This window comes from Bubalus bubalis, chromosome 8 (genome assembly GCF_019923935.1).
Source record: "Bubalus bubalis isolate 160015118507 breed Murrah chromosome 8, NDDB_SH_1, whole genome shotgun sequence".
In the NCBI taxonomy this organism is placed as follows: Eukaryota; Metazoa; Chordata; class Mammalia; order Artiodactyla; family Bovidae; genus Bubalus; species Bubalus bubalis.
The window spans coordinates 13,088,269-13,326,777 of NC_059164.1; the positions used below are offsets into that span (position 1 = coordinate 13,088,269).

The window sequence follows — 238,509 nt, forward strand, 5'->3', positions numbered from 1 at the left end:
GGACAATTTGTTCCCAGTTTTTATTCCCTGCTCACTGAGTTATGTGCTGTTAAACATTTCCAGAAGACTGTCAAAATGTAAGCATCCTGAGGTTTACATCGGCCACACCATTAAACAACGTAGAAGCAACAAAATTTTAAACATTGTTTTCCAGCAATGGTAAATATTTTCACTAAGTAAAAACTGAAGCTTGAAATGCAATAAGCATTTTAAATGACTCCTTTCTGTGCCAGGATTCTTATGTTCCCCTGTGCAACCCCGGCTGCTTGGGATTAAGGCAACCCCAGGGAGCACAGCGAATGGTTGTGGGTTATGAGGTGTAGCATGAGCTTGGCGACATCTTGCCACCCAGCCTCAAGAAACCAGCCACGGCTGGAACCCAAGAATCAGCGTGTTCATTCTGTGGTCAGCTCCACATTTTTTCCCCTCCTAGAAAAAAAGTTGCTACACAAAAGTCAGGCCTCTCCCCCGCTCCCCCTCAAGCAATCAGGAGTGGACAGGGGCAGAGGGAGAGACTCCAGGGCTGGCGGGGCAGGGGGAGGCTGGCCCCCTTGGGTGGGCATTGCTCAGCTTTCAGTCCCTTGGCGAGGAGCAGGAAAAGAGCCACTGCAGAAACGGCGGCCACAGCGCTGCTGAGTATTGTGCTGTCACTTCAGGAAGAAGGAAAACCCAGAACAAATTTGACGTGGTTTTCACCGCACGGTGATTGCAGTCCTATTCAAGGATGTCACAGTCCCACCACCCACTGAGCACAACTCAGAAGGAAATGGGGCCTCCTGCGTGTCTCCAGTCACCGCCTACCCCGGAACAGACTAAGCCAAGGATTTTAAAGAAACACAGTCATGTGGGCCTATCTCCTTGGCTTCCTGGTACCTCTCTGCTTTCTCCTTTACTAAAGAGCATCATTCTCAGCTCCAGGTAGGACTAAGGGAAGCCAAGACGCTCTCCCACAGATGCAACACCTCTTAAAGAAGCAAGCAGGAGGACTTCCCTGGTGGTCCAGTGGCTAAGGCTCTGAGCTCCCAATGCAGGGGGCCCAGGTTCGATCCCTGGTCAGGGAACTAGATCCCACATGCTGCAACTAAGACCCCAGAGCAGTCAAATAAATAAGCAAATATTAAAACAAAAAAGCAGCAAGCAGGGCAGTGTACCGTGTCTTGAGATCTGGGTCAGTATTTATACCTGGAAAATCTGATCTTCCATAAAATTTCAAACAGTTGAAGAAAAGAAAGGCAAGGAGGCAGGGTTTACACTCAGGGGACTTTTCTCCACATTCCAAACAACAAAGCTTGAGTGCTGTGTTACTGTACCACCACCTAAATTTCTATGACGTATGTGGAATCTTGTGACTGGTCTTGGAGATTAAAATATAAATGTTGCTTGTCACACTGAGCAAGGGACTAGGGGAGGGGGGCAAGCTCAGGGAGACGGAGGGGATTCTCTTTGGTGTTTGCCAAACCAAAACCGTGAGGGAGCCGTGTATATATCTGTCCTATTTCTGGTGAGAATAACAAAGCTTTTGTTCACTGAAAAAAAAAAAACAAAAAAAAAACCCCAAAAAACACCACCACCAAAGCAGACTCACAGATGGTTTTTACACTTTCCCATTTTGAACAGTAACTCTGAATGTCAGATTTTGGAGACATAGGAAGTTCCAACTCAACTGACAATAAGTAACTCAGGAGCCCAACTGCAGCCTTAGGAGCACCCGGAATTCTGTCCAAGACTAACATCTTTCCCCTGGTCTTCACAGTGCGGGTCAAATATGACCCCAGGGGGCACACAGTGGTCCATGGTTTTGGTATGAGGAAGAGTCAGAGAAGATTAGAAGACACCATTGCCATTTTGTGCCAGTTTTCATGCCCGACCTCCAGTGAAACTCGGTATTGATTCTCACAGTAAGAGACTGCAGAGAGCACTGAGGATGACTAGAGCAGTGTCAGCCTGCTAGGGTCCTCCCTCCTCGGGGAGCAAACGTAAAGAGCCTCTCCTACGCTGAACGCTGGCATACTGAAGACGCGGGTGCACAGCACCCTGCAAGACCAGCGAGGCAAACCGAGGCCGATGTGAACCAGCCACCCTCAAAATGAGACTCCGAGGGTCCAGTCATGACCACTCTTGCAGTCATTTGCCACATGACGTGACAAGAGCAAAAACACTCAGTAGCTTTAAAAATAGTTTATTTCCTTCCTCACAGACACATGAGCCTTCTGACCATTGTTCGAGGCACCACAAATTAAATAAAAATGCATATTACAATGTATTTTTCCATGATTCAAGATAAAGTGGATTTTAAAAGCAAATGGATGCCAACTACGGAGGGCTGGGAGGGGCGAGGGTAGGTATCAGTAATGGAGGGCACGCGTTTTTCTGCAGTGTTTACTGAAACAGGCGGTGGTCAGCACGTGTGCCTCCTACGAGCAGTCATCCCAAGCCAGGAGCGGGGCTGTGTCTCTGGGTTTCTCCGTCCGTCGAGTGCAGAGCCAAGAGTACTTTCTCTAAAGTACAAAGACCTCCCCTCTGGTAGCCTGGGTACCAGTAACAGAATATGATTATTAAACATCTTCAATGTGGTTTTCATTACAAAACAACATGTTTCACATCAAAGCTTCATAATATAATCCAGAGTCAGAATTAGTGTGTGTTTAGAATCTGAAGCCAGGCTGGCTATTTCTGATAATGTTTTCGTTTCTTCCAGTGTTTTTTTCTCTTTTTATAAAGATGCACCCAGTCTCCTGCACAGGAGCACTTGCTTGGAGCACCATGATTGCTTCTCAGCAGCTTCCTCTGGGCTGTCGTCCTAATCTGAGGAGAATGGTTCTAATTCCTATTCAGACTTGCTTCTTCCTCCAGATCAGGTTAATGTTGGCCAAATCCCAGGAGATGTCAGGTACCAGCACAGGTTTGTGAGAAGAGGCCCAAAGAATAACTATGAATAATTTCACAATGATCTAGTTAGGAAAACACACAGAAAAAGGAATGATTTCACCTTATCAAAAGCCTCGACTTGAATTTAAACAGGAGATGGAAGTGACAGGGATGAAGTGTTTCCATTGGGATGGGGTGTTCTCTCCAACAGTCGCACCAGAGACGCTGCGATGGCCTGGTGGGTGCCAGGCCTCCTACGGGCCTCCACCCATGGCTTGTGAGGTAGATGCTGATGGCTTGAAGAGAGGTAGGTAAAGTCCAAATTTGTTTTCAATCCCTGCAAATGTTGCAACTGCCAGTTTGTAGCCCCCAACGTGATCAGGATTGGGAGCAGGCAGGGTGATCCTGGATTTAGGAACTGGCTCTGATCCCATGGGTTTCCTACAAGAAGGGAAAATAGAGTGAGAACCTGAGGGGTTTTGTTTAACTTGGTAAAAGCAACATTCAAAAACTGCTAACATCTGGATCATAGAGGAGTTGTGGAATTCTGGTTACTTGTATGTTCCCTTTGGAAATGAATCTGATAACATGATTTCAGTCTTTTCCTACATCTCTTCTACTTCATCACAGGGACTAAAAGGACATACCTTTCTGGATGACCACAGAGGATTAGAAGCAGCTGAAGTTTAGCAAGCTACTTACACGCCTCCGAAATCAATGTAGAACCATCGCTGGAGCAATTCATAGGTCAGCAAAGTCACACCAAACTGGGGGGAGGACCGAAACACACGAGCTTGGGGGGAGAATAGGAAGAAACAGACACTGGTTAAGATTTTAAAAATTCGCCTGATACCAAAGGTTTCATTAAGAGCAAATTATTTCCATACCGCCAGCTCCTTTCCACAAAGCTTTCGGGCCTTCCTCGCGCAGGATCTTCCGAAAGCAGTCTATCACTCCGCTGTAAGTGGTCTGGCCAGCCCGGGCGGCCACCTGTAATCGCGTCTTGATGACATCAGCAGGGGTCACCAGTGAGGCTGCAGGCATACCTGCCAGAAAAGACAACACCTTTGCAGTCGGGTCACGCTCTCACTGCGTAAAAGCAACTGTGCCGTGCACTGCCGGCCGTGGAAAGAAAGCTAAGGCTGGGATGGAGCCAAAGGCCTGTTCGCTGTCGCCTCTGGGAAATGCAGCTGTGACTCTGGTCCGCAGGCGTGGAGGCTCCACCACACCTCATGGAGTACACGCCTCGCCTCTCCGTCCCCAGACCACCAACCTCCATCTGTCACGCTTATATTCTTACACAGTCTCAGGAATTATAGATCAACACAACTTCAAATGGTTGAAAACAAATGGAGAACGATTTTGGGGTTTTTTTTTGTTATTGTTGTTTTTTTACCTTTTTTTTTGCTTTCCTGTTGAAATCAGAGTTATTGGGTCTGATTTTTCAGAGGTGAAGCTTGTTATCCGTTTCCTCTTCCTGCTTCTCTGCGGCTGCTGGCAGTCAGCGGAGGTGCCTTCTCATACACATTCAACCGCTCGCACCCTCCAAACCCTAACCTCTCCGGTTACACCAGAAAAGACTTTACTGATAGCTAAACAAACATTGTGTGTGCGTGCGTGTGTGCGTGCGTGCGTGTGTGTGTGTGTGTGTGCATGTGTGAAGGGGGGGTGACCTGAGGGGGAGGCACCCACAGATAATACTTTAGGACTCCTCTTTCCTATGATTGACATCTCCCAAAAAAAATATCTGCCAGAAATCTTAAAATTTATACTGGCTGATAATCAATGAAAAAGAAAACAGCAACAACGACAACAAAACCCTCCCAGAATTACCAATGGGAAATTTTTCTACAGTCATTTTATCCAAACTGGGGCAGCCCATGTTTAGATTTTTTAAAAGCGAGACTGTACTCAGAAGACACTGTCTCTTATGGTTTTATTACTTTTCCATTATGAACCTATTCCAAACCAAATTGGTCAAATGCAGATGCATAAATCTCCTTTGCTTTTTTTAAGGCTTAATAATTCTGTAAGAATTTCGGTCCAAACCAACGTGGTCTGGCTCACAGCTCCATCTCATCCTTCTAAGAGACAGCTTTAAAGTTACAGGGTGTGCGTGCGCGCCCGGGGGAATCCGCATGGTACACGTTTGCATTTATATCGCTAAGCGGTATCTTCTCCTCTTCCATCTTTCCCAAGGCTCCTCAACCATTCATCTGAACGGTTTTTATGAAACACATGGTATCTTTGCATGTGAAAAAGCTCGCTTTATATCCAGCGCTTCACTGGATAAGTCATACTGAATTTCCTATTAGCTTAGAGGAATTATTTTAACTTTAAGCCAGGAATTTATCCTCCAACATAATGGAAGGAAACATGAAAAATGCTTAGAAACCCACTGTGTTCACACCAATTTTGTTTCACTTCCTGGTTTAGAAAGAGTTTAGCAAGGCTGTCTGCTTTAGACATGTAATAAAATCCTTCTTACAAGGGTGGGCAGGCATGGCAGAGCGTGACTGTGAAAGACACACAAGCAATAAAATGGGTAACAAGTTTCCTTCAGTTAGGGTAGTTTTCATAAATAGCTACTTGCTATGAAGAGAGAGAGAAGTACTGGGGAGGGCAGGGAGGAAAGACACTGATCAGTGGAATAAGAATGCTAAGGGAAATGTGTAAGATGTTTAATAAGCTGTCTGGCAAAACTGATTGGGGTGTGTGGGTGCATGTGTGTAAAGTGGGGGCGGGTTCTGGAAACGAAGCAGCCTGCACAGGACTCTCATCCTGTCCACCACCAGCTCCCACCTCTCCCTGGAGGACAGCTGCTAGGGCTGCGGAGGGGCGGAGTATATCCCTGTGGACGGGATTTCTGGTGTGGAGACTTGCTAAATTCACCAGGAGAACAACATCAGGCTGCTCCACAGCTAGGCTGGGAAGGCAGCATTTACCAGGAAGAGCTTGGCTCCCGGACATGTGTTGATTTGGGGGATCAGGGATGGAAAAGACTCGAAGCAACTTTGCCTGGTTTCTTCAGGCTTGCTTAAGGATAAGATGACGCTGATCAAGAGGTCAAGTTTCCTCTGATCCCAAAGATGGGAGAGCAAGAGGAGGCTAGGAAACAGGGACGGGACCCACCTCCCACCTGATGCTTCAGTGATGAGACACATGATGAGATCTTCGGACCGCGTACTATGTATGACAGGGATGTTCTCCAGCCAAATCAAAAAAATGATAACTTTTTAAGGGGGTGCCCAGTAGCTAGACAGTAGAAGTTTGTTTACCACAAAAAGAAAGCATGATTGGCAAAATACAGCTTTGGTACAAGGACATATTATTGTATAACACAGGGGATATAGCCAATATTTTACAATAATTACAAATGGAATATAACCTTTAAAAATTGTGAATCACTATGCTGTACATATGAAACATATAATACTATATATAACCCGTGCCTCAAAAAAAAAGACCCCAGCAAAGACCAATAAACAGATATCATAAGACCAAAAAAAAAAACAAAGAAACAAACCCAAATCTGGGGGGAGTCAGCCTTAATTTTAACAAATATTCCATTAGTATTTGTAAAAAAAAAAAAATTGCTTCTCTGTTTATGGGACACAAAAGTTAACAGCTATTTATTTGGGAATCAAGGTTAAGAGTTTGCCAAAATCCCTTTGCACCCTTATGTACATTATCTACAAGATGTATCAGTTGCTAAGAAAAGCATAAAGATTTTCATTTAGAAAGAGAAAATATCACATTATCGTCATACTTCTAACTTGAGGTTTTATAAAACAACATTATGTTGATACTACAGTGAGGCTCCTTGGTGAATTTTACGTAAGTGTGAAATACGCCTCTGTGCTTCTGAATGCTGATTTTAAACCCTGAATTCCATTCAGTTTGACATTAATATTGCTACACTTGCTTATCGTTGGTATTTGCCAGGTACATATTTTTCCATCCATTCTCTTTCCATCTTTCTATGTCACTGTTTTCTCAAACTTCAGATGACTAGATTTCCTTTCACAACTTAGCTAAAAGCGTTAGCTTTCACTGGGGGCCTGAAGGCATGCAGCGGTGGCTTGGAGGCGATTCCGGCCATCCTGGGTTGGGGTTCCGGTTTTTATTTTCTCTGCTTCTAGGTGCTTCCCTTTTGATTTCACCCTTTCCTGACTCAGTTCAACTGAATAATGTGTTTGCTGCACAGGTGTGACAGTTCCAGCGTGAGCAACTGATGAGCCCTGACGTCTTCTCTGCAAGTTGAGGACCCGGCACCTCACCCGCCCCCCATCTTTGTCTTCCTTTCTGTTGCCTGCCTCCCAGTGACCCTTCCTGGGTAAAAAACACAAACCAAAGTGAGCAGTTATTCAGACTGACTCTAGGGTTTAACTTTGATTTGCTCAGTTTGGTACATCCCACATTCTCCTCTTTCTTAAATTCACTTACATTCATTTTGCCTCCCAGAGGTCTGTGGGGGTCCTTGAGCCCTGGCTGGGAGGGACCACCTTGGGACTGGCACCCACTCCTGAAGGCGAGTGCGCCCACTGGGAAGGAGACTGCAGTTCATGCCCTCCCCTCTGGTTGTGAGGGAACCCGGCACCATGGACGAGCAGCCAGTCTTCCATTACTGGCTTGTTTTCTGTCCTCTTTTCCTTATCCTTCTCCCTGAGTAAGTCCTACTAAACAGATGTTAGACCTCCTGGGCTCATCTTACATCTCTCTTAAATCTTCTGTTATTTCTCATCTCTGTACTTGTGATCCATGTACAGTTGCTCAGTCATGTCCAACTCTTTGCGACCCCAAGGACCATAGCGCACCAGGCTCTTTCTGTCCATGGGATTTCCCAGGCAAGCATACTGCAGTGGGTAGCCATTTCCTGCTCCAGGGGATCTTCCTGACCCAGGGATGGAACCCACATCTCTGGCACTGCAGGCGGATTCTTCACCAGTGAACCACCTGGGAAGCCCCATTTGTGATCCATATTCTAGAGGGTTTTGTTTGTTTTCTCCCATGCCTTTATTTCCCATGTGTCAAATCTGGTGTTTTTCTATGGACTTTTAATTCTAGCCATCTTTTCATTAACTTTCGAGAAAGCTTCCTGACTGGTTGTTTCTTTCAAATCTGAGGACCTTAATTATAGTTCTTAAAAGTTCTGCTCTGTTCCCTGAACGGCCTGTTTTCTCTGTCATTCTTTTATATACTTAGCTTATTGCGCCTTCTTGTCTGAGGACCCCTGGCTGTCTACTGGCATTCAAGTTCAAAGGCCAGGCTGATGAGTGCTGTGGACGGCTCCCGCTGCACCCGGGTCAGCCTCACACACAGGGCTGGTGACAGAGGTTTTGTGAAATGGGTGAGGCCTGGCAACTGGACAGGAGTTAAAGATAGGCCTACAGGGCAGGGACCTTCCAAATCCTGCCACGTGGGATGCTTCACGCTGGACGTAGAAGGAATTATTTCCTACCCTTCTTTGGAAGGGCTGCCATTAGTTCATTCCCTTCCCCGCCCACCCCCGCGACTTTGGTAAAGGTCTGGAATTACCATAAACCTTGCCCTGGTCTCTGTTCTTTACAACTGCCCTCTCCAAGCAAGTGTTTCCTTTCTTTAGAACACAGCTCTGGGCTTTTAGCAGGGATTCAAATATTGCCTGAAGCTTCACATTAAAAGGAGAAGAGAGAGGAGCAAGCTGACCTTCCCGCAGTAAATGAAGTTCCTTAACTCGTGTTAACCATTTACCCTACAACCTCCCTCCCACACTCCAGGCATTTTATCCATTGTTCACTTGGAGGTTCAAATTATCTGGTTCTGATCTGACAATAAAGGACAGAAATGGCATGGACCTAACAGAAGCAGAAGATATTAAGAACAGGTGGCAAGAATACACAGAAGAACTGTACAAAAAAGAGCTTCATGACCCAGATAACCACGATGGTGTGATCACTCACCTAGAGCCAGACATCCTGGAATGCAGTCAAGTGGGCCTTAGGAAGCATCACTACTAACAAAACTAGTGGAGGAGATGGAATTCCAGTTGAGCTATTTCAAATCCTAAAAGATGATGCTGTGAAAGTGCTGCACTCAATAAGCCAGCAAATTTGGAAAACTCAGCAGTGGCCATAGGACTGGAAAAGGTCAGTTCTCATTCCAATCCCAAAGAAAGGTAATGCCAAACAATGTTCAAACTACCGCACAATTGCACTCATCTCAAACACTAGCAAAGTAATGCTCAAAATTCTCCAAGCTAGGCTTCAACAGTACATGAACTGTGAACTTCCAGATGTTCAAGCCAGATTTAGAAAAGGCAGATGAACCAGAGATCAATTGCCAACATCTGTTGCATCACTGAAAAAGTGAGCGAGTTCCAGAAAAACATCTACTTCTGCTTTATTGACTATGCCAAAGCCTTTGACTGTGTGGATCGCAACAAACTGTGGAAAATTCTTAAAGAGATGGGAACACCAGACCACCTGACCTGCCTCCTGAGAAATCTGTATGCAGGTCAGAAAGCAACAGTTAGAACTGGACAGGGAACAACAGAGTGGTTCCAAATTTGGAAAGGAGTACGTCAAGGCTGTGTATTTTTACCTTGCTTATTTAATTTATATGCAGAGTACATCATGAGAAATCCTGGGCTGGACGAAGCATAAGCTGGAATCAAGACTGCCCGGAGAAATATCAATAACCTCAGTTATGCAGATGACACTTTGCATTATGGCAGAAAGCGAAGAAGAACTAAAGAGCCTTTTGATGAAAGTGAAAGAGGAGAGTGAAAAAGTTGGCTTAAAACTCAACATTCAGAAAACTAAGATCATGGCAACTGGTCCCATCACTTCATGTCAAATAGATGGGGAAACAGTTCAGGTCACTTGCTGTTTCTGACTCTTTGTGACCCCATGGACTGCAGCACACCAGGCTTCCCTGTCCATCACCAACTCCCGGGGTTTACTCAGACTCATGTCTATTGAGCCGGTGATGACATCCAACCATCTCATCCTCTGTCATCCCTTTCTCCTCCTGCCTTCAATCTTTCCCAGCATCAGGGTCTTTTCAAATGAGTCAGTTCTTCACATCAGGTGGCCAAAGTATTGGAGTTTCAGCTTCAACATCAGTCCTTCCAATGAATATTCAGGACTGATCTCCTTTAGGATGGGCTGGTTGGATCTCCTTGCTGTCCAAGGGACTCTCAAGAGTCTTCTCCAACACCACAGTTCAAAAGCATCAGTTCTTCAGCGCTCAGCTTTCTTCACAGTCCAACTCTCACATCCATACATGACTGACTACTGGAAAAACCATAGCTTTGACTAGATGGACCTTTATCAGCAAAGTAATGTCTCTGTTTTTTAATATGCTGTCTAGGTTGGTCATAACTTTTCTTCCAAGGAGCAAGTGTCTTTTAATTTCATGGCTGCAGTCACCATCTGCAGTGATGTTGGAGCCCCCCAAAATAAAGTCTGTCACTGTTTCCAGTTTCCCCATCTATTTGCCATGAAGTGATGGGACCAGATGCCATGATCTTCGTTTTCTGAATGTTGAGTTTTAAGCCAACTTTTTCACTCTCTTCTTTCACTTTCATCAACAGGCTCTTTACTTCTTTGCTTTCTGCCATAAGGGTGGTGTCATCTGCATATTTGAAGTTATTGATATTTCTCCCGGCAATCTGGATTCCAGCTTGTGCTTCATCTAGCCCAGCATTTCTCATGATGTACTCTTCATATAAGTTAAATAAGCAGGGTGACAGTACACAGCCTTGATGTCTCCTTTCCCGATTGGAACCAGTCTGTTCCAAATCAGACTGGAAACAATTCAATGGAAACAGTGACAGACTTTATTTTCTGGGCTCCAAAATCACTGCAGATGGTGACTGCAGCCATGAAATTAAAAGACACTTGCTCCTTGCAAGAAAAGTTATAACCAACCTAGACAGCATATTAAAAAGCAGAGATATTACTTTGCTAACAAAGTTCCATCTAGTCAAAGCTATGGTTTTTCCAGTTGTCATGTATGGATGTGAGAAGTGGACTATAAAGAAAGCTGAGCACTAAAAAATTGATGCTTTTGAATTGTGGTGTTGCAGAAGACTCTTGAGAGTCCCTTGGACTGCAAGGAGATCCAACCAGCCCATCCTAAAGGAGATCAGTCCTGAATATTCATTGGAAGGACTGATGTTGAAGCTGAAACTCCAATACTTTGGCTACTTGATGTGAAGAACGGACTCATTTGAAGAGACCCTGATGCTGGGAAAGATTGAAGGCAGGAGGAGAAAGGGACAACAGAGGATGAGATGGTTGGACGGCATCACTGACTCAATGGACATGAGTTTGTCAACTCCAGGAGTTGGTGATGGACAGGGAAGCCTAGTGTGCTGCAGTCCATGGGGTCGCAAAGAGTCGGACATGACTGAGCGACTGAACTGAACTGATCTGAACATTAATAAAGCAGCTTCTCCTGCCTGTGTTTTGGGCTATGGCATTTTTTTTTTGTTGTTATTTCAAGTTTGGATTGGCTGTCTTCTGAAGGCTGGTACTAATAAGGATTTATAGAAACTATTTTCTAACATTTTAAGTTATCTGCGAGGCAAGATGGATGAACATGCTCAGTCCATTACCTTTATCCACCTTCTCTACTACTTGTTTTTTTTTTTTTTAAGGATCTAAGAATTGCTTTAAATTATCCTAAGCTCTATATCTACATAATTTAAAAATTGCTATATTTTATATAATTATGTGCCAATGGTACTTTTCTCCTAACTCAATTCTTCTAATACATTTGTGAAAGCATCATGATCAGTCACACTCATAACTCTCCCGTATCTGTACTTTCAACAGCTGTTAAAGATATTTCTGAATTGCTACTTAAACTAATTAATTCAACGATCACAGGACCATCACTGCAGTCTGACTTGTTCCTCTACCTCACCACTCTGAAATTAAGACCCTCTGGGATGAGCTGCTCTGTAATATTTGATAAGTATTAGATATCCTTCATTTGATATTATCCATAAAGCACTTTGAAATGCCCTTCTTTAATCAAAAAAGCAACACTTAATTAGAGTGAATTAGACCTTGGTTCCTTAATTTCAGGTCCCTGGCATCAACCCTCACCTTCTGACACGTGAAGCACTTTGGCTAATGAACATAAATTCAAACATCCGTTAGTCTTAACCCAATCCTGTGATTTAATAGAGATGTTCCCAGTATTTAAAGATCTTCCAAGTTTATAACCAGATATGCTAAGTCGCTTCAGTTGTGTCTGATTCTGTGTGACCCCATAGACGGCAGCCCACCAGGCTCCCCCGTCCCTGGGATTCTCCAGGCAAGAACACTGGAGTGGATTGCCATTTCCTTCTCCAATGCATGAAAGAGAAAGTGAAAGTGAAGTCGCTCAGTCGTGTCCAACTCTTAGCAACCCCACGGACTGCAGCCTACCAGGCTCCTCTGTCCATGGATTTTCCAGGCAAGAGTACTGGAGTGGGGTGCCACTGCCTTCTCCAACAACCAGATATACACAGACCCAAAAAACTGTAATAGTCTCTACATTTTAAGATACCGACAACCAGCTGTTATGTTAAAAAGTTGCATATTACTAAAGCAACCTAACTTTAAATCAAATCAAATTTTTTGGAGAAAGTCAGGTAATACTTACTGAATAACTAAAATTCCTGTCAAAACATAAAAGGGGAAAATCATATTCACTGAACCCAGATGGATCTTATGTATAATAGCATTGTCCAACAAAAAATATATGTAGCCTGTATAAGAGATCAACTGAAGTATAAAATATAAAAATTATATTTTGTATAAAAATGTTTATTCTGTCACATAAAAATAGTACTGAGACATTTCTCATAATAAATAAGTTAGTGGTCAATTACTATTCCTTACAGCTTATTTTGAGATCAGATTCCCTCCTTTCTCTTAATGATAACAAAGATCACTTTGGCCTTGGAACCTACCTACTCCCTCCCCGGGCTTTGTGACTATGCACCCCATCAACATGTCCTCTCCTGATTCATTTTTAGGTATTTTAATTTGGATTTTCAGGTAAATAATCATTTTCAAATAATGACAGACTCATTTCTTCTAATACTTATGACTGTTACTTCCCTTTCATGTTTTCCATATTGACTGGCACCTCCAAAACAAGGCTCAAAAACAGGGTAACCAAAACCTTCTTAATTTTAATGAGACTGTCCAACAAAGACAGAGAGGCAGAGGTCAGAACATCAGGAGGGGAAGACCACTGAGGCCCATTTAGGAGCGAGCTGCACTGTGACCATGGAAGGATTCCTTCCATCTTACTGTCCACCTCCCCTTCCCTGTAAGACAGGGTGATATGTAAGACAGAGGTTGTCACTGGTTTTTTTCTCGAAAGGACAGATCAGCCACAAAGCTTGATGACATTTGCCATGGCTTCTGTTATTTGTTATGAAATTAAGGAAGTAGCTCAGTTCTCCTTACACAGTTGATACAGACTTGTGGAATATTCAAGATCATCAAGCTTTGTGGCTGATCTGTTCTTTTGAGAAAAAAACCAATGACAACCTCTGTCTTACATATCACCCTGTCTTACAGGGAAGGGGAGGTGGACAGTAAGATGGAAGGAATCCTTCCATGGTCACAGTGCAGCTCGCTCCCAAATGGGCCTCAGTGGTCTTCCCCTCCTGATGTTCTGACCTCTGCCTCTCTGTCGTCTCTGTGACATTACAGAGGCTGATCAGAATGACCAATGGGACAGTGTGGAAATGAAGGGGTGCGACTGTTCATAAAGACACTGCAACTTCTGCTTTCTCTTCTTCTCTCCTACCCCTCCCTCATCTTGCTCTGGGGGAAGCCAGCGGCCGTGGCATGAGGACACCCAAGGAGCCACAGAGCGGCCATGTGGCAAGGAATCAATGGACCAGCCAACGCCATGTGATCGAGCCATCCTGAAAATGCTTCCTCCACCCCGGCCAGGCCTTCCGGAGCCCTGGCTGACATCCCCACAACAGACTTGAGCTAGAGGGCACCCACAGAAGCTGCTCCTGACCCACAGATCCTGGCATAATAAATATTTGTTGTTTTAAGCTGGTAAGTTTTGACATAATGTGTTATGTGGCAACCAATAACTAATATAGATGGTATCTGGAGAACAACTCTGAAAGATGATAGGATGGTTAGAGGGCTAAAATAATAGCAGCATGGAGATATAAACTAGTATGCCTTTAAATAATATATATATATATATATATTTTTTTTTTTTCACCAGCAAACTCATTTCAGAGAATTTATGTCTCCCAAAGAAATGATCTAAAACAGGGAGAAAAGTCTTATGCACAAAGATGTTTAACAATATTATGTATTTACATTTTTTCTGAAAAAAAGTTTATCATCTAAGATTGACGATGATGTAAGCATGCGGCAATTAAAAATTTCATTTACAAAGTTTTAAATTAAGAAAATTAATACTAGTACTGAACATTCAAAAATACGTATTAGAAAAAAAGAAAAAAATAATAAAAATACTTATTATGTCCCAGGTTCTTTCCTGGATCTTTGTACCTATTAATTCACTTGATCTTCATAATAGTCTTATGAGACTAAGACTATTCATAGCTCCATCCATAGGTGGAGAAACAAACAGAGAGACATTAAGTAACTCATTCGGGTCACATAGCTTTCAGTGGGGAAACTGGAATTTGAACCTAGATAGCCTGAGCCCACAGCACCTGCCGTCTTTCATTTTGCCATGATGGTGACCAACGCTTCAGAAATGATAGTGAGTGAATAACATACCCACAGTGTGATCACAGCCCTGTTAAAAACCACCCAAGGGGCAGAAATCAGCAAAAATGTTAAATGATGATTATCTTAGGTTCATAGAATAATGGAGTTGTTGTTGTTTAGTCTCTAAATCGTGTCCCACTCTTTGGCGACCCCATGGACTGTAGCCCTCCAGGCTCCTCTATCCATGGGATTTTCCAGGCAAGAATACTGGAGTGGGGTGCCACTTTCTTCTCCAGGGGATCTTCCCAATGCAGGGATTGAACCCATGGCTCCTACACTGGCAGGTGGATTCTAAGTGGTATGCTACTTTTCCCCAGTAGGTCCTACTGGCAAGCTGGTAAATTCTCACTTATTTTGGTAAGTGATTTGAAATAAATGGTATTATAACCTTTGGGCTCAAAACATTATCATTTATACATCTGTAAATGACATATAAAGGAAACAGTGAGTCAATGGCCAAACAGGCATTAAAACTGGGAATTCTATGCTCTAGTTATAAAATCATGATTTTCTGATGTAGGTAGAGTAATCTCACTGTGGATTCATATAATAAGGCTTCCTGAGCTGCCAGGTAAGGACAACCCTGCCTCATACAGTAACATCACCACCTTTGAAGAAAAACGATTAACCAAGAATTTAAGGCTTTGTCACCCTGCTTATTTAACATATATGCAGAGTACATCATGAGAAATGCTGGGCTGGAAGAAGCACAAGCTGGAATCAAGATTGCCGGGAGAAATATCAATAACCTCAGATATGCAGATGACACCACCCTTATGGCAGAAAGTGAAGAGGAACTAAAAATAAAAAGCCTCTTGAAGGTGAAAGAGGAGAGTGAAAAAGTTGGCTTAAAACTCAACATTCAGAAAACGATGATCATGGCATCTGGTCCCATCACTTCATGGGAAACAGTGGAAACCGTGTCAGACTTTATTTTTTGGGGCTCCAAAATCACTGCAGATGGTGACTGCAGCCATGAAATTAAAAGACGCTTACTCCTTGGAAGTTATGACCAGCCTAGATAGCATATTGAAAAGCAGAGACATTACCTTGCCGACAAAGGTCCGTCTAGTCAAGGCTATGGTTTTTCCAGTGGTCATGTATGGATGTGAGAGTTGGACTGTGAAGAAAACTGAGTGCTGAAGAATTGACTGCTTTGAACTGTGGTGCTGGAGAAGACTCTTGAGAGTCCCTTGGACTGCAAGGAGATCCAACCAGTCCATTCTGAAGGAGATCAGCCCTGGGATTTATTTGGAAGGAAGGATGCTAAAGCTGAAACTCCAGTACTTTGGCCATCTCATGTGAAGAGTTGACTCATTGGAAAAGACACTGATGCTGGGAGGGATTGGGGGCAGGAGGAGAAGGGGACGACAGAGGATGAGATGCCTGGACGGCATCACTGACTTGATGGACGTGAGTATGAGTGAACTCTGGGAGTTAGTGATGGACAGGGAGGCCTGGCGTGCTGCGATTCATGGGGTCACAAAGAGTCGGACACGACTGAGCCACTGAACTGAACTGAACTGGTGACTCAGATGGTAAAGAATCTGCCTGAAATGTAGGAGACCCGGGTTTGATCCCTGGGTCAGGAAGATCCCCTGGAGAAGGAAATGGCAACCCACTCCAGTATTCTTGCCTGGAGAATCCTGTGGACAGAAGAGCCTGGTGGGCTGTAGCCCAAGGGGTCGTGAAGAGTCAGACACAGCTGAGCAACTAACACCTTCGCTTCATGAGCTTGTGGCTCAGATGGTAAAGAATCTGCCTGCAAAGCAGGAGACCTGGGTTCAAGATGGACATGACTGAGCACAGCACCCAATAGAATAGTAGGAATTTAAAGAGTAGTTCCAGGGGTTCCTGCCTCCAGGGCTCCTCAGGCTACAGGCAGGACACAGGGGCTCACAAGACCGGAGAAAGTTTCTCAAAGCAGGGGGTAGGTCTCCAGAGAGGCAAGCCACACGTCTGAGGAGAGCAGCCCCTGTGTGGAAACTCGGAAGCCAGGCACCCCATGACTGCCTCAAGGTCTGTTAGCTCATTACCTGTTTGTCATTGCCCGGGGAGATAATCCAGATTGTTCTACCCTTGGGGTCTCTAAACAAGGAGCCGCCTCAAAGAGCTCAGTCATTCCTGTTGGGGCTATAACCGGATTTCCTCAAGGGATTTACATTGGGAATGGAAAAGCCAACTTCCGCATCTGTTTTCTTCCTTCATACTTGCACCGTAGCACTAGAGAAGACAGTCACTTCTCGCTGAGATTCAGTACATGCACGCACTCCAGTCTTATAACCTTACACAGCTAGCTGGAATCGGACCCAAGCAGCTTCCAGTTCCACTACATTTCTTTTCTCTCGATGAGAATAACTATTGCTTAAATTTCCTGGACGAGCTTTTATGTATTACTTCGGTTAGACACTTTTAGGGCTCAAGTATTAACATTTAAGGGATTCCCTGGTGGCTCAGACGGTAAAGTGTCTGCCCACAACGTGGGAGAGCCGGGTTCAACCCCTGGGTCGGGAAGATCCCCTGGAGAAGGAAACAGCAACCCACTCCAGTACTCTTGCCTGGAAAATTCCATGGATGGAGGAGCCTGGTGGGCTACAGTCCATGGGGTCACAAAGAGTTGGACACGACTGAGTGACTTCACTTTCTTTTTCTCACATTAACATTTAAAAAAAGAGTCTGACAGAATAGTTCTTGTTCTTACACTAGTAAATGAAACTACGAAAGGACATGAGCTTGAATTGGAATCTGACAATGTTACAAAATGCACCAATCTTTAACGAGCACTCCCCCCCTTTTTTTTTGGTGGTGGTAGGCGGGGAGGTAGTTAACGAATTAAGCTTGTCTAACAGCCAGATCTGCCAGAAGTAGGATTCATTTCTTTCCCTTTCTTTTCAGGAGCTCTTCAAAGCAATCTCTGGCCATCTCACATCAGTAACTAAGCAAAGACCCGGGTGCAGGGGCATGGGTGGGAGCAGAGCTCCAAGGACACTCACCAGCTATGGCGCCAGCTAAGAGCAGGCTTCCAGGGCTAATCTGCCCATCTTCATTTGCAAGGCCTGCCTTCACATGAGCGTAGCACGGGAAGTAGATGGCCGAGAAAGGAATGTCCCGCAGAAAGCAAGCCTTGGCACCCTGTGTGTTTGAAAAGGAAGAGAAACCACATGAAACACATATCCCATTGAGAAGATCAAGCTTCTTTGGAACTTCCCTCAGAACAAAATATTCCTGGAGAAGACCAAATGTGTACTTACAAGCTGAAAGGGGAATGGAAAAAAGTATATATAACCCGGATTCTGCAAGTAATAAGTCAGAATTTTGTAATTTAAAATAAAGCATTTTATTGCATGGTATGAGCAAGAAGGGAGAGTTCTTCCTTATTCTCATGGTAAGATTTTGGTGAAAACTGTTTTAGAACTCTGCCTGCAACATCCTTTTAAATCCCTAACTGATGGCAGGTCACTGGCATTTCAAGGAGGATTTGTTCTCAGAAGGTAGGCATCAACAATCAAGATGCCTCTTCGTTATACACCTGGAAGTGGGCAAATTATAGAGGTGGCAGGGCAAGGGGGTTGTTTTTTGTATTGTTTTTGAGACTCTCATGAAAATGTTGGATTTTTTCCCAGAAAAAATTACACATATGTAAAAAATTATATACCTTTTCAAGGGGTTCATGGATCCCCCAATTTATTCATGTACTTACCCTACTCTCCAGGGTCTATGAAACGTTGATAAATGCCTGTACTAAAACCTTAAAATGTTTATAATAATTTCTGTACATTTAAGAGCTCTGTGTAGAACAATTAGCAGCTAAGGCAAGGTCTTCACCAGATCATTTCTGGTGCCAAAATAATGCTATGGGGAGGCCTTGAAAATTGATGCATGCCCAGAAATATGATATAAAATTCTACCAAAAACCGCAAGACATATAATGTGTTTTAGGTAGGCTAAATAGGAAGGAAGCCCCCCTTTTCAACACCATTTCTTTCACAGATTTCTAATACCTAAAAATTTTCACCAAATTGAGAGATTCTTCAAAGACAGGAATGAATCCATTCGATTCCACAGATCTAGCCAAGCCCAGTGACATTTATTGAGGTCTAGTGATGTTGGATCTCGGCTATTAGCCTGATGCCAGGCTTCAATCTGTCAAAGCTCCTTAACACTACACATCTGTTATCGTAGCCTTTCCTTCTCTGACATCCGAATTACACTCCCGACTCATACTGAGCTTGTGGGTAATAAAACCCTTAGTCTTTTTCATAGGAACTGCTATTAACATAGGTCTACTGTAACTTAATTGATTGCCCTAAACAAGTAACATAAGCAGGGCTTTATGTTTAATCCTATTAAACTTCATCCTGGTTTGGCCCATCCTTCCAAGTGGAACAAATGCTTGGAATCTGGATTCTGTCATGTTGGCTGTTCTTCAACCAACTCACCCATGGATGTGTTAATAAGCTGCCTCTGCCCACTGTGAGTACAGATATTCTAAATAAATAAATAAAGGACATAGCTCTATCACATGTGGCCAATCAGCCCACACTTCTGTTAACCCCAACCTGTTAAATGACTAACTGAAAAGAAGAACCACAGCATTCATCAGAGCCAAATTCCTTATTTTATACATGTGCAAAATCAGCCCAGGACAGTTAACCTATCAACTGCATATTTATTAAGGGCCTTGCTGTTGACTTGCTCAAGGGACTTGCTTGGAGGCAGTGCCAGAGACGGGTCCAAAATGCAGGATGCTCGAGTTTTTGCCATCTCGCCCAGTTTTTCAAGAGGAAAAAGTACAGGGTAACACCAGTATCCATGCAGCATTCAATCCTTTCCTAACGATTTGTTTTTTTAAAGATTATAATCTGGGGAGTTCCTGTGTAGGGGTAATATTGTTACTCATTGGTTTGTCTATTTTCACTTCCTCTTCCCTATTTTGCCTCCAAACCTGCCTGTAAGTTCTCTTCCCTATTTGCTCACAAGCAGAGTCTGTCCAGGAGACATTCAAATTAGATACCAAACGACCATCTCAAATTAAGATCAGTTAAAACTTCTTCATGTTTGACTCCCTCTGTATGGTTAAAAAAAAAGCAAAACGAAACAGTGCCATTTTACGGACTTCCTAAACAAGTCACTTTGGAGTAATTGTTTAGAGCAATGTCACTCCTCCTCACACAAAGCTTGCTTTTTACTAATCTATTAGTTTTTAACTATTGACCTCATCTCCCGAATCTTTGCATCTGTAGCACTCTAGTCTATATGCTCTGGTAATACTACTGGTAATATTTTCCCTTTAACATATTTTCCTCTCCGATTATAAAGTATTAAGTGTTGATCTCAGACAATACAGGAGAATATTAACAATTGATAAACAGTGCAACTACTATATATGTTTTGGAGCACCACCTTCAAAAGTAATAGTAACAACCATTCCACATCTGGGATCATGTTTCTGTGGTTCATTTACACCTTTTCTTCTCCTTCAACTCATGCTATCTGGTTTTCTTTTCTGTGGGCAAGTGAGGGGTGATATGCTCTAACATAGCCTTAGCCAAAACGCCTAAATTTCTTTTCTATACGCTGGTTCAAAAACTCCACCGTCACCATGGTTTTGGCTGTCCCATGGATTAGGCCCAGTATTCTCACCTTTGTCAAGGCTTTGCAATGGCTTCCCTGTCCCATGTTCCTCTCCTGGGCAGCCTGATTCCTCTCAGTGAAAGCCTCATTCATCTGACCAATCAAGGCACACCTATAACTCTGCATCTTCTTTGATGACGGTTAAGCTAGGCACATCGAGCTCTTACATACCTCCTCTTCATTCATTTAAACCCAAACACCACTCTTTCAAAGTAAGTAGAAAACAGACAAGGAGTGGATTCCACACGGCTCCACACTGTCTGGCCTTCCCAGGGGCAAGGTGGTAAAGAACCCATCTGCCAATGCAGGAGACTCAAGGGACGTGGGTTCAATCCCTGGGTCAGGAAGATTCCCTGGAGGAAAAAATGGCAACCTACTCCAGTATTCTTGCCTGGAGAATCCCATGGACAGAGGGGCCTGTCCATGGGGTTGCAGAGTCAGACACGACTGAGCACGCACACATCACACTGTCTACACCTCCTTGACGCTATCCTGAGATCGCTTCATGCTCTTCTGTCTGCCTGGATCACTGCTGCCTACTTCAGAGTGCAAACCACTGGGAGCCAGAAACTACATCTGATTTAATTTAGAAAACAACAAACGCCTTGGCTGTTAGGGCCTAAGACACATTCCTGGTGACACGGATTTGGCTTTGCCAACTCCCATAGAAAACACCACAACTAAAGGGAGAAATGAGAGGCTTGGGATACACCAATATGTCATCTGAAATTAGAAACATCCCTTACTCTGACACAGAAGAGTAAGGCGAAGTGAAGAAGCAGCTGGGTTTTCCCGAGAAGGAACTCTGCCTTCCTGAAATCATGGCAATAAGCCATGTATCACTGTGAGAACAAGAGACTAACAAGAGGTATAGTGTGCTTTAAGAGATGTTTGAAAACAGTTCCAGATGACTAAGAAGAAAAATGACTTGATCAAAACACAATGAACAAACAAAACCCATCGGAGGAAAAGGCGGAGCTATACTGTGAAACACGAAAGGAAAAAATGGTCGGGAATTTGTTATCTCTTTTTCTACCAGGGATCAACCATGTGGTCAGATAAGTTACACGTGCTGGAGCCAAGGTGAGACCCTGTAAGAGGTTTTAGGTTTCTGATGATCTGAAAAAAAAAAAAAAAAAAAGGAAGAGAAGAGAAGAGTGGAAGAATAAAGATATTTTGTGGAACAGCCACCATCTCTGCTCCATAGAAGCAGGGATGTCTTGTCCACAAATGAAAACCTTTAAAAACTCTACTTTCCATTGAGTTATGAAGGGGCCCTGGGGCCTAACAGATGTACCATCTCCTGGGGCTATATGGCCAGGCGATAGAGGAGCACGGAGGAAAGTTAAAGGCGAAATCTTCCACTTCTACCAAAAAGGGCGACCAAAGGTTGCCTGCTTTGGGGCAGGCAGGGGAACAGGGGTTTGGGAATCCACAAGGAAATAATTATTAAAGTCCCAGGTAAAGTATCAAATCCAGTGCAAATGTGAGGGCCGGTGGGGACGAGGAGGTCTGTGGTCCCTGCCTCTCTCGGCACCTGCTCGGGCATCTCTTGGCAGCCCACGGCTTCTCCCTACCCATGAGGTGCCCCTTGCCTCTCTCACACGCCAGGCGTTAAAGCCCAATTCCCGAGGAAAGCTAACTCTGAAAAGGGTTGAGGAAAAAGGCACAGACTTATTAAATTTCCCTGGTCTCCTTTCCCTACCACTTCCTTCAGGTCTAGGCACAAAGGCAGGTGCCGATTTGTAAGGCTGCCTCAGGCAACACCTGACCTGTTACTCCCGCACCACGGAGAGAGGCCGGACGTGAGGGAGGCTTTTCAAGTTCCAACACTGAGAATGTTTCCCAGATTCCTTGATAAATCCTTCATGTTGTGGTGAACACCCCTTCTCCCATCCTACATCAAAACATAAACCTGTTTGACTCGAACGCTACTTGCCCCACGTACAGTTTTTACTAAGTCGTTACCCATTCTGAACAGGCAACCTTATATTTAATAATAAAGGGAAACATTCCATGCTGCCCAAAAACCTGCGTCAGCAACACAACAACACAAAATTAAGTACTTTGGTCATTAAAAAATTAATAAATGACAAAGGGTGTACCACCCAAAATAAATCTTTAAATGTTCCTCCCCGTAAGAAAAATCCACAGATTTCCCTGCTCTAGGCAGCCCTGCCCTCAGACATTCCCTGGCTGGCCCCGAATTTCCTTTGTACACACAGTAAAATCACTTGGGGGAAATTAATATATGAAAAATGCACTCATCGAATTTTCTTATTCTCCATTAAAGCACTCGTTCACCAAAAAGGGGAAATTATGTGTTTTTTTTTCTTCTTGTTAATAAAAGACCCACTAATAACACACAGGAACAGTAAAAGGCATCTTGGGGAGACCTATATGTGAATGAACTAGAATCAAAACTCAGATTTGGGTTAATTATCAACTCTGGCTCCATTCCAACCCCATATCCATCCAGAGTCTCTCGATCACCATTCTATTTGATAAGGTCTAGGAACTTCACTTACCCCCATGTTAATAGTCCATGATGGACAGGACAATTAGACAGTTTAGAGACGCTGGCCACAGCACAGCCAGGGTAAAAGAATTATTTGTTTTGCGTCTCATTTTTTTTTTTTTTCCTGATGTGGACACTATGGTGAAAGCCCAAGGGAACTTTAATCAGTTCTTAAATTGCTGGAGTCATCCACCCAAGTTTACTCTGCCAGCTCTGTCTGGCATGAAATTGTCTAAAGATGTAACACAACAGGATTTGTATTTTACACACACATACACGTTGCTATCTCCAGTGTCTTGCTCCTTCTTTGAAAGCTCTTCATCTTGGATGGTATCACACCTGCCCGATAATCCGAGGCAGGGGAAAAAATCCTGAAGGATGGTGGCTGATAAAGAAGTCAGGGCCAGGGCAGGTCTTTTCACATGCTAATTCCCGCCTATTCTAGCTGCACCTACAAACAGAGCTCCAAACAGACTACTTCTAACACAGGGGAAGGTAATTACACTCACAAAGGCACCTCTGTGTCAGGGCCCGGCACCAGGAGCCAGCAGGTCTGGGAGACGGAGGCTTAACAGAGACTCCTGCAGTGAATTCACATTGTCTAACACGAGGGAAAATGCCAGACGGGGGGGACCCTGCAGCCTTCAGGCCAACAGCGGTGCACCTTGTCTGGGAAGGTTATTTAATGCTTCTGGCACCTGTAGGCAGAGCCACCCCTCTTTTCCTGCCTTCCAGGTTTAGAATTTATTTGGCATGTATAATTGTATATTTTGATCCTGGAGCTGCAAACAATGGGCGGCATGTCATGTCTTGATCCTTGAGCATTCCTCTTGGTTTCTCCCAAGCGAGTTAACCCTTGGATACTCAACCTGGCAGCACCTTTCCCACCCAGTCAAGGGACAGTTAAGGATTTGAAAAGGGTGCATTTCAGCATCTTACTGAGAAATACCACTGGCGCCTCGCCCGTTACGCTGTGTCACTGGTGGTAAAGCCGAATCAACCAGTCGACAACCGGAGACTCCGTGTATGTGACACTGAAATTAACTTCAACCTGTATGTACAATCTCAATGCTTATTCTTTGCTTTCTTTAGTCCAGGGACTTTTAGGATATTGGTGTCTCTTTAATTTCATTGCAATCCTAACAAAAGCACCTTGACAACTTGAGGGATTTGGGTAGGAAATGCCACACCTGCGCCAGGTGTAATTCTCTAGTCTTCTACCATTGCATGTTGCTTTGCCATCAGTGATGCTCATCATTCAGATGGGATGGAGAGCTTTACCACATGGGACTTTAGTCTCAAACATGTTTTGTCTTCTTCACAAAGCTAATCTGTAAACTATGTCCCATGTTTTCAATCTTTCTGCCCCATGTTTTCAATTTTTCTTTCCTTTCTTGCCTTCTTTGCCCCCAGCTTCTCCATGCTACTCATTTACAAGTTGCATACTTTGTTTCTAGTCCCCAGGTTTAGAGCCTGAAAATTTTAATACTCTGTAATCTTCACCTTCCTTTTATACGATACTTACACATTAGACTATTTAAATTACAAGCAACTCCATCTTATGGTTATGTATTTAATTCTAGCTCAACTTACATTAAGCATTATAATTACCATTATATATAGATATTACATTTAAATTCAGGCAAAGTTATTTAGAGTAAATATTTACCACTTTCTTTGCTCTTCATCCCTTAGTCCATCTCCAAACTATCCGCTGGAATCACTTTCGTCTTACCTGAAGTGCATTCTAGAATTTCCTTTGAGAAGGTTCTACCAATGATATGTTTTTGGAGTTTTGCTAGTCTAAAAAAATATCTTTATTTTACCCTGTTCCTGGAAGACATTGTCATAGGCCACAGAATTCTAGGTTTTTTTTTTTTTCTGTACCCAGTGACAATGTCATTCAAATGACTTCCAGCTTTCCTCTGTTCCTGCTTCTAAGTTAGCCAACAGTTCAACTGTTCCCCTTTAAAGACAATCTGCTTTCCTCTCCAGCCACCCTTCAGCTTCTCTTCAGCTTCAGTGTTTAGCAGCTTCATTCCGATATGTCTAGTCTGGATTAATTTATCCAGATTGGGATTTGCTGTACTTCTTGAATCTCTAGATTGATAGCTTCCAATAGTTGCAGAGAATTTTCAGCCATCATTTCCTCCTGGTTTTCGTTTATACCCATATTAAACCAGTTCACAATTCCCTGTGTACCACTTTATGTCTCTATTCCAAGTAATTCTCTTATCTTCGAGTTCACTAATTCTCTCTTCAGCTGCATTTAATTGGCTGTTAAAGGAAGAATTTTGAAAGGTTGAATTTTAAATTTCAATCATCATAAATATTTTCACTTCTACATTAAAAAAATTCACTTTATAGTTACAATAATTTTGAAATTTTGAATCTTTGAAGATTTAAAATGCTGTCAGGTTGCGTCTGCCACCTCTTCTTAAAGTGCCGCGTTTCCTTGTGTGATTTGAGATGTTTAAGAGCTGCTCATTTTCCTTGGAACATCATCTATGAAAATTCTTTAACATCTGAGCTCAAGGTGGGTTCCTCTTGAGAAAACTTGTGTTCTTCTCTCAGGTAGCTAGAGGCACTACCAATTCAAGGTTATTTAAAAATAAATTCCTATATCTTGAGAGCTTTCATATCACTCAAGAAACATAAATTCAGTCTGTAAACTCATGTGAGACAAGCTTGGCGTTCCTGATGCTTAGGGGAAGGGTTCCCCCCTCCCGCTTCTCTCTCCCTCCACTCAGAAACAAAGCAATTTTCCATGCTGTCTAGATAGTATAAGAGAGCATTAAAAAAAAAAAGCTTTTCTACTCAACTATACTTGATTTACAAGACTGCATTAATTTTAGGTGTAGAGCAAAGTGATTCAGTTATACACACACACACACACACACACACACATATATGCACATCTACATGCAAGTCCTCTCAAAGAGGATGAGAAGAGGTAGACTGCATTCAAAGAATTAGTCAAAATATATCATCTCAAATGTGGCTCTATATCTGAATTCTGCGAACTCCACATCAATGGCCAGGATACTGCAAGAGCAAGAATACAGGCTGCAAAGTCAGAAACCTGGGCTCAGATCATTATTCTGCCACTTAACTACCGTATGTTGGGCAAAGTTCTTAAAGTCTCTGCACCTCAAGTTCCTCTCCAAAACCAGTGAGGAACATTTGTACTGACATAAGATTTAATTTACATCCAATGATTAATATGAAGTGCCTAGTACAAGCATCTTCAATGAAAAAAGTGATGATATAAAGATAATTACCATTATCAATGAAAAGCACACTGTCCTGTCAAAGAGGAAAATAGAAATAGTTGACATAGTCTTTAAAAAGCTGGCAGCTGGAGTATGACTCCTATATGGTTTCTACATGAATCACAGAGAGAGTTCTACATTTACCAGGCTAAGAACAAATCTTCTATTTGGCAAAAGACCTAATTCTATTAAGTAAATTTAAAGTTGTTTGCTACACTGATCATACCCCACATAGGACTCTGGCTGTCACAAGACACATCTCCTTTATTTTATATTCAATGCATATCTCTCAAGTTAGCCATCTTTTAAATACACACCATGGTCAAAATTAGAAACCAGAGAAATGAAAGAACAAATTATAAGAAATATACCTATCACTTTTGGAAAATATATTCAGAGCCCTCTACGAACAGTGGACTGGTAGCATCGTTTCCAGTACTTCTAAATATAAAGGACAGCAAATTATATTCCAAAAGCTAAGCTAAAATAAAAAAGTGTTTTGTTGAAACTAATCCTGCAGGTACTTAGCAAAAAAACAAAACCAAAGAAACAACAACAAAATAAAAATACTAACTTGATAAAAATGTTTGCCTCTAGAAAGATAGGTTACCCATAGCACGAGGCTAGGAGATTGAGTTCAGTTCAGTTGCTCAGTCGTGTCCGACTCTTTGCGACCTCATGAATTGCAGCACGCCCGGCCTCCCTGTGTTCTGTTATTACATACCTTTTTATAGATGAGCTTTCTTCTTTTAAAAACTATACTACCTGTTAACATTAACTTTTGAAAGAACTTTACGGCACTAGAATTATTCTCTCACCTCCCTTAACACTCATCACTCTGAAGGCAATGAGGCCACACTCATCTACATAACTCAGCACACCTCATAGAAGGTCAGCCCTCAACAAATATTTGGTGAATGAATGGAAGAACGATGAAAAAAACTAACCATTTTGTAATATTTTAAAGGATCTTTTCTAGTCCTGTTCAGCACATTCAGTTCCTTTAGGCATCATTTAATAAAGACATTTTTTTTCACAGTGTCCAATTTTATTTGCTGTTACAAATGTAGGTCCTATTATTATCCCCTTTTTACAGATAATGCATCTGAAATGTAGGAACAGAGAGATTTTTAAAATATTTTCTTCCAGTTTATTTTCTTTTAATGCAAACTTCTAAGCACAATATGGACAATATTACATCATTTTGGATATTAGACACAAGCTCACACCACATTAGATACAAAACCTGGCTTCTTGATGTCCTTGATACTCCTTCATTTCTAAAATTTTGCCTTTTAATAAGACAAAATGTCCTAAATGTTCATTTTATGGCAGATATTAATGACAAAGGTATCAGGAAGGCACACAGTTATTTTTTAATACTATCATTTGGAATGATAGCCACTTGGCTCACTGTCAGATTATGTGTCTCTCCACAAGGCAGGCAGACTGTGAACTGCTACGTTGGTCAATGCAAGAGTTAAGGAAACAGAATTGCCTCACAATGGATAATTTTAATTTCTATAATTTAAAGAGCTGATATAAGATCAAAGTGCTTATTCTAAACAACGAAACAAAGCAAAATTGAGTCATTCTATCTAACGTTTTTGGAGAAGGCAATGGCACCCCACTCCAGGACTCTTGCCTGGAAACTCCCATGGACGGAGGAGCCTGGTAGGCTGCAGTCCATGGGGTCACTAGGAGTCGGACACGACTAAGCGACTTCACTTTCACTTTTCACTTTCATGCACTGGAGAAGGAAATGGCAATCCACTCCAGTGTTCTTGCCTGGAGAATCCCAGGGATGGGGGAGCCTGGTGGGCTGCTGTCTATGGGGTCGCACAGAGTCAGACACAACTGAAGTGACTTAGCAGCATCTAACGTTTTAAAAAAGCATTTGGTATTAAAAGCAATTAGGAAAAAAATGATCCTTTAACTACCCTAGCCTAAACTATCACACAATCCATGGCATTTAGTGACCTCTCATCCCAGGGACAGGGGAGCCTGGTGGGCTGCCGTCTGTGGGGTCGCACAGAGTCGGACATGACTGAAGCGACTTAGCAGCAGCAGTTCTTTTTATTTCCATTTCTTTAGCAAGCGAGAGTCAACAGTGACACCAGACCTGTGCACTGCTCCACATCTGTGCATAGCACGGAAACCTTGTCTTTAGACTTCCTTGCATTATCTATCAGGCACAGGCTCTCTTTTACCCAGCTTGATATCTCTATGTGATACCTTGCGTTCCACAGAGATATTGCACTGAGTTTGAAACCCAGCCTCCCACTTCCTTATAAGGTATACGACCTTAGAAAAATTACCTAAACCCATCATGCGTTCCTTTCCTCAACTGTAACTTGGAACTGCTTAAAAAACAAAACAACTATCTGCATCATAGGCTGTAAGTAATTGTTAGTCGCTCAGTCATGTCCAACTCTCTGCAACCCCCTAGACTATAGCCCGCCGGGCTCCTCTGTCCATGGAATTCTCCAGGCAAGAATACTGGACTGGGTTACCATTTCCTTGTCCAGAGGATGTTCCCGACCCAGGGATCAAGCCCGGGTCTCCCGCATTGTAGGTGGATTCTTGTAGGTGGATACTGTCTGAGCCATCAGGGGAGCCCAGAATAGGCTGTAATAGGGATTAAATGATGTAAACTGCATAAAGCACTAAGCATGAGGCCTAGCTCAGAGTGAGCATTGGCCCTAAAGAGCTTGTGTGCACACATTAACACACTCACTCACACACATACACACCTAAGGCTGGACCCTGCCTCTGCCCCTCCTGAAAGTCCTAGCACCATATTTGACCCTGCTATATTTTCAGATTTTTCAAATCCTTTCATCGTCAGTGACTCTTCTGTCTACAGACAGGCATGGTTCTCCCGACATAATTAAAAAAAAACAATAAATCTCCCAACCTCTTCTCCCTGCTAACGTTGCTGCTCGGCTCCATTTTTTCTTCCAGTTGCTATATGCTTTCCCTTTCATTTCTAAATCTTTAGGCTGAGTGGTTTGTATCTGTGAATTTTTTCTCCTCCAGGTTTCTACCTCTGCCAGTCTCTTTAAATTGATTTCTGAAAGATAACTGGTGACTTCCATCTTTCAGTTCACAGGCCTTTTCATGGACTTCAGTCCCCTGGTCTCTACAGGACTTGAAAAGCACTCACCTCTTTCTCCTCCACTTCCAGCTCGTCACTCCTGGGGCTCCCACCTGTTCCTCCCAGTTCTCCACTGGACAGCTGTTTCTACTACCCTCTGCCCCACACTTACTTATTCCTGCACCCAAACGAGGGCCGTTGTTGAGTTCCATCATTGGTATCCCATCGGTTTGGGGGTTTTACCTACTCTCGAGAATAGCCTCATGCACGCACATGACCCCTAAAGAACATCTCAAGTCCCCATCCCCTGACAAGGCTCTAGCCCTACATTCAGCAGGCGGAGTAAGAACAACACCAGACAAGGAGTCAGGAGAAGTCTCGGTCCAGCTGTGCCTCCACCTGCCAATCACCTAGCCAATTCTCCTGAGATATCTGTGCTTTGATTCCTCAGTTATAAAGGTAACACCAAACAAAAGGTTTTTTACGGTCTCTTGGAGCTTGTCAAATATTATGAAATTACAAAATTTACAGTATCATCATCCACCCAGGTGCTCAAGCCAGAAATCTGGCTTTTAATCTTCCTATACTTTTATCGTTTCATTACTTTCCAAGACTCGGTAAGTGTAACTCTCACATACCCTTTAAATAGATCATCTCCCCCCTAAAACACACCCACCCCCCCCAACACACACACACCCCACCCCACACACACACACCATTGCTCCCTAGTTTAGGCCATGGTCATCCCCCCTCCCCGCCATCCCCAGCCTTCCTCTTGCTCTTGAACACGGCACTCTCCACACTGATGCTGAATAACTCCTCCTCAACACAAACCCAATCATGCCGTCTGTCTCTGCCTTCTCCCTGGCTAACTACACCTCATCTTTAATGCCATCTCCCCTTTGGAAGCCTTCCTGGCTTTCTTGCTATGTGTCAGCTCCATCTCTGTTAGAATGCTGCATGGCTGACCCTCTGACAGCCCTTCTCAACTGCACATGTTGTAGTCCAACGATCTCGTTACTTCTCTGCTGCTCCCACGAGATGGTAAACTACTTACTAAACCATACATTAGGGATGCCCTGGTGGCTGAATGGTAAAGAATCCACCTGCCAATGCTGGAGCCTTGGGTTCGATCCCTGGTCTGGGAAGATCCCACATGCAACTGAGCCCGTGCACCACAACTACTGAGCCTGTGGGTCGTAACTACTGAGGCCTGTGTGCCTAGAGCCCATGCCCTGCAACAGGAGAAGCCCACACACCGCAACTAGAAGGTGGACCCCACTTGCCGCAGCTAGAGAAAAGCCCACACAGCAACGAAGACTCAATCACAACCAAAAATAAATAAATAAATAATTAAAAAAAAATATGCATTAGAATTCACTCTCATATTTCCAGTGCCCAGGGCAAAGCTTGTGGATAAATAAATGGAGGCCTCAGAGCTCGGGAAAGCGATCTCTCACCTAATTAGCTATTTCCTTCACATTCAACTTCCCCAGTATCCTAGTTTTCTTTGGTCCCTACTTGTCAACTTATCCTCTTTCTGTGCTTTCATATCCTTGCTATATAACTTGGCAACACCTGGCTTTTGCTTACCATTCATTTGCTCAATGAATATCGATCAAATGTCTACTCGTGCGCCAGAAGCTGTCACAAGGACGCAGCAGTGAGCAAGCGAAATCTCTGCTATCACAGTTCACTTTGGAAGAGGAGAGACAAGAGGGGAGTGTCAGGGGGCGATGGGCTGCTTAGAGACCTGGATAAGGGGATGTGACAGCCAGGGACATGGTGTCCTTCCAAGCAGGTATCTGCAGGGCTAAGATGTGAGGGGAAGAGCCTTCAGGCAACTGAAAATGAAGGGATGAGCTTGAAGGATCTGCAGAGGAAAGGCGGCCAGTGTAGTGAGCAGAGCAGGCGGGGAGGTGGGGGGCGGGGCCCAGGGCGCAGACTGGAGAGGAAGGGCCTGCAGAGAAGGGGCCGGGGCTGGGGTCTACATGCAGTAGCACAGAAGCTGCTAGACAAGTTTGCACCAGAGACATGGTTTCTGTTGGGCACACTAGCCTCCTCTTGACTCTGGTTTCTTTTCAAATATCATCATCTCAGAGATGCCTTTCTGACCACTCTATTATGTCCGAGTCAAGTATCAATGTGAGAGTTAGACCATAAAGAAAGCTGAGCACCGAAGAATTGATGCTTTTGAACTGTGGTGTTGGAGAAGACTCTGAGAGTCCCTTGGACTGCATAAGATCCAACCAGTCCATCCTAAAGGTGATCAGTCCTGGGTGTTCATTGGAAGGACTGATGCTGAAGCTAAAACTCCAATAGTTTGGCCACCTCATGCAAAGAGCTGACTCATTTGAAAAGACCCTGATGCTGGGAAAGATTGAGGGCAGGAGGAGAAGGGGACAAGAGAGGATGAGATGGTTGGATGGCATCACCGAGTCAATGGACATGAGTTTGGGTGTACTCTGGGAGCTGGTGAGGGACAGGGAGGCCTCTCGTGCTGTGGTTCATGGGGTCACAAAGAGTTGGACATGACTGAGCAACTGAACTGAACTGAACTGAACTGCGATCCCAGGGACTGGGATCCACCAGGCTCCTCTGTCCATGGAATTCTCCAGGCAAGAATACTGGAGTAGGTACCCATTTCCTTCTCCAGCTGATCTTCCCGACCCAGGGACTGAACCTGGGTCTCCTGCATTGCAGGCAGATTCTTTACCATCTGAACAACTAGGGAAGCCCTATTAAAAGCATGCCCAGCCCCCACCCCCACTTTCATCTTTCATCTGGAGTTGGCCCTTCTCCATCCCTTCATCCTGCCTCCTTTTTGTTCAAGGTTCTCAGCCTCACTTGATGTCATATAGTCTTCTGAATGGCTGACTTCTTTTACCCATGTAAGTGTCAGCAGGGACTTGGCTTTTCATAGTGACATTCTAAATGACTAGACCAGTGCCAGGCAAACAGTCAGAATGAGTTATCTGACTTATATTTTAAATTTAGATCACTCTGGCTGCTGTGGGGACTATGCACTTGAGGGAGTGAAGAGTCAAAACAGAGAAACCCACAAGGCAGCTTTCACAGAGCTTCAGGTGAAAGAGAAAGATGGATGAATTATGGCTTTGGTGGTTGTAAAGCCATATAAACATCCCCTGATATTAGAAAATTAGCATGGCACAATGTCCTCCAAGCCATGACTAAACACTTGTTTTCCTTATGTGGGGCTAAGAACTCACAAAAGCAGGTATTTTTATAAACTGCTATCTTCAGAAATTACTCTGACATATTTGTATATTGCTAAGATAAAAGTGAAAAACTGATGGGATTTGACAAAATCTACTACTGCTAACAACTGCACATGCCCCTTAACCTAACGATTTAATTGCTAGGGATTCATTGTATTTATTCACAAAAGTATATCACAATATCTGCAAGGATGTTCACTCTGTCATTGCTTGTAATGTCCCCAAACTAGAAACAAGTACTCATCAGTAAGAAACTGCTTAAAAAACAAAACAAAACAAAACGCTGTATACAGTTATTAAATGAGAAAAGAACATTAAGATACACTCTGCTCAGATGGATTTTGTTTTTGTTAAAAAACACAGATATAACATTGATGGGTGTGTGTGTACAAATTGTGATAGGAGAGAGAGAGGGAGGAGAGAAATAAAAATTTAAATTATTTATAAAAAATATATGTAGTGGTAATCTTTTAAAGGGAAAATAGAATGGTAAGGAGTAAAGAGACAATTTTACATTCTCACAGACATTTATGAATATTTGATTTTGTTTTGAAACAAACTTGTATTTTCACTTTAAAAGACCAAACAATATCCCTTTGAGATAACTAGCAGAATAATCAAGTCTAGAGGTCTCTTCAAGAAAAGTGACATTTCATACAAAATGGACATTTCATACAAAAATGGGCACAATAAAGGACAGAAGTGGTATGGACCTGACAGAAGCAGAAGATATTAAGAAGAGGTGGCAAGAATACACAGAAGAACTGTACAAAAAAGAGCTTCATGACCCAGATAATCACGATGGTGTGATCACTCACCTTGAACCAGACATCCTGGAAGGTGAAGTCAAGTGGGCCTTAGAAAGCATCACTATGAACAGAGCTAGTGGAGGTGATGGCTATTTCAAATCCTAAAAGATGATGCTATGAAAGTGCTGCACTCAATATGCCAGCAAATTTAGAAAACTCAGCAGTGGCCACAGGACTGGAAAAGATTAGTTTTCATTTCAACCCCAAAGAAAGGCAATGCCAAAGAATGTTCAAACTACTGCAGAATTGCACTCATCTCACATGCTAGCAAAGTAATGCTCAAAATTCTCCAAGCTAGGCTTCAACAGTACATGAATGGTGAACTTCCAAATGTTCAAGCTGGATTTAGAAAAGGCAGAGGAACCACAGAACAAATTGCCAACATCCGTTAGATCACTGAAAGAGCAAGAGAATTCCAGAAAAACATCTACTTCTGCTTTATCGACTACACAAAAGCCTTTGACAGTGTGGATCACAACAAACTGTAGAAAATTCTTAAAGAGATGGGAATACCAGACCACCTTACCTGCCTTCTGAGAAACCTGTATGCGGGTCAAAAAGCAACAGTTAGAACTGGACATGGAACAACAGACTCCAAATGGAACAACAGGTTACAAATAGGGAAAGGAGTACGTCAAGGCTGTATATTGCCACCCTGCTTATTTAACTTATATGCAAAGTACACATCATGTGAAATGCTGGGCTGGATGAAGCACAAACTGGAATCAAGGTTGCAGGGAGAAATATTAATAACTTCAAATATGAAGATGGCACCACTCTTATGGCAGAAAGTGAAGAGGAACTAAAGAGTCCCTTGATGAAAGTGAAAGAGGAGAGTGAAAAGCTGGCTTAAAACTCAACATTCAAAAAACGAAGATCAAGGCCTGCAGTCCCATCACTTCATGGCATACAAATGGAAAACAATGGAAACAGTGACAGACTTTATTTTCTTAGGCTGTAAAATCACTGCAGATGGTGACTGCAGCCATGAAATTAAAAGACACTTGCTCCTTGGAAGAAAAGCTATGACCAACCTAGATAGCATATTAAAAAGCACAGACATTACTTTGCCAACAAAGGTCCGTACAGTCAAAGCTATGGTTTTTCCAGTGGTCATGTATGGATGTGAGAGTTGGAGCATAAAGCTGAGCAGTCAAAAAAGTCAAAAATGGATGCTTTTGAACTGTGGTGGTGGAGAAGACTCTTGAGAGTCCCTTGGACTGCAAGGAGATCCAACCAGTCAATCCTAAAGGAAATCAGTCCTGAATATTCATTGGAAGGACTGATGCTGAAGCTCTAATATTTTAGCTACCTGATGCAAAGAACTGACTTGTTAGAAAAGACCCTGATGCTGGGAAAGACTGAAGGCAGGAGGAGAAGGGGATGACAGAGGATGAGATGGTTGCATGGCATCATCGACTCGATGGACACAAGTTTGCACAAGCTCCAGGAGTTGGCAGGGAAGCCGGGCGTGCCGCAGTCCACGGGTTCACAGAGTCAGACAGGACTGAGCGACTGAACCGAACTGAATCAAGAACATATTTCGTTACTTGCATTCTGATTTTATGAACAGTAGCTCCAATAACTCCTTTACATACACACTTCGAATGAGAACACAAACACAACATCCAGGAATCTGGATGGAATATACAGCTGAATGTGACGCCTGTGCATAGAAGACCAGCTGTATTTATTATTCTACACCATTTTATATAAGGGACTTGAGCATCTGCCCCCACGGGTACTGAAGAGACGACTCACTCTGTCAAATGCAGCGGGACAGAGGCCTTTGATTAGAAAACAGCAGACAGGGCTCATATTCCTAGGTGACCTTCCATGCTAGATGGAAGTGTTTGATTTGCAATTACACAATCTGAAAACAATTTTCAACAAAGCTTGATTGCTTCACTGACCACTTTTTGTTCTCAAAAAGAGCCATGAATTATTCCATTGCGTCATAAGGAAGCATCTTTCAGTCTATCTTAGCTGTGTGACCATTTAACATGAAATAAATCCTATTTCATTAAGAAGGTGCAATCTATGCCCTAAATAAAGCTCGGTTGGCACCTAAGGAAAAGCAATAGTCAAAAGTAGATACATATCACTTATAGAATTTATTTTGCTTATACTTTAGCTACCTAATGAAAGGGAAATACCAACTCATGGTTTAAGAAAAGTAGTATATATATTTAAAAGTTGTAGTATATATATTTAATATATTTATATATTTAAAAAGTTGCAGATTTTTAAAAACTACATTATATTCAAATAGCTCTTTCAAGGACAATTAATTATCCTGCCTTTACTTCAATCACCTGTGGACTCTGAATTGTAACAGTCTCTCTAAATGTTACCAAAATGGGAGGTGTTTTGTTTACAGAGTCTGCTTCTATCCAAACTATTTCTAGCTCTAGGAATGTGAAATGTTTACCACATCCACATTTTTTTCAGTTGCAAATGTATATCGAAAGCAACTATTCTAATTACCTTTTACTGGGAAGTCACAGTGGGAATAGCCGGGTATTTTGCAAGTCAATTCAGGAGAAAAACAGAAAGCCTGGTTAAGTCCAATTAAGTGAGGTTAAACACTGCAGGTCTAAACACACAGACAGAGCCTCCCCTCAGCCCTCCTAGGTCCCACATTGTCATGTTAACAACAGCAAACAAAAGGTGCAATGGAAGGAAAATGAAGATTATCTGTCCCACCTAAAACTAGGATAGAGGTCCTCTTTTTCAAGACTTACACAGAGGGACACTGAACCAGATTTAACAGTATTAGTCACCCCAGGTCACTGACAATTTTCTACTTGGCACCAAGACTAGAAACAGAGAAAACTTGAGCACTGAAAAGGTATGCCGAAGCAACGACTTGGCACAGCACACAGCAATGCTGAAGCTGTGAACGTCTCTCAGGCAGGGCCGATTCTCCGTGGCCCCTTGGACTGTAGCCTGCCAGGCTCCTCCGTCTGCGGAATTCTCCAGGCCAGAATACTGGAGTGGGTAGCCGTTCCCTTCTCCAGGGCATCTTCCAGACCCAGGAACAGAACTGGGGTCTCCTGCATTGCAGGTGGATTTTTTTTTTAACGAGGTGAGCTGCCAGGGAAGCCCTAAAAAAAAATTTTTTTTTTAATTTTATTTATTTGGCTGCACTGGGTCTTAGTTGAGGCATGCAGGACCTTTGATCTTTGTTGTTGCATGTGGGATCTAGTTCCCTTGACCAGGGATCAAACCTGGGCCCCCAGCACTAGGAGCATGCTGCTTTAGCCACTGGGCCATCAGGGAAGTCCCTTTACTCAGTCGTGTCCAGCTCTTTGCGACCCCACAGACTGTAGCCCCAAAGACTCCTCTGTCCATGGGGATTCTCCAGGCAATGCCCCTCAAAGGCAGGATCTGGAATCAATAGAGATTTCTGACCATGGAGGATTGGGGCAAAGTAGATAAGCCCAGAGAAAAGGAAACTCACGGGAAAGAAAACCTGAGGCTGGAAAGTGGGACAAAACAAATGAGAATGAGCCAGGGTGGCGACACAGTCCCAGTCAGACTGAGTGAGTGGAGAGGTGATCTGCTGAGGACACCCGTGGCCAGCAGAATGGAAGGGCCTGCCTGCCAGGTCATTCTCTCGCAAGGCAATCAAGTTTCCAGAAGCTCAAAGCTCAAATTGTTAGTGACTTCACTTGGTAATTACCAATACACCGAAAGCAGTGTTTTGAAAGGCAGCAGCCAGGCCTGTGGAATGCCTCTGAACTAGATTAAGACACCAGGCTAGTAATTAAACTAACTTTATATGAGAGAGGTCTCTTGCTCAAACATGAGCAATCCTGCTCATGTCAAGAAAGCCATTTTAGCACAAAAGTGGAAACAAGAAACTTTTGAGCCTCAATTTCAGCTCAGATACCACCGTTGGCACCTCTGTTCTCCTAACTACAAAACTAGGAGACCAACTCCTTCCAAGGGGTGTTAAAGGGGATTAAGATTATGAAATACTATGAAGATGAAAAGGACTGAGTCTCAGTCTTGTATCATTTGCAGGTAGTTTAACAGTCTCTGCTTCTGTGTCAGCAAACAAGTTTTTACCGTTTTATCCATCTAGACATTTCGATAGCAACCATGCACCTAAGTGCTTTTTACCAGACAAGCCACTGAAAGACTGCTTGGCATCTTGTCAAAATGACATGCTGCTATATCATGTGAAAGTCTGCACGAGCCTAAAAATTCAGAACAGAAGATGACTTTTCTTCCAATTGATGATGAATGCTATGCCTCACGACAATACTGTTCATTTCTTACAGCTGGATCACATTGGTAAATCGTGTTCCACTGCACGATCACACTGAGCATTTTAAGTGCTACTTAAAAAAACATACCAGCATAGGACTTCCCTGGTGGCTCAGTGGTGAAGAACCTGCCTGCCAGCGCAGGGCTTTGAGACACGGGTTTTGATCCCTGATCCAGGAAGATCCCACATGCCGCAGAGCAACTAAGCCCAACAGCCACAGCTACTGAGCCCACGGCTGCGACCACTGAAGCCCAGGTGCCCTAGGGCGGTGCTCCACACCAAGAGAAGCCACTGCGATGAGAAGCCTGGGCACCACGGCTAGAAAGTAGCCCCTGCTCGCTACAACTTGAGAAAAGCCCGCACAGCATTGAAGACCCAGCACAGCCAAAAATACATACATACATAAAATCACTTTTAAAAAATCAACATGTTTATTCTTAAACACTACAAGATGTCTAAATAAAGGGCAAGGTTCTCCCCAAAACACTAAGAGGGCATCACATCATATTTGATCCTCACGAAGTCTCAGATCTTGGAGTACTCTTCCCACTACTTGACCTTGAGAAGTCTAGAGTTCCAGGTGAGGAAGGCAGACTTGCTTGAAACAACCTCAGTTATCACACATGCTGATTGTTTACCAAGGTCACCTAAAAAACTGAGTTATAAAGAAAAGGATAAAAAAATATTCCTAGGGGATACTTCTATAAATGCTGTGCTGAATGGCAAAACTAGGCATTGAAAGTTCACTTGAAAAAGCAGTATGTTACACATGGGCCATTTATATCCATTCAGGATAAACTGGGAATAGAAAAAAAAGGAACAACTCTAATGTTACGTGTCTGTGGGACAAGGTTTCCTGGGCCAGTATTACACAACATTCAAAAGGCCTTCCTCTTGTCCGTGTGGAATGAAAATGAAGATGGCAGGCTTTGCAAAACCATATGAACTGCTGATTCAAAATGTGGATTAAGTGGTGATCACGAAACTGATTCAAAACTCAGATGAAGAATTAAATATTTCTAGATATGTTTACAGAGAAAAAAGCTACATTAATTCTGTACAATGTGATTTTATATATCTATGTGTAAATAAATGAAAGATATTTTAAGTAGACATTTGACGTACCTTCTTATATCCCTGAAGGTTTACTTATTCAAATTGGCCATGAAACTGTTTTTTTTAAATCTTCTCATTGAAAAATGGTGAACACCTTATGTTTGATGAAGCCTTACAGCAGGGCATAATATAAAGCTAGTTCTAGTTCATTACAACTTCTTTGGCAGAAAAGTATAAATAAAAAATTTGAAGAATCTTCTAAAGTTTTTGTTTTGCAGTTGTTCTCAAAAACTATTTCCTAAATGATAAACGGCTGGCACGCAAAACAATTATGACAAGGCACACATGCGGAGAGGTTTGGAACAACAGGATCAGAACGCAAATTCCTGATCTAGTATGGGCTTCTGGAGAAGGCGATGGCAACCCACTCCAGTACTCTTGCCTGGAAAATCCCATGGACGGAGAAGCCTGGTAGGCTGCAGTCCATGGGGTCGCTGAGGGTCGGACACAACTCAGCGACTTCACTTTCACTTTTCACTTTCATGCATTGGAGAAGGAAATGGCAATCCACTCCAGTGTTCTTGCCTGGAGAATCTCAGGGACGGGGGAGCCTGGTGGGCTGCCGTCTTTGGGGTCGCACAGAGTCGTACACGACTGAAGCGACTTAGCAGCAGCAGCAGCAGCATGGGCTTCGCATGTGTGGGTAAACTGAACTCAGCCCGTCTCCCTTGCAAGATGGTGCCCTGTGAGCCTGGCAGCTGCCATTCGTGGGCAGCAGTGCTGAGAACCAGATTTTTACATCAGTAACAACTTGATGGACATGGGTTTGGGTGGACTCCAGGAGTTGGTGATGGACAGGGAGGCCTGGCGTGCTGCGGTTCATGGGGTCGCAAAGAGTCGACCCCATGAGTTGACCTCACGACCAAGCGACTGAACTGAACCGAACCTGAACAGATCCAAACAAAACTCTACCCAGTGCTGTGGCAAACTGTGTGTGGGGGTCACGGCATCACATTCATCCTTGATTTATGTCTTCTAAGGACAGCTACTTGGCAGATGCCAGGAAGGGGCACCTCTTCTTAACTGGCATGAAGATGCACTATGAGCTCCTGCAGAAGATCTTCTCCAGGTACACAAATGTGAGGAATCAATTTCACACCAATGAACACTTACTAGGGTAGGAGATGAGCACGCTCTCAAATAAACGACTAACAGGACTCACCTTGTAGATCCCGAAGAAGCCCAAGTCCCTGACAACGGACAGAGCGCTGACTCGGGGCCCTGTGGTGATTTCTCCAGCCACCTGCAAACGGATCTTGACAATTTCCAAAGGGTTGGTGAAAATCACCTGAGAGCCCCCTGCCTAAAAAAGGAGGAAAAGAAAAGATTTAGTATAAAGCAGGGTGGTTCAGGAAGAGATGAGTGATTCTCCTCAAAGGAGCACAGAATATTATATTCTCAATAGACTGGAGTTTCAATTCTTGCCCCAACAATTAAAACAGCGATTATGAATTTGAATCAAAATACAGTGCCTGCCTGGGAGGACTTGGGTCAGGCTCTGTATCCTTCACGTGGAGGCTGAAAGACAGCAAACACCAGAGACCAGGTCCAACACAGAGAGACTCCTCTGGCCTCTCCCGAGTCCTCTCACTACAATGACAAACATTCCTTGAAGCGCAATCAACTGCCACCACAAGACTCAAGCCAAGCACACAAAGGCAGCCACGAAATGAAAGTCAAGTGGTGTCCAGTTAGAGAGACACGACTGTGCCTTCCTCAGCACGGGAAGGGGGCAAGGAGAACATGGGCTTTCCCATGATTTTTTTTTTTTTTTATAAATACTTCACAATTCTATCACTATTTCAAAAATTGCCAGAGAACAGGCAAACTTAGATGAAAGCTATTTTTGACTTCTCTTAAAAAATCAGATCCCTCACCAAACACCATGTTATGGCCTTAGGTATTATTATATTTTATTTATGTATTAACCTGAGTATAGAATTGCTCTTTTCATACAAGATAAATGTCAAAGTAGTAAAAAAAAAAAAAAATGCATTAAATCAATTACAGCCAAAACTATGAACAACATGTGCTCATTCTGGCAAATGGCTGGATGCCACACCTCCGAGATCATCTGTGGAAATCTCTAAAGTGCACACTCTAAGGGAAATTTTAAGCTATTCTGAAGCTATAAGCCTATATTTATTATAAGCAATTACATTCTTACTATACTTCAACTTGTTATTCCTTGTCTTAAACATATCACATTTTTATATCTTCCAAACTAAGGCTGACCCACGCATGTAGTTCAGAATCTTCATTACGTAGCCACATCACCAAACCAGACCACAGACGCGGTGCTGACATTTACAGCGTAGCAGATGCTATTTGTGGTAACAGGCACAGTTTGGGTCAATTTCATACCAAACTACTTCTTGCTACAGTCTCTGATCCTACCAATGTGTGTGCCCTCAGAAAATGGCCTGTATTAATCAAAACCAGTTATAGGAATGGCCTCTGAAGTATGGTTTAATACCTGGAAATAAAAATCAGAAACAACATAAATATGCAGTGGGAAGGGATAGATTAAATGCACTTGAGTATATGCCTGCAATGAGATATTATGCTGCCAGTAAGAATAAGGTGGGAGATAATACACATTATGAAGCAAAAACTCTCAGATGTGTAAACACATGCATGCCTCTCTGCCTGCTATCCCTGACCATCACGTAGCAGAGATACACTACACTGGTAACAGATGGTTTATTTTCTTTTCTGCTATATTATTTGTTTCTTCCACATAGACCATGTGATGCTTCCATAAAGAAAAATAAATACTGCTGCATAACTTATCTAATACAAGAGGTAATGTTAACCAAAAAAAAAAAAAAAAAAAACAAAGAAAAGTGTTCATCCTTTAACTGTCTAAATCAAATCATTTTTCCATTTTTACCAAACTTAGTTAAGACACACATTCTTAAAAACAGTCTCGGATGTTCCTCTCTCCACACATACAAACCACGGGGAAGTCTGTCTAGACAACCACTGACTCCCTGTCTGTACTTGCTTATCTCGTGTTTCACCCATCATCTTCATCTCTCCTGGGTGACTAAGGAAGTTGTAGAGAAAACCTGGTTTGGATTCATGAAAAGCCCCACAGAAGGCCCCTCTACAGGGGAAGGAGAGCCTGCCAGGGTCTTCTGTCCACACGAAGCCAGGCTGCTTCCCCTGCTCTAGGGCTCGGAACAGCCACACCTTGCTCACACGCCTGAGACCTGCAGGTGGGCCAGGACACCAACCCCTGCCTGTCTGCAGCCCTGGAATATTTTGTGAGTTTGCACCTGCATCTTTCCAAGTGACAGGGAGGGAGTTGCCTAACGGAGGCAAAACGAAGAGATGAGAGGGATCTGGCCTGGTACCAGGGCTGAGGGCACAGCAAAGGACTGTGTTTGTGCTTCTGGACTTGAGTTTTCATGTTGCAAAAATAAATAAAAAAAACTGTTCCATGGGGCAGAACTGCTGGGAAGGATTTGCTGAGCTGGAATTAGCCCGAGGCTGATTTTATTTATTATTTTTATATTTGTTTTTATTTATTTATTTGACTGTGGTGGGTCTTAGTTGCAGCATGTGGGATCTAGTTCCCTGACCAGGAATTGAACCCCGGGCCCCCTGCACTGGGAGCATGGAGCCTTAGCCACTGGACCACCAGGGAAGTCCCTGAGGCTGACTTTTAAAAGCTCAAAAGTAGGGAAGACCATGTCCACCAAGGGTAGACTAGAGAGCAGTCAGCACACATGTACTTGGGTCTTCTAGAAGAACAGAACAGAACTCTAACGCACACTCACCACGTGCTGCCAAGAGCGGTTAAGAGGCAGCTGAACATCACGTGTGACAACGGAGCCTCGGTCACTGCTGGTCGAACCATCTCACTTGTCACGAGGATCAAAGAGATGGAGAAGTACAGCAGCCGGCACAGTGCTCAGTGATTCTAAACACACTGGTTTCCTCTCCTCTAGCTCTCAGGCTGATGACTGTCCTCCCTGGTGGCATGCTACGGCTGCCTGAAGAGCTTTTCAAAAGCAGTGGCTCCTAGATCTTACTGTTGGCAAATTAAATGAGAATTTCTGCATTGGCCCCTCCCTTTGTGATTAAAATGCGCAGTGAGAGTTGAGAATCACTTTACTTCACTACATCATCTCCAGGCTGCCTTTCAACTCCGAGAGGCTGCTTAAAGGGCTTAAGGCTTTGATTTCTAATTCCAGTTTTCTACATACTTTCAGAGAGTAACATTTACGTATTTTACATCTGAACTTCTAACAAACCTTTTATACATATCCAAGTAGTAATAACATTATTAAAGGTTATGATGTTTAGGTGTAGAATTGCTATCTTATTCATTACCTTTGTTGTTATCTAGTTGCTAAGTAGTGTCTGACTCTTTAGCAACCTCATGGACTGTAGCCCGCCAGGCTCCTCTGTCGATGGGATTTCCCCAGCCAAGAATACTGGAGTGGGCTGTCATTTCCTTCTCAACAGGATCTTCCTGACCCAGGGATCGAACCCACATCTCCTGCATGGCAGGCAGATTCTTTACCACTGAGCCACCAGGGAAGCCCATTCATTATCTTATAAATAATACCTACAAAAGTTAATATTATATACAATAAGAAATAATACTCAACTTCCTTGACTCCAAGCCAACTGATAGATATCAACCTTTTAGGACAGCACAGTGAAGTCTAATCACTAAAGATGATGCAAAAGTTCCCTTCAGAGAGCTGCAGAAAATAGAGGCAGTGGGGAGAAAAGAGTGCAGTGATACTAGGGAAAAATGATGATGGGCTCATTACCTCTGGGGCTTCAGAAAGAAAGAACCTACAGACTCCAAGTGGCACGCTGTAGTGGGGCTGAAGACGAATCGGTCCTTTGGAGTCAAACTGGAAGGAAATGAGAGACTCCGAGGCACCAAGAGAAGATGCTTATCATCAGATGCACGGGGTCTGGGCACCACCACGACCCACTCACTGAACGGTGTGCCACGGCTGCTCTTCAGCTTCCTGGCCGATTGTCCATTCACAGCGCCGTACCCACACCCCCTCCTCTGCAGAGATCAAAGACAGCCGAGCCTGCAGACCGCGGACAGGAGCACCTATTGTGCACGTGATGTCTCCGTGTCCCTCATCACTTGAAGCCTCTGGCTGGGAAGACACTGCTTTTTGTATGCGTACAGTTTCGTCACAAAGCACTTCCCTGTGACTTTCTGGAGTCTGTGGCAAGCAGGCCAGGTGACAGTTTTCCACATCAGAACCAGCTCCATGTGGCCTAAAATATTTACAGTGGGGACGCTGACTTGTTTCCAGCTTCTCAGTATAGATTTTATGATTGAAATCTTAGTTAATATCTAGTATCTGGATGCACCTAAACAGAAACTCACGCACCTATTGCAGATTCACTTCTGAGGCTTGATCATTCATTCATTCATGTATTTATTCAACAAATTAAAAAAGAAACACACATATATATATATATATTTGGCTGTGCTGGGTCTTAGTTGAGGCATGCGAACTCTTAGTTGGGGCATGTGGGATCTAGTGCTCTGACCAGGAATCGAACCTGGGCTTCCTGCACTGGGAGCTCATAGTCTTAGCCACTCTGGACCACCAAGGAAGTCCCAATTCACTAAATATTTTTAAGCAATCAGGTTCCAAGTTTGTCCTAGCAACAGTAAGGACACAAGATGAGTGAGAAAGCATTCCTGTTCTCAAGGAGTTTTAAAGAGGACTGGAGGTAATAAACATTCATTAAACATCCATCATAGGCTATTAGGGTGTGGTTTTGCATGCATCAATATTCTATACGCTTTCTGTTCACTCAAGAGGTAATTTTTTCCCCAGATTTTACATAAGAGGAAACTGAGGCATAGAAAGATGGAAGCAACTATTATGTGCTGAACAGTGTTCCACCAAAATTCATATATTAAAGTCTTAGCCCTTAGTACCTTAGAATGTGACTAAAATCAAATACAGGACTTCATAAGAACTAATTAAGGTAAACTGAAATCCTGTGGGTAGGCCCTAATCCAATGTGACTGGTGTCCTTACAATAAGAGGAAACCAAGATACAGACACATGTATACACAGAGAAAGGACCATGTGGAGCACAGTAAGAAGGCAGCCGTCTTTGAGCCAAGAAGAGGAGCCTCAGAAGAAACCAACCCTGCTAACATCTTGATCTTGGACTTCCAGCCTTCAGGAATGTGAGAAAATAAATTTACTTTGTCACCCCACCTGTGGGTATTCTGTTATGGCAGCTCTAACAAACTAATACAGCAACTTACACTTCAGAGCGACACAACCAACAAGCAGACGGAAGGGTTTTCTACTGAGCCCAAGAAATATATCCCCTATGAATACAAAAAATGGCACACAAGATAAATATGTGGTAAGAGCTAAGGTCCAGACGTACCTCCACGCAATTCAAAGGAGGGAAAGGTTTCTGCTAGCTTGGATAATCTGGGGAGGGGGTAAAACACATAAGGAGATAACAGGTGCACAGATGTTCTTAAAGTTGATACAGTTTCATTTGTCTAATCTTGCTCCTGTGCCCTTGGTGTCATACCAAGAAATCACTGCCAAATCCAACGTCATGAAGTTTTTCCCTTGTGTTTTCTTCTAGTAGTTTTATAGTTTCAGGTCTTACATTTAATGTAAGGTTAGGGTCCAAATTAATTTTTTTGCATGTGGATATCTCTTTTTCTCAAGGGCTTCCCAGGTGGGAAAGAACCTGCCTGCAAATGCAAGAGACATAAAAGACGTGGGTTCATCCCTGGGTTGGGAAGATCCCCTGGAGGAGGGCATGGGAACCCACTCTAGTATTCTTGCCTGGAGAATTCCATAGACAGAGGAGCTTGGCGGGCCACAGTCCATAGGGTCACAAAGAGTAGGGCGTGACTGAAGTGACTTAGCATGTATGCATATTCAGTTTTCTCAACACCATTTGTTGGAAAAAACCATTCTTTCTCCCACGGTGCGGTCTTGCCACTTCTGTGGAAGATCATTTGACCATATGCACAAGGGTGTGTTTCTCAGTTCTCTATTCTATTCCATTAGCTTAATATGCCTGTTTTTATGCCAGTACCATGCTGTTTGGTTACTGTGGCTTTGTATAACTTGTCCTTTTTTTTTTTAACACCCTTTCCCTTTTACTGCTTGATGCATTTTACAGCAGATGTCACACAACATAATTTTTACCTTTACATGATTCAGTATGGCTCCCTAAATGTGTGGATATTTTCTAACAAAATCACAATATTATTTTCACTCATAATAAAATTGGCACTATTTCTTTGGTATCATCTCATACCTAGTCCAAAGTTAAAAATACAAATTGGCTCCAAAATGTGTTTACTGGTTTGTTTGAATCAAGATATAAACAAGGTTTCCACTTTGGCTTGATTATATCTCTAAGTTCCTTTTTTTAAAGGAGAATATTAAAAATATTTTATGCCAAAATGTCCATCAGCCAATGAATATACAAAGAAAAGGTGGGGAATACATACACTGGACTGTTATTTAGGGAAGAAATCCTGTCACATGCTACAACATGGATGAACCTCCAGGACAAATTCATAGAAAGCTATGGTTACCAGGGATTGGCAGAAGGAAGAAAAGAGAAATTGTTCTAAGAGCAGAGTTTCAGTTTTTTAAGATGAAAAACTTCTAGAGATGTGTTGCATAGCTGTATGAATACAGTTAACACTACGAAATCGTACAATTAAGAATGGCTAAGGACTTCTCTAGTGGTACAATGGATAGGGATCTGCCTGCCAACGCTAGGGACACGGGCCCGATCCCTGGTCCGAGAGGATCCTATATATGCAACAGGCAACTGAAGCCCGTGAGCCACAACTACTGAGCCCACGCACCGAGAGCCGTGCTCTGCAACGAGAGAGGCCACGGCGAGAGACCTGTGTGGTACCACAGAGCAGCCCCCACTCGCGGCAACAAGAAAGCCCTCACACAGCAGCAAAAACCCAGTGCAATAGACAAACAAATCAAGAAAAAAGAATGGTTACGATGGTCAAGTATATGTCATGTGTTTTTGCCACAACTAAAATAAAAAAAAAAAAAAATTGGTGAAAAAAGAAAAAAGAAGATAACATGTAAACTGGTCACTGAACCGCAGTTAGGACTTAGGCAATCCAGGCAGAGAAAGACACAGTCACCCTGACAAGAGCTTGTGCCACACTCAGAAGGGAAATAAACCAGCAGCACAACTGTCCAAAGAGATTTCAATAAGGATAATCACGATGAAATCAACGTGATCATCCCAGAACATATATTGAGGACTTGCTAAAAGCCCTGTTAGACTTTCTCTTTGAGTCCTCAAACCATCATCAGATAGGTGATAATATTATTCCAATTTTATAAGTAAGCCAGTGAGGCTGAAAGGAGGTTATGTACCTTGCCAGACGTCACACAGCTAAGAAGGTGAAGTCTGGATTCAAAACTAGACCTGCTGGACGCCAGAGCCTGAGCACTGATTTCCACTGCTTATCGTGGGAGCATGGAAGAATCATCGGTTCAAATGGCTGGAAGGGGTATGAGACAGTATGGTGGAAAATAAGACTACTGGGGCCAGCGCAGGGAAGGAGTGGTGAGTGGAGCTGCCCCCTGGGGAGGTGCCTGGGTGTGAGCCTGCAGTGGGAAGGAAGCTGGTAAGTTTAGGAGCCGGCCAGTGTTTGGACTAGTATCTAGGTCTCAGAAAGGTGACTGGGCAGCAAAGTGAATGTCGCTCAGTCGTGTCCGACTCTGCAACCCCGTGAACTATACAGTCCATGGAATTCTCCAGGCCTGAATACTGGAGTGGGTAGCCTTTCCCTTCTCCAGGGGATCTTCCCGACCCAGGAATCAAACCACGGTCTCCTGCGCTGCAGGCGGATTCTTTACTAGCTGAGCTGTGAGGGGCGAGTTTACTAGGAGGGAGAGCCCCTGAGGCAGGGATAAGAAGCAAGCATTTAGCAGACTAGGTGAGAGAGAATAAAGGCCGGAATGAGAACCATTACTTGGTGATGAGGTAGGGGCGGGGGTGTGTGCTCAATTACTAAGCTGTGTCTGACTTTTTCGACCCCGTGGACTGGAGCCCACCAGGCTCCTCTGTCCATGGACTTCTCCAGGCAAGAATACTGGAGTGGGTTGCCTCCAGGGGAACCCTCCTCCAGGGGATCGTCCTGACCCAGGGATTGGACTCACATCTCGTGTGTCTTCTGCATTCACAGGCAGGTTCTTTACCACTGAGCCATCAGGGAAGCCCTGAGACAGGAGGTGGGAGATGCAGTCGAGATCAGCAGGGCTTGGAGCCGAATGCGGGGCTGAAAGCGGGTAGGATCAGAGAAAGGATCTGAGTTTTTGCATATGTGTAAAACAGAGGAACAAAGAGACCTAGAGAAATGACACATCCAGAAGGCAATAAAAGGGCAAGTTGGGAATTAAGGACTGAGAGCCGGATGAGGGCATCACCCTACGTATGTGCTACCTGAAGGCGAGGGTTTATATGGGGCGAAAGAAGATGAAACACCCAGGATAGCGGGCTTCCCTGGTGGTTCAGAGGTAAACAACCTGCCTGCTAATGCAGGAGACACAGGTTTGAACCCTGGGTCAGGAAGATCCCCCGAAGGAGGAAATGGCAACCCACTCCAGTGTCCTTGCCTGGAGAATTCCATGGTCTTAGGAGTCTGGTGGGCGACAGTTGATGGAGTCGCAAAGAGTCAGACACAATTAAGTGACTAAGAAAACAACAAAGAGCTAAGGAATGATGAGACCCTCCAGCTGTACACCACAGTGCACAGTGACACAGGCACAGATGTCAAGAAAGGGGCTTCCTGAAGGGTAGATGGCAGCCAGCCAAGGCTGCTGAGACAGGGAGGTGAGGTCCAGCGTGCAGCGACCTGTGATTGCAGAGGGAGGCTGAGAAATTAGAGAGCTCTTGTCATCTCCATTTCTCAAGGGAAGGGGAGAAAGAGAGAATGCTAGTCATTTACGGAAGCAAGCAAGGTGGAATGAAAATTTATTTAGGGTATTAAGGAGAAAAAGATCTAGGGAGAGTGAAAAGATAAACAGATAATTATGCTACACTTAAGCAGAACAGCACAAGTTCTGAGGCGAGGAGGAGGAGTGGAAGGGAGTTTTATAAAGCTTGCAGATTTGCTTTAATGACACACACAGAGTTGTAGGATAATTTCGATTCACAGCAGAAACTGACAATTATTAGTCTTAGTCTTACTATATAGCCTTCAAAGATACAGAAAATAGAATCAAATGGATCAGGATTTGGCGTAAGGAGCCACAACTCAAGTTCTAAAGCATAAACCAAAACAACAACATAAGAGCCCTAGGAAGCAACAGTAAAGTTACACTCTGGCTCTCCCATGTAAGTATTGGCGAAGTCAGTCTGACCTGCAACATAGATGAGAGGATGAAGCAGTTAGTGACATCTAAGGAAGAGCCCAAGGCCACTGCTCATGCCTTCAAGCCCTCTGTCCAAAGACTGGAAGACGCAGCAGGCAGCCAGAGTTTAAACACTACATAGGGCTGTTTTGATCACGGCATCCAGTCCCACTACTCCATGGCAAACAGATAGGGAAAGTGGAAACTGAAAGATTTTATTTTGCGGGGCTCCAAAATCACTGTGGGTGGTGACTGCAGCCATGAAATTTAAAAGATGCTTGCTCCTCGGGAGAAAAGTTATGACAAACCTAGATGGTACATTAAAAAGTAGAGACAAAAAAAATAAACAAGTAAACATCACTTTGCCAACAAAGGTCCGTCTAGTCAAGGCTATGGTTTTTCCAGTAGTCATGTACAGATGTGAGAGCTGGACCACTAAGAAGGCTGAGCACTAAGAATTGATACCTTCGAACTGTGGTGCTGGAGAAGACTCTTGAGAGTCCCTTGGACAGCAAGAAGATCAAACCACTCAATCTGAAAGGAAATCAACTCTGTATATTCACTGGAAGAACTGATGCCGAAGCTGAAGCTACAGTACTTTGGCCACCTGATGCGAACAGCCAACTCACTGGAAAAGACCCTGACGCTGAGAAAGATTGAGGGCAGGAGGAACAGGGGGCAAGGTGGATGAGATGGTTAGAGAGCAACACCGACTCACTGGACCTGAGTTTGAGCAAACTCCCAGAGATAGTGCAGGACAGGAAAACTGGTATGTTGCAGTCCACTGGGTCACAAAGAGTCAGACATGACTTGGCTATTGAACAATAACAAAGAGTTGTAACCATTTCATAGACTCATCGTGAGGACTAAATAAAGTAGTATGTACCAGCAGCCAGCACAGGGCCTGACACAGAGCAGCTGCTCAAGAAACAGGGGGCGAGTTGGGAGTTGATGCAGCCCCATGATTGACAGCTTAGGCTCTGACAAGCTTCTTACACATTCAAAACTTACTTCATCTGTAAAATGGACACAGTGACATTAATGCTCTTCATGCTTTCAATGTGCCAACTGTAGAATCGGGTGGACAGGAATAAACGAAACTGACAAAGATCCTCGCCCTCGTGGAGCCCATATTTTGGGTGTTATTTAGAGGATGATGAGAGCAGAACATGGAAACAAGTACCGGATTTGGTACCAAATTGGTTTCTGGTACCAAAACAAGTACCAAGCAGCAGCACACCACAGCACTCAATCAGTGGTACTGGGTACCATCAATAAATACATGACGGAACTCTATTTAGGTGAATTTAAACAAGCCCTTTTAAAGCCAGTGCAACTGAGTTTTCAAATTTTCCTTTCCTAGGAACTTGCAGATTAAACCTTCTTTCATAGGAAAGCACGGTCATACTCAGGATTCATAGGAAGTGGCCTTATCAGGTCAAAAAAAAGGGGGGAGTAAAAAAAGGATGGAAAGAACTCCTCTAACTGAGTGACAGGCGATGCCCTAGAGCTCAGCATAACCTGATGGCTTTTGTTTAATACTAATTCATTCAGTTGTATTTAATGAAATTCACGGTAACATTCAATACATTCTGGGTACTTATACATTTTGAAGGTTTTTTTTTTTTTTTTTTTTAACTGAGAAACAGTTAATCATCACGTCCTGGTAAAAAAGACAATGGCTAGGTAGATAACAAGCACAGATTAGAACACTATTTGTGGGCTGGTCTCTGTTCTATTAGGGGTGGGCTGCTCTCAACAGCTGGCAAGCCACTGTGGAGATGTGCACAGAAGGGGCTGAGAAAGAGACTAGCCTGAGTGCAGTACAGAAGAGCTTCCCCTGCCGAAAACGATGCACCATGCACTCCTGATCAGGCGATACTACAGCTAGAAGGGAAAGGCAACACAATCACCCTTAATGTTCAAGATCAAGTTCTAACATTTGGCTTTTAAAGCCATCCCAACAGGATGCTAGGGTTTATGGTGGCACTGGTGATAAAGAATGGATGCCTGCCAGTGCCGGAGACCTAAGAGACACAGGTTCCATTCCTGGGCCAAGAAGATCCCCTGGAGAAGGAAACGGCAACCCACTCCAGTGCTCTTGCCTGGAGATTCCCATGGACAGAGGAGCCTGGCGGGCCACAGTCCATGGGGTCAACACGAAGAGCTGGACACAACTGAAGCGACCGAGAAGAGCCCAAGTGGAGGCCAGACGCCTGATCTTGCTCCCGACACAAATAAAAGTACACATCTGCATACGACAGTTTTAGCTGCGCGCGTCCCTCTAAAATCCGTGATCTTCATAAATCCACTTCTGCTTCCGGGAGGGCTGAGAGCAACCAGAGAGGGCCGTGGGGCTACGGAAGCTACAACTATGTCAGCAGGAAGCCGAGCACCACGCTTCTCGAGTGAATGGCACTCTATCCATACAAAGCATCATTCTTTCCAAATGCCCTAATTTTTCCCATGATACTAGCCTTGAAGTAAAATATAGGTGTTTCCCTTCTAATACCCCCTCTCTGAAATGGGCAAGATAGTCTGCAAAGAACCTGAAATGGGGCTTCTCTCACAGCTTTTGCTCAGGGCCAAGTGCTTCTGTCCGCTTGATGTTTTCTTCTCTTTCTCCCACTTTCGTCCCCCAAATTCCTTCTGCCGTATTATATGATTTACTTCATTATTGACTCTTCTGATCTGCACAGTTAACTTTTCTGAGGGAAGAAATACTTCTTTCTTAAAAACAGAATTTCAAGAAATCAAATATTTAGAAAGGCAACAGTATCTAAAATCTTAATGTACTGCTCAAATTCTCTGTTCCAAGAACAATGCTCTCCACTAAAATGCAACTTGTTTTAGGGCCAATGATTATGACCAAGTAGGTTTTAAAGTTACATGGGAATAGAGAGATTCCTGATAGTCTAGTGGTTAGGCCTTGGTGCATTCACGCCAGGCGCCATCCAGGTTCAATCCCAGGTTGGGGAACTAAGATCTCTCAAACTGTGCGGTGGGAACAAACAAACAAAAAGTTACATGGGAATTAAACATGACTTGAGGCGTTCTGCTCACGATTACAATCACAGGAAATAGCAGCAGCCTAAACACATTATTTAAAAGATAACCTTTTAGATAATCTAAAAGATGTTCAGGAGCCCCATAACTCATTTTCTCTCACCTGTTAGAAACTAAACGAGCTTTTCTCTTAATGCTTCTTTACTAACCAAGATGCACTCCTTGAACATTCTTTCTTGGGACTTGGGAGGCGTCAAAAGAACTCACGAGATGATAAAGCCCTTATGATCCCTGTTCCTGCCCCCACCATTCTAGGCAACAGTCTTGTGAATACTCAGAGAAGAGTAACAGTGTTCCACGTAAAAAAAAAAAAAAAAAAAAAAAAAATTGATTCTGTCATCAATCTGCTGTCCACAGAAAACAGCAGTGTATTTTTTTTAACACAGTGTAATTTCTGCTATATTTTAAACTAAAAGCATTAAATATAACTGTAATTTAATCACCTCCTTTTAATTTGAATTCACATGGTAGATACTTAGAGCTACTTAAAAAATTAAGTGGCAAAATGTATATGAAGAATATGTATCTTGATATTTTAATTATGCTCAATTGAATGTACTTAGATTTAAAGTGCTTTTCACAAGTGACATGTGCTAAGAATATCTAATTGCATGGTGACATTCAAATATGTGTGCTTACATGTGTCAAAAATAGATTAATATGAACTTATGGAGTATGAGGTGTTTTTTTTTTTAAACTAAAACCTATGTACATTATTTTGATTATTTAGATACAAATAAAACTATAAAACTGTAACTACAATAAAGGTCTACACTAGTAAATGTCTAATGATTTGTGATTTAGTCACTAAGTTGTGTCCGACTCTTGCGACCCCATGGACTGTAGCTTGCTGGCTCCTCTATCCATGAGATTCTCCAGGCAAGAACACTGGAGCAGGGTGCTACTTCCTTCTCCAGGGTATCGTCCCAACCCAGGATCAAACCCAGGTCTCCTGTACTGCAGGCCAATTCTTTACCAACTGAGATATGAGGGAACACAGAATGATACAGAATGTGATACTTGAGTAAATTAGGAAACAAAGATTTCTTAGGAAATCTAAGCTTCGACACATTTTCCACTTACTCTCTGCTAAACTGCTAAGTAGCTTCAGTCGTGTCTGACTCTGTGCGACCCCATAGATGGCAGCCCACCAGGCTCCCCGTCCCTGGGATTCTCCAGGCAAGAACACTGGAGTGGGTTGCCATTTCCTTCTCCATTTACTCTCTACCTCAATGTTAAATGGAGACATGAAAATAACTTGCATGTAACATGTATGCAGTACAGGTATTATCACGTTGTATGAAGAACACACGTACAAAAGCAGATATTCGGCAAATAACAGTGGGTGAATTAAATTCAAACGCAGTGCCCAACAGCACTCGGCTGCTGTTCACAAATATTGAAGATGGGCAGGTGCTCGGCAATCTTAAAGAGAAGCTGGCAAATATGAGGGCATGAAGCTGAGGTGCTGCTCACTCCATCCAGCTGTGAAGGGAAAGTGCTGGACCCAGTGGCCGCAGGAGGGGTCAGCACCCTGCTGTGATCAAGAACCTGAACCTGTACTGCAGCTGAGAAAAGAACTCTTATCTTAACTCCTGGGGTTATGGGCTGAATCCTGTCCCTCCAAAATTCGTATGCTGAAGACCTGAGTCTATACTTCTTATGTGACTGCACTTGGAGACAGAGCCTTTTAAGAGGTAATGAAGGGAACATGAAGTCATATGCACGTGTGCTAAAGTCGCTTCAGTCGTGTCCAACTCTTAGCAACCCTAGGGACTGTAGCCTGCCAGGTTCCTCTGTTCATGGGATTCTCCAGACAAGAATACCGGAGTGGGTTGCCATTTCCTCTTCCAGGGCACCTTTCCAACCCAGGGATTCGAACTTGCATCTCTTATGTCTCCTGCATTGGCAGGCAGGTTCTTTACTAGTGCCATGTGGGAAGCCCATGAAGTCATATGCGTGCATGCGTGCTAAGTCGCTTCAGTCCTGACCGACAGTTTGTGAAGTCTTATGCTGCTGCTGCTGCTAAGTCGCGTCAGTCGTGTCCGACTCTGTGCGACCCCATAGATGGCAGCCCACCAGGCTTCCCCGTCCCTGGGGTTCTCCAAGCAAGAACACTGGAGTGGGTTCCCATTTCCTTCTCCAATGCATGAAAGTGAAAAGTGAAAGTGAAGTCGCTCGGTTGTGTCCGACTCCTAGCGACCTCATGGACTGCAGTGCACCAGGCTCCTCCGTCCATGGGATTTTCCAGGCAAGAGTACTGGAGTGGGGTGCCATTGCCTTCTCCCGAAGTCTTATGGGTGTGCCCTAATTCAATACGACCAGAATCCTTAAGAGATTAGGATAAAGACAATACACAGATTGAGGGGTGACCACGTGAGGATGCAGGGGGAGGATAGCCTCCTGCAAGCAAAGGAAAGAAGCCTAAGAAGAAAACCAAACTTGCAGACCTTGATCTTGGACTTCCTGCTTCTACAAGTGTGAGGAAAACGTTTTCTGTTGTTTAAGCCACGCTTCTATTGTTAAGCCTGTGGCATTTTGCTATGGCAGCCTAGAAAACTAACACACCTAGTTAAACTTACTAAATGCACACCTCCTAACACAAAGCAATATGGAATTTTCTCCTTTGATTTGATGTGTGAATTAAGCTCTTAAGCGAAAAATCTGTGACTTGACTGTTAAGAATTCTGAAAAGAGAACAGATTCTTACCACTTACCTGTTTTTGAGACAGATACCAAATTGAAATCTCCTATTCTTAATTTCTTAACTACATGGCAAGGCAGAAAAAAGGTACACTGTTAATGTGCTTTACAAATATTAAGTTTCAAGTTTTCAACTTCATAGGGTTTTAATATGCCTATAGAAGCCTGGCCAACAAACTGAAGTGGAATTGGTTTGACCGGTATTAAAAAGTAATTAAGTTATAGACCTGTCAAATACATTCATATTTGGGCTCTGCCTGTTATATTATGTCTATTTTGACTACAGAATTCCTTAATGATTTACAGACCTTCAATGTCTAAAGTATCTTAACTGTATTAAAGATGGGACCCAACCTTTCTTCATATTTTCATATTACAACAAACCCCTCCCCTATTTATTAGAAAACCAGAAGGACGACCCAGGGTTTGAACTGTGTTGAGTCAAACAAAAACTCTGAGATTTTCCCAAAGAAGGGGAAGGGAGGAGAAGGGAAGAGCGACAGCTGGCTGGCTCAGGGTCTATCATGAGATGGACTTGCTTCGGATCAGATGACGTCTCTGAGGCACCAAAGGCAGCCCTTGGCTTCCCTGGTGATTCAGATGATAAAGTATTTGTCTGCAAAGCAGGAGGCTGGGGTTCGATCCCTGAGTCAGGAAGATCCCCTGGCGAAGGGAATGGCTACCACTCCACTGTTCTTTACCTAGAGAATTCATGGACACAGAAGCCTGGGGGGGGGGCACAGTCCCTGGGGTTACAACTGAGGGACGGACACACACACACACACACAAAGGCAGCCAATTAGGCCAGCGTTCAGAACTCTGACTGCCATCAGATATCTTTTATTTTTGCTCCAAGTTCAAGTAAAAGTCTGGAGAAAGAGTTTTCCATAGCACCAGGCATAGAATTCTCACTGCAGCCCAGTGTCTTAATCCTACCCCCCAGAAGACTTACTGGGCTACCTGTGAAGGAGCAAAATTATTTTCATAATCTTTCAGAATCCAGAGTTTAATTAAGGTTCACTCAAGGAGGTGTATAGTTTATAGGTTTGGGAAAATGGTTACTGACATACTAGCAGTATTATAATATGGTTTTTCCAGTGGTCATGTATGGATGTGAGAGTTGGACTGTGAAGAAAGCTGAGCACCGAAGAATTGATGCTTTTGAACTGTGGTGTTGGAGAAGACTCTTGAGAGTCCCTTGGACTGCAAGGAGATCCAACTAGTCCATCCTAAAGGAGATCAGTCCTGGGTGTTCACTGGAAGGACTGATGCTGAAGCTGAAACTCCAGTACTTTGACCACCTCATGCAAAGAGTTGACTCATTGGAAAAGACCCTGATGCTGGGATGGACTGGGGGCAGGAGGAGAAGGGGACGACAGAGGATGAGATGGCTGGATGGCATCACGGACTTGATGGACATGAGTTTGAGTGAACTCTGGGAGTTGGTGATGGACAGGGAGGCCTGGCGTGCTGCGATTCATGGGGTCGCAAAGAGTCAGACACGACTGAGCAACTGAACTGAACTGAATATCATACAAAGTATTTTCACTGCCCTAAAAATCCTGTGTTCTGCTTATTCATGCCTTCCTCCTCCCAACACCTGGCAACCACTGATCCTTTTGCTGTCTGCGTAGTTTTGCCTTTTACAGGATGTCCTGTAATTGGAACTATACACTATGTAGCAGTTTTAAGGCTTCTGCTGAAAACATAAGTTTCCAACCCCTTTGAGTAAACACCAAAGAATGTAGTTATTGGATCTTACTGTGAGAGGAGGTTTCGCTGAGAAACCTCCAAACTGTCTTCCAAAGAGGCTGCACCACTGTGCACATCACCAGGAACAAAAGAGAGTTTTTGTTGCTCCACATCCTCACCAGCCCCGGGTACCGTCAGTGTTCTCGAGTTTACCTACTCCAGTAGGTGTGTTGTGGTATTGGAGCATTGTCAGTCTTTTTTGTTTTTAAAGCCATTCTTTTCTATGATTCCTTCATGATTCTGACATAATTTCACATGTTATCCATCCAATAAAATCTTGCCTACTAAGAACATAAGCAATAATGAGTAAGTTACACCAAGTGCCCCAAGTTGTATATCTTCATCCTGTTCTTAAGATTCTGCATATATTTGCAGGTTAGTTTATTTGCCATTTTTAGAACTGAAGTCAAATAAACCAATACGAGCTTTTTAAAGTTTGGTTCCTTTACTGAGTGACCAATGAAAATATTATTTGAGAAACATCCAGGGGTGTTCGTGTGTAGGCATGTTAGAGGTATTCCCTAAGGTCCATCAATTTCTTCACCCTGTTCCAATCCCTGGAGGTACGGTGTCTTCACTGCCCATTTATAATTGAGTTAGTGGCAACACAGTGTATCAAATGACTGTCCTACATTTACTGCCCTCATCACCAACACCTTCTAGTCAAGCGTTTCTTTATTCATCTCATAAATATTTTTAAGCCTTTCCTGTATGTCAGACACAAGGTTCTGCAGAGGCAGAACAGTGAGACAAGAGTCCTATCCTGTGCACTTATAGATTCTCAGTTCTGTCAACATCCACGCAAGGCCCCAGGATACAATTAGCTGTCAGCACAAAGTTATAAAGGAAGAGCTCAAATAGCAAAGCAGGACCACATCTGACAAGACAACAGGTCATACATATTAATAATACCTGATACAACCTCTGAGCCTTGCAGTCAGTAGAGTTGGAAGTCAGGGAAAAAGCATAAATACAGATTAAGAAAACTTACAGTATGAGAACTGAAGAATTATGGACAGTTTCTTTTGCTTTGTTTTCTACTCTAGCTTTAATATGGTTATTTTTTTAATGAAAAATCACAATATGTTGAAAGAGAGAAAACATTTATGATATGATCTTGACTAAAATATGTATGTTTGGTACAATTTTTTGTTTGTAAAAATATGAAAATTATTTTAAATAATCTAAAGTTTATGAAACAAGGATAACGTAATTCACTATAATCCTGTTGGAAGTCATCTATTAAACTATTATTTTACCATGGTGGGGGGGAAGCCTTACAACATGGTTTTGTATTTTCAGGGGTATGCAAAAAGTCTCCTAGAGATACTGCAAATAAAAACAATAACAAAATGTAACTAGCCATTAGATTTTCATTAAACTATAAATAAATTATAATGTAAGTATTAAAAATAATACCCTTATTTCCAAAGCATCATTATAACACATAATAAATCTTGGCTACTTGACATGTGACACAGCAGCAATCTCATAGAAATTCAACTTAATGACTGATTCCTGTATCAGTCTATATTTCTAAGTAGGATATGTGCACCTGCAGAGAGGAATTAGGATTCTGCCTTAAGAATACTATACCATCAGGCCACATCTCCACAGAAAACCCTGGGAAGAGAATGATCACAGAAGACTTAAATCAAATTTTGACACTCCAACGACCAGCTCTGATTGCCAGGACACATGTGTTCATTACGTGAGGGAATTTTCTCCCTGGTTTGAAATGACTGACTGAAAGTGATTCCACGCTCAGTCATAGGAATAAGGCTTTGGGTATATTTTATGACAGAAGTACCTACACTGTTATCCACAGGATACTTACAGAATTCAAACTAAAAACCAAAATGGTGCAACAAAGGGTTTGAACACATTTATAAATAGTTGAAACAAATAGATTTGTCAAGCAAAGGTATGAATATCTGGCATGTCATGGGCTTCCCTGGAGGCTCAGATGATAAAGAATCTGCCTGCAATGCAGGAGACCCAGGTTCCATCCCTGGGTCAGGAAGATTCCCCTGGAGAAGGGAATGGCAACTCACTCCAGTATTCTTGCCTGGAGAATCCCAAGGACAGAGAAGTCTGGCAGGCTACAATCCAAGGGATTGCAAAGAGTCGGATATGACTGACTCACACACACACACACACACACACATACACTAGTGTTCTATGACCAAGCACACAAGTTGAGGGTTGCAAGTCAAATTTCCTCTCAAAAAATTAAATGAAAAAACAAAATTAAGCAATTAGCTAGAGCTGAGGATAATAAGTTGAAGGTCAAACTGTAAAGTGAGAGACCAGATGGCCAGCAAAAATATGAAAGGAATTCTTGAAAAAGTGAACACCATGAGGAAGAGAAGATGGACTATAGAAGCAAAAAGATGCACGGGACACTCACAGTACCAAATGCTGACACGAATGCAGAGTGGCCCTGCTGGCAGGATGCAAAATGGTCCAGCCACTTTGGAAAACAGTTAGGAGGTTTCTTAAAAAACTACACATAGTCTCATAGTAAAGATTCAACAATCGCACTCTTTGGTATTTACCCAAAGGATGAAAATGTATGTTTTCAACAAAAACCTGGCACAAGGATATTTATAGCAGTGTTATTTACAACTGCCAAAACTTGTAAGAAACCAGGATGTCCCTCAGTAGGAGAACAGATAAACTATGACACACTCAAAGGAGTACTGTTGTTGCTCAGTTGCCAAGTCATGCCTGACTCTTTTGTGACCCCATGGACTGGTAGCCCACCAGGCTCCTCTGTCTGTGGGATTTCCCAGGCAAGAATACTGGAATGGGCTGCCATTTCCTTCTCCAGGGGATCTTTACGACCCAGGGACCGAATGCAGATCTTCTGTTTGGCAGGTGGATTCTTTACCACTGGGCCATTAGGGAAGCCCTGTGAAAAGACATGGAACCTTAAATGCACATTACTAAGTGAAAAGAGTCAATCTGGAGAGAATACAAAACTGCATGGTTCCAACCATAAGACATTCTGGAAAAGGTAAAACTATGGAGACAGCAAAAACATCAATGGCTGCTGGGGTGGGGCAGGGAGGAAAAGATGGATGGATGGATGGAACACAGATTTTTGGGGCAGTGAAAACACTGTGCATGATATGTCATTATAAAAGTGAAGTTGCTTAGTAGTGTCTGACTCCTTGCAACCCTATGGACTGTAGCCTATCAGACTTCTCCGTCCATGGGATTTTCCAGGCAAGAGTGCTGGAGTGGATTGCCACTTCCTTCTCCAGAGGATCTTCCCAACCCAGGAATCGAAACCGGGTCTCTCGCATTGCAGGCAGATGCTTTACAGCCTGAGCCACCAGGGAAGCATTTGTCCAAAGCCACAGAATCCATGACACCATGAACGAACTCTAAGGTAAACTATGGACTCCGAAGGACTAATGTGTCGATACAGTTTCATCAGTTGTAACAGACGCACCAGTCAGGTGGGGATGTTGATCATGGGGAGGCTATGCAGGTATGTGGGCAGGGGGTACATGGGAAATCTTTGTATCTTTCTCTCAATGTTGTGAATCTAAAACTGCTCTAAAAAAAGCAAAGCCTTGTAGCTGATTCACTTCACTGTACAGTAGAAACTAACATAACAGTGTAAAGGAATTATATTCCAATAAGAAAAAAGGAAAGTCTTTTAAAACTATGCAGAGATGCAAAGTCACTGTGAGAGAGACCAAGAAGCCACAGAGAAAACAGAGAGAGTAGCCCACTTAAATTCTCCAGAGCCCTTGATTTCATGTATATCCTTAATGGAAACTTTGAGTTACTCCTTTTTCAGTGAGCTTCTGCTCCCTGCAACCAAGAGTGCTATGGAACAGGAATGGGTTCTAGAATCACCAACAGGTCCTTGGAGAAGACATATGATTAACTAGGAAACCTTCATAACGTGCAGGGCAATGAGGATGCTCCTATCCTATGACACTGCTAACTGGACCCTCCAGTGGCAGTTTAAAGATTCTTTGCTGTCATTCTCATTCACTCAGAGACTGAGTCTAACTTCTCTCCTCCTGAAGCTGAACTGGCAGAGTGCTTGTCTGACCGACAGAATGAAGCAGAAATGCTATTGAAAGCCAGGCCATACGAAGTTTTGCAGTTTCTACCCAGTACCCTTAAAGTGCTTGTTTTGGGGAAGCATTCTCTTAGAATCAAGCTGCCAAGGTTTGAAAAGCTCAGGCTACAGCGAGGAACCCAGCAGGTGCTCTGGACAAGAGCCCCAGATGCTCCCAGCCCAGAGTAAGCACCAGCACCAGCCACATGCAGGAGCCATCCTGGCCATCCAGCACAGCCTTCAGACGATGCCAGCCCAGCTGCTGTCTGCCCATCACCACACGGAGATCACAGGCAAGAACTGCCCCAGTGCACCCAGTCAGCCCACAGAACCGGGAGAAAGAGTCGTCAACTGCTGTTTGAGGCCACTACTGTTTCAGGATGACTTGTTACACAACAATAGATAGCCAGAACATCCTTCCTCCACAGTGATGGAGAAACACTGACACCATTCCCGTTAGGAAGAAGAGCAGGAGTGCGGACAGTAAGGCAGGTAGGGAGCTTGTGCACCACTCCAGTGCATGGAACTATCACCAGCTATACAGAGCAAAGTCAAGTCAGAAAGAGAAAAATAAACAGTATATTAACACATACATATGGAATCTAGAAAATGGTACCGACGAACTGTTTTGAGGGAAGGAATGGAGACACAGAAGTAGAGAAGAGATGGACTTGTGGACACAGTGGGAGAGGGAGAGAGTGGGATGAATGGAGAAAAGTACAATCGACACATATAGGATGGAGAGCTGGGGAGAAGTTGCTATGCAGCACAGGGAGCGCAGTCTGGTGCCCTGTGAGGACCTAGAGGGATGCAGTGGGTGAAGGGGAGGGAAGCTCAAGAGGGAGGGGATATATGTATAATTATGACTGATTCCTGTTATATGACAGAAACCAACACAACACTGTAAAAATTTTAAAAAAAGAAATAAAGTATACTGTTCCAACTATATTTATCCAAAATTCTATAAATCCGCACATCCATAAGACAGACTTACTGTATGCCAGCCACACTACAGCATTTGAAAATAATATTTCCATTTACTATTCTTTTCTTCCAAGCAAAGCACACAGTTGCACGAGTATGAAAATAGGCAAAGGCACCAGTACAGGAACCTCTGGGTCTGTGTTCTTGTTGCAGTGGGTCAGAACCAAGCATCCAAAAGCAAACACTTATCTCACTGAGGGATACACTCAGATGTTACAGTAAGTATAGAAAGCAGGTGTGGGAGTGAAAAACACCAACTTCAGGACAGGCTTATCTCTTGGGAGACGGGGGCACTACTGGGACAGGTACATGCGGGCTTCTGGCTGCGTGTGTCAAGTTTGACATCTTAAGTGGTAGGCACATGGGTGTCTGTGTCTTTTTATTTTTCTGAACCATAGAAACTAATTGCAATTGAATGTAAAGCAAAAAAAAAAAAAGTTATAAAAACATCCCTTAAAAATGGTATTTTGATACACAGCTATACACACAGGCATAAAAAACATCCTGTACGTGGAAATTACCAGAGTAATGGGAATACAGGCAACAATACTAGGGTCATACTTACTTCTGGGGGTGAGCAATTAACTTACTGAACAGAGATGTATTAATACATCTCTTGTTACTTGGACGGTATTGACAGGAGATTATTTCAATATTCACTTACATAACAAATCAACCGGCCATAAGCATTAATTTCTGCAAAAATCCCCCAGTCAACAATGTGTTGAGATTGTTTTTCATGTCATGTTTTTCCATGAGCATATTCTCACCAATCCCTTTCAGAACCAATGATGTGAACACATCAACTATTTTTTTCTCTTAAAATGAATATAAACTCCCATAAGCATTAGATAGATTCACACATATACACACACAAATGTACATGTATATATCTTGATGGAAAAATTACCAATGGCATTTTTCAAAGAACTAGAACAAAACATCTTAAAATTTGTATGAAGACACAAAAGACCCCAAAGAGACAAAGCAATCTCAAGACTTAAGAAAAATGCAGCTGGAGGAATCAGGCTCCCTGAATTCAGACTATCCTACAAAGCGACAGTCATTAAAAATGTATGGTACTGGCACAAAAACAGATCAATGGAACATGATAGAAAGCTCAGAAATAAACCCACGTACCTACGGCCAATTAATTTATGACAAAGGAGGCAAGACTATACAGTGAAGAAAAGACAATCTCTTTAAGAAATGGTGCTGGGAAAACTGGACAGTTACATGTAAAAAATGAAATAAAACATTCTTTAACAACATACACAAAAATAAACTCAATATGGATTAAAGACCTAAATGTAAGATCAGATACTATAAAATTCTTAGAGAAAAACATAGGGGCAAAACATTTTTTGACATAAACTGCAATATCTTTTTTGCAGTTTCCATTACTATCTTTCCATTACTCCTAGAGTAGTGGGGGAAAAAAAAAAAAACCCAAATGGGATTTAATTAAACTCAGAAGTTTTTGCATAGCAAAGGAATCCATAAACAAAAGACAAGCCACAAAATAGGTGAAAATATCTGCAAATGATGTGACAAATGAGGGATTAATCTCCAAAATTTACAAACTGCTCACGTGTCTCAATATCAAAAAAGGCCAAACAATCCAATCAAAAGATGGGCAAAAGACCTAAATAGATATTCTTCTGAAGAAGACATACAGATGATCAACAGGCACATGAAAAGATGATCAACATTGCTAATTATTAGAGAAATGCAAATCAAAACTACGAGATACCACCTCATATCAGTCAGAATGGCCATTACCAAAAAAAAAAAAATCTACAAACAATAAATGCTAGAGAGGATGTGGAGAAAAGGGAACCCTCCTACACTGTTGGTAGGAATGTAAATTGGTACAGCCACTATGGAGAACAGTATGGAAGTTCCTTAAAAAACTAAAAACAGACCTAACATATGACCTAACAATCCCACTCTGTGCATATATCCAGAGAAAACCATGGTTCACGAGGATACATGCTCCACGATGTGCAATGAAGCACTATCCACAACAGCCGAGACACGGAGGCAACCTAAATGCCCATCCACAGAAGATGTGGTACACATGCACGATGGAATACTACTCAGCCATAAAGAAGAGTGAGGTGATGCCGTTGGCAGACGGACCCAGAGATTATCATTCTAAGTGAAGTTAAGTCACATAAAGACAAACGCCATATGATACCGCTTACATACAGAGTCTTTCAAAAAAACTGATACAAATAAGCTTATTTACAAAACAGAAAATGGAGTAGGAAATGGCAACCCACTCCAATGTTCTTGCCTGGAGGATTCCATGGACAGAGGAACCTGGCAGGCCACAGTCCATGGGGTTGTGGAGAGCAGACTCGACTAAGTGATTGAGCACTCATGCACACAGAAAGCAGAAACAGACTCATGGACTTAGAGAACAAACTTACAGTTAACTGGGGTTGGGGGGGGGGCACGGGGGGAGAGACAGAGAATGAATTTGAGATCAGCATGAACACATTGCTATTTTTAAAACAGATAACCAACAGGACCTACTGTATAGAACAGGCAGCTTTGCTCAATAGTCTGTAATAACCTAAACTGGAAAAGAATTTTAAAGAATACATACATGTATATATATATATATATATATATATAACTGAATTACTTTGCTGTACACCTAAAACTAACATAACACTGTTAATCAACTGTACTTCAATATAAAATAAAATTTTTTAAAAAAGAAAGAAAAATACTGTAGACCCATTATGCTCAGCAGCATTTAACTCTTTGTGACCCCATGGACTGTAGCCTGCCAGACTCCTCTGTCCATGGGATTCTCCAGGCAAGAATACTGGAGCACGTTGCCACTTCTTCCTTCAGGGGATCTTCCCAGATCAGGGATGAAACTGGTGTTGTCTGCATCTCCTGCATTGGCAGGCAGATTCCTTACCACTGAGGTACCAGGGAAGCCCATTATCAAGCATATTTGCTTGTCTTTCAAAAAATTACTGCAGAATACTATTAATTTTTATTGGTATGCAGATAATTTTTACTAAATATGAGCTTTACAGGATGGAGGTTTATCCTTTTTTGACATTTTTTCCCAGTGAATATCATTTCACTTCTTTTCATTTCAATGTGGATTTTCAGGCCAAGTAGATTAGACTGCTAATCTAACGGTGCCATGATGGAACCATTTGTCTCCTTTTCAGACAACATTAAGATCAGAAGATCAAAAACCAAAGACCCCAGTGCCTTCAGGATTTCAAGCCTCTATTCCACTAGAACAGGCACAGAAGACTTACTTGAATCGAGGACTATAACCTACAGACCACATGGCACCATATATGTTATTTTTTCTTAAAGCAGCAGCAACACTGCAATGATAACAACATACTCAGAGATGACATGTCAGGCTTACAGTCACTGGGAGCCTAACTGGAGATGGGTAGTGGCGACAGGTCCTCTGCCCCATATCCTGAAAGCCTCCACCATTGCCCACCGTGACCACCCCAGAGCGGTCTCCCTCCTGGACTGAGCTCCCGACCCAGGAAGGGAAGAAAGGACGGAAGAAACAGACAGTAATATATACCTTGTGTAGGGACACTTGAGGCTCCAGGTCTCTGTTAAAACTCCTACAACTCTTAGTCTAACTGAGAAAGCAGAAAACCAGCTTAAACACAGCAAGCGTAAACCAAAAGGCCCCTTTCAGACTCCAGAGTTTGTAAACCCCAGTCTCAGCATCTAGTGTGCTGATTATGTCACTACTGGCAAGTGTCAACCTACAAAAACACTTGGCAAACTGAAGTCAAACTTTTAACAGTGCTCTAAACTAGTGCAGAGGTGAGGGGACACAGCACTCAAGAATCCACCTGTAGTGCAGGAGACTGGAGTTTGATCCCCGGGTCAGGAAGAAACCCACTCCAGTATTCTTGCCTGGGAAATCCTATGGAAAGAGGGGCCTGCTGGGTTATAGTCCAAAGAGTCACAAAGAGTAGGACACGACCGAGTGCGGCACAACTAGCGTAGTGAGTGAGTTTAGGGCTAGATTCATCATTTTATGCACATCAGTGAAACAGAAGTTTTTTTTTTTTTAATCTGTCAGTCACAAATTTAATTATCCTAAAAATTAACGAATGAGACCAGTTTTATTCTTTCTCCTTCAACCCTTTCCTTCAAATTTACTATCATTTTTATTGTTTTCCTAATACGTATCTTATAAAAACAAGCCTTAGTTTAGCTAGGAGACAGTTAAGGTTAGGAGACAAGGACCTCCTTGCATCTCACCCCTGTTTTTGTAGAAAACAGATTACAAACCAACCACACACAAAAAAACCATCTTCAAAGAAACCAGAATTTGCGGTTATAAGTGCAAAAGCCAGCCATGTATGCTAATCCTCTGTAATAATAAAGCAAGTGAGCTCCCGTGGCTGGGCGATGCCTGGGTGAACTAAGGGGAACTGCCCATGTGACACCATCTTTTAAACTCTCTGTTGTCCAGGCTGGCCAGCAAGGCAGAAGCACCCTCACAAGGACCCTCTAAGGGGGCATGTGACGGGCTCTGAGGATAGAGACAGGGCCACCAGAGCCTGCAGAGAAAGATGTGGCTGCTTACTTCCAAAACACATGCTGAATGAAACCAGCCACCCACTACTCAGAGATCTAAAGTACCTGGATTGTTTGCCACCTACAGGATTGCTTACCTGAAAAATAAACTCTTACTTCTTAAAGCAGTGGCATGGGGGAAGGAGGGGCAGGACAAATCAAAACAGGAGGCTCGAAACACGGAGGACCACTGTCTCCCCAACCTTTGAGATGAAGGATGGCAAACCTCATTTCGCAGATATTTTAAGTAGCTGTAAAGCCCCAGTGGCTCCAATTTTAAGCCTGTGTTTAGATCAGGTTTGAAAAGGGGCTGCACCACTTTACAATAACTAGGCACCACGTCTGATGCCAATCGGTGCTTTGTATTTGAAATGGGCGACCACAAACGAAAAAACAAGACCACCTACGGCAGACGATACGTGCCACGACCAATCTCCTTGGCACCCAGGCCTGTGTGTGGGCAAAATGCTTTCATAAAAAGAAAATAAAGCTCAAGATTATTGCCAAAAATCTTGAGTAGTATCACATAGTTAGTTTTCCACTTTAAATTCTTACAGAGATATATAATCATGTCTTTTCAGCAAGTTTAAAACCTGACTTTGAAAAAAATAACAAACCTACCTGACCTACTGAATCGGCCCGTTCTCTCGGGCCCCTGGTAGCAGCCTTAAGGAGACACTAAATATAGCCCATGGTTATGCCTATTGAAAATTAGAAAACCTAGTCATTCAACTGGAAGCTAGAGTTGTTTTAAAGGAATACTTACTGGCAAAAACCATGTCTGCAACTCCTCATATTCTTTTTGATTATTATTGTGTGTCCTTTTCACTTAGGACATTAAAGGCTCCCTTTTTCCATCCTCAATGCTCCTAAAGTTACAGGACAAGGGGCTCTTACCTGGCCGTCTCTGACAGGTCAGTGATCAAACAGAAAGAGTCAGGCTGGAGCCAAATTCCGTCCGCCTCTTAAGAATCACCAGAGGCTAGGACTCTGTCACTCCTGCTACACTCAGGGAACCCTATTCAATGTTAGGACAATAAGCCCTCTCCAGACAAAGGTTTAATATTCTCGGGTGTTTTCCCAACTTCTAAACTCAATGACTTTTCAAGAAAAGATCATTTTATGATCACCAATTCCTGCACAGAACAAGCGAATTAAAAAAAAAAAAAGTGATCTCATCTTTTGTACAAGAAACACAGCTTTAGATGGAAAATATACCCATATTTATTGCCCCAGTGATCAAAGACCATTTACTTAACCAACCTTATCTTTAAATAGCACCCGTCTTTGTAGAAGAGTTTAACTTACTTAAGGTATTTACACTCACATGAACAAACCCGTACGTGAACTAAAAAAAGACACGATGTTTTGCCGAGCTCAGGAACAAGATGCAGGTCGTCTGTCCACATAAAGAAATACTCATTCCAAGCGTTTCTGACAATGCAGAGTGCACTCTGCCCATCACCCCCCACCTCCTTCTCCCGGAAGCACAGGGAGCCTTGAAGACCTGCTGGCGTGTGTGAAGTAAAGCAAAGCAGAGGGCTATGGCTGCTGGCTTCAAACTACAAATCCCAGTGCCTGACCCAGCAGAGGGTGCCATGAGGAAAGACTGCATGAAAAATAAAACTCCAGGAAAGGTCAGCAAAGATGTGCTCAAAGGCCATACACTTCTGCCACAGACGACTTCTACTGCAGAACCAGCTGCAAGCAATGGCGGATTTAACAGGCATGACTCAACAGGCAGTAAGACCAGAGACGTTTACCCCTTCCACCTCAGGAATGGTTGCCTGTCTAGGAAACGCCAGGGTGCCCTAGTAGACAGGGCCCTTGAGCAGGATCTGTGGGGAACAGAAGCCTTAGTCCACACTTGGGTAGCATGGTAGGGCTATGTACATGAAACAAGTCTTTTCAGTGTTGAGATCCGCAAAAGGTACTTACACAGCCTCCGGCAAGAATTTCTGCTGCCAGTGGGACTGAGCCATCTCTGCGCATAAATTTATCCCTCACAAAATCATTCACCTTGAAGAAAAATATTTAGAAAAGCTGATAAAAAATATAGAGATAGTCATCAAACACACATATACAACTGTACATAAATGTTATTTTTCTTCCAGTGTTTTGGAGTAATCATAAACTGAATAAAAGAACGAGCTTAAGACTTTGCTCTTGATCTCATATATGTTGTTTTTGAAAGCCAGAATATATAGATATGCATTCCTGATGTTTGGGGGAGAATATAAATTAAGAGAGGTGGTTTAACAAGCCTAATTCATATATGTCTGCAATTACCATAGCATAGAGAGAGAGACATATTAACAACAGAGACACAATTAAAACATACATTTTATAACTTAAAAACTTTTAGAAGGTTTGATTAAAAATCACTTTCAAGTCTTCTAACAGGATTTAATCTCAAACAGCTTCATCACTGAAACACATTTAGCCGAGCAGATCTTTCAGCATGGTAGAAACTCAGCATCTAAGAAATTTCTCAAGGATTCTCAAAGAACGTCAAGAGCATTAATTAATTAAGTACAATATTCTCAAAATGGTGTATACTAAAAGCAATTTTAAGGATCAATCAGAAGATTAGCTGTCCCACCAGTCACATTGGAAGATGATAAAAGGAAAATTTCAGCACCCGCACCACACAGCCCAATCCAGAGGGAAGGTCTAACTCTCGGGGGCTTTATGACCTGTGATGACAATGTGATCACTGACCCGTTCCAGAAATCCGAACTAACTACTCACCACCTGTCAGAGAGGAGTCGGGAACTGGAGAACCAATGTGATGGAGCACCAACTTCAACCAGAACTCAGATTCCTCAACCTGTTGCTCTGGCAAATGTTACACCTCGAACACAAATTACTTGTGTACTTGAGTGATATGTTCTGGAGTCAGAAAAAAACTGCTTTTGGATTCTAGCTTTCCCACAGATGACCTGTGCAAACGCAGGCAAACACTTGCCCGCCGTGGGCCTCACTCTCCATGTCTGTACGCAGTGTGCTCGGGATGAAAGCCCCCAGAGGCAAAACGGGACAGCGCCCAGCACAGTCAGCGCTGAAGGACATGCAGCTGCTGCCGCTGCCCCTGCTACGACGACGGTGATGGTGACGACCACCAAAAATCCCTTTCAAATACATTATCACGTTTTCGGATGTTCAGTGTTACCTCGGGGAATAATAAAAAGCTGTGTGTGGTGAGTGCCCTACATTCAGATCAGTTAGCGCCTCCGACGAAACACAGACCTGCTATTTCACGTTAAGAATCTCTGCTAGATTCCTGAATATGTGCAAACGACCTTCATCAGAAGCATCAAATCAAAAGACTTACTGTAAGTTTTATGGCCTTCTCTGGGGCGACTCCCAGTAACTGTGGCAACAGACCTGAAAAACAACGAAAAGTAGAAGCATATTAAATAAATTAACATTGACTAAACATATCAGCAGCTCTAAAGAAGGGATCACCATGTAAAAACCAGGGCAGTCTGGGCTGCAATTTTCTGTTCTTACCTTGGATGAGAATACTCGAAACGGACTGTTCAGGTACTAATCTCTGAGAGCCAGGTCTGAGCAAATTCCCTCTCACATTTTAGATAGTTTGCACGTTGGGTAAGTCAACAGTGTTAGTGAATCAGGAAATCTCATTATTCACAAATTTGCTCTTTTCCCTCCCACCTCTTAAATAAGTGGACTTCAGTGAATATATCCTTTTTTAAAATACTTTTCTCATCTCCCCACCCTGCTCCCTCACTGCCCACAGTTCAGCCATTTATACCCTTAGCAACTAGGACTTGGTGATGAGCACCAGACAGACAAGGTTCCTGCTCTGACCAGTCTCAGATGGAAGGAGGAGAGAGGCATTCCTGCAAAGGTGACAGTTACTGGGAAGCAGGCATTTCAGGGAGGGGAACACACGGGGCAAAGACAGCAGAGTGGGCACAAGCCCGTTGTGCTCAAACATGACGGAGCACATCAGTCTGCCCTCTTGGATGAGGCGGGCACAGGGAGACACAGCAGGGGCCTGATGCAGGAGCCACACCCAAACCAGGACCCGAGTTTGAGAAACTGTAAGTTGAGAAGGTTTTCCATCTGGAGGAGAGTGATGCGCTAACGCATACTGTCAATGACTGCTCTGGCTCCTGTGGAGACAAGGCATATATACTGATGTGCAGAGATGTGTGTGACTGTGGCTGTGTGCGTCTGTGCGTGCAGAGAAGAGACAGTGAGAAACAACAATCTGACTGCCAGTGCTTGGTGTTTTAGTACTAAAAAACTACCTGGTGGAAATGGAGATGGCTGTCGAGAGTAACAGGATGGGGGTGGAGAGGGAGGAGCTCAGGTCTGAGCACGTCAGCGGCAGTGGGAATCAATCAGTGCACAGGGCTTCCCAGGTGGTTCACTGGTAAAGAAGCATGTCTGCCAATATAGGAGATGCAGGTTCAACCCCTGGGTCAGGAAAATCCCCTGGGCAAGGGACTGGCAACTCGCTCCAGTACTCCTGCATGGGAAATCTCATGGACAGAGGAGACTTCAGTCCATGGGGTCTCAGAGTCAGACACGACTGCGTGACTGAGCAACAATAAGAATCAAAACACGAGGAGGAGGTGTGGTCTTTGACAGGAAAGGGCCACTTCTAGGAAAGGTGGTTATGACACTAGGGACCTACCTATCTGAGCTAAAATGATCTTTTCATCTGCTCTAAGAAAATGAAATCAAAGACAGACACTTTTCCTTGGAAACCCAAGGGTCAGAATATATTGTTCCTGGGTCATGCTGCTGTCCTTGGGAGGGGCTTCACGGTGTCATCCTTCACCAGTAAATTCACTTTCCTAATTTGCTATATAAAAAGCTCTGTTTCCAGCCTCTTTGGAGAGACCAGCTCTGGCCACACCATCTTCTTAAAGGAACAGTCTACAGCCAAAAGTCTCTAGCGCCAGGGCTGTGTGCATCCAGTCTGCAGATGTGTTTTGCTGAGTAGCACAGGTTTGAAACCTAATTTGAGCTTATTTTAAAGATAAATAGGTAGATGTCTGGATGGATGACTGGACTGATGGACTGACTGATTAATGATCTGACAACTCTGGGCTTCCTTCTGACCTTTTAGCAATTTATCTCCCATTGGGGGAGGCTCCACCCTTTATACAGGACCCAAACGTCAATTCAGCAAGGTCCCTACCACGCCCTAATGCCTACATGGCAATAAGGGCAAGTATTGCTCATCATTTTTCATGCTCTGTTGATATCCTCACACTAGAGGAAACATCTCTCTGTGCTTGAGGCTCTGCAAAAAGGGGAGAAACTAAAGAACTAATGAAACCAAGACAGCTTCATGTTTTAGGAAAACTGAAGAAACTTCATTTCATTGTAAAAATAAATGACAAGGATGCTGATGCCAATCAAAATGTTCTCTAAAAACACAGCTAACACACTGTTTACTCTATGTCAGGGGCCATTTTAAGCACTTTACTAACTCATTTAATCCTTACTGCTTGCAGAGAGGAAACTGAGGCATACAGAGGTTGAGTCATTTGTTCTAAGTTGTGCAGATGATAGATAGTGAGATTGGGATTCAAGTCTAAGCCCTTTCCCTCAAGAGTCTATGCCTTTAGACAACACCCAACTCTGTTGGATGGCATCACAGACTCAATGAACGTGAGTCTGAGCAAGCTCCAGGAGTTGGTGATGGACAGGGAAGCCTGGTGTGCTGTAGTCCATGGGGTCACAAAGAGTCAGACATGACTGAGCAACTGAACTAACTCGGTCCTATGCCTAACATGTGGAGAGGGAAATGGCAACCCACTCCAGTGTTCTTGCCTGGAGAATCCCAGGGACGGTGGAGCCTGATGGACTGCCGTCTATGGGGTCGTACAGAGTCGGACATGACTGAAGCGACTTAGCAACAGCAGCAGCATGCCTAATATGCAAACGTGTATCTGCCCTTCCATATCCAGCCTCATTTGTTCACTTACATAACTAACCTGCCTGGATCCTATAATTATTTGGGTTTGCAACATCTTCTCTAGCCAGCCACGTCTGAGCCTCCAGGGCGACGAGCTGATTGGACAAGGGCAAGGCACTTAAAGGCGAATAACCGATGGGTTCAGCAACCTGGACCTGGTACCACAAGTGGAGCTACGGAGTCCAGACTCCTTCTCCCAGGAGCAGGACAGAGTCATCAGAGGTGGCAGCGTTGTTGAGCTGCTAAGTTGTGTCTGACTCTATGACCCCATGGACTGCAATGTGCCAGCCTTCCCTGTCTTTCACTATTTCCTGGAATTTGCTCAAACTCCATTTGAGTCCAACTCATTGGAGTTTTGTTCAAACTCCAATGTCCATTTGAGTCGAGGATGCCATCCAACCATCTCATCCTCTGTTGCCCCCTTCTCCTCTTGCCCTCAATCTTTCCCAGCATCAGGGTCTTTTCCAATGAGTTGGTTTTTCGCATCAGGTGGCTAAAGTGTTGAGTTTTAGCATCAGTCCTTATAATGAATATTCAGGGTTGATTTTCTATAGGATTGACTGGTTTTATCTCCTTGCAGTTCAAGGGATTCTCAAAAGCATCTTCTCCAGCACAACATTCACTAGCATCAATTCTTTGGCGCTCAGCTTTCTTTGTGGTCCAACTCTCACATCCGGACATGACCATTGGAGAAAGCACTGCTCTGGCTATATGGACCTCTGTCAGCAAAGCGATGTCTCTGCTTTTTAATACTCTGTCTAGGTTTGTCATAGCTTTTCTTCCAAGGAGCATGCATCTTTTAATTTCATGGCTGCAGTCACCATCCACAGTGACTCTGGAGCCCAAGAAAATAAAATCTGTCACTGTTTCCACTTTGTCCCCTCCTATTTGGCATGAAGTGATGGGGCCAGATGCCATGATCCTCATTTCTTGAATGCTGAGTTTTAAGTCAGTCTTTTCACTCTCCTCTTTCACTCTCATCAAGAGGCTTTTTAGTTCCTCAGAGGTGAGGAGCCAGTTAACACAGAGGCACAAGCTGAGAAGGTGCCGTGTGGCATGGGAAAAGTGGCCAGTCGAAGCCATGTATGTGTGAACGCCAGAAGGAAGCAGAGACTGTGATGGGAAAGGAAGTGGCCTAGCAGAGAGGAGAAATGTGCCACAAATAGAATATGGACACCAGAGAGAACACACAGGCTGTGAAGGTGCCCAGATGGGAGAGTCGGCCTTAACCAGCCTCTGGACCCACTGGGGCCAGATTCCAGTGAAACTCCTGCCCTGGGATCCCTACGAGTGCTTGGTTTTCCTTCTCCCTCATGTGAACTCTTATGGAAAGTTCCCCTATGCTCTTGCTAGCTTGAGTATGGCCATGCTCTTTTTAATCTAAATGAACCGAAACAGCACAGAACATGTGAATATGGAACCATCTGGGCAAAGCAAGCACTCTTATTCAAAGTAAGAATTTCCTCCTCCTGAACTATACTCACTTATTAATCCTTTACTTACACCATGAGATAATATCTATGAGGAAAAAAAGCACTACGATTACTTCATGAAAACACAACATTCATTTCTACCAGTAAAATTCAGGCATAAGCTATTTAAACTACATCGTAACATTCACAATTTCCATTCTACTCTCCACACTGAGGTCAAGTACGGAAATGTTTAGTTAAATATTTACTGGCTGGATGTATTTTTCTCATCATTAAATTGTAGACCAAAACCATGGATGGGTTGATAGCACTGTGATTTGCATGATGATCTCTTGTCTCTATCACTAGCCTGTGACAGTCTTTTTAAATGACTAATAAAAAACAGCCCACACAGCCAAATGACTACAGCGTTAGATACAATCACTTCAGCCAGCCTTTTAAGCGACCGAGATTTGTCTTTCTCACTATAAATTTAGTAATGCCCTGTGAACAGCAGAGACCAAAACAAAACAATAGAGAAAACCCTGCATTTAAGACTAAATATAGGGTGGCAAATATTTATTTGTTCAGCAAACATTTACCAAATGCTGTCTGTGCCTGGGACTGGAAGAAACTAGGTTGAAATAGTAAGATCGTGGCGTGCCCTGGAGCCAGTGTCAGCTTAGAGAAAGAGGGAGACCCAGGTGTCTGTGTGCAAAGACGGGACACAGCACCTAAACACAGAGTGCTGGGTGCCACAGCCCTGGGGCGCCAAAGCGCTCTGGGAACACAGTGGAGAGAACCAGCTACTCTGCCTGCAGGGCGGAGCAGGGCATCAGAGAGGAGGAGATCCTGGGCGTGATTCTTTAAGGACAAGCAGAGGTTCACTGGAGGAGAGAGACACGAGGAGGATGCAGAGCCAGGCGGCCTAGGCAGAGAGAACAGACTGTGAAAAGGCACCCAAATCTCAAGTTCACGGCACGGGCAGGGCTGGGGCGAGGTCACAGACCTCGTAAACACACAACGGTAGCAGAGGTAATTCAACGAATCAACAACAGTGGAGATAATGACAGTATGGGGGCACTTACTACATGCCGCACACCACTGTGTGTGCTGTATGGGAAGCAACATACGAAACCCACGCCAGAGGAAGTGAGAGCGTCAGTCGCTCAGTCGTGTCCCACTCTTTGCGACCCCATGGACTGTAGCTCGTCGCCAGGCTCCTCTGTCCATGGAATTCTCCAGGCAGGAATACTGGAGTGGGCTGCCATTCCCTTCTCCAGGGGATCTTTCTGACCCAGGGATTCAACTCAGGTCTACGGCATCGCCGGCAGAGTCCTTACTATCTGAACCACCAGGAAAGCCCCAATATGAAACCCACACCACGGAAAGTGTTAGTCGCTCAGTTGTGTCCAACTCTTTGCGATCCCATGGACTGTAACCCACTAGACTCCTCTGTTCATGGGATTCTCCAGGCAGGAATACTGGAGTGGGTTGCATGCCCTTTTCCAGGGGATCTTCCCCACTCAGGCACTGAACCCAGGTCTCCTTACCGTCCTTATCTCCAGGCAGATTCCTTACCATCTGAGCCACAAGGAAAGCCCCAATATGAAACCCACACCACAAGTCAGTAGCAAAACTCAGCGCATGTCCTTTTTATCCCATCAACAGATGAGGAAACTGAGGCAGACTTCCAGGAGCCGGCCCAGGGGCACTCAGTTGGTATGTGGGACAGTGGGGTTCAACCCAGGCAGGCTGGCTCTAGGGGGTGCTCCTGAACAAGGACTCTGTGCTGTTTCTCCGCAGGCCACACGAAGGGGCTTGGGAAAAAGTCTGGGTGGCTTTTAAAGAGGAAACTTCGAAAAGAAAAAGAGTTCTGGAGGCAGGTGAAGGACAGATGGTAAGGGCAGAGACCCAAGGCAGGAAGAATAATTGGGAGGTTAAGGTAATTTAATATCAGGCCCTGAGTTTCACTGTATAAAATGAGTAACTTAATCCAGTAAGAATAAAACCAAAGTACAAATCCATTTCTAAGACCTAGGCCAGATGCTGGCACTCAGGGAGGCACTGGATCAGGATCATTCTTGTGGTGGTGACCTTGGGAATCAAGGGTGGCTGTGGATGGCAATCTGAGAGCCAGCAGACATGTGGGCCTTGACGCCATCGGTCGTGGCCAAACGCCCTCTGGGAGGGGTCCTGATCTGCAGGACAAGGGAAGCCAGAGAGCTGCGGATTTCAACAACCTCCTGATTCCCTGACCTCAGAAAGAGGAAGGGTGATGTGGCTCGGTAATGCCTAAAACAGCCAGTCTGGTGAAGGCAGCTCAACGCGATCACACTGAAGTTTAAAGCACATGTATGTCTGACATCTGGATAACTCAGCAGAAAAATCAGGCTTCTAATACAAGATGTTTCTGTTGGATTCTGGAAATTCATTTTAACCATTAGAAACAGAGAATGCATGTGTGTGTTGTTTCTGACTTGTCAAAACAGCAGTCTGTTTTCCAACTGCCTCAAATGAAATTTATTAGTGTGGTTAGTTTTCTAATCTTCTCATTTTAGTTCAGCTCCATCAGCACATGTGGCAATGCTTCCTTGGCAAACTTTACCAGAAGGCTGCTAATGCGAGAAAAGATTTACAGGGTACAATATTAATATAGTATTTTGTCTTCAGATTTAATGGGGTTGAGATATAAATCACATGATCCCCTCGGATCCCCGTCCTTTATGCAACTCGATGAGAAAGGACTGAGCAAAAGATGTGGAAGCTAAGCCCACACCAGGAACTTCAACTGCAGGCTTTACAGAGAACCCCCAAAAGGAAGTTTCTGAGAACAGTATGCTGACCAAAGGGCTACTGAGCTGTAGTTTTTACTTAAAAACTTTTTAGAGATATATAATTCCAGAATCTCCGGGTGAGAAGCTACTATGAGAGAAACTCATTAATAACAGTGGCATGATTAAAGCTATTTGTTCCCAATGGCTTGGCAACAGAATGAATGGCTTGGAGCACTGGGGCCTTGGAGGCTGACAAACCAGGACCGAGGAATCCTCGGTCTGCCCTGCTTTCATGCTGAGTGATCTTGGGGACGTTATCCTTTGAACTCTTAAGTTCCTCGTTAGTAAACCAAGGATGCTAATTACGACTCACTGGTTTATTATGATAATGATATGAGTAACTGTATATAAAGAGCCAGACACTGTTCACAGCCTAGACTGTGTGTTCCAAAAAGGTCATGTTTCTACCTATCTGTTCATGGCATATTCTTGATTCTCCTCTTGCCTCTAAGAGGCAATTCATCCTGAAGAGTGCTCCCTGTCAAGAATGAGGAAAGTATGGGAGCACAGGAATCAGGGGAGTGTGACGGGAGTATAATGCTCTTCCCCATGGCTATGCCCCAAGCTTAGAAGCACTGACAGCGTCCAGCAGCACCACATTCTTTAGCAAAGGTGAGGAAGCAGTACAGACAGAACACCACATCTTCAGCTACATTTTTAGCTAAAATATAATGCCTTAGCTAAGAACTTAAACAGTTCTCAACCTCCGATGATGAGCCACTTTTTGCCATGTAATTTCTCTTGAGGGGCAGAAGAGCCAGGTGATTAACAGCATAGAGTCTGAAGCCAGGCTGTTGGGTTTGAATTCTGACTTTTGTTATTTAGTAGCTGTGCAGTCGTGATTCAGTTACACCCACCTCCCTGAACCTCAGTTTCCACATTTGTAGAATGCGGATAAGCACAGTATGTGCACGGGGCAGTCCTGAAGACGAAACAACACACACAAAACCCTCGGAAGTGTATCAGCACACAGTAAGCACTCTAGATGTGTGTTTTGGTTGTTGTTCTTTATGCTCATCATCATCAGCATCCTCCCCCTCCTTCAGGGAAAGTGAAAGTGAAGTCGCTCAGTTATGTCCGACTCTTTGTGACCCCATGGACACCAGGCTCCTCCGTCCATGGGATTTTCTAGGCAAGAGTACTGGAGTGGGTTGCCATTTCCTTCTCCAGGGAACTTCCCAACCTAGGGATCGAACCCAGGTCTCCCACATTGTGGACAGACGCTTTACCATCTGAGCCACCAGGGAAGTCTGGTGTCCTTCAGGGAAACTGGTTCTACAAGGCTGAGCAGCATCTCCCCAGTCCCTCACAACGTGGTGTCTGTGCAGTGGCTGAGCTGAATGTGGCCCCACTCCGCCTCTCAAAACAAGGCTCTCTGCCCCTCAACGCTCACTTTTCCCCTGTTCACCCTAGTGGACTTGCTGTTCCAACTTCCTTCTCTGGTCTACAAAGGCATTTCTTCCAGCCCATTCTGCATGTTTCTCTGAGTGCCAGCTCACACTGGGCTGGCAGGCTGCATGGCTTGGCCCTTTCCCACCGCTCAAGAACGGTGGCTGTGCCAGGGTGGGAACCCATGTCTGCCTCTCAAACGGGAGAAGGCACTGGCCGGCAGAGGCGAACTGCAGGTTACGACCTGGTGAACAAGTGGGAGTCAGGGCCCGGCTGGGGAACGAGGCTCAGAGAAAGCAGTGGGTCAGGGACTGGACTGACAGTCCAACCACTATAACCATCACACGGCGGGTGTCCCAACAGATCACTCTGGACAAGACACGGGGGAGCACAGATGATGCAGGGCCACGATAAGGGAGAAATCTCATCACATCACTTCTGTATCAGCTCAGACAAAAAACAAGTTCCAAAGTGACCGGCCCAACCTGGAGAAAGGTAGCTTAGAGCATGTAAGGTGGGGTGGAAGGCAGGCAGGGCAGAGACATGCTACAGGGCTGGTAGACGATGTTAATGCAGAAAATACTCCTATTGCTGTGGCCGGAGCCACATCCAGTGCCCTTCTGTTATCTAATTTCAACCCCGAGGCGACCCCTCCGAGGTTAAATTCTTAGCCTCCTGACCTCTGCACGGAGGTCCCTCTACTTGCTCCCATCTTCCCAGAGAGCCTGCCTTGCTTTCAACATCAGATTAACCTTTATTCTGGAGCTATCAGCGCCCTGCGCACCCTGCCTCACGGCTTTTATTCCTGCTCCTATTTCCATGGCCTTCTCTCTTCACTTGTTCAAGCTTTCTTCCCTCCTCCCTTCCCCTGTGTCTGTCTGTTTTTGATTCATATAGCCCCCAGGCATAAGGCACCCCCCCAACCCCCACCAACTACACTATCCCCTTTCATGGCCCTTCTTGCAATCCAGTTTTCCACCGGCTCTCAGGGTGTCACCCCAAGGTAAGTATATGGTAGAGCAAGGCGCATGGCAGATATTAAGATTTAAATGCTTGCTTATCTGGGTTAGATACTTTTGTTCAAAATGTCAAGAATCATCTGCTATTTTAGCTATGGCTCGGGATGGCTTTGGGAGACTGAGTGTTAAAGCACAGAGGGATGATATTGTCATGGTCTAGAAAAATCATGGTTCCTGTGAGTCCTCCTTGGGAACTTCTTAGAAGATCACTGGGAAGAAGAATTGTACCTTTCTTCCTCGAGTTTTTCACTCTGGTATATAGCAACTTTCGGGGTCCTGGTTATCTTTTCTTCTATCTAAACTTCCTGGGTGCTGAGATTTTGTCTATTGCCCTTGTTTCAGCCTCAGCAATGGCAATGAAAAGTGAAAGTTTTAGTTGCTCAGTCGTGTCCGACTCTTAACGACCCCATGGACTGTAGCCTGCCAGGCTCCTCTGACAACGGAATTCTTCAGGCAAGAATACTGGAGTGAGTGGCCATTCCCTTCTCCAGGAGATCTTTCCAACTCAAGGATCGAACCTGGGTTTCCTGCATCGCAGGCAGATTCTTTACCATCTGAGCCACCAGGGAAGCCCTAGTAAAGGTCGTAGCTAGTTATAAATGATCATCCTTGAGGCCTGGAACTAATTTGTTCGCTAATTAATCTTTTCTTCTCGAGGCTCTGCCTAGTTTCCTCTTGCCCAATTTTCTAAGCTCCTCACTGTTCTCCATCAGGCCCTCTCCAGCCTCTGACGATCCAATCCTATCCACCCCAGTTGCGAGTTGCCATCACCTCAGTTTCCCCTTTGAAAGCTCTGTGCTCCCGGTAGACTTCTGGAGATTTGATTACCCAGCTCAGCAACTGTCCAAGCTTTCTGTTCATTTTTGTTTGATTTCCTACAACCAAATATCTGCTTTTTGATCTAGTCACAACTTATCGCCCTAAACGAAAATGTGCAGAAACTGGCCAAGAAAATGAGGAGCAGAACAAACCATTCTGCATTCGTGAGAAGTGCTGGTGGACACAGATGGACACTATGACTCAGCGCAGTGCACAGATTCACTGTGGTTTATGCCAGGACGCCTGCCTTCTTATAGGACCTCCAATTGCTTTATTTTGGTGATAGGATTTTTGGACTTATTTTTATCCACAAGGATTAAAGAAGGGATCCCACTGTGGATCCATATAATTTGGAGCCTCCCCTCTATAGAACCACAAGCCACACCCAGGAGACCTAGCTTAAACTAGCTGTCCAACACCACCTCCTTCTAGAATGCAAAGATATCAAAAACTTCCTGAGATATCACCACAACATCCTCTAGATGTCACCTTGAGAACATTCCAGGATGGAAGATGACTGCTTTTGCAGCACGCAGACAACCTGAAATAGATACATTTAAAACTCTGCAAGCCTGGTCCATGGGCTGATTAAAAAACATCCTTTTTTTTTTTTTTTTTCCCCTTGCTAATTGCCTTAAAGACTAAGTAGTACTCCAAATTAAGTTTAAATCATAAAATTATCTAATTTCCTTTTCTGGCAGATTTTCCTCTTTTCCTCTTCTGCAAAAGCAGAAGTAAAAACTAAAACCTTCCTTTAAGAAGTATTTTTCCTGAATGCATCCTTTTCCCCATGGTCTTCCCTCCCCAAAACATTTTCCAATTTCTAAGGGTACTCATCTCATTACTTGAAGCATCTGAGGGAGGAGAGTGTGGCAAAAATTTTAAGGCAGAAATTAGTTATTCCTGGAACGTTAAGAGCATTTAATTATGGATGATCACCCAATCAATCGTTTCTCTTTAATAAGCCAAGTCTACAGCCGGCCAATAACTGATTCATCTGGTCATGCGGTTCATTCAAATCAAATGAGCTGTCAGGTAATTCATTAAGGATTTTAAACACCTCGGTGCATTAAATCAATCTGGAGACTGGGGAGGAAACAGAGGAAGACTTTTACAAGTGACTTGAGGGAGATTTGGATTATCTTGGGTGTTATTTCCTGTGATACAGATACACTTAGCCTAGGGGGCATGAATTTCAAAAAATACAGGCCTAGAAAAATCAATTAATTTTCCTGTAAAGAAAAGTAAAGTAGTCTGTATTACAGAGAATGGTTGCAGGGTCAGTCTCATAGGATTTCTAAGGGGATCTTTTGTAACCACCAAACTTACCCCCAAAGTTAAGAGACTCTGATGGACAAAGAAGCCGGGAAGTGCACAGAAATATGGGGAGAGGACCTCACCAACTCACAACACTAGAAGCCCTTGGACTCAGCATCCATGGAGGACAACACGAGCAGTCCCCAGAGCTGCGTTATCAGTAGCCTCCCTGATTATGATCGGATAACTTCCAGGACCGTGAGCGATGCTGGCAACTGCCAGAGAAAGCACAGAGGAAAACAACTCGTGCTGAAAGCGTCCTTTAAAAATAACAATCACTTGTGGAGTTCCATGAGAACTACTTCTAAATACAAAACTGCTCCCTTTAGAATCCTGTGTTCTCACTGTAAGAAGGAAAAAGAGAGAGATGCTATATACTTTTTCTCCAAATATACACAAAGCTAATTTTAAAACAGGGGAGAGAACTTACTTCTGCAATATCCCCAAATTATCCTCCTCAGGAAATATTAGCAATTATATATGTCCTGATGCAGAAAAATTACATGTTAAGCAAAATTCCACAATAGGAAAAAATAGGCTCAATATTTTGAAACATGTTTATAAATTAGAGATGTACTCTGCCATCTTTTCCAGTATTGCTAAGTAGAGTGTGCACAGCAGCATTTCTAAATTCTCAAAATTAAAATTTAACTGTTTTCCCCTGGAATATTAAATTTTTAAACAATAAAATTACATTGAATAAGAAATTTATAGTCAAAGAACCACATGTGGGTGATTATAGCTTGACTTTGTATACAAAAGTTAGAATACGGATTCTCAGAAATAGTTGGGGTTTTTCTGTTTCTATTATCATTTTTTTGCTGGTAATGACAGTTTCCCATTTTCATCTGATCCTTCTCTTATTCAATGATAAGCATTTACAAATATGCAGTTACATCTAATTATTAATCAATGATTATGCGCAAGGCACAAAAGGGAATTAGTCCCCAGCCAATCAAGAATAGGAATAATTCATTTATGAAGATTATAAACACTTTTTCAAAAACACTGCCAATCACCTCTGCTCTCAAGATCCAAATTACAAAACAGAAACTAAAAAAGTTTTACAGTACATCTTTTGTTCTAAAATTATCAACTGGAAGAGATAAGAAGTCAGAGAGAAATGAACGTAGGTGACTCCCAGCACTCCTCATCTTATATTCACACTCTACTCATCACTTCTGACAAGAGCACCCCTTAGGGATCAGACACCCCACACAGGTTAGATAAATGGCTCTTTCTAACCAGGAAAACGAGGAGGAGTCGCCTCTTTGGTGTTCAAAGGGAGTCTCCATGTCTATCTAGTAGGCGGACACAGCCCCCTTCCCTAAGGAGTTAAAACCAGTTCCTCCAGTCTCTCCGATGTAACTGAAACAGCATGAGGTTTATGGGATGGCCCAGAGCAGCTCAGAACTCAGGTACACTTCAAGCTGTTTTGTCCATGAGGTCAAAAGGACAGGTCAAGGAAGGAATTCCAGGTGCTACCAAGAATCAGGAGCCACCAGGTGTGGTCAGAGAGGAAAGAGAAGGGACTCAAAATTCAAGTGAACCAGGTCAACACGTTAAGGGCATTCACAGGACAGAAATTATTTCCTCACAATTCTAAGGCACCCTTGATGTTTAACCCAATACCAAGGGAAGCCCACAGACTAGTGTTGTCCAGCTTGAGGTTCAAAACTGTCCCCGCAGAAAACAACCCACGTGAAAAGGTAAAGTGGTCGCCTTTGCTTGAATCACTCAGTGCAAAGCAGGAACTGCGACATTAACCTTGTACTAGTTGGGGGGACTTTTCATTTGCAAGGCTTGTTGTCACTAGGAGGGAGAAGTATTTCAGATGGAAGGCAGTGACCCTGTAGGGGTCATCATCAATCACCTGGGGTCAAAGACCTTCCCAATTGTGAGAAGAGGCAGGGGGTGAGGGAAAGAGGGCAGAGAAAGATCAAAAGGCCTTTGATGGAGGTTATCTACCTGCACCAAAGAACCTGCAAAATGGAGCTTCACTGGAGTTTGAAACCCCCTCATTTCTAAGGTGAGAGATTTTAAGAGGGGTCTTTGTTGTTGATTTTTTTTTTTTTTTTAACTTGGGTGCTTAAGAAGAAGACTGAAGTCAGCAGATGGCAGAAGAGGCCTAGCGGCACAGGCTTACATGGCTGCCAGTTTCCGGGTCTGTCTCTAAAAGTATTAAATACCATTTTCTTCTTCGAGAGCAAGTACTGGCTGGGTAAGGGAGGGACCGCCCCTCTCCCCCCCACACACACCTTGCATCTGCCAAACAGCAACGTGGCTCAGCTGGAACTGTCTCACAACACTGGATTTTAGCTGAGGCAGATACCTTTACTTCTTTTCTCTTTATGCAAAGCAATCACAGACGGAGGGGCTGGGAAGTTAAGTCATGGCTTTTAGGCGAGTGGTCAAGCAGTCAGTGTCTGTGGGATCCTTTGTGATGATCCTTTTGATCACATACTTCTTGTTACTTTTCTTGTTGCTTAAATGAGCCTTAGATGTTGAAAGGAACAGCTGGATAGAGGAGGAGTCCCTGGCTAGAGTGGCATGTGAATCAACTCCCCTGGGTACAGAGTCTGAGGAAGGGAAAGGGGCAGCTTTAACTCAGAAAAAGACAGTGAATGATGGTCCAGGGGCTAAGACTCCGGGGTCCCAGCACAGGGGGTCCCGGTTGGATCCCACATGCCACAACTAAGACCAGGCACAGCCAAGTGAATAAATAAATATTTGAGGTGGGGGGGGCGGTGGCACTTCCCAGGCAGCGCTAGTGGTAAAGAACTTGCCTGCTGAAGCAGGAGACAAAAAAGACGCAGGTTTGATCCCTGAGTCAGGAAGCTCCCGTGGAGAAGGGCACGACAACCCATTCCAGTGTTCTTGCCTGGAGAACCCCAAGGACAGATAAGCCTGGTAGGCTACAGTCCATAGGGTCACAAAGAGTAGGACACACGACTGAAGTGACTGAGCACACACACTGCAGGTCCAGGGGTTAAGAACCCACCTTCCAATGTAGGGGATGCAGGTTCGATCCCTGGTCAGGGAACTAAGATCCCACATGTTTAAGGGCAACTAAGCCTGAATGCTACAACTAGAGAGCCTACACTCTATAATGAAAATTTTTTAATTTCAAAAAAAAAAAAATACAGTGAAGGAAGGAGGGCTGCACTGAACCCCTGGTTAGAGGCTTGATGGACGATTTTGTGGAATATTCAAGGAGAATCATTGTCCCAAGTAAGCTCTGTCCTATCCCCCAGCTGCCCTTCCCTGTTAACTGGTGAGTAGAGTTATTTCAAGAACACAAACAATATGAGTCTTTTAAAAACTTACTGGACATGTTTATAAAAATAATTATTTTTAAGAAACAAAACATACTGCAGAGCAATATAAATGTCTTTCAGATTATGGGCTGTTTTGATTCGCCATGCCCTAGAGCCTCCAGCCTACACCCATCAGCATGGATAATTGAGAATCTGCTGTATTTCCATTTTAACACAGTCTCTCTAATACATTTCAGGCATTCAGATGGAAAAACCAAACCTCCGACTACTATTGTACCTTTCATGAATTTAGCACATGGCACTAACCTCTATACAGTCCAAAGAAGCCTTCATAGCGCAGCACTTTCTTAAAACAGTCAAAGCTGTTTTTATACATAAGTTCTCCTACAAAAGAGCCGGTCGATCGTTGGTTCTGCATTCGAGTTTTTACCAGATCAATAGGATACACCGCAGTGGCTCCGACAGCTACAATCAAATAATACCAATAATTCAGAAGAAGTTAAGGTCACAGGAAAGAAGGAGATAGTCAAAGATAAGATTGCTGAAATAAAGAAATTGTGCACATGTAAATTTTAAAATGAACTTTCTACGTCCTTAATAAACAAACAGTGGCTTTCACTCAAGGGTCTCCTGATAAAAGGATACCACTGAGTTCAAATTTTAAAAAGCAGATCACTACAGCCTAGCCTCATTACTAACCAATATCTAGAAGTCCATCTGCAGACAGATGTGAGGAAAAAGTTACTTCTAAGTCCCTGATCAAATGCAGGGTACGAAGAAAAATTTCCTTTTGCTGTTATCCCATCACATAGATACAGATTTGGTAACTAGCTTGGGAAAAGACCAGAGAAGGTTGTTTCCTTCGATATTTCAAAGTGGAAAAAAAATCAGAAGAAAAAGAAGAATAACAATGAACAATTTGCACTCATCCATGACTCACCTCCAGCAATAGAACCGAGACCAAACCTGTAGGCTGACTCTGCAATCTGCAGGAGAACTGGTCGAGATGAATCAACTGATGCCTTCTTCTTTGCGTACACAGGAATTGCAGAGTGGGAAGACAGGAGACAGAAAGGAAATCAAAACAAAAATGAGCACGTTATTTTATTTTTAAATTACAACTGCGTTCTTAAACTCACGATACGGCTAGAATGTCAAAGAGGAAGAAGGTATGGTTAGATTTTTGTAAATTCAATAAAAAGTAATTACTGCTGTCAATTTTTAAAATCAAGTTTAAATATAATGAAAGACACTACTGTGTCCCCCAAAATGTTATGAATATGAACTCATCTTCAAATGTTCAATTCTCATTAGTGATTAAAGAGAAATAAATTTAAAACCATTAATGAGACATCATTCTTCAACAAATTGTCAAACTGGTAGGTTTGGGGAGTTTTGTCTGTTTTTAATGGCAATGCCCAACCTGGCAGAAGATGACAAAAAAACAGGGCTTCTCAAATCTGCCATTTAATCAAGTATAAACTGAAGGGAAATTTGGCAATACACACTCAACGCTTAAAATGTACAAGTGCTTAAATTGACCCTGCAATTCTACTTCTAAAAAGTTAGGCTAGAAAATAATCGTCTATATAAACAAGGATCAAGCTACAATAATAATAAAAAGCAGTACTGTTTTACAAAAAAATTTAAAAAGCAGTACCATTTTAAGAGCAAAACCTCTGAGAATACCCAAAGGTCCAATAACGGAGGACTGGTTAAAAATAATGCTATAGCTCTAAAACAAAATTGCATTCCATTAAAAAACAATATTGTGAAAAATATTCAATGCTCAGAAAAAGTGTGCATACAGGATTATAAAGAAAAAGCAGGCTAAAAACCAATATGGTGCGTAGACAGGTATTTATTATCTATTTCTGTCTACCTTTTAAACTGTTTGAAATGTTTCATGATTATCTTTTAAAACCAGTGTTGAAGACTGTGTGTGAATATGCTGTGCTTTTCATTAAAATTATTTTGGTGTATATATGCATATGAAAATAACACTAGGGTGCCGGCTGCCACATCACCCAGAGATACTCAATTATTTATAGTGGCTACAACTAAGTGGTTATATTACAGGTGATTTGATATTTTCTCTTTTTTGTCCATCTCTTCTACATTCATACTTCGGGCCAGTCAGTTATTGTATTATTATTAGTGTTCTTTTGACCTACTATTCTTACGGTGTTTTTGATGTCAGAACATTTCAGAGTATTTCACGCCTCTGTCTACATAAATAAAACAGTAATTTTATGTCACACAGAGCTGTCTCATGAGGATGGCATATAGTTAGTGCTTAATAAATACCTGTTGAGTGAATAAATACATTCAATAAAATTTGTTTTTTCATAAGCCATGATAATTAAGATCGGTGAACAATGAAAATAATTACCCACCCCAACTATGAACCCACTGAATTTTAGCTGCTGTTAGTGGAGCACAATTCTAATACAATGAGATAATTTGGAATCTCCTTCAAAGTGAACTGAAAATAGCTTTATGCAGAAATATGCATTTTTAAGAAAGTAAAACATTTCTTTGGCAAATTCCATGGGTGCTTCCAAGGGTATCCCCATAAAGATGGATGACTTCCATCTATATCTGTTATGCATAGTAACTTCATTTTGACAGATGCATCGGTAAGAAAGGCACTGCTTTATGTACACAGATATAAGCTGGCAATACGAAAAAAGGTTCTGGCGTCAAAACAGTGAGTGAAAATACTTTGGAAACAATGGGTTGATACCTACCACTAACACTAATTCATCTAAAGGCAGACAAAACCCCAGACTTTCAGATAACTTTTCTGAATCTAGAAATGTAGCATCCTCACAAAACGAATACTAGAAAGATTCCTCTTCCCACACTCCTCTCTCGCGGAGAAGAGTTAGCCCCCTAGCCTGGCAGGCGGGTGACCTCTGTTGCTTGCGTCTGCCAATGTTGTCAGGCCCGCCAGGGTTCACATAAGTAAAGAATATTCCAGGCAAGGCCCCAGTGAATTGCTCTGAACCTCCAAGCAGCAGCCAATCATTTCCTGCTGTAAACCTCATCAGTCTCATCCAACCCTTTCAGGGACAGGATCAATAAGCACCCACCATCAGAAACTTGCTAAAGCTGCAGAGGGCATAGAGGAGAAATTGTGGGGTACCACAGTCACAGGAGAACAGGAGGAATCTTTTTTTTTTTTAATTCTCTGCTTTTTCTTAATCCCCCAGTTTCTACAGGAGCTAGAAGCACAGAGGCAAAGAGATAATCATCTGGTAAGTGGTGTTTAAAAATCATAGGGAGGGGAGAGCGGGGCTGTGTCCCCCTCTCCATGTGATTCCACATTCCTCTCTCTTGCACTCGGGGAAATCGGCTTCCTCTTTTAACAGCGACCAGCTGGTTTTCCAGAGGTGCCTAGCGAGGGTTTGCTGAGCGCACGCCCACCACGCTGCACACAGAACCCGCCACCGCCATCGGGTGGGAAAGAGCTGAAAGGAGGGCGTCCTGGCTCCAGGCCTGCCCGTCCTAAAAATGCAGCCCGCATCAACCCATTGTGGTCAAACTGGCGTCTCAGTACAGACCCGGAGCTCCCAGCCAAAAACTGTTAAGTCTCACAGGATTCAGAGATGGCTTTGCCTTAAAGGAGGTATTTTTCTGAAACGACGACGCTCGTCTGTGAGGGGATTTATTTTACAAACATCGTGGAAGCACAACAGACGCTCTGAAGGCTTTTATTCTCTAATCCCGATCTATAGAAAGTCGAGCAAGAGTTAAGCGTAAGGAGGTCCCAAGTCTTAGGTTTCTGACTCCCCCAACTTCAAGAGATTGGTTTCTGTTAACCATAAAATAAAATTTAGCATTCCTCAAATTGTTTCCACATAACTTATGAATCCTTTCACAAAGAAAATAGGTCTAAAAGCCTTCAAACTATGACTCCAGACTAAACAAAATTATCTCATTTTGATATTCAGAAAAACGGCAGGCATGGCAGTCAGGCAGTGCCCTGACGGAGCGCCCCTCTGCGAGGCAGAGCCGGCCCTCATCTCTCGACACGATGCTGGGACGTGACACCCAAAGCGGGCTGTGGCCCCAGCTCTGCCAGCCTGAGGCTGAGGGAAGGAGGAAAGATCTTCCTCCTCTTTGGGGAGGGTGAGGCTTCCCATGGAGCTAAGAAATCACCCCATCTTCTGCAGAAGAGAGCAAACGCCAGTTATCTGCTACTTAGAACATTTCTAAGTAAGTACTCTTTCCAGCCTTTTGAAATGGTCTGGTTTTCTTTTTTGTTGCAAAACAGAGAAACGGTAGGTCAGGAACCAGTGCCTAAAAGGCAACTGCAAGTGAAAAGGGGCTGTGGGGCCTTATCAAGGCAACACCAGGAAGCATGTGTGACCCTTCTGCCCACCTGCCTCTGGGCTTCAGCCAAGTTGAAGGGCAGAGTCCCCTCTTCCAGAGGAGCAATCCGTTCGATGTCGGCCAAGGTCATGCGTCTAGAAAGAAAAGCAAACGTAAGCAACAACAAAACACAAACTAAAATTTAAGGTATGGAATTTTGAAATGTTCCTCTTCTCATTTCCTACCTTTCAGAGTCATCTTTAATTTGGTTTCTTTTTCTCCAGGATTGCTGCCCTCCCCCTACTCCCACCTCCTAACCTCCCTTTATTAAGCTAATTAAAAGAAAAAAAGGCCAACTTACCCCCGTGGCTCATATAAATCTGCTAACTGAAACAAGATGTCAACTTCCATGGGTGTAACCTGACCAAATTTCTGAGCTGCCAGAACAAACTCCTCTGTATGGAAAAAGAGTTAAAAGGGAAAGATTCAAGAAGGAATAGCCACTAAATGCAGCATTAACTCAAGGCACTGGAATGAGCGAACATCACCAAACTTTATTATTAACAGTCACAGAATTCAAGTCAATCCAAATAGGGCAAGAATTCTTTCATTCATCTGGAAAGAGTGTGCAGAATGCTTGCTCGAATAGTGACTTTAAAAGGTTGGTGTCACCTGAAGGCTTTGAATAAATGACACAGGAAGCCATTCAGATTGTAAGTCAGGGAAAACCAGGAAGGAGATATGGAATTCCATACACATAGGTCCCAGGATATAATATTAATGAAGCTGTGGAATTCCAAAGGGAATTCTTGTTTTTTTAAAAAAAATCCCATTAAAATGCTGATATCTTGATCAAAGACTGTCGATCAACACATATTGTCAGCAGTATAAGTTTAAGAATTCCTTGTGTACTTTCGAAGGTCATTTTAGAGGATGTCAGTTCAGTTTAGGTTTTATTAAGATTTGAAAATATTTAAGAAACTTTGGGGGCTTCCCAGATGGCACTAGTGATGAAGAACCCGCTTACCAATGCAGGCAGACATGGCTTTGATCCCTGGGTAGGAAGGATCCCCTGGAGGAGGAAATAGCAACCCACTCCAGTATTCCTGCCTGGAGAATCCCATGGACAGAGGAGCCTGGTGGGCTTCGGCCCATAGCATTACAGAGTGGGACACGACTGAAGAGACTTAGCACACACACGAGAAACTTTACATGGTTCCCTCATTCAAAGACAGCCTTGGATTTATTTAAAATGTGCTGAACATTGTTTCATTTGTTTCAAAGAGTGGAGAACACACAAGTACCAAATGGTTAATATGTGTCAATGAGATAGAAAACTAGGGACAGAAAACTCTGTAACATGAACTTTTGGTTGTCCTCTTCCCTCTAATAATACTTCACCAAGACACTTGCAGGCAAGAATTCAGATTTAGTCACACTCACCCTTAGTAACCTCTACATCTTTCCTGTTGCCAGCCAGAGTGCTGTAGATCTTTCTAATGAGTTCCATGTTGTTCAGGAGCGAGTTAAATCCATTAAAATAGGAGAAACTAACTTGATGGGATGTGGTACCTCCAGCAGCCTCAAGTAAGTTGAAAATAAGAGGTGGGGGGAGAAGAAAAATAAACAAAGGATTTATAGAATGAAGAAGATTCAGAAGTACGTATATCAAATGCTAGTTTTGGAAGTAATCAAAAAAGCATGTACAGCAAAAAGTGGCCAGAAGTATTTTTCTTTCACATTAAAAGAAAAAATAAAAAGCTATAAATGATTTTTAGAAGTAACTGCAACTAATCATGACCAGAACTTGTACTCTCCACACACAGGTCCTAGAAAACTAAATAAATACACATGTAGGATTATAACAACAGGACCAGTAGTAATTTACAGAGTTCAAATTTCCATTGGAAATGTTTTATAAGTTTGTTTATTTCATCTAATGAGCAATTCTTAAAAGCTTAGACATGCAAAACTGTATTATACACATGCCCACATGTGTATACTTATGCATGCAAAACTATTATACCAACACAACATGCTATGAGAAGTGGTTAATCTAACATTAATATCATGATTTGTCAAGTTACTTATAAGTAGTAATAAATAATCATTTAAGTACATACTTTGTATTGGTAGGATTTCCAGCAAACAAGCACATTATGATAAAATTATGAGATGTCATATGCTTTGATGGGGGTTAAGACTGGCCAGGACTCTTGATAATCAGAATTTGTAAGAAACCATATTTCTTCACGGGGATAAGGGAAACAGACAGCATGTCCATTATAAATGGAACTTCAGTTTGGGGTTTCAAATTCTATCCTTCCCTAACAAGGCAAAATATTTTTATTAGGAAAGCACTTCTTTATAAGGTAACAACCACATAAATCTTCACTTCGTAAACGTTTGAAATAGCTGACATGAGAGTTTAGACTGGGCTAGGGAAGGGAAGGACCAAGAAAAGGAGCCAGCGTGCCAGAGTGGGAAGGCCTTATTAGAACACCATTATCTTCAAAAAGAGGGACCAGTGAAAATAAAGAGGAAAAAGGAAAAGCTACTCTGAGTTCTCACTTAAGGTAAGCATTATGGGAAACTCAGATGACGGTGAAACACTCAAAAAGTCCTCTCCCTGGGATTAACACAAGAAGAGTTACCATTGCATATGGGTCCCAAATCTAGGGGATCATCACAATTATCCAATAAGCTTTGGAAATTAGATACGAGGACTTCCCTGGTGCTCCAGTGGTTAAGAATCTGCCTGCCAATGCAGGCACCATAGGTTCAGTCTCTGGTCCAGGCAGATCGCACGTGCCATGGGCCAACTAAGCCCAGGTGCCACAGCTACTGAGCTCAACTGCCCAGAGCCTGTGCTCCACACGAGAAGCCACCACCAGGAGTCCGTGCACTGCAACCAGGGAGCAGCCCCGCTCGCAGCAACTAGGAAAACTCATGACAGCAATGAAGACCCAGCGCAGGCAAAAATGAGCAACTAAATAAAGCTAAAAAATTTTAAAGAAAAAGAAATTAAATCACCACTGTGGATGGTGGATCAGGAGGCCTAGAAAAGACCTCAGAATATGCACTTTTAATAACAATCCCTGATGATTCTTAAGCTCCATGATCAAGGCTTGGGAACCACCACCATGGAATGTTCCAGGATACCCTCAGGGGCCATGAGGGAGAAGAGTGGCTGGACCCCCATCAGAGGAGAAGCTCCACAACAGAGGGCAGCAGAGACCTGCCCACCACATGGGCCACTGTTGCCTCAACACACAGGGTGCATGAATGACTGAATCCAAGGCTTAGAGTTGCTATTCTGCCAGCTCCTCAAATATATCTATGTGCACTTTTTTTTTTAAAAATACCTTTTCTTGGAGAACTTGTAAAAGTGAAGACAAGCATTTGCCATATCTCAAAATATAAAGCAAACTAACATGCAATTATATAGCTGTTTTTCCTTTTTTAAAAAAACCCTAGTTAATACATTTCTTTAAGATATTTCATACTATCCAGGTAACAAGATACCCACTAACACTGACAAAGCACTTCCTGTAACTTTGGTAATGGATGCAATACCATTGAGCAAAGAAGAAAATGTCAGTGCTTAAACAGAAAAAAAACTCTACATAATTTATAAGACTTGTTCTTGCAATTCCTTATCTACTGAGCTTATGCCAGATAGAATAAATTATTTCATTAGGGCAAATTACAACTTGGGGGGAGACATAAATTGGGAGATTGGAATTGATATAGACACACTACTATACATAAAAGAGATAATAAAGACCTACTGCAGAGCATAGGAGAAGGCAATGGCACCCCACTCCAGTACTCTTTCTTGCCTGGAAAATCCCATGGATGAAGGAGCCTGGTGGGCTGCAGTCCATGGGGTCACTGAGGGTTGGACGCAACTGAGCGACTTCACTTTCATGCACTGGAGAAGGAAATGGCAACACACTCCAGTGTTCTTGCCTGGAGAATCCCAGGGACGGGGGAGCCTGGTGGGCTGCCGTCTATGGGGTCACACAGAGTCAGACACGACTGAAGCGACTTAGCAGCAGCAGCAGCAGCAGCAGCACAGCATAGGGAACACTACTCAATATTCTATAATGACCTCTATGGGAACAGACTCTTAAAAAGAGTTGATACACAAATATGTATAGCTGATTACCTCGGCTGTAGACCTGAAATGAGGACAATATTGTAAATTAAAGTATACTCCATTAAAAATTAAAAAACAACACCCCCTACTTACTGCTACTAGACATTCTTCTACAAAAGGCGTCAAGACGTGAGGGCGAATGGTGACCATGATGTCCCGGAAGTCAATGGCTGTGACTTTTCCAGTCCTGGCATTGTCCCTCTGAACAAAGGCTTGCTTTGCATGTTCCAGCTGTATTTCCTACAAATAAAGAAGGTAAATGTATATGTATGGCTGAACTCCTTTGCTGTTCACCTGAAACTATCATAACGTTGGCTTCCCTGGTGGCTCAGACGGTAAAGAATCTGCCTGCAGAGCAGAAGACCAGGGTTCAACCCCTGGGTCAGGAAGATCCCCTGGAGGAGGAAATGGCAACCCACTCCAGTATTCTTGCCTGGAGAACTCCATAGATGGGCTACATACAGTCCACGAGGTTGCAAAGAGTTGGACGCGACAGAGCAACTAACCCACACACCACAAAATTGTTAATTAGCTATAACCCAAAACAAAATAAAAAGCTTAAAGTTTGGAGGAAAAAAAAAGTCGTATTGAAATTAGTTGTATTTCTCAGTTACTATAAATGACTGTTCAATTGCAAATCAGGGTGAAGAAACAGACATTATATCTTGAATTACCGAACCCTACACTTGTTCAATAGCATCCCCAAGTTATTATCTCCTTCCAAAGAGGAAACTTTGCTCAGACTGGTGAATAGGTCTTGAGAAAGTACATCCCCCCCTTAAATCTCTTACCCAAAGAAACCAAGTCACTTCTGTTCGAGTCCAAAGACACGAGGAAAATAAAAACTAGAATGAGGCTTGGTAGGCTCAAAGAGGGCTTCCTTGGTGGCTTAGATGGTAAAGAATCTGCCTGCAATGCACGAGACCTGGGTTCGGTTCCTGGGCTGGGAAGATCCCCTGGAGGAGGCCAGGGCCAACCCACTGTAGTATTCTTGCCTGGAGAATCCCCATGGACAGAGGAGCCTGGAGGGCTACAGTTCACGGGGTCACAAAGAGTCGAACACAACTGAGCAACTAAGCACAGAACAGCACACGCTCAATGATCTGGCCAAACCCTGCTTAGGTGATGCAAGTGATCAAAGGAAAACCAGGTAAAAGGGCATTAACCTCTCCCCAAAGAAGAGAGAAAAGTTCTTAGTGGTAACTTGGTTCACAAACACGTGATGTAACAACAGATTGAAAAGGGTGGTTCTGCTCCGGAAGATGCTATTCCTCTACATTACTGGTGTCTGGGGGTGGGTGAAGCCTTTGTATGTGGGCTTTTCTGTGCATTCCTACACTCTTTCCACCAGATACTGCAGCCCCTTTCCAAGGCCACGGCAATCAAGAATGTCTTCAGGGAGGGCCTTATGTCCCAACTGAGGACCAACGCTCTAAAATCAGGAATTGGATGGTACGTGGGTCAGAGATGGCCAAACTGAGGCAGTGCCGCTGGATGTATGTTTTAATTCGTATGATCTATGGATAGACAGCCCAATCTTAAGATCTGTTTTGATATTCCCGGAGATAAGTGTATACACACAATAAAACACAGCCTCCCATCAGAACCCAGCGTGTGCCATGTAGGAGGTGCATTCCTTCTGCAGAGACTCTTCCTCACAACACTCTGCCCATTTCCCAAACGGGCCCTTGGAGTGAGATCTCATCTCAATGAAATGAAAAGGCATCATGGATGAGGGTTTTGAGGACCTTAAATTGTCTGAAGTTTAATAAGCTTTATTAGATGATACTGAGGAGTTAATAAATACCGAAAATGATAGAAGCTGGAGTGAGAACATGGCGGGCCATTATTCCCTTACCTTTACTTTTGTGCAGTTTGAAAGTGTCTACAATAAAACCTTTTTAAAGACAAAACAACAATAAGAACCAGAGTTCTAATTCTATGGAAAAGCCTCTTTTCAGTTACACCATCTGCCAGTGCTGGCCAGGCCCATCCCTGCTGGAACTCTTGCTGGGACCCAGCCTTTCTAGTGCTTCTTCCACTCACTCCTTAAATGCAAGGCACCAATCAGCCCTCTGTCCCTGGGTCCTGAATCAACTCTCCTCTGCAAAGAACTCCCCTCCCTAGGTCTTCTTTTAAGACCTCTCATGGGTCTTTCTTCCCAGATCCAAGTCTCTCACTCATATCTTCTGTACCAGAATCCCTGACAGCTTAGAGAATCTACCCATGGGGTATCTTGTAAAGGCCATAAAACTCCACGTCACTCAACATGCTGTTGGGTGTCCCCCACCCAGGCCTCAAATCTGGTCTCTCTCCTGTGTCCCAAACTTCATCATTAGCATCTTATTGTCCTGGTCATCTACCCTGGAAACCGGTCATTTTCAATTCTTCAAGCTTCTTTCCCTCAGAGTAAACCAGTTACTAAATTAAGTCACTTAGACCTTTGAATGTTCACTCAAATGCATCTTTTCCTTTTCATTCCTGATACAACGCATTCAAGCCCTCCTCAGAACACGGCTCAATGGCCACCATGAGCCCAACTTTTCAGTCTAGTGCTCTCTCTGATCTCTGCATGCCCCTTGCACACATCAACAGCTGTTTTTAAGCATCTCAAACCTGACTCCCTCCACCCTTGCCTGAACCCTTTCATCATAAAGATCTGTTTCCAAAGCAAGATTCTTGAGACACTACAAGGCGTTACTACCCAGCCCAGCCAGACCTTCCACATACCTAGGCCTTTGTCCACACTCTATCTTCCACCTGGCGTGGACTGTAGCCTTCTTCTCTAGCTCCTGAAATCCTCCAACTTGGTGGCTCACATGCCACCACTTAGGTAAATATAACCAGGCCTCCTAACTGAAAATAGCTGATCTGATCGCGTGGTCTCCTGCGTGGCCCTCAATTATAAGACTTGTCTTATTCCATCCTACATTATAATCAGTTGTTTGCATTCCTGTTTTTCCCCCACCTTGCTATGCCCTGCTCATCCTCCTTGCGGAGTGGGCAGAATGCTTTAGATATAGTAGGCACTCAATAAACCACAGACGTATCATCAGTGATATGAAATTGTATAAACCCAATTGAGTGAAGAAATTACAATGTATTGAACAAAAAGGGGTCCTATGTACAAGTGTCTCCAATTTATGAGGAAGGCTGGAACCAACTGTTAAACACCCTGTAGTGAAAAATGACCACAGTATGTATTCAATTGGAAGTAAATGAACAGAGTCTTTGAATTGCCAGACCCACTGCTAAAACTATCGTAAGCCAAGATTACTCTCGACAATACCAGAACGTGTGTTCAGTTATTTACCACACCCCCTAGTTTACAACTAAAGTAGTCTTGGGGATCCTCAGATCATTATACCCAAAACAGTATCACTTTCCCTGGCCGCTCCCCCTCCTCAGAGAGCAGGAAGCCACCACATTGAGACCAACCTGTCCGGAATGTTGAACTGGGAAGCGGACACCCACCTGAGGGCTGATGCTCCCATTACAGGACGGGTGTGCACTGGTAACGCGGATGAACACCATCACCATGCACTTTGGTGCTCGATTAATTGTAAGCAGCAGGGACCCCACAATCATTGGGGAAGAAAGCACTTTCAACCCTAACGAAGAACTTGAGAATGCATTTCCAACAGTTCTTAAGAGACTGGGAACACTATAAATTCCATGAAAAATGTGATGGCAGATCATGCAGTTCTCTATTAATAGTAGGAAATAGTAAAAACGTTCAGCTATGTGTTTCCCTAAACTTAAAAGTAGCTTATGAAGATGGGGCCGGCCTTCTGAAGAACGTCTGTTTATGTCATGACTGTTTCTTGCTCTAGGTAAGGAAATGAAAACTATTACCTGAAACAATAAAGCAGCTACAGTAACAGCATTTCATGAGCATGCATCACCTGCCAGATTGTTCTAAAGTACTCTGTAGTAATAGACTCATTTAATGTTCACAGCAACCCTCCGATTTAGGAACCACTCTTAACCTTACTGCAGCAGATGAGGAAACGGAGATCTCACTGACAGGATGCAGCAAAGCTGGACTTCAAGCCCAGGTGGTCCCACTGCCCTGACCTTGCTCCTCATACCACACCAGACTGCATGGGAGCCTGGACGGCGCTGCTCTCAGGAACTTGATTACAAAATACTCTTTGACACTTAGGAGTCTTCATAGTTATGAAAGGATGAGCTTTCAATTTGCTTTTAAATTACTCTAAGGCTCTAGATTTTTCTGTTGCCAACTTTCATGAGAAAACAAGATAGTTTCCGAAATTTTTTCATTACGGCAAAAGTCTTTGATGTGCTGGCGATTGCCACAATGGTCTTCCTAACAACAACGGAGAACCTGGAAGAGAGAAACCACATCTACAAGGCCTTCTCCCGGCCGTGCCAGGAGATCAGTAAGGAGGCCTGGGGCAGCTAACACAGGGCCTCTATGAATACTGAATTCAAGAATGAACAACCTTTGAAACCAAGCCAGGCTCGCTACTTGCGGCAGAGGAACTTCTAAGTTCTCCTCTGACACCTCTACAGCTGATTAAGGAAAACGTAGCCCTATTCAGTGAGAGCTGGACATATCTGAATCCAGAAGGGTAAGGCTGGGATGGAAAGCTTTTGGGATGCATGGTGTGCAAAGCATGGGTAGCTACCAGTCATTTCCAAATGAAAGGGGCCAGAATGGATCAACTCGTCCTGTGTGCGTGAGAGGGGAGAACAATGGGAGAAGCAATGCTGCTGCTAAGTCGCTTCAGTCGTGTCCGACTCTGTGCGACCCCATAGACGGCAGCCCACCAGGCTTCCCGTCCCTGGGATTCTCCAGGCAAGAACACTGGAGTGGGTTGCCATGGGAGAAGCAATAGTTACATTCAAATATTTAACGGTTTAAAGGACTACCAGGTAAAAAGAAGTTAGACTGCCTCTCTGTTTTTTACAAAAGAAAATCAGTGGAGAGAAAATAGAGGGATCAGGTTTTGGCACAAAGCATAGAGGTATTTAATCTGCACAACTATTCAGCAATGAAATGGGCTACCTTGCAAAACAGCAGGTTCCCAGTCACTGGAAATATCTGTTCAACTACCGGCTGAGAAACACATGTCAAGGAATTTATTTTGATTTAGCTTTATTTAATACAGGGGGTTGTGGAAGCAAGATGTTACGATGATAAAAATCTTAAGTCTGGGACTGGAATGGGCAGAGCTCAAGTCTCAGTCGTGGCGCTCCAAGTTGGCAGGGCTTAGGGAGCCGTGTTTGTATCTTGAATGGAATACCCAGCAACACCATGCCGTACAGGGTGGTAAAAACTAGACGTCACGTGCAATAGGCACTTCATAAAAAGGAGCATTAATTTTGGTCAAAGTGAATGGTTTAAAAACCTCTCCAATCCCTTCCAATATAAGTACTCCGGAGTCTTTCAAAAAATCCCTAGTAAGGAACAGCGGTTCTGCTAACTTATTCTGAACCAGCAAGAGGGACAGAGAGATGAAAACCAGTTAGGGCAGAGGGTGACAGAAACAGCTGAAGGCCTGAACACGTCCTCCAGGCTGCGGGCTCTGCCAAGAACTTCAGAGACAGTATTTCATTCGAGTTTCACAATAATCCTGTAAAGGAATAACATCTTCATCTCCCGGAGGCGCCTGAAGCTCACGGAGGTTAAGCTACTAGTCCAAAGTCACATAGTGAGAAGGAAGCCAGGCTTCGCTCTCTACACCAAGGTATTATCAGATTCCAAAACTGAGATTTTAACTACTAACTTACGCTGCCTTGGGCAAAACCTCAAGTAGGGGGATCATAAGTGATGTGGACAGATAACTAGAAAAGAGATTTTTAAGAAAAGTTTGGGTGGTGATTCATATCTAAAAATCAAACAAGAGTTTCTAAAAGAATTCTCACCTTGGAGAATGGGAGAATCTGCCACAAAAGAAAATGCTTCAGGGGAAAGAGATGAGGTCGATGACCATGAGGGAGAAACCTGGAGGGAGATGAGCTTAAGTTATAAACAAAAGTTAAGCAGAAACCAAAAAACGTCCGAGGCACCTGTGGAAGTATAAATCTGGGAAATGCAGACAACAGAATTTTAGAGGAAAAATGCCCCCAAGAGACCATGTTTACCGTTATTCAGTGTAGGTTATACTTCAGGGACAGTGCATTTTCCTACTTCACCACCTCAATAACCTTCTAAGGAGGGGCTGCCTGTCACCTCCATTTGTAGCTGGAAAGGGCGGCTGGGGGCCGCATGACACTAAGGGCGAAGCAGGATGTGCAGCGGGGTGGTCTGGCCCCAGAGCCGTATTCTTAACCTTCGCGGACTTCCTGTTCCTTTTAGGGGAAGGCCTACAAAAACCAGAAGGAAAAGGAAAAAGGAAAAAGAAAAAAAAAAAGTTGTACCAATGGATGAGATCATCCTAGGATACACAGAAAGAGTGGGCAGATGACAAAAATAGAACCAATACCTACAGGAGTACAGACAATAAATCTGAGGGGCCTGAGACCCTGTGGAAAACCCAGAGAGCTGGAGTGAAAACAGCTCTACGGAGAAAGAGGGCTCTTATCAGTAACAGGCCACGGGGTGCTTCCTAAACGCTGCTGATGGAGCCAGGAGGGACCGTGCAGAGGAAGGGGGCTCCTTCATCTAAGGCCAGGGGGCCGCACCAGCGCACAGCTGGGCCGCGGCCTCTAAGGCGGTCCTACCCTGCGCGTGAAAGGAGGCTCCCTTTTTCTTTACATTTGCCAGTGAACTGTTTTCTGTTCCCTGTCTTCTGGGGCATAATGATTAATGGACTCGCCTTCTTCTCTAGCAGCTTCCAGCAACTTCAACACAACCATCAGAATGCTATAGGAAGGGGGAAAAAAAATCAAACTCTTCAAAACTGCTGCTGCTGCTAAGTCGCTTCAGTTGTGTCCGACTCTGTGCGACCCCATAGACGGCAGCCCACCAGGCTCCCCGGTCCCTGGGATTCTCCAGGCAAGAACACTGGAGTGGGTTGCCATTTCCTTCTCCAGTGCATGAAAGTGAAAAGTGAAAGTGAAGTCACTCAAAACTGCTAGCTGTACAGAAATACACATATATAGGGGTTACACCACTTTCGGTTTAACATTCACGCTTCTAACAGTTCAGGCCTGTCATTTCCTTAATAATTTCCAATTTTCAATTGGGTATATTTTGAATGCAGAAATGCTCTCTACTTCTATTCAGACACATAAGTTTGTGCTTCAACCTCAACAATGTATCAGGAACCAAAGAAGCGGGGAGGAGGGCGGGCACAAAAAGAGACCCCTTTGCATTTTTTGTGTTTTGCACAGTTTTGAAATTAAAAATAAATATCTAAAACTTTAATAAAAACAGGGACTATCAACAAGGATTTGTATCAAATTTATACTGTTAAGATCAAAAAAACTCCTTTGGAAAGTGTTGGTGTAAGAATTCTGAGGAAAATGCAGGTTAATTATTTATGAAAACGAGGAATAAAAAGGTGTAAAGAAGGTTTGCTTACAAAATACGGTACCATATTTTGCTCTATTTCAAATAAATTCTATATTACATCAAGTATCAGGACCTGTACCATTTAATATGTTAAGTATCATTTTCATAATCCTGTGCTAACTCAGAGGAAAAAAATTCTAGTTAAAATAAAAATCCATATATTTTTAAACTGAATCAAAAAGAGAATCTGGCACTGGAGCAGGTAGAGAAAGCAGCTGTTCCCATCGTAACATTTTTCTGTGCTGCCCACATTCAGCCTAAGCAGTCAGACTTCCAGAGTTTGGGGTGAAATTTTATCCCTATTTCACTGGGTGGGGCCTCTGATTTTAAAAGTTGTCTTAAAAAAATTAAAATTAAAAAAGGGTCTCAAGAAGCAGTAGTTATTTGGCATGTAGCCCACACAGCAACACCTTGGCGGGAACCAAACACAGAGCTTTTCCATCTCAATTTCCTGGCTCTCCTGATTCAACGTTGAACCTCACAGTGGGTAACAGCTGTATGGTGTGTTCATTTTCACCAGGATGTTACTGTAAAAGCTTGCACAACAGGCCACTCCACAGAACAGCAAGCTGACAAGCACCATGGACACAACAGCACAATGAATTCTGATTTCCTTTGCCCAGAGAGCAGAAGTGCAGAGGGAATGAGATGAGCCCTGCATTTAAGTCTCCAAGGCTTTTCCCACACCTCTCGTTACTCATTGCCAAACCAGCGGTGGTTGCTATTTGGACACAAACCACGATCTCATCTCTTAGAAAAGCTGAGAGCGAAACGACGTTAGCTACACCTTTACTCATTATTTCATCTTGGATCATCAAGGGGTGCTGTATTTATGAAGCAGGACCAAAGCCGTATGGCAGATCCCATCTGGTCCAACTTAAAATCAACATAAAGACCACATGTGTGTTAAAAATGCAAATATAATCATGGTCTCTGGCTACTAAAAATCCATGGTCTAGATATTTTAATTAATACAGATGGCAAGCTGGGGGAGCCAGGGGAGGCACACACGGCTTGGGTTACTCAATCCTAAGCAAAGACGTGGTTACCGGTTCACTAACTGGTTGAAACAATCGTGGCTTCAGCAAGTCCTACTTACAAAGGATTATTTTTTGTTAACACCTGAAATGCTCTTTCAGTTCCAAAGCTTGAGAACTTGATGTTGCCGAGGCTGAAGGTTATGTTTCTTTTGTTTGGTGATGTTAGAGTAGCAGCAGGGGGAACAATTTCTTTTTTTAACAAGATAGCCTATTGTGTTGAAAGTTTTGCCTTAAACTAGTATACTTGCCTGGAGAATCCCAGGGATGGGGGAGCCTAGTGGGCTGCCGTCTATGGGGTCGCACAGAGTCGGACACGACTGAAGCGACTTAGCAGCAGCAGTAGCAGTATACACTGGGGCTTCCCTGGTGGCTCAGACGGTAAAGCGTCTGTCTGCAATGCAGGAGACCCAGGTTCGATCCCTGGGTTGGGAAGATCCCCTGGAGAAGGAAATGGCAGCCCACTCCAGTATTCTTGCCTGGAAAATCCCATGGACAGCGGAGCCTGGTAGGCTATTGTCCATGGGGTCGCAAAGAGTCGGACACGACTGAGTGACTTCACTTATGTATACACTGACATACACGGTCACAAACCTATGATGAAACACATCTGATTAGGAGCAGAGAAACTCTGGCCTCAAGAAGGACTTGGGAGCTGCCGACTTCTAGAACTCTGCTCTCTAGGACCAAAATGCCCATTTTACACAAAGGACTTGGGTTGATCTGTATGCCATGCTGACCCATAAGCCAAAATACTGGTCAATTTGATTTAACAAAGAACCAAAATTGTTCAGTTGTGTTATTTGCATGAGTGTATCTTTGGCATCTAACAAAGTTATCTTGGGGCTTACGTGATCTGAAGATAAAAGCTTTTAGGAATATGAATGGCTGATCTGGGACACAAGACACAGCTCTGAACCCTAGGTTCTAGTCCTAGCTCCACCAACTATGATTCACCTCTCCTGATGTCACCGTTCTTCTGATAAAAGGAGGGCCTGAATAATGTGATAAACACGCATACCCTCGTGATGAGGGCTTTCTGCTGGGTCAGGTAACTTCATTCCTAAACCCTATGTGACGAGACAACATTAGAAAGAATTATTAGCCCCACTCTCTCCCAAGTCAGCTATCCCATTTCTTGGCTAACGAATGGAATCCTGACACTAATATCTGGTCTCGCTACCAATTTAGAGCACTGCTAATTTCTGAAAGACTCCTCTTCCTACAGCAAGAGGAGGAAGGCCTCTAGAAACAAAGAAATGTCCTGTCTCCATGAAATGAAGGAAAGAGAATTTTCTTGGAAATGCCCAGGTTTGTGGGGCCATCAGTAGGGCTCCTATGAGACCCTAACTCCAAGGAACTGATTTTGAGGTGGAAACAACTCATCCGCACACAAGTCACTGGTGATTACGTGCAAAGCGCTCCTAACAGCCCTTCATCCACATGCCCTCCACCCCTTCCCCCACTGCCCCCAACCTCAGTAAATCACCACCATCCTTCCACTTGCCCAAAGCCTAAAATACAGGAGAGAACTATGAGTTACACATATGCGTACCTGTCCCCATCCTAATAAATCACCAAGCCTGGCCAGGTCCATCCCTTCAATTTTTCTTGAAATCCATCTTCTTCAGCTCATCACTGTTACCAACCAACTGTTATACTGGAAAGTGGCCAGCTGGTCTCCCTCTCCCCGTCATAGGACTCTCCATTTCATTTTCCACACAACAGCCAGAGTGATCCTTCTGAAACACCAACCTCATCATGTCTGGCTCTCTGAGCTCCCCATCAACCTGAGGATGAGACCTGAACACCAGATTCTGTGCTTTTAAACAATCAGGGTTTTGTCATCTAGATCAACGTTTCTCAGTGTGTGGCCCTCGGACCATCTGGGACATCACAATTCAGGATGCTTGTCTGAAAGGCAACTTTTTAGGCCCTATCCAGACCTACTGAATCAAACTCTTGTGGGGACAGAGAGGCCCAGGGTGCAGCCTTTTTAAAATAATCACTTCAGAAAAAAATTTATACAAAATCTGAAAACACTGCTAGAGATTTAGGAAAATTAAAACCAACTTGTGTTCCACCTGTCTCATCTTGAACAAATTCAGAAAACTCCATGCTTCTATGTGCTCATCTTTCATACAGAGGCAGTAGCCGCTGCTCAACACCTAAAGTGACTATAAAGACCAACAAAAGCCAAAGCACTTGCCAAGTTGGAAAATGCTACAGGTGAAGTAGTTAACAAGCAACAGCTTTCTATTTCACAAGTATTTCACAATGGGGAGCAATCCAAGATACTCTGAGATAGGAGCTGTTAGAAACTCCTATGTGCAGATTACTTTTAAATTGTAATTCAGTTCAGTTCAGTTACTGACTCTTTGCAACCCCATGAACCACAGCACGCCAGGCCTCCCTGTCCATCACCAACTGCCAGAGTCTACCTAAACTCATGTCCATCAAGTCGGTGATGCCATCCAACCATCTCATCCTCTGCCGTCCCCTTCTCCTCCTGCCCTCAATCTTTCCCAGCATCGGAGTCTTTTCAAATGAGTCAGCTCTTCACATCAGGTGGCCAAAGTATTGGAGTTTCAGCTTCAACATCAGTCCTTCCAATGAACACCCAGGACTGATCTCCTTTAGGATGTACTGGTTGGATCTCCTTGCAGTCCAAGGGACTCTCAAGAGTCTTCTGCAACACCACAGTTCAAAAGCATCAATTCTTCGGTGCTCAGCTTTCTTCACAATCCAACTTTCACATCCATACATGACCACTGGAAAAACCATAGCCTTGTCTAGATGGACCTTTGTTGCCAAAGTAATGTCTCTGCTTTTTAATATGCTGTCTAGCTTGGTCATAACTTTCCTTCCAAGGAGTACGCGTCTTTTAATTTCATGGCTGCAATCACCATCTGCAGTGATTTTGGAGCCCTAAAAAATAAAGTCAGCCACTGTTTCCACTGTTTCCCCATCTATTTGCCATGAAGTGATGGGACTGGCTGCCGTGATCTTAGTTTTCTGAATGTTGAACCTTAAGCCAACTTTTTCACTCTTCTCTTTCACTTCCATCAAGAGGCTCTTTACTTCTTCACTTTCTGCCATAAGGGTGGTGTCATCTGCATATCTGAGGTTATTGATATTAAATATATACACATGATTATAAAACACTATCAAAAAGTAACTGGAGGGGAATTCCATGGCAATCCAGAGGGTAGGACTTTGTGCTTTCATGGCCAGGGCCCAGGTTCAATCCCTGGTGAGGGAATGAAGATCCCACAAGCTGTGCAGTGAGGCCAAGAAAAGAAAAAAGTAACTGGAAACAACAGTAACACGCAGCCTATTATGGCTTTATCATCATATCTGGCAATTCATGGGCAGGGATCAAGAATTCTGAATGTCCAATAATGCGTGACTGTACATCCCCATTAGGACACATGGCCCCTCGAGGAACAGAAAGTGACTTCATAGCCACAGCCCTGGAGACAGTGCAGTGGGGTGTAAGTGGTCCTGGCACCATATTGTTTGATTCCTCACACATCTGTGATCTTATGGAAGAAGTTAAGCTCCAGAACAGTTGTTCTGCACTCTTTTGGGATATTCCTTTGGGAACCTAATGAAAGCCATGAGCATTTCCCAAAAAAATAACTATCTGAAAATGCAAAATTTTACCCTAGAGTCTGTTTATTCTTTTGCATATAATAGGGAAGAATGATCATTACCTCTCAGGATATTGGGGATGCTATTATCAGAAACAGAATATTTTAAAAAGCACTTCATAAATTACAAAGATTGTTACTAGTATTCTTTTTTTTTTTTTTTTGAGTGACTCTCACTGCCGACTCTACAGAATTATTTGGCAGAGAAGCTTAAGGGCCTTCCTTTCACTCTGTGTTCACAGTTGCCCACAACTCCCATCCAGTAAAAAGGGGGGTAATGGATTTCAGCAGATACATCTCCAAAGAAAATATACAAGTGGCAACAGGCACATGAAAAGATGATCAATCACACATGAGATACTGCTAAGAGACTAACATAAAGGCCTTAGTCTCCTCATCTGTAAAATGAGGCTGTTAACTATCTAATACTGGTATCTGGACCTTTAATTTGGTACTTTGGACAGCTGTTGTAACCAGACTCTGAAACTATTTGTTTCGAATTGAAACTTGCCTTAAGGGTTTATGCTACAAACCTTCAAGGATTTTTGTTATAAAAGAGCACCTTCATAGGGTATATACACTGTATATCTGTTTGCAATTGTGCCTTTTGAGCTGTCGGGCAGAAAATCACAGGAATGACGCCCAGACTTGTACACTGTGTCTCAAAAGTTGTCATTCCCTCTGCACCTCTGAGTCTTTTGCACAAAGCCTCTTGACAAATCCTACATCTCCAGCAAATATTTCTCGAGTTGAGTGGATTGCTCCATGCAAGGAACAATCACAGAAATACTTCCAAACAAGATATTCTATGCTAATATCATTTATGTACAGGAGTTCCATCAGGTACAGGATACAAAAATTCCTCTGAACTGTTTTCTAAATATACTGTTTTCAGTATATTAAAAATTCATTTTCCAACTCATAATCATAAAATTACAGCTTTGCCCTAAGAACTGAGAGGAAAGAGATGTTGGAAATGCATATAAACTATTCTAAAATCCACACATATATACCCATATATAAACTATATTCATGGGCTTCCCTGGTGTTCCAGTGGTTAGGAATCCACTTTACAATGCAGGGGACACAAGTTCAATCCCTGGGCTGGGAACATCCCACATGCCATGCAGCAACTAAGCCCATGTGCTACATTTGCCGAAGCCTGCACACCTTGAGCTGGTGCTCCATAACAAGAGAAGCCACAGCAATGAGAAGCCGGCACGCTGCAACTAGACAGGAGTCCCCGCTCACTGCAACTAGAGAAAGCCCACACAGCAGCGAAGACCCAGTGCAGCCCAAAATAAATACATAAAACTATATTCACATTCACACGCACACACCATCACTCATGCAGTTAACTAGAGATGATAGAACAGGCATAAAAAACCAGCAGCAGTGGAGGCAACAGTCTCAAGGATGGGGTAACAGGGCTGTAGCCATGCTCCCTTCTGAAATCCTACCCTGTCTTGAGGAACAAGACTAGGCAGGAGGCTTTGCATCCCTGCTTCTTGCTTCAATGCTATCATTTAGATACAAAGTACAAATGAGGCTTTGTACTTTGTATCTAAATGATACCAAAAAAGACTGAAGGCAGGAAGAGAAGGGGATGACAGAGTATGAGATGGTTGGATGGTCTCACCATCCATGAGTTTGAGCAAGCTCCGGGAGCTGGTGATGGGAAGCCTAGCGTGCTGCAGTCCATGGGGTCGCAACGAGTTGGACACAACTGTGTGATGGAACTGAACAAACAAGGCAAATTTAGTTCAAAGTTTCTCAAACTGATTGAGCCCTTTATGCCAGAAAACAACATGCCAGCTCAGCATTCAACCCACGCCCATGACCAGCGCCACCTCAGACAATGCCCGGACAAGCACGTGAACACAAGGAGTCCTCACAGCCACATGGCGGCCTGTGACAAATGCACACCTGCTCCCGCGTGCTTAAGTATTTTTTATTTTTATTTTTTATTTTTATTTTTTTTTGGGGGGGACCTTTTTTCCCCCCCCCTCAAAAAAAAATAAAGTATTTTTTAAATGAAGGCGGAAAGTAACTGACCTCGCAAAGAACAGCACTGCCCATTGGGCACAAACACGAGCACATACATGAGCACAGGTCACACCAGAGCGTGAGGCTGTTAGCTGAAACCAATCCAAGCTACCATCTAGGACCTCCAGGCTCCTTGAAGCCACAAGCGCGTCTCAGAGGACCCCACAGTTGCTCTTCCTCCTCAGGTGACAAGCAGGGACATGCATGGTGGCAGTTCTTTCAAGACCCGGGCACCAGCCAGGGAGCTGGTGCCTGTGTTGCTATAACCTGCCCCAGAGCAGAAAGGAAGGCATCATGCTTAACACAGCAAGAGCCCTAAAGGTCACTTACATCTGTAAGAAGTTCCCTTAATCCAGAAAACAGTCCAAAAGGACAATCAAAGTATTTAAAGTTGAGGTCATTCAGAAAAGACTTCAAAGGAAGCATCTGAGTGGGGGCAGTGGGAGAGAGACCCAATGGCAGACGTCTAAACTGGTAATACTGTGGCATTTATATCAAGTCTGTCATGACACACATATTAATTCTTTGAAATCTGGGCCTGGAGTGGAATACAAAAGGGAGGCCCGAATTATCTACCTAAACCATCTTAACCTAGTCAAAGTTTAGCACTTGTAATCTCACTATGAAGTCAAAATCATCCCATGAAGGACACCGAGGGATGAGTGCATTCACCATTACATAGAGAATGGAGTCGGATACGAGTGAATGCCTGCAAGCTGCAGCTGCAAACCTACTCAGTAACCCCTGAGTCATCTCTCATCTTTGCCTCTGGCTCGTCCGTATCTCGAGGAAGGCCCAGAAGAATCTGGGTTGCTTATAGCTGACTCCTGAGTCCACGTAACTGATACTTGCTTAAAGGGAAAGGGGATCATCCTTACCATTGCTAACATCCCATTAAGCCTAAAAGTTAATTAGGCTGTATTCCGTAAAGTCAGTTGGAGGCATTTGTCTCAATAGCATTATCACAATTCTTCCTCATCAAAACGAACCCCACCTCCTACTGCGCAGGATGTCTTGCGTAAACAACAGCGCAAACCTCACAACTCACAGGCCATCTCCACCTGAGTTACGCAAGCAGGTGTATGTTTACGCAGAACTGCAACCAGGAATTCATAGATATTAACACGTTTTTAAAAAAAATACAAAGGCGTGTATTTAATACATCTTGTTTTACATTTTCTGAGGCCGGGAAAATAAAAGCAAACTAAAAAGTGTAACAAATTCTATATATCATAATGATGCATGTAAAAGTCACAAAGAGAAAGCACTTATGAAAGTCAGCCAGTTATAAATGCTGGTGCCTAAGAATGGAGCCCACAAAATGCTGACTGAGTGGTTACACGGCACAGCACGCGTGCGCCCTCGGGCCCTCCCCCTCCACCCAGCAGCTGTGCTTCTAACCACTCCTCAGGGTTCCGGCAAGGTCTCAGGCACACAGGAAACAGGCATCACGAACCCACTGCCATACCCACTGCTAATGTTACTAATAACAGAAGAGAAGGTGGCTTGAGGAGGTGGATGGGGCGGCGGGTGGGATGAAAAGGTGATGGAAAGTAAGAGAGCTGAAAACCTCCAGTAAAAATAAACCAATAAGCCATGACAATGTCATATACAACATGAGGGTTATGGTCAACACTGTAATAACTTTGTTACCACATGTAACTACATGTTACTAGACGTATCATGATGGCCACTTCCTAATGTATCCAAATGTCAAACCATGTATACAGTACAGCTACAATTAAGGTAACACTGTACCTTAACTACACTTCAATTAAAAAAAGAAAAAGATGATCTCCTTAGCAAATTTTTCCTGAGGACCCGGAATTAAAACACAGCAAACCAATTCTTTTAAACAAGTCTTTTAAACGTTATGTCAATATTTAATAATATATAAATAAAATCAAATTGTTAGGGAAACAAAACAAATGCATAAAAATCTGAAAGAGTGGTTTATCACATAGACCTACATATTATACAGATGTTGATCTCTATCAGAATTAACGCCATCTTATGCTTTGGGAGGAAAACTAAACGGTGGTCATATTTTGTAACGAGTCTTCTGTTGGCATCATCAATGGCCCAGTGAAAGCACCCCAAAGCAGAAAGTGAAGAGCGGAGGCAGGAGGGACTGGACCGAGGGGCATGCCGGAAATGCAGACAACTCCTGCAGAGCTGAACACCAGCTATGGATAGCATGTGCCCTGAACAGTGTTCTCCCACTTAGCTGCACGACAGAAATGCCTCAAAAGACTCCAAGTGCCAAGCACGCCCTCTCTGCCCCTCACCCCAGATACAAACACACACCTGACTCACAGAATCTAATCTCTAGAGGTGGGGGACCAAAACAACAATAGTTTTTAAAACTCCCCAGGTGATCCCAATATGCAGTCAAGTTTTAGATCCAATGTCTTGTCTGTAAAAGGCAAATAATTCTACAGTTAGATGCTGATGATGACATCTGTCCATTTCTCAAGGGATAACAAAAGTATTAGTAAGTAGTAGTGGAACCAGTCATAAGCCAAGAAGTCAAACTCGCCTGCCAATGCAGAGGTAACAGACGCGAGTTCAATCCCTGGGTGGGGAAGATCCCCTGGAGTAGGAAATAGCAACCCACTCCAGTATTCTTGCCTGGAGAATTCCACAGACAGAGGAGCCTGGCGGGCTACAGCCCATAGGGTCACAAAGAGACACGAATGAGTAGTGGAACCAGTCATAAGCCCAGAGTTCAGGTTCCAACTCGCCCCTCCTGATTTACATAATCTTTCAGCAGATCACTTAATTTCTGGGGTCCTCAGAGTATATTCCATTTAAGCATGAAATGGTTCCAGGGTGTGTCAGAGCCTGTTTAACCCTATAGTTTCTACATACTAATGAAGAAATACTTCCAAATAGGATGGTTTGGCCAAGGTTAGCAAATTTGGATTGGGATCCTAGTTTAATTTATTCATCCATTCTTTTAAACTTTTTACAAGAGCTGGACTCACCAGTAAAAACTGAGTGAATTCTGCATATGTCAGGTGTCTTTTTCTTTCTTTTCCAAAGTGTAGTTGCACAAATTCTGAGTCCCAGTTAAATGGAATATGTTGATGAATTGTGGTCTGTCCAAAAACTTGCTTAACATCCTCTGAAGAAAGAAAAAGAAAGGTTGATTACAACAAAGCAGATTAAAACAAAGCAAATCAGGTACTTCCTTCTAAAACCTGTTATTAAATGCATATTGCTACATTCTTCATATAAAAAGGAACTCCACTTTAAAAACACAGATTTTAAAGTCATGGCAGAAATAGATGTAGGGGTCTAACGGAGTAGAAGTAAATAATCCCATCCAATAAAACAAAAAAAATCAAGAAGTCACACACACACACAAAGGCCCACAGGTAGCAGCAGGCCAGCATTAATCAGCTACATCTTGTATCATCATCTGTTTCGTTTCAACAAATATTATTTTCTAGGCACAGAAAATATAAATCAGTCTTCAGTGGCAAGAAGCACACATATTCATAAAGAAACACTGAGAACACGGTACAACTCTTAAATATAGCCCTCCTTATCAAGCTGTTAAAATGTTTTTGAGGACTTGGAAATCAGATATAAACCTTTAAGCATATATTCAACAGCACTAAGACTTAAGAGTTTTAAAACCTTCCACTGTTCAGCAGGCCACACTTGAAGGCAATGGGAAAAAGAGCCAACAGTCCAATCCTTTAACTTTATCCTCAACACTTTGACTTGACACATACTGACCCTCTTTTTAGCCTCTACTACAGAGGATGAGATGGCTGGATGGCATCACTGACTCGATGGACGTGAGTCTGAGTGAACTCCGGGAGTTGGTGATGGACAGGGAGGCCTGGCGTGCTGCGATTCATGGGGTCACAAAGAGTCGGACACGACTGAGCGACTGGTCTGATCTGATCTGATGGGGTTTTCCCAGTAGCTCAGACCGCAAAGAATCTGCCTGCAACGCAGGAGACCCAGGTTCCATCCCTGGGTCGGGAGAAGGAAATGGCAACCTACTCCAATATTTTGCCTGGAGAATTCCATGGACAGAAGAGCCTGGCGGGTTACAATCCACGGGGGTAGCAAAGAATTAAGACAAAACTGAGCAGCTAATACTTATAAATAAAAAAACTTAAAACTGTAAGAGGACTGGCAGAGAACAGAAAAAATGATACCAAAAAAAAAAAAAACCCCTACTTTTCTAAAGCTTCATGTTATTTACTAGTCTCCCCACCTTCCAACAAGAGTGTATGCTTGGAGGGTACAGGGACGCAAATTACATAACTGGATTTGTCCTGGCCTTCACATCTTTAAATATATCTACCAAACCTGCTCACTTTTATGAGCAAACTGTGCCTGCTACCTTGTTTTTCTTCCCCTTTGCAACGATTTTCAAAAAGAAAAAAAGAAGTAAATTCTTGAGTTCTCTAAAGGGTGCCAAAAACTTTGGCATGTATTTCCACTGATTCCCCCAAATTTCCTACTTCCAACCCCCCTTACACCCACAAGTTTTTATTCCATGCTTTTAAAGTTTCCAGAGAGTTTGTAAGTCTTGCCATGAAGAAACACTGCTGCTACCATCAGCATAAGATTGGGTGTGTATTTGCACTCAGGAGGCAGTAAAAATCAGAATTATGCCGGGCATAAATTTTATAAAAGATGGCAGAAAACCTCAGGCTGGCCCTGATGAGGACAATAAAATAAAAACTTTTTAAACGTAACCCTCAATTTCTTTGCATTTATTCCGTTTCTCTAGGAAGAAAAAAAGAGAGAGAGACAGAGGAAAAGAGAGAGAGCCAGGACATAAGAAAATGAAGTGAAACTAGAATTGAGATTTAAGAATTGAGCCACTGGTGGCTCAGTGGTAAAGAATCTGCCTGCCAGTGCAGAGACATGGGTATGATCCCTTGTCCAGGCAGATCCTACATTCAGTCAGTTCAGGTCAGTAGCTCAGCCGTGTCTGACTCTTTGTGACCCCATGGACTACAGCGTGCCCGGCTTCCCTGTCCATCATCGGCTCCCAGAGCTTGCTCAAACTCATGTCCATCGAGTCAGTGATGCCATCCACCCATCTCATCCTCTGTCATCCCCTTCTCCTCCTGTCTTCAGTCTTTCCCAGCATCAGGGTCTTTTCAAATGAGTCAGTTCTTCGCATCAGGGTCTTTTCAAATGAGTCAGTTCTTCACATCAGGTGGCCAAAGTATTGAAGCTTCAGCTTCAGCATGAGTCCTTCGAATGAACACTCAGCACTGATTTCCTTTAGGATGGACTGGTTGGATCTCCTTGCAGTCCAAGTGACTCTCAAGAGTCTTCTCCAACACCACAGTTCAAAAGCATCAATTCTTTGGTGCCCAGCTTTCTTTATGGTCCAACTCTCACATTCATACATAACTACTGAAAAAACTATAGCTTTGACTAGACAGACCTTTGTCAGCAAAGTAATGTCTCTGCTTTTTAATATGCTGTCTAGGTTGGTCATAGCTTTTCTTCCAAGGAGCAAGCGTCTTTGATGTGACCAAAAGAAAGAAACCTTTTAATCTATAAAATCTATTAAAATCTTTTAATCTACATTGTTAATCTATAAAAAATGTTTATATACTATAATAAAATTTTAGAGAAATATACAAACAAAAATGACTTTTTGACCACTTTTCTGCCAAGCCGGAGTCCTTTCTGCCAACCATTTTGATAAAATAATGGTCAATGAAATAATCATAGGATAACTATCAAAAATGAGGTCCTTCCTTTTCTTGATCTCTCCCTCAATGTCCTATAGGAAGTAATGAAAGATATTAACTAGAATCATGGGCGGATGGAAAATAAGTAAAAGTCATAAAGAAATGATGTCTCTGGAGAACAAAAAAGTCCAGCACTGCAGACCTTGAGGAGGTTAGTGATACAGCTGAAAAGCCAAGCTCATGAGGAGAGTTTTGTGTGCCGTAACAGAAGACTTCAATGGCACCCCACTCCAGTACTCTTGCCTGGAAAATCCCATGGACAGAGGAGCCTGGTAGGCTGCAGTCCATGGGGTCGCGAAGAGCCGGATACGACTGAGTGACTTCACTTTCACTTTTCACTTTCATGCACTGGAGAAGGAAATGGCAGCCCACTCCAGTGTTCTTGCCTGGAGAATCCCAGGGACGGGGGAGCCTGGTGGGCTGCTGTCCAAAGGGTCGCACAGAGTCGGACACGACTGAAGCGACTTAGCAGCAGCAGCAACAGAAGACTTCAGAGCTGACAGGACATGAGATCTGTGTGCTGTGCTGTTTTTGTATTGTTGAAGTCACAGCCCCTAGAACCTTAAAAGTGACTACTTTGTGACCCCGTGGACTGTAGCTCATAGACTCCTCTGTCCATGGGAGTCTCCAGGCAAGAATACTGGAGTTGGTAGCCATTCCCTTCTCCAGGGGATCTTTCTGACCCAGGGGTCAAATCCAGGTCACCTGCACTGCAGATTTTTTACCATCTGAGCCACCAGGGAAATGAGGTGGTGGCGTAATATAACATGACTTCCATCCTTATTAAGAAAAACAGGTTAGGACACGGACATGCAGAGGAAGACCATGCAGAGGAAAACACAAGGAGAGGACTATCATTTACAAGGAGAGAGGCCTCAAAAGACACCCATCATGCCAACAACCATGACCTTGAACTCTTGCCTCTAGAAGTGTAAGAAATTAATTTCAGTTGTTTAAGCCACCCAGCCTGTGGCACTTTTACGGCAACCCCAGCAAACTATTACAAAGAGCAACAGGAACTTCCCTGGCAGTGATGAGGAAAATCACCCTCCATATCTCCTGCCAGCATGAGCAAGATGAGAGACATTTACAAAAGCAGACATGTTATAAAAAGGGTGTATCAGCTGGATAGTCAAATCAATTAAATGTAGCAAAAATGTGTTTTAGGTTAAACACATGCAAATTAAATGTGTTAATACAAAAAAAAGTAACAGAAGATATTAACCTGACATTGCCATATAAAGCTAAGGCATTTTTAAAAATCCATTTTAATATTTATATGCTACGCTATGCTATGCTAAGTCACTTCAGTCGTGTCCGACTCTGTGCAACCCCATAGACGGCAGCCCACCAGGCTCCCCCGTCCCTGGGATTCTCCAGGCAAGAACACTGGAGTGGGTTGCCATTTCCTTCAATGCATGAAAGGGAAAAGTGAAAGTGAAGTCGCTCAGTCGTGTCCGACTCTTAGCGACCCCATGGACTGCAGCCCACCAGGCTCCTCCATCCATGGGATTTCCCAGGCAAGTGTACTGGAGTGGGGTACCATTGCCTTCTCCGTATATGCTATAGAAGTATAAATTAAATAAATTTAGGTTACTCAAAACTTAGTAAATGAATTTAAAATGCATCTCATATGTCCCCTCCCTCTTGAACTGCCCTCCCATCTCCTTCCCCATCCCACCCCTCTAGGTTGATACAGAGCTCCTGTTTGAGTTCCCTGAGACTTACAGCAAATTCCCACTGGCTGTCTATTTTATATAGCGTAATGTGAAGTTTCCATGTTACTCTCTCCATATGCACACCTATGGCTGATTCATGTTGATGTTTGACAGAAAACAAAATTCTGTAAAGCAATTAGCCTTCAATTAAAAAATAAATTAATTAAAATAAATAAATAAAATGCATCTCACGCTAACCAACAATCTTATTTTTCCTATAAGTAACTATCATTTACTGCTTACTAGAGCTCTGACTTGAATTCAAAGCTGTGAACTCTGAACCCTAAGTACAGAGCTTTCTCCACTATTCCGTGGGAGTCTGTCTCTCTTATGCAAATGTCTGCCTGAAGAACTGAAATCTCATCCCCCTGAAGTTTAGAGCTAAATGTGATCTTTGAGACATGTTATCTCTACAAACTGTCTATCCTACAGATCTGAACTACTGATGTGTTTTCAAAAAGATAGGTCTATATAGTATGCATAAGTATGCAGTTAGGTCTGTGTGAATATACATTTGTTATCTATCTTTTCTTTCTACATAGATTATTAACACCTTTCTACACAGAGGAGAGTGAAAAAGTTGGCTTAAAGCTCAACATTCAGAAAACTAAGATCATGGCATCTGGTCCCATCACTTCATGGCAAACAGATATGAAAACAGTGGCTGACTTTATTTTTGGGGGCTCCAAAATCACTGCAGATGGTGATCGCAGCCATGAAATTAAAAGACAATTACTCCTTGGAAGGAAAGTTATGACCAACCTAGACAGCATATTAAAAAAGCAGACATTACTTTGCCAACAAAGGTCTGTCTAGTCAAGGCTATGGTTTTTCCAGTAGTCATGTATGGATGTGAGAGTTGGACTATAAAGAAAGCTAAGTGCAGAAGAATTGATGCTTTTGAACTGTGGTGTTGGAGAAGACTCTTGAGAGTCCCTTGGACTGCAAGGAGATTCAACCAGTACATCCTAAAGCAGATCAGTCCTGGGTATTCATTGGAAGGACTGATGCTGAAGCTGAAACTCCAATACTTTGGCCACCTGATGTGAAGAGCTGACTCATTTGAAAAGACCCTGATGCTGGGAAAGACTGAAGGTGGGAGAAGAAGGGGACCACAGAGGATGAGATGGTTGGATGGTATCACCGACTCAATGGACATGGGTTTGGGTAGACTCCGGCAATTGGTGATGGACAGGGAGGCTTGGTGTGCTGCAGTTCATGGGGTCACAAAGAGTTGGACACGACTGAGCAACTGAACTGACATAAATTATTAACAAAGACTATATTTTTCCAGTCTGGTTCTCCCCCATGCCTGCACCATGGTGGGCATAGAGCAAATAAATACTAAGTTGTGGCTGAATTTAACTAAAGAAGAAAAGGTTTACAACAGTGTAGCAGGCTGAGGACAGTGGTATTCACCTTTTGAGACACTACAGTTTCCACCCTACTGAAGTCACTTCATCAATCATATCCTAAGATTTTAGTGAAGTGCATAAAGATTGTTAACTGGGCTTTCCTGGCGGCTCAGTGGTAAAGAATCTGCCTGCCAATGCAGGAGATGTGGGTTCAATCCCTGGTCTAGGAAGATCTGCTACAGAAGGAAACGGCAACCCACTCCAGTATTCTTGCCTGGATAAACCCATGGACAGAAGGGCCTGGCGGGCTACAGTCCATGGGGTCATAATGAGTTGGACATGACTTAGGGATTGACACCCCCCTCCACACACACACACACACACACACACACACACACACACACACACAAGAATTATCAGTCTTGCTTATAGAAGTCTTCAGCCCCTCGCCTAGGCTGATACAAGTGGACTAACGAAGCTGCATTTTAATTAACATCCTACATTTTTCTAGGACTTCCCTAGTAGCTCAGCAGTAAAGAATCTGCCTACAATACAGACCCTGGGTTTGATACCTAGGTCAGGAAGGTCCTCTGGAGAAGGAAATGGCAACCCAGTATTCTTGCCTGAGAAATTCCATGGACAGAGGAGCCTGGCGGGCTACAGTCCCTGGGGTCGCAAAGAGTCAGACATGACTTAGTGACTGAACCACCACCATGTTTTTCTAATTTAAGGGTCCAGAACCTCATTTTGAAAAACATTGTCCTAACAGGCTATAGAAGGGTTTAAAACCCTGGACTGCAACGGACCAAAGATATGAAAGGAAGGAGGTAGGAAAGATTTTTCGGAAGAGCTAATGTAAGACAGTGTACACACCGACCACTTGGAGACCCCGGAGACAGGCAGGTCGTACAAACCGGTGAACAACATTCACGTCCTGGCCTTTGTGGCCAGTGTTGCCTGGAGCTGGACAGTGTCCGAACTACACGGGCCTGAGAACGGTGTCCATCTTCAGTTCTTCTCTGTTCTAACATGCTGGCCACTTTAAGAATGCCAGCCATCAGCCGGCACGCCCAGGGGAGCACTGTGCCAGGTCCTGCGGGGTGGAGGAGGGCCGGAGAAGACACAGTGCTGACTCCAAGGCCAATCCACGAGAAATAACTGAACAGCACATCCAAACACCATGCTGAATTAAGGGCTAAAGGGCCAGGGTTCCTCGCAGCAAGGAAACACAAGTTTAAGGACGGATGCATTTACAAAGTGGGAGAGAAAAGGCTTCCTGGAGAAGATGAAACTTGATCTGGTCCTAAAAGTTGTGGAGGATTTATTCAGATGAATCTGTGAAGGAGTTTCTCAGTAAAGAGCAACAGCATGAAGAAGGATTCCTTTCTTTTGAGGTGAATTAAGGGTCCAATCGGAATACTGAGGATCAAAGCCAGCTAGTGTCACTTAGACAGGACAGATCCTGGCTGAGGCACTTAATAGATGCTGGCATCACTTGCCAACAGCAGGTATTATTTTTAAAATTCTAAGAACTTGATGCAACATTTGTGGTGAAGAAAAGGTCACTATGGGAAGAGCAGTTGGTCATGGAATGCTGCAGGAAAAAAAGAAAAAAGACCTGGAGTTTTTTATTATTTGGTACAATCTCTACAAAATTTCTTTTTCGCTCTCCAAACTTACCTAACAGAGGTTTTGTACTAAAATATTGTTAAGATTACCAAATTCTAGTTAAACAAACCAAATGATACATGCAAGAGGGAGGAAGGACTGTGGACAAAGGAAAAGTAGCAAGGTTTCTATAGTCATTTTCAAGGCTAATCAACTCTTAAGAAATTAAGGTATTAAATCTTGTCAGTTGGGAAAACTCACACTTTTTCTCTGAAAATATTTTATAGATACCTAAGTATTTGAATACTTCATCCTGTTCCAATAAGTCACTCTGGGGTATTGGTTTTCTTGGCCTTGACATTTTCCTGTGCATTTATGAATAGGAATACTGAAAAGCCCAAGGGTCACACTGAGTTCTGAAAGTCCTTCCTCACTTTGGAAGACACTGTAATATCATCCCTGGTTAATATTCTTTTCTCCTTTTAGGAGACTCAAATCAGTTTTTCATTTAACATTTGATTAAGATTTCCCCATGCCTTGATGAGGCATTGAGAGGTAACGGTACCCCTTCCATCATATAGCTGGAAAATGAGAAACTAAAAACCAAAATGATTTTCAAATTCTGCTCTGCACTCTTGCTTTCATGGAAAATTTCATGAGCTTTACCTTGAAAGACTCTAGCAGGCTATCTTAGGACCATTCCTATCATTAAACCTTTACCATTTGAGCTTTCTAAACCTATCATCCTAACTTGTAGTTCTGGAAAGGAAAAGGGAAAATATTTTATGCTTTTTGGTTTCGTATTTGGTTCAGTGAAATAAATACATATATACATACATACATACAGATGACTGTAATTCATAACACACCAGCTAATGGCTTTCAAATAACATTACTTGGCAGATTCATTACTAACTTAAAAAAACTAGGTGGTCTCTCCCCAAAGTACAAGGTCTTAAAAATCTTACCCCCAGGTTGAGCCCATATAGGCAAAGAAGCAAAACTAAATTAGAAGTGAAATAAAATGAAATCAGAAGTGAAGTGAATTATAATTGAAATATAAATATCTAAATATTAGATCTATATTTTGGATATTTAAAGTCATAGTTTTCTCAGCTCAGTCACTCCTTCTGAAAGTAAAAACAAATTAGAATGCTTATCTCTTAAAGTATAATCGTTGTTATTGCAATATAGGCCAAACAAACTATGTTTGGAAGGTCTAGAGTTCCCATTATACCACCAAACAATGATGATATTATTTAAAGCAAGACTTTACCAAATAAGCTTAAAGAGCCTTTGAGTTTATTTTGGGGGACTTTGCTTCCAACACAAATGTTTCTAGCCTAAAAGTCTGCTGCATTTTTTTTTTAAGATCATAAAGACAATTACAAAGTGATAATCACTTCTTTCCTAAATATAATCTCAAAAACTCAACCGATTCCCCTCAATATGTTTCCCAGGATACACAGTATGATTGTAGTGAAAAAAAGAGCTGTGATTTTTAAAAGCTGGGTCATAGATGACATGACTTCATATTCAAGGTCCTAAGGAATCCACTAAAAAACTCTTTGAACTAATAAGCCCAGCATTGTTGGAGGATACAAGATCAATGTACAAAAATCAAATGTACATTTCTATGCACTGGAAGTAAGCAACCCCAAAAAGAAATTAAGAAAACAATTCAATTTACAATAGCCTTAAAAGGAATAAAATACTTAGGAAAAAAATTAACAAAAGACATGCAAAACCTATACTCTAAAAGCTATAAAACACTGTTGAAAGACGTAAATAAATGGAAAGACAGTCTATAGCCAGGAGGACTTAATACTCTTCAGATGATGATACTCCACAAAGTGATAGATTCAGTGTAATCCTTATCAAAATTCCAGCTACTGTCTTTCTAGAAACTGACAAGCAAATTCTAAAATTCACATAGAAATTCAAGGGGCCCGGAATAACCAAAACAAGAAAGAAGGACAAAGTTGTATTTCAAATTTACCTCAAAGCCACTGTAATCAAGACTATGTGGTACTGGCATAAAGATAAACATATGAGACAAATTGGAAAAGGAATTGGCAACTCACTCCAGTATTCTCATCTGGAGAATCCCATGGACAGAGGAGCCTGGTGGGCTACAGCCCAAGGGGATGTGAAGAGTTGGACACAACTGAAGTGACTTAGAATGTAAGACAAGTGGAATACAATTGAGAGTCAAGAAATAAACCTTTATATTTATGGTCAATTAATTTCCAACAAGGGTGACGATTCAATATGGAAAGAGATGTCTTTTCAACAAAAGCTGCCAAGACAACTGGATATCCACACACGGAAGAAGGTGGAAACTACCTCACATCATATATAGAAACTAACTCAAAGATGGAGCAAAGACCTAAATGCATGTACGCTAAGTCACTTCAGTAATGTTCGACTCTTTGCAACCCTATGGAGTGTAGCCAGTCAGACTCCTCTGTCCATGGAATTCTCCAAGCAAGAATAATGGAGTGGGTTGCCATTCCCTTCTCCAGGGGATCTTCCCAACCCAGGGATCAAACCAGCATCTCTTGTCTCCTGCATCGGCAGTCAGGCTCTTTACCACCAGCACCACATGGGAGGCCCAAAGACCTAAGAGCTAAAACTGTGAAGCTCTCAAAGGAAAACATAGGCATAAATCTTTGTGACTCTGCATTAGAAAACAGTTTCTTAGATATAATATTAAAAACACAAGCAACAAAAGACAATAATATATAAATTGGACTTCTTCAAAATTTAAAACTTTTCTACTCCAAAGGATACCATCGACAAAGTGAAAAATCAGAATGCAGAATGGGAGAAAAATGTTGCAAATCATGTATCTGATAAAGAACTCTGGAATAACATAAAGAACTCTTGCAACTCAAATAATAAAAAGACGATTCATCCAATTTTTTACATGGGCAGAGGATTTGAGTAGACATTTTTCCAAAGACAAATGGCCAATAAGCACATGACAAGATGGTCAACATCATTAGCCATTACTGCTAAGTCACTTCAGTCGTGTCCGACTCTGTGCCACCCCATAGACGGCAGCCCACCAGGCTCCCCCGTCCCTGGGATTCTCCAGGCAAGAACACTGGAGTAGGTTGCCATTTCCTTCTCCAATGCATGAGAGTGAAAAGTAAAAGTGAAGTCGCTCAGTCGTGTCTGACCCTCAGCGACCCCATGGACTACAGCCCACCAGGCTCCTCCATCCATGGGATTTTCCAGGCGAGAGTACTGGAGTGGGGTGCCATTGCCTTCTCCGCATTAGCCATTAAGGAAATGCAAATAAAATGAGATATCACAATGAGATTGGAGAAGGGAATGGCAACTCACTCCAGTATTCCTGCCTGGAGAATCCCATGGGCAGAGGAGCCTGGCAGGCTACACCATGGGGTCACAAGAGTCAGACCTGACTTAGTGACTAAACCACCAAACCACCATCACAATCAGATACCACTTCACCCCCACCAGCAGCAAGTGTTGGTGAGGACGTAAAGAAACCTGAAATCCACATCCATTGACAGTGGGAATGCAAAACGGCACAGTCACTTCAGAAAAGAGCCTGGCAGTTCTTCAGAAAGTTAAACACAATTACCAAGTGACCCAGAGCTTCCCTCATGGCTCAGACGGTAAAAGAATCTGCCCGCAATACAGGAGACCCGGGTTCAATCCCTGGACTGGGAAGATCCCCTGGAAAAGGAAATGGCTACCCACTCCAGTATTCTGGCCTGGGAAATCCCATGGACAGAGGAGCCTCGTGGGCTACAGTCCATGGGGTCAGAGAGTCAGACAGGACTGAGCGACTGACTACTGAGTGACTCAGCAACTCCACCCCTAGGCATATGTCCAACAGTAGTGAAAACGCATGTTCACATAAAAACCTGTGCACGACAGCAGCATTATTCACAACAGCCAAAAAGTGGAAACAACCAGAATGTCCGTAACTGAAAGATGGATGAAGAAAATGTGGTATATCCAGCAACAATGTGATAAATAAAAAGGAAAACAGTTCTATTCCAAGCTACAACATGGATGAACCTTGAGAACATAAAAACCAGTTATAAAAGACCACATGTATGACTCCATTTATATGCAATGTCCAGGATGGGGTGTGAGGATTGCTAAGGAACAGCGTTTCTTGTTGGGGTGGTGAAAATATTCTAAAACTTACAGTTGCACAAATATGTGTATAGACTAAAAAACATGGAATAATACACTTTAGATGGGTGCACTATATCTCAAAAAAAAAAAAAAAAAAAAAAAAAAAGGCTGTTTTTAAAAACCTGGAGCCCTCAAATCTGCTTCTCACTAATGAGTCATATTAGGCAAATTACTTTCTCTAACTCCATTCTCTCAATGTATAAAACAGAATAAAATACCTCAAGGGTTGCTTTGTAGCTAAGTGTGCCCAGTACAATGTTCTAAACATAGTAGGTAACCATTAAAATGGTAAAGTTTCAAAATCTAAAGTCTTAATTATAATGAAGATTGTTATCTGGGCACCAAATATTTACAAATGATACAAAGAAAATCAGGCATAGTGTGATTGGAAATATCATAGTTTATATATTTCTCAAAAAGCAATGATTTTCCTCAAACACTTAAAATTCATCTTTCTTTTAGCTCACATATTAAAATTTTGAATGAAAAGTGATGAAAAACTAAGTAATTTTCTATTATGTTTCTGAACGTATGAAATTAAGAAAGATTAAGAACCTCCACTCTTTACTTTGAAGATCTTTCAGATACTAGAAATATTTAATTGGCAAATTACTTGCACATGCCATTAAGTGGTTAGACTGAATTTGTTTTTACAAATTCTATGGCCTCTTATTCCTTAACCTCCACCACACTATAATCTGAAATCATCGAGGTCTTCACTTATGCAAATTCTAACTTTCTACATTTTTGTTTCCATACAGTATAACTAAATTAGTGCACTTTCATTTCCAAAAGATTCACTTTTTGAAGCTGCAAATCAAAGAAAACGAGTTTCCCATTAAAATAAATAAGGTTCATCAAGCTACATTATTCCAAACACTGAACCATAATCTCTCTCATTCTCATGGACCCTAAAAATTTCATTAATACAATAAACACAAAAAGGATGTTTCAGTTAAACCCAAAAGTAATCCATCTCTCTGAGGCAAAGGGAGAGCTGCGAACAGCGCCCTTTATTTCTCAACAGCTTCACTGGGGTGCTTTTTCTACTGTGTGGCTAAATCCTCAAAGAAAGTTGTGGTTTCGCTTGAAGGGATTTAATATTCCACCCTGCTGATACGGTTAACAGCAGCTTATATGGCCATCATCTTTTAAGTAGAGAGCAAAAGACAAATTGTTGAATTCGGAAGTTAAATAACATAATGGAGTAAAGTGGATGCAGACCTATCCCTACGGCCACACGCACCAGTATCACGGTTTGCAAATTCCAACCCTTTTGACAAGTGCCTCTTCCTATTAATCACAGTTCAGGGTTTGAGGAGGAAAGAAGTGTGCTGGCTATAATTCAGACTCGCTCAAGGAAGTTCCGGGGGAAAATGGGTGCCATTAAAACGGCGAGGACAGAATAAGCACTTGACACGCTCGACTCTTCTCATTAAACTGAGTTCTCTATAAGCCCCTGTAAACTTTGTATTATTATTATTATTATTACTCTGAACATGCAGGTACAGTGGTAATAAGTATCTTTCAAAAAATAAGTGTACACACACAGACTCATGTACACGCATGCAGTCAAGCTGAGCTGAACATAGTTTTGAAGCCATATGAGGTGCTGATGCAGGTAGAAATTAGGGCTAAATTTAAACCTCTTCCAAGACATCCCTATTGGTCCAGTGGTTAAGACTCTGAGCTTCCACAGTGAAGAGAGCATGGGTTAGATATCTGGTTGGGGAACCAGGATCCCACATGCCTTGGGGTGTGGCCAAAAATATACAATAATAATAAAAATAAATAAATGAAGGCTTAGAACCCTCCACACCACCACCACCAACAAAAAACTCTTGCAATTCTGTGCCTAGAGATAGATGGGACTACCCTGATATGAGGTCACGGGGCATTCTAGAAAATAATATCATCCATTGGTTAGTGTCAGAAGACGAAGTTGCGATTCCTATGAAAACAGTCACCTTCCCCTCCCTGTGCCTGTTTCCATGTCCATGAAATAAAGCCATAAATGACTCCAGCCATTGTTCGACTGCAGGGTGAACCATGTTTCCTGGGAGAGCTTGTTCAAAACACATTTCCAAGCCCCACGCCCACAAACTTTGATTCAGCAGATTTGCGATGGAGCCAGAGAGTCCACAGTTGTAATGAACACCCCCCACTACTACAATGAGAGCCTGTGCTCTGCCTTATTGATAAGAATCCTTCCTATTCTAAAATGTGACGGATCTATTAATCCTCAAGATTAATACACTATTTAAGCCATCATAGTGAGTGCTGGTTCACAATGAAAAATGTTCTGAGTTGGCAACTATGTAGCATTTGACACTAATCTTCTATCATAGGCATTATCTAAATCAAACAGTGAGAGAGGCCAACTGAGATATTTCCAACCTATCTGAAAGAAAAAGTTATTTTCAATTGGAGAGAATAAATCATTAGCAGTCTTCCATAAAATCAAAAGTAGGTGGCACCCCACTCCAGTACTCTTGCCTGGAAAATCCCACGGACGGAGGAGCCTGGAAGGCTGCAGTCCATGGGGTCGCTAAGAGTCAGACACGACTGAGCAACTTCCCTTTCACTTTTCACTTTCATGCATTGAAGAAGGAAATGGCAACCCACTCCAGTGTTCTTGCCTGGAGAATCCCAGGGACAGGGGAGCCTGGTAGGCTGCTGTCTATGGGGTCACACAGAGTCGGACATGACTGAAGCGACTTAGCAGCAGCAGGTCATTAAAAATGGTGTGTGGAGGTATACACAGCAGACTGCGGTCATTCTCCAGATGTGTAAGCTTGTATTAATTCTTGCTAATTCATCTGTTGTGTTAATTCCTGTTAACTTTCCTTTCCACTGGAGAGGAACACACCAAAAAACTCTCAACTCTTTGAAATTTTTAAAGCAGTACAAAGAATCCTGATTCATTCCTTAAATGCAAGTATAATATCTCTATTGTTTAAAACACCAATTTCCTAAGCCAGTTTCCTTAGACGGATATTATCAAAAATAATTTTCTTGCAAAAGCATTAACATACATTTAACCCTACTTAAATGCTCAAGAGCAGATGTACTACAAATGTACACCCACAGTGATCCCTTATTAGTATAAAACTGTTTTATTTCAATTAAAATGTCTAACTATCCACCCCCAACATATACCTAAACTGTAATTTTCTCTGAGAACTTCCAATATGTTCTTGATTTTGTTTCCTTTATCAACCTATCGGAGCAAAAACTGCCTTGCAAGTGTTGGAAGAAATCAGTCATTAGCAGCAAGATTACAGCAAATTTTCCAATTTAGAAAAACTGTATTTTTATCTCCTCCTATACTGAAAGAATAATGGTATAATTTTACTATTTTTAAGTGAGCAGTACAGTTTAAAAGAGTCAAATCTTCCCCAGTACTCCAAGTTTTAGGATTTACCGCTGGCTTTCTGTTTTCCACACCTTTTTTCCTGTTCACCAGTTCTCCTCTTCCTTCATCTTACACACACGTGTGCACACACACACATACACACTCACACACACACCAGAAACCCCCAATTCGGCTTCTCCACGCTGACCGGCTTCTAAAGAACAGTTAACCTTCAGGCGGTAGTTAACTAAGGAGTGGCTTCACAGGGTTACTGTGATTTACTCTCCAATTGACATTCCTTCACCTTCTCAACAGGCCTCCCTGCCCCCAGCTCCCTATTTTTAAAATGGGGTGATGAAGTAGCAAAAGTAGCACGATATTTTAGCCATCTGAGCATAGACGAATCTCAAATTATCCCACCAACTGGAAGTGCTCTCTGATACCACTATCTTTCAAAATTGAAGCCATTATGGTCAATCGTGCAAATCCGTATTTAGCTTTTCGCAAATAGTGGATTTTTGACCCAATGAACTGGAACAGCTTCTGCACAGTCTCTAGGATCTCAGACAAGCCACTCTGCCCCCAGGCACACCAGTTCTCAGCAATGTTGAGGTTATTTAGTCTTAAAATTCACACTGTTCTTACTCAATATTTCCATTCTCTAGCGGAATGTGCATAAGAAAATATACTTGGGACCTCCCTAAAATATGAAATAAAATCCACTACAGGGTAATAATGTCCTCTCACCAAAATAACATGTTTTTGTGAAATATCAAAATCAGAATTAACATTAACAGTGAACTTTGCTCAAAAAATGGCCCTTATGATTCAACCATTTTCCCTCTCAGTCATCGTTCTGAATATTTCATTTCTCAAGTGTCTTTACAAAGGTAATAATAAATGACCTTCTTTCCAGTGGGCTTCAAAAAATTATGGCAAAGTCCTCTTCTAGTCCAATACCTGCATTCCGCTAGCTTTTTACATTTATTATTAAATTTGAGTGTCTATCTTCAAAACTTATTTGCATGCTTTTTGCTCTCATGGCTTTCTGCAACTGGAATCAGAATGACTGAAGCAGGCTGTTTCTACATAATTCCTCATGTCATCTAACCTGTCCATGTTCCCAGAGCATTCCAATTCAGTTTCATCACAGCAGGTGTTCCTGCACAAATCCAACTGTGAACCCAGGAAAAGCCCCTCCAAATACCAACATACACGTCAGAGAATTAACTAGAGAAGGATGTTAGAGCTCGCTCCATTAGTTCTGTGGATTCTGTTTACATCTCACACACAAAGGAATGGTAGGTTCTGTTCAAATAGTTGGACAAAGTTAATTTATTTTTCTCTGCAGGACTTCTCAGAGCCTTCGTAAAGTAAAAATTTTGTCTAATTAGAGGATCCTGTCTCACAAAACACTAATATAAACAGGAGACACCACTTTAAAGTAACCAAACTTAAGACTACCACTCAATAGTTAAGACTAAAGGACAAGAGGCCACTGCAATTTACAATAAAAGATCAATATTGGGCTAGTTTCTTTTGGGTTCCAGGCTAACTGACAGAGCTGAAACAGCAAGGCAGCCAAGTCTCCCAGTGTGGCTCAGGGAAAAGACGATTTTGCAACTGAAGTTTTTAAACAGCAATGCTGGAAAAGTCTTAACATATGTCTACTCATTCAACTGTCTCTCTTTAAAAAAGCAAATAGTTCCAGTCATTTGGCAGATCACTGACTCCTTTGAGATTTGCTCAAAGCAAACGCTCATTTTGAGAAGACGTTAACTAACAGCTGTGGCCATTCAAGGGCTCTAAGGCTCATCTAGAACCAGAGTTGAGAATTCCTGTTGTTAAAGGCCAGTTAAGAACTGTGGACAGACACACCACCAACGCAACAATGAAACTGAGTGCTTACATTCATATACTAAGAATGGAAACTGTAAAACTGCATATGAAACATTTCATGAAATTTTGTTTACAAGTAATTAAAAAAAATCAAAGGAAAAGAAAGATGTGATGGCATTAAGCAAGTAAAATTGTTACATTTTAACTTGAAGTACTACTTAAAGGTTGACTGGGACTTAGGCTAGACAGAGTTAAGATTCAGGTCCTCCACTACTACTGAGTTAGGCTATTGCTGTTGCCTACTGCGGATACAACTACAGATACAACTAAGAAACACTGATCAACAGGCTAGTTCATGTTAAACTAGCATCATGAGAAACCCAATCACTGGTAGGTGTACATATTAAATATATCAGGTTAACAGTTTCACTAAACCACACACCTCTTTGTTAAAAATCATAATGAAAATGCTTTGCTTTCCCAGCATCAACAAATAAGAAACCTTTGGAAACGGAAGTTTTGGAAAACCACCCTACACCAACTTGCTCAGAAGGTGGGTAAATCCTTTCAAACCCTGACTTTCAGTCCATCCACTCACAGAATGGGAGTGGTCATCTACTTCTCTGTTTCAGGAATCCAGGATCCCAGGCATGCCTGCCTCTGGCTTTGCCCACTCCAGTCAGCACAACAAACCCCACCTTTTCCAAGCAACACTCAGATTCTGTCCCTGTCCTCTCTGCAGCACTGGAGGACTCCCAACTGCCTCTCCTAACAAAAATAAAAACAAAAACCCTCCTGCTCAGAGGCCCATGGTGGATACGCCATCACATGGGGCCCCCGCTCCCAGCACCCACACTTCAATCAAGGTACCGCCCCTACTATCCTCCGTCTGCACAAAGGCCACCTCCCCATCCCTTCCCACAACTCCATGACTCCCCCTTCACTCAAAAATCTGCTCACATCAAAAGATAAAGCCACCCGGGCGGGTAGAGCCCATCACAAGTGCCTTTCAACAAAATACTTGAAAAAAAAAAAAAAAATACTTGGACGTCTGTAACCAAGGCATGTCTATGTGTACTGAGAACTCTAATCCAGGAACCTTCTTATAATTACTTTCCAGTCTGGTAAACCTTTAATGCATTTACTTGTTGTTCTTTACTTCTTCGCAAAAAAACTGCATTAAATCCCTCTAATGTCTAACAGAGACTGAAAGAGTGAAGGGTGAATGGGTGCCGACCTGGATCACAAAGGCAGGCGGTCCTCACAGAACCTGGCCAGCGCCAGTGGGAGGCGGTGTGGCACAGAGAATGAGGCCGGCTGCTACCCCGGCTCCACCACAGGCAACTCCAGTACCACAGAAGAGTTACTCAACCTCCCCAAGGCCATTTCCTCATCAGAAAAATGAGAATTATAACCAGTCGGGCCTCCGAGGCTGTGAGGGTTACAGAGTCAATTACGTGTAAAGCACTTAGCTCAGGGCGGGTATGAAGTAGGTGATCAATAAACTTCAACATCACAATGACAGTTACTTCCCTTCTCTCACCAGGGCCTTCCCTGGTGGCTCACCTAGTAAAGAATCCCCCCTGCAATGCGGGAGAACCGGGTTTGATCCCTGGGTTGGGAAGATCCCCTAGAGAAGGGAAAGGCTACCCACTCTAGTGTTCTGGCCTGGAGAATTCCATGGACTGTCCATGGGGTCAGGGAGAGTCGGACATGACTGAGCAACTTTCACTTTCCCTTCTCTCAAGAGATTATGTAAAACCACAAGTCTTCGGAGGGGAACAAGCTCAGCGGCTACTCCCAGGTCCCCCACTCTTCCTTTCCTCTGATCCCTTTTTACCCAGAGCCAATCAGGAGCCAAGTCATACAGGATTCATTCTTGGGAATGGCCCCGCTGGTACCCAGTCCAGGCTTCCACCACCCCTGTCTGGACTATCACAGCACCTCCCAAGTGACCATAACCCCCAGACCCCACAGCTCTACCTCTTCCCGAAATATGAGCTTAGTCGCTCAGGTGTGCCCAAGTCTTTGCGACCCCATGGACTGTAGCCCACCAGGCTCCTCTGCCCATGGAATTCTCTAGGCAAGAATACTGGAGTGGGTTGCCATTTGCTTCTCCGGGGGGATCATCTCCACCCGGGGGTCAAACCCAGGTCTTCTGCATTGCAGGCAGATTCTTTACTGTCGAGCCATATAATTCATATCATGTCACTCTTCCAGGTCTGCCTGGCCAGCCTCCATCCCTCCTTCCCATTGAGCCTGCTTTACCTTATGGATAGAACCTGACATCATACTTTCTTTCCTGTGTCTCTCTCCCTAAAACGTAAGCTGCCTGAATGGAAGGATTTTTCCATCTTGTCACTGTTGTACCTCCAGGCCTACAACATAGTAAGCATTCAACGGATACCCTACCTTAATCTTTTATCTCACTTGTCCAGTTGAAAGGCTTACACACACTACCTATTTGCTGATAACTACTAAATATCTATCTCTCCAATTCCACACTCATACCTAAGTGCCTATTTGACCTCCTCACTTCGATATCCAGTAGGCATCAAAATGGGCTTCCCACGTGGCTCAGATGGTAAAGAATCAGCCTCCAATGCAGGAGACCTGGGTTTGATCCTTGGGTCAGGAAGATTCCTTGGAGCAGAGAATGGCAACCCACTCCAGTGTTCTTGCCTGGAGAATTCCATGGACAGAGGAACCTGGCAGGCTACAGTCCATGGGGTCACAAACAGGCAGACACGACTGAGCAACTCACACATACACAGGCATATGCATTAAACTAACACATTCACCAGTGGGCTCCTGTTCTGTCCCCAGCACCCTAAGCCTGAAGTCCTCCAAGTTATCAGCTGATACTCCACTCTTCCAGTTCATCTGGCCAAAGACTCTGGAATCGTTCTTGCCTCTTGTATGTCTCTCACAGCCCACATCCAACCTGTAACAGACCCCTTGTTAACTCTCTTCAAAACACCCCTAACCCCACTCAATCAATCTGGCCAAAGACTCTGGAATCATTCTTGCCTCCTGTATCTCTTTCACAGCCCACATCCAACCTGCCAGAGACCCCTTGTTGATTCTCCCTTCAAAGCATCCCTAACCCCACTCAGGTCCAAGCCACCCCGACCCCTCGTTTGGGTACTGCACCAGCTTCCTAACCATTCTCTCTTCCTACTTGAGCCCTTCTATGATCTATTCTCAACACGATGGCCAGAGTGACGCTGTTAAAATATAAACCAGACCATGACACTCCTCCGCTAAAAAACAAATAAATAAATCCAGCAACCTGCAATGGTTTCCCAGTTCACACACCATCAAAGTCAAGTCCTAACCTTGGCCTACAGCGTGCTCCTTGATCAGATCCGTCTCTGAGCTCCTCTCCCACCAGGACCCCCTTGCCTCACTTAATCCACATGGGTCCCCCTTGTTGTTCCCTAAATGTGCCAAGAACATACCAGCTAAACGTGCCAAGAACATACCAGCCTTCCGACCAGGGCAAAGGCCATTCTTCCTCCCCTCCTTCATCCCTGTTCCATATGATGAATTGCCTTACCTCTTTCAAATGTGTGTTCAAAAGTCACTTTCTCAAGCCAATCAAACCATGTTACACACAAAGAAAAGACCCTTCTTTGTTTCCCAGCTCATGGCAGACACCTAAATATCACCACAACCAAACCATTCTACCAAGTGTCTTAATCCCTAGTCTTAACACCATCAACTGGAGTACGTTCCTGTTAATACACTGATGGAAGGGTCAGCAAATTATAATACACTGGCCACCAGCTATCTTTGCAAATTGAGTTTGTTGGAACACAGCCACATGCATCCACAGAACAGCAGAACTGAGTAGCTGTGAGAATGATCCTATGAACCACAGAGCCCCAAATATTTACTATCTGGCCCTTTACAGAAAAAAGTCTGCTGTCTCTGATCTAGCAATTAAGGCCGTAAAGCTCTGGTGCAGAACAGATAATTATGAGAGGACAGAGTTCATAAACAGACCCACATCTGATTCAGGACAGCAGTGTCACTGGGCAGCACTGAAGAGGGACCCTCTCCCTGAGTGGTGCTGGGCGAACCAGACACCCACAGGGAGGCCGGGATCTCAACACCCTGCTATACCCAAAGATAAGCCACCAAAAAGCCAGTGAATGCTAAAAAGATTAACATCTCAATTTGAAAGGAAAACAAAACTTCTGTTAAGATAATATAGGAGGACCTCCCTGGTGGTACACTGAACAAGAACCCGCCTGCCAATGCAGGGGACGGGAGTTTGATCCCTGGGTCTGGAAGATCCCACACGCCATGGGGCAACTGAGCCCCTGCACCACAACTGCCGAAGCCCACGTGCCCAGAGCCCGAGCATCGCAACCAGCGAGTAGCCCCCTTTCTGCCCTCACCGTTAGAGAAAGCCCGGAATGCAGTGAAGACCGAGTGCAACCAAAAACAAAAATATTATACATAAAACTAAAAACAAAAATAAATACCAAAAAAATTAAAACAAAACATATTTAGAAATACAGGAGACAGGACTTCGCTGGCAGTCCAGTGGTTAAGACTCTGTGTTTCCACTGCAGGGGGAGAAGGTTCAATCCTTGGTGGGGGATCTAAGAGCTGACATGCTGTGACGTGGAGCCAAAACATTAGGAAAAAAAAAAAAAGTAGTATACAAGAATATCCTCATGACTGTGGGGTAAGCAGTGATTTCTTAACTCTAAGAAAAGCACTATTGATTAAAAAAAAATACTGGTGATTTGTAGCATTTACAAATTAAAACTAAGAACTTTAAAATTAAGAACTTCAGTTCTTCAGGATTCCTTGAATTGAATAAAAGTACAAGTCCCAGAGTAAAAACACCCTCAAAGGCCTTTTACCTAGAAAGCAGAAACACACTAAAGAGGACACCCAAATGGCCAATAAAGACTTTTCTACAGTTGAACAACCCATAAGTAATCAGAAAGATGCAAATTAAAGCCATGGATGGAACACTAAAATGAAAGTGACTTATAACAGCAAGTGTCTGCAGAGAAGTAGACTGACTAGAACTCTCACACACTGATGGTGTGATTGCAAACTGGTACAACCACTTTGGAAAGCTGTTTGGCAATATCTATTGAAGATAAATACACATATTTTCTATGACTCAGCAATTCTGCTCCTACAATACCTACACACACACCATGCACACACACAAATATATAAAACAATGTTCAGAACTTATGGTTGCCGGGGGGAAGAATGGGAGAAGACCTACATGCTGCTATATTTAAAATGGATAGCCAGCAAGGTCCCACCGTATAGCACAGGGAACTCTGCTCAGTGTTATGTGGCAGCCGGATGGGAGCAGAGTTTGGAGGAGAATGGATACATGTGTATGTATGGTTGAATCCCTTCGCTATCCACCTAAAACCATCACAACATTGTTAATCAGATATACTTCAATATAAAATAAAAAGCTTTAAAAAACAGAATGTTCAGAGCACATTTGCAGCAATCAAAACTGAAAATACGCAAATGTCTATCAACACTAGAATGAGTAACAATATTAGGGTATAGTCATATTATGGAATATTACACATCAAAGAAAAAGAAAGTAAAAAATACATACAGCAAAAACACGGATGAACCTCACAAATAACATTTGAACAAAAGAAATGAAAGAGTACATTCTGTATCACTCCATCTTTATTGCGTTTAAAAGCAAGCAAATAAATGTCAGTTGTTATCACTGGGACCAGAGTGGGGTGGTGGGCGCTAACTGGGACGAGATCTATACTACTCTCTTTCTGATCTGCATGGTGGTAAAAATAAGTTATGATTACTGTGCAAAGTCATCAAAATGCACACTTATGATATGAATCCTTCTGCATGTATGGTCTACGTCAATAAAGTATACTTAAAAATCACGAGTAAATAATCAGTATCACATAAAATAGAATAAAAACGCAAATATTTAGAAGAGAATCTTTTTTTCCTCCAATCACACAGAACAGCAAATTGTGAAGTAGAATTTTCTATTTACACTGATATGGTAATATACCTGTTGATATAAAATAACATTTACAAGTATAGGTATCAAAATAAGAAAACATGGTGAGAACAAGAATACTGGAGACATGTTTTCCCTCAAAGGAAACAGGAGAACATAATGACGTAGATATCAAAGGAACAAAATAGGCCTAATCAAGATCTTTTCATTGTAGCAAACACAGGGAGTGATCGAGACATGAAAATACGGTAAACATAAACAAGGTCTGGGAAAACGCTGGGCAAGGCTTCACTGAAGTGTGACAGTGAAACGCTCCGTGAGATTTCTGTCTAGTGCATATCAGAATCAGCATCAGTGGGAGCACGGGCACTGACGGCTTGTTGACAAGCACTGCTGCTTACTGAGCTTAGCCCTGGAAGCCCTGCTTCAAATGAGCTCTTGCGTGGAAACCTCGTATGTAAACAGATAAAGAATGTAACTGCCCTCCTCTGGATGAAATACAAGGCCAGGAGACATGGGGGCTCTGAAGCCACTCACCGCCTTCCCCATAGCCCCTGGGGAGGCCACAGATGACCCGCTGTTGAGTGCAAGAACAATGCTCACCTTGTCACTGGAGCTGACGGTCCCCATCTGGGAGGTAAAAAGAGAGCCCTTCCTCTCTTGCCATGGTTACCCCTCCCAAAGATGCATACTCAGGTGACGTACTCAGGTACGTCGAAAACCTTTTGATGTACAAAAGGGTCACTCTTGAAAGAAGGATTTGCAGAGAGCTGAGGAAGTAACCCAAGGAAAGAGTGTGTCTCTCAAACAACCTCATGGACAGAGAGCCAGGACACAGATCCAAATTCTCTTATAATACAGTGGGTTCTGAGACTGAAACTGACTGGGCATATCCACTTTCCTGCCCAACTCCATTTTTTAAAAATTTCTTTAACCCCACTGAGTTTCCTGAAAAACCTACCATCTTTTGGCTTCTTCTAAAGGTACAGGCTAAGAAAACACTCCTAAGGTTGCCACACTTGTATGATTGTGTTTACCTGGCAAAAGCCTGTTGTACAGAGCACTCACCTCCACTGAAGGACTCTACCTGACTCAGTGAGAAATGTCAGCTATTATTTTGCAATTTGACAGTCATTTGAGTATCTTCTTCGTACTATGCATGGCCCTTTCAATTTAATCCTAAATAGGTATTAACAGCTCAGAAAAGCCCAGGCTATCTTTTATGACACCCACAGGGTGAAGACCCCATCGGCTCATCATCAACAGACACAGGACATACCCTGTTGGTGTTCTGTGAGGCAGGTGGATTTTGGAACAAATTACCTGCAGAAGGCAGGCTTCCAGGAGATAAGCTACACACTCTGCCACAATAGACATGCAACTGAGGACAGAAGCAGAATTTTAGCTGCCTGCGTGCGATCATGCTAAGCTGGTTCCGTCCTGTCCAACTCTCTACAACCCTATGGACTGCAGCCGGCCAGGCTCCTCTGTCCATAGGATTTCTGAGGTAAGAATACTGGAGTGGGCTGCCATCTCTCCTCCAGGGAATCTTCTCCACCCAGGAATCAAACCTGCATCTCGTGTGTCTGTGGCATTGGCAGGTGGGCTCATTACCTCTAGCACCGCCTGGGAAGCCTGTTAGCTGCCTAGAAGCCTTGATTTCTTATGTACTCTTTTATGTCTTCAGAAATAGAAATTTGCCCAACACATGGCAGTAAGTAAATTACTGGCTCTCTGGTCAGTGCTTAAACTGCAAGTTCAAACCCAGGTCTCCTGATCTGCAGGCAGATCTTTACTATCTGACCCAGCAGGGAAGCCCAAGTTAAAATAAAGGGTTTCTCAAACAGAAAAAGAAGGGGAAAAAAAGAAAATCCTCCTTGTTCTCTCACATTACTTCTACTAGTAATATCATTTTTTTTTAATTTTTTTTATTGAAGAGTAATTGCTTTACAGAATTTTGTTGTTTTCTATCAAACCTCAGCATGAATTGGCCATAGGTATACACATATCCCCTCCCTTTTGAACTTCCCTCCAGTCTTCCTCCCCATCCCACCCCTCTAGCTTGATACAGAGCCCTTGTTTGAGTTTCCTGAGCCATACAGCAAATTCCTGTTGGCTATCTATTTGACATATGGTAATATAAGTTTCCATGTTACTCTCTCCATACATCTCACTCTCTTCTCCCCTCTCCCTACGTGCATAAGTCTATTCTCTATGTCTGTTTCTCCATTGCTGCCCTGTAAGTAATTTCTTCAGAACCATTTTTCTAGATTCCATATATGTGTGTTAGAAAACAATATTTATCTTTCTCTTTCTGACTTACTTCACTTGGTATAATAGGTTCTAGGTTCATCCACCTCATTCAGTTCAGTTCAGTTCAGTCCCTCAGTTGTGTCTGACTCTTTGTAATCCCATGAATCGCAGCATGCCAGGCCTCCCTATCCATCACCAACTCCCAGAGTCCACTCAAACTCACGTTCATCGAGTCGGTGATGCCATCCAGCCATCTCATCCTTGGTTGTCCCCTTCTCCTCCTGCCCCCAATCCCTCCCAGCATCAGAGTCTTTTCCAATGAGTCAACTCTTCACATGAGGTGGCCAAAGTACTGGAGTTTCAGCTTAGCATCATTCCTTCCAAAGAAATCCCAGGGCTGATTTCCTTCAGAATGGACTGGTTGGATTTCCTTGCAGTCTAAGGGACTCTCAAGAGTCCTCTCCAACACCACAGTTCAAAAGCAACAATTCTTCAGCGCTCAACTTTCTTCACAGTCCAACACTCACATCCATACATGACCACAGGAAAAACCATAGCTTTGACTAGACGGACCTTTGTTGGCAAAGTAATGTCTCTGCTTTTGAATATGCTATCTAGGTTGGTCATAACTTTCCTTCCATGGAGTAAGTATCTTTTAATTTCATGGCTGCAGTCACCATCTGCAGTGATTTTGGAGCCCAGAAAAATAAAGTCTGACACTGTTTCCACTGTTTCCCCATCTATTTCCCATGAAGTGGTGGGACCAGATGCCATGATCCTTGTTTTCTGAATGCTGAGCTTTAAGCCAACTTTTTCACTCTCCTCTTTCACTTTCATCAAGAGGCTTTTTAGTTCCTCTTCACTTTCTGCCATAAGGGTGGTGTCATCTGCACATCTGAGGTTATTGATATTTCTCCCAGCAATCTCGATTCCAGCTTGTGCTTCTTCTAGCCCAGCGTTTCTTATGATGTACTCTGCATATAAGTTAAATAAGCAGGGTGACAATATACAGCCTTGACGAACTCCTTTTCCTATTTGGAACCAGTCTGTTTTTCCATGTCCAGTTCTAACTGTTGCTTCCTGACCTGCATATAGGTTTTTCAAGAGGCAGGTAAGGTGGTCCCGTATTCCCATCTCTTTCAGAATTTTCCACAGTTTATTGTGATCCACAAAGTCAAAGGCTTTGGCATAGTCAATAAAGCAGAAATAGATGCTTTTCTGGAACTCTCTTGCTTTTTCCATGATCCAGCGGATGTTGGAAATTTGATCTCTGGTTCCTCTGCCTTTTCTAAAACCAGCTTGAACATCTGGAATTTCATAGTTCACGTACTGCTGAAACCTGGCTTGGAGAATTTTGAGCATTACTTTACTAGCGTGTGAGATGAGTGCAGTTGTGGGGCAGTTTGAGCATTCTTTGGCATTGCCTTTCTTTGGGATTGGAATGAAAACTGACCTCTTCCAGTCCTGTGGCCACTGCTGAGTTTTCCAAATTTGCTGGCATATTGAGTGCAGCACTTTCACAGCATCATCTTTCAGGATCTGAAATAGCTCCACTGGAATTCCATCACCCCCACTAGCTTTGTTCATAGTGACGCTTTCTAAGGCCCACTTGACTTCACATTCCAGGATGTCTGGCTCTAGGTGAGTGATCATACCATCGTGATTATCTTGATTGTGACGATCTTTTTCATACAGTTCTTCTGTGTATTCTTGCCACCTCTTCTTAATATCTTCTGCTTCTGTTAGGTCCATACCATTTCTGTCCTTTGTCGAGCCCACCTTTGCATGAAACGTTCCCTTGGTATCTCTAATTTTCTTGAAGAGATCTCTAGTCTTTCCTATTCTGTTGTTTTCCTCTATTTCTTTGCATTGATCGCTGAGGAAGGCTTTCTGACTCAAATGCATTCCTTTTTATGGCTGAGTAATATTCCACTGTATACATGTGCCACAACTTCTTTATCCATTCATCTGTCGATGGGTATCTAGGTTGCTTCCATGTTCTAGCTATTGTCAATAGTGCTGCAATGAACAATGGGATACATTCATCTTTTAAAATTTTGGTTTCCTCAAGGTCTATGCCTAGGAGTGGGATTTCTGGGTCATATGGTGATTTTATTCCTAGTTTTTTAAGGAATCTCCATATCATCTTCCATAGAGGCTGTATCAATTTACTTTCCCACCATCAGTCCAGCATTTATTGTCTGCAGACTTTTTGATGAGAGGCATTCTGACCAAGGTGAGGTGATATCTCTTTGTGGTTTTGATTTGTATTTCTATAATAATGAGCAATGTTGACTATTTCTCATGTATTTGTTAGCCATCTGTATGTCTTCTTTGGAGAAATGTCTGTTTAGGTCTTTTTCCCACTTTTCAATTGGTTTTTTTTTTTTTTTTTTTTCTTCTTTTTCTGGTATTGAGTTGTATGAGTTGCTTGTATATTTTGGAAATTAATCCTTTGTCAGTTGTTTCATTTGCTATTATTTTCTCCCATTCTAAGGGTTGTCTTTTCACCTTGCTTATAGTTTCCTTTGCTGTGCAAAAACTTTTAAGTTTAATCAGGTCCCACTTGTTTACTTTTGTTTTTATTTCCATTACTCTAGGAGGTGGGTCATAGAGGATCTTGCTTTGATTTATGTCATCGAGTATCCTATGTTTTCCTCTTAAGAGTTTTACAGTTTCTTATCTTACCTGTAGGTCTTTAATCCACTTTGAGTTTATCTTTGTGTATGGTGTTAGGAAATGTTCTAATTTCATTCTTTTACATGTAGCTGTCCAGTTTTCCCAGCACCATTTATTGAAGAGGCTGTCTTTACCCCATTGTATATTCTTGCCTCCTTTGTCAAAAAGAAGGTACCCACAGGTGCATGGGTTTATTTCTGGGCTTTCTATCTTGTTCCATTGGTCTATATTTCTGTTTTTATGCTGCTACCATACTGTCTTAATGACTGTAGCTTTGTAGTATAATCTGAAGTCAGGAAGGTTGATTCCTCCAGCTCCATTCTTCTTTCTCAAGACTGCTTTGGCTATTAGGGTTTTTTTGTGTTTCCACATGAATTGTGAAATTTTTTGATCTAGTTCTGTGAAAAATGTCATTGGTAATTTAATAAGGATTTCATTGAATCTATAGATTGCATTTGGTAGTATAGTCATTTTCACAATATTGATTCTTTCTACCCAGGAACATGGACTACCTCTCCATCTGTTTCTGTTGTCTTTGATTTCTTTCATTAGTGTCTTATAGTTTTCTGTGTACAGTTCTTTTGTCTCCTGAGGTAAGTTTATTCCTAGATATTTAATTCTTTTTGTTGGAATGGTGAATGGGATTGATTCCTTAATTTCTCTGATTTTTCATTGTTAGTATATAGAAATGCAAGTGATTTCTGTGTACTGATTTTGTATCCAGCAACTTTGCTGCATTCACTGATTAGCTCTAGTAATTTTCTGATACTATCTTTAGGGTTTTCTATGTACAGTATCATGTCATCTGCAAACAGGGAGAGCTTTTCTTCTTCTTTTCCAATCTGGATTACTTTTATTTCTTTTTCTTCTCTGATTGCTATAGCTAGGACTTCCAGAACTATGTTCAATAATAGTGGTGAAAGTGGACACCCTTGTCTTGTTCCTGATCTTACGGGAAATGCTTTCAGTTTTTCACCTTTGAGAATAACGTTTGCTGTAGGCTTATCATATATGGCCTGTACCACAGTGAGGTAGGCTCCTAATATGCCCATTTTTTTGAGTTTTAATCATAAATGGGTGCTGAATTTTGTCTAAGGCTTTTTTTGCGTCTATTGAGATTACATATGGTTTTTATTTTTGTAAATATGGTGCATCACATTGATTGACTTGCATATATTGAAGAATCCTTGCATCCCTGGAATAAACCCAACTTGATCATGGTGTATGAGCTTTTGGATGTGTTGCTGAATTCTGTTTGCTAACATTTGTTGAGGATTTTTGCATCTATGTTCATCAGTGATATTGGCCTGTAGTTTTCTTTTTGTGTGTTGTCTTTGTCTGATTTTGGTATCAGGGTGATGGTGGCCTCATAGAATGAGTTTGGAAGTGATCTTTCCTCTGAAATTTTTTAGAAGAGTTTTAGAAGAATAGGCATTAGCTCGTCTCTAAATGTTTGATAGAATTCTCCTGTGAAGCCATCTGGTCCTGGGCTTTTGTTTTGGGGGAGGTTTTTGATCACAGCTTCAATTTCAGTGCTTGTAATTGGGTTGTTCATAATTTCTATTTCTAAGAATCTGTCCATTTCTTCCAGGTTACCCATTTTATTGCCATATAGTTGTTTATAATAGTCTCTTATAATCCTTTGTTTTTCCACATTGTCTGTTGTAACCTCTCGTTTTTTGTTTCTAATTTTGTTGATTTGATTCTTCTCTTTTTCTTGATGAGTCTGGCCAAAGGTTTGTCAATTTTCTTTATCTTGACTAAAAGAACCAGCTTTCAGTTTTATTAATTTTACTGTAGTTTCTTTCATTTCTTTTTCATTTATTTCTGCTCAGATCTTTATGATTTCTTTCCTTCTACCAATTTTGGGGGTTCCTGTTCTTCTTTTACCAGTTGTTTTATGTGTAAAGTTAGGTTGTCTATTCGATGTTTTTATTTCCTGAGGTAGGACTGTACTGCTATAAATTTCCCTCTTAGAAGTGCTTTTGCTGCACCCCATAGGTTTGGAGTTGTCGTGTTCTGTCATTTGTTTCTAGAAATTTCTTGATTTCCCTTTGGATTTCTTCAGTAACCTGTTGGTTATTTTAAAATGTATTGTTTAATCTTCATGTATTTGTGTTTCTTACCGTTTTTTCCTGTGACTGATACCTAGTCTCATAGCATTGTGGTTGGAGAAAATGCTTCACATGATTTCAATTTTCTTAAATTTACTGAGATTTGATTTGTGATCCAAGATGTGGTTTATCCTAGAGAATGTTCCATGTGCACTTGAGGAGAAGGTGTATTCTTCTGCATTTGGATGGACTGTCCTGACAACATCAATGAGATCCATCTCATCTAATGTATCATTTAAGACTTGTGTTTCCTTATTAACTTTCTGTTTGGATGATCTGTCCATTGGTGTGAGTGGGGTGTTAAAGTCTCCTACTATTATTGTGTTACTGTCAATTTCTCCTGTTATGTCCATTTTTGTCTTATGTATTGAGGTGCTCTTATGTTAGGTGCATAGATATTTACAATTGTTATGTTTTCCTCTTGGACTGATCCCTTGATCATTATGTACTGTTCTTCCTTATTTCTTAAAAAATTCTTTATTTTAAGGTCTACTTTGTCTTATATAAGGACAGATACTCCAGCTTTCTTTTACTTCCTATTTGCATGGAATATATTTTTCCATCCTCTCACTTTTGGTCTATATGTGTCTTGAGGTCTGAAATGGGTTTCTTGTAGATAGCATATATATGGGTATTGCTTTTGCATCCATTCAGCCAGTCTGTGTCTTTCAGTTGGAGCATTTAATCCATTTACAGTTAAAGTAATTATTGATATATATGTTCCTATTGCCATTTTCTTAATTGTTTGGGGTAGATCTTTTTTCTTCTCTTGTATTTCTTGATTATGTAAGTCCCTTTAACATTTGTTGTAAAGCTGGTTTGGTGGTACTGAATTCTCTTAACTTTTGCTCATCTGAAAAGCTTTTTCTTTCTCCATCAACTTTGAATGAGATCCACGCTGGGTACAGTAATCTTGGTTATAGATTTTTCCTTTTCAGTACTTTAAATATATCCTGCCATTCCCTTCTGGCCTGCAGAGTTTCTGCAGAAAGATCACCGTATGAGGTTTCCCTTGTATGTTACTTGTTACTTTTCCCTCACTACTTTTAATATTCTTTCTCTATGTTTAGCCTTTGTTAGTTTGATTAGTATGTGTCTTGGTGTGTTTCTCCTTGAGTTTATCCTGTATGGGACTCTTTGTGCCTCTTGGACTTGATTATTTCCTTTTCCATGTTGGGGAAATTTTCAACTATAATCTCTTCAAAAATTTTCTCATACCCTTTATTTTTCTTTTCTTCTTCTGGGACCCCTATATTCAAAAGTTGGTGCGTTTGATATTGTCCCAGAGGTCTCTGAGACTGTCCTCAGTTCTTTTCATTCTTTTTACTTTATTCTGCTCTTCAGAAGATATTTCCATCATTTTATCTTCCAGCTCACTGATTCGTTCTTCTGCTTCTGATATTCTACTATTGATTCCACCCCACTCCAGTACTCTTGCCTGGAAAATCCCATGGGCGGAGAAGCCTGGTAGGTGGCAGTCCATGGGATCTCGAAGAGCCGGACACGGCTGAGCGACTTCACTTTCACTTTTCACTTTCATGCGTTGGAGAAGGAAATGGCAACCCACTCCAGTGTTCCTGCCTGGAGAATCCCAGGGACAGGGGAGTCTGGTGGGCTGCCGTCTATGGGGTCGCACAGAGTTGGACATGACTGAAGTGACTTAGCAGTAGCAGAGTTTTCTTAACTTCAGTAATTGTGTTGTTTGACTCTGTATGTTTATTCTTTAATTCTTCTAGGTCTTTGTTAATTGGTTCTTACATTTCCTCCATTTTGCTTTCAAGGTTTTTGATCATCTTTACTATCATTATTCTGAATTCTTTTTCAGGTAGTTTGCCTATTTCCTCTTCATTTATTTGGACTTCTGTGTTTCTAATTTGTTCCTTCATTTGTGTAGTACTTCTCTGCCTTTTCATTATTATTTTAACTTATTGTGTTTGAGGTCTCCTTTTCCCAGGCTTCAAGGTTGAATTCTTTCCTCCTTTTGGTTTCTGCCTTCCTAATGTTGGTCCAGTGGTTTGTGTAAGCTTTGTATAGGTGAGATTTGTGCTGAGTTTTTTTTGTTTGTTTTTCCTCTGAGGGGAAGGCTGAGTGAAGTGGTAATCCTGTCTGCTGAAGACTGGGTTTGTCTTTTGTTTTGTTATTGTTTAGATGAGGCATCCTGCACAGGGAGTTACTGGTGGCTGGGTGATGCTGGGTCTTGTATTCAAGTGGTTTCCTTTGTGTGAGTTCTCACTATTTGATACTTCCTAGGGTTAGTTCTCTGGTAGTCGAGGGTCTTAGAGTCAGTGCTCCCACTCCAAAGGCTCAGGGCTTGATCTCTCATCAGAATGAAGATTCCACAAGTGGTTTGTTATGGCATTAATGAGATTAAAACAAACACCCAAAAATGAGAAACCAAAGATGAACCCCAGACAAATGGCAGTTACAAAATCAGGCAAATAATAATTACAATAATGGAATATATACATACACATATACACCCATAAGCAAAGTCAAAACAGTCCAACTAAAATAAAGTATAGTAGACTGACCCAGAGAAGAAAGGAAATCAAAAATTTTATTTACCAGTTAAGAATAAAACTAACTAAAGCAAAAACTGAAAAACAAAATTAAAGCAAGGTGCCAATTGGGGAATAAAGCAATGAAAATAAAACTAACAACTATGTTGAGAGGAAAGGAAAGAAAGAATAGATATGCAAAGTTAAATAGAGATAGCTAAAAAAGATTTATATACATTAAAGATTAACTGCAAGGGGAAAAGAACAGTAGGAAAAACAAGCAAAGGAATAAATGTAGAAAAAAAAAATAATAAGTTTAAAAAAGAGAAGCAAAAAAAAAAGGAGAACACCACAGAACTGCAAAAGCCCAACACAGAGGCAGAGATTTATAACAATAAAAAATGTGACTGAGGGAAACAAAAAAGCTCAAAAGCTTAATAGGATTTCATAGTGCCAATAAAATTGACAACTACAATTGTCGATTGTAGAGAGGGGGCATAAAAAGGAAAAGAAAAAAGAAAAAAAATCCGAAAGAATCTACAGAACAAGTCAAAACATAAGAATAACAAAAGTTTTTCTTGACTTACTGATGTTAGAGTCCCTTCCCCAGCTGGGAGTCACAGTCCACCTCGCCTCCCTAGGATGCCCTCCAACACCGCTGATCTCTGGACCTGCTGTGAGGGCAGCTCAGATTCTAAGCTGCTCCTACTCCTGTGCGTTCTCACCTCCAGTGTCCACAGCTATCAGAACTAGTGCATTTTCTTTTGCAGGAGCTCTCAGTGCCCTTTTATATATTCCAGACACAGAGTCTGCCTAGTGATCGTGTGGATTTAATCTGCAGCTTGTACAGCTGGTGGGAAGGTTTTGGGTCTTCTTCCTCAGCCACACTGCCCTTGGGTTTCAATTGTGGCTTTATTCCCACCTCTGCATGTGGGTCATCCACTGGGGTTTGCTCCTGAGGCTGCTCTGGAGGACTTGGGTCTGCCCCTGTGAGGGCCAGGTGCAGAGGTGGTGCAGCTGCTGGGGTTGCAGGGGTTCTGGCAGCACCAGGTACTCAGGGGAGTTGGCTGCTTGGGCAGCAGGAAATATAGTGCTCTAGAAGGGCATGGCAACCAGTATTGGCCAATAAGCTCCAATATTCTTGCCTGGAGAACCCCTCTGATAGAGAAACCTGGCAGGCCACAGTCTACAGGGTCACAAAGAGTTGGACACGACCAAAGCAAACCTGCACACACAGACGCAAGACTTTTTTTCGCCTGTGGCAGCTCTGCCCCTGTAAGAGTTGGGCGTTAAGGTGGCACAGCTGCTTGGCTTGCAGAGACTCTGGCAGCGCCAAGTGTGCAGGGACACGGACTGCCTCCACTGCAGGAGTTATGGCCCATCAGAGTCCTTTTTCAAGCCTATTGTAGCTGGCGATCAGTAGGCCTTTTCAGCTAGTTTTTCTCCATAGCTCCGCCCCTATAGGCACTTAGAGGGCTCCCTTGCCTGGAGTCCTTCTCTGTAGATCAGCGCGAGGCACTTAAAGGGGCACCCTGGGTGGGGTCCTACTCTGTAATTCAGTGTATCAGGCATTTGATGGGCCAGCCTATTATTCAGCTGCTGAAGCAGGCATGTGGGGAGACAGAGGCTATGGTTATAGCTCCACCCACTACGGGTGAGACTCAGCAGTATCGCCTTGCTTCCATGGCTGCCCAGCTTTCCTCCACAGGCACTTCCCACCACAACCTCCTCCCTCACATCCCCTTGAACCATCTCTCCTCAGTCAACAGCAGCCCTTGCCCTGGGATTGCTCCACAATTCCTAAACTCCAGCTCCCAGCTGCTGCACCTTCCAGGGGACCCGTGTCCCTGTCCCGTGTCCTTGCCCTGTGGCAAGGACTGTCTGATTCCAGGGTATGTATGGCTGTGGCAAGGACTGTCTGAGTCTCATTCCATTTAGGCTGCCACAGATCAGCTGTTTCCCTCTCAGCCTTAAATGTTTCTCCTCTGACTCAGACAATTGCCCCAGTGTGGGGATGGGACCCCTGCTTTAGTTCCCCCATCCCTTAGGGCAGGTCCAGTCCTACTAACACTCCTGCTTTTCCCCCTAGTTCCTTCATCCTACAGAGTTTTGCGTGGTTCTGTATATTCTTTTCCACTGGTCAGGTACTCCTGTCCATTCTCAGCTGGTGTTCTGCATGCTCTTCTGTATCTGAAGGTGTATACCTGATATACCGTGGAGAGAGATGTACTCCACATTCACCCACTCCTCCGCCACTTTGTTCCTTTTAGTAATATCATTTTTGTAAAGGCTTTTGTTTTCCACATAGCCCGTTTATGTACAGTAGGTCTTTTAACCTTTACATAGTCCTGGAAGGCAGGTTATTACCCTAATTTGGAAGGCAGGTTATTACCCTAATTTTATAAATAAGGAAAATAAGACTCAAAAAGCAGAAACGACTTCCCCATCAACAGCCAGCCAGCAAGAAGCAGAAACAGAGTTTTCAAGCCACTGTTCTTTCTACAGAGCAAAGACGGCTCCCACGTACCTCTCTCCTGCTGTTTACCTGGTCTTTTCTTCTAATCACTCTAACAGCCCTTCCAGCACTGGCAAAAGTCTTTTGTTTCTTTCCTCCACCAGGCCAGCAGCGTGCTGGGGCCAACAGCAGCCCCCACCACCCCACACCCATAGAGGGAAGATCACTGGAGTCAAGGAAAACGTCTCAAGTCCACTCCTCAGACCTCCATCTCCAACCCAGCTCTATCCCAGCCCCTACTCCAGACCTGCTGCAGAAAGGAGGGAAGCAATAGAGAGAGAGAGAGAGCACGTGCACCTGTGCTGAACTCACTGACGCTTCCAGGCTCTTCCTGTTCATCCCAAGCAAATGCAATCATAACATCCTCATCAAACTGACTTTCACTGGATAAATCAACACCACCATGAGCTAGCCACTCATTTATTATTTGTGGATTTTAACAGGGACATTTTGATTGGGGTTCCATTGAAAAGCTGCGGTTACAGTGATGCTAAGAGGAATTAGGTGACGGAAAGGGAAAGACCTAAAATTATTCCCGGAATTTTTAAATATTAAATAATCTTCATGAAGTGCAAATGGAAAGCATCAGAGTTGCTAGATGATATGAAACAAAATCAGGTAAGTCTATGTGTTTCGCCTCTATCCTGGCTGGCCTAGCCTTAAATACTGTCATGTCAAACGAACACGGAGGAATGGGTGGAGAGGGGAAGGGCTAACAGGATAAATCTATCACAGTGCTTTACCTAGACTTTATGTAATTATTATCTTCATTTCTCATAAGGAAAATCAAGACCTGAAAGGATCCTTAGCTTGGCTCAGAGACAAAAGTGGCAGAGCTGGAAGGAGTGTTGCTCCTGTTCAGTCACTAAGTCATATCTGACTCTTTGCAACCCCGTGATCTGCAGCACGCCAGGCCTCCCTGTTCCTCACCATCTCCTGGAGTTCACCAAGTTCATGTCCATTGAATTGGTGATGCTATCCAACCATTTCACCCTCTGTTGCCCTCTTCTCCTTTCGCCTTCAATCTTTCCCAGCATCAGGGTCTTTTCCAATGAGTCATTTCTTCACATCAGGTGGCCAAAATATTGGAGCTTCAGCTTCAGCATCAATTGCTCCAATGAGTACTCAGGGTTGATTCCCTTTAGGATTGACTGTTTTGATCTCCTTGTAGTCCAAGAGACTCTCAAGAGTCTTCTCCAGCACTACAGTTCAAAATTCTTCAGTGCTCAGCCTTCCTTATGGTCCAACTCCCATATCCATACATGACTACTGGCAAGACCATAGTTCCTTTGGAAGGAGCTAAGTCTCTCCAATTGTAGAATCATCCAGAATAGATGGTGCTCTATTACACCATCTGTATTCCCCCATCTATACATTCCTTACAAGGAAGACAAGCCCAAGAGTTCTGAATAAATTAGAAACAACAGAGACGTTTAAAATGGGTGCATTAGCCATTTCCCCTGAATGCACAATTTGTGCAAAGAGCTCCAAAGTTCTTTATGGCAAAACTGTTTACACCAAGCTCACACATCCGGACAATATACACTGGACACTGCACAGTCTGAGAGAAATAGGGTACCTTCTGCCCAATGTATCTTCAGTAACAAGTGTATTAAAAAAAAAAAAAAAAAAACTTAACCACTGCCCACCATGTCCTGGTTTCCCCTTTCTTCTAATCCCTAAAGACTTCCAGGGTTTCTGCAGCTTAGCAGCTGACCCCTGTGAAGACGGCGCTGTCTTTTCAAAAGAAGGTGGCAGTGGGATAACAGACACTCCCAGTCCAGCCAGAGGGAACCGTGTTATTTAGAAAAGCAAGGTTTGCCACATACTGCTCCGAACTACCATCTCACATGCTGCCTCTGGGTTTCAGCCACTCCATGAGCACAAGGTAAGGAGACAAGGTACTGGGAACAGGAGCCCCCTCTGTTCTTAGGCACTGTATTAATGTCTTCATTCCATCCGGAAAGGCACTACCGACTGCGCAGGGAATGAACCAGACAGTCAAATCCTGTCTGCCTCTCCCCTTCTATAACCCTGTGACTGAGTCGTGCTCCATCCTTCCTCGCCTTAAACCACAGTGTCAAAACTACTGAGCCAGGACTCCTCCGGTGGTCCAGTGGTTAAGAATCCGCCTGCCAATGTAGGGGACACAGGTTCAATCCCTGCTCCAGGAAGATCCCACATGCTTCAGAGCAACTAAGCCTGTGCACCACAGCTACCGAGCCTGTGCTGCAGAGCCCGTGCTCCATACCAAGAGCAGCCACTGCAATGAGAAGCCCACTCTCAGCATAGAGAACCCCTGCTGGCCACGACGAGCGGAAGCTTGCGGCACAGCAACCAAGACCCAGCACAGCCAAAAATAATTTAAAATTAATAATAATAAGCCAGAAACTTAATATTTCACAAAGGAAGATTTTTGAAGCATTAGAGCCTGAAAACACTGGGCTATCTTGTTAAAAGGGACAGCCTAACTTCTTAAAAGTATTTCCACATACTTCATTCTTGGGGAAAAACTCAAACTGGTCACACAAGTCTGCACGTCTTGAGGTGTGCACACACTCACACCGCTTACCGAAAGTAACTTCTCCTTTGCCAGCTTTGTCAAACAGCTGGAAGGCCACCATAAACAGAGCATCCGGGGCACACAGGACAGATTCAAACGCCACAAATTCTTGAAAGGATATTAATCTGCAACATAAGACAAGCACAAAGCATACAGTCAGTAGCTTGTGAAAGATAAAAGCATACACAAATATACGCTAAGGGAAAAAATAAAACATCACTGTCAAACACCAAAATTCAAACCTAACAACATGTATAAACACTCAGCATTCCCTTTTACACAGAGTGGACTGAAATAACAACACAGAATCTCAAAGACACAACAAATTTGAGGATAGGGTGACACATTAAATGCATTATAATTTCAAATGTAACTGTTTTACCCAACATACTACTTTTGTTTCAGGCATGTTGTTAAGATTCTAAAATTAGAGCTTAGACACTTTAGATTATATGATAACAAAACAGCCAGCTCTGTCTCTCATTCACACCTCTTCTACACCATGTAACATGGTTCACAAAGACTCACTCATTACTGGCATCTGCCGACCACACGCAGATTAAACTAAAGGATGACACCAGGGCGAGAGATAAAATCCAGATAAATTAGACATGAAATGGGGCTTCCCCAGTGGCTCAGACGATAAAAAATCTGGCTGCAATGCAGGAGACCCAAGCCGGGCCCAATCCCTGGGTCAGGAAGATCCCCTGGAGAAGGGAATGGTTACCCACTTCAGTATCTTGCCTGGAGAATCCCAAGGACAGAGGAGCCTGACCCCAGTCTGTGGGATCACAAAGATTCAGACACGACTGAGCGGCTAACACATTCACTTTAAAAGACGTGGAAAGTGACACCAAGACACTTGTAGTCTGGTAAAACAGATGAATACTAATCTAGACTACTATACAGGGAAGACGAATCGTAAGACAGGCACCAATGTGACGGTAACAGAATTTTGGTAAGAAATCAAAGAAAGCTTTGTAGAGCGGGTCTCAAAAATTAGTGAAGTTCTGGTATGCAGTAGAAGTGGGGGAGGGGTCACTTTAGGGGAAAAGGCTGCAGAAAGGCATGGGCAAAAAAGTTTGTAAGGAAAACAGTAAGGAACTAATTTTCTCTGGACAGTAAAGTGCATCAGAGAACACTGGAATGAGATCAAAAGTTGAGAGATAAAGTTTTTGAACAAGGTCATGATCTGATCAGATCTATCCATCAGGAAGAACAAAACAGGCCACAGAGGCTTTGACTTCCAACGAGTAAACAAATCCACGGAGGCTGTCTTAGGAAAGTTCTTTGCCACTGTTTTGTACTGTTGTTTAGTCACTGAGTTGTGTCCGACTGTTTGCAACCCCATGGACTGTGGCCTGCCAGGCTCCTCTGTCCATGGGATTCTCCAGGCAAGAATACTGGAGTGGGTTGCCATGCCCTCCTCCAGGGGATCTTCCCATTCCGAGGATCAAACCCGCAGCTCCTGCTTTGACAAGCAGATTCTTCACCACTGAGCCACGTGGGAAGCCCCGTTTTGTATTATAAACATCCAAATATTTCAGTGATACATTGGGATAGTCGAAGTCTCAAGGAGATAGGAGCGAGAGAACAGGAGTGGTTTCCTGTTTCACTGAACACTTACTTCTAAACATTTAACAGAGAAAACACATTTTTATACAGAGCACGAGCTACAAAGCTAACTTTGCTATTTCCCGGAATGTCACCTGATTATAATGATAATGCCACCAAGAGAGGAAAACTCTGGTGTATTCATTACACCGTCTCTACGTTGCTCACTACTGAAAACACACCCTTCCGAACAGAGGGGAACATTCAGGCACAGCAGGTGCTATGGAAGAACACTTGCCCAGAACGTTTTCTCCTCAACTGTAGTCTGCCTCACTGAGAATCTCCCTATGAGCAGGACCAGGAGTGCGCGGGCATGGCGGGGGAAACACAAACGTGGAGTGGAAGGTCCTGGCTTGGACTAGCCGACAGCTGCTGCGGGATGGGAGGTGGCCACGTGCATCTATCTCCCCCAGAATGCAAGCTGCGTGTCAGAAGTAAAAAGAAGAAGAGAGAAAGCATTCGGGGGGCACAGTGATTTACGCTACCTGGAAGAATGTAGGAAGGCTCCACAAAGCTGTGGCATTTAAAGAGCAAATGTTCAAGCTGAAAAGAACTTAGAGATCATCGGACTTCCACCTCCTCCTTTTACTTCTGAGAAAACCAGAAGATGTTATGGCTTGTGTGAGGTGAAACAACTGGCTTCTGCCATTTTGGCCTGAGAACAAAGTACCCTGGTTCCCGTTTGACTGGGACCGCATTCCAAGTGGTACGGGAGGATGGAGAGGGGAGAGAAGCGGAGGGGGAGGACGATCCACGCGGAGGGAAGAACTCCATACAGAGGTGACGACCGACGGAGTGTGCTGTGCCTGGAGAAGGACGGAGGCGCTACCCGCCCTGCACCTCGTGATCCTGCGGAGCCGAAGGGTGGCTGAGCTGTAATGCCAGCCACCTGAAGGCCTAGAAAGACCAGCTGGAGAATCCTGATTTTTTCTTTTCTTTTTTTGCAGGCAGTAAGAAATCACTGGAGGTTTGGGGGTTAAAAAATATCAGGGTCAGATATTCGTTTTAGAAAAGGAACTGGGACACAAGATGAATGTAACAGAGAAAGATGAAACGTGCGAGGAAAGGAGGAGACGGGGGGAAGAGAGCCTGACAGCTAGAGTGAGCAGGGGTGTATACCAGAGCTGGAACACTAGGGCAGGAGAAAGGGGAAAGGAGGGGAAATTCAACGGCCGCGGGATGACTTAGCACGCAGGCGCGCACTGTAAATGAAGCTGCCCGCAAGCATTCACTCAGGGAGGCACGCACCCGGCTCCAGACCACCGAAGCCCAGCGGAGGAACGTGTTTCTGATTGGCTGCTTTCTTCTTGCCACCACCCATCATCACGCCCTGGGACCACCTCAGAGCAGCACCAACAATCCCACAGCCACACACTCACCAGCTTAACCTAGGGGTCAGTTTGTCAAGGCAAAAAATGTTCACGTTCGCTAAATTACCCCTGCACAGATGGTGGTGAATTAAGACAAATCACAAAGTGTGAGTAGAAACGGGATGTCTCTTTAATGTGAATAAAGGAAGATTTAAATAACCAGAAAAAGAGAATCTCATCTCTCTTAGAACGAAGCCTCCTCTGGCAATGTCAGAGTGATTTCATAACTGGCCAAAGAATGCTCTGGTATTTTAGGCATGTGACAGATACCAAAAAGGTATGTAATTTGCTAATCCTGTAGATACAAGTATCATGTTGATATGTCTACGTAGGAGGTATACAGATGAGCCATGAAATAATAATGCTTTACTGTTCATCAACGTCATTTTGGATTTTCAAGGTAATCTGACTAGAAGGCTATCAGAATAATTATATAGGACTATATTTATTTACAGTGTGATATCTAAAAACATTGTGTGTGTGTGTGTGTGTATATATATGTTTTTCATATAAACAGTACTCCAGACTCACTTTACAGATTTAATGGGATTAACATAAATTACAATAAAGGATCCAAGCTTAATCAAGTTCAGACCTGGCTGGTGAGCTCACTCACTTCCTTTTCTACCCTCAACTTCCCAAAACTTCGACAGGGGTGAGTGAGTGCTCAATCACCTCAGTCCTGTCTGCCTCTTTGAGACCCTATGGACCACAGCCTGCCAGGCTCCTCTGTCCATGAGGTTTCCCAGGCAAGAATACTGGGGTGGGTTGCCATGCCCTTCTCCAGGGGATCTTCCCGACTCAGGGATCGAACCAACATCTCCTGCATCTTCTGTATTGTGACTGGATTCTTTACCACTGAGCCACCAGGGAAGCCCTGGACAGTGGCAGATGCCCTCTCTGATAAATCACACAACTCTGACAAGCTCTGTGACTGGTCTCTAAGGAACAGTCCCAACTGGGACACTGATGCTCACCTTCAGCACCTGACTGACAGTGGGATTCGGGGAATCTCAAGATTCAAGGAGAGTAGGTTTCCAACTACACTATTTCATGCTTCTGACACGAGCAGAGAGTTTTTTATTTTTTTTTTTAAGTGAATCATTTTTGCTCTCCAAACCAGCAGAGCTATTGTTCTTCTGAAAGCCATTTATAACAGCACCTACAAGTCCTTTAAAGTCTGGGTAAAACAGCTGAAACACTACACACTGCTTTCACACACCAAGCCGAGGAGGAAGGGGATCAAAAGTGGAGTGCCTCTGGACATCATGCTTAGGATGCTGCCAGACTGCACATCTACTGTGGACAGAGGAAGATTCCAGAGGATACATATACCAAAGTGATGGCAGCGCTTCTTTTTTATTATTTTTATTTTTAATTGGAGGATGCTTGCTTTACGATGTTGTGGTAGTTTCTGCTATACAACAATGTGAATCAGCCATAAGTGTTAAAGTGTGTGTGTGTGTGTGTGTGTGTGTGTGTGTATCTCCTCCCTCTAGAGCCTCCCTCCCGCCCTGCCCTGCCATCCCACCCCTTAGGTCATCACAGTGCGCCAAGCTGGGCTCTGTGTTAGACAGCAGCTTCCCACTAGCTATCTATTTTATACCCAGTAATGTACATATGTCAATGCTACTGTCTCAGCTGGTGGCACCCTCTCCTTCCCCCACAGCAGTGCTTCTTCACAGTAGCATACTGTAGGCCTCCTCTCCTGCCCTTCTCATTTTGCAAGGGCTAGCTCTCAGCCTGGAGAGACTTACAATAGAGAATATATACTGAAAATTATGACATTATGGAAAAAGTCATAAGCAACACAAGAGAAGTAGAGATAAACTGCTCTATGAATTCAGAGGAGGGAGAGGGTACTGTTACACTGAGAGAAAGGAGGAGATGGAGAAAGTAAAATTAGGAACACATGGCATCAGAGGGAAGCTGTGCCCACATGGTCATGTAATATTGGTCTTATAAGAGAGAGCAGATGATCAAGTCGAGAGGGCAGGCAGGGGATGGAGAGACCGTTGACTCCAGTGGGAATCTGGGGGCGGGTCTATGTGCTGAGCGCAGGCCCTTGCTATGAACATAGAGAGGAAAAGTACAACTTCTGCCCCGAACACCTGGAGGTCTGCGGCTGGGGAGGGGAGGGGCAGATGGTGAGTGAGGAACCAAGGAAAGAAGACTGGAGATGAAGAGCCACAGGAAGTGCAAGCAAGCTCGAGTAACGACGAGTGCAAAGGCAGGCATGGTGCCTGCAATAGCAGATCAAGTCTGGAACTGTTAGTGACGTGATGGGTTTGGGCTTCAGACCATTCGATCTGGCAGAAGAGTGTAAAGTGAATTGGAGGGAGAAGAGCCTGGGTACAGGGAGACTGCTGGCTGAGTCCAGGGAAGACTCCTGAAGACGTGAAGGAGAAAGAAAGGCTCCTTATGACACGAGGATCGAAGCATATGGCACCTTGCTCTGCAGAGGGCAACCCAACAGCACAGCAAGTCTTACCTTTTTGTTTAACTGAAGGATAACTGCTCTACAGTGTTGTGTTGGTTTCTGTTGTACATCTTCGTGAACCAGCTGTAAGTGTACATATGTCCCCTCCCTCTTGAAGCTCCCTCCCACTCCTCTAGGTCGTTACAGAGCACCAGGCTGAGCTCCCCGCATCATACAGCGAATTCTCATTAGCCACAGCGAGAGTCTGAACAATGCCCACACTCTTTGACACCACAATCCCACTTCTCAGAATTTACCCTAAAAAATAATCAACGGACGTGTGCAAACTTAAACCTATAGGAATGTTCAAGCAGTACTGTTAACAGTGAAAAGAGGGAAGACCACCTCAATATGTGACAATGCGTGACTGATTAAAGGCCCATTCATACACAGAAAACCGTCCAACCACTACCAACTGCAATAAATAAATTCATGCCATTAAGTAGAAAGTTGGTTACACAAATTATATAGACAACAAGCCCATTTTGTTAAAATGGACAAAAAAAATGATACGCAAAAAGAGTTTCGAGAGTGAACACCAAATTGTTAGAGGTATCTCTAGGAAATTAAAATACTAGAAATTTGAAATTTTTTTTCCTTTTGCTTGCCTATATTTTCTAATCTTTTCAATACACACATACTGAATTACTTGTGTAGTAAGAAAAAGAAAAAAAAATTCTATAAACAAAACAGCAAGGACCTAAACTTGGGTACTGGCAGAAAGACTGAATAAGATGGGGTGTCGGGGGAGAACTGAAAAAAGAAGCAAATGACTGTGGAGAGGCTCACACCACCGCTGGCCATGCAAGGTGGAAAACCTCCAGGTCTCTTCCTCCCTGCTGTTGCTTATTCTTAGTCGGCAGTAGCTTGTACCCCATGTGGTCCCTTTCATCTCTCGCCTGGTACCTATCTCCAGGCCAGCTCTGCGGCTATGAAAGTTTAAGCAACTGCACATAAGGATCTGATCGCTTTAGACTTCAGAAACTTTGGTCGTAGACAATGCACCATATCAAAATCCAATTACCACTTTTACTTAAGGTTCCTAACCACAAGAGTGCTTCGCAAAAATAACTTCTCCTTACAACCCTCTTCTGTGTGCACAACAGAAGCTAAACAATTGCACAGGATTAATGGCAGAGATAAAAGTAAAATCTAACTCCAAAAGCTGGGTTCAGACCGCCAGACCATCAGGTTCACATGTCTGTGAATGTCAAAAGACAAAAAAACAAAAACGGAACTAGGCTCTCCTGTGATCGCCAGTTTATCAGAAGAGTTTCGGCCTCCGTGACTTGAACATCTTTAACAACTTTGGGGCTTTTCCAGTCTTTTATCTCCCTCCTGAATGCCTGGCAAATATACACTGTTCAGGCCACCAAAATATTTGTACCCTACACTTATTGTATGCCAGGCAATGCTCTTGGCACTGGGGATACCATGAAAACAAATACAGTGGACAGAATCCATGTCCTTGAGGAATTTCATTCCACTGGAGAAGGGAGGCAATGAGCACAAACATACACAAATAAAGATGAGATGATTCTAGATCAGATAACAGTTGTGTAGAAGATAAACCTGAAAAATGCATTAAAGTAGTGCTTCTTAGTCCTGGCAAGTCTATTTAATGGACATGAGGAGGGATCAGATCAATCATCTTTTTATTTGTTTTCCTATAAACCTTTTATTTTGTATTGGGGTATGGCCAATTAACAACAGTTAATCGGTGACAGTTTCAGGGGAATAGTGAAGGGACTCAGCCAGACAGACACATGTATCCATTCTCCCCCAAACTCCACTCCCATCCAGGCTGGCACATAACACAGAACAGAGTTCCATGTGCTGTACAATAGTCTTCATTGGTTATCCATCTTAAATATAGCAGTGTGTACACGCGTTTGTTTTTTTAAACTTCCCATGCAGCTGAGCTTGAGAACAATCGGGCTAGATGGCGAGAAGATGCCGCTTGGGGAGGTAGCATTAAGACCTAAATGATGAAGAGGAGGGAGCACGGGTATTTTGGTGGAAGAAAGCTCACTGTGAAATCGGGCCCTACCACCAACCTTGGCAAGTTCCCAGCGTGGGGGGCGGGGGTGGGGGGCGGTGTGCAGGCAGAGGGATAGGGATGAAGGAGGGTGCAGGGCACACAGACTGCTTTTCATCCACACACTTGGATTTCATTCCAAGTACATCACTCCCCTCTGCTGAGGACCTCCAGTCATGTTGGGGGGTCTTTGGCAGTGGAAATGATGTGAGCTCCTGGAAAGAACACTCGGGACACCTTGGAGCACAGACTGCAGGTGAAGCAGTGAGTCCAGTTTCAAGTGGGTGGGACCAGGGCCATTGCAGGAGAGTGAGAAACAGAAGTGGTCAAATCCAGGATACGTGCTCTAGACAGAGCTGGCAGGCTTGTCCCAGAGGTCAAAGCACCAGCTTTTAAAGCCCCGGAGCAAGTCAGGTGTGCCCTGGGGATGCCTGGTGGCCTGAGGCCACTAGAACAGCACAGACTACTAAGGATATGAGATCTGCTACTTGACCAGATGATGGAGGTCATGAATAAAGATTTTATTCAATACCCAACAGATGGTTAGTAAGTACACAAACTAAGCTTCAATAGCTCTAAGCATATAAAGCAACTGTTAACACTCTCTAGAAAGAGACAATGATATGACCTCATTTTATATTCTAAAAACCAGTTATATATGGGAATCTCGAAAAATGGTACTGATGAACCCATTTGTAGGGCAGGAAAAGAGACACAGAGGACAGAGGCAGAGAAAAGGCTTGCGGACCCAGCGGGGGGGTGGGGGGTGTGGAGGAAGAAGAGGGTAGGCGGAATTGAGAGAGTAGCCCTGACACATATACACTGCTATTGTGAGAGAGACAGCTGCTGGGAAGCTGCCGCATGGCACAGAAGCTCAGCCTGGTGTCCGTGGTGACCAGAGGGGTGGGATGGAGGGGGTGGTGAGGGAAGGAGGTTCGAGACGGAGGGGCGGAACCACACTTATGGCTGATGCATCTTGCTGTATGGCAGAAACCAACATAACATTGTAGATTATACTCCAATTAAAAAAACTTTTTTAAATCAGTAACAAGGTAGAAAGAAGCTGGAGTTCTAGTTTACCCTTTGCCTAACTGGCAGCATGGCTCTGCTGGACAGGTTGGAACAGACCTCCTTTCCTCATCTTTCACAGGTGCCCTACAATCCCATTTTCTTCCATCTTCAGGCACAGGGAGCTGTCTGCAGCCACCCCGGCTCCAACACCAGTTTGGCATTTCCAGGAGGGCATCTGTTCTCGGGCCAACTGGGGTCCCCTGCTCCACCATGCATTCAGGTTGAAGTCTCACGGCAGCGTTTGCCAAGGGGCTATTTAAATTCACTGGCTGCAATGAAATCTGGCAAATTGAATATTGTTCAAACAAGCAGGCTACTGTCTGGCTTCAAAAACCTATTAAAGATTTTATTAGCAATTTTACTGTATTGTTATCATGAATTTAGCACACTATAAATACCACCTCTGCATATATCATGGTCCCCATATTGCCAAAAGAAGATAAATATATAGGCTCTTGTAACTGTGAGCTTAACCCAGTAAGTGATATGCCCATACTTCCAGAACTACCTGTCTGGCCACTGCCTTGCAGTTCATTTCAAACAGCATGTGAGCTGCCCAAGTCTGACTGTGCCAAGTACTGGGGTTAACAGAGGGTGTTCTTATATCTCCAACATTTTCTTCCTTATCAGAGGGATCAAACATGTTAAACAAGTACGATTAATCCCTATTCTACTCCACTTTTGCTAACAGTTCATTCAGTTACATACCAAAAAGTATGTAACCTACACATCCTCTATACCCCATTGCCTCTTTCCTTCCTTGTTAAATGATACTGCCCAAGGACCTAAAGAGAACTGTCTGGCCACCTCCCATCTTTCAACCTTTGAATTATAAAAATGTTCTAATCATGGACAATCCCTATAAGACGTCAAGAAAAAGAACCACCACAAACTTTGTAAAACTGACACAAATCATATTCTCTATCTCCATAAGATTCTATTCTTTTTTTTCTAAATAAATCATTATTTTAAAAAGAAAACCTAAAAAGCTATCTTATTATATTACATTGTATCTATTCTGAATAGTTACCTATATGGAGAGATTTCAATATACAGTATACCACAAATCATCTTTACTTTAATTATATCACAGGGGCATTTTGAGTTCTGGCCAAAGACTTTTATTCTTTTAAATAAAAAGCATACTCTGTTCATGAGAATATAAATTGGTGCAGCCACTGTGGAAAACATTACAGAAGTTTCTCAAAAAATTAAAGATAGAACGACCATTATGACCCAGCAATTTCACTCCTGAGTGTGTATCTCAAGAGAAAGAGAACACTAATTCGAAAAGTTAGCAATGTTCACAGCAGCATTATTTGCAACAGCTAAGATAGGGAAGCAACCTAACTGTACATGAACAGATGAATGGATAAAGAAGAGGTGACTGATACACAAAGAATGAACTACTCAGCCATAAAGAATAAAATTTTTTGCCATCTGCAGCATCATGGATGGACTTGGAGAATATTATGCTAAGTGAAATAAGTCAGACAGAGAAAGACAAATATTGTATGATATAACTTATATGTGGAACCTAAAAAATACAACTAAAAAAGAAAAACAAAAATACAACAAACTAATGAATATAACAAAAAAGCAGCAGACCCACAGACACAAAGAACAAACTGGTGGTTAACAGCGTTGGGAGAAAGAAGGGGTTAGGTGAGATATAGGGGTAGAGGATCAAGAGGTACAAATTATCATGTAAAAATGAAGCTACACAGATATACTGTATGACACAAGGAACATAGCCAATATTTTAAAATAACTAAAAATAAATTAAATTATTAAAAGATTGATGAAAAAGAAAAAGTATACAAAGTTACCCAAAAAACCCACTATAAATGACTCATTTTAAACTGGGGATTGCCTATAAAGGGGAAAAATGTTGAAAGACAGAAAGACCATTGGTGAAAAAAGGGAAAAGCAGTTGCTATAACTATACTGAAAAATCCATTTGGGTAAGAGATGAGATTACCAAACTACTTTACCTGCCTCCTGCAAAACATGTATGCAGGTCAAGAGGTAATACTTAGAACCAGACATGGAACAAGCAGATCAGATGAGATTCGTTCAGTCGCTCAGTCGTGTCCAACTCTTTGCAACCCCATGAATCGCAGCACGCCAGGCCTCCCTGTCCATCACCAACTCCCGGAGTTCACTCAGACTCACGTCCATCGACTCGGTGATGCCATCCAGCCATCTCATCCTCTGTCGTCCCCTTCTCCTCTTGCCCCCAATCCCTCCCAGCATCAGAGTCTTTTCCAATGAGTCAACTCTTCGCATGAGGTGCCCAAAGTACTGGAGTTTCAGCTTTAGCATCATTCCTTCCAAAGAAATCCCAGGGCTGATCTCCTTCAGAATGGACTGGTTGGATCTCCTTGCAGTCCAAGGGACTCTTAAGAGTCTTCTCCAGCACCACAGTTCAAAAGCATCAATTCTTCGGCGCTCAGCCTTCTTTACAGTCCAACCCTCACATCCATACATGACCACAGGAAAAACCATAGCCTTGACTAGACAAACCTTTGTTGGCAAAGTAATGTCTCTGCTTTTGAATATGCTATCTAGGTTGGTCATAACTTTCCTTCCATGGAGTAAGCATCTTTTAATTTCATGGCTGCAGTCACCATCTGCAGTGATTTTGGAGCCCAGAAAAATAAAGTCTGACACTGTTTCCCCATCTATTTCCCATGAAGTGATGGGACCGGATGCCATGATCTTCGTTTTCTGAATGCTGAGCTTTAAGCCAACTTTTTCACTCTCCACTTTCACTTTCATAGAGAGGCTTTTGAGTTCCTCTTTACTTTCTGCCATAAGGGTGGTGTCATCTGCATATCTGAGGTTATTGATACTTCTCCCAGCAATCTTGATTCCAGTTTGTGTTTCTTCCAGTCCAGCGTTTCTCATGATGTACTCTGCATATAAGTTAAATAAGCAGGGTGACAATATACAGCCTTGATGAACTCCTTTTCCTATTTGGAACCAGTCTGTTGTTCCATGTCCAGTTCTAACTGTTGCTTCCTGACCTGCATACAAATTTCTCAAGAGGCAGGTCAGGTGGTCTGGTATTCCCATCTCTTTCAGAATTTTCTACCGTTTATTGTGATCCACACAGTCAAAGGCTTTGGCATAGTCAATAAAGCAGAAATAGATGCTTTTCTGGAACTCTCTTGCTTTTTCCATGATCCAGCAGATGTTGGCAATTTGATCTCTGGTTCCTCTGCCTTTTCTAAAACCAGCTTGAACATCAGGAAGTTCATGGTTCACATATTGCTGAAGCCTGGCTTGGAGAATTTTGAGCATTACTTTACTAGTGTGTGAGATGAGTGCAATTGTGCAGTAGTTTGGGCATTCTTTGGCATTGCCTTTCTTTGGGATTGGAATGAAAACTGACCTTTCCAGTCCTGTGGCCACTGCTGAGTTTTCCAAATGTGCTGGCATATTGAGTGCAGCACTTTCACAGCATCATCTTTCAGGATTTGGAATAGCTCAACTGGAATTCCATCACCTTCACTAGCTTTGTTCATAGTGATGCTTTCTAAGGCCCACTTGACTTCACATTCCAGGATGTCTGGCTCTAGGTGAGTGATCACACCATCGTGATTATCTGGGTCATGAAGATCTTTTTTGTACAGTTCTTCTGTGTATTCTTGCCATCTCTTCTTAATATCTTCTGCTTCTGTTAGGTCCATACCATTTCTGTCCTTTATCAAGCCCATCTTTGCATGAAATGTTCCTTTGGTATCTCTGATTTTCTTGAAGAGATCCCTAGTCTTTCCTATTCTGTTGTTTTCCTCTATTTCTTTGCACTGATCGCTGAAGAAGGCTTTCTTATCTGTTCTTGCTATTCTTTGGAACTCTGCATTCAGATGTTTCTATCTTTCTTTTTCTCCTTTGCTTTTACACTTCTCTTCTTTTCAGAGATGGCAAGAGTGAATGTCGACATTCTAGGAATCAGCGAACTGAAATGGACTGGAATGGGTCAATTTAACTCAGATGACCATTATATCTACTACTGCGGGCAGGAATCCCTCAGAAGAAATGGAGTGGCCATCATGGTCAACAATGAGTCCAAACTGCAGTACTTGGATGCAATCTCAAAAACGACAGAATGATCTCTGTTCGTTTCCAAGGCAAATCATTCAATATCACAGTAATCCAAGTCTATGCCCCAACCAGTAATACTGAAGAAGCTGAAGTTGAATGGTTCTATGAAGACCTACAAGACCTTTTAGAACTAACACCCAAAAAAGATGTCCTTTTCATTATAGGGGACTGGAATGCAAAAGTAGGAAGTCAAGAAACACCTGAAGTAACAGGCAAATTTGGCCTTGGAATACGGAATGAAGCAGGGCAAAGACTAATAGAGTTTTGCCAAGAAAATGCACTGGTCATAACAAACACCCTCTTCCAACAACACAAGAGAAGACTCTACACATGGACATCACCAGATGGTCAATACAGAAATCATATTGATTATATTCTTTGCAGCCAAAGATGGAGAAGCTCTATAAAGTCAGCAAAAACAAGACCAGGAGCTGACTGTGGCTCAGACCATGAACTCCTTATTGCCAAATTCAGACTTAAATTGAAGAAAGTAGGGAAAACCACTAGACCATTCAGGTATGACCGAAATCAAATCCCTTATGATTATACAGTGGAAGTGAGAAATAGATTTAAGGGCCTAGATCTGATAGATAGAGTGCCTGATGAACTATGGAATGAGGTTCGTGACATTGTACAGGAGACAGGGATCAAGACCATTCCCATGGAACAATGGACTGGTTCAAAATTGGGAAAGGAGTATGTCAAGGCTGTATATTGTCACCCTGCTTATTTAATTTATATGTAGAGTACATCATGCGAAATGTCAGGCTGGATGAATCATAAGCTGGAATCAGGATTGTCGTGAGAAATATCAATAACCTCAGATACATGGCAGAAAGGAAAGAGAAACTAAAAAGCCTCTTGATGAAGATAAAAGAAGATCAACCCTGAATATTTACAGGAAGGACTGATGCTGAAGCTCCAGTACTTTGGCCCCTGATGTGAAGAGTCAACTCACTGGAAAAGACCAGTGCTGGGAAACATTAAGGGTAGGACGAGAAGGGAGCAACAGAGGATGAGATGGTTGGATGGCATCATCGACCAATGGACTTAAGTTTGAGCAAACCCTGGGAGGCAATGAAGGATGGGAAAGTGTGCTGCAGTCCATGGGGTCACAAAGCATCGGACACAACTGAGCAACTGAACAACACCAAAGTAGGTTTTTTTAAAAATCTAGGTTTCTGAGATCCTCCCTAATTCTTTTAAGGCTGGATGAGAAGACTTTCAATGCTATTTAAATGGTTAATGCCTAAAAATAAAAATAAAATTTTAAAAAAGGCACTTCCTAGCAGTCCAGTGGTTAAGACTCCATGCTTCTAGTGCAGGGGCCCAGGTTCAATCCCTGGTTGGGGAACTAAGATCCCACATGCTATGCAGCATGGCCATAAATAAATACACTAATTAAATAGCAAATGAAGAAGGATAATGGGGAGATAAAATGCAGGTAAGCCCGATGAATCAGTAACTGAAAAGTCAGCAGGCACACACATTGTTAACTAGCATTTTTTAAGTGACCTCTATCACTGCATAAAGCAGCCGCTTAGCTGTCAGATCACCGTGGAAATCAGTACTTTAAATGCTTCCAAAAATAAAAAATAAAAAAATAAATGCTTCCAGTAGACTACGTGCCACCAGACCCTTTGGAATACCCAACTTCAGTCTCCAGTTTGATTAGTACAGTTGAGAGTGAAAAGCACAAAAGCAGCCTGCACTCCAGAGACTCTGTGAGCAGCCACAGCACAGCAGACAGATCAGGGAACAACCTTCTCAAGCACAGTTAGCAGACGTCCACGCTGCCTGGGTTTCCCAGGTGGGGCTAGTGGTAAAGAACCCACCTGCCGATGCAGGAGGCATAAAGAGACTGGGGTCCAATCCCTGAGTTGGGAACATTCCCTAAAGGAGGGCACAGCAACCCACTCCAGTATTCTTGCCTAGAGAATTGCATGGGCAGAGGAGCCTGGTGGGCTACAGCACAGCCCATGGCGTCACAAAGAGTCAGACGTGACTGAGCACGCATGCGCTGCAGGCTACCTGTGGGGCTGCAAGAGAGTCAGAGACAACTAATGACATGCTACCTGTGGGTGTTTTTTGTTCAAATAACATTCTAAAATACCAAAAGCTGATTGAGTCAAATCATTTTGTGATTGCAACACAACACCTTTCTCAATGAGTTTTTCTGATCTCTGGAGCAAAGTGATGATTAAAATGATATTTGGAGCCAAATAAGAGCATCTAAGCAAGCACTGACACACAAAAAGTGGCTAGAGCAAATGTGCCCCTGGCTGGCATCTGCCAATGCAGCAAGTGCCCGGCTAGACACTCTGTGACTAAAGAGCAGAAAACTAAATTTTTAAAAAAAATATGTGAAATCAAGTTTTACTGATTCCCCTTTGAAAAACCTTATCAGTTACTAGGAAATATTTTAACATTTTTCTTTCAGTTATGAATTTCACATTATGGATACACACAATAAGCTTTTTTGTTGTGATCAGAACAGAAGCCCTGAGCACAGCAAAAAATTCAGTGGCTGAAATGGCCTTTATCGTATTTTTCTAAATAAAATTATTCATGGTGTGGGCAGGAAGAAACAGAAGTACATAAGCTTGAGCCAGAATATCACATGTACACACAAAAAAGCCAACATTAATATCTGCTGTGCCAGCTGAATTCAAATTAACCTAATTTTACATGTTAATTAAACCAGCTATTTTCTTCTTATTGTATTTTTGCTTCTTAAATAGTAGAGTCTACAAGTGGTTCCCAACAGACTTGTTCCAATAACAATGACGTATTCATTTACTTCTATTATGACCGTACAATACAGTAACTGAGCAGTAATTTTTCACAGTCAATTACATGTGTGGTTCTTTATGCTTAAAGATGCTGAAATAATGTGTACTATAGAGCCATATGCCTGAATCTCTAGTCTGCCTGAGGCAGTTGCCTGGGTAACACATTTTCTCTTCAGTTTAGCATAACCCTTCATTGAATATCATTAGGTGTCATTAAATAGCAAACATTAACATGAACTTCAATACACTACTTAGATAGAGTCATTTTACCCATGTAAACAAGTGCTCCATCATTTATAAGAAGCTTAAAATAGATTATGATTTTCTGTATTTAAGACCATGAAAAAGAAATTTTAAAAGTGCCCACGTGTTGATTCCCAATTGAATTTGCAGAAATTTCTCTTATATTAATAATAGAACTCAGACCAAGTTTCACAGGCAATACCTCTCATCAATAGGGTCATAATATTTCACTGTAAGCAAAGAAGGATTAGGGTTTAAAATTTTATTTTAAATTTACTTAAAGTTGTAAAATAACTCCATCAATCACATCTCAGACCATCAAAGACTTTTACTCTCTTTTCTAACAAGGCGAGAGAGCACGGGTTCGGTAACAAAATTAAGAATAAGGTACTTAAAAATCAAGGCATATGGTAAGAAACAGAAAGTAATGGGATAAATTATGCATTATCTAAAACATTTTAAATTTAAAAATTTAAGGAAGTGTTCTATAGCTCAGAAATGGTAGTGTGCGGTTTATACAAGGTATTTCAGAGCAATGATTCTATCAAGAAGGGCAGCTGTCCCCAATAATCCCCACCAGCCCTCCATCCCCCGCCACCCCAGATGAGCATCCCTAAGGGAAAAAACCGATGTTCTTGCTCCACAAAGTCTCAACATTGAAGCCTTCCCCCTCCCCACCCACATTCCCAAGCAGATTACCGCTCCTAAACCATGGAATTATGATTTTTCTGAGATACTTCGTAATTCCATGTAAGCCTAATCGCTCAGCATAAAAACAATTACAACTTGTCCTTTATCACCTGCATCACAAAGGGCCTCCAAATTTTCAACGTTTATTTTAAAGGACACACACAAAAAGAAAACGAATCATCAAATGGCACAGCTGTCTCCAACATGCTTTCTCACCTTTCCCAGTAAGGGAGAAAAACCTGCGTATGCTAGCCACTTCACTCATACGTGACCTCTTTGCAACCCTACGGACTGTGGCCCGCCAGGCTCTTCTGTCCAAGGGATTCTCCAGGCAAGAATACTGGAGTGCGTTGCCATTTCTTCCTCCAGGGGGTCTTCCCAGGGATCAAACCCGCGTCTCTTATGTTTCCTGCGTTGGCAGGTGGGTTCTTTACCACCAGCGCCACCAAGAAAAGCAGGTTCTCCAAAATGCTCCAAGTGGGGGTGGGGGTACTGATCAAGGTTCCAAAGGCGGCCCCAGCGCTGTCCTCGGTCAGCCTAAGAGTGAAGAGACAGATCTGCCAAGAACAAATAGGTTCTTGCTAGTGAGGACTGAGATACCAGAAAGAACTCTGATGACGAACCGGGATCTTTTTTCTCTTTTCCACATCTGCTTCAAAATAAGGAAGAAATGGCCACACAGAATGGAATGACTGAGCCTCAGGTGCCACACTTTCACCTCCCACTGCTGCACAAATGTTCACGTAACCAAGGAAAACCTCAATCACCATGTTCAGCCCAGCCACAGAGATGTGGCTGGCGAGGAGAAAATTATCTGATACTAAACGTTTATTCTGTTTTGGCTTCAACACTCTGAAGTGAGTGAGGTAAATTATGAGAAACAAATTGAGAAGACAAATAAATCTTTAAGCAAAACATGTTCAAGATATTACTGTGATTAGTATAGATTCAGTCACATCTTTGAAGCCTCTATAATTGGTGTCATGAATGATCTAAGACACTGCTGCTGCTGCTAAGTCACTTCAGTCGTGTCCGACTCTGTGCGACCCCATAGACGGCAGCCCACCAGGCTCCCCCGTCCCTGGGATTCTCCAGGCAAGAACACTGGAGTGGGTTGCCATTTCCTTCTCCAATGCACGAAAGTGAAAAGTGAAAGTGAAGTCACTGAGTCGTGTCCGACCCTCAGTGATTCCATGGACTGTAGCCCACCAGGCTCCTCCGTCCATGGGATTTTCCAGGCAAGAGTACTAGAGTGGGGTGCCATTGCCTTCTCCGATCTAAGACACTAAAGGATTGAAAGTAAAACTTTAAAATTAAAACTAGATTGTATAAACTGTTATTGCAGAAAAAAGTAGCCTAAAAAGAAATATTATTAATGAGAATTGAAACAAAGAGTGATTTCTGCTTACATTATTCTGATTAGGTAATATTTCTGGACTTTACCCCAAATCTACAATAAACAAAATGCTTTTTCCACCTCTATCTTCCATACAGATTAATTTAAATTTTACCACATGAACATAATTTGCTTAAGAACCAGCACAAGATCTGATAAAAATGTAAGGTTTTCATATTTAATTATGTTTTGCTAAACAAATAATCACTAACAAAACACAATAAATTCACCTATTAACACAGGCTACCCATGAACATAGAGTCTTATTAAAATAACCAAGAGCATTTATTATAACTACATGAGCCTGCTCTACTTAGCTTTATAGTTTATTTTACTCTCTGGAAGAACCTACATCAATTCTCCAAAAAAAGGGTAAGAAAAGAAAAATTTTTCCATCCAATATATTTCCCCATCCTATCCCACACAGTCTCTGCATTCATTAGCAAGTCTTGTTTCTAAAGATCTCATAATAATATCAAGGGTTTTTTTTTTTTTTAAGCAGGCAATTAGAACACAGAATAGCAATTGTAAAAAAAAAAAAAAAGCAAAATTAGAAACTTTTATACTTTTGCAAGAGCAAATTGGGCTACAAGACTTTTGAGACTCTTGCTTTTTCTAGGTACAACCATTGCTAATTGTGGAACAGCAACATCAGTGTTTTAAAATGCCTTTTCCTTAAATTGACTTTCTTTCCTGACTAAACTTAAAAAAGAAAACCTTCTGAAATTATCACAATATTGTTTGTTAATGGATCATTACCCAATACAAAAAAAAAAAAAAAAAAACCTCTGTAAGATTATACCCCAATACAAAAACAAACAAACAAACAAAAAAACAAATCTGTAAGAAAGCACTACTCAGGAAATTATAAAGCCATAGAAAGAAACTTTACATGTTCAGCAAATCTCAGATACCCTCAAGAGAGGCTTTCCCTAGATGGAAATGCAATACCCCTAGTGAATTTTAAAAATTATATTCAAAATAAATAACTGGAAAATGATATGAACTAAAATCTATTAGAAGCAACATGGCTGCATCTGTTCAACTCTGCCACAGAAGGCCATAGCTTACCACAGGATAAGCAGAGGAGAGAGGGGCAGAGACAGGCAGCAGCATGTGGTGCCCAGCTAGCCAACTCCTTAGCCTTCACAGGGCGCTTAAACGGATGGGAAGGAATCGAAAAAGGATCAATAACCTAATCACATGGATGGTCTTCTCAATACAAAGAACCACTCACAGTAATTTTACAAAAACAAAGACTGACCCCAGACTATCGTGGTACCAGCCTACTGGGAGAGGATAAAAATGAAGTGAAAGTGAAAGTCACTCAGTCGTGTCCGACTCTCGCAACCCCCTGGACTGTAGCCCACCAGGCTCCTCTGTCCATGAAATCCTTCAGGCAAGAATACTGGAGTGGGTTGCCAGTTCCTTCTCCAGGGGATCTTCCCGACCCAGGAATCGAACCCGAGTCTCCTGCATTGCAGGCAGATTCTTTACTGACTGAACTAAACCCACAAAAGTGAAGACAGGATAAGAAAAAAGATTAGCTAAAAGTTTCAATATCTGTCAAACAGATTCAGACTGCCTAAGACGTCGTTAGGGTTCCTAGGAGAAAATGACAACCAGGGAGCTTAGTACGTTGAATTCCAGTACAGAACCAGAAGGACAGCCTGAGAATCCTGCTTCTGACTCACTCTATGAGACCACCATCACCCTGATACCAAAACCAGACAGTTCAGTTCAGTCCAGTCACTCAGTTGTGTCCGACTCTTTGCGACCCCATGAACTGCAGCACGCCAGGCCTCCCTGTCCATCCAACTCCCGGCGTTCACCCAGACTCATGTGCATGGAGTCAGTGATGCCATCCAGCCATCTCATCCTCTGTCATTCCCTTCTCCTCCTGCCCCCAATCCCTCCCAGCATCAGGGTCTTTTCCAATGAGTCAACTCTTTGCATGAGGTGGCCAAAGTATTGGAGTTTCAGCCTCAGCATCAGTCCTTCCAATGAACACCCAGGACTGGTCTCCTTTAGGATGGACTGGTTGGATCTCCTTGCAGTCCAAGGGACTCTCAAGAGTCTTTTCCAACACCACAGTTCAAAAGCATCAATTCTTCGGCATTCAGCTTTCTTCACAGTCCAACTCTCACATCCATACATGACCACTGGAAAAACCACAGCCTTGACTAGACGGACCTTTGTTGGCAAAGTAATGTCTCTGCTTTTTAATATGCTATCTAGGTTGGTCATAACTTTCCTTCCAGGGAATAAGCGTCTTTTAATTTCCTGGCTGCAATCACCATCTGCAGTGATTTGGAGCCCCCAAAAATAAAGTCTGACACTGCTTCCACTGTAAAGACATCACAAAAAAAGGAAAATTAGAGGTCAATAACACTGATGAACATAGATGAAAAAATTCTCAACAAAATCCTAGGAAACCAACTGCAACAATACATTAAAAGTATTATACACCATGATCAAGTGGGATTTATCTCAGGGACATAAGGATTTTTCAATATCCACATATCAATCATGTGATATATCACACTAACAAACTGAAGAATAAAAGACATATGATCATCTCAATTGATGGGGGAAAAACTTTTGATAAAATTCAACATTCATTTATGATAAAAACTCTTCATAAAGTAGGCAGAGAGGGGACATATTTCAACAAAATAAAAGACATATGTGATAAACCTACAGTTAACATTATACTCAGCATTGAAAAGCTAAAAGCATTTCGTCTAAGATCAGGAACAACTCAAGGATGTCCACTCTCACCACTCATATTCAATGTAATTTTGGAAGTCCTAGACAACCTATGGTCTGGGAGAAAATATTTGCAAACAATGCCACCAAGAGATTAATTTCCAAAATGTACAAACTGCTCATATAGTTTAATTTTTTTTTAAATTTAAAAAATAAGCAGAAGACCTAAATAGACATTTTTCCATACAAAACATACAGATGGCCAACAGGCACATGAAAAGCTACTCAATATTGCTAATCATTCTTTAAAATGCAAATCAAAATTACAATGGGGTATCACCTCACACTGCTCAGAATTGCCATCATCAAAAAATTTACAAGTAATAAATGCTAGAGAGGGTGGGGAGGAAAAGGAACCCTCCTACACTGCTGGTGGGATACGGAGGCTCCTTAAAAAACTAAAAATAGAATTATCATATGATCCAGCAATCCCACTCCTGGGCATAAATCCAGAGAAAACTCTAATTTGAAAGGATACATGTACTTCAGCATTCACAGCAATAGGCAAGTCATGGAAGCATCCAAAATGTCCATCAACAGAGGAACAGATAAAGAAAATGTGGTACATATATACAGTATATCCCATCACCTCATGGCAAATAGATGGGGAAAAAATAGTGACAGACTTTATTTTCTTGGGCTCCAAAAAAAAATCACTGCAGACGGTGACTGCAGCCACGAAATTAAAAGATGCTTGCTCCTCTGAAGAAAAGCTGTAACTTATTTGCAGAATCGTAAAAAATGATACAAATGAACTTACTTACAAAACAGAGATAGATTTACAGACATAAAAAGCAAACTTAAGGTTACCAATGGGAATAATAGGGGACAGGGGAGGAAGAGATAAATCAGGAATTTATGATTAACATATATACACTGAGAAACATAAACAGTAAATTCCTAGAGTATAGCACAGGAAACTATTCAATATCTTATAGTAACTATAATGGAAAAGAATCTGAAATATATATGTATGTATGTATATATGTATAATTGAATTACTTTGCTGTGCACTTCAGACTAACACAGCATTGTAATTAACTACACCTCAATTTCTGAAAAAGCATGCCAAATACATAAATAACCTGAGTTCATTATACTCATTATAAAAAAAAAATGCCCCCATTCCCACAAAACAACACCCAACCCACTGAACCTTCAGAAGTTATTACATCAACTCCTTATGCTGAAAACTGGCTCAGATCAAGGAAGTAGTTTGGCTGACTCCTTTTTCTAACCCAGACCTTTCCCCTGAAATTAATCCAATCCTTACAGTATCTGCCTATCTCTCCAACTACATGTTTAATAGGCATATGAACACTATCATACCCAAAAGAAACCTTCCAATCCTATTCCTCCTTCAGAGGCCCTGGAGTCCTTGAGATGGCTCTCTCTCATATCTATACCCAACCTGTCAAGAAAATCCCAAATCCAATCACTTTTATCATCTCCACAACTAGCCCTCCAGGTCCAGCCATCTTTTTTCTTTCCTTCACTCTGCCTACTTTATTCCACTATCTGCAAATCAGCTAGAGAGATCCTTTCAATCTGTGACTCGGATGATGTCAGTCTAGTGCTCAAAAACTCATGACGTCTACCTACATCCGAAATAAAATACTACATCTTTATAATCTGGCTCCCGGATACCTTTCTGACTTCCTCCACACTTCTGCTTATCATCACCAGGCCCTAATCAAACTGGTTTCCTTGCTTCATCTCAAAGATGTCAAGCACACTTTTATCTCAGGCTCTCTGCATCTTTTATTCCCTCAGCTGGAAAGCTCAATTCATAGATTTGCACATGGCTCACTCTCACTGAGGTCTCTGCCCACACGTCACTTTTCAAAGAGATCTTCCCTGACCACCCTATCAACTGTAGCACCCCAGAGCCCACGGTCACGCACCATCTCCTTCCCTTGCTTTCTTTAACAGGTACAGCCACCTGCCTCTCAATCACATGTATCTACTGGTTTACACTGTCTATTGCTATATAAGAGCACAACATCTATCTGTTTTGTGTAGAACAGTGCCTAGCACATATGCTGTGCTGTCTTTAGTTGCTCAATCGTGTCTGACTCTTTGCGACCCCTTGACTGTAGCCTGCCAGGCTCCTCTGTCCCTGGGGATTCTCCAGGCAAGAATACTAGAGTGGGTTGCCATGCCCGCCTCCAGGGGAATCTTCCCAACTCAGGTATGGAACCCATGTCTCCCGAATTGCAGGCAGATTCTTTACCATCTGAAACACCAGGGAAGCCTAACACATAGCTGGTGTCAATACATATTCATTAAATAAATTAATAAATCTGAAACTGACACAGATGTTTAAAGTATCAAGGTTTTGTCAGGTATAGAACATAAGGCCACTCTATATATCTTTTATTACAGGGGCTTCCTAGGTGGCTCAGTGGTAAAGAACCAGCCTGCCAATGCAGGAGACAAGGGTTCGATCCCTGGGTGGAGAGATGCCCTGGAGAAGGAAATGGCAACCCACTCCAGTACTCTTGCCTGGGAAATCCCATGAACAGAGGAGCCTGGCAGGCTACAGTCCATGGGGTCATAAGAGCTGGACACAAACTTAGCAACTAAACAGACCTCCCTGGTGGCTCAGATGGTAAAGTATCTGCCTGTAATGCAGAAGACCTGGGTTCAACCCCTGGGTTGGGAATATTCCCCTGGAAAAGGAAATGGCAACCCACTCCAGTATTCTTGCCTGGGGAATTCCATGGACAGAGGAGCCTGGCGGGCTACAGTCTGTGGGGTCGCAAAGAATCGGACACGACTAAGCAACTAACACACTAGCAACTAAACATCAACAGAGACTCTATAATAAATATTAATAAAGTTTCTCTATAATTGCTGTGAAAGTTAAATAGTTATCTTCTTTCATCTCTTGCTTTTCCAGACTGAAGATCCCCAAATCTTTAAATCAGACTGCTATGGCAGCGTTACCCTCCCAAACCTTCGTTAATTCTGAGAATCTCACTTGGTTCATTAGGAAATGACTCCTGACAATCATGCCACCATCCATGGGAATGTTAACAGGCACGATCCCCTCACGTCTGACTTCAGAAATTCCTCACAACTTAGCACAAGACTTTGAATTTAAGCAACTGCCATATCCTGTACCAACGACACTTAATCGCAGAAATAAATCTGCAAGTGGCCATGAAGCAGAGCTTACATTTGAGCCTTCCCTTTAAAACCTTTGATCTGAGTTTTAAACACCGATGGGGCAGATAAAGCAATGCCAGACAACCAAACAAGGAAAGAGGGAGGGAAGGGAACAGCATTTGCCCTTCAAACATTTTCTGAGCACCCTGACATACTGGGAGGAACATGGAAGAAGAGTTGCTATTTGCAGCTGGCCCAGAAAAAGCAAGCATCCTGAGAATACTGGGTGCAATCTCGCCTCAAGGTTGGGTCTATGAGGAATAAAAGGGGAAGAGTATTCCAAAAACTATTCCCAGCCTTAAAAAAAAAAAAGTGAGGAACGTGAGGACAATTTTCCCTAAGTTTGTGGGTGTGGATGAGATAGTTGGGATCATTCTCATGAAGGTTTCAGGTCCACCTTGCTGCTGCTGCTGAGTCATGTCAGTTGTGTCCGACTCTGTGAGACCCCATAGACGGCAGCCCACCAGGCTCCCCCATCCACCTTAAGTTGGTCAAATAATCAGTCTTAGGAACTAAGAGTACTGCAAAGGGCATCAGAACTTCTAAGCAAAGATGTATGTATGCAAAGTTCTCATTCAAGGCTCCATTTTTAATATTCTTCTCTAAATACAAAGCTCCATAGCAGAGCAGACGGGGCACAAACCAAAAAAGGATTGGGTCCAAATTCTAATTCTACCACTAGATATATTACTTCAATAAAATTATTCTGGACTTTCCTGGTGGCTCAGTGATAAAGAACCCATCTGCCAATGCAAGGGACAAGGGTTCGATCCCTGGTCTGGGAAGAGTTCACATGCCTCAGAGCAACCAAGTCTGCGTGCCACAACTATTGAGCCCGTCCTCTCGGGCCCCCAAGTCTCAACCACCAAGCCTGTGCACCGCAACTATACGCGTGTGTGCCCTAGAGCCCAGGCTCCACAACAAGAGAAGCCAGTGCAGCAGAAGCCCACGCACCGGAACTCGAGAGTAGCCCACACAAACAGCAAGAGAGCTGGCGCGACCAAAAATAGACAAAAAAAAAAAAAAAGCAAGCCCTATGAAAAACCAGAATTTAAAAAAAAACAAAACTGTTTAAACTTTATGATTCTGCACCTAAGTTTGTGCGAATGAGCATTAAGTACCTATTTTAAGGACTTGTTGTAAGGATTAAACAAGAAAAAGGGTGGAAATTATGAGCACCGGATCTGGAACCTTCTTTACGTTTTTCGTCCTTTAACCATCTTTGATAAAAACATCAGCAGAAAGCTCCGATCCCACAAAATATTTTTGCTTTAAAAGTTCTTCAAGGGACTTCCCGGTGGTTAAGACTCTGTGTTCCACATGCAGGCGCATGGGTTCGCTCCCTGGTTGGGAAAGGTCCCACAGGACACATGGTGTGCCCCCCACCAAAGTTCCTCAAGTAATAAGAGTGCCCTTCCCCAGGTTTCCTTCCCTCTCTGCAAAGACCCCTGTCTCCCAGCAGGCGCAATCTGGAGTCCGCCAGGACATCCCATTGTACCCTTTATCCTGTGCCTGTGGACCTCCGCCAGCAGCCCCAGACCCCCAGTTCACGCTTCATCACCCACACCGAATCCCCACAGGGGCTCAGCACTTCCATATTCTGTCACCTCCCATCTCCCAGAAACCCCACAACTGCACCATCTAGAACTCACAGCCTGTGATAAGCACAAGCTCACCCTCAGTTGGAAAGGGAATCTCTTCCCGAGGAATCCTGTAAATATCCCTTCACCCATTCACTGTAACCAACGCCTGGTGTTTCCCCAGGTCCATGCCTCCGAGGCAGCGAGGAGCTTCTCTCTGCAGGCCTGGGTTGCACTCTGTTTATAAGTAGGGAAGGTGTACTTCTCTCTCCCACCATCCCCCAAGCCTTCCTTCCTAACCCCCATTTTAAATACATCATCTGACTACTGCACAGCACCTCTCCTTGTTTCTATCACCTAATAACCCCAGACTCGCACCCCCTCCCCACCATGTTTTAACTCCTGCCTCCCTGATATGCTTGGCAACCTATTCCTACCTCAATTCTCAATATTCTCCATAATTTCAAACACCCAGGCCTCCCAATTAGTTGAACTTGCCTCTTCCGACGATCTTTTCTTCACTTACTCTCAGTCACTCAGTCCCATGGTCAGACTCCAGACTTCTGCCAGGACCAATAACTGTAACACATCCTTATTCTCAATTTCATGCATCTCACATTTTGGCCACTATCTTCCAGTTTTCCTGGTCACTCTCTCCTATATCACAACTTCAACAATTGTCAACCACACTGAAATCAACAATTCATTAAACCTGCCCCCTTTTCTCACTGCTTCCTACTCCGTGTCCTTTGCCCCTTTATCCAGATTAAATCCATAGCTGAACTTTATAATTACTCCCCTGCATGCCCCTCACCTCCCTGCTATCTCCTACTCTGAGTTATTCAATGGCCAAGCCTGCAACCCTGGTTATAGCCAACACCTCTGGCTCCCTGCCTGCCTCTGTGCCACCGAACTCAGAAGACAGAAAACAAAAAGCCACACTAGGTGGTCTCACTGTGAATTTCAAGACCACAAGCCCACGGGTGGATCCTCAAGTGCGTCCAATGCAAGCAGTCATGCGACGTTTCCTTACACATTCAGTTCTTAATAAATAGTTACTATTAATATATTCTCCTCTCTCCTCAAATTGTTAATATTTCACCTGCATCCTTCTTCTTACCTACCTCCCAGAGAAAAACCAAGGAGATCAGAAGGAAACTTCCCCGAAATCCCACCACATCTACACAACACATCTGCCCCATTGTGATACCTTACCTTCCACTTTTCTAGCTCAGCACTTTTCACACTTTCGAGTCTCAGGAGCCCTTTGTGTGCTTATGAATTACTGAGGATTCCAAAGGGCTTTTATTTATCTGTACCTATCATATCTTGTACCTATCATACTTACTATGTGAGAAATTAAAACTGATACATTTTTAAAATGTTAAATTCATTGCAAAGTGAATAAACCTATTACATGGTAATAGAAATCACATTTATCTGAAAAATAAATAAAACACAAAACGTAGTGAGAAAAAAGTAGTATTATGTCTTTGCAAATCTCTTAAATATCAGATTCACAGAAGACAGCTGCATTCAAAATGCTGTAATATGTTGTTTAGGTTGAAGGATATGAAGGATTTCAGCTTTATACAGATTCATAGTTAGAAAAGGAAGGAGCATTTTAACAGCTTTTTTCAAATTATTTTAAAATTTTTCCAATGTTGTGTTGGTCCCTGCGTACAAGTCAAATCAACCGTAATTACACATCCATCCCCCTCCTCCTCAAGCCTCCCGGCCCTCCCCTCACCCTCCCTGCAGGTCATCACAGAGCAGCAGACTGGGCTCCCTGAGCGAGTAACTCCTGTGGATACTCTGTGATCCATCAAATCCCAACAAGGGGTACTTTCTTAAAGATTAGTTGCAATATGGAATCTGAAACTGTATCAATGACCTGTTCCCACTCTGTTACATTAAAACCCATGGGTCTGTCTGCACTTTGACTAGAAGCTTGACTCAGGATTTCCTAACACCATGTACTGGTTAACAGGAAAAGACGTTTCCCTAGCTACTGCGGATCTTCCAAGTGTGGACACATTTCGTTACACTATGTTAAAACACCACATTATTATTATCACCACCAGCTACATCAGAAGAGGCTTTAAGTATCAGAAGGCTGTCAGGTGAAAATTTTCTCTCAAGAAGTTTTCCTTTGAAAACAAATGACTAGCTCAGCAAGCGCCTGAGTTGCTTCTCTTCTGACAAGTATCACAGGCCAGTGCCCGGCAGTCTTGACACATGCTTCCCCCTCAGTCACTCGAATTTGTAAATGATACATATTCAAAGGTGAGATTTCATAGAAAGTCAGTAACTTTACTTCTTCTTCAAAGGCATTCTGAAGCAAAATTGGCATCATCGTTACTACCTTATTGTGAACTATTGGTGTTGAACAATACAATGACCACACTTGTACTGTTGGATCTGGTGTTGCTGCTGAGTTGGTGCCAACCAGCAGCTCTATAAACTGGCTTTTAAAACCATCAGTTAAAGTACAACACACACAAAAAAGGCAGATGATCTCTTAGCATTTTTATGTCAACAGTTCGGACTTCAACGACTCCTTATAAAAGGCCTCAGAGACCCCCAAGGGGTCTACCGACCACACTCTGAGAACAGCTATCCTAAATGAACTTTCCATGTTATCCAAACAGGCCACTGCCCTCTCAGAACATACCAGAATTTCCCTTTTCTCTCTGACAGTGTCAATACTCCACTCACTGTAGTCATTTCCATCAGCGTGCATTATGCTGTTCTCTACCCACTTTAAAAAGACCCTCTCTTTCACCTACCTTCCCCCTCCAGCTATAGCCCCATTTCTCACCTTCCTTTGACAGCAAAACTCTGCAAAAGAGGGCCAGGCTTGGTAAGTAGAAGGGGGAAGAGGAGGAGGGCTAACCCTACATATGAATGAGGAGTGAAATCAGCACCTCGTCTCTAATCAATCCTTTCTGGAATTAAGAAGAAAAACAACCCAGGCACCTGACACTCCTAAAGGCTTGCTAATATACCTGCGACATAATACAAACCTTTTCAAGAATTCTTTCTAATTTACTCTGCGCAGACAGCGTCTAGCCACCACATTGCACGCACCACCCACCCCCATGACTTCAGACATCAAATATTAACACAAAGTGAGTAATGCAAAAAGAAAGGGGGTTAATCAGACACCTTGAGAGAAAGAAAAAATAACACTGATTCAACGAGAGCTGCTAATGAGGCTTTTTGTTTTGGTGGATTAATTTGGGAGTCTGATGACTAAGAAGAAAATTTAAGCTTCTCAGGTGACTGCTTGTTGATTATTACCTTTTTTTTTTCTTAATTAAAGAGATGCCTTTGCTTAATTCTACAGCTTATGAATTCCAGGTATTTATCTAAAATCTGTGTCCACCTGAGTAGTGCAGACAACTATCCTCATTAGTAAATGGAAAGACCTCCTCATATTGATTATGGATTCTATTTGACAGACGATGAACATTTCAGGCTGTGAACTCCTGTATGTTTAAATACATTACCCTAATACTCTTTAAGCATTGCCAATTGTCAACCTCATTAACTCTCAGCATGTGGCCAGGGCCTGGATTTCATCGCAACAGCCTCACAAAGTGAAAACAGGTATATAAAAATGATTTTATCATCAACAACATTATTATATCCTCCTTCACCTTGTGAAGTATTTAAAAGGCCTTTTTTCCCCCTTCTCAGAAGGATAAACAGTGAACGTGGGAGACACAGAGAACACACTTTATTAATATAGCCACGTTTTAAAACACAAGATTTCCTTTTTTATCTTTTCTCCTTTGACACCCTAATTCCTCATGCCTCAAAATGGGAATTGTCCCAAGACTGACCGACTATACTCTGAAGAAAAAAAGACTTATGTGGATGCCAACTATATTATCATTTTGTTTCAACAGAACAGGGGGCTAACAAGGTGTTACGCTGGATGTGTCAGCTTGTCATGAGGAAATCAGGATTTCACTTTTCTGTATGATTCAAATTTTTCATAATTAAAATGTCTGAGGAGGGGGAAAAAGGAAATCAGGATTTCTGACACTGCTGTTTTCAAAAGAAAAAGCCAACTTTTGTTCTCTCATGGAGAACAAAGTCTCCACACCTGAGACAAAAAATACACAGTAAATTCACGCTTGATCCTAGCAAACCAGTTAGATACCAGTGCAGTCCAGTACCCACCCCACACTGACGGGGTCAGACCTGTAACGGCCGACAGCATCCTGAGCCCAAGAGGCCAGGCAGCCCACACCTCCAGCTTCTTTGGGCGATGCTTCGTCTTCCCAAGCGACGCCAGGTAAATGCAATGGCATTTAAGCCCCGGGCCTCTCTAATGAGACTTCAGTTCACAAAGCACATCTAGAAATATGTTTGCCAAGCTCGAAGGGACACAAACACTATTTTTCCCCTTGCTCTTAGGAGATAGCTAAGCGAACAATGTACTAGACTGCAGGTATAAAAGCTTCATTCCCATTTTACACAAAAACTAACAGGGACAACCAACCCGAAAAGACACACCGAAAATGATCCAAACCCAACATCAAGGTGAAAACTCACACCGTCCAGTCAAGGTAAGAGGGCCTAAGTGGGAGGAGCTGAGACACCCAACCCCTCCCCTTCTCTCCCTCCTCAGAGGCTCAGAAAACCCTCAGCACCTAGAGGCTCATTTGACAAAGAGCTTCCAGGCTTGTGCACCCTCAAGGAACCTCACAAACTGATTAAACTCATCACTAAATCTATTAAAACAAGGGAATGCAGAGAAATCTAAACACGACAGGCAGTTAGAAGGGAAACTGAGGACTGGTGAAATCAAAGAAGATTAATAGGGAGGATCGTGTTTAGCAGGCAGGTCATGCCAACCCCCCAACTCATGGGACCCTGTGATGGCTCGCCATTGGTCCTGTGACAAAGACCCCCAACCTTAATATCAAGTACAAGTTCCCACACAGTCTAGCGTGGCCCACCTCTCCCGCACCATGCCCTGCACTTGCCATGCTCTGGGCCTGCCAGCCTCAGCATTGCAGAATGTGACTTTGAAGCTGCTGTTCCCTCTGTCTACAACGTTGTCCTCTGTCCCCCTCGCCCAGCCTGGTAACCTTTCCAATTCCCATGGCTCAAGAATCCCTCCTGATCTCCCCATCGGCATGAAGCCCCCAGGCTGTCTCCCACACCACGTCTCTGCAACATAACACCCATCACAACATCAATTCACATTTATTTGTGGTTCTCTGATGAACAGCTGTCTGTTCCACTAGATAAGAAGCACCCAGCAGGCAAGCACTCCTTTTCCCCCGACTCACCATGGCATCCTGCACACACAGAACAGCGCCAGGCAGAGAGATGAGGGTCTCAAACAGCTACTAAATGACTGAGTGGACAGCCCTCCGCAACAGGCTCATGGTGTGGAAGGCTGGCCAAGCCTCAGGAATCATTAAATTAGTGTCAAGAGGGCTCCAGAAGAATAAGATCCCTTTGCCAGAAAGCCTCTAAGTCCATGCAGTGCACAGGTGTTTATCTTCCATGCTGAAGTCTCCCCAACCCTAAACATAGCTGAAGCCTGCAGGAAGGGGCCATGCCTTCCGGAAAACAGTCCACAGCAGGGGTCTCTGCCCTGCCTGGAAAATGACTGGACCTATGAAAAGCTACTACTGAAAAAAAAAAGCTGTCAGCACTTCTCTGGTGGCTCAGTGGTAGAGAATCCGCCTGCCAGTGCAGGAGACATGGGTTTGATCCTTGCTCCAGGAAGATTCCGCCATGCCACAGAGCAACTACGCCCATGTGCCACAACTACCTAGTCTCAGTTCTAGAGCCTGGGAGCTGCAACTACCGAAGCCCATGAACCTACACAGCCTGTGCTCAGCAACAAGAGAAAACATCGCAACGAAAAGCCCATGCACTCTAACCAGAGAGTAGACCCCACTCTCTGCAACTAGAGAAGAGCCCATGCAGCAACAAAGAGCCAGCACAGCCAACAATAAATAATTTTTTTAAAAAACCTTTCCTCCTGTATTAGGCTGATTAGTCTCTGTTTCCTGAAAATTCTTTACAACTACACGCCTTGTAATTGGGAAAGGAGTACATCAAAGCTGTATATTGTCACAGCTTATTTATATTGTCTGCTTATTTAATTTACATGCAGAGTACATCATGCAAAATGCCAGGCTGGATGACTCACAAGCTGGAATCAAGATTGCCGAGACAAATATCAACAACCTCAGACATGGAGATGATATCACTCTAATGGCAGAAAGCAAAGAGGAACCAAAGAGCCCCTTGATGAAAGTGAAAAGAGAGTGAAAAAGTTGGCTTAAAACTCAACATACAAAAAACGAAGATCATGGCATCCAGTCCCATCACTTCGTGGCAAGTAGATGGGGAAACAATGGAAGCAGTGACAGACTTTCTTTTCTTGGGCTCCAAAATCACTGCAGATGGTGACTACAGCCATGAAATTAAAAGACACTTTCTCCTTGGAAGAAAAGCTATGACAAACCTAGACAGCGTATTAAAAAGCAGAGACATTACTTTGCCGACAAAGGTCCATATAGTCAAAGCTATGGTTTTTCCAGTAGTCATGTAGCAATGTGAGAGTTGGACCATAAAGAAGGCTGAGCACCAAAGAACTGATGCTTTCAAACTGTGGTGCTGGAGAAGACTCGAGAGCCCCTTGGACTGCAAGGAAATCAAACCAGTCAATAGTAAAGGAAATCCTGAATATTCATTGGAAGGACTGATGCTGAAGCTCCAATACTTTGGCCACCTGATGTGGAGAGCTGACTCCTTGGAAAAGACCCTGATGCTGGGAAAGACAGAAGGCAGGAGGAGAAGGGGACGACAGAAGATGAGATGGTTGGATGGCATCACAGACTCAATGGACATGAGTCTGAGCAAACTCACAGAGGTGGTGAAGGACAGAGACGCCTGGCATGCTGCAGTTCATCGAGCTGCAGAGAGTCGGACACAACTTAGCGACTGAACAACAACAAGCCTTCTAATTCCCCAAAGAAAATAGCTCTGTAAGGGGACTCATTTCCCAGGGCCGCTACACCAATGACCACAAAGGGGTGGCTTAGCACAGTAGGAATTTCTCCATCACAGTCCTGGAGACCAGATATCTGAAATCAAGGTGTCAGCAAAGCCATTCTCCATCCAAAGGGAGGTTCCACAGGGAAGAACCACTCCTTGCCTCCTCCATCTCCTGGTGGCCCCAGATGGCCCCTGGCTGTGGCCCTACCGCTGCAACCTCAGCCTCTGCGGTCACAATGCCACATGCCTCTGCAAGTGTTGTGTCATCTCTCTCTCTGCCTCTCATGTGGATGCTTGTGAAGGCATTTAAAGCACAGGTAATCCAGGGTCATCTCCTCAACAGCCCCAATTTAGCCACATCTGCAAAGACACGTTTCCCAAAACGTCACATTTCCAAACTCTGGGACTGCTATCTTGATATCTTCAGGGGGCCGTATGTCAGCTTCCAACAATGAGTAACCTAGGATTTGAACTAGATCTTCCATTTCCCAACACTCCTGGTCTTTTGTAACAAGAGGGGGCAAAAATCTTAGTAGATTTACCTAAGTTGAGTCAACAAATCGATGTGAAATGGAGGCCAGATATTGGACTAGACACTGGAGGTGGTAAATGTGCAGGGCCTGGCGCTCAGACTCAAGAAACCACAGCTAGAGGACCAATAATTAACTAAAAAGGAGTGTTTCACGTTATCATGACATCTGGACCACCAAAGCTGTCTTTATTTTTAAATCCTAAAGTTGTCCATCTATAAACAGCTTTCTAAATTTTAATAAAGTTATGCACTAATATTCCCTCAGGTCAGTCAAGCTAGGAGATCAGACCCCAAAAGAGTCAGGCTAGAGGAACGGCACCCCCTTCAGCGCTCCCATGCTGTTCTGTATGTGTGCTGCACTCTGTGGGCCACCATGGAGCTTCTGTCATGTAATTTTTTCAAGGAATAGTACTTGATTTAGGAGGATGATGTGTGATTTGTGAACCTGACAAATGCTATGATCCTAAAGAAAGGGAAAGGAACAGGGAATGCAGGCATTCACCATTTTACATTGAGAAGGGACCTATGATTAGATCTGTTTGTGAAGTAAATACTGTGGAGTTAGCTGTGTGCTGGGGGAGAAGGCAATGGCACCCCACTCCAGGGTTCTTGCCTGGAAAATCCCATGGACGGAGGATCCATGGGGTCACCAAGAGTCGGACACGGCTGATGTGGCTTGGTGGCGGCGGCAGCAGCAGCTGTGCGCTGGGGTTAGGGTTAGGGAAAATGGCGCGGGCACATGTGAATGGGCCTTGGACACTGGTCCTATGCTACGAGCTCAGTCAGCTTAAATACCAGACAAGTTCTTGTTCAGTTCAGTCCTTCTGGAAAGAACTGTAACAATACATATCACAGTGAGCTATAAAATATTCCTACCCTTATACCCAGGAATCCCTCTATTAAATCTAAGGAAGTAATTAAACAGATACCACATTAATGGCAGAAAGCAAAGAGGAACTAAAAGAGCCTCTTGATAAAGGTGAAAGAGGAGAGTGAAAAAGCTGGCTTAAAACTCAACATTCAAAAAAAGAAGATCACGGCATCTGGTACCATCAACTTCATGGCAAATAGATGAGGAAAATATGGAAACAGTGTCAGATTTCATTTTATTGGGCTCCATAATCAACGCAGATGGTGACTACAGCCACGAGATTAAAAGACACCTGCTCCTTGGAAGAAAAGCTATGACAAACCTAGACAGTGTATTAAAAAGCAGAGATATCACTTTGCCAACAAAGGTCTGTATAGTCAAAGCTATGGTTTTTCCAGTAGTCATGTATGGATGTGAGAGTTGGACTATAAAGGTGAGCGCTGAAGAATTGATGCTTCTGAACTATGGTGTTGGAGAGTCCCTTGGATAGCAAGGACATCACCAGTCAATCCTAAAGGAAATCAACCATGAATAGTCATTGGAAAGACTGGTGCTGAAGCTGAGGCTCCAATACTTTGGCAAACTAATGTGAAGAGACCATTCATTGGAAAAGACCCTGATGCTGTGAAAGATTGAGGGTAAGAGGAGAAGGGGGTGACAGAAGATGAGATGGTTGGATGGCATCACTGACTCAATGGACATGAGTTTGAGCAAACTCCAGGAGATAGCGAAGGACAGGGAGGCCTGGCGTGCTGCAGTTCATGAAGTAGCAAAAAGTCCAACATGACTTACCGATTGAACAGCAAATTAAACAGAAGGGGGAAATGCCACCTACATGAATATATTCACTCTAGTAGTATCTATTATAGAAAAGGAGAAACTGAAATAACTCTGTAAGGGCATGATTTCATAAAGTATGCTCTATTAATCTAATAGAAAATGATGAAGCTATCTAAAACTGTTCATATGAACAGTATATGGAAATATGAAAACTGATAAAGGCAGAAAGATTATAAAAGAGAATTAAAAATGAATTCAAATTTTGAAAAATGTTGATGCAGTATAAGTCACAGAATATACTGAAAAATACAAAATACCTTGGCAAGCTGAGATGGTTATGGGTGGTTGTTTTCCCTATTGAAACTGAACTAGTCACTGTTAACACTGAAAAGGAAGAAAGGAGAAGAAAAGAAAAAATTAGTCATAGGGTAAAGGATTGAGACTATCGAAAATTTTCCTTGTCACAGTAAAATGCTAACATTGAAGATAATACAAAATCAGAAAGAAAGTGTCAAGTTAAAGAGAATTGTGAGATGATGAGAGAAAAGGCCGCTCTGAACAGTGGGAAGGCCCAGGACTACAGCCAGACAGGCCTGGGTACCTTTAGGCAGCAAATTACTTGATCCCTTAGTTCTCATCTGGGAAACTAGGGAAAGAAAGCCAAGAATTTGTTATAAGCGCATGAGAAAATACATGTTATGTTACTTTATATATGTAAAACGTATGTTACATTGTTGGTGTGTAATGTAATCATGGTTATATTTTTTGAAGAGTATATGTAAAAAGAAATAGGAAAAGCCAGTGTGTTAATAGGAGTGGGATGAAAAGGAAGCCAAGTACATCAGCAGATACTACAGTCACATAAAATTAATGACTGTAAAAATATTTGTGTAACTAGGAATCAAAATGTTCCCCTAAAAAGATACAAATAGAAAAGAAGGGAAATTCCTGTAAGGTTAAATTTAAATAGGAACTATCATTATGAACTTTTGATTTTTTTTGTTTTTAAGTATATTTCCCAGCTCTTTCCACTGAAATGTCAGGGAGGCAGGAACAGTCCAGGAGCAATGAGTTAGTGCCCAGCCTCACGTCTCCAAGCACCAGTCCCAACCAGGAGGAACCTGGGCCTTTCTTTGAGAAAAGATCTCCTGGACAAGAGCAGGACAAATCCAAAGCCAGGCGGGTACACCTTATTTACCAAAAGCAAGGAACACTCAAAGGCTGAGGGTACAGGAGCCAGCTTGAAGGGACTCACACTGACCACACTGGAACAATCTGAATAATCAGAGAATTTAGTAATAGATTCTAATACATTGAGTTCAATGTAAATAAATCCATGAGTTTACAGTGATACAAAAATTAACAGAGAAAGAAAAGGGCTTGGAGGGGCGAAAACTTTTCCTTACCAAAGAATTCTAGACAATGAATGAGAAATAAAGAGTCAGAAAAAACACTGTTTTTTCAAACACCAATGTCATGCCTCATCCAGAAATGGGTCACCATGGATGTAATGCCTGGTCCACAAAAGGGTTGCCATGGATGTAATACCTGATCCAGAAAAGTGTCACTATGGATATAAGCCTGACCCAGAAAAGGATCACCATGGATGTAATAACTGACCCAGAAAAGGATCACCATGCATGCCTAAACTACTGGGCGAAAGGCTGCTGTGAAACAGGATATCCCCATGTTCTGAAAGTGCCTATTTCCTAATTACAAACCCAAAGTGGTTCTGTAGAATGGAAATATCAGGTGGACACCATCTGAACCAAGTGATCAAACTGAGTATCATCAATGCTGGGACAAGATGGTAGGAACTCTCCTAACCTGCACCCCAAAATTGATCATGAATCCAAGTCATAAGGAAGCAACCAGACAAGTCCAGAATGAGGGACTTTCAACAAAATAACTGGGCCTGGGTTCGAAGTCATGATAGAATAAAACAAGGATGTGTTGTTCTTTCTCCTGTTGACTGCAAGATACAGTTCTATTTTATATATAAAAAAATGTATATATGTGTATATATAAATGCTATTTTTATTACAGAAGTTTAGAGATGATAATGGTAGCATTTAAGTTTGAGTCTATTTTGGACAAATAAGCACTATGCTTTTCAAATGATTGGAAAATCAGTTTTATTTGCCTCTTTTTTTTTTAACGGTGGTTTGATTTTTTTTAAGTAAAAAATCACTAAACTTGATCAGTGGTTAAAAAAAAAAAAGGCAAGGATCTGTTCTAGATTAGAAGATATACAGCAACTAAATGTAATACAGGAAACCTGATTAGATGCTGGATTTGAAAAACAAAAGGCTATAATAAAGCATTTGAGGTGGGGGAGAGGTGAGTGGAGAGATCTGCCATATTTAAAATAGAGTGGATATTAGATATTTCACATGATTGCTAATCTATTGGATATTAGATATTTCACATGATTGTTAATCTTCCTAAGTATGATAATGGTTAAGAAGAATGCTCTTATTCAAAGTTAAACACTGAAGTATCTTGATGTCTGCAATTTATAGTTAACTGGTCCAGCCAAAAGAGGAAATTACCTGTGTGATGTGTAAAGAGTATATGTATGTTAAAACTAATTTTAAAAAGGCACACAGGTTTTAAAAATGTTAACAATCAATCCAGATGAAGGGTATCTATTAGACATTCACTGCATTCTTTCCATTTTCTATAGCTTAAAAAATTTTTTATCAAGTAAGAAAAAAAAATTGATCTTAAACATTCAGACAGCTAATTCATACTGCATGTGAACTTGGTCACATTTCTTCTGCACTTTATAAGCACAGAAGATGTGGAAGCAATCCAATCTGCCTCCCCCCGCCCCCCACCACCAAAATGTTTACTAGAATAAAGCTAAGTTCTGTGCAGCCGTTTAGCCTGAATGGACTAGTGTGAAATATACCTCCACCTCTCTCCCTGAATCTCCACAGATAGGCCCTGTGAGGGAAGAAACGCCTGCTCCTAAATGATATTTTCCTCCAAAGCAAAGAATCCCACCTTGGGAGGGATTATACAGGTTGTGGAAAACTCAAGTAGCCACCACTGGAACAGAGAAGGTATAATCTAGCAATCTGCCAGCATATGACAGGAAGTATAATTGCCAATTTCCTCCCCACTTGCTTCCCATCTGCAAGACTTTCACTTTAGCGGGAGCTGCCTTCATGCATGATGGAACTACAGATGTATAAGCAAGTAAGGAGAAGTATCAGTAAAACTGAGAGCATTCACGGTACATCAGGGAGTTTTCTTTGGTTGTACCTCAAACCCATGCATATGAAAAAACAGACACAGGACCAAAAGAGAAAGTTCAGAACAGAAGAACACCCCAGAAAGGCCCGTATCTAATCAATCAGAAGGGAGTGCTGGCAAGTGGCGAGGGCAGACAGCTGGGTTCACTACAGTTTACACAGAAAAGGCTAGTTCTGACAGATTATATTTGGTTATTAGGGAATATTGGGGCTCATATTACCAATATTTTGGAGCCCAAAATTCTGCGCTTATGGTAAAAATCAACTGCATTCTTACACAACTTAAGGATGACTCACTTTTTAAAAATGTAAACAGAAAATATTGGTAGAAGAAAAAAAAAAAAACCAAAGGCATTTTTGCAAAGTGTCCTATTTAATTTTAGGTGGTTCCATGTTTCTCTTCCCACTTGGGCAGAATGCCTTTCTTGGGGATTTGGAATCATTATTCTGTCTGTCAGATTTATAGCATTTAAACATATGGGACGTTTAAAAGTTCCTTGAGCAGAAAGATCATAGAAAAGTTATGTTCACAGACCTATGTTATAATTTTTACAGTTACCTTAAAACAAAATATACGACACACACTCAAGCACATCTTCACACCACTCAACTACAATAGCTGTGAAATTAAAAATAGTTGTTTAAACTATGTCAAGAAATCCAGATATAGAATCCCCAACTGGGATAAGAACACTGAAGGAACTGTTCAGGGCATCATTTCTAAAATAATGCATTAATTGTAATAAGGAGAAAAAATGTAGGACATTGGCTTCCTAATCATTAAAGAGACAGAAAGCTGTTTCACACAAAACAAAAACTAAATGAGGTAATCAAAAACAAACATACCCATCTTTAGTCTGATCCACCACACCACTTAAAAGTTCCACAGTCTTTGGATTAGGCTGGCTTTCTCCAAAAATGTTCAAATATCGGGTGACGAAGTCATTGGGAGACATGAAAAATTCACCATTTTTTTCAATGCTTGCATACTGTTTAAAAAAAAGAAAATATATTTTATTCTCAAATGTATATAATCAGATCAATATGTGAAAAAAGCTGAAAATATTCAATGGATAAAATATCTGATATAACAATATACTATTACAAGGACAATTATTTCCCATCATTCCAAGTAAAAAGCAAAAAGACATTGAGTTTGCCAAGTTTTATCTTTATACCAGAGGTTCTCAGCCTGACTGTCCAGCTTACAAACACCAAAGTCCCCAAATAGGCCATCTCTGTCTGTTACAATACCTGCCTTTCTCGGGTGAACTTCTCTAGCTCTGAGCTGCCGGTTTTCATTTTTCCCCACATGGGGCAGAAGTAGAAACTGGTATCTACTTGGGACAGGCCAGGGATGCTGCTAAATATCCCCAGTACACAGGCAGGATGCCCACCCCCTACCCCCCACCCATTTAGAGTCATCCAGACCAAATGTCAATCGTGCTGAGGGTGAGAAACCCGTGCTGACAGAAATTTGGAAAGACAAATTATATCTTGTTCTTTAGCAAAGACATACAGTTTTCTTTAAAAAAAAAAAAAAAAAGTATTATGAAATCATGAATGAAAACAACCTCATTCTTTTGCCCCTTTTCCCTGTTTCAAAAGCATCAATGATGGGAGAAAAAAAAAAAAAGAATGACAAAGAGGAGAAACTGGAAAGCTAACTGTTAACAGCAAAGCTTCTGTAAGACTTCATAGAAGCCGGTAAGAAATGCTGCTATGAATGTATAGAAAGTGTGGGGCACTGTGTTAGGTTTTTACATGCAATATCCCATTAGTCTTATGCAACCGCTCTACAAAGTAGGTGTTCCCATCCACATTTTAGAGATGCAGTGGCTAAATCTTGAATGGTAAACTAATTCACCCACATAGGCAGGGGTAGAAACAATATTGAAATCCAAGTACATCTGACTTCAACGTCTTCATCCTGCTTTTGCTCCAGAGCTCTTAAAAATTACATCTTTTTTTTTTTTTTAACTTGAGCCAAAGAAGAAATCGGGCCCCTATTTTAAAAAAGACCATAACCATTGAGAAGACTACGCGCCAAAGAATTGATGCTTTTCAACAGTGGTGTTGGAGAAGACTCTTGAAAGTCCCTTGGACTGCAAGGAGATCCAACCAGTCAGTCTTAAATAAAATCAGTCCTGAATATTCATTGAAAGGACTGATGCTGAAGCTCCAATACTTTGGCCACCTGAGGTGAAGAGCTGACTCATTAGAAAAGACCCTGATGCTGGGAAAGATTGAGGGCAGGAGAAGGGGATAACAGAGGATGAGATGGTTGGATGGCATCATGGACTCAATGGACATGAGTTTGAGCAAGTTCCGAGAGATGGTAAAGGACAGGGAAGCCAGGCGTGCTGCAGTCCATGGGGTCACAAAGAGTTGAACGTGACTGATCAACTGAACAACAAAATTAAAAAAAAAAAAAAATTTGTGTCCTTTATACCTTTACTATGTATGTTTGGATCATCCTTCTGTGTTAAGTCGTTACAGTGAATAAAGGCAGAGCTATAAGATCCTTTCCACCTGAAAATGGGGACAAAGGGTATCATGAGAGAGGAAAATGTGCATTTATTTCAGTTCCGTCTTCTCAAAATGCCTAACGTAGTAAGTCATAAAGAGATATTGATTGGTGAATAAACAATGAGAGAGTTCCAGGAAAAAGAATAAAAAAGAAACGCTTCTATGGTTAGTGTCCTCTCCATTCCAGAAGAGAAAGAGTAAGAATAAGGTGGTGTGTGCCGCTTTTACACAGCCTTCCCCCCGTTCACAAATTTGGAACCTGCACATCACTGTTCTGTAGAGGTGGGGGGCTGTGAGAATGCTGAGGACCAACTTGGGGGTCACACAGATACTTACAGACCAGGAGAGGGCCTCTTGATCTTTGGGATCAGTGTTTTGTGGGGAGATGAGGACCTCAAGCTACAAGAAGAACAGGGCTAGCTGGGTGACAGAAGCCACCGTGATGGGAGAGCACGGTGAACAGGGGTGCAGTGACAGTCAAACCCAGTTAAAACTGCTTTTGCAAGTCACTTGTGGGCTTCCTGGAGATGCAGATATAGAGAACCCCATGAACAGCACAGAGAACCCCATGAACAGCACAGAGAACCCCATGAACAGTAGAGAGAACAGACTTCTGGACAAAGAAGGGGACGGGCAAGGTGGAATGAACTGAGAGAGTAGAATTGCGACATATACAATACCATATGCAAACTTAGATGGCCAGTGGACATGTGCTGTATGATGCAGGAAGCTCAAATCTGGTGCTCTGTGACAACTGAAAGGGCGGAAAGGGAGGGGAGTGGGTGGAAGGGAGGTTCAAGAGGGAGGGGACACATGTATACCTATGGCTGACTCATATTGATGTATGGTAGAAACCAATAAAATACTGTGAAGCAATTATCTTCCAATTAAAAACAAACACATTACAAAAAAAGAATCTGCCTGCCTAACCCTAACCCTAATTGGGTTCAATCCCTGCTTCAGGAAGAGCCCACCCGATGCGGGCAACTAAGCCTATGCGCCACAACTACGGAGCCAGCGCTGCAGAGCCCACGGGCCCAACTGCTGGGCCCAGAAGCATCAATTACTGAAGCTCACGCAGCCACAGCCTGCGCTCCACAACAACAGAGGCCATCAAATGAGAAGCCCGTGCACCGCAACCAGAGAGAAGCTTCTGCTCGCTGCGATGAAGACCCAGCACATCCATAAATGAATATATAAATCTTAAAAAAAAAAAAAAAAAAGTCGCTTGTTCTTTCTACATTTTAGTCATTCCAAAGCAGGATCGGCTCTTGACTAGATACTCAGCTACAGGCTTTGGAGTTTCTCAGGTCTGGGATGCAAGCAGCTCTGCTACTGCCTCTAAAGGATCTCAGGTAAGTAACTAAAGCTTTCTGGGACTCTGGCTCCTCACCTGTAAAATGGGGATAAGGACACTACCTGTTCTTAAGGTGATGCTAGAAATAAATGAACAGTCATGAAATACACTGGGCACAATGCCATACACACAACAGGCATCTTAGAAATGTGTTAAATAAAAACCAACAATCTAGCACATTTCTGTTCAGTTCAGTCACTCAGTCGTGTCCGACTCTTTGCGACCCCATGAACTGCAGCACGCCAGGCCTCCTTGTCCATCACCAACTCCCGGAGTCCCCCCAGACCCATGTCCATCAAGTCAGTGATTCCATCCAACCATCTCACCCTCTGTTGTGCCATTCTCCTTTTGCCCTCCATCTTTCCCAGCATCAGGGTCTTTGCAAATGAGTCAGCTCTTCGCATGAGGTGGCCAAAATATTGGAGTTTCAGCTTTACATCAGTCCTTCCAGTGAACACCCAGGGCTGATCTCCTTTAGAATGGACTGGTTGGATCTCCTTGCAGTCCAAGGGACTCTCAAGAGTCTTCTCCAACACCACAGTGCAAAAGCATCAATTCTTCAGCGCTCAGCTTTCTTCACAGTCCAACTCTCACATCCATACATAACTTCTGGAAAAACCGTAGCCTTGACTAGACGGACCTTTGTTGGCAAAGTAGTGTCTCTGCTTTTTAACATGCTGTCTAGGTTGGTCATAACTTGCCTTCCAAGGAGTAAGCGACTGAACTGAACTGAAATGTGCTAGATTATTGGTTTTTATTTAACAATTTTTTGCACAGTACAAAAGAAAAGCTCAAAGATGGCCCAATAATCATACTATTCTTTAGTTAGTATTGAATTTGGCTTTTTGCAAACGTGGAAGAATTGTAATTTATTTTCCTAACTGAGGCAAAACAGGACTGAAATATAAAGGAAATGTCACTGTTAATTACAGCAATCCTATGATTTAGAATTATACCTATGTTTGCTTATAGTAGTGAATAATTCATTTATTTAAAAACACAATTTAACTCTCCTCTCACCAGTAGACATTATTATTACTGGATTATCTCCAATTTTTCTTATTTTTTTTAAAGCTAAAGTAACCAGCTTTGCATATAACATCTGTCCAAATTCCTGGCAATTTTCAAAGGCTAGACTCCCAGAGGAGAAATTGTTGAGTCAAAGGAGAGGATCTTTAAGGCTCTTGATACTTATTATCACACTGCTCTCCAGAAAGGATTGTACCAATTATACTCCCAACCAACAGCATGAGAACATGCCCTTTCCCCCTTTGTCTATCATATTTGCTGCAAATAGTTTGATATTTTTATATAATTGAGTCTGTCAATTTTTATCTGCTTTACAATTTCTTCCATTACTTCTAAGTTTAGAAACTATTATAATTCTTCATCACAAGACTACATATTCACCCACATTTTCTCTTAGCCTGTTTTGAACAGGTTTAGCTTTTCCCTTTAAGTTTCAATACATTATTGGTACTTTGTTTTCGATGTGGTTTGAGGTAGGGATCCTCCAACTTGAGTCTCTTCCACTTACTCTCTTGGTTGTCTCTCAGAAGGGAAGATCCTCTGGAGAAGGGAATGGCAACCCACTCCAGTACTCTTGTCTGGAGAATCCCACAGACAGAGGAGCCTGGAAGGCTACAGTCCATGGGGCCATGAAGAGCCAGACACAACTGAGCGACTAAACAACTCTTGGCTGTCCTAGGACCCCACACATCAAATCATTCCCCCTTCCCTCACCTTTAGGATGCCATAAAGGATGCCATAGGCTAAATTATCATATGGTTGGGACTTTCCTGGTGGTCCAGTGGTTAAGAATCCACCTTGCAATGCAAGAGACGCAGGCTCGATCCCTGGTAGGAGAACTAAGATCCCACATGTCGCACAGCAACTAAGCCAACATGTCACAACTAGAGAGCCTGTGCACCACAGCCAATGACATCCCACATGACACAACCAAGGTTTGGTGTTGGGCAACTAAGACCCTATGCGGGCAAATACACAAATACTTCCAAAAATTAGCATATGGTCACAAGGGAAAGGCTTGGCAAGGAAGTCCATCTCCTCCACAGTTCTGATCAATGGGCAATGCCTTCCTAAGTGAAGATGTACTCAGACCCAAGTCCATGGGAGGAATGCCAGGATGAGCTGACAGCTCCCGTCATCACTGCAGCAGGCAATGTTTCAGGACTAACCTTGGCAACTGACCCATCTACTCTTGCAAGATTACATGCACCTTAATTGCCATAACTAGAGGGAAAGCTCTGCCAGGACAGAATTTTTTTCCCCCTTTCTCACTGGTGTGTATCCTCGAGCTCTAGACTGTTACCTGGTAGAGAGGCAACATCTTCAATAAACATCTGACAAATGAATGTGGAATAAAAAAGACACTGCACTACTGGACTTCCCCAGTGGCACAGAATCCACTGCCAGTGCAGGGTTCGACTCCTGATCTGGGAAGATCCCACATGCCCCGGAACAACTAAGCCACGCGCCACAACTACTGAACCAGCGCTTCAGAGCCCTAGAGCCGCAACTAGTGAGCCCCTGTGCTGCGCCTACTGAAGTCCAGGTGCCTAGGGCCCAGGCTCCGCAACAAGAGAAGCCGCTGCAGTGAGAAGCCCGAGGGCCGCAATGAAGAGGAGTCCCCGCTCGCCTCAACCGGAGAAAGCTCTGGCAAAGCAACGGAGACCCAGTGCAGCCAAAAATAAATGAATGAACGGATACACAAAATAAGAACGCATTTCATTACGTTTTTTCTTACAAGCCTTCTTACAAGGCTAATCACTCTCTCAGTTTTCCCCAAATGATCTTTAGAATCATTATCAAGCTCCCAACCCCTAAAAGAAAACTTTCCACTGGAAAGGCAAAATAAAACTACAATGCAATAATACCACTACTCATACACAAGATAATTAAAAAGAAAAAAGCCAATGTTGGCAAAATATGGAGCAAATGCAACTGGCAAACCGCTTCAGAAAACTGCTTGGCAATGTCTACTGTAAATGAATGTACATGTAAGGACAGACCCAGCAATTTTACACCAGTGGGATTTTTCCCTTCCCATAATTTATTATTTCTCATTGGAACTTTTACTTTTTCACTTACAGATGACCCTTTAACACTTTTTGTAAGGTCAGTTTAGTATTGATGAACTCAGTTTCTGCCTGTCTGACCTCTTTGCTTGTCCTTCAAGTCTGAATGATAATCTTGCTAGATAGAGTATCCTGGATGGTAGGCTTTTCCCTCTTAGCACTTTAAAAGTATCATGCCATTCTCTTCTGGCCTGCAAAGTTTCTGCAGAAAAATCAACTGATAACCTTATGGCGGTTCCCTTGGATGTGACTTTGTTTTTTTCTTGCTGAAATTTAAAATTTTTTATTTTTTTAATATTTTAATTATGATGTATCTTGGCATGGGTTCCTTTGGGTTCACCTTGTTTGGAATCCTCTGTGCCTCCTGTACCTGGATATCTGTTTCCTCCTCCAGGTTTGGGACGTTTTCAGCCATAATTTCATCAAATACATTTTCTACTCTTTTCCCTTTCTGTGCCGTGCTAAGTCGCTTCAGTTGTGTCGGACTCTTTCTGACCCCATGGACCATAGCCCACCAGGCTCCTCTGTCCATGGGAGGCTCCAGGCAAGAACACTGGAGTGGGGTGCCATCCCTCCTGCAGGGGGATCTTCCTGCCCCAGGGATTGAACCCACGTCTCTTACGTACCCTGCATTGGCAGGTGGGTTCTTCACCACTAGCGCCACCTTTCTTTTCTGGGGCCACTATCATGCAAATGTTAGTACCTGTGATATTGTCCCGTAAGTCCCTTTAACCATCCTCAATTTTTAGAATTTGGAGGGAGGGGTAGTATAGTTCTTACTGGGCAATTTGCATTACTCTATCTTCAAGATCACTTATGTATTCTTTATCACCCAATCTCTTGTTCATATCCATGTATTTTTTCATCTCAGTTACTGTATTCTTCAGTGCGGCCAGCACTTTTCTAATATTATCTAGCTCTTAACAAAAATTCTGATTGTGTTCATCTATTCTTTCCCCAGTTCAATTAGGATTCTTATTACTAATGCTTTGAACTCTTTTATCAGGTAAATTACTTATCTGTGTTTCATTACGGTTTTTTCCCAGGGTTTTGTGTCGGGTTTTTTTTTCCTTATTCTTTCATTGGAAATATATTCCTGTCTTCTCATTTTGTTTAACATTCTCTGTCTTTATGAAACTGGGTGAAAATTTACCTCTCCTGCCCTTGAACGTGTGTCCTTGGAGCATTCCCAGCAGCTCTGGCAGGAGAAACACATCTCAAGCGAGCACGAGCTGTGTCTTCCCCAGGGTGAGCTGGAAGGAGGTGGGGCTGGAGCCCAGCCAGGAGCAAGCGTGGCGTCTCCTCTGCCCAGGGGCCATCACTGCCCCCTGGGGGTGGGAGCTGGGTTTCTCTTGGGTATGACAGCAGGCTCTGCCTCGGTCTGGGGCGTGGCCAGGGCCTGAGGGTCTAGGGCTGCATTTCTGTGTGGGTTTCACTTTCTCCCCCACATGTGCACCTTGTTAGAGGCTGGATGGGCTTGGGGCCAGAGGGGGCTGTGCCACAGCTCTAAGCTGCCCCACCCCCAGCAGCATTATTTTGGATAGCAACAAAAAACGGAAAATAACTCAAATGTCCACAGCAGAATGTTTCAATGAATTGTGGCAGTCACACAGTGGGATCAACTAACACCGACTACACGTGACAACACGGATGAATCTTACCAATAAAGCAACGGTGAAAGAAGCTAGACACAAGAATACATATTGTAAAAAAAAGAAAAAGGAGAACATAGTGTATTATTCATTTTATATAAAGTAGAAAACCAGGCAAAGCTAACACATGGTGACAGAAGTCAGATGACTAGCTCCCTCAGGAGGGGTGGGTATGGACTAGAAAGGGAGTCAGAGGGCTTCTGGTGATGGACAGGGAGGCCTGGCGTGCTGCAATTCATGGGGTCGCAAAGAGTCAGACACGACTGAGCGACTGAACTGAAGGATGCTGGTTACATGGATGGATTCACTTTATGAACATGCGTGGAGTTGTACACTTCTGATTGATGCACTTGATTTATTCCTCAATATAGTTTACAAATAAAAAATCTCAGGTCTTTTATCTGCCTTGTTTTTTCAGAGGTGATAAAACATCTCTTCAATACAAGGACATGTTAATATGGACACAAGAAACATAGTTTTCCTCAGTTTTAAAAAACACTGCATCACCAAGGCTTGGGTGTCTACTCTGATTAAAGATGTCAAAGATTCTTCCTTAGACTGATACACAGAGGAGTGGACTTGCAGCTACTCTACCTTTAAAATGTTATTTAATCCTTCTTCAGTAATAGATTTGATAAATGACCTGAAGCTTCTCTCCTTTACCATTTTTGGAAGTTCAATATGATTAAACACATATACTTATGAAATGAGAAGGCTTTTAGGATTCCTTGCATAACCTAGTAAAATACTAACTATGATGGTTAACTTTATGCATCAACTTGACTGGCCACCAGGTGCCCAGATGAAGCACCGTTTCTGGGTGTGTTTGTGAGGGTGTTTCTGATGAGACTGGCATTTGAATCTATGGACTCAGTAAACTGGACTTCCCTCCCCAGTATGGGTGGGCTTCATCCGACCCATTGAGAACGGAACAAAAGATGGAGGAAAGAATTCATCCTTTTTTCCCTGCCCCATTGCATACGCTGGGTCCTATCTTCTTTCTTCTCTGGCCCTCAGATCGAGATTTACATCATCAGCCACCCTGTTCTCAGGACTTCGGATGTGGTCTGAATTACAATCCAGCTTTTCCTGGGTCTCCAGCCTGCAGACAGTACCATCCTAGGACTTCTCGGCCTCCAAGATGGATGGTGTGAGCCAATTCCTCATAATAAACCTCACTAGATACGTACGTAGAGATGGAGCTCTCTCCTACTGGTTCTGTCTCTCTTAAGAACCCTGACTAATAAACCAAATGTCACCAGGAAGACATACCTCCACACCCAATGAATACGGTGGCAAAGGAAAGCAACGTGTCACTATACTATCCTCAGAAGCCAGGGGGCCTAACTGGCCTGCCCACTACTGGTGGAACAAAATAGTCTATCAACTGTGAACACGCCAGAACCATAATCACCAGTCACTCATTTTTGCCATAAACCATTCATGGCTGCAGGCTGAAGGGCAAATTCTTCTTGAGTGTGCTCCAGCCACTGAGAAATGCTTTGCACACCTGATCACTGTGTTTGACCATTCTTCCCCTGCTTCCCTGTTACACGGGTGGAATAAACTATTATACTTAAGAATTTGAAAAGGGATCAAATATTGTATGTTATTAAGGAACTACTATTAATTTCATTAAGTGCACAGTGATATATATTATGGCAACATATAATATTTACTAACATGTATTATGGCCATTTCTCAATAAGGAATCTTAAAATTATTAGGAGCTATATGAAGATAGCTAACTTACACTGAAATACATCAGTAAATATTATATGTGAAACTAATGTGACAAAAACTTAGTTAAATTAGGTGGTGGTTATGTGGGTATTTACTACTCTATTTTCTGTATATTTGTAAATTTTAATGAAAAGGCTTAAATGTCATTAGGTATCATGAATAGTCAACAAATACACTGTTGATGATAAAAAACACAAATTTAAAACAAGATACAATTTTTCAACGAGTTGTCAAAAGGCTTTTTATTGTTGCTGCTCAGTTTTTTTTAATAATCTGAGTTGACTTCACAATGTGGAAAAATGTAAACTTCCATACTCCCAACAAAAATGTGTATTGATGCAACCTTCTTGAAAGGCAGTCTGCCAAGAATCAAAAGCCTTGAAATGTTGTAAATCCACTCTTCAACAATTCCAAAACTTTTATAAATTTATCTAAGAAAATGCTAGCTATATGCAAAAATGTAGTTTCAGGGCTATTCATTTCAGTGTTGTTATGATAGCAAAGCAGAGAAGACAACTAAACATCCAATAATAGAGAGTGGCTAGATAAATTATGGTAAAACAGCCATATATAAGAGTATCATAGCAATAAAAAAAAGCAGAAATGCTTTCAATGATAGGAAAAGGTATTCATAATGTATTAGGTGAGGGAAAAAATGAATACCAAATAGTATTTTTCCTCCTGTTAAGGAAAAAAATTCTACTCATACACAGAGGCAGAGAAACAGGAAAATAGACATATGCATATATAAATAGATTTAAATAGATACATGTATATATATGGATAGATTTAAATATATATGGATCACAAGTTTCAGTTCTTTATACACATCTTTTTTTTAATTTTCAAAAAATATGAACTGTTGTGTCATAAGAAAAAAGGTTTTCAAAGAGGAAATTATTTTGCCAATTTTCCCTACAAAATCTTCTAAAAATATATATTATGCTTCTGTTGATGAATTATAATTATAAAACTCCAAATGCTATTCACTACATATTACTATCCCAATCTGTAATATGACCCGCTTCCCTTGTCTGGTCTTCCCGTCCTCCACATCTTACACTATAGTAAGGGATTTAGTTGCATCCAGCTCTATACTTCTAAACAGTAACTATCACCTCCTTCACTCTCACTTGAGCTAATGGCTGTCTCCTCAATTTCTGCATTCTTAATACTGGTACTTCCATGCCCCCAGGCTATATATCCAGTGGTCATATTTACTCCCTGTTCAAGATCAATCAATCCACTGTGAATATTCATTAGAAGGACTGATGCTGAAGCTCCAATACTTTGGGCACCCGATGTGAAGTGCCGACTTCATTAGAAAAGATCCTGATGCTGGGAAATGTTGAAGGCAGAAAAGAGAAGGGGACAATAGAGGACAAGATGGTTGGATGGCATCACTGACTCAATGGACATGAGTTTGAGCAAGCTCCAGGAGATGGTGAAGGACAGGGAAGCCTGGCGCGCTGCAGTCCATGGCATCACAGAGTCAGACACAACTGAGTGACTGAACAACATGATCATCCGTTACCCAAGATCAGGCATTTTCAATCAAACAGTCCTTCAAAATGTGTTAAGTTGCCCATTCTCCACTCTTCTGCTACCACAACCCTAACCAAGTTATTAGGGTTGCACACCGGGATTACACCCACAGCTGCCTAACCCATGGCCTTGCTGCACTAATCCAATCTCAGACCCATCCTCCAAGTCACTGGAGAACTCAGAAAACCTTCAATGGCTTCCTATTGTTTAGCAGAAATGCCAAACTCCCAATCATCTTTCTAATTTTGTCACCCACACCCTGTAAAACTTGGCAGACTCCTTCGGGCAGAGCTGAATTAAGTAAACATTTGAAGAATGAGCAAAAATCCTTCAATCTGGGGGAGGTTTGCTCCCAATGTGGTCCCTCCAATGTGGTCCTGGTTCCCAGAAGCCTCTGCTGCCCCCCTGGGTGCCTCCCCTCCACCCCCCGGCTCCCACGCATCCGCGGGGCTCCTCAAGTTCCCACTCCAAGGAGCCTTCTCTGACCTCTCCCCACCACAGGGACTGCTCCCTCCTCCATTTCCTGTGGCGTCTGCTTTAACCACACAAGTGACCCTTGACTGTGCTGACTTAGATACTTTTTTTTTTTACCTTCTGCATGCCTATAAATTTTGTCCCCTGTATAAAACCTGAACATCTCTAAATAAGACATGGATGTTGATTATACCTTTTTACACATCTCACTCACTGCAGAGTTCCATGGCATTTCATTTAAACTGTAAGCACTCAAATACTCACCTGTTTATTAACATGAGACAGCACGGAAAGTGTCAGGCAGAGAAAAAAACTTAGATTCCCAACACTTAGGTTGGAAACAAAGCTGACTACACCTAGACTTCAACTTCTACATCCAGACAAAACATTAACCGCCACATGTCACTAAAACAGCCTGCATAAAAAAAATTCAAACGCCTTAGGCTGGAGATGTTTTATGCCAAGTTCCACTCTGCCCACCATTCTAGCACCATTTCCCAAGCTTCTCTGCGCCAGGCCACCTCCATGCCTGGAGTTCTTTGCTTTTGCTTGCACTATTATTTCCTTTGTCTTGCTTTGCTCCACAATCCTCCACCTTCTCCATCTGATAAACAGCAGCTCAAATGTCACCACGGCCCAGCAACTGTAATGACCCTCTCTAGGAAGATATAATTAGCCCCACATCATCTTCTTGCTAATTAATACTATACAATGCCTATCAACCATATTATGTACTGTATAATGTATATCAACCATATTGTGGATTTTTTTCTTAAACACTCAGAGACACACAGTGAGATAGTTAAGGGCAGGAGCCATGATTAAATTCATCTTTATAACCCCAACATCTGACAGTAAGCAACTTCAGAAAAAGAACTGATTTTAACTCTTTTCAAAAAAAAACAAACAAACATAAATAAGCCAGAACAGGGCTCATTTTAGTCCTCCAGGAGCCCTCTCTCCTTATGTTTCGGTTCCATTAGGTCTCTCTGCTCGCCACAGCTGTCAACTCCATTACCAGCACATCTGGTCTCAAAAGAACAATGAAGCTTCCCTCCACCTCCCCTAAGCTACAGGAGTATCGCCTAACTAGTGTAGCAGAGAGGTTGGGATATTTATAAAGAAGAAAAGTCAGGAAAATGTCAGAAAAAAGGCAGCAAATAGTCAGGTTTACAGAGTGCTTGCTGCTGATCCACTCTTAGAACTAACAAGTCCAGGTGTACAGCAAAGTGATTCAGTTATTCATTGTCAATCAGCTATGCATGCTAAGTCCGACTCTTTGTGACCCCATGGACTGTAGCTTTCCAACTCCTCTGTCCAAGGGGTTCTCCAGGCACGAATACTGGAGTGGGTAGCCAGATCTTCCTCACCCAGGGACTTAACCTGCATCTTCTGCACTGCAAGCAGATTTTTTACAGCTGAGCCACCAGGGAAGCCCCTCAATCAACTATATGCTAATACAAAATGAAAATTTTAAAAATAAATAAATAAATGAACCACAATTTACTTAAGCAAAAAAAAAAAAAAAAAGAAAGCCCAGGCTCACTGGAGACGTGCCTGGCACAGCCTCCAAAGGCGCCTCGCTCCCTATTCTTCCCCCACAGCACCGTCTGCGGTAGAGAGTAAACAAGAGATCCTCAGCGTGCTGAGCCAAGGTGGATTTGCGTTGGTACCACACTACCCAAGCCTGATGAGATCACCCAAACCTCTGCCAGATCCACAATCCCTTCTAGAAACTGCTGATCACTTCTTTTCTTCAGGGACAGTTCCCCCCACATCATCCCATTGGACTCGTAAGTCATCTGGAATTGTCACTCAAAAGCCATTTAGTCCCAGCCACACCAAGGGAAGACAGCACTTCCTTTTTGGTCCCGAAGATTCCACCCCAGCCTTCAGGCCCACTGACACAGAAGCCCCACAGGCCACTCTCCAGAACTCTGCAGGGACTCCTACTCGCCCCTGGGTTTCCCTGGCCAATCCCACTTGCCTCCAGTAAAACTCCCCTGCGACTGCGATGCAGCCACTAGAAAAGATACCTCCTTCCATTGGTAGGTTCTTAACCCAGCCTCATCCGCTACCACATGGCCTCAAACTGTGGTCGCAGCTTCTACCTGGAGCCTTTCCACTGAATCACATCAAGAAGACCAATAAGGATCCAAGGAGCACCATCTACTGAGACCCTCTAAGTTGTTCCCATTTCCCGATGCCCACAGCTACTGTTGGCTTAGAAAACAGAAGTCACAGGTTCTGAGGTCCGAGAATGATCGTGACTCTGCCGACTCAATGTTAGGAGCTTCGTCCTTCTCTCTAGGCGCTTTAGCAGCCCACTCACAGGCTCTCCTGCAAGTGGTCTTCCAGAATTACATCATTAGAGTTTTACAACAAAAACCTTATAAACACACAGCCCAAAAACATCTATGGCTCCTTCATATACACCTCAGCCCCATTATGGGGGGCCCGACGTGCGCAGCAACAGACACCAGGTGAGAAACAAATGCGTTTCTGTTTTCCGGACTTTCATTACCCAGAATCCTTTTCCAGCTTAGCGTCTCTATACCGTATTTATCGTTTCTGGGCAAAACACAAGCTTTATAAAGAACCCTGCCTTCTAATATACAACCCAGTCTACTTCACAAATTGATTCTTTTTTTCTCCTGTTTTTTACCCGTTTTCTCTTGGAGTCTTTGTCTCTATGAATAACTTAATTTCAAGCATTTACTGAATCAATATCTAATGCATATCAGGTGCATATCTAATACACAGCACTTTCAAGTAAGTTTTTTTCATAGAATCGTCACAACTTTTTATAACATTATGTAAACGTGCAAATATACACAAAGTAGAGTGAACAGTGTAGTAAATCCAGTATTCCATTTTCCAATTGCAAAAATTATCATACTGCCTATGATAATTTTTCCTACACCACCAAAACTGGGTTATTTAAAAGCAAATCTCAGATATCATAATCTCACCTTTAAATACTTCAGTGTACATCTCTGAAAAACTCTTTATAGTTTCCATATTCAGAATACTATGACCTAGCCTAAAAATCAATGAATAATTACTTAATATCAAATAATCCTATCAGTATTCAAATTCCCCGATTCCTCAATTTTTAACAGTAACCCATTTTGATACGGAAAGTGATGCTAGGAGAATTAATAACTTCCTAAGCCATATATACACAGCAGCAGAACAAGTTTCTCACTTGAAGCCTTGGGTTCTCTTTAAATACAGCACACCTACCTTCTCACCATGTTTAGGGAAGGCCTACATATGTACTTTTTAAAATTCTCTTTACAAAAATGGCCTTTCTTGAGTATTTTTATTGCCAGTTAAATAACCTTAAAAGTGGTTCAGTGTTTGGGACCTGAGGCAGACTTTATTATTAGAGTATTAGTCACTCAGTGCTCAATATCACAAAGTAAGTGAAAATATAAGAAACAAAGGAAATAAACTTGTATAGTGTGATGTAGTATCTACTGATATTCGTACTGAGGCCTCCTCAAGGGCACCACGGCTGAAGTTAAATGATATGATGATGGTAACAACAGCAATGTTCTGCTCAGGAGAGCCCAGGGAAGTCCATTCCGGATGAATGAAGGATGACAAAAGGTGTTTACAAAGAGCTTTAAACTTAAGATGGAAAGCTTTAGTATCATCTGCTGCACAGGACAATCTTGGAAAGGTAAATGGGTTGCGAGACGGTACTGAACATCATGTGAGACAACAAAGTGAAATGTAAACCACGCAGCCAGCACAGACAGTCGCCTACAAGTACGTGACACATTCTGAAAGACAGATATAAAATTGTAAAGGGTCTCTTTTACAAGTCTTAAGTAAAGGTACTTCTGGGGATGTTTTTTAAAATGTAACAACAAAATAGAGAGCTGCTTGAAAATAATCTTTAAAAGCTGTAGAACACAAATAAGAAACAAAACAGATTCCTTTATACTGACCTTCAAAAATATTGTTTTAAGTTCAGCTGGATCGGCTCTCTTGGTTAAAGCCACCTATAAATAAACATAAAAATGTTTATATTATTAGAACAAAGCTGAGAAATCAAGCTTGCAGACTGAAAGAAAATCAACTCCAGGTTAGAAATCAGTGAATTTCATTTCTGCACTTAAAGCACTGAATTTACCCAGTGCTTAAACTACTCTCTGGATTTTACACCAGACTTCTTATGAGGCTTCTAGAATGATAACATTCCATGCAAGAAACAAAAGCTCCTAATACGCAGTGTTTAATATATATCATTTTTTTCCAAAATGAACAACAAAAAAGAAAAGTTAAAACAGACTTGCAACCACCTAGCATTTTAAACTGCAATCCAGAGTGACCCAAACTCTTTCACAGGGGAATATTAAATATTAAAGTACAACTTGTTAAGTGTGCAAGAAAACATAGTTTTTAGAGAGGTTAGTGAACAAGGCAAATAACAGTCACAGACAGAAGGCAATTAATTCCCATGGCTCCGCAATGGACAGGCATGAACACCCAGCAATCTGGACATGTCCAGCAGTATCCTCCTCTCCCCAGCTTTATAAAAAAATCCAGAAGTCTCCACTTGTACAGCATTGGGAAATACAACCATTGTTTTCTAATAACTTTAGATGGAATATAATCCATAAAAATATTGAACAATGTTGTACACCTGAAACTAATATTGTAAATCAACTGTATTTCAACAACAACAACAAAAAAAAAGAAACCATAAGTCTCCAAAAGTATGATTATTATTTACCACGTTCTGGAATACAAGGGGCTATGGTTACCTTTCAAGAGCAAAGTTTGACAGATTAGCTCAGAATAGGTGTTGTGCTTAATTCTCCAGCCCACAAAGTCCAAAAACATCACTGGGGAAAGAGAAGACAAACTCGAACATGGCTGCCCCGGGCCAACACAAAAGAGTCCTTATGTGGACCCAAACAGTGGGCTTATTCAGCGTCCCATCACCCAATCCTGCTGGCAGAAACCGTCATGAGACTGAACTCTCCCCAAGCACAGCATCACCCCATGATACAGCCAAGGAGGGGTTCCTGGAACCACCCCAATACTGGAGCCATGTCGCCATCCATGGGGAGATTTATGCAAATTGTTCTAAATCCCTTCGGTGTGTTTGCAAAGGCTCTCCTGAGATCTTTGGACAATGGGTTCTCTGTCTCGAAATATGTAACTGCCCAAGCTCCGTGGCCCGCCACTGTCAGGAGTAATTTTATTAACTAATTGTTGGAATAGGAGAGGTAGTTTTCCTGAAACCAGCTAGTTGGTCTCCTTGTTTCCCAAACCAAGACTGATAACTCCTAACTTCTGCTGAGTACTTGTAACTACCAGTGCTATTTTTAGCCATAAGCATTTGTCATCTTTTTAAAATCCTCAGTCACTGAGTGTTCTCTACTATTCAATTAAAGAGGAAAAAAAAATATAAAAGTCGACTGCAAAGCCAACCTAAGACGGATGATGGTGCTGCTGAGAGTCTCACAAGATCCCCTCCACTGGGGTCTATATTCTGAGAAAGGTGGGGAGGACAAACACTATTGGAGATGGGACAGCACGAGAAGTTTCCATCCTCTTCTTCAAGAGAAAAGACACTCCCTCCAAGTTCTACGTCTCAAGACCGTAAGTAACATTTTTTTAAAAGGCATATGGTGACCCTCAGCACTTAACTGGGTTTCCTTTTAAAAGCAAAGGTAAGTTTCCACAAAGTGAACTATTCTTCCTCCATCTGAATAACACATCCTTTAAAATCAAATTAATTCACTCTGCCACACACACTTCATAAAGCCTTCCCTGGGCAATGCTACTTCAGAGTGAACGTCCCCGCCCTGACTCCCACAGCATTCTTCTCCTTACTGATCCCAGAATGCACAGTCATTGCTCACCACCAGGACTACGCCTCTGTGACAGAAAGAAAGCTTTCAGTCTGTAACTCTCCCAGGGTGGAGGGCACGGGAGAAACCCATCCATATGGCGGCCCAACGCGTCTAAGCCATGTCACCTAATGTGTACAGAACACTTACAAGTTTTCAGAGCAGGACTATGACGTCACTGGATCATCATGGCAGACCTCAGGCTCAGACAGAGCATATTATTGCTCTCATTTGACAGAAGGGGAAACCAAGACTCAGAAAGGGTCACTTATTTCCCTGAAAGTCAGATTTAGCAACAATTTTTGCTGACATTTCTAAGTGTTTTCTGAGCGGAGGTCAAGTTCCAAATCTTCCATCCCCTTACTGTGCTGGTCTTCTCACTGAGTCACATCGTAAGCAGCTTTAAATGGACCACAGTTTATGTGACCCCTAATATAAAATAGCACACACCTAAAAATCAAGACTCTCCCAGTTTCTCCTAGTACCACCCCTTTGTAGTGTATCCATCCAGTGCTATGATTAAGAACATGCTCCAGTATCAGACTGCCCTTGATTGTGGGGGGCAGACCTGAGCTCTCAACTCACTTGCTGTGTGACCCTCTGTTTTTAAGCCAACTCAGAACAGCTGTTCAGGCAAGCTCACACTGCATCACCTGACAAGCCTTAGTTCATCAGGCTTTAGAAGATTCTCAAACTTTAGGTTTTCTCCAAAGGCTAATTTTCATTGTTTTATATACAAGTATATATTTCTCAAATATGAATAGCATGTAAATATTTACAGCTATTGGGAGAAGGAAATGGCAACCCACTCCAGTATTCTTGCCTAGAGAATTCCCTGGACAGAGGAGCCTGATGGGCTGCTGTCCATGGGGTAGCACAGAGTCGGACACGACTGATGCAACTTAGCATGCATTGGAGAAAGAAATGGCAACCCACTCCAGTGTTCTTGCCTGGAGAATCCCAGGGACAGAGGAGCCTGGTGGGCTGCCATCAATGGGGTTGCACAGAGTCGGACACAACTGAAGCAACTTAGCAGCAGCAGCATTTACAGCTATTATTCTTACTACCTAGTTGCCTGATTTGCTTTATCATTACTGTTTTGAATTTGCATTTATAAGAATAGATGCCACCATTAAAACAAAGTTTTTATATCAAAAGTTGTAAATAAAGTAATTTTCAAACATTGTTAGGGAGTAAATCACCAAGAAGAAAAAGGATTCTTGGCAGATGACTATGAAATATCACCATTTGCTACTTAATAATTTCATACACAAGCACATAACATTCACACCAAGTGGAGGTTAAAGAAGAAAGCAGGTGAGGGGGGCGGTAAAAATGGAAACTATGCATTATCTTTTTTTTCCATAAACTGGGAGATCTTTATCTTTATTAATGACAGTATAGACATTTCAGGTCAATTCCCCCAAAGTATGTTCCACAGGGCAAAATTTGAGGATCACTGAATATGTAACATTTTTGACAAGACAAACATTATAAAAAACAGTTTAAATAGGCTATCAATAGCATTTGCAAAACACATATACTGGGTAGGTACATTCCAAATACAAAAAAAAAAAAAAAAAACAGCCAACAATAATATAACTTGAAGGACTGGTTTTAAAAAGCAGGCAGTGGGACGCATGGCAAGGAAACCCAGAAAGATATTTTTGAGGACAAATAAATTCACTTTCATTTTAATATGAGTTACAGCAGCCAAACAGAGGAAGACACCAGAAAAGATTTTTCTCCGTGTAGGAGTGTTATTTAAACTGGCTTTCTTACAGTGGAATCAAGACTCAGTTGAGGGCTCATTGCTTTAACAAACTGCAGAGGTACCGAACTGTGCACTTAAAATAGTTGCTGGGTCTAACCAGGGGTGTTGAGAGGGAACAAACATAACCTACAAAAAAGTCAGGGATATTAATTTGAAGAAGAAAATATGCAGAAAAGCTCTCTTCTTACACTGGGAAGCTCGAGCCATTAAGACCGCGATCTCCTCGTAGACACCTTACTCCTCCGTGTCCCCTGCTCCAGTAAAGGTCAGAAACTAAGAGCTCGGAACACGTTCTTAAAGAAAACTTCCAGGTGAGTAGAAATCAAGTCTTTACAAGGAAAACAGGCAGCTCCTGTTAGGCCAACGGAACTGCAAATTCTCACACTCCGCCCCAAATCTACCAAGTCAGAAACTCTGGGGGCGGGATCAAGCAATCTATGGTTTAACAAGTCCCCCAGGTGATTTTGATGCCTGTAGGTTCAGAGGGTCAAGTGTCTGCCTGCAATGCAGGAGACCTGGGTTCGACCCCTGGGTCAAGAAGATCCCCTGGAGAAGGAAATGGCAACCCACTCCAGTACTCTTGCCTGGAAAATCCCATGGACAGAGAAGCCTGGTAGACTACAGTTCATGGGACCGTAAAGAGTCGGACACGACTGGGCAACTTCACTCCATTTCAAAGTGTAAGAAGCACAGCTGTAATTAATGTAAAATCCTGTCTGACTGGGCTTCAGATCCACTGCCCTGGCTGCATGATTGCATTGCCTCAGGGCTCTGGGGTTTTATCAAACCCCAGGCTGATCAAATTAGACGGCAAAGTCCAACTGAATTAGAATCTCTGGAATGGGTACCTTTAAAGCTTCACCACCAGATAGTGACGGACCAAGCTGAGAACCACTGGGTTAGAACCCAGGATCTCATTTAACTTGCTACCTCACTCAGCAACAGTTCTTCCATCACCCTCCCAAACCTGAAAGGTCCGAAAGACAAGCTCAGACTTACACTGAAAATTCTACTGTCATGAAGTAATTGTTTACTTTAGATATGAAGTGAAAACAGAGAGGCAGCTCATCGAAAGCTACTGTGTGTGTGTAAGCACATGCATGCTTGTTTGCGTGCACTGACAAGCAGAAAACGGAGAGGTGGGAAAAACCCGTAGTGGGTGGTCCTGAATCTCATGGAAAGCACTACTGGGTGTGACCTAATAACTCAGAAGCTGGGGCTACCCTTTCTTCCCACGTATCTTCCTATACTGCAGAGACTGGAAGGTTAAACTACATTTCCCAGAATCCCTTGCAGCTACGCGGCCTAGGTGCTGTCAATCAGATGAAGCTAAGTGAGATGTGGGAGGCAAAGTTTTGGAAAGCCAAGATTTGGAAGGTAGGGGCTGTGTCTTTGCTGTTTCTGCCAGCAAGCATCATCCTTGGAATTGGCTGATCTTCCTGTGGCAGATGGAAGTGTCTAGTTTTCCTCCTGCCATGTCAGCGGCAGCATGGTTCTGAAACACTCCCGGTTTGGTGGGCAGTCTCATGACTGTACAAAAGGCAACTGCTCCCCTGGTGGCCTGCTCTGCAGTGAGGCTCTGCAAGTCACTCCTAAGAGCTCAACCTGAAGTTCACTTCTTCACCTTTCCAACAAATTCCATAAGCCATTTAACACCCCGTAATAAATTTCCCTCTGCTTAAACCAGCTAGAGTGGATTCTGTTCTCTGCAAGTGGACCTTGACTGATACAATCAGTAGCTGTAAAAGAAAGCCTGAAATTCCCCAAAACCACAGTCACCATTCACTCAAGAGGGATAAAAATGAAGTGTCTCGTCACATTTAAGAAAAATAAGTTTTCATTGACTTCACTGAATCACTCATTCCTCGCCCTAAGGTTCCCCTATGGTCTAATAAATGAAGAGTAGTAACTATAAAAAGTTACTGGAATCAATATACAAACAAGATATCATGTTAAGCAGTATTCAAACCACAACCCTTCTGTGTAGTCAATCCTCAAATGTTCAAGTCACTCAACAGTTGACTTATAAAGCAGCAGACACCACAAATGTTAACCCACTGGGTAACTATGCAAGTGGGTTATTTCAGGGATGTGGAAATATTTTATCAGAAGGATTTAGTAGTTTATGAAATGGGTTGTAGACAAACATTAGACAATGATAAAGCCATCACCATTAAATTTCTGTATGAAGAAGCAGAGTACAGCAATTAAAAAATGAATGGCAGTGTTTTAGCTGTGGGTGCTGTTATGCCAAAATAACTTTAAACACTCTAATTTTAGATTTTATTATTATTAAGCTAAAGCTAACATTCCAGTAAATGTTCCCAAGACTAAAAATTTGACAAGAGACAGTATAAGTCTCCTCTGAAGCAGACATTCGTCTCTTTATATTTTCAACTCCTTATGGAGAAAGCATTGCTTGCTCATCGTCTCATAAGCAAACATCATCAGGTTTGGGGTTTCACCATGTTGCTAACTTGGTGATCTTGGACAAGTCAGTTAGCATCTCCAAGTTTTAGTTTCCTCATCTATAAAAAGGGCAAAGTGCTTTGCAGCCGATCAAGTCGACTATGTTCTTTTCCCCAGAGCGGCCCCATGTACGGTGGCTGCAAATAGCAGCCTCCTCAGCAGTGCACACAGCCTGCTGCCTGCAGAGGCTGCCCTAAGCGACCCTGGAGGCACAGCCTGCTGCCCGCAAAGGCTGCCCTAAGCGACCCTGGAGAAAACCCTTTCCAGTGCACACTCACAGCTGGCATGCTGTCCCCAGTGTAGGCTCCAGACGTGTATGCCTGGTTTCTTTGGAAAGCCCCAGGGCAGTGGCCAGGGTCCACACTGCCCAAGTCTTAATGTCCATCTGCACCAAGGTGCAGAACAAGGAGCCTGTGATTGGGGCCATCTGCAGGACCAAGTTCAAGTTCCCTGGCCACCAGAAGATCCACATCTCCAAGAAGCAGGGATTTACTAAATTTAATGCGGATGAATTTGAAAGCATGGTGGCAGAAAAGCGGCTCATCCTGGATGGCTGTGGGGTCAGACAGATCCCGAACCGTGGCCCTCTGAACAAATGGTGAACCTGCACTCATGAGAGCGTTGGCACTGTTCCCTCCTTACTCATGCCTACAAATAAATCCTACTTCCCTGTCAAAAAAAACCAACTCGTGCCTACCAATAAATCCTACTTCCCTGTCAAAAAAAAAAAAAAATAGGGCAAAATGACAAAATTTACTTATCTATTTCATAAAGTTATCTTAAGCATTAACTAGGATGAAGAAAAAGTGCTCTGTGAATTACAGAGTGATACGTAAGGCTGGTAGTGATTAACAGCTACTGTTAACAAATATAAGCCAAAAACACAGCCATCTATTTCTAATCCCAAATAAGAATGGAAGATGAGGAAGTAGGTCCAACATGTATTCAACTTAGAAATAAGCAACAAAAGATGAAAGGCTAAGGAGAAAATTAAAATTCTATTGGATGATCACAGTCTTGTTAGGAAGCCTGGAGAATCAATCAGCTTGAGGCTAAGGGGGCCACCAATGATGCTTCAAGCTATCCTAGGATCTGAGGTGAGAAACCCAGCTCAGAACCCACAACAAAAGCACGTTGCCTAGGCTGCCTGTTAGGTCAGCCGAAATGGCAGCTTCACACACAAGCTGCTCTGTGTGTGTTTGTGTGTGTGTGTGTGTGTTCATATCAGACTCTCTGTGACCGCAAGCACTATAGCTTTCTAGGCCCCTCTGTCCATGGGATTTTCCAGGCAAGAATACTGGATGGGTAGCCATTTCCTCCTCCAGAGCGTGTTCCTGACCCAGGAATCGAACCCATGTCTCCTGCACTGACAGGCTGATTCTTTACCCCTTGAGCTGCCTGCCCTCTTCCAAATCAAACCCACACTGAGTGTCCACTCGGCAAAGCCAGATCACGTGCTTGTGCCCGGGCTGCAGGTAAAGATGGGAACCGAGTTCTGACTCATGTTCTGGCAGGCAGACCTTGTAATGTGGGGATTTCCTCCAATATAGGAAAGGTAATCCAAAGATGATGGGGACATGTCTGGTTTCCAGTCCAGCATGCAAGGGGCTTAGAAATGGTCAGTCTGTCATAAAAATAAGTAAAAAGCCTAAATGCTGAAAGATCAACTACTCCCAAACCACTGCCCCCCAAAATGGAGACAGAAAGGCAGAACCAGAAAATCACAATTTATCAGAGCTGAAACCCATCCACTGAAACCTCTGCAGGAACCAGTGTTGAGAGTGGGTAACTCTGAGCTGCAGATGGACAACTGCTGGAGGCTCAGTGTGGACAAGAAAAGACTTTGCAAAACTCTAGGTGGACCTAGACATCATGGATTCTCCACACATTTGTGAGTTTTACCTCCTGGAGCTCAACTTGGCTCTCAGTGACTACCAGAGAAAGACTACCTGGCACTTTCAATAGGAGGAAAGGAAAAGGAACCAAGCTGAAATGCACAAGAGCCCTCAGCTCTGCTTCAGAAGAAATTATTTCATAGGCACCTAACCTGCGGGAGTATTACCGGAGCCACTTAACCAGAGGAAAGGCAATACCCAACACCAGCCACCTTCAGCCATCCTCTCCCACCTGAGGGGAAGAGGGATGGAGAAACACTTGTGAAGTACACTGTCCAGGGGCGTGGGCTCTCTACTGAACTGGGACCTGGTCACAGGCCTACAGAACATTTCTTCTGCCTCTACACCCTACCCTCACAATACCAAAGGACCAGTTACAGCCATCCCTTTTATCCAGTACACCACACCTGAATATCAAGAAAAAAAAAATCACAAAAAATACCAAAAGGCAAAACAGCACGATCTAAAGAGACAGATGTGGCAGGAATGTTGAGATTATCAAACTAGGAATTTAAAACAATTATGATTATTAACATGCTAAGGGTTCTGACATTGTACAGGAGACAGGGATCAAGACCATCCCCATGGAAAAGAAATGCAAAAAAGCAAAATGGCTGTCTGGGGAGGCCTTACAAATAGCTGTGAAAAGAAGAGAAGCGAAAAGCAAAGGAGAAAAGGAAAGATATAAACATCTGAATGCAGAGTTCCAAAGAATAGCAAGAAGAGATAAGAAAGCCTTCCTCAGTGATCAATGCAAAGAAATAGAGGAAAACAACAGAATGGGAAAGATTAGAGATCTCTTCAAGAAAATTAGGGATACCAAGGGAACATTTCATGCAAAGATGGGCTTGATAAAGGACAGAAATGGTATGGACCTAACAGAAGCAGAAGATATTAAGAAGAGATGGCAAGAATATACAGAAGAACTGTACAAAAAAGATCTTCACAACCCAGATAATCACGATGGTGTGCTCACTGACGTAGAGCCAGACATCCTGGAATGTGAAGTCAAGTGGGCCTTAGAAAGCATTACTATGAACAAAGCTAGTGGAGCTGATGGAATTCCAGTTGAGCTATTTCAAATCCTGAAAGATGATGCTGTGAAAGTGCTGCACTCAATATGCCAGCACATTTGGAAAACTCAGCAGTGGCCACAGGACTGGAAGAGGTCAGTTTTCATTCCAATCCCAAAGAAAGGCAATGCCAAAGAATGCTCAAACTACCACACAATTGCACTCATCTCACATGCTAGTAAAGTAATGCTCAAAATTCTCCAAGCCAGGCTTCAGCAATATGTGAACCGTGAACTTCCAGATGTTCAAACTGGTTTTAGAAAAGGCAGAGGAACCAGAGATCAAATTGCCAACACCCGCTGGATCATGGAAAAAGCAAGGGAGTTCCAGAAAAACATCTATTTCTGCTTTATTAACTATGCCAAAGCCTTTGACTGTGTGGATCACAATAAACTGTAGAAAATTCTGAAAGAGATGGGAATACCAGACCACCTGATCTGCCTCTTGAGAAATTTGTATGCAGGTCAGGAAGCAATAGTTAGAACTGGACATGGAACAACAGACTGGTTCCAAATAGGAAAAGGAGTTCGTCAAGGCTGTATATTGTCACCCTGTTTATTTGACTTATATGCAGAGTACATCATGAGAAACACTGGGCTGGAAGAAACACAAGCTGGAATCAAGATTGCTGGGAGAAATATCAATAACCTCAGATATGCAGATGACACCACCCTTATGGCAGAAAGTGAAGAGGAACTGAAGAGCCTCTTGATGAAAGTGAAAGTGAAGAGTGAAAAAGTTGGCTTAAAGCTCAACATTCAGAAAACGAAGATCATGGCATCTGGTCCCATAACTTCATGGGAAATAGATGCGAAAACAGTGGAAACAATGTCAGACTTTATTTTTTGGGGCTCCAAAATCACTGCAGATGGTGACTGCAGCCATGAAATTAAAAGACGCTTACTCCTTGGAAGGAAAGTTATGACCAACCTAGATAGCATATTCAAAAGCAGAGACATTACTTTGCCAACAAAGGTCCATCTAGTCAAGGCTATGGTTTTTCCTGTGGTCATCTATGGATGTGAGAGTTGGACTGTGAAGAAGGCTGAGCACCAAAGAATTGATGCTTTTGAACTGTGGTGTTGGAGAAGACTCTTGAGAGTCCCTTGGACTGCAAGGAGATCCAACCAGTCCATTCCGAAGGAGATCAGCCCTGGGATTTCTTTGGAAGGAATGATGCTGAAGCTGAAACTCCAGTACTTTGGCCACCTCATGTGAAGAGTTGACTCATTGGAAAAGACTCTGATGCTGGGAGGGATTGGGGGCAGGAGGAGAAGGGGACGACAGAGGATAAGATGGCTGGATGGCATCACTGACTCGATGGATGTGAGTCTGTGTGAACTCTGGGAGTTGGTGATGGACAGGGAGGCCTGGCGTGCTGCAATTCATGGGGTCACAAAGAGTCGGACATGACTGAGCAACTGAACTCAACTGAACTGAACTACCCCTCCGGGGGTGGGTGGAGGGGGGTGATGACAAATTTATCAGCAAGCGTGTGATGATACATGCTACCACAAATTAAGATTGATGGTAGAACTAAGACCATAACTCTGCTGGAGTCAGGGGTGGTGGAGGTAAAGTCTTGGACTGGGTTGTTTATCACTGGATTACAGCAATTAACACTCACCAGCTAACTTTTACTGGGCCCTGAACTCTAGGCTAGGCATGTCCTAAAGGCTGTACGCCTGATCTTTATGCCTGATCTCACTTAAATATAACCAAAACTATCTAAAGTGAAGAACCATTAATAGCCCCAGTCTTCACTCACAGACTTAGAAAACAAACTTATGGTTGTCTGGGGGAAGGGACAGTTAGGGAGTTTGGGATGGACATGTACACACCTGTATATTTAAAGTGGATAACCAACAAGGATCTATTGTACAGCACATGGAACTCTGCTCAATGTCATGTGGCAGCCTGGATGGGAGGGGAGCTTGGGGGGAGAAAGGATACATGTGTATGCATGGCTGAGTCCCTTTGCTGTCCACCTGAAACTATCACAGCATTGTTAATTGGCTACACCTCAATACAGAATTCGAGAAGGCAATGGCACCCCACTCCAGTACTCTTGCCTGGAAAATCCCACGGATGGAGAAGCCTAGTAGGCTGCCGTCCATGGGGTCGCTAAGAGTCAGACATGACTGAGCGACTTCACTTTCACTTTTCACTTTCATGCATTGGAGAAGGAAATGGCAACCCACTCCAGTGTTCTTGTCTGGAGAATCCCAGGGACGGGGGAGCCTGGTGGGCTGCCGTCTATGGGGTCGCACAGAGTCGGACACGACTGAAGTGACTTAGCAGTAGCAGCAATACAGAATAAAAAGTTCAAACAAACAAACAAAATATCCCCAGTCTCCAGATGAGGAAGCTGTGGCATTTAAGACACTTGGTCTTAAATGAGTGGTAGCAAATCACAGAGCAATAATGACCCTAGAGCCCAGGTCATTTCACACTAACTATACTATTAATACCTGGAGGATGTGCCAAGAATTTGGCGATCAAAGAGGGGGACTTTAAGCTATCCTTGTGAATGGTGCTACTGGACAACATTGTAGCTGAAAACAATTTAAAGTAAAGTCTTTTTGATTTGGCATTATGATACATAAACACCCATGGTTAGGTGGATTTACCTAATGCAGAATATTATTCTCAGTATTATATGCTGAACTCGGTCTCAATTTTTTTTTTAAGCATCAAGGTTACAGTATAATTAGGAACCAGGTGCAGTTGTAATTACCACTCCCAATATAATTTGTTACATATTAGCAAGTGTCAAATGACTACTGCTCCTTAAATGAATAAAACTGACTGTACTGTTCTGAAGACTGGGATGTATGTTCTGATGGGGAACAAAGGAATATAAAAAGTATATGACATATTTATAAAGTGTTGAAAGGTTCTACTTAGGAGATCACAGGTTGCGGGAGCCCAGATAATGCCATAGAAAGTTAAAATGGCTTCTGGGAGAGAATAGCTAACTTAATAAATGCAGAGGAAGAGAAAGCAGCAAATCACAGGACAATAGAAAGTTGCTTTCACTAAATAATACCTTACCTGTTCAAATTTCTGCTGTATATCAGCATCATATAATTGAAGAATAGTCAAGAATCCAGGAAGAAGTTAAAAGAAAACCAACAGGAGCCCTCTGCATAGCTGGGATACTCGTGCCAAAGACTGTTCACAATTTCACTGGAGCAAGTCCTCCTCCACCTTCCCCCACGACTTCCAACATGACCCTGGGCACGCGCTCTGGTTCCAAACCCCTTGGATGCTCACACTTCTGCAAAGCTTTCTACGTCCGGGCCCAGCTCTAAGCTTTAGAAACATGAGTGCATTAACTGCCCCCCCGCAATAGCCCAGGAAGGAACAACAACCTTGGCCCGTTTATAGATGAGGCAACTGAGGTACACAGAGGTAGAGTGACTTGCCCAGAACCACAATTTGAACAGAGTTCATGATTTCAATCATTACGTTATAAAGACTTTCAAAAGGAAGAGAGAACACGAGATTAAGAAAGCAGAGCACCTGGAGAGTAAACAAAATTAGGTCACATCAACCAACTGCAATCCCGGGCCTCCTTTAGATGACCATTCAAAAAACAATTTTAAAAATTGTAAGATGATAGTGATGGTTTAGTCACTCAGTCGTGTCTGATTCTTTGTGACCCAGTGGAGTGTAGCCCGCTAGGCTCCTCTGTCCATGGGATTTTCCAGGCAAGAATACTGGAGTGGGTTACTATTTCCTTCTCCAAGATGATAGTGGAAATGTGTAAAATGTGTACAGAATAGATATTTGATCATACTGAAGAGGCACTGATTTTTTTTTTTTTAATGTGACAATGATATTTCAGTTGTGCTTTGGAAAAATCTGTTTTGGAGATATACCGTAATATTTACATGTATGATGTCAGGGGTTTGCTTTGAAAAAATCAGGAGGATGGGAAGACAAGAGAGGGTGTAGTACAAATTAACAACATCGTCCATAAATCCATAACTTCTGAAAGTGGCTGGAAAGGGACATAAGAGTTTGTTACGCTGTTCTAATTTCCTATGGAAACTTTCCATTACGAGACGTTTAAAAAAAGGGTAGTTGTTTTTTTTTAAGTTTTAAGTCAAATGCCAGTTCCTCCTGGAAGGTTTTATAACCAGGTTTCCCACATAGAATGCTATTTGGCCCTATTTTATGGACTTTGCAAATGAATGTTTAAATTTTGATTCTCTTGCTAACCAGCAATGTGACATACTGTTTTTCTCATCTGTTACAAAGAGAGAATGAGAGAGAATCAGGATTGAATGAAAGTAGCATAACCTGGGACAAAATCTAGAAGTTCCCTGCTTCCCAGCTACTTGCAATCTTTCTGTATTCACAGCAGCCCCACTGACCGAGGCATCGGTGGACAGCTGAGCCCTAATGCAAGGCTCTCTTGGCTTTTGGAACGAATCAGAGTCTGAGCCAGCAGAGAGTCTGGCCCGACCTGGCAGCAGGTTGCACTGGCTGATGATGTGGCACTAATGGGAGTTCATGACCTTGTGGGATGGAACAGCAACAAAAAGTACACTGGCTCCCTACCTTTCATCTGATATCAAACATGAGTGGTTTCTTGCATAATACTAGGAGGGAAAGCTGTGTTTAAACACAACAGATGACCAGAATGCAGGAGCCATACAGGAAAAAATTAATGGCTCCTCTGTCCGTGGAATTCTCCAGGCAAGAATTCTGGAGTGGGTAGCCATTCCCTTCTCCAGGAGATCTTCCCAACCCAGGGATCGAACCTGGGTCTCTCGCATTACAGGCAGATTCTTTACCATCAGAGCCACCAGGGAAGCCCAAACATGTAACATACAAGATTGAAAAAGTTGAAAGTGTGTATGAGCCAGTTAAACATCAAACAATTGCAGAAATAAATATATAAATAATGTGTAATAGGACAAAAGGCCAAAGTTCTTAATTGAAAAGCGCTCTTGGACAAAGTCAATATGAGAAGGCAAATAGCCCAATGGAAGAGTGGGCAAAGCTCAAGACCAGGCTCTTCTTAAACTGCAGGTGGATACCAGACACAGACTAATAGAAATCTCCAAGAACCGTCATAAGGAAACCAGGGGCTGAGCTACCTTTTACTTCTGGAGCTGAGATTCACAATGGAAAGAAAGTGGAACCCTGAAATGCAGAGGCAAATCACCCTGCGATAACATAAGTGCGTGGGATCTCCTTGGTGGTCCAGTGGTTGGGATTCTGCCTGCCAATGCAGGAGACGTGGGTTTGATCCCTGGTCCAGGAAGAGCCCACAAGCCATGGAGCAAGGAAGCAGGTGAGCCACAACTACTGATGCCCACATGCCCTCGAGTCCACGCTCCACAACCAGAGAAGTCACTGCAGCGAGAGGCCCACACGCTGCAACTAGAGAGAGCTTGCACGCAATAACAGAGACCCACAGCCAACCAAAAAAAAACAGGAGTGTGACGATTCACAAGGAATGGAAGTCCTTGCCAGGGGGCCTGGCAGAGTCAGATAAGACAGCTGACAGGTCACCAGCCTTTCTGGTCAAACCTCTTGCAGGACCCAGTATGCTATTGGGAGCAGCTGGTCTGAAACAGCAGCAATGGACATACTGTTCAGACCTGCTGGAACTGTCTCCCTTGAATCCAGCCAGACCTTCTCAGTCACAAGGAAGCACATTTCTCTGGGAGCCTCCTTCCGAAGCAGCTACTTTGTAGTCATGGAGATTCATCCACCTTGAATAGCCAGATCCCTGCCGGGGTTTACTCTGCAGCTATGATTCCCCATTATGCGTGCTCTTGGAGGTGACTCACACACAGCTCCTCAAGTATTCCAAGATAGTGCTTTTTGTTTGTTTGCTCAGTGAAGGATGGAGAGGCTTGAGAAAAATGGTTTATTAGGGCAAGAGAAAAGTTTCTGACAAATCACACACATGTAACAGAAGAGTCTCCTGCCCGCTTTCATTCTGCCATGGGTGGCACCCCCAAACGGATGAACAATTCAACAAACGGTGTCTGAATGTTATGGAACATGTACTGTGAGGGCTCAGTTCTCAGCTTAATATCTAGTGGAAAACATAAAGAATAAGAAACAAAACCAGGACCATTTTCCTTCAGAACATCATTATCACTCTCTCCCCCAAGGGAATTTAAAAACAATTCAATATCTGTTATGCGCTGAACTGTGTCCCCCCCGCCAAATTCATATGTTGAAGCCTTAACCCCAGGACATCAGACTATACCTGTATTTGGAGACAGGATACTCAAAGCAGTAATTAAGGTAAATTGAGGTCACTAAAGCAGGCTTTAAGCCATTAAGACTGGTGTCCTTACAAGAAGCATAAATTAGAGCACAGACACAGAGGAAAGACCATGTCCAGACACGAGACGAAGGCCATCCATGAGCCAAGGAGGAAAGCCTCAGAAGAAACCAACCCTGCTACACCTTGATCTTGGGCTCCTAGCCTTTAGGTTAGTGGGAAAATAAACTTCTGCTGTTTAGGCCACTCCATCTGAGGTACTTTGTTTTGGCAGCCCCAGCCAACTAATACAGTATCACTGAATATAAACTCCTTATTCAAATGGCTCCAACAGGACCATTCTTCTATTTGTTTTGGATCCAGTTTCAAACACTGCATTTGGTTGTCATGTCTGTTTGGGAGCCTCCTTTATTTGAGCCTTTTCATTCATAAGACTGGCATTTTTAAAGTCAGACCAGAGGTCTTACGAAATGTCCTACTTTCTGGATATGTATAATTGTTTCCTCATGATTAGATTCACATGCAACCCTTTGGCAGGAAATCTCTAAAGGTCACGTTGTGTATTTTCCATCACATCACACCAGTGGGTGCTCCATGCTAGCGTCTCCCTCTTCCCAGTAATGTTAAATTGGATCACAGATGGAGGCCAAGTCCTCTGCTATAACGGTATCTTTTCCCCTTTGTAGTTGGTAAATAATTTATAAGGAAATACTCTTCCCTGGTGGTTCAGACAGTAAAGAATCTGCCTATAATGCAGGAGACCCAGGTTCCATCCCTGGGTTGGAAAGATCCCCTGCAAAGGGGAATGACTACCACTCCAGTATTCTTGCCTGGAGAATCCCATGGACCGAGGAGCCTGGCAGGCTACACAGTTCATGGGGTCAGACACAACTGAGTGACTCTTTCACTCTGAGATACAGAGAATCCCAATAATCTTTTACTGAAGAGTTTAGCATCCACTGAGGACATCTGCCTGAATCAATTATTACCTGCAGGTTGCCAAATAGATTTTTTTTTCCAGTTCTATCACAACTTCTACTTTATAAGTTGGCATTGTTCAGAAAAAAAGAACTTCACCTCCCCACCTGCATCTCCCTTTGACTCTTCTTGAGGAAGAATAATCATCATGGAATGATGGACTTTTTAAAAAAAAATTCAGTATGCTACAATCCATTTTCAACTGATTTGCTTTTGTAGTCTTAAAACATCCATAAAAATTAACATTTTAAGTGTACAATTCAGTGGCATTGAGTACATTCACAATATACAATCAACAGCACTATCCGTTTCATCATCCCAAACACAAACTCCATACCCCTTTGATTACTATCCAGTTGCTTTTAATAGCCACCATTTGTTTTAACTGTGAGACACACTCATTGTAATACACATGCTGTTACATATATATACGTGTATACAAACACACAGGCACACGTGTGTGTGTTTAGAAGATGAATAAACACAATGCACAGAAAAGAACAATTGTGAATATTAAAACCTAGCCAACTAAAATAAACCATTATGCAAAATGCTGGTGGATCAGGAAGGCAGTATCCAAACTCACTCACCAAACATAACAACAGAGGAAATAACCAGGAATTATGTGCCGCCTGGTGCGTGTATCCAATACCAAGGATCCAGTAACCTGAGGGAGACAGCCAGCAACCACCTAGAAAGTATTCTAGCCAAAAAATAAAAATAAATAAAACCTTAAACTCAATCAAGCGTCCACATCTAACTATCAATTGTCAGGAAACACTGGGGACAGAGGAACATGGGTGGGGGCCGGGGTCGGGGGGTGCAGTCAGCAAAGTCCAAATTGCGGGAAACTACAGGAAAGATGACCCAATTCACTCATCAAATAAACTGCAGGCAGGTACACAAAAAGATGGGGAGCCAAACCTATAGATTCACAAGAGTTAAAAGACGTATCGACCAAATGCCATGTGCGGACTGTGTCTGAATCTTCATCGGGACAAACCAACTGTGAAAACTAGGGCATGGTTTTAACATCCTTACAGATACTCCAAAGAAAGAGAAAACACAATTAAGACCGGTTTTCCCTAAAACTGAGGGAAATAACTAAAAAAATAAAATAAAAATCTGCCCACCAATGGAGAGGAACGACAAGAAACATTCCTGCTTCTGACTGTGCTCTAAATTAAACAAATAAACAGCCACCCCCCCTTTTTTTTCTTCCTGCTACCCTGTTGCCACAGCTTTATGGCAGGGAATCTGAACAGGGGTTGGACACGTCCCATTTATAATACAAACCGCTGTGAAGGGTATGAGAAGGGAACGGGCATGAGGTAACACTGGAAAAGTGAGACAACGGCCAAGACCGAGGAGGCGGAATCTGGCTAATGAGATTGCATTTTTATTCTCAGGACATCATGCAGCCACACTGTGCAGCCAGGTAAACTCAAGAGGGCCATGCAGTACATTCATTATGTGCCTTGACAGGCCAGGCTGCCTGTGTGCAAGTCACAGCTCTGCCGCTTGAAAGCTGTGTGACCCGGGGCAAGTCACTGAATCTCTCTGTGCCTCAAGACTTAACCATTCTGCACAGATGAGTTGCCCCATCTGGGTAATGGAGACAATAATGGCAGTCACATGCCACGGGACTGCTCTGGAGACTACGTGACTTCACACGCAAAGCGCCTAGAACAGTGTTTGGCTTTTGTCAGCTGCTGCCGTCACTGCTATTTGCACGAGCCTTCTGAACCTTACCTTTCTCCCTCAAACGAGCTAACGACACCTTCCCTGCTATCTTGTAGATGATGATAAAGATCAAATAATGAAGCTTGGGTCTTCACATTATCTGGTCATTTTAATCTCTGTAGACTGTGAGGTCCTGAAAACAAGTCCAACAGCTTACTCATTTAGGGAAGCCCAGCAATCAGTATAGGAGGCGGCGTATAGCTGGAATCAATAACACACTTGAATGCATTTTTTAAAGACTGTCAAGGGCTGTATCCAGGAACACAGGACTGCTCTTAACACGGATACAAGAGCCAATTTTAGAAACGTCCTTGACAATTTTAGGCACTCCAGAGTGGAGAGGAAAGTGAAGGGAAGAGACCAAAGGCAAAACCAGCTTAGAGCTATGGCAGTGCTGGAGCTAAAAAGGAATGAGGACCTGAAGCCAAAACATGCAGGAGATGAGACACACCTGCCCCAGGGACCCAGAAAGGCCTAAGTGACCCATCTCTTTGCCCGTGTCCAGGTTCCCACCAGTGGTATCTCTTCTGGCTGCCCACAAAAGTACTGAGTGAACTAAGCAGAAACTTGAACTAGCAGGAAAGTTAAACTGCAGCTAAAGGTGAGGCGTGATCAAGAAAATGAATTCAACTCGAATAAACAGAGTCTGGAATATCTCTGAGACAGACAAGTTGAGATTTCCAACAAAAAGCCAAAAACGCAAGGCTGGTGCTTGAGAGCTGCCGTGGAGCCCCAGCGGTCAGAAGGCAGAGGATCTCAGGTGGAGGCCTGGGGGACACCAACATTTCAGAGTGGGGGAGTCAAGGGGAGCAGAAGGACAAAAAGAAGCTGGCCAAGGAGAAGGGACCAGCGTAAGCTAAGGGGCCAGCCAGGAGAGGGCACGTCATGAAAGCTGACAGAAGGCATCCCAGGAGGGAAGGAGCAGGTCACCATCCTGTGAGGTCAGAGATAAAGGACAGCATGCCAACAGTTTCAGAACAGAGATCACTGGTGACTCTTAGAAGAGAATGCCAAAAAATAGAATGGGCATAAGTTTATTTTCAAGGACTTTAACTATAAGTAGGCAGCAAAGAAATGGAGAAGGTTATAACCCTTAAATAGGCTTCCCTGGTGGCTCGGATGGTCAAGAATCCAATGTAGAAGACCTGGTTTCAATCCCTGGGTTGGGAAGATCTTCTGGAGGAGGAAATGGCAACCTACTCCAGTACTCTTGCCTGGGAAATCCCATGGACAGAGGAGCCTGGCGAGCTACAGTCCATGGGGTTGAGAAGAGTCAGACACCACTGAGCGGCTTTCACTGACTGACTGACTGATAACCTTTAAATAGTAATTCAGAGACGTGTTCTAAAATAATACACTGGCACTGGTGGAATCCAAATTCGCCAGAACCCAAAATTTTATACTGGATTTTATCACCATGGATTTAATTCTGCAAAAATTGAATTGATTTACAACCAAATCGAAAGACACTGTACCCTTAGTTTAGAAAGGCAGCTACATTTAATAACACACTGACAAGAGTTCCAGACCAATATTCTTGGAACTTTAATGCACATACAGTACCCCTGGGAGCTATTTAAAATGCAGATCCTGAAGCCAGAGTCTTTGTCCTGGGATGAGTGTACAGATGCTGCAATTCTAACAAGCTCCTGAGTAAAACCAATGCTCTTCATCCTTGGACCATAAACTTCCAATCACCAGACTCCAGGAAGACCACTAAAGAGAATTTGGTCTCCTTAGGCAGACAGCCTGCCTAGCCATTACTAGACAGACTGCCTAGCAGTCTAGACAGACTAGACATTACTAGACAGACTGCCTAGCCATTACTAGATGACTACTTAGTAGATCACGAGCTTAAGGAAGCACACCATCTCCTGTTCAAGTAGGTCAAATGATATCTGTGCGTGTGCTCAGTCACTCAGTCGTGTCTGACTCTTTCCAACCTCATGGACTGTAATCCACCAGGCTCTTCTGTCCATGGGATTTCCCAGGCAAGAATACTATAATGGGTTGCCATTTCCTTCTCCAGGGTATCTTCCCAACCCAAGGATTGAACCTGGGTCTTTTGCACTGGCAGGTGGATTCTTTACCACTGAGCCACCTGGGAAGACCCAAGTAATATCTATTAATACGTCCCCAGTTTTCGGTTCGGGGGAAATGTCCCACAGCCTCCAACAGATATCACTTGACAGTTCTACAGCGGTTCATAGTCCTCAAATGCTTTCCCACATTATATTTCATTTGCTCATCACAGGCCTTGTTTTCCACAGGGGGACACTGAGCACCAGAGAAGTCAGACTTTATGTTCTCACCATCAGTGAAAGCACTGGACTGGTAACCTAGGTCTTCCTGCCTTCCAGTCCAAAGCTCTCTCACTCAACTACTGATTAAAAAAAGTTCTTGAAGCTTTTCCCAACTGAGACAGTGGTGCTGACTGAGCAGTTGGGGGTTCTCTGCATCTCAGACTACAACCGTGCCTCTCAGACTACAACCGTGCCCAGGGTCAGACGGATACAAATCATGTCAAACTCAGAAAAACTACTAAATGTACACTTAGGTCTAAAAGCCCCGTTCAAATCAGACTTATGACAAGGTTCAGGACATGCGTCCTCAAAATCTGGTACATTCAGTATCTTGAGCTGAAGGAGTTTAAGAAAACAGCAGAAAGGGGAAGGTCATCTGACCTTCCACCCAACCCCACCTTCTTTCCTGAAACAGGTCAATAAACTCCCCTGCAGAGAGTACCACCCCTGTACCAGGAGGAGGGAAGACAACCTTCTCACCAAAGATGGGCAAGTTAGGGCTGAGAAACGCACACACAGAGACCTTGTTAAACTCACCCTTACCTTCCCAGTTACTTCTTCACCATTTACTACCCCTAGTGCAAACCCCTTTGTCTTGTCACCTCTTTACAAATTTATTTCTCACTGTCCAAAGGATTTTAAAGCTTTCTGCTCTGGTCACTTTCACTTCTTGTGTGGGTTCTCAGGTACACACAAAAATTCAACAAAATGTGTATGCTTTTATTTTGTTCATCTGTCCTCGTCATTTTAATTTTCAGCTCCAGCCAGGAACCCTAAGAGAAGTGAGGGAAACTTTCTCTTCCCCTACACTTACTTAGACAATTTTCTTACAAATTGTACCGTCTTATGCAAAAGATATTTTACCATAAAACAGTAAGTGGATCTTGAAATATCTGACTTTCATATCAAGTCAACAGTTTTCAGGGAAAACATGTAGAAACTCTGACTACATGCGGAAATCAAGACAAAGCTTCTAGCCTAATAACAGTCATTAAATAGAGTGGTTTATTTAGGTTGAATTGCTAAGAATTTCAACACTGCCAACTTTGCTATGTTGTCAGCACCTAAAGTCAAAAGGAACCATCCAGGCCTATTTTCACTCATGCAGCTACACAGCAAATTCCCAAAGGAAATGGTAAGCACGAGTACTCTATCTCTTAAACGTTTCCAACCAACAAACCAGACCACCACTCTACAAGCTAGTCACTGGGGATAATTCTGAGCTAGGAGACCAGAGCCGCCATTGATGGGGTCGACTTGACCCAACAAGAGGGTCTGGTAAAATGGGCATGGAAAACAGGGTTTGCTCAGTTGCTGTTAAGTACTGTGCCAAGGGAATTACATCACTGTGACAAGGGCATGTCCTCCTTACTCCCAAGCAGCAAGAACACCAGCAGGCTCACACATGCCTCTGTTCCAAGACCCACCCAAAGGCATCTGAGAAAACATGGCGGGGAAGCATAGGTGTTCATGAGGCGGCAAATGCCAAGCAGTGGGGGTAGGAACGGACCATGCCGAGCAGACCTAAACCTCACAGACAGTGGGGAACACAGGAAGGAATGCTTCCCTGTAACTCAACAAAAGCAGAGGCTGCTCACAGGACAAAACGTCAAAGAGGCGGGAGGAGTCAAGAGTTCCTCCAGCAATCTTACAAAAGAACTTGATATCCAAGAAGACTGGCTCGATCTTCTTACCCTGCACACCGGCTCTCAGCACTTCCCACCCCTCTCCTCACCCCCAGCTCTCTATATGCTAAACAACACTTGTAGAGCCCTGTGACCCAACACGGACAACACGTGGGCACCCAACTAGGTCAGCCAGGAAAAAGGCTGCAAGACCAGCGTTACAGTCCTCTTTGCAACATTTCCCCCACAAGCACCTACACTGATAAAGAAAGCCACCGAGACTTCACCGGGGACAAAAGGAGCTTTCCTTTTGGTGATAAAACCTATATTCTAGGATAATTACAAACTATATAAACTTGATGCCTAAGCACTAAGGTGAAACGGGGCAGGACTGGAAAGAGCTTGTCAAGAAAGAACGTGTAGGGATCCCTGCATATCCTTCCTCTGAAATGACACTCTAGGGATTAGGGATTTACATTGCTCTTACTGCATACCTTCCTTATTCCAAGGAACCACCAGAGGACCAACTAAAGCAAAAAGCAAGAAAAACAGCCTAGAGCTGTGGCTGGCAACCTCAGAAGCATAGTTGATTCACTTGGAGAGCATTCAAAACACCTTGGGGTTCAGGCCACACCTAAGTCCAACTGAATCAGAACTTCTAGGTGAGACCCAGGCATCAGCACTCTTATCCCCATACAGAGGACTACAATGTACTGGAACCCCTGGTCTACAACAGTGCAAAAAGCAAAGGACTTTCAATTAGAGAATCAATTACAGCCCTTCCTAGGACTCCATTTCTTCATCTGGTAAACGGGAACAGGATTAATGAAGGGAGGAGTAAGGAACACTGTGTTACATAAACTGAAGGCCAATCCAGCCCCATCAATTTAAAAACCCTAAATCCAAACATCAAACATCAATGGAAGCACAGAAACTTACCAACATCATGGCAGCATAAAAACAACTCACACATTCTTTCCTTCCTGCTCAGTACAAAAACTGGTCTGCTTTATCTTAACAGTATCATACCACCTAGCAGTTTTTACCATGAGGGAAAGAAAACCTTCAACCTGAAGAATATCCTTAATAAACTCAATCACATTTTATCCTCAATAACCAATCTCGGAAGAAGGTATTACTATCAATGAGAAGCATGAAAAACACGGAGGTCAAATATATAGCCCAAGTCCTAATTAGTGAACAATGGATTAAAATTTCTACCTGGTATATGAAGAGGTGACAGGTACACAATTCCGTGAACATGCAAAACACCACTAACCCTACACTTTGAATGGGTGACTTGGATGGCATATGACTGATGTCTCAACAAAGCTGGTTTTTAAAAACGGCATGTGACAATTTCTGACCTATGCAATCTTGTTCAAAAGCCACTTAAAAATCAGCACATATGTGTGCATGCATGCTAACTCACTTCAGTTGTGTCCAACTCTTTGCAACTGGACTGCAGCCTGCCAGGCTCCTCTGTCCATGGGATTCTCCAGGCAAGAATACTGGACTGGGTTGCCATGCCCTCCTCCGGGGGATCTTCCCCACACAGGGATCGAACCCCCATCTTTTTTGTCTCCTGCATTGGCAGGTGGGTTCTTTACCACTAGCGCCACCTGGGAAACCCACCAAGCATATACTGAGTGCCAACGCATTCTATAGATACAAACCACTGGATTGGGAAGATATGTATGTCCATAATTGTTAGTATGTGAATTCTCATATGCAAATAGAACTCTTTTTAAGGCCTAGGAAGGTGAGGCAGAGACTCGGAGCACAGAATGCCAGGTTTCAAATCCAAGCTGCAGAGCTTATTCTCTCTACAACCATGAGGAAACTACTTAAACCTCTCTGCAACTCAGTTTTCCCATCTGTAAAATGAGGACAAAGCAGACCACAGCTGCTGCTTGGTATTATGAAGAATAATGGAATTATTATTTGTAAAGTGCTTGGAAAGTGCCTGGCACACAGTAAGCACTGTGGAAGTGGTTCTCAAGAATAAAAGTCTGGTTTACAGTTACAAGACCAAAATAAAAGTCTGAAGAAAAAAGAGGCATCTAATTTCCCCTCCCAAGTCATCTCCCCTGCCCATAAATGCCACTCTCCAGTATGCTAAGCTACCAGGCAGACAATCTGGTGGACTGGGGAAGAGCACAGACTCTGGAGCCAGGCTGGCTGATCTGAACTCCAGCTCCTTTTTAATTATCAGGTCTTAGGCCGCTTACATCACCCCTTGGTGTCCATAGTGTTCATCTATAAACCAGAAATGATACTTTATAACTCATAAGAATGTTAAAGGTCTTAAACAATTTTATTAATGCTTATATAATAGGTCTTGTGCTTAGTTGCTCAGTCGAGTCTGACTCATTGCGACCCCATGGACTGTAGCCTACCAGGTTCCTCTGTCCATGGGGATTCTCCAGGCAAGAATACTGGAGTGGGTTGCCATTCCCTTCTCCAGGGGATCTTCCCAACCCAAGGATCGAACCCAGATCTCCTGCACTGTAGGCGGATTCTTTACCAGCTGAGCCACAAGGGAAGCCCAAGTCGGCAGCCTATCTCTTCTCCAGGGGATCCTCCCAACCCAGGAATTGAACAGGGATCTCCTGCATTGCAGGCGGATTCTCTACCAACTGAGCTACCACGGAAGCCCATTAATGCTTATTAATAACAGTCTTGTTAATGCTATCATTAAGTCTTATTATGGAGAAGGCAATGGCACCCCACTCCAGTACTCTTGCCTGGAAAATCCCATGGATGGAGGAGCCTGGTAGGCTGCAGTCCATGGGGTCACGAAGAGCTGGACACAACTGAGTGACTTCACTTTCACTTTTCACTTTCATGCATTGGAGAAGGAAATGGCAACCCACTCCAGTGTTCTTGCCTGGAGAATCCCAGGGACGAGGAAGCCTGGTGGCTTGCTGTCTATGGGGTCACACAGAGTCAGACACGACTGAAGCGACTTAGCAGCAGCAGCAGCAGCAAGTCTTATTAACTCATTTAATAATGCTTTTAATTATTACCTCACTTAATATTGAATCTTGGGCTTCTCTTGTGGTTAAGAATCCAACCTGCCAATGCAGGAGACACAAGTTCCATTCCTGGCCGAGGAATCCTACATATTTCATGGCAACTATGCCCTCGCGCCACAACTAAAACCCACATGCCCTAGCACCCATGCCCTGCAACAAGAGAAGCCAGTGCAATGAGAAGCCCGTGCACCTCAAAGAAGAGTAGCCCCTGTTCACAGCAGCTAGACAAAGCCCACGTGCAGCAACAAAGACCCAGTACAGACGAAAATAAATAAATTAATGAATTAAAAAAAAAAAGAACTGAATCTCACATCTAGTCAATGCTGTCAGCTACTCTCCTATTTATTACCTGTTATCCCCTAAATGCCGGAGAAGGCAATGGCACCCCACTCTAGTACTCTTGCCTGGAAAATCCCATGGACGGAGGAGCCTGGAAGGCTGCAGTCCATGGGGTCGCTGAGGGTCGGACACGACTGAGCGACTTCACTTCCACTTTTCACTCTCATGCATTGGAGAAGGAAATGGCAACCCACTCCAGTGTTCTTGCCTGGAGAATCCCAGGGACGGGGGAGCCTGGTGGGCTGTCGTCTATGGGGTTGCACAGAGTTGGACACGACTGAAGCGACTTAGCAGCAGCAGCAGCAGCCTCCCCTAAATGCAGCAGGTGCTCTCACTTCTCTGTCTTTCAGTTGCTGTTTCCTGTCCCTGATGTGATCTCCCCTCTTCCTCCAACCACTCCTTCTGAACCACCACTACCTTGGAGAAGTCCTCCCCTTCCCGTCCCCCACCCCCAGGGGGGAAACAGGCTCCTTCTCTGATGCTCCTATTATGCTCCTCTTGTTATGGCACTACTCTTACGTGGGCCAATAATCAAAAAAATTAAGAATAAGTAAGTGGTCAAGAGATCAACAAATTGCTAGGTGTGGCTAAATTCATCCAGAAAATATCAAATTTGCTTAAATATTCAAATGATTCGCCACAGTGAGTGCTGGAATTCACCTATAAGTATTGAGTTTCAGATTCTGGGTCCAATTTCTTAGACACTTCATTGAGATGAGATTCTCTCCCTAGACAGGCTCCTTAAGTTTTAAGAGGGGATGTCAATCCTATCCCCAGATAAGATTGCTAAGTCTACGAATTTGTGTTCAATATGGAATATCTGTGCTCCACGAAAAAGCAAAGAGCACGGCCTTTAACTCAGGCTTCACAGCACTGCCTAATAGTGAACAAAACCAAGGAGCGTCCAAAGGTAATAAATAAGGGGCATTCCTGGACTAAGGTGGACCAGCACAGCTCATCTTTTAAGACTACAATTAGGCCTCGTTCGTGGCTCAGACGGTAAAGAATCTGCGTGCAATGCAGGAGACCCGGGTTCAATGCCTGGGTTGGGAAGATCCCCTGGAGAAGGGAATGGCAACCCACTCCAGTATTCTTGCCTGGAGAATTCCATGGACAGAGGAGTCTGGCGGGCTACAGTCCATGGGGCTGCAGGGTCAGAAACGACTGAGCAACTAACACACACACACAAAGACTACATTTACTGCACTGCCCTTGCGCTAGAATGAGAGACACTATAAGAAATGGCCTTCTGGAATCCACAAACGTGTGTTTGTGGTTATGAGGCAGTTTTGAATGCAGTTTGCACACTGCTTATAAAAAGAAATGGGGAGAAACTGCCCTCAGAGAGCAGAAAAAGGGGACCTCTCTTCCAAGTAACTGACCTCACTGATCGCATCCTCTCTGCTTTGGCTGCTAGAAGATTCAGTCACCTCTAGCAAGCACCCACATCCTTATTGTCTATTACCCTTAGTCCTTGTTGCATCTTACTTTGCCTTCTTTCTGTTTTTCTCATCTACTCTGACTTGATTTTGACATGTCTTTCTGGTTTATAAATATATGTATATATGATGTCAGCCGTAAGAAATCCTTAAAAGAGGCAAGTTTAGATGAATAAATAAATAAAAACACAAGTTCGCAAAGAGTAAAAATGAAATGATTCATTTTCCCTGACTCTCACTACTTGGCTAAAATTCAACTGCCCTTATTGATATGATGTGACAGTTTAATAAAAATACAACCCAAAAGTTAAGCCTGTTCCCACATCATTTATTATTTCATACGAGTTAATCAGTATTAAAGTCCATCTACATGCCTACTCCTCCATTTAAGTTCCTCACTTTATCTCCAAACTAAGTAAAGTATTTAATTCATCTATAGAAGTAAAAATGACAGGAAAGTATGGGTATCTACTCCCACCTACTCTCCTGAAAGAAGTCACCTGGAGGGAACTTAATTGTTCCCTTGTACTCTGATTGCATGTAAATTTAATGCAAAGAAAAGGTCAAAAGTTGTTAGGTTGGAAAGGGCTAAATGCAGGCTCCAGAAATGAATCCCAGTGATTCTCAGAGAATCTACCTAAAACAGCTGTATATGTACATGTGTCTGCTCATGTATACTCAGAGTGCCCTTCTTAGGATGGAACCTGGAGTAATTACAGAAAAGAAAAGGGCCACTTAGGCCACATAATCTAGGAACACCGAAAAGCCTGCAGATTTGGGGAGGCCTGGAGAAACTTAGGTCATAGAACAGCATTTAAATATATTTGTCTGCTTACAATTTCCATTGCAAATGTGATTAGTTTGCACGAATAAATAGGAATATGATGTGTTGGCCATGTTTTCCTCTTGAGGGTTATCACAGAGTTTTGATTAAGGACAAATGTCTGAAATGTTGGGTATATTTAAGTTCACGACACTTAAAATGAGCTAGGAAGTTGTATAGGCTTGATTAAAGGGCTGCCTTCGTGAACTTAAAATTAAAAGCAATAAATTCCAATGAGTCAAGTGATTGGGCCTAAATATGGTGTTCTGCCAAAAAAGGTTGAAATGGAGTCCAAAGAGATTGAAATAGTGCCCACGTTTCAAGAAACGGTGAAAGAGGAAAGGTCAAGCTGTCGGAGTTGCCTTTCCTCTGGGTTAGTGAACGAGTACCATTATGCAGAACTCCTTTTAAGTAGAACTTCACAGGAGTTACAGGCTCCCAGGACAATCTGTTTTGTCATTTCTGTAAAGAAGCCTCTCAAACGCTCAAAGGCCAGTGTGTTAAGTGTTGTCAGATGCTCAGAGCAGAGAGATGAGAAGAGGGGGCGTGGGGAGGGGAGGTACTCTGGAGTTTTTATGCACACGCGTGCTGGCCAACTCCAGCAGTCTCCAAAACGGAAGTCAAGGTGACTTCCCCAGCCGCGGGAGGGCGGAGCCTTTGAAACCTAATAGGATCATGCTTCGGCGCCGGCAGTGCCCCCGGGAAGCTTCAGCTCGGGTCAACAACAACCGGGGTCACGAGCAGGAGCGCACTGGGGTGGCCGAGAGGACCTGCTGACCCGGAGCCCTCTCCCACCCCGGGACGCCATAGCGCCCGCTCTTCTGCTCTTCTTCACCGGCCTTGGCTCAGCCCGCCGCGCGCCCGCTAGGCACCGACTCCCAGGCCCGGCCAAGTGGGAGGGTCCAGCCGGCAAAGTTTCTGCGGCAACGTCGGGCCCTGGGCCCCGCAATCGCCGCTTGTGCTGGCCGGGAGGGACGGCGACCTCCCTCCTCCCGCTGCTGCAAGGTGGAACAGCCGCCGTGCGCCCCTTTCTGTTTCCTTTCCCTGTTGCACCAACCGAGCACGTGAACGCCAGGGCCCCTCGCGGTCCCCGGCCGACGCTTACCTTGGCGGCCGCCATGCTTCGCCCTGGGTGCGGGCAGCTGCGGGCTGCAGGACGCTCTCACTGGCTCGCCGGCGCTGCGGACCTGGGCAGCTCACTTCCCGTCCCGACGGCGGCGAGGGCGGCGATACAGCCCGGCAGCGTGCGCGCCCGGCCTGCTTCCCCACGCCCTCCTGCCGGCGCGGGTCATGCGGGCGCTGCCAGCCCATTGGCTGGGCCTGGCCGGGGCTGCCGGGGCGCGCGTGATCCGGGCGGCCTCTGCCCTGCTGCGGGGCGGGCCCGGGTCTGGGGGCGGTGGACTGGCCCCGCGCACGTGACCCCGGCTGCGCTGTCCAGCAGGGCGACCTCTGCAGCGGGGGGCCGGCAGGCGGTGGCGGGGTTCACGACCGTGTTTTGCGAGCAGGTGGCCTCGCGAGGGAAGCTGTTGGCTTCGGCTGCTCCCAGGGGCTGCTCCAGGGCCTCCAGACCCACAGGCAGGACACACAGCTGGGGAAGTTGAGAACTGACATTAGGTCCCAGGTTTATCCAGGTGTTCCCTGTCGGTTCCCTTTCAGAGGGGCTCCCCTCTGGGGTGGGGGGTGGGGGGGACGTCATTTAAGAGATCCCGAAGCATTGACTAGTCTATGGGAAATAGGAAAGTAATGTCTCTGGCAGACCTAGTTTTAGGTCAGATCTAGCTCAGTCGAAGTACCAAACAGCTGTGTGTATAAGTGCAGAACTCACATGTGCTGGGGCCACTTCATTTACACCCTACATAGTAGGAAGGCAGAGATCAAAGAACCCCCCCCCCAAATAGGCCCTACTGAAAGAAACAGGTTAAATTTTAATGTAAAAATAGAATGTGTAACCCCCAGAGGTCTTTCTCTTTATAAGAATTTCATTCAGTTACCTCTGCTACCAAAATTTATAATTAAGGCAATGGTGGTCAGTGAAAAGGGCTTTAAATGTTTTGTAGATTATGGATATAACCTAGCAACAAAAGTGGTTTTTACCAGTCATTTTCATCAATTAACACTGATTGAGTGTCTGCTACTTGCCAGGCACTGTGTTAGGTGCTAGGAACACCAAAATGACCTGAGAAATGGTTCCAGCCCTTAAAAAGCTTAAGGGCTAGTGGGAAAGCTGGCACATAAACACTTAACGTCCATATAACCTGTCAAGGCAGCAACCTCTACCCAAGGACCATGGGACCACTGAAGACTGGGGAAACCTCTTAGAGGAGATGATGCCTAGGCTGAATGCACTAAAGTAGCTGTGAATTAGCTCATTGAAGTGGAGGGGGATGGTTTTCCAGCCAGAGAAAATAAGGAGGAGAGGACGCCCAGAAATTACTGAGGAAACAGAACAAGTTATGAAAGTGATGGGTCATGGAAGGTAAGGAGCTGTGGAACTGCGGGAAGAAGAGTCTGGACAGGCAGGTTGGGACCATTCATGGAGGGTGCTGGGTGCCATGGTGAAGGGTGTGCACCTTAACTGAGGGGCTTTAAGGGAGGTGGCATGGCCAGGATTACAATGTCGATGGATCCTGCTTGAGGTGTGGAGGACGGGGTAAGGCCACACTGTTGGGATATTCAGATAAGACGGACTGAGGACTTGAAACCAGAGATGGGATAGGGCTAGAGGAAGGAATAGGAGGTAAAATTAGTCAGTTTGGTGACCGATACTATGTGGGGGTAAGAGAGAGAAAGAAAGTCACCCTGTCTTGCACATTGGGCCCTGGTGTAGATGTTGGAAAGACGCCAGAGATAACAGGTAATAAATACATCAGTAATACAGGAGTGTTTTGAAGTGTGTGCCTCTTGTCTGTAAGGAGAGTGTATGTGAAATACACAAATTATACTGTAAAAGACAAACGTTTCAAAAGGGAGTGGTTGATTAAGAGATTCTCAAGAGGTTTAACAAAGACTGGAACAACTCGAATGTGTTCAATAGGCAACAGAGAAAGACCAGGCAAGGAGTTAAAGAATAGAGACAAAAGCAAAACCAGGAGAAATGATAGCAAAACGGATAGCAGGGGACGAGTCTACAGCTCAGGCAGAGGGGTGGTCCTGGCTGCTGTAAAGAGTTTTTAAAATGTACAGAGAAAATACAACCTCATGGAACCAAGATCACATCATATACCATATACTATTTTAAAGGACATCACTGAAGCTCTCTGTTTATAATACAGTGAACTTTAAACAAATGTAAATGTGGTATGTTTTCTGGAAATCTCGGAAAATTCAGAAAATCATAGTAATGACAAAGTCACTCATATTTCTTGTATCAGAGTTAGCCACTGTTAACATATTACTGTTACATTCTTCAAAACGATGTCTTCATGTGTTCATGTAGAGTCATTTTTTTTTATTTAAATACAAGGATTCATACTCTGTAATTTTTTTTATGTCCGCTTTAACAAAGCAAAGTCATACTGGGTGGTTTACAGTAACAAGTTTATTCTCTCCCCATTATGGAGGTCAGAATTCCAGAATGAGTCCTAAGGGGCTAAACCAAGGTGGAGAAGGTTGAAGGGAGTATCTGTTTCTTTGCCTTTTCCAGGGGGCCCATGGCCCCTCCTCCATCTTCAAAGCCAGCTCACAAACATCTCTCTGAATTCCGCTTCCCTCACATTTCCTCTTCTGTCATGATCTCCCTCTGCCTCTTGCTCATAAGGACTCGGTGCTGTGCTGTGCTCAGTCGCTCAGCAGCCTCTGACTCTTTGTGACCCCATGTACAGTCCATGGCCCGCCAGGCTCCTCTATCCATGGGAGTCTCCAGGCAAGAATAATGGAGTGGGTTGCCATGACCTCCTCCAGGGGATCTTCCCAACCCAGGGATCAAACCCAGGTCTCCCACATTGCAGACAGATTCTTTACTGTCTGAGCCACCAGGGAAGCCATAAGGACACTGACGATGGCATTTGGGATCCACCCAGATAAGCCAGGCTAATCTACCTCCATATCTTTAACACAATGGCATCTGCAAAAAGAATCTCTGCCATATAAGGTAATATTCATAGGCTCCAGAGGTTAGGATGCAGACATCTGGGGGAACCATTCGTCTACCTACCAAACCTACCACACTCTGGATGCAAATATAACCACATATGAATAAAAATGTATTTCCACTTACAGTTGGAGTCAGACTCAGTCCATTAAGCTTTCTCTCTCCTAGAATTCCTCTAGAAAATGAGACTTTTGAAAAATTAAACTGTCATAAGACCTGAAATATTGAAGGAGGCTCCCTGTCTTCCACATGACCTGTCAACAATGGGAAGCATGATCTGAGAGGATGAAGTGTAAGTTGACCGGTCATCTGCTGCTTTGTCTTGTCCTTACAGCCACCCTCCCGATAAGTGATTCAGGCCATTCTTGTCCCTATCCCCAGACCACCCTCTTCCCTGCCACTTAAAAGTAGCTGGCGCTGAATTTTGACTGAAAGGGCCCTATTATGGGTTGTGTCTCCCTCCAGTCCTAATCACCCTGACCTCAGAAAATGACTTATTTTGAAATTGAAGATGTAATTAGTAAAGATGAGGTCATACTGGAGCATGGTGGGCCCTTAACCCACCATGACTGGTGTCCCTATAAGAAGACACAGAAACACACCAGGAGGAGCCACGTGACGTAAAGGCAATGACGAGAGTGATGCAGCTGCAAGCCGGGGACACCAAAGGGCAACAGCCACCACTAGAAGCTAAGAGGCTAGAAGAGATGCTAACCAGAGTCTCAAGAGGGTCCATGGCCTTGCCAACACCTTAATTTGGGATTTCTAGCCTCCAGAACCAAGAAAGAATACAATTCTGTTGTTTTAAGCCCCCCGAGTTTGTGGAACTTTATTATGGGAGCCCAAGGAAACAGATACAGAGCCCAAAGCCACCTACGTGTTGGACCAGATGCCAACATGGCCTGTTGGGAAAGCGGCAAACCAAACCATGGTGAAACTCGAGGGCTGACAACATGAGCTCAAGCCCTGGGGTTCAGAAGAGTGAGCGGTGTGTCCTGTTCTGAGCTTTCACCTTCCTCAGGGTGGCGGTGCTTTGCACATGCACCTTGACCATGCCCTTTAAACCATCTGGTTTTCCCCAGCTCCACTAAAACAAGCAAACAAAAGGCACCACTCTCCCTATGAGCATGTTCCTAGATTAGACTGCAGGAAAGGGTATCCTGCAAGAATGCTTGCAAAGCACCTCACCTACCAATAAGTTTGGGCATATAACTGAGAATTATAATAATGATCTTTTGTGTGGATGGCGTGTTACAAAGGTAATGCTAGGGATGGTAAAAAGCATATATGACAGAGTGAAAGGAGCACCATGAAATAAGTAAATGAAGAGCTCCCAATGAACCGCTCTCAGCGGTTGCTGCTGAGTCTCGCCAGCTCAAGGACACAGAGAATCCCTCTGTTGCAGTCATCTGTCTTTGGGATCCTGCCAAGTGTCAAATCAAGCATGATAAGCCTTTCCTGAGCATGGGCAGAAGGTAGGTCGGGAATGAACATGATCTAGCTTCTTAGTAGATCCAAAGGAGAAAAGCTGTGTCAACATTTTTAGAGTTAGAGGGAAGGTAGGGGAGGGAGGAAGAGAGTAAGGATGAGGAGACAGGACACCTTGAGTAAGTGTGCTTGCAAACAAATCCCCAAGTTTTGAGATCCTAGGCTCTGAAAGCAAGGGCTTGAACAACTAGGTTCTGAGAGAAGAGCAAGTATACAAGCCCGGGAACACCTGCCCCCACCTCAGCAGAACACAGGGGGACCTCGGTTTCACCAAATATTAAGTTGTAAGCATTGAATTTACCCCAGAATGGAATAAGGGGCCATATTAGCAACTACCAGGGGTCTGCTGGGGAAAAGGAATAACAGGTATTAACTTTACAAGATAATTCCTCATTGTGTCCTGGTCAGATAGCCAAATACCCCGATTTAGTGATAAATAATTAGATTCACAAGTACTCAAGGTACACAGAACTTTGTGAGAGTCAAAGAAAGCCTCTAAAATCTGATGCAGCCACTACAAATTTGGGGGTGAATACACATGTCCAATTTCAAGTCAAGTCTCTAGCCTCGAAGGTTTATTAGTGAAGTATCTTAAATTGAGATTGAAGTGACAGATGGCACATAGTACCCTCAAAAGCTCTCAGCTGGAAGAGTAATATGACTGCTCCATGCCCCAAGAGCACAATGAACTCTTCAGTAAGATTGAGCACATGGCTATCACTGACCAGCATCCATGGGGTAATATACACCATTCATACCTCCCTGGGATGCACGCTGACCATTGCTGCCTCTGCCAACACAGTCTTATAATCTAGTATTAAACAGTTTCCCTGCCCTGCATTATAAGGACTTGACCCTGGCACAGAAACAAAAGTGAAAAAGACACAGTCCTGGGACTTTAGAGAGTTCACAGATCTGTCATTCAAGCCTTTGTTGAATGTCACCATATCAGAGATGTCTCCCACCTCCACTCACCTACGGTTAGCATTTCATCCTATCTATCCCTTATCACCTGGCCATACATTTATTAGTTTACTGTCTGCCTCCCCATATTGGGATGAAAACAGGGATTGCATCTCTATTAGTTCATATCCAGGATATTATAACACTGTTTGCATTATACAAGGCACTCACATATTTGTTTAATGCATGCATTGGAAATAGAAACTCGTATGCCTGGGGCACCAAGACCAATAAAAATTGAAGAAGGCTATCCCACAGAGGCAGTGAGTAGGAGTTTAAATTAAGGCATTTTGATGATTTGGTTTCGTCCACAATTGTAGGGCATATTCTGAATTTCCTATGTGAAAATATTAGACCAGAGCATTTGCACTTCCCAATACTTTACTCCAGCCACCATTTCACAAGAATAATGTCCCCAATTCCTTTACAACAGTGACAAGAAGGCAAGTAATTAAACAGTAGGAATATTTTGGAGATCCAACTATATGAGTACAGACAGTTCTAATGGAATGAGTACAGCAGATATTCAAACCATACTGAAGCAAGTCTCATGCCTTATACTTTATTGTGTTATACAGACCAGGCTTGAAATTTTGGTGTATTGACACCAAACAGGACCCTCTGTTAGGGGAAACATCCTGGCTGAAACCACCCGCACTAGCCAGGCCCCATAGTAACCATTTGCATGAATTATTTTATGACAGGAGGCCCTGGTAAGGAACCTGGAACTAACAAGCCGCCACCACCAGAAGAGTTCGGAAAGGGTTAAAAGGAGATGCCACGTGTCCTACCACCTCCCAGAATCCTCCTTACTGGCATCCATCTTGGCTGAGCAACGCGTGTGCCTACAGGAAGGACCCTGAGACAGAGTGATTGGCCAAAGACAACCTGGAAACTAATCCCATTACCATAAAGACTGCAAGTCACGTGGCAGATTAGTTTTGCTAGGGTTCCCTTACCCTCCTGCTGTCCACATGGTAGCCCCTTCCCAATAAAGTCTCTTGTTTTGTCAGCACATGGGGGTCCTCAGACAATTCACTTCTGAGTGTTAGACAAGAACCCCCTTTCGGGTCCTGGAAAGGGTACCCCCTTGCTGTAACACCTGTGGGGGCCTCCTGCGCACAAAGCCTTTCTGTGTCCCCCATTTCTCATTTATAAGAAATAGGCTTCATTCAGCCTCCTCTACCTTCCCTGAGTTCCAAAGGGCAGATTCAAACAGTTGCTAATCAGGGAAGGGAGGGAATGAAGAAAGAATGGAGGAACAGCCAGCAAACAATAGTACAGGCTTGGAGCAGAATCCTGGTTCCTCCTGAAAGAATATACATAATAATATCTTTGAATTCTTCTGCAGAAACTAAAGTCCCCACCCAGATGTTGCTGTTGTTGTTCAGTCCTAAGGCATGTCTGGCTCTTTGGGACCCCATGTACTGCAGCACGCCAGGCTTCCCTGTTCCTCACCATCTCCCAGAGTTTGCTCAAACTCACGTCCATTGAGTTGGTGATGCCATCCAACCATATCATCCTCTGTCATCCCCTTCTCCTCCTGCTTTCCATCTTCCCAAGCATCAGGGTCTTTTCCAATGAGTAAATAAACAAAACTCAATAAAAAAAATTTTAAAGCCCACAACAACATAAATTTATTATCTTGCAGTTCTACAGTTCAGAAGTCTAAAATGGGTAAAATCAAGGAACCAGCAGGGCTGGGTTGCTTTCTGGAGGCTCAGAGAGAATCCATTTCCTTACTGTTACAGCTTCTAGAAGTCAGGTTCATGACCCTTCTTCTCCATCTTCAAAGCCAGCAACAGCAAGCCCAGCTCTTCTCCTATCACATCACTCTGATCTCCTCTTCTTTGCTCTTTTACATTTAAGGACCCTTATGATCACACTGGGCCTCCCAGGTGGTGATAGTGGTAAAGAACCTGCCTGCCAATGCAGGAGACGTAAGAGATGTGGGTTCTGTCCCTGGGTTGGGAAGATCCCTTGGAGGAGGGCATGGCAACCTACTCCAGGGTTCTTGCCTGGATAATCCCTTGGACAGAGGAGTCTGGTGGGCTACAGTCCATGGGGTTGCAAAGAGTCGGACATGCCTGAGCAACTTAGCACACATAATTACACCAGGTTCCCCCAGATAATCTGGCGTAAACTCCCAATGATTATCATGATGGACATTGATGCTCAATTGATTAGTTTGTTAAGGCTGCCATAGCAAAGTATCACAGATTGGGTGGCTTAAACAACAATATCTTATTTTCTCACCGTTTCAGAGGCTGAAAGTCTGAGATCAAGGAATCAGCAGGGTTCATTTCTTCTGAGACCTCTCTCCTTAGTCATAGATGGCCATCTTCTGCCTTCTGCCTGTGTTCACATGGCCTTCCCTGTGTGCATATCCGTGTTCTAATCCCTGTTTGTTTGTTTTTTTCAATGTATCCATTTATGTGTTTTATTTATTTATTTTAAATTGAAGGATAATTGTTTTACAGTATTGTGATGATTTCTGCCATACATCAACATGAATCAACCATAGGCATACATATGTCCCCTTCCTCTTGAACCTCCCTGCCACCTCCCAGCCCATAATCTTCTCTTCTTACAAAGACACCAGTCATATTGGATTAGGGCCCACCATAATTACCTCACTCAAGTTAATTACCAATTTAAATACCATATTCCCAAATTCAGCCACATTCAGAGGCACTAAGGATTGGTATTTCAACATATGACTTTTGTGGGAAAGACAATTTAACCCATAGTAATTAGCAGCTTTAATTCCACCTGCTACCTTGTCTCTTTTGCCATAGAATGTAACATATTCACGGGTTCTGGGTACAGATTTGTGAACATCT

At 43.1% G+C, this 238,509-nt stretch overlaps 1 protein-coding gene and 2 non-coding genes across 12 annotated transcripts; 2 read left to right on the forward strand and 1 right to left on the reverse strand.

Moving 5' to 3' along the window:
• Window positions 1-2,163: 2,163 nt before the first annotated feature.
• Window positions 2,164-230,419, reverse strand: SLC25A13 (solute carrier family 25 member 13). Of its 10 annotated transcripts, XM_044946462.2 has the most exons (19): window positions 205,333-205,495; window positions 201,457-201,510; window positions 187,552-187,631; window positions 185,946-186,088; window positions 147,308-147,423; window positions 109,874-110,013; window positions 92,761-92,907; window positions 89,949-90,087; window positions 88,867-88,960; window positions 88,576-88,660; window positions 85,129-85,216; window positions 84,495-84,653; window positions 69,490-69,542; window positions 68,094-68,174; window positions 39,751-39,891; window positions 17,621-17,759; window positions 3,756-3,914; window positions 3,571-3,661; window positions 2,164-3,309 (listed from the first exon to the last, which is right to left on the reverse strand). In XM_044946462.2, the coding sequence occupies exons 3-19, from the start codon at window positions 187,573-187,575 to the stop codon at window positions 3,123-3,125; spliced, it is 1,986 nt and encodes a 661-aa protein (XP_044802397.2). In that variant the 5' UTR covers window positions 187,576-187,631; window positions 201,457-201,510; window positions 205,333-205,495; the 3' UTR covers window positions 2,164-3,122. The 10 variants fall into 10 exon arrangements, with proteins under 10 accessions (XP_044802397.2, XP_006061141.3, XP_045022287.1 ...); XM_006061079.4 differs by lacking the exons at window positions 187,552-187,631; window positions 205,333-205,495 and adding an exon at window positions 230,231-230,419; XM_045166352.1 differs by lacking the exons at window positions 187,552-187,631; window positions 205,333-205,495 and adding an exon at window positions 230,231-230,418 and having other exon boundaries at window positions 85,129-85,213.
• On the forward strand, window positions 101,551-101,622 carry TRNAC-GCA. Its single transcript has one exon. It is a non-coding gene; the product is annotated as a tRNA-Cys (tRNA).
• LOC112586688 lies at window positions 207,694-207,828 on the forward strand. The gene has a single exon (XR_003111181.3). It is a non-coding gene; the product is annotated as a small nucleolar RNA SNORA70 (small nucleolar RNA).
• Window positions 230,420-238,509: the final 8,090 nt, after the last annotated feature.

What these genes read in the sequence shown, in the direction of transcription:
- SLC25A13 (XM_006061079.4), bottom strand. An exon ending in GTGGATCAGACTAAAGATGG is followed by an intron (nt 147,424 to 185,945) that starts GTATGTTTGTTT and finishes CTTATGTTGCAG; the next exon opens with ATTAATATCCTTTCAAGAAT. An exon ending in TGGCTGAAGCCCAGAGGCAG is followed by an intron (nt 85,217 to 88,575) that starts GTGGGCAGAAGG and finishes GTGTACGCAAAG; the next exon opens with AAGAAGGCATCAGTTGATTC.